General features: G+C 41.1%; 22 protein-coding genes and 1 non-coding gene across 42 annotated transcripts; 14 read left to right on the top strand and 9 right to left on the bottom strand.

Moving 5' to 3' along the window:
• Window positions 1–6,363: 6,363 nt before the first annotated feature.
• Window positions 6,364–18,448, bottom strand: LOC102225439 (forkhead box protein O3-like). Its single transcript, XM_005799228.2, has 2 exons — window positions 17,765–18,448; window positions 6,364–8,046 (listed from the first exon to the last, which is right to left on the bottom strand). Exons 1-2 carry the CDS (start codon window positions 18,302–18,304, stop codon window positions 6,778–6,780), a joined length of 1,809 nt encoding a protein of 602 aa, XP_005799285.1. The 5' UTR covers window positions 18,305–18,448; the 3' UTR covers window positions 6,364–6,777.
• A 24,772-nt stretch (window positions 18,449–43,220) lies between these two features.
• Window positions 43,221–49,494, bottom strand: LOC102216571 (AFG1-like ATPase). Its single transcript, XM_005799278.3, has 13 exons — window positions 49,335–49,494; window positions 48,851–49,074; window positions 47,292–47,343; window positions 47,102–47,203; window positions 46,765–46,895; window positions 46,576–46,675; window positions 46,014–46,072; window positions 45,855–45,937; window positions 45,705–45,775; window positions 45,526–45,626; window positions 44,761–44,901; window positions 44,576–44,686; window positions 43,221–43,730 (listed from the first exon to the last, which is right to left on the bottom strand). The coding sequence occupies exons 1-13, from the start codon at window positions 49,477–49,479 to the stop codon at window positions 43,590–43,592; spliced, it is 1,461 nt and encodes a 486-aa protein (XP_005799335.3). The 5' UTR covers window positions 49,480–49,494; the 3' UTR covers window positions 43,221–43,589.
• On the top strand, window positions 49,039–59,303 carry LOC102238381 (sex comb on midleg-like protein 4). 4 transcript variants are annotated; one of them, XM_023353282.1, is made up of 9 exons: window positions 49,039–49,107; window positions 50,577–50,676; window positions 51,590–51,832; window positions 54,035–54,164; window positions 54,912–55,136; window positions 55,297–55,458; window positions 55,538–55,762; window positions 55,850–55,998; window positions 57,526–59,303. In XM_023353282.1, the coding sequence occupies exons 2-9, from the start codon at window positions 50,674–50,676 to the stop codon at window positions 57,649–57,651; spliced, it is 1,263 nt and encodes a 420-aa protein (XP_023209050.1). In that variant the 5' UTR covers window positions 49,039–49,107; window positions 50,577–50,673; the 3' UTR covers window positions 57,652–59,303. The 4 variants fall into 4 exon arrangements, with proteins under 4 accessions (XP_023209050.1, XP_014324326.2, XP_023209049.1 ...); XM_014468840.2 differs by lacking the exon at window positions 49,039–49,107 and having other exon boundaries at window positions 50,478–50,676; XM_023353281.1 differs by lacking the exon at window positions 49,039–49,107 and having other exon boundaries at window positions 50,480–50,676; window positions 54,912–55,112.
• A 4,140-nt stretch (window positions 59,304–63,443) lies between these two features.
• LOC102225002 (visinin-like protein 1) lies at window positions 63,444–74,111 on the top strand. 3 transcript variants are annotated; one of them, XM_023353240.1, is made up of 5 exons: window positions 63,444–63,696; window positions 63,826–63,930; window positions 69,282–69,448; window positions 69,542–69,757; window positions 71,528–74,111. In XM_023353240.1, the coding sequence occupies exons 3-5, from the start codon at window positions 69,287–69,289 to the stop codon at window positions 71,723–71,725; spliced, it is 576 nt and encodes a 191-aa protein (XP_023209008.1). In that variant the 5' UTR covers window positions 63,444–63,696; window positions 63,826–63,930; window positions 69,282–69,286; the 3' UTR covers window positions 71,726–74,111. The 3 variants fall into 3 exon arrangements, with proteins under 3 accessions (XP_023209008.1, XP_023209007.1, XP_023209005.1); XM_023353239.1 differs by having other exon boundaries at window positions 63,794–63,930; XM_023353237.1 differs by having other exon boundaries at window positions 63,444–63,930.
• Window positions 74,112–75,481: 1,370 nt separating this feature from the next.
• On the bottom strand, window positions 75,482–94,751 carry LOC102238117 (structural maintenance of chromosomes protein 6-like). Its single transcript, XM_014468841.2, has 27 exons — window positions 94,657–94,751; window positions 93,794–93,944; window positions 93,586–93,697; window positions 92,613–92,718; window positions 92,398–92,534; window positions 91,156–91,217; window positions 90,961–91,041; window positions 90,776–90,877; window positions 89,917–90,036; window positions 88,543–88,638; window positions 88,287–88,433; window positions 88,112–88,200; window positions 87,434–87,604; window positions 87,128–87,306; window positions 85,712–85,913; window positions 85,508–85,622; window positions 85,258–85,418; window positions 82,060–82,195; window positions 81,869–81,949; window positions 81,604–81,774; window positions 81,317–81,454; window positions 80,581–80,726; window positions 79,615–79,740; window positions 77,961–78,066; window positions 77,261–77,413; window positions 77,054–77,151; window positions 75,482–75,936 (listed from the first exon to the last, which is right to left on the bottom strand). The coding sequence occupies exons 2-27, from the start codon at window positions 93,929–93,931 to the stop codon at window positions 75,849–75,851; spliced, it is 3,261 nt and encodes a 1,086-aa protein (XP_014324327.1). The 5' UTR covers window positions 93,932–93,944; window positions 94,657–94,751; the 3' UTR covers window positions 75,482–75,848.
• Window positions 94,752–95,020: 269 nt separating this feature from the next.
• On the top strand, window positions 95,021–98,978 carry LOC111612189 (tudor domain-containing protein 6-like). The gene is made up of 2 exons (XM_023352483.1): window positions 95,021–95,071; window positions 96,197–98,978. The coding sequence occupies exons 1-2, from the start codon at window positions 95,044–95,046 to the stop codon at window positions 98,680–98,682; spliced, it is 2,514 nt and encodes an 837-aa protein (XP_023208251.1). The 5' UTR covers window positions 95,021–95,043; the 3' UTR covers window positions 98,683–98,978.
• A 1,234-nt stretch (window positions 98,979–100,212) lies between these two features.
• LOC102237858 (ankyrin repeat domain-containing protein 66) lies at window positions 100,213–102,966 on the top strand. Its single transcript, XM_014468848.2, has 3 exons — window positions 100,213–100,360; window positions 102,398–102,626; window positions 102,728–102,966. Exons 1-3 carry the CDS (start codon window positions 100,222–100,224, stop codon window positions 102,903–102,905), a joined length of 546 nt encoding a protein of 181 aa, XP_014324334.1. The 5' UTR covers window positions 100,213–100,221; the 3' UTR covers window positions 102,906–102,966.
• A 641-nt stretch (window positions 102,967–103,607) lies between these two features.
• On the bottom strand, window positions 103,608–116,942 carry LOC111612290 (adhesion G protein-coupled receptor F5-like). 2 transcript variants are annotated; one of them, XM_023353256.1, is made up of 18 exons: window positions 116,844–116,942; window positions 114,198–114,249; window positions 114,099–114,111; window positions 113,438–113,566; window positions 113,147–113,293; window positions 112,936–113,042; window positions 112,786–112,844; window positions 112,560–112,684; window positions 111,728–111,943; window positions 109,424–109,666; window positions 109,180–109,323; window positions 107,520–107,634; window positions 107,288–107,372; window positions 106,837–107,019; window positions 105,099–106,418; window positions 104,976–105,017; window positions 103,785–103,820; window positions 103,608–103,696 (listed from the first exon to the last, which is right to left on the bottom strand). In XM_023353256.1, exons 2-18 carry the CDS (start codon window positions 114,240–114,242, stop codon window positions 103,637–103,639), a joined length of 3,069 nt encoding a protein of 1,022 aa, XP_023209024.1. In that variant the 5' UTR covers window positions 114,243–114,249; window positions 116,844–116,942; the 3' UTR covers window positions 103,608–103,636. The 2 variants fall into 2 exon arrangements, with proteins under 2 accessions (XP_023209024.1, XP_023209023.1); XM_023353255.1 differs by having other exon boundaries at window positions 103,691–103,820.
• Window positions 116,943–121,012: 4,070 nt separating this feature from the next.
• LOC102237347 (sodium-dependent multivitamin transporter-like) lies at window positions 121,013–134,726 on the bottom strand. 3 transcript variants are annotated; one of them, XM_023353044.1, is made up of 16 exons: window positions 134,651–134,726; window positions 131,930–132,387; window positions 131,769–131,834; window positions 131,113–131,164; window positions 130,960–131,027; window positions 129,641–129,795; window positions 128,904–129,044; window positions 127,782–127,911; window positions 127,346–127,434; window positions 125,271–125,383; window positions 125,114–125,184; window positions 124,955–125,041; window positions 123,744–123,898; window positions 123,560–123,666; window positions 123,345–123,466; window positions 121,013–122,026 (listed from the first exon to the last, which is right to left on the bottom strand). In XM_023353044.1, the coding sequence occupies exons 2-16, from the start codon at window positions 132,275–132,277 to the stop codon at window positions 121,892–121,894; spliced, it is 1,839 nt and encodes a 612-aa protein (XP_023208812.1). In that variant the 5' UTR covers window positions 132,278–132,387; window positions 134,651–134,726; the 3' UTR covers window positions 121,013–121,891. The 3 variants fall into 3 exon arrangements, with proteins under 3 accessions (XP_023208812.1, XP_005799330.1, XP_023208813.1); XM_005799273.2 differs by lacking the exon at window positions 134,651–134,726 and adding an exon at window positions 134,130–134,358; XM_023353045.1 differs by lacking the exon at window positions 134,651–134,726 and adding an exon at window positions 133,375–133,394.
• LOC102237092 (centromere protein O-like) lies at window positions 134,449–138,479 on the top strand. Its single transcript, XM_014468849.2, has 6 exons — window positions 134,449–134,535; window positions 134,657–134,811; window positions 135,208–135,343; window positions 135,435–135,706; window positions 136,703–136,862; window positions 137,441–138,479. Exons 1-6 carry the CDS (start codon window positions 134,514–134,516, stop codon window positions 137,548–137,550), a joined length of 855 nt encoding a protein of 284 aa, XP_014324335.1. The 5' UTR covers window positions 134,449–134,513; the 3' UTR covers window positions 137,551–138,479.
• Window positions 138,480–142,315: 3,836 nt separating this feature from the next.
• Window positions 142,316–146,350, top strand: tp53i3 (tumor protein p53 inducible protein 3). Of its 2 annotated transcripts, none has more exons than XM_014468845.2 (6): window positions 142,316–142,424; window positions 143,234–143,407; window positions 143,499–143,766; window positions 144,556–144,768; window positions 145,710–145,906; window positions 146,100–146,350. In XM_014468845.2, the coding sequence occupies exons 2-6, from the start codon at window positions 143,267–143,269 to the stop codon at window positions 146,292–146,294; spliced, it is 1,014 nt and encodes a 337-aa protein (XP_014324331.1). In that variant the 5' UTR covers window positions 142,316–142,424; window positions 143,234–143,266; the 3' UTR covers window positions 146,295–146,350. The 2 variants fall into 2 exon arrangements, with proteins under 2 accessions (XP_014324331.1, XP_023208833.1); XM_023353065.1 differs by lacking the exon at window positions 142,316–142,424 and adding an exon at window positions 142,820–143,110.
• Window positions 146,351–147,427: 1,077 nt separating this feature from the next.
• On the top strand, window positions 147,428–154,061 carry LOC102236829 (dnaJ homolog subfamily C member 5-like). Of its 2 annotated transcripts, XM_014468823.2 has the most exons (6): window positions 147,429–147,584; window positions 147,870–147,999; window positions 149,385–149,598; window positions 149,691–149,841; window positions 150,168–150,215; window positions 151,807–154,060. In XM_014468823.2, exons 2-6 carry the CDS (start codon window positions 147,887–147,889, stop codon window positions 151,917–151,919), a joined length of 639 nt encoding a protein of 212 aa, XP_014324309.1. In that variant the 5' UTR covers window positions 147,429–147,584; window positions 147,870–147,886; the 3' UTR covers window positions 151,920–154,060. The 2 variants fall into 2 exon arrangements, with proteins under 2 accessions (XP_023208835.1, XP_014324309.1); XM_023353067.1 differs by lacking the exon at window positions 150,168–150,215 and having other exon boundaries at window positions 147,428–147,584; window positions 151,807–154,061.
• Window positions 154,062–154,118: 57 nt separating this feature from the next.
• On the top strand, window positions 154,119–161,314 carry LOC102236570 (zinc transporter 2-like). Of its 2 annotated transcripts, XM_005799270.3 has the most exons (8): window positions 154,119–154,320; window positions 154,410–154,585; window positions 154,754–154,900; window positions 155,570–155,723; window positions 156,453–156,645; window positions 157,683–157,788; window positions 157,883–158,011; window positions 158,090–161,314. In XM_005799270.3, the coding sequence occupies exons 1-8, from the start codon at window positions 154,256–154,258 to the stop codon at window positions 158,206–158,208; spliced, it is 1,089 nt and encodes a 362-aa protein (XP_005799327.2). In that variant the 5' UTR covers window positions 154,119–154,255; the 3' UTR covers window positions 158,209–161,314. The 2 variants fall into 2 exon arrangements, with proteins under 2 accessions (XP_005799327.2, XP_023208834.1); XM_023353066.1 differs by lacking the exon at window positions 155,570–155,723 and having other exon boundaries at window positions 154,410–154,592.
• LOC102236319 (atypical kinase COQ8A, mitochondrial-like) lies at window positions 159,163–178,596 on the bottom strand. 4 transcript variants are annotated; one of them, XM_023353063.1, is made up of 15 exons: window positions 178,453–178,594; window positions 177,842–177,944; window positions 174,832–175,140; window positions 174,647–174,713; window positions 172,478–172,549; window positions 171,070–171,195; window positions 169,256–169,341; window positions 169,019–169,159; window positions 168,852–168,933; window positions 168,597–168,690; window positions 167,203–167,344; window positions 166,048–166,155; window positions 164,328–164,393; window positions 162,394–162,480; window positions 159,163–161,946 (listed from the first exon to the last, which is right to left on the bottom strand). In XM_023353063.1, the coding sequence occupies exons 1-15, from the start codon at window positions 178,485–178,487 to the stop codon at window positions 161,653–161,655; spliced, it is 1,812 nt and encodes a 603-aa protein (XP_023208831.1). In that variant the 5' UTR covers window positions 178,488–178,594; the 3' UTR covers window positions 159,163–161,652. The 4 variants fall into 4 exon arrangements, with proteins under 4 accessions (XP_023208831.1, XP_023208830.1, XP_005799326.2 ...); XM_023353062.1 differs by having other exon boundaries at window positions 178,222–178,593; XM_005799269.3 differs by having other exon boundaries at window positions 178,321–178,593.
• Window positions 178,597–182,741: 4,145 nt separating this feature from the next.
• tatdn3 (TatD DNase domain containing 3) lies at window positions 182,742–186,011 on the bottom strand. Of its 3 annotated transcripts, none has more exons than XM_023352495.1 (10): window positions 185,818–185,995; window positions 185,707–185,739; window positions 184,612–184,685; window positions 184,422–184,506; window positions 184,276–184,338; window positions 183,912–184,021; window positions 183,476–183,531; window positions 183,273–183,385; window positions 183,109–183,189; window positions 182,742–182,976 (listed from the first exon to the last, which is right to left on the bottom strand). In XM_023352495.1, exons 1-10 carry the CDS (start codon window positions 185,869–185,871, stop codon window positions 182,833–182,835), a joined length of 813 nt encoding a protein of 270 aa, XP_023208263.1. In that variant the 5' UTR covers window positions 185,872–185,995; the 3' UTR covers window positions 182,742–182,832. The 3 variants fall into 3 exon arrangements, with proteins under 3 accessions (XP_023208263.1, XP_023208264.1, XP_023208265.1); XM_023352496.1 differs by having other exon boundaries at window positions 183,109–183,186; window positions 185,818–185,988; XM_023352497.1 differs by having other exon boundaries at window positions 182,819–182,976; window positions 183,050–183,189; window positions 185,818–186,011.
• A 109-nt stretch (window positions 186,012–186,120) lies between these two features.
• Window positions 186,121–190,750, top strand: fuca2 (alpha-L-fucosidase 2). Its single transcript, XM_005799223.3, has 7 exons — window positions 186,121–186,414; window positions 187,163–187,347; window positions 187,513–187,852; window positions 187,924–188,134; window positions 188,952–189,142; window positions 189,920–190,028; window positions 190,216–190,750. The coding sequence occupies exons 1-7, from the start codon at window positions 186,224–186,226 to the stop codon at window positions 190,351–190,353; spliced, it is 1,365 nt and encodes a 454-aa protein (XP_005799280.1). The 5' UTR covers window positions 186,121–186,223; the 3' UTR covers window positions 190,354–190,750.
• Window positions 190,751–191,355: 605 nt separating this feature from the next.
• LOC102223971 (transcription factor HIVEP2-like) lies at window positions 191,356–215,689 on the top strand. 3 transcript variants are annotated; one of them, XM_023352493.1, is made up of 7 exons: window positions 191,356–191,883; window positions 202,543–206,414; window positions 208,853–209,010; window positions 209,169–209,344; window positions 210,708–210,806; window positions 210,929–211,692; window positions 213,197–215,689. In XM_023352493.1, the coding sequence occupies exons 2-7, from the start codon at window positions 202,641–202,643 to the stop codon at window positions 213,566–213,568; spliced, it is 5,343 nt and encodes a 1,780-aa protein (XP_023208261.1). In that variant the 5' UTR covers window positions 191,356–191,883; window positions 202,543–202,640; the 3' UTR covers window positions 213,569–215,689. The 3 variants fall into 3 exon arrangements, with proteins under 3 accessions (XP_023208261.1, XP_023208262.1, XP_014324342.1); XM_023352494.1 differs by lacking the exon at window positions 191,356–191,883 and adding an exon at window positions 196,146–196,200; XM_014468856.2 differs by lacking the exon at window positions 191,356–191,883 and adding an exon at window positions 197,936–198,701.
• Window positions 215,690–217,130: 1,441 nt separating this feature from the next.
• LOC102236061 (beta-taxilin-like) lies at window positions 217,131–226,263 on the top strand. The gene is made up of 10 exons (XM_005799268.2): window positions 217,131–217,238; window positions 221,522–221,793; window positions 222,057–222,148; window positions 222,236–222,406; window positions 223,405–223,599; window positions 223,902–224,021; window positions 224,104–224,178; window positions 224,274–224,366; window positions 224,505–224,600; window positions 225,705–226,263. Exons 2-10 carry the CDS (start codon window positions 221,559–221,561, stop codon window positions 226,194–226,196), a joined length of 1,569 nt encoding a protein of 522 aa, XP_005799325.1. The 5' UTR covers window positions 217,131–217,238; window positions 221,522–221,558; the 3' UTR covers window positions 226,197–226,263.
• Window positions 226,264–230,144: 3,881 nt separating this feature from the next.
• On the top strand, window positions 230,145–230,696 carry LOC102235806 (solute carrier family 22 member 2-like). The gene has a single exon (XM_014468822.2). It carries the CDS (start codon window positions 230,363–230,365, stop codon window positions 230,666–230,668), a length of 306 nt encoding a protein of 101 aa, XP_014324308.2. The 5' UTR covers window positions 230,145–230,362; the 3' UTR covers window positions 230,669–230,696.
• A 2,200-nt stretch (window positions 230,697–232,896) lies between these two features.
• On the top strand, window positions 232,897–246,838 carry LOC102235553 (afadin-like). The gene is made up of 24 exons (XM_014468821.2): window positions 232,897–233,288; window positions 234,040–234,235; window positions 235,008–235,114; window positions 235,770–235,897; window positions 235,966–236,060; window positions 236,139–236,189; window positions 236,283–236,488; window positions 237,313–237,458; window positions 237,913–238,007; window positions 238,096–238,367; window positions 238,482–238,625; window positions 240,293–240,491; window positions 240,577–240,668; window positions 241,462–241,548; window positions 241,628–241,693; window positions 241,806–241,879; window positions 242,649–242,788; window positions 242,886–243,017; window positions 243,135–243,229; window positions 243,315–243,455; window positions 244,226–245,035; window positions 246,118–246,214; window positions 246,305–246,341; window positions 246,524–246,838. Exons 1-24 carry the CDS (start codon window positions 233,193–233,195, stop codon window positions 246,615–246,617), a joined length of 3,600 nt encoding a protein of 1,199 aa, XP_014324307.2. The 5' UTR covers window positions 232,897–233,192; the 3' UTR covers window positions 246,618–246,838.
• A 102-nt stretch (window positions 246,839–246,940) lies between these two features.
• On the bottom strand, window positions 246,941–249,903 carry dusp23 (dual specificity phosphatase 23). Its single transcript, XM_005799221.2, has 3 exons — window positions 249,705–249,903; window positions 248,613–248,938; window positions 246,941–247,213 (listed from the first exon to the last, which is right to left on the bottom strand). The coding sequence occupies exons 2-3, from the start codon at window positions 248,880–248,882 to the stop codon at window positions 247,028–247,030; spliced, it is 456 nt and encodes a 151-aa protein (XP_005799278.1). The 5' UTR covers window positions 248,883–248,938; window positions 249,705–249,903; the 3' UTR covers window positions 246,941–247,027.
• A 214-nt stretch (window positions 249,904–250,117) lies between these two features.
• On the top strand, window positions 250,118–250,200 carry trnal-cag. Its single transcript has one exon. It is a non-coding gene; the product is annotated as a tRNA-Leu (tRNA).
• Window positions 250,201–251,110: 910 nt separating this feature from the next.
• gng2 (G protein subunit gamma 2) lies at window positions 251,111–271,704 on the bottom strand. 2 transcript variants are annotated; one of them, XM_005799219.3, is made up of 4 exons: window positions 271,477–271,704; window positions 259,692–259,776; window positions 254,810–254,928; window positions 251,111–252,987 (listed from the first exon to the last, which is right to left on the bottom strand). In XM_005799219.3, the coding sequence occupies exons 3-4, from the start codon at window positions 254,894–254,896 to the stop codon at window positions 252,859–252,861; spliced, it is 216 nt and encodes a 71-aa protein (XP_005799276.1). In that variant the 5' UTR covers window positions 254,897–254,928; window positions 259,692–259,776; window positions 271,477–271,704; the 3' UTR covers window positions 251,111–252,858. The 2 variants fall into 2 exon arrangements, with proteins under 2 accessions (XP_005799276.1, XP_005799277.1); XM_005799220.3 differs by lacking the exon at window positions 271,477–271,704 and adding an exon at window positions 270,953–271,184.
• Between the last annotated feature and the right edge of the window lie 210 nt (window positions 271,705–271,914).

Here is a 271,914-nt window from a genome sequence, read left to right as displayed (position 1 = left end):
GAATGTTAGGTTGAAATTTTGAGGTTTTGAAGTATGCTCAATTCTGTAGCTAAAGCCTAAAAACTCCCACTCATAGTTGGTTAAATATATCTTAACAATTTTCTCCATAAGTTGAATAATTTTTGAGCAGTCCCTAGTACGTATTCCTAACAAATTATGCAAATTAAGTATAACACTGATGCAAATCAGTCCCACAGCATGACACCACCAATGTTCCTCAACCTAAGTTATACTTATTTTATTTCATTTACAGCTTAAAATGGACATATCACATGCTAATTTAAATAGCAGTTTTAAATATAATTGAGTAGTTGAAAGAAAAAAATCTGATCTAGTCAATTCAAAGGTACATTTGCAAAACCATAAGCAACTAAGTATTAAACATCCATGTAAATCTTTAAACATAAAACAGGCAATGTATATAAAAAAAAATAACACTGAAAAATTATATATTTTTGCAATGACCACTCTACTGGGTCAATATACTTTATTTTACCTTGATAGAATTAGAATTATTCAGACAGAAGTAACACAACTTTCCCCCAGGAGGGTTTCTGTCCTGTCCTGTTGCTTTAAATTTCAGTCGACCTTGAAGATGTCGGTCTCGGAGCAGAGGCTTCTTTCTTGGTCTAAACCTTCTCAGTCCATGTCTGTAAAAAAAAAACTAGTGATCCTGTAGTTTCCAGTTCAAGGCAGAGTTGGGCCTGAACATCCTAACCAGTTCACTTCCATCTAAGGGTGTCAAACTGATTCTGCTTCCACACAGAACCCAGCTGGTGTTGAACCAATCACTTTGGAGTCTGCAATGGTTCAAAAATGATTGCATAAGACTTCCTGTCTTCTATAAATCCACAGTTCTGCCCAGATCTTAACAGAATCCCTTGGACTACTGTTTTGGATTGCCCATTAAGTTTTTTTCAGACAAATCTCCTCTATGATGACCAAACAAAAACTTCAAACCTGTAGTTACCAAAGATATTCATTGGGGGTTTCCTTGCATTCAAAGATTGATTTGGATCTACACCTACTACCTACCGCATTAGATGGTGGGTTAGTCCCCCTTGCGTTGCCCTCAGAACTACGTTAATGGTTGAGGTAATGCTGCTGCAGATTTGTTGGCTGCGCATCCATGACGCATCTCTTCTGTTCCACAACGTCCCAAAGTTGCTTTGTGACATGATGGATTATGCTGTTGGGCGTAGACATTGGAAGATGGGAACACTGTGGTCATAAAGGGATGGACATGGTTGGTAATGTTGGACATGGTTGGTAATGTTGCTCAGCTTGTGGTGTTTAAGTGATACGTGACTGGTCGGTCTAAAGTGTATCATAAGTATATCTCTCACAAATTACACCAGAACACCAGTCTGAACGGTCAAAACAAGGCTCTCATGTTGTTTACAACCAAATTATCACCTTCTCATTTGAAAGTCTCAGAAAAAGTCAAGACTTTTCAGACCAGGCAACAGTTTTCCTGTCTAATATTGTCTAATTTTGGTGAGCCTGCGTGAATTGGAGGATCGGTTTTCTGCTGTTAGCTGTCAGCAGCAGCACTCCTGTGGTTTTCTGCTGCTGTAGTCAATCTTCTTCGAAGTTTGACACGTTGTGGTTTCGCAGATAATATTCCGTATACCTTGGTTATAACGAGGAGCTATTGAAGCTACCATTGCCTTTCCATCCTGTTGAACCAATCTATCCATTTTGCTCCATACAACTCCCACTCCGTGGATAAATAGATATGAATCCAGTTGAGAATCTGTGGCAACAAGACTTTTAGTGTTCACAGACACTCTGCATCTAACCTGACTGAGTCTGAGCTAATTCCACAGAGAAAACTGACAAACATATCTGTGTCTAGATGTGCAAAGCTGGTAGAGAATAACAACAAAAGGCCTGCAGTTGTAATCACAGCAAAACATGGTTTTTCAGGTGTTTGTTTGGTCCTAATGAGAAAGACTCACCACTTCAGCCTCTAGTGGCTGAAAAGAGAAGTGCAGCTTTTTCTTTTACCCACGCTATGATCACACTAACAATAAATTGAGACCTTTTTTTCTGTTAAGCACTTAGAAGTTTAAGGGAAAAAAATCCTCCTTTTCAGTCTTTGTAATTACTACAGTATTTGTCTTTATTTTGATAATCAAATGTCTCACATATTAATGAATACTATAAAGAAAAGGACTTAATTTCAAAGAAAAATCGGGATCTGAATCAACTTAATTCATCTAGGTTTTACACACAAACTAGAAGTTTGTTCTGTTCATACCCTTTCAATGAATGATTTGTGAAACTTTTGTTTGTTTTAGCATTCAGCTTTCCTCAGTTTTTAGCATCTTGACTTAGAAATACTAACCCATTCCAAAAGTTCTCCAGATTGACAAGATCATGAGCACATTTCTAGTCTAAATCTTCTTGTCCAAAATATTAATTTTCTCATGTGGATTTTGATATAAATATAGAATCCATCCTCTGTATTTTTAGCAGACACTCAAAGATTTTGAGTCAAAAACTGATGGGGATTTGAAATAGTTTATGTTTTAAACCATTTTTAATCAAAGCCATGCTTACATCTGAAGCAAAGTAACCCCAGAGCATTCTGAAGCCACCACCATGCTTCAGTATCAGCATATTGCTTTTTGTGTAGCATTTTTCGTACTATTTTAATTTAATTTCTTTATATTTATTCCACTGTCTTTGTCCCTTACAGTGCATCACGTTTGGACTCCCCTACCCCAACATTGTATTCTTGAATTTTATTATAGCTTTTGCTTTTTAGTGTGCCCACCCCCTGATTAATGGCGGCTTAAATCTGTAGCCACACCAATAAAAACCTTTTTGTAGCACCAAGGCTGACGGTGATGCTGATGGTCCACTGGGAGCAGTAAACTGAGCATAATGAGCTCTTTTTTACACACATCATGCTGATTCATTGGCTTCACCTCAAACTGAATCCTGATTGTGTCTTGATAAAAAGCATTACCTCTCTTTTTTTTTTTCTTCTTAGCTCAATATTACAGCAGCTATGATCACATGTAAAACATGCACAACGCTCACAAAGCTCAGTGTGTATCGTGCATTTACATAAAAACATGCATGTCCTTTTCGCCTGAGCAGCCATTAAATTTCAGTTGCCATAATTGAGTTCATTAGCTTTAACATCCTGGTCAAGGTCATCTCTGTTGCCATGGAGACGGTCAGGCTCCGCCCCTGTCCCAACGTTCAGGTCATCTTCCAGGAGCAGCGGATAAGCAGAAACATGCACTGAAGGCTGTGAAGGGTTCAGGTAACTCCCGTATTTAATTAGAAGTTAATAAAGGTATTTTAAGAAGTAAAAGATGCCGAAAAGACATAATTGAACGTCTTCAAAATGTCATCATTAAGCGATAAAGTCAGCAAGTACCTGGGACATCCCCAACATGTACAATTTACTCTAAAATGAATTCTAGAGGATTTAAATTTTTAGCCATTAAAATTTGGTAAAATTTTAATTATGTACATTAGTTTGCAGTGTTTAGTAATAATTCAATGTTATTTTTTTTTTACCTTGGTAGCTAATTCAACACGTTGGTTCAATCAGGAGTTTGTTATGTGTTTCTGTCCATCTGAGAACTGCCGGCCTCATGTGTTTAGCTGGGTTGTATTGTGAATTAATATTATCACCGTAGTAAATTTACGGCTAAAACAAAGTTTCTGCGTGGAAACTAGAATGAAAGTTTGAATTTAGCTTTAGCTAATTTAGCCACAGTGCTACTAAGGCTGCTAGCTAGCAGAGCTTCATAACCCTGAAGCAGTCGATGCTAATTAACAATAAACAGTGTTATAATAGATAAAAACTTTACCATTTCTTCATTATTTTTGTCTTAATGACGAACCGTTTTTTGCTTATATATTTAGCCTCATTTGTTCTTTCATACGGTTTGTTTGTGGCGACCTGTAAACTGAAATTCATAAGGCAATTTTTTTATATATAGCATATTTTCAGCAAAGTGCTATCTTCCAACAATGGCTCTGTTCTTAAAGAACCAATTTAATATCATTTGTGATTTAAAAACAATATACTTCATTTGTTTCCCTCTGCGTCACTGCTGACTTGTAAATATCCATTAAGTCCTCGTCCTTTTCTGTTCTCTCTGCCCTTCACACATACCCAGTACCAGTATGTGACCAGTAGGGGGCTCTGTTTTTTCACTAGTCATCTTTGGAGCATTTTACTGAGGCTTTTTAGTCACCAACCAGAGAACACAATGATTTGCCATATGTAGTGTAAAAACGTGACATCAGCTGCTGAGGCGCACCTTCCTCAGCAACACCTCATCTTGATCTGAGCATCTCCCTTCCTCCTGGAGACAGCGTGTGGTTGGTTCTTGGCTCATGCAGGTCCTACCCAATAGCAATTCACCTTCACTGAGCCCTGCAGAGTGAAATCAGCAGCGGTGCAATACCTTTACAGGAAACAGAAGGAAAAGAACAGTACAAACATCCTGAGTTTCAGTTGTCCTTGACCTTTATTTACACATACTTTCTTTAAAAAACTGGAAACAAGAATTACATCTGCCTTCTTTTTTTCCTTCTCCCCTTTCCTTTTTGTTTTTTTTTGTAGGAGCAAGAGAAACAAATCATGTAGGCAGTGAAATCACTTAGAATCGCCACTACATCTGCAGTGGATGCAGATACACCCAGAAGAAAACATGTTGAGAATAGTTTCAGATTAGTTTTTTCTAATTCTTTGTTTGGATTTTAATGTTCAGCTAATGAACAGATTCAGCCGAACCTTTTACTTCTCAACTACAACAAAATGAAGGCTGGTTTGGAAAGTTGTGTTTTGATACACACATAACTCACTATGTTTGCAGAAGGAAATAAAACAATACTTGACCTGAATAAGGTATTCACATCTCTTGAACCTGTTCATATTTTGTCATGTCACCACAAATTTCTGTGTATTTTTTTTACATGATAGACCACCACAATGTAGGACATTATTGTGAGTTGGAAAGTAAGTGCGTTCAGGATTACGGTACTAGTATTTAGACCAAAAAGTTCAACTTTTTGGTTCTTAATCAGACCAAACCACCTTCTTTAACATTGTATGTAATGCTTAGATTGTGGTTACAACAGGACAAACTATGAAAAATACATCCAAGACATATCAATGCTTTTGGAAAACACCATAAATATTTTTCTTTCAAATAATTTAGCTCAAAAAAACAAAAAGACACATTTAAGAAGTTTTATCCTCTGGTTCCTACAAAAATTAAGCTGAAAATTATTTAAGAACACCGACTTTTACTTTTTATTCACTGTAGTTCCTCATATATCCACTTATTTATATGCAGAAAGAATTTTGGCAATATCATAAATACTGTGGTTCCCTCTCTTATTGGCAAAGAAGATGGCTCTAGAACTATACACACCCTTGTCTTGCTGGGTAGAACCCATTTTCCAGAGCACCTGCTGAAGTGCTGATAACAAAACGAGCGGCTGCTCCATCTGCAGCCACTCCCTGCTATCTTCATTAAAATAGCACCAAGAACTCCTTCCAACATTAACACTGGCATGTTGCAACCAAGGGCTGATTCTAATGGTTGGGTTTGCTACCGCAGATGGCGGGAAAATCCCCTTCCTCAGTTTCTGTCCTAAACGCAGGAGGATCACTTCCAAGGATGGAAAACGTTGAACAGGGATCTGCTGCAGTGATAAACCTCTTCCGAAGGAAAATAATTCACAGTACTGTCACTAAAATCACAGGGGAAAATTTGGTTTAAGAAAAAAGAGGTACAAAAACCACACAACGCAGACTTGTTCACATCTTGATAAGACCTTATCCCTTCACAGACTGATATTTAGTGCGCGACTCGGTGCATCATTGGGGAAATGTGTCAGAAACGAAGCTCATTGAGTATCTTCCACTTGAACGGAATAATGGGACGTTCTCTGCAGCTTTGTTTTTTTTCCTGTAAACAGGCCGTCGGCAAGAGGCAGACGGCTGGTTTGGCAAAAAATGTTGGTCTAGGTATGAAAGGTGGTGAAAGAGCAGAGAAAGCAGGTGGAAAACACAATTCATCTTCGGTTACACCTATCATATGGTGATACGAGCGATTCCCTGAGACTAACATGAGTTGATGCTTTCCGGAAAGATTTACATCAACGCCGTTCCTCCTGGCATCCTGGTATTAATCTTTTTTTTTTTTTTTTTGCCGTAAAGACGTTGCTGTGCGATGGCGTATAAAGGCCATTTTACAGATGGAATAAAGGAGTAAATTTCTGCCAACCCCCCCCCCCCCCCCCCCAAAAAAAAAAAAACTTTTTTGGAAAAAAAAAATTCATGAGTTCCAAAAGTTAAAGATTTCCAAGAAAAAATACTCAGAAATTTTAGATAAATCTCAGACATTTTTTAGGAAAAAACTTGGAAATTTGACTTTTGAAACTCAATTTCAAATATTTTTCTAGAAGATATCAGATATTAACGTCCAAATTTGAGATTTGTTTTAGCAAATTCTTGACTTTTCAAACTCAGAAGTTCCCAAGTTTTTTTTCCCTAAAATTTGGAAATTAATCTCAGTTTGGCAGAAATGTACTTCTCCTTTTTTACCCCTATCCACAATGGACGTAGTATGCCGTCATACCGCTGTGTGTGTCTCAGACACTTGAAATACAGTACCGCACTAAATGCCTCACATTAAAAACATTGGAAGAAAATACTACATAAATACACTTTTTCCCCTCTAGGTGCTCAACGCAGGTCAATGAACCCAAATTTACACGTTCAGGTGCTGCTCCTCAGCTTGGCACCCAGCTCTGAGGGGAGGTCTGTTTTGCGCCGGAGAAGCTTCCCGAGTTTCTGTTGCCGTTCTGGGTGGAGGTGTAGTCGAGGCGGGCGTCGAAGCTCAGATCCAGGCAGTCCGCTTCCATCAGTTCGTTGCGGATGATTGAGTCCATGTTGTACTCCAGACTGTCGAACACGTCCAGGTCCAGATCACTGGGGAAGCGGTCCTGCATCGTGGCGTTCTTGCTGGGAGACTTTATGTGCGACGGCTTGGCATTGGCGTGGCCACCTCCATCGATGTCGGGGGTCGACAAGCCAGCTTGCCAACCAGGCACTGAAGCGCTTTGACCCACTCCGCCGAGATTAGAAATCATGGGGTCCTTGCGGAGCAACAGAGCGTTTCGGCGAGAGTTCTGGAGGGCGATGGCGGTGCTGGCCTGCGACATCAGGGGGTCAGACTGGGTGAGCAGGACGTTGTTGTGGCTGGGGGAGTCCAGGCTCAGCAGGTCCTGGTGATCACTAAAGTGCGAGATGGAAGTGAAGGTGGTCTGCTTGTTCTCCTGGATGGTCTGCATAGGTGACTGCCGCAAGCTTGTGATGGATGTGGGGCTGAAGAGAGGGTTCGGCCCGTATCCTCCGGAGGGGCTGCTGGCGCAGCTGAAGGTAAACACGGAGCCTCCCTGGCTGACGGCTCCGGGATCTTCCTCTCCAGGAGGAGGTTGCTGGGTTGCAGTGAGGCTGATGTTGTCTAAAAGGTTGTCCATCAAGTCGTCTGACAGCCCATCGTTCAGGTTCATCGTACCAGCCAGGTCAAGGAGTCCCGTGGGTCCAGTGGACGGGGACATGCTGCTGGGGCTGGAGTACAGCATGGGGGATAGAGGGGAGTCATCGTCGGGGACCTCATCCAGCTCCAGGTTGGCCAGGATCGGGGACAAGCGGCCGCTGAGTGTGCTGGCATTGGAGTTGGTCCGGGAGCGGAAGTCTGTCCAGGCGTCCAGCTCGTCGCTGCTGCGGGATGTTGGACTCCCCGTCCATTTGGAGAGGCTGGAGGAGCTCTCAGAGCTGCCGTCCTGCGCAGCTTGCAGAGAGGCTTTCTTCTTGGTGGCCCGTCCTCGGGCTCCCTTGATGTACTTGCTGTTATCCATCGACACGGCCCGGCGACGGGGAGCTTTGCCTCCTTTACCGCCTTCCGGGTTGACTATCCACCAAGAGCTTTTGCCTGTCCCTTCATTCTGGACTTTCACAAACCGGCTATGGAGGGACAGATTGTGTCGAATGGAATTCTGAAAAGAAAAAAAAACAGAACAGAAAACATGGTGTAAGGTAGGAGTAGACAATACGAACTTAAAGTTGTATCACAATATTTTGTGGTACTATTGTGATAAACGTGTGGATTCTTTTTTAGGTAAGTATGGCTGTGCTCTTGTCATTTATTTACCAATCATCTCTAACAAACCTCTAAAACAGCTAAGATTTGTCTCCCCACAAATAACTGCATTTAGGCGACTCCTCATCGGAATTGGTAACACTTTTATTTAGGGGTAGCAGAGTATAAGGGGCTGAGTATAACTCCATGTCAGAGTTTTAGGTGTAGAAAATGTTGAAAGCATAATTTTGCTTCCACTTAACTGCTTTGTGCAATACCGTTGTGAGAATTACAGCATCCAGCATTTCTGGAACTTACAGCAAACTATTTTGACAATCTTTTTCCCCTAGTTTGTCTCACAAAACCTTCCAGCTTGATCCAACCAATTAACCCAGGAATAACGGAGAGAAATGCAAATGAAAGGAAGTTGGTACAGGATAAGGAGTAGACATATGAACATCCACCACATTGTTCCATATTTCCCTTTTATGCATTATTAGAGAAAGATCAAAACAAGATTATCACAATAAATTCCACGTCCAGATATTAGTCAACCTTCTGCAGAGCTGTTAAAATGATCAGAAACGCGTCAACCCTAACGTGAACACATCTGGTCGTAGATCAGACGGCATGAAATGAGAATAAACAAGCGATGCAAACCCTTCAAAGATGGATGTGTGGGTTTCATCTGTGTGCATGCAAGCTGCGTGAACACTGCAGTCCAACAGACTGCTTTGCACCTCTCACTCTGTCCTATTTCTGGCTGCTCGGAAAGGTCTGCAGGATTTCTCTGGAGATCTTCCCAAGCATGTACAAAATTAAACAGTTGGAGCCTGCACACCCAGCCCAGTCACACCTCACAGAAACCAGAGATCTCTGTAGCCCACAGTCCAGTCTGAAACAATCCCATTATGATTCGATTACAACATTAGATCAGGAGTTTTATTTCTTGCTGTAGAGTGAAGGCCTGAGAACAGGGACGACAGAACAGGCTCGGCTCATCTTTATTAGGGTTGTACAAAGCTGCACATGTGTAACATGGAACAGAGGTGCAGCACAAGGTTAGATCTTTTCAAGATGTTGCAGGATGAAAACAACTGGAAATGTGATGAGGAAATTGTATTCGCACTTCATTGATATTAGCGTGACACAGTACCTCCCATTAACCACAGTGTAATCTTGCACAAAAGTAATAGGGAATTTGCTTGGAGGGCAAACTTTAGCGGCCATGCTGCCCAATAGACGGTGCCACCCTGAGGGGTGAGCCATTTTCCCCATATCCAACTTGGTAACAGATCAGTTACAGGGAACCTGTAAAAAATTTTAATAAGTCAGCTGGGACTAATCTGGCCAAAACAGATGCTCGATTTCAAGTTTGCAAGCATCTAATCCTACACAAAGAACACAGTTTTTTTCTTTTGCTTTGTTTCTTCAAACCAAACAATTTAACCGTTTCACAATCGTCAAAAAGAAGCCTCAGAAGAAACATCCCGACATGTTGCTCATTTTGTAAGTTGCAAGTTGACAACAGAATAAAACCACGTCCTATGATCAGTTTACTGTAATCCAGTGCAGCAAAATGGCAGTAAATAAATGAACTTTTACGACCAGTTTTGACAGAGGTGGTAGTGATTCAGCTCTGCGGTCTTTTACTAGGCTGCAATTTGTGGCGGTGCCGAATTGGACTGCTTTGTGTTACAACAGGCAGATGTACAACCACAAACAAAGGCTAAAGCACTGAATCTAAATAATTTTGGCACAAAGAAAATGGAACATAGCATTTGGTTATTTACCAAAGAAGGGTTGGGGTTTTTTGGATCATGTAGAGTTCATTTAGGAGTCCTTTAGTCAATACTGTTAGAGTTACTAAAAGAAATCATATCAACTTATTGCAAGAATTGCATCTGTTAAAAGGGATAGTTGAGAACTTAACACAGATTCCTGGTATCAATGTATAAACAAATATTTCAAAATAAAATTTATGACTGCTTTCATTCTAAAACAGAAGAATTATTCCAGTAGCTTAAATTATTACATTATATATTAATAACTATTACAGTTATTATAATGTTAGAACATTTATTCATTATTTTGATTTTGATGCACAGGCTTCAACAAAAATAAGTGCTACTAAAATTTGACATTTTTTAGGCATGCTGCTTATTGTGGAAAATATCACTTTTACCTGCCGATAATTAATCAGGCTGTGGTACAAAGTTTTAACAGTTTTGAAACCTTTATGTTTTTAAACATTGATATACTTTGATATACGGTGAACTCCTGCCCATTTGCGGTTCAATAGTCATCTATTCCCGCATTTTTCTATAAAAAGGCAGTCAGTTATTTGTGGAAAATATAACAATTTGCAAATTTTTTTTGTAGATTACATATAGTTGAATTAAAAATGCAGCTTGAAAGCTGAAATACCTTGTTGCTATGTGGCTAGCATTGTTTAGCCTTGGAAAGGCAAACAACTAGCATGTGTAGGCTGGTCACCCGTGACTCGTGTTTTTCTTTAAAGAAACCTTTATATAGAAAAATGCTTGGCATACAATATGTGCAAGCACCATACATTTGTTTTGACAAATGCTTTTCATGTCCATGTTTCACACAGGAAGATCACTGGTGTTTCACTGCTTCCTGCTTCCCTTACATGTGTAAATAATCATGGACTTTTTAGTAAATAAAAGCCCAATCCAAATATGACAACTGTTAAAAGGTTCAAAACTCGCATGATGTTTTGAGACGGCAGAAGTCCACTTTGGTTTTGACCCCTTTTGTACTAACCGTTATACTGTTTCTAGAACCAAACAGTCAGGAGTGCCTCTACAAACTATCCAAAGTGATATTCTGGTGTTGGCACAACAAAACTGAAAAGCCATTACAGAATTTCAGGATTTTTCTTTTTGGATTCTAGCTGTTCTTCTATAGCCTTTTAACAGAACCTCACTTAAAAAATCCAGGACTGTCCCTTCGGGCAGGCAACTCGGGTGCATGCAGCATGTGCCAAATGGTATTTAAAAAAATAAATCACAAAAAAGAGCAAGCGTCTGCACTATGGCACAGTCACAGCAGGACGGTTTGAGAGACTGGACTGGAGCCATGCCAGTTCAGCCGAAGAGAAACACTCAGCTGCTCTCTCACACCGCTTCACATTGACCTACATAATTTATAGCCAGTCAATTGATTTCCCTTGCCTGGGCCACATAAAGACAGAGGCTGGCACACAGTTGGGCGAAGCTGCTTGTGTACGAGTAGAGAGAGAGAGAGAAGGTATATTTAGACTGGATGCAAACAATGACGAGATGTTACCACGATGTGTGTCAGGTCTGACTTTACACACCGACGATAACGCATGAAGATGAGCAACCTCGTACAGATTGCCGCCGAATGCGCAGAGACAAAGCATCTCCTAAGAAATGCTGATGTCAGCACAACTCAAACTCCCCTCAGCATTAACCCTTTCCTCGCCCCGCCGGACTCTTGTGTGGAGTCACAGAACGCACCAAGTGGAAGATGAATAAAAACTGACCGCCTCTAATCTGGATCATTATTAAACCAGAAGAGACTAATTAGTGATGACCACCCATTTGTGTGGCGCTTGTGTTTTACAGCCTGATTTTTTCCGTCAACGTTTCACACACACAATATTCAGAAGGCAGCTCCATGGAAGCGGCCCGCCTTGCCTCAGCTGTGCGGGATTACAAACCTATTTCCCTCCCCTCCGTCTAAATCCGGCAGAAAGCTCAAAGCTTTCATCTGACTTGATTTCATGTCAGATGAATTGGTTCGGTCCGGCACAAACTAATCCTGACAAATCAAACCGATGCAGAGGGCCCCCCCTGTGAGGCAGTCTCACTGCAGCGTGAGCAGTTTCTCTGAAAGTGAAATTAACTTTGCATCGCCTGTTTTTCACCCACCACTTTCGTACCCGTTTATTCTTCACTGGATCCCTGTGCACCCTTTTTTTTTTTCTTTAAGATTTAGTGGTGTGCTACTTGAGTCACACCGACAAATCGACTGCTTTATTCTCACACCACTGAGATAAAACTATACATATATATATATATACACACACACCTGTTATGTAGTCACAATATATGACAGTAGATCTAGATGTTACGCTATGTTGTGCTTAGACCCAACCATTATTTTAGATTTTGTTCATTGACAAATTTACACTCATAATAAAAACACATCTGAATAATGAAGTATGGATTTCCATGACAGGATTTCACAAAATGCTGCCAGTTTTTAAAGGAAAAAAGCTGCTGATTATACTTTGTATGTTTTTTTTAAAGACAATGACATCACAAAAGGCACAAGAACAGAGCATCTCCATCTTGATTAGCCTCTGCCAATTCATACTGGTAAAAAATTAATTTTGTAGGATTGTGCTTCAAATATCACAGCATACTCTTTATTTTTGGTTGCAGCTTAGTATTTTCACAAATTATCCTACACAAATGAGAAAAAAAAAAGTTAAAATTTAACACGATTTAACCAAACCCTATAGTATATGAAAACTGTATTACACGTTTTATTTACTTGAGCCAGTTGATTAATAAATTACCACAAATTATGACCCCTGGTCCATTCAACTTTTCTGTAACCAAATCCCAGCTGGTGGATAACATTAATTTGAATCATGTGACCAAATTTCCTCACAGTAGAATTAAAACTAGATTAGAGAAAATTAACTCAGTTGCCATTGCAGGTATGACGCGTTAATATCACGAAAACGTTTACACCATTTCGTGATAGAAAACCACCAAAAGCACAAAGCTTCGCAATACAGACAGATTTCAAAGTAGAGCATATAACATTCAGGTTGCAGTGGAGTTTGGCTTTAAACGCCCCAATCAGTGTTTGACTCTGTGACCTCCAAGCAATCTGACACAAACTGTGATAATGGCCAGGGCCGGTCCAAGCCTCCATGGGGCCCTAAGCAAAATTTGGTTTTGGCGCCCTCTAGTTCTGCTAACAATGTGGACTGGCTGTAATCAGCAGTCCGATCATTAGATCATTCACACACCTGCTATTAACTTATTGCATCTCTGGCAGTGCTGTTTACATTATCCATCCATCCATCCATCTTCCGCTTATCCGAGGTCGGGTCGCGGGGGTAGCAGCTTCAGAAGGGAGGCCCAGACTTCCCTCTCCCCGGCCACTTCTTCCAGCTCTTCCGGGGGAATCCCGAGGCGTTCCCAGGCCAGCCGAGAGACATAGTCCCTCCAGCGTGTCCTGGGTCTTCACCGGGGCCTTGTCCCGGTGGGATGTGCCCGGAACACCTCACCAGGGAGGCGTCCAGGAGGCATCCTGACCAGATGCCCGAGCCACCTCAACTGGCTCCTCTGGATGTGAAGGAGCAGTGGCTCTACTTGGAGTCCCTCCCGGATGACTGAGTTTCTCACCCTGTCTCTACGGAGACACCCTACGGAGAAAACCCATTTCGGCCGCTTGTATCCGCGATCTCGTTCCTTCGGTCATGACCCAAAGCTCACGACCATAGATGAGGGTGGGAACGTAGATCGACCCGTAAATCGAGAGTGTAATGTCTTAATGAACAGAGGAGCCTCGGACTATATTTCGTATCTCTTTATTGTTGTGCTATCCTTCTGGTAACTACACAGAGAGAGCTTGCAAGTCACAGAATACAAGGACTGTACCAACTCAGGAAATCACAGGGGTAAATACACCACAGAGAGCTTCGCTTTTTGGCTCAGCTCTCTACCAATGGGTTCGAGGGTTGCTGCCACAACAGGCACCGACAACCTTGCGGCCACAGCTCAGATGAGCCCTCCCAAGGGAGTCACCTGGAGGGGCACTCTCCAGTACCCCCTCTAGGGACTCCAAGAAGGGTGGGTAATCTGAACTGCCGTTCGGACCATAAGCACAAACGACAGTCAGGACCCGTCCCCCCACCCGTAGGTGGAGGGAGGCTACCCTCTCAATCACCGGGGTAAACCCCAACGTACAGGCGCCGAGATGGGGAGCAACAAGTATGTCCACTCCTGCCCGACGCCTCTCACCGTGGGCAACTCCAGAGTGGATGTATGTCCAGCCCCTCTCAAGGAGACTGGTTCCAGAACCAGAGCCATGTGTCAAGGTGAGACCGACCATTTCTAGCCGGAACCTCTCAACCTCACACACTAGCTCCAGCTCCTTCCCCACCAGAGAGGTGACATTCCACGTCCCAAGAGCCAGCTTCTGCAGCCGAGGATCGGACCGCCAGGGTCTCCTCCCTCGACAGCCACCCATCTCACAATGCTCCCGACCCCTTTGGCCCCTCTCACAGGTGGTGGGCCCATGGGAGGGGGGACCCATGTTTCCTCTTCAGGCTAAGCCCAGCTGGGCTCCATGGGTAAAAGCCCGGCCACCAGACGCTCGCCGTTGTGCACCCCCTCCAGGCCTCGCTCCAGAGTGGGGCCCCGGTGACCCGAGTCCGGGCGAGGGAACGCCAAGTCCAATGTTTTTACTCATCATTGGGGTCTTCGGGCTGCGCTTTGTCTGGTCCCTCACCTAGGACCTGTCTGCCTTGGGTGACCCTACCAGGGGCATGAAGCCCCAGACAGCATAGCTCCTAGGATCATTGGGGCACTCAAACCCCTCCACCACAATAAGGTGGCAGCCCAAGGAGAGGTGTTTACATTATATACATGTATAATATAAATTACATTTATTGGCCAACTGATTTATCGACCAGTTGATTTCTGGGCGCCGATTTCCTTAATTTTGGGAGATCGTGATCAGCTGATACTTATGTGAAGCTGATCTTATCCCCTAATCTTATCTTCGTCAGCAAAGGTTTAAAAATCAGCCTCTGTCCTCTTCTGCTCTGCAGTGAGAGGTTTGACTGACCTTTGTAAAGCTGCTAATAGAAAATTAGCTTTATAGCGACCTGGTGGTTTGACCCACCAGGTCAGGCCTGCATGTTTGCAGTTAACAATAGTCACCCCACTATTGCCAACTCACCGACTTTCTTGCTATATTTAGCGACATTTCAGACAAAAAAAAATTCATATTAGCCAAAATCGGCAGGTCAGGTTGTTTTTTTTTTACCCCTCCAGGGGGTCTTTTGTGGGCTCTAGTGTCCCTTAAATGAAAGTAGGCTGACAGGAAAGGGGGAAGGACAGGGGGAAGACATGCGGCAAATATCGTCGGGTCCAGGAGTCAAACCCTTGACGGCCGCATCGAGGACTCAAGGCCTCCAAACATGGGTCGCGCTAACCACTACACCATCACGGCACGCCCAGGTCAGGCTTTTTAAAAGATCCGTAACCAGGGATCAGCCAGAAAACTGCAATCGGTGCAGCCATACACGTCCCCGTCCCCATTCTTTGAATTAAATTTCTCTTAAGCGTTACTCCAATAGCTAAAACTGTAATTTATACCAGGTGAGTCTTTCTCCCCTGAGAATGTGGATTGGTACTGGACTGATTCTGAGCCTTCACATAATTTTAAGAGATGTTTTAAATTAGTTTGAAATTTTTACATTAACTTAGAAGTTGGTGTAAAAATAATGTTTGTTTTAGCCACAAAATGATTCAGCAGCAAACATATCCCCAACTACAGCATAGAGCAGCTCATCGATGTAGCAGCTATGTAGCCTGACGTAAAAACATTTTACTAGACAATGTCAAACATTGAGAAGTTTTAATTATGAAACGTTATCAAACACGGCGTTTTGAAGCCAAAGAAACCTCAGAAATATAATATGAGAATCAACTCATTTAAAATTTAAACTCCAGTTTCACATAAATACAAATGGTGTAGCATAAATGTTTGGCTGTTGAACTGGACCGCTCCAGGTCGCTATGAAGCTAATTTTCTACTAGCAGCTTTACCAATCTTTTACATTACCAAGGCACATTAAAACAAACCTTTATCTTGGCTTTTATCTATTCTTAATCTTTCTTTTCTCTCTCCCTGAAGGATAAGTCCTTTTCTGAGACATTGTTTTGCTTACTTAACTTTTGACCGGCCACCAGGGGCCCCCAAGAGCAATTTATTTTTCTTTTTATCAATAAAATAATGATTTCTACATACATTATCAAATGTATATTATTGTAAAAACAAATCACTTCATAGTGAAATTGTGTGTTTTTGATATTATAATGACAGAAATTATTACTAAAAAAAAAAAAAAAAATCTCCACTGAAGGGGCCCCTTAGTGGCCCTGGGGCTTATGCCTTGGGCCGTCCTGACAATGATGGTGATCGTCTAGGCCCTAGACAGGGTAGACCCTAGACTCTAGGGTCTACCCTGTCTTTACAAGCATGTATGGCTGAATATGGAGAAAGTTATTTTAAAATGCTACATAAATTACATAAACACCTAAAGGTGACCAGGTCAAACTGTGTTGCTAGAGCTGTGCTTGAGAAACGAACTTGCTCTAGATTCTTCTTCTGCTACCACTTGTTGGACATCTTCAGGTCACAATGAGAACTGTAGTTAACGCCTGAAAGAACATTCATGAAGAAGAAACCTGTATTTATGATGCAGCAATAGAGCTAAAATTAACACCATCAGGCTTTGTCTTTGTTGTAGGAAGCTATATACTTTCCGATTATTACAGTAACAACAGAGAGGCAGACAAATAAGTGTATTAGTATTGGAGAGGCTAATGACTTGCATGCCTACATTGATCACCACAGGATTAGACGCACATTTTTTAAAGAAAACCATTAAGAAACATGGTATCTGAAAGCGACATGCAATACTGTTTATCTTTGACGTCATCAGCTGAGGAAAAATACTTATGTCCATTCAGTAAAAGGCAACAGTACATTTAAGAGGTCATGTCGAATTTAACTGAAAATACTTCATTGATTTGCAAAAGAAAATGATAAAACAAATGAGGAAAAAAATATTTTGGAATGGATATAGCCTCCTGCGACAAATATCTTCTTGACGCAACGCCTTAAAATTGACCCCCTGTCTCTTTAAGAACTCCTGCTCTTTCTGAAACTCCACCTCCCTTCAGGAAGTCATCACAACATGGCTCCTCTATTAGCCCTTTAACATTATGCATGGAGAAGTAGCTCGTACAATGAGTTCAGCAAATGCACAGTTCCACCAGATGTTTGCCAATTGCTGCTGGCTAGTCTGAAGGAGCTGAGGGGGGGAGGCTCGGGGAAGGAGGGGCTGCGAGGTTCACCCCAGTGTTTTGCACAGCTGAATGGTTGCCAGGGAGATCAAATGAGTCCTCAAACATGCATAAAAAGCAACACTCCAGGTATGTTTTTGCTGAGGAAACAACATTTTAACATGATGTAAAGCTCAACAAATATGTCCAGCATCCAGGCTATTTGTTGCAGCCGTATTGAGTGAAATTAAAAAATTGTTGCTTCAAATCCTGTCTATGAAGAGGACAAACCAGAGACACATTAAGGAATGTAGTCAAATGAAGTGCCTCATGTGATGTCACTGTAGGTATGCAGGCGTGGGAGGTTGGAATAAGGAGGGTAGATTTTATGACTTAAAACACAAGAGCAAATCAAATAGAAAAACTGTTCATGGCATACAAATCGACATCATAAGTGCTTTGATTAAATGTCACACAAATGAATGGCTAGCTGCTTTAACAATAGCTGTGGTCTTTGTTGTGATGACAGCACCATCATGTGCTCACCTTCCAGCCAGCAGAGCTGTTGCTGTCGCCTTTGTCCTTGAAATATGGCACAGACCTCACCATCCAGTCGTAGATCTGGGACAAGGTCAGCCTCTTCTCCGGCGAGCTCTCGATGGCCTGGGTAATGAGGTCTGCATAGGAGTAGTTGCCCCAGGCGTTCCTGCGGGCGGAGGACTTCCTCAGCTGCTGGGAGGCAGAGCCGCAGAGAGCCGCACCGGGGATCTGTGCGGAGGAAGGGGATCCGTTCTCTTTGCGGGGGCCGCCCTGGATCTCCACGGGCTGGGAGATGGAGCCGCCGCCGCCGCTCGGCTCGTTCACAGAGTCGCCGTGTTTCTGCGCGGAGCCGCTCTCTGCGCTCCCACCCTCATCATCCTCCTCTTCGGGGATTACGTCAGCGTCATTCGCCCCGGGCTTGCCCGCGCTGGACTCCGGCCGGGGCAGCGGCCAAGTGCAGGACCGCGGCCGCTTCTGGGGCTCGAAGTCCGGGTCGATCTCAACGTTCGGGGGAGGCTCGTCGCAGCTGAGCGGCGCCTCGGCCATGTTAATAGCAATTTCTCGGTCGATGCACAGGAGACGGCAAAATCACTCGGCTCGCATTCCATCAATGTTGAGTGCAGGCTTCTTTGGGGAGTTTATTTACTATGCAACGCGGTATGCAAATCTGCCCCCCCTCCCCCTCTCCCTCCCCTCTCCAACCCCCGCAGCTCAGTCCCAACACGTGTCCCGCTTGTCTACCAGCGTCGATCCGCAGCTCACAGCGCCAACTGCGCTGACCAGCGTTAACAGAACATCGCCTTTTCTGCTCGTGGCGCACAGCCAACACGCGTGCGCTGAAATCGGGAGAGAAAGAAGCGACAGGGACAGCGGAGTCTCACGGCAATCCGAACGGCGTTCTCTTACGCGCGTCCCGCTCTCCAGTCCCGAGTGGCAAAAGCAAACGAGCCTCCCACATCACAGCTCCATCACCCCGTGCACAGCTGCCATCTTGACCGCCTCCCTCCTTCCCCGCCTTTACTCCACCTCAAGGTCCTAATCAGAAAGCCGCAGAGCTGCGCTGCCAGTCGCCGGAGCGCTGCGCCGCTCTCCAGATACCATCAAGGCGGAGACGGGGTGTTCCTCAAGGCCCCGGGAGCTGCCGCGAAGGGAGACGGCGAGGCTCAAGTAATCCGCCTTACGAGGAGCTGAGAAATACTGATGCATCCTGGCTGGGCATCCTGGGCTAAAGCAGAGCAGCGAGGCCAGCAGCCCGCCGACGCTCCTCATTCAATCTGCTGCAGCCGCGGTGGGCGCAAACACTGTACAGGAGAAGGGGCGGAAAGACGCGATCCTGCCCCCTGGACTGCGCTGAAATTAAAGAGACAGTGTGTGGAGAGAGATGTCCGCTGGCCGGTGACATCACCCTTTAGAAACCTCACGTCGCTAACAAAGGAAGGCTGGAAATCATGTTACATTAAATACATTTTAGTTGTCTCTATAGGAATGACCGAATTCCACAAACTCTGACAGATTGAATGGGTTGTTTCATACAGCTATATAAATAATATATGTATAAATAATGATACTTGTACATAAATAAAAAAATGTTGAATAATATGGGATTTCGTTTGTAAAGTTACACAGTAAGAAATTAACAGCAACAATTTGGTTTATTTAGTCTGTCATAGAGAAATAAAATGTGGGTGATCATGTTTCAAAATCACATTTTCACCACAATATTCCTACGTTTGTAATTGTCCGAGTTTCAAACTAAATATTTGATTTACAAGCTTCAAATGTTTAAGTCTTAGCTAAATATGACATAATCAGGTGGACCAAAATACAAAGTTATGTGGAAACTTTCATATTTTAAAGACCTAATTGAAATTAGGCAATATATATATATATATATATATATATATATATATATATATATATATACAGTATATTTTTCCCAATCAGTTTCTTTCAATATAACATTTTAACAAAAACTACAGGTGTGTGTCTGTAGTGAATGTTTGGTTAAAACAAGTTGGTTCTCCATTGAGTGAAGTGTCTCAGTTTATAGCACAGGTGTCAAACTCCAGTCCTCGAGGGCCGCAGTCCTGCAGTTTTTAGATGTGCCACAGCTACAAAACACTGAAATGAAATGGCTTAGTTACCTCCTCCTTGTGTAGATCAGTTCTCCCAGCCTTGCTAATGACCTAATTATTCTATTCAGGTGTGGTGCAGCAGAGGCACATCTAAAAGTTGCAGGACAGTGGCCCTCGAGGACTGGAGTTTGACACCCCTGGTTTATAGAGTATCCAGACATTTTACTCAAGTAAGAGTAGCAATAATTCAAAATAAATTACTCAAAAGTATAAAAAAAAACAAAATACCCCTAAAAGTACATATTTTCCAAAGAGTTACTCAAGGAATTAGTTACCACACAACAGGAAGTCACGACTCTCTCCAATAGGAGGCTAAGGCCCCGAGAGCCCGGCAGCTTTCAGAGCGCTGTGTCCAAGCATTTCAATGGAAAGTGGAGGGAAAAGGTGTGATGACAAAATGTGCACAGGCAACAGGCGATTGTTAAGGACGGCCAAATTTAAGAGTTTGTAAGAGATTCACAAGGAGGTAAACTCACACTGACATGTCCAAGATATGGGCTACACCTGTCTCATTCCTGGTCAAACCAGTTCTGAACCAGAAACCTGAGCTAGAGAGAAAACTGACTGGGCTGCTGCTGAGTAGCTTAAATCCTCTTTTCAGATGAATGTACATTTTGCATGATATTTCGAAAACCCAGGTCAGAGCAGCAGAGAGGCTCAGAATCTAGATTACTTGAGGTCCATCTTGACGTTTCCACAGTTTGTGACGATTTAAGGAACAAACCTCCACTGGACAATAGTATCAGTGTAGAAGAATTACTTCTGAACATATTAAACTTCCCATTTTCTCTTTTGGACCTCCAGAACTACTCCAAAAAAGTCAAATGATCACAGATGTCTTGAGAGCCATTGGAGATTGGATGGAGTGCTTTTTAGCAAGGTGCGGGTACAATCACATCGTCTTAATGGTGAATTAGTCCAGAGTTGATCGTCAGCTTCAGAAGACCATGGTCTATAAACGTCAGAGTGCCTCCATGAACAACAGATCTGATGAACACAATGCTGAAGCTGTTTACAACAGGAGGACAGAGCAGATTGTACTTGTAGAGGAAGGGTAGCTCCTTCAGTGCTTGTGGCAAGACATTGCATAATCCTCTGTGGCGGAGAGTGTGTGTGTGTTTCTTCTTCAAAGCCGTCTGTTGAGGCAGCAGATTGGAGCAAAGTGAACAAAATGATAAAGAGAGCTGCCTCTTTTGTCAGGACTGCTGCAGGCCGGCAGAGGGGTTGGATGGGAAAAGACGATTGTTGCACAACATCCACCACACCTCACACTCCTTAAATAGTGTGATCAGAGATGGTCGTTTCTGTCCAATACAGCGGCCTTAAAATGAGCAAGAGGGGCTTTTCTGAGTGACCGTGATGAACATCTTTGAGTTTTAGTTATTTTACCCATTTTTAAAAATCTAAAGCAAAATGTTTTTTTTTTATTTCTCACACTTAAAAGGACTCTCAGCGGTTTTTATGTATATTCTGAATAAACTGTAATTTCTAAACGTCAAAAGCTACGTCCCTTTATGCCAGATGTGTCAAACTCGAGGCCCGTGGGCCAAATCCGGCCCGCCGTAGCTTTTTATTAGGCCCTCTAGATTCTAAACGTTATGTTTTCAATCAAATTAATGCAATTTTTATCTGTTTACTGCCAAATTATATCAATCAGTCCCTCCCGTTTCTTGAGAATTATTTTAATTAATTAATTATAAATCAACAAATCTCCGGACTTTTTTTGCGCAAATATTTGGGAGTTTATTGCAGATTTTTCTCAAAAATGGTCAAAACCTTCTTACTTGTCATAAGCAGCTGCTTCAGCCTTAATTAATATCAGATTATAGTCCATGATCTACACCACGAGTAACAAAAAGTCACATTTACTGTCATAAATAGCACAAATATCACAAATATTTCCAAATTAGTTCCACAAACACTTTGATTTTTATTGCAAAAAATCACAAAAAGAATCACAAAATCCTGGAAGGACTGAAAAGATGTTCAACAATATTTAACAATTTATTGATACTTCAACAGTTTGTGAAGAAGTTTTATCAATACATCCTGGCACAACCGGCCCTTTAAGAGGATTTATGAGTTTGATTTGGCCCAAAACAAAAATGAGTTTGACGCCTCTGCTTTATGCAATCTGAACAGAACTCTTAAAAATTCATATTTCTCCATACCTTGGTCTCACCAGTACAGAATCCTTCACCAGCTGCTCTTTGTCACCATGCAAGGTTCCTGAAATACCTCTGCCTCAGTTAACCACGGTGTGCCTCAAGGTCTGTTTCTTGGACCCCTTTTGTTTGCTACTACCTACATGCTTCCCCTCGTTCAGACCATCTGCATCAACGGTCTTGGGTTTTATTTCTGTGCTGACGATAGACATCTGTATCTCAATCACTTAACAAACCGTAACATAGATAAAATCTAACATGTAATTAATGTTTATGGTTGCCCCATCTCGCCAACCCAACATGTTTGCAACATGGCTGCTACACGCATTACAATCTGACTTTATTCTCCACAAAAAAGAAAAACATTGCGGACTTTGAAAATCTCTGCAGAAGGGACGTCGGTCCAAGCCTTTTGTTCCAAACCATCCGGATTACGTCAAAGTTATACAACAATAGCATGGCTTCAGTCAGAGGCTTCTTCAAAGTCACTGTAAGACATGCAGCTACAGGAAATCCTTCGTGTTCACATCCATCAGCATTTACGACAACTATTTAAAGAAAATTGTCTAACATGAGCTACACGTTTAATTTCTTTCTGGGATTAATTATATTTTTGATTAATTGAATCTAGAACTCTGAGTTGTTCACACCGTCAGTGAAAAACAGTGATACTGCACTCCCACAGCATGATACTACCTCCACCATGCTTCAGTGAGGAGCCCATCCTCCCACACACCACCCTCTTCTCTTGCCGGAGCTCCAGAACAAGTTACTGTTGGCTTCTTTCACACAAAAGAAGCCAATTCAGTTTGCAGAAGTTTTAAATTCTAGTGAAGTGCGGTCATGCCTCTCAGTTTCACTAAAGAATTTGATATTAAAACATGTTTCATCTTTCATGGTTTTCAGTTTTGCATCTTTAGAGATGACAACACAACACTTCACTTTAAGGAATCAACCCATGTGTTTGCACCAAACAAATGCAGCGCAGGAACTTAAATTATGTAGCGTTTTCTCACTTTCACATCCCACACGCTGCAGCCTTTGTTTTCAGAAGCGCATATGCATCACTGCTAATGTTAACATGTCAAATGTCAATCAGTCGACATGTTGCCTTTGAGAAGAGGAACCATTTCCAGTAAAGCAGTTGTTTGTCTCAGTGCAGAGGATGAAACTCGTGGAGGGATCTGAATGGTCAGGATATTATTTAAATAGAGATACATTTATGAGATAAATTTATAAATGGTATTAAATGGGATGGATGATGCAGATCAGGTTGCATTTGTCATAAAACGAGATAAAAGTGATTCGTCGTGGTGTCTAGCTCTGTATTGGTAGTGAGCAGCTGCCTTGGAAAACGACTCACTGCCTCCTTCAAAGTGCAGAATAATCGTAAAGCAGAAAGGAAACGATACATGGTTTACAACTTTTAACGCATTTTGCATCCATTTTATTAATTTGAAAGCAAACTTAAAGACGAATCTATTCAGCCGCCGGCTTTTAGTTGAAGGTTAAATCCATTTATAATCTCATAGTTTATTTTAATTCTCTTTTATTTTCTAACCTTAGCGTTTTTATAAACTACCGTATTTTCCACACTATAAGGCGCACCTAAAAACCTTCAATTTTCTCAAAAGCCGACAGTGTGCCTTATAATCCGGTGCGCCTTATACACTGCCTGGCCAAAAAAAAAGTCGCCACCAAAAAATGGTCACACTCTCTAATATTTTGTTGGACCGCCTTTAGCTTTGATTACAGCCCGCATTCGCTGTGGCATTGTTTCAATAAGCTTCTGCAATGTCACAAGATTTATTTTCATCCAGTGTTGCATTAATCTTTCACCAAGATCTTGTATTGATGATGGGAGAGTCTGACCACTGCGCAAAGCCTTCTCCAGCACATCCCAAAGATTCTCAATGGGGCTAAGGTCTGGACTCTGTGGTGGCCAATCCATGTGTGAAAAAGATGTCTCATGCTCCCTGAACCACTCTTTCACAATGTGAGCCCCATGAATCCTGGCATTGTCATCTTGGAATATGCCCGTTCCATTTGGGAAGACAAAATCCATTGATGGAATAACCTGGTCATTCAGTATATTCAGGTAGTCAGCTGACCTCATTCTTTGGCCACACAATGTTGCTGAACCTAGACCTGACCAACTGCAGCAACCCCAGATCATAGCACTGCCCCCACAGGCTTGTACAGTAGGCACTAGGCATGATGGGTGCATCACTCTGGAACAGGGTAAATCTGGACTCATCAGACCACATGACCCTCTTCCATTCCTCCAGAGTCCAATCTTTATGCTCCCTAGCAAACTGAAGCCTTTTTTTCTGGTTAGCCTTACTGATTAAAGGTTTTCTTACGGCTACACAGCTGTTCAATCCCAACCCCTTGAGTTCCCTTCGCATTGTGCGTGTGGAAATGCTTTTGCGTTCACAATTAAACATACTCCTGAGTTCTGCTGTTGTTTCTCTTCGATTTGATTTGACCAAACGTTTAAGTAATCGCCGATCACGATCATTCAGGATTTTTTTCCGACCACATTTCTTCCTGGAAGACGATGGTTCCCCACCATCCTTCCAGTTTTTAATGATGCGTTGGACAGTTCTTAACCCAATTCTAGTAGTTGCTGCAATCTCCTTAGATGTTTTCTCTGCTTGATGCATGCCAATGATTGGACCCTTCTTAAACAGACTAACGTCTTTTCCACGACCACAGGATGTGTCTTTTGCCATGGTTGTTTAAGAAATGAGGAGTTACTCATTGCATCAGCTGGGGTTAAATAACTTGTTACCAGCTGAAAGATAATCGCATATGCAGTACTTATCCAATAGGAGGCTTGTACCTATTTGCTTAGTTAAATCCAGGTGGCGACTTTTTTTTTTGGCCAGGCAGTGTATATGGACCAATATTGAGCCACAACAGGTCTCGCAACTACGGTAAGCAGCCGCCAACTTCATTTTCCCCGTAGAAGAAGAAGCGCGCGGTGCACGCTGGGTTTTGTGTAAAGACCCCAAAATGGCTCCTATTAAGAGACACTCTTACGACGCAGAGTTTAAGCTCAAGGCGATCAGTCACGCAGTAGAACACGGGAATAGAGCAGCAGCGAGAGAATTTAACATGAACCAATCAATGGTGCGGAAGTGGATATATATTGTGATTGCACTAACGTTTGATTTACTGTAACAGTATCAGACTGTTTTTTACGTGTTTATTGAATCGAGGAAAAGTTCCCCTCCACTATATGTTATAACTTGCTGCTGTTAAAAGATAAACTGTGTCACGAAAATACCACGTCACTTACTTTACCTCGGGGAAAATAATAAAACAGCTGTTCATTCATTTTGGGAATGAACAGAGTTTTCAGAACACTGGTTTGTAATCTATTAATAAAGTCTGACTGACCTATCTGACTGTTTTGTTGACATTCCCTTTAGCGCAGCTCCATCTAATGGATGCATAACGTAACCCCAGCCTCTACTGTAGAGTCTATTCTAGGCGCCTTATATATGAAAAAAGTTTTAAAATAGGCCATTCATTGAAGGTGCGCCTTATAATGTGGAAAATATGGTACTGTTAATATAAATAAAAGCTAACAATCGGATTGAGTTTCTGATTTAGTGCTATAAATCAGAAGACAAAACTAAAACTTTTTATAAATTAAATGCTAACAATAAACAGTCGCAAATATTAGGAGCTGAAATACTTAATGGTTTTAATTGTGATTAATTAATTATTGAAGTGATTGTCAACTAATTTAGTAACTGATTAATCATTAACTGGAGTATACAGACTCAGAAAAGTTATTTGATAAAAGAACAACATCCTCAGAACAGTACTCAAGGCAAAATGTAAAAAATATATACATTTTGCATTTGAGGTAAGAAAAACTGTCTGTAAATACGTTCTGCCCAAAACTCATCAAGTGGCAGTTTTAGCTTCACTTGGTTCAAATTCAATCCAAAAAATAATCTCACACTAAAACACATTTTCAACTCTACAGCGCATTAACGTTAAGTGAAGCACAAAGGACACAACTTTTCAAATGTTGATGTTAGAGATCATTTTCAGCTGCAGATGCATCCTTTGCTACCGCTGATCAAGCATGCTATTTAGGAAATAAAATTTCAGCCTCTGTGACGTCAGGAGCCACAGAAGTTTTCAGCCTCTGTGACTCCTGACAGCAGACGTTTTCAGCCCCTGTGACTCCTGACGTCAGAAGTCTTCAGCCTCTGTGACATCAGCAATCACAAAAGTTTTCAGCCTGTGTGACTCCTGACGTCAGAAGTTTTCAGCCTCTGTGACGTCAGGAGTCACAGACGTTTTCAGCCTCTGTGACTCCTGACGTCAGAAGTTTTCAGCCTCTGTGACGTCAGGAGCCACAGAAGTTTTCAGCCTCTGTGACTCGTGAAGTCAGAAGTCTTCAGCCTCTGTGACATCAGCAGTCACAGACGTTTTCAGCCTCTGTGACTCCTGACGTCAGACGTTTTCAGCCTCTGTGACTCCTGACGTCAGAAGTTTTCAGCATGTGTGACGTCCGGAGTCACAGAAGTTTTCAGCCCCTGTGACTCCTGACATCGGAAGTTTTCAGCCTCTGTGACATCAGGAGTCACAGAAGTTTTCAGCCTCTGTGACGTCAGGAGTCACGGAAGTTTTCAGCCTCTGTGACTCCTGACGTCGGAAGGTTTCAGCCTCTGTGACATCAGAAGTCTTAAGCCTCTGTGACGTCAGGAGTCACAGAAGTTTTCAGCCTCTGTGACTCCTGATGTCGGAAGTTTTCAGCCTCTGTGACGTCAGGAGTTACAGACGTTTTCAGCCTCTGTGACTCATGACCTCAGAGGTTTTCAGCCTCTGTGACTCCTGACGTCGGAAGTTTTCAGCATGTGTGACGTCCGGAGTCACAGAAGTTTTCAGCCCCTGTGACTCCTGACATCGGAAGTTTTCAACCTCTGTGACTCCTGACGTCGGAAGTTTTCAACCTCTGTGACGTCAGGAGTCACAGAAGTTTTCAGCCTCTGTGACTCCTGACGTCAGAAGTTTTCAGCCTCTGTGACTCCTGACGTCAGAAGTCTTCAGCCTCTGTGACATCAGCAGTCACAGACGTTTTCAGCCTCTGTGACTCCTGACGTCAGAAGTTTTCAGCATGTGTGACGTCCGGAGTCACAGAAGTTTTCAGCCCCTGTGACTCCTGACATCGGAAGTTTTCAGCCTCTGTGACATCAGGAGTCACAGAAGTTTTCAGCCTCTGTGACGTCAGGAGTCACAGAAGTTTTCAGCCTCTGTGACTCCTGACGTCAGAAGTTTTCAGCCTTTGTGACGTCAGGAGTCACAGAAGTTTTCAGCCTCTGTGACGTCAGGAGCCACAGAAGTTTTCAGCCTCTCTGACTCGTGACGTCAGAAGTCTTCAGCCTCTGTGACATCAGCAGTCACAGACGTTTTCAGCCTCTGTGACTCCTGACGTCAGACGTTTTCAGCCTCTGTGACTCCTGACGTCAGACGTTTTCAGCATGTGTGACGTCCGGAGTCACAGAAGTTTTCAGCCCCTGTGACTCCTGACATCGGAAGTTTTCAGCCTCTGTGACATCAGGAGTCACAGAAGTTTTCAGCCTCTGTGACGTCAGGAGTCACAGAAGTTTTCAGCCTCTGTGACTCCTGACGTCGGAAGGTTTCAGCCTCTGTGACATCAGAAGTCTTAAGCCTCTGTGACGTCAGGAGTCACAGAAGTTTTCAGCCTCTGTGACTCCTGATGTCGGAAGTTTTCAGCCTCTGTGACGTCAGGAGTTACAGACGTTTTCAGCCTCTGTGACTCCTGACGTCAGAAGTTTTCAGCCTCGGTGATTCCTGACGTCAGAAGTTTTCAGCCTCTGTGACTCCTGACGTCAGAAGTTTTCAGCCTCTGTGACATCAGGAGTCACAGAAGTTTCCAGCCTCTGTGACTCCTGACGTCAGAATTGTTCAGCCTCTGTGACATCAGGAGTCACAGAAGTTTCCAGCCTCTGTGACTCCTGACGTCAGAAGTTTTCAGCCTCTGTGACTTCTGACGGTGGAAGTTTTCAGCCTCTGTGACGTCAGAAGTCATCAGCCTCTGTGACTCCTGACGTCACAGAAGTTTTCAGGCTCTGTGACTCCTGACGTCAGAAATTTTCAGCCTCTGTGACGTCAGGAGTCACAGACGTTTTCAGCCTCTGTGACTCCTGACGTCAGAAGTTTTCAGCCTCGGTGACGTCAGGAGTCACAGAAGTTTTCAGCCTCTGTGACTCCTGACGTCGGAAGTTTTCAACCTCTGTGACGTCAGGAGTCACAGAAGTTTTCAGCCTCTGTGACTCCTGACGTCAGAAGTTTTCAGCCTCTGTGACTCCTGACGTCAGAAGTTTTCAGCCTCTGTGACATCAGGAGTCACAGAAGTTTCCAGCCTCTGTGACTCCTGACGTCAGAATTGTTCAGCCTCTGTGACATCAGGAGTCACAGAAGTTTCCAGCCTCTGTGACTCCTGACGTCAGAAGTTTTCAGCCTCTGTGACTTCTGACGGTGGAAGTTTTCAGCCTCTGTGACGTCAGAAGTCATCAGCCTCTGTGACTCCTGACGTCACAGAAGTTTTCAGCCTCTGTGACTCCTGACGTCAGAAATTTTCAGCCTCTGTGACGTCAGGAGTCACAGACGTTTTCAGCCTCTGTGACTCCTGACGTCAGAAGTTTTCAGCCTCGGTGACGTCAGGAGTCACAGAAGTTTTCAGCCTCTGTGACTCCTGACGTCGGAAGTTTTCAACCTCTGTGACGTCAGGAGTCACAGAAGTTTTCAGCCTCTGTGACTCCTGACGTCAGAAGTTTTCAGCCTTTGTGATGTCAGGAGTCACAGAAGTTTTCAGCCTCTGTGACTCCTGACGTCAGAAGTTTTCAGCCTTTGTGACGTCAGGAGTCACAGAAGTTTTCAGCCTCTGTGACGTCAGGAGCCACAGAAGTTTTCAGCCTCTGTGACTCGTGACGTCAGAAGTCTTCAGCCTCTGTGACATCAGCAGTCACAGACGTTTTCAGCCTCTGTGACTCCTGACGTCAGACGTTTTCAGCCTCTGTGACTCCTGACGTCAGACGTTTTCAGCATGTGTGACGTCCGGAGTCACAGAAGTTTTCAGCCCCTGTGACTCCTGACATCGGAAGTTTTCAGCCTCTGTGACATCAGGAGTCACAGAAGTTTTCAGTCTCTGTGACGTCAGGAGTCACAGAAGTTTTCAGCCTCTGTGACTCCTGATGTCGGAAGTTTTCAGCCTCTGTGACGTCAGGAGTTACAGAAGTTTCCAGCCTCTGTGACTCCTGACGTCAGAATTGTTCAGCCTCTGTGACATCAGGAGTCACAGAAGTTTCCAGCCTCTGTGACTCCTGACGTCAGAAGTTTTCAGCCTCTGTGACTTCTGACGGTGGAAGTTTTCAGCCTCTGTGACGTCAGAAGTCATCAGCCTCTGTGACTCCTGACGTCAGAAGTTTTCAGCCTCGGTGATTCCTGACGTCAGAAGTTTTCAGCCTCTGTGACTCCTGACGTCAGAAGTTTTCAGCCTCTGTGACATCAGGAGTCACAGAAGTTTCCAGCCTCTGTGACTCCTGACGTCAGAATTGTTCAGCCTCTGTGACATCAGGAGTCACAGAAGTTTCCAGCCTCTGTGACTCCTGACGTCAGAAGTTTTCAGCCTCTGTGACTTCTGACGGTGGAAGTTTTCAGCCTCTGTGACGTCAGAAGTCATCAGCCTCTGTGACTCCTGACGTCACAGAAGTTTTCAGCCTCTGTGACTCCTGACGTCAGAAATTTTCAGCCTCTGTGACATCAGGAGTCACAGACGTTTTCAGCCTCTGTGACTCCTGACGTCAGAAGTTTTCAGCCTCGGTGACGTCAGGAGTCACAGAAGTTTTCAGCCTCTGTGACTCCTGACGTCGGAAGTTTTCAACCTCTGTGACGTCAGGAGTCACAGAAGTTTTCAGCCTCTGTGACTCCTGACGTCAGAAGTTTTCAGCCTTTGTGACGTCAGGAGTCACAGAAGTTTTCAGCCTCTGTGACGTCAGGAGCCACAGAAGTTTTCAGCCTCTGTGACTCGTGACGTCAGAAGTCTTCAGCCTCTGTGACATCAGCAGTCACAGACGTTTTCAGCCTCTGTGACTCCTGACGTCAGACGTTTTCAGCCTCTGTGACTCCTGACGTCAGAAGTTTTCAGCATGTGTGACGTCCGGAGTCACAGAAGTTTTCAGCCCCTGTGACTCCTGACATCGGAAGTTTTCAGCCTCTGTGACATCAGGAGTCACAGAAGTTTTCAGCCTCTGTGACGTCAGGAGTCACAGAAGTTTTCAGCCTCTGTGACTCCTGACGTCGGAAGGTTTCAGCCTCTGTGACATCAGAAGTCTTAAGCCTCTGTGACGTCAGGAGTCACAGAAGTTTTCAGCCTCTGTGACTCCTGATGTCGGAAGTTTTCAGCCTCTGTGACGTCAGGAGTTACAGACGTTTTCAGCCTCTGTGACTCATGACCTCAGAGGTTTTCAGCCTCTGTGACTCCTGACGTCTGAAGTTTTCAGCATGTGTGACGTCCGGAGTCACAGAAGTTTTCAGCCCCTGTGACTCCTGACATCGGAAGTTTTCAACCTCTGTGACTCCTGACGTCACAGAAGTTTTCAGCCTGTGTGACTCCTGACGTCAGAAGTTTTCAGCCTCGGTGACGTCAGGAGTCACAGAAGTTTTCAGCCTCTGTGACTCCTGACGTCTGAAGTTTTCAGCATGTGTGACGTCCGGAGTCACAGAAGTTTTCAGCCCCTGTGACTCCTGACATCGGAAGTTTTCAGCCTCTGTGACATCAGGAGTCACAGAAGTTTTCAGCCTCTGTGACTCCTGACGTCGGAAGGTTTCAGCCTCTGTGACATCAGAAGTCTTAAGCCTCTGTGACGTCAGGAGTCACAGAAGTTTTCAGCCTCTGTGACTCCTGATGTCGGAAGTTTTCAGCCTCTGTGACGTCAGGAGTTACAGACGTTTTCAGCCTCTGTGACTCATGACCTCAGAGGTTTTCAGCCTCTGTGACTCCTGACGTCGGAAGTTTTCAGCATGTGTGACGTCCGGAGTCACAGAAGTTTTCAGCCCCTGTGACTCCTGACATCGGAAGTTTTCAACCTCTGTGACTCCTGACGTCACAGAAGTTTTCAGCCTGTGTGACTCCTGACGTCAGAAGTTTTCAGCCTCGGTGACTCCTGACGTCAGAAGTTTTCAGCCTCTGTGACGTCAGGAGCCACAGAAGTTTTCAGCCTCTGTGACTCCTGACGTCAGAAGTCTTCAGCCTCTGTGACATCAGCAGTCACAGACGTTTTCAGCCTCTGTGACTCCTGACGTCAGACGTTTTCAGCCTCTGTGACTCCTGATGTCAGAAGTTTTCAGCATGTGTGACGTCCGGAGTCACAGAAGTTTTCAGCCCCTGTGACTCCTGACATCGGAAGTTTTCAGCCTCTGTGACATCAGGAGTCACAGAAGTTTTCAGCCTCTGTGATGTCAGGAGTCACAGAAGTTTTCAGCCTCTGTGACTCCTGACGTCAGAAGTTTTCAGCCTTTGTGACGTCAGGAGTCACAGAAGTTTTCAGCCTCTGTGACTCCTGACGTCGGAAGTTTTCAACCTCTGTGACGTCAGGAGTCACAGAAGTTTTCAGCCTCTGTGACTCCTGACGTCAGAAGTTTTCAGCCTTTGTGACGTCAGGAGTCACAGAAGTTTTCAGCCTCTGTGACGTCAGGAGCCACAGAAGTTTTCAGCCTCTGTGACTCGTGACGTCAGAAGTCTTCAGCCTCTGTGACATCAGCAGTCACAGACGTTTTCAGCCTCTGTGACTCCTGACGTCAGAAGTTTTCAGCATGTGTGACGTCCGGAGTCACAGAAGTTTTCAGCCCCTGTGACTCCTGACATCGGAAGTTTTCAGCCTCTGTGACATCAGGAGTCACAGAAGTTTTCAGCCTCTGTGACGTCAGGAGTCACAGAAGTTTTCAGCCTCTGTGACTCCTGACGTCGGAAGGTTTCAGCCTCTGTGACATCAGAAGTCTTAAGCCTCTGTGACGTCAGGAGTCACAGAAGTTTTCAGCCTCTGTGACTCCTGATGTCGGAAGTTTTCAGCCTCTGTGACGTCAGGAGTTACAGACGTTTTCAGCCTCTGTGACTCATGACCTCAGAGGTTTTCAGCCTCTGTGACTCCTGACGTCTGAAGTTTTCAGCATGTGTGACGTCCGGAGTCACAGAAGTTTTCAGCCCCTGTGACTCCTGACATCGGAAGTTTTCAACCTCTGTGACTCCTGACGTCACAGAAGTTTTCAGCCTGTGTGACTCCTGACGTCAGAAGTTTTCAGCCTCGGTGACGTCAGGAGTCACAGAAGTTTTCAGCCTCTGTGACTCCTGACGTCTGAAGTTTTCAGCATGTGTGACGTCCGGAGTCACAGAAGTTTTCAGCCCCTGTGACTCCTGACATCGGAAGTTTTCAGCCTCTGTGACATCAGGAGTCACAGAAGTTTTCAGCCTCTGTGACTCCTGACGTCGGAAGGTTTCAGCCTCTGTGACATCAGAAGTCTTAAGCCTCTGTGACGTCAGGAGTCACAGAAGTTTTCAGCCTCTGTGACTCCTGATGTCGGAAGTTTTCAGCCTCTGTGACGTCAGGAGTTACAGACGTTTTCAGCCTCTGTGACTCATGACCTCAGAGGTTTTCAGCCTCTGTGACTCCTGACGTCGGAAGTTTTCAGCATGTGTGACGTCCGGAGTCACAGAAGTTTTCAGCCCCTGTGACTCCTGACATCGGAAGTTTTCAACCTCTGTGACTCCTGACGTCACAGAAGTTTTCAGCCTGTGTGACTCCTGACGTCAGAAGTTTTCAGCCTCGGTGACTCCTGACGTCAGAAGTTTTCAGCCTCTGTGACGTCAGGAGCCACAGAAGTTTTCAGCCTCTGTGACTCCTGACGTCAGAAGTCTTCAGCCTCTGTGACATCAGCAGTCACAGACGTTTTCAGCCTCTGTGACTCCTGACGTCAGACGTTTTCAGCCTCTGTGACTCCTGATGTCAGAAGTTTTCAGCATGTGTGACGTCCGGAGTCACAGAAGTTTTCAGCCCCTGTGACTCCTGACATCGGAAGTTTTCAGCTTCTGTGACATCAGGAGTCACAGAAGTTTTCAGCCTCTGTGATGTCAGGAGTCACAGAAGTTTTCAGCCTCTGTGACTCCTGACGTCAGAAGTTTTCAGCCTTTGTGACATCAGGAGTCACAGAAGTTTTCAGCCTCTGTGACGTCAGGAGCCACAGAAGTTTTCAGCCTCTGTGACTCGTGACGTCAGAAGTCTTCAGCCTCTGTGACATCAGCAGTCACAGACGTTTTCAGCCTCTGTGACTCCTGACGTCAGACGTTTTCAGCCTCTGTGACTCCTGACATCAGACGTTTTCAGCATGTGTGACGTCCGGAGTCACAGAAGTTTTCAGCCCCTGTGACTCCTGACATCGGAAGTTTTCAGCCTCTGTGACATCAGGAGTCACAGAAGTTTTCAGCCTCTGTGACGTCAGGAGTCACAGAAGTTTTCAGCCTCTGTGACTCCTGACGTCAGAAGGTTTCAGCCTCTGTGACATCAGAAGTCTTAAGCCTCTGTGACGTCAGGAGTCACAGAAGTTTTCAGCCTCTGTGACTCCTGATGTCGGAAGTTTTCAGCCTCTGTGACGTCAGGAGTTACAGACGTTTTCAGCCTCCGTGACTCATGACCTCAGAGGTTTTCAGCCTCTGTGACTCCTGACGTCGGAAGTTTTCAGCATGTGTGACGTCCGGAGTCACAGAAGTTTTCAGCCCCTGTGACTCCTGACATCGGAAGTTTTCAACCTCTGTGACTCCTGACGTCACAGAAGTTTTCAGCCTCGGTGACGTCAGGAGTCACAGAAGTTTTCAGCCTCTGTGACTCCTGACGTCGGAAGTTTTCAACCTCTGTGACGTCAGGAGTCACAGAAGTTTTCAGCCTCTGTGACATCAGCAGTCACAGACGTTTTCAGCCTCTGTGACTCCTGACGTCAGACGTTTTCAGCCTCTGTGACTCCTGATGTCAGAAGTTTTCAGCATGTGTGACGTCCGGAGTCACAGAAGTTTTCAGCCCCTGTGACTCCTGACATCGGAAGTTTTCAGCCTCTGTGACATCAGGAGTCACAGAAGTTTTCAGCCTCTGTGATGTCAGGAGTCACAGAAGTTTTCAGCCTCTGTGACTCCTGACGTCAGAAGTTTTCAGCCTTTGTGACGTCAGGAGTCACAGAAGTTTTCAGCCTCTGTGACGTCAGGAGCCACAGAAGTTTTCAGCCTCTGTGACTCGTGACGTCAGAAGTCTTCAGCCTCTGTGACATCAGCAGTCACAGACGTTTTCAGCCTCTGTGACTCCTGACGTCAGACGTTTTCAGCCTCTGTGACTCCTGACGTCAGACGTTTTCAGCATGTGTGACGTCCGGAGTCACAGAAGTTTTCAGCCCCTGTGACTCCTGACATCGGAAGTTTTCAGCCTCTGTGACATCAGGAGTCACAGAAGTTTTCAGCCTCTGTGACGTCAGGAGTCACAGAAGTTTTCAGCCTCTGTGACTCCTGACGTCGGAAGGTTTCAGCCTCTGTGACATCAGAAGTCTTAAGCCTCTGTGACGTCAGGAGTCACAGAAGTTTTCAGCCTCTGTGACTCCTGATGTCGGAAGTTTTCAGCCTCTGTGACGTCAGGAGTTACAGACGTTTTCAGCCTCTGTGACTCATGACCTCAGAGGTTTTCAGCCTCTGTGACTCCTGACGTCGGAAGTTTTCAGCATGTGTGACGTCCGGAGTCACAGATGTTTTCAGCCCCTTTGACTCCTGACATCGGAAGTTTTCAACCTCTGTGACTCCTGACGTCGGAAGTTTTCAGCATGTGTGACGTCCGGAGTCACAGAAGTTTTCAGCCCCTGTGACTCCTGACATCGGAAGTTTTCAACCTCTGTGACTCCTGACGTCACAGAAGTTTTCAGCCTGTGTGACTCCTGACATCGGAAGTTTTCAACCTCTGTGACTCCTGACGTCACAGAAGTTTTCAGCCTGTGTGACTCCTGACGTCAGAAGTTTTCAGCCTCTGTGACTCCTGATGTCAGAAGTTTTCAGCCTCTGTGACATCAGGAGTCACAGAAGTTTCCAGCCTCTGTGACTCCTGACGTCAGAATTGTTCAGCCTCTGTGACATCAGGAGTCACAGAAGTTTTCAGCCTCTGTGACTCCTGACGTCAGAAGTTTTCAGCCTCTGTGACTTCTGACGGTGGAAGTTTTCAGCCTCTGTGACGTCAGAAGTCATCAGCCTCTGTGACTCCTGACGTCACAGACGTTTTCAGCCTCTGTGACTCCTGACGTCACAGAAATTTTCAGCCTCTGTGACTCCTGACGTTACAGAAGTTTTCAGCCTCTGTGACTCCTGACGTCACAGATGTTTTCAGCCTCTGTGACTCCTGACGTCAGAAGTCATCAGCCTCTTTGACGTCAGGAGTCACAGAAGTTTTCAGCCTCTGTGACTCCTGACGTCAGAAGTCATCAGCCTTTGTGACGTCAGGAGTCACAGAAGTTTTCAGCCTCTGTGACTCCTGACGTCACAGAAGTTTTCAGCCTCTGTGACTCCTGATGTCACAGAAATTTTCAGCCTCTGTGACTCCTGACATCGGAAGTTTTCAACCTCTGTGACTCCTGACAGCAGACGTTTTCAGCCCCTGTGACTCCTGACGTCAGAAGTCTATAGCCTCTGTGACATCAGCAATCACAGAAGTTTTCAGCCTGTGTGACTCCTGACGTCAGAAGTTTTCAGCTTCTGTGACTCCTGACGTCGGAAGTTTTCAACCTCTGTGACGTCAGGAGTCACAGAAGTTTTCAGCCTCTGTGACTCCTGACGTTGGAAGTTTTCAGCCTCTGTGACTCCTGACGTCAGAAGTTTTCAGCCTCTGTGACTCCTGACGTCAGACGTTTTCAGCTTCTGTGACTCCTGACGTCGGAAGTTTTCAACCTCTGTGACGTCAGGAGTCACAGAAGTTTTCAGCCTCTGTGACTCCTGACGTTGGAAGTTTTCAGCCTCTGTGACTCCTGACGTCAGAAGTTTTCAGCCTCTGTGACTCCTGACGTCAGACGTTTTCAGCCTCTGTGACTCCTGACGTCAGAAGTTTTCAGCCTTTGTGACGTCAGGAGTCACAGAAGTTTTCAGCCTCTTTGACGTCAGGAGCCACAGAAGTTTTCAGCCTCTGTGACTCGTGACGTCAGAAGTCTTCAGCCTCTGTGACATCAGCAGTCACAGACGTTTTCAGCCTCTGTTACTCCTGATGTCTGAAGGTTTCAGCCTCTGTGACGTCAGAAGTCTTAAGCCTCTGTGAGGAGTCACAGAAGTTTTCAGCCTCTGTGACTCATGACGTCAGAAGTTTTCAGCCTCTGTGACGTCAGAAGTCTTAAGCCTCTGTGAGGAGTCACAGAAGTTTTCAGCCTCTGTGACTCCTGACGTCGGAAGTTTTCAGCATGTGTGACGTCCGGAGTCACAGAAGTTTTCAGCCCCTGTGACTCCTGACATCGGAAGTTTTCAACCTCTGTGACTCCTGACGTCACAGAAGTTTTCAGCCTCGGTGACGTCAGGAGTCACAGAAGTTTTCAGCCTCTGTGACTCCTGACGTCGGAAGTTTTCAACCTCTGTGACGTCAGGAGTCACAGAAGTTTTCAGCCTCTGTGACTCCTGACGTCAGAAGTTTTCAGCCTCTGTGACGTCAGGAGCCACAGAAGTTTTCAGCCTCTGTGACTCGTGACGTCAGAAGTCTTCAGCCTCTGTGACATCAGCAGTCACAGACGTTTTCAGCCTCTGTGACTCCTGACGTCAGACGTTTTCAGCCTCTGTGACTCCTGACGTCAGAAGTTTTCAGCATGTGTGACGTCCGGAGTCACAGAAGTTTTCAGCCCCTGTGACTCCTGACATCGGAAGTTTTCAGCCTCTGTGACATCAGGAGTCACAGAAGTTTTCAGCCTCTGTGACGTCAGGAGTCACAGAAGTTTTCAGCCTCTGTGACTCCTGACGTCAGAAGTTTTCAGCCTTTGTGACGTCAGGAGTCACAGAAGTTTTCAGCCTCTGTGACGTCAGGAGCCACAGAAGTTTTCAGCCTCTGTGACTCGTGACGTCAGAAGTCTTCAGCCTCTGTGACATCAGCAGTCACAGACGTTTTCAGCCTCTGTGACTCCTGACGTCAGACGTTTTCAGCCTCTGTGACTCCTGACGTCAGACGTTTTCAGCATGTGTGACGTCCGGAGTCACAGAAGTTTTCAGCCCCTGTGACTCCTGACATCGGAAGTTTTCAGCCTCTGTGACATCAGGAGTCACAGAAGTTTTCAGCCTCTGTGACGTCAGGAGTCACAGAAGTTTTCAGCCTCTGTGACTCCTGACGTCGGAAGGTTTCAGCCTCTGTGACATCAGAAGTCTTAAGCCTCTGTGACGTCAGGAGTCACAGAAGTTTTCAGCCTCTGTGACTCCTGATGTCGGAAGTTTTCAGCCTCTGTGACGTCAGGAGTTACAGACGTTTTAGCCTCTGTGACTCATGACCTCAGAGGTTTTCAGCCTCTGTGACTCCTGACGTCGGAAGTTTTCAGCATGTGTGACGTCCGGAGTCACAGAAGTTTTCAGCCCCTGTGACTCCTGACATCGGAAGTTTTCAACCTCTGTGACTCCTGACGTCACAGAAGTTTTCAGCCTGTGTGACTCCTGACGTCAGAAGTTTTCAGCCTCTGTGACTCCTGATGTCAGAAGTTTTCAGCCTCTGTGACATCAGGAGTCACAGAAGTTTCCAGCCTCTGTGACTCCTGACGTCAGAATTGTTCAGCCTCTGTGAGGAGTCACAGAAGTTTTCAGCCTCTGTGACGTCAGAAGTCATCAGCTTCTGTGACTCCTGACGTCACAGAAGTTTTCAGCCTCTGTGACTCCTGACGTCACAGAAATTTTCAGCCTCTGTGACTCCTGACGTTACAGAAGTTTTCAGCCTCTGTGACTCCTGACGTCACAGATGTTTTCAGCCTCTGTGACTCCTGACGTCAGAAGTCATCAGCCTCTTTGACGTCAGGAGTCACAGAAGTTTTCAGCCTCTGTGACTCCTGACGTCAGAAGTCATCAGCCTCTGTGACGTCAGGAGTCACAGAAGTTTTCAGCCTCTGTGACTCCTGACGCCAGAAGTCATCAGCCTCTTTGACGTCAGGAGTCACAGAAGTTTTCAGCCTCTGTGACTCCTGACGTCAGAAGTCATCAGCCTCTGTGACGTCAGGAGTCACAGAAGTTTTCAGCCTCTGTGACTCCTGACGTCACAGAAGTTTTCAGCCTCTGTGACTCCTGATGTCACAGATGTTTTCAGCCTCTGTGACTCCTGACGTCAGAAGTCATCAGCCTCTTTGACGTCAGGAGTCACAGAAGTTTTCAGCCTCTGTGACTCCTGACGTCAGAAGTCATCAGCCTCTGTGACGTCAGGAGTCACAGAAGTTTTCAGCCTCTGTGACTCCTGACGCCAGAAGTCATCAGCCTCTTTGACGTCAGGAGTCACAGAAGTTTTCAGCCTCTGTGACTCCTGACGTCAGAAGTCATCAGCCTCTGTGACGTCAGGAGTCACAGAAGTTTTCAGCCTCTGTGACTCCTGACGTCACAGAAGTTTTCAGCCTCTGTGACTCCTGACATCGGAAGTTTTCAACCTCTGTGACTCCTGACAGCAGACGTTTTCAGCCCCTGTGACTCCTGACGTCAGAAGTCTATAGCCTCTGTGACATCAGCAATCACAGAAGTTTTCAGCCTGTGTGACTCCTGACGTCAGAAGTTTTCAGCCTCTGTGACTCATGACATCAGACGTTTTCAGCCTCTGTGACTCCTGACGTCAGAAGTTTTCAGCCTCTTTGACGTCAGGAGCCACAGAAGTTTTCAGCCTCTGTGACTCGTGACGTCAGAAGTCTTCAGCCTCTGTGACATCAGCAGTCACAGATGTTTTCAGCCTCTGTGACTCCTGACGTCAGAAGTCATCAGCCTCTGTGACGTCAGGAGTCACAGAAGTTTTCAGCCTCTGTGACTCCTGACGTCAGAAGTCATCAGCCTCTTTGACGTCAGGAGTCACAGAAATTTTCAGCCTCTGTGACTCCTGACGTCAGAAGTCATCAGCCTCTGTGACGTCAGGAGTCACAGAAGTTTTCAGCCTCTGTGACTCCTGACGTCACAGAAGTTTTCAGCCTCTGTGACTCCTGATGTCACAGAAATTTTCAGCCTCTGTGACTCCTGACATCGGAAGTTTTCAACCTCTGTGACTCCTGACAGCAGACGTTTTCAGCCCCTGTGACTCCTGACGTCAGAAGTCTATAGCCTCTGTGACATCAGCAATCACAGAAGTTTTCAGCCTGTGTGACTCCTGACGTCAGAAGTTTTCAGCTTCTGTGACTCCTGACGTCGGAAGTTTTCAACCTCTGTGACGTCAGGAGTCACAGAAGTTTTCAGCCTCTGTGACTCCTGACGTTGGAAGTTTTCAGCCTCTGTGACTCCTGACGTCAGAGGTTTTCAGCCTCTGTGACTCCTGACGTCAGACGTTTTCAGCCTCTGTGACTCCTGACGTCAGAAGTTTTCAGCCTCTTTGACGTCAGGAGCCACAGAAGTTTTCAGCCTCTGTGACTCGTGACGTCAGAAGTCTTCAGCCTCTGTGACATCAGCAGTCACAGACGTTTTCAGCCTCTGTTACTCCTGACGTCTGAAGGTTTCAGCCTCTGTGAGGAGTCACAGAAGTTTTCAGCCTCTGTGACTCATGACGTCAGAAGTTTTCAGCTTCTGTGACGTCAGAAGTCTTAAGCCTCTGTGAGCGGTCACAGACGTTTTCAGCCTCTGTGACTTCTGACGTTGGAAGTTTTCAGCCTCTGTGACTCCTGACGTCAGAAGTCTTAAGCCTCTGTGACGTCAGGAGTCACAGAAGTTTTCAGCCTCTGTGACTCCTGATGTTGGAAGTTTTCAGCCTCTGTGACTCCTGATGTCAGAAGTTTTCAGCCTCTGTGACATCAGCAGTCACAGAAGTTTTCAGCCTCTGTGACTCCTGACGTCAGAAGTTTTCAGCCTCTGTGACTTCTGACGGTGGAAGTTTTCAACCTCTGTGACGTCAGAAGTCTTAAGCCTCTGTGACGTCAGGAGTCACAGAAGTTTTCAGCCTCTGTGACTCCTGACGTCGGAAGTCTTCAGCCTCTGTGACTCCTGACGTCAGAAGTTTTCAGCCTCTGTGACGTCAGGAGTCACAGAAGTTTTCAGCCTCTATGATTCATGACGTCAGAAGTCTTCAGCCTCTGTGACATCAGCAGTCACAGAAGTTTTCAGCCTCTGTGACTCCTGACGTCAGAAGTTTTCAGCCTCTGTGACTCATGACATCAGACGTTTTCAGCCTCTGTGACTCCTGACGTCGGAATTGTTTAGCCTCTGCGACATCAGGAGTCACAGAAGTTTTCAGCCTCTGTGACTCCTGACGTCAGAAGTCTTCAGCCTCTGTGACATCAGGAGTCACAGAAGTTTTCAGCCCCTGTGACTCCTGACGTCAGAAGTCATCAGCCTCTGTGACGTCAGGAGTCACAGAAGTTTTCAGCCTCTGTGACTCCTGACGTCACAGAAATTTTCAGCCTTTTTGACTCCTGACGTCGGAAGTTTTCAGCCTGTCTGACTCCGGAGGTCACAGAAGTGTTCAGCCTCTGTGACTCCTGACGTCACAGAAGTTTTCAGCCTCTGTGACTCCTGACGTCACAGAAGTTTTCAGCCTCTGTGACTCCTGACGTCACAGAAGTTTTCAGCCTCTGTGACTCCTGACGTCAGAAGTCATCAGCCTCTGTGACGTCAGGAGTCACAGAAGTTTTCAGCCTCTGTGACTCCTGACGTCACAGAAGTTTTCAGCCTCTGTGACTCCTGACGTCACAGAAATTTTCAGCCTCTGTGACTCCTGACGTCGGACGTTTTCAGCCTGTCTGACTCCGGAGGTCACAGAAGTGTTCAGCCTCTGTGACTCCTGACGTCACAGAAGTTTTCAGCCTCTGTGACTCCTGACGTCACAGAAGTTTTCAGCCTCTGTGACTCCTGACGTCACAGAAGTTTTCAGCCTCTGTGACTCCTGACGTCAGAAGTCATCAGCCTCTGTGACGTCAGGAGTCACAGAAGTTTTCAGCCTCTGTGACTCGTGACGTCAGACGTTTTCAGCCTCTGTGACTCCTGAAATCGTGTTCTGAGGTCTGAACAGGCAAACGACCTAAAAGTGTCCTACATGCGCAGTAGAGGGCGCAGTAGCGTCAGTGGTCTCAGTTTTCTCCCAACCGCCATAAAAAGAAGAAGTGCTCAGTGTTCAGACCGTCATGAAAAGATCAGATACAGGTCGAATTACGTAAAAAAAAAAAAAATCAGAATTGGGTCACTTCAGGCTGCAGTGTGAACGCAGCTTGATATGTATTCATTAACATCAGAGTGATATCAGTCTGTTCCTATCATTAGTTCATGTTTTACATGGGAGAAATGATGAGATGTGGTTAGCCGCCAAGACTACGTCTATTCGTGTTTGGCACCACAAACAACGTGTGACTCAATTTCAGCTGACAGATTGAGATTGAAAATAATGAAAAATTTACACAAAAATCAAAAATGGGTTTCTGTCAAAAAAAAGGGCTATTACCGTATTTTCCTCACAATAAGGCGCACCTAAAAACCTTCAAAATTCTCAAAAGCCAACATTGCGCCTTATAATCCGGTGCGCCTTATATATGGACCAATATTGAGCCACAGCAGGTCTCTCAACTACAGTAAGCAGCTGCCGACTTCATTTTCCCCCGTAGAAGAAGAAGTGTGCGGTGCACGCTGGGTTTTGTGTAAAGACCCCAAAATGGCTCCTATTAAGAGACAAGCTTACGACGCAGAGTTTAAGCTCAAGGCGATCAGTCACGCAGTAGAACACGGGAATAGAGCAGCAGCGAGAGAATTTAACATGAACCAATCAATGGTGCGGCAGTGGATATATATTGTGATCGCACTAACGTTTGATTTACTGTAACAGTATCAGACTGTTTTTTACGTGTTTATTGAATCGAGGAAAAGTTCCCCTCCACTATATGTTACACCTTGCTGCTGTTAAAAGATAAACTGTGTCACGAAAATACCACGTCACTTACTTTACCTCGGGGAAAATAATAAAACAGCTGTTCATTCATTTTGGGAATGAACAGAGTTTTCAGAACGCTGGTTTGCAATCTATTAATAAAGTTTGACTGACCTATCTGACTATTTTGTTGACATTCCCTTTAGCGCAGTTCCATCTAATGGATGCATAACATAACCCCAGCCTCTACTGTAGCGTCTATTCTAGGCGCCTTATAATGTAGTGCGCCTTATAGTGCGGAACATACGGTATATCTTATCTAGTTTACATATCAAGTGTTTTCTGAATAATCTAAGTGCTTTTCCACAGTTCCTCTGATTGAGCTCTCACACTTTTAATTCCTCATTGTTTTATCACCAATAATTATTACTGTTTCATATAGTTTCCTTTGATTTGATCATTTCATTGTGTTTGTCTGCTCCTAACCTTTGTAATGCACTTTGAGTTGGATTTGAGTATATGAATCGTGTTCAACAGACGAAACTCGATTGGTTGGTTTAATAACAAAGAAAAGAAAAGCAGACTGGAGGCTCACTGTGTCTCTGGAGGAGCTGCAGAGATCCACAGTATCTGTGGTAAGACTTGAAAATGTTCTGGTGGCCCGTGTAGCGATTTCCTTCCATTTATTTAAAACGAGTTTTTAGATTGGTTTTTGCTTTTATTGTCATTTTGTAGCACTTTGAGATTTACAGTACATGTAAAGTGCACTATAAATAAAATATTATTATTCCATTCTATACATACGTGGTACTTATTGTTGGTCTAATCACAAAATCCCCTTTAAATATATGGGAGTCTGGTTGACTAAATGCCAGAAAGGGGGATAAATAATCCATGTTAGTCCACTGAAATTTTGGAAATAAATAAAAATAAAAGTATCTCTTTGCAGATAAGAAACCAAGATTTAAAGTGGTCATATTTATATTATCTTTTCTTCAGAAGCAGCTAACCATTGCTTTCAGACTGGACTGATCCATCAATTTAGACTCATTGATTAAGATAAAACATAAAATCATTTTATTGAAATACTTAAAACAAAACAGACTCATAAACTTCCATATCTCTATCAACTGTCCATGTTGTGTTTTTATATCTTTTCCCCAAACAACAGAGAAGTTAAAAAACTTGAGTTATTATATGACACTGGATCAAAAGCGACATGCCTTCCCAAAAATCCACCTTAAAATGACGCTTAAAGTGCAAATTTGCATTTAAATGACAAAATTATTTTAGATACTAATAAATATTGTATGTACATTTGCACAGATACTGTTAAGCAGTCCCCTGGTGCTCTGTGCAAAGGGGAGATAGAGTAGTGTAGTATTTTTTTTGGCATATATGAGAGTAGTTCATAAAGTATCCTGCATTCTTATTTTCCGGAAGCTTTTAAGCTTCTGTCCCCGTCCAGCCAGTAATCTTCAGTCTGCATCTCTGTGAGTCGAGAAACGGTTCTCTGGAAGGCAAACTTCTCCTCCTCCCCGCTGAAGATGGACAGACTGCTGGCTTCGTCCTGTTACGGAGAGAAAAGTTTACTGAGTGGAAACAGGCGACGCTTTAGAGAAATATAAGAATATTAGTGGAGAAATGTGAGTTTTCAGTGAAGTTTGGGGCACTCAATGTTGATTTTGGCCACATAATAAAAAAAAAAGTAAGTAGAGGAGTAGATTTAATGCTGGTCCAATCAGAAATGCAAAATGTTATTTTCAACTTTCAGAACATTGTAGACAGACGGAGAATGACAGAGTTACTCAATTTTTACAGAATCACCAGTAAAATCTATAATTTGATTCAGATATAAAACTACAATTTAAAAAATGCTAAAAATGTGACAAATAGAACGTCTTACAAAAATATATTTTTAAAAACTTTTCAAGAAATGTTCAGATCTGAATGCCTAATTAGTTTGGAAAAGGAAGAGATTTGGTTGCACTTAAACCATGAAAACTAACTTTTACTCATCACACAGAAGTAAGAAACAAAACAGAATGTTCAAGCTGAAAAAGGTTAGGACACTGGGTCTGGATCGCTTTAAAAAAATCCTGCTCTTTTTGAAACTGCCTTCAGGAAGTCATCACAAGCTCATAAGAGTTGATTTTACATACTACTTTAAGAAATTATTTACTTAAAACAAACCCCTATTTCCTGCTGAAACACTATTAGTGAGTTAGTTTGGTTTTATTTCAAGTTCATTAATATATTTCCACTAGAAACTCGACTCTTTGGATCTGCACTTCTGTCTCCTGACGTTTTTCTAAGCCCCTCTGAGTGACAGGATCTTTAATTGCTGATGTTTTTCTGTCCCGACAGCACAGACTGTTCATGGAAAACAGGCTCAACGGTAAAACAGATTCTCACCCTTTTCAGCCCCAGGTCATCCATCAGAATGTGGCTCTCGTCGTGACTGTGATCCCCGTCTTGAACAAAAATGTCCTCCAGCGGGCGTTCGGCGAGTATCACCACCCGCACCTGAGCCGAGAGAAGACTCCACGTTTGCGTCTCGCTCCACGGGCCGGGAGGGCGAACGAGCGACGGCGGCGTACCTTGTGGTCGTAGAGCGCGTCCACGAGCGTTATGAGCCGCCTGGCCTGAGTTTTCTTGTTGAGCGTCAGCAGAGGAATGTGTCGGATGAAGACTGTGTCAAACAGTCTGGATATTTCCAGGTAGTCGCTGGCCCCTAAAGGCTGAAAGAGAGATTTCTGGGTTTCAACATAAGGCAGCAAAAAAAACAACCTTGTTTCATGTTAGATTCAATGAAACAAATGTTTAATGTTTAATTTTCATAAGATAGTCACTTAAAACTGTGTTTTTCAAAGTCCACTGCAAAAACACAACATCTTAACAAGCAGTTTTTGTCTAGTTTCTAGTGCAAATATCTTGAAATCAGACAAAACTAACTTAAAAACAACTTTTCAGCAATAAATAGAAGCTTGTTTTAAGTCAATAACTCCTTAATATTGATGAAAAAGTTCTTGTTCCATTGGCAGATTATTTCACTTATAACAAGATTTTTTCCCCAGGTTTTTAATGAAATAATCTGAAAAATGTAACCACTACTTTTTCATCAATATTAAGAAAGTATTGATTTAAAACAAGCTCTTCTATGTTGCTGAGAAATGACTTGTTAATTAGTTTTCTCTTACTTCAACTGTATCAAGATATTTGCACTTCAAACTCGACCAAATACTTGGTAATATATAGTATTTTTGCAGTGTGGGGCTCTCTGTGTTTATGGACACATGCTGAATGCATCACCCCTGTCAGGTCAAACAATATCAACCCTAAAAATGCGAAACAAACAGACTCACTCTGTCGCACAGCTCCTCAAACGTACAGTCTGCGATCGTCCCGCAGGCTTTGTTCAGACGGACCTTCCGGTTGTGAACGTTTAAAACTCGCGGCCGGGTAACTAAACATTTAAGAAAAGACGAATGTTAGCCATGTGCCACAGTAGCAGACGTTGGCAGGTGTGGAGTTGGGCACTCACTGTCGTTCTGTTTAAAAGCCAACTCGTCGAACATTTTGTCCAGCGTTGCCTCGGCGTCAGGTTCACCGGAGCTACAGAGAATGAAAGAATTGCTAAAAGAAAGAAAAGCAGCATTCCTGCTATGTTTTCGTCAAGCCGAGCATGACTTACAGGAAGTAAAGTTTCCCCGCAGAAGGTCTGTTCCGTTTGCGGTAGTCGATGCCTGAATCGAGGCGAAGAGTTTGGCAATATTTCTGCAGGTGGCCAAAGAGACGTTTCACCTTTAAAGGGCCGTCTGCTGGAAGGCGGGTTCAGTATGTTTTAACTTACCTGCAACACCGCGATGAAAGGCACAAAGTTGACTCTCTGCAGGCCGTTTTTATACAAATCTGATGGAACATAACGGGTTTTGAAATGTTAGCTGCGGCTTTTGTGAAATATTAACTAAATGAATCCGTTTTAAACAGAAACAGACCCAAATCCTGTTCTTATCACCAAGAACAGCCTGAATATTTTCCTTCATTTTTTCCCATCCGAGTCCAAAAGTGTTTGCAAACTTGGTGTGTTTCTTTTAATAATGTCAAAAACTCTTATAGTTTTGGGTCTACAATGATTTGAACTTCCCTTTCTTACGAATTATAATAATAAACAAAAAAATCCCTCCTTTACTGGTTTCAATTATTGGCTGGGTAAACGTGCCAAGCTACAATTTTACCTGTAGAATAATATTAGAGTGACACAAAACCTACGATCTTTAATTTCGGTTGTTTTGGGGAGGAAAAACTTCCAATAACTTTTTTATTTATTTAATTGATTAGTTTCTTCCTATCCAGACAAAAACTACAAAAAATATGCAGTTTTGAGCAAATGTGCTAAAAACCTCACTAATGACCTTCAGGTGGACGGTTGGACGTCGCCACGACAACAACGCCGTTCAGAAACAGATTTTCAAAGAGCTGCTTTAGGATCATGGCATCGGCGATATCTGTGACCTGAAATGGAAGTTAGCAAGAAGAGTCATTTTAACAGCGTGAATAAACACGTGGGGGTTCTGTTTCTTTAAGAAGGTCATTTAAAGCACCTGGAACTCATCGAAGCAAAGCAGACGGGCCTCCTCGCTGATCTCCTCGGCGACCGGAGCGATGGGGTCGTAAGATTTGGCCATTTTCCCTGCTTTCCTTTTGGGCATGCTCTGCTTCAACCGATGGATTCCTGAAACCAAGCAACGAAAATTAGGTGAAAAAAAAAATGTTGGAGAAGTATTAACAACCCTGTGTGACTTTTCCCAAAATGAACGTCTGTCTCTCGATGGAGGAGGAGCATGTCGTTTTTGTCGATGCCTTCGGAGCTAATTTCTTCATCCATTATTCTGCGCCGAACCAAAGCGCTGTTACCTCAGAACCAGACAAACCACTCACTTTTATGCACGTCCAACATAAAACCGTGGAAGTGGACCCTCTTCTTCCTCTCCGTTTCCACATGTGAATAAAACATGTCCATCACCATCGTCTTCCCTGTGCCTGAAACAAAAACAACATAACAGGATCGTATGAATAAATAAAACGCATTAAAGCCAGATGATCAGGCTTCATGCTTCAGTTCTCTTACCGACGTCGCCGTAGATGTAGCAGCCTTGAGGGGGCTTTGGTTTGGAGAAAAACTGGAGAACACACACACACACACACACACACACGTAAATCAGTAACAAGATTCTGACCAGTTTGAGTTAGGAAGATTTTTCATCATGTCAAAAAGTAATTGAAAGCAGTTTCATGAACAAGCAGAGGCTGCTTTCTTCTCTTTTTACCATTAGTGAAGCATCTGAAATATTTTTGTTCAATTCAAATTCAAAAATATTTTATTGATTCCAATAGGAAATTTAAGAAGTTCAATAAATTCCAAAGTTAAAAGCAAAGTTTAAATAAACTCAATAATGACAGAGGAGAAAAACAAAAAAATCCTTAAACAGATCAGACGTAAAAAAATAAAAATACTGAAGCACGGTATTTTTCAAGACCTTGAATGGGAGGAAGAAAAAAGGCAATAAATTTGAGAAAATTTTGCATATATATTCAGTGGGAGGAAAAAATTCCAACATTAACTTTTTTTTTTTTCCCAACAAAATCTTTGGCGGCACAATTGTTGGCAAAGTTGGTCAAACTTTGCCCAGTCTGTTTGCGGTAGCCGATCCCTGAGTTCTGTCCTTTGTCCAGTAGGACAGAACTCAGTTTTCTCCTGTGACGTTTCACAAGGTTGCATCTTACAGAGAGACAGATCTTTGACTGAATCTGTCCACAGTCCTCAGTCTTCTCTTCTGCTGTTTTCTCTTCAGGTCGTCTTATATGTTTTCTGTAGGATTTAAGGCCTGATAGCCATGGAAAAAAAGAATCATAAATTTTGTTTCTGGTTAAAGATTTCTGTGTTTATATGGTCATATTTTTAGGATAACTATTCTGCTCAAACACACAATTATGGCCTATATTTAAGGGCAGAATTTGATCAATTTTTACATAAAATCTAATATATCAGACTTTAAGATGACATTTGATTAACTATTAGTTTATGATGATGCGTACTTAAATATTTTAAAAAATTTAAAACATTTTTTTGTTCTTTTACCAGTTTCCAAATTACGTAAAAATAAATAAATAAATAATAATAACAATAATAATAATTCAGATTCTAATCTCTGAATTTTGAGGGGAAAATAAAGTCAGATTTCTTTTTTTCCCCAGTGGCTCTAATCCTATTTTGTATGATAGACAATATGACAACAAACAGCAAGAGGGTGAAATCACACAATGATAGGTAAAAACCGTGAACCAGAACAACACTTCAACAAATGACACAAAACAAACACATTGCATGAACTCAAAAAGTGAACAATATAATCAAATAGCAGCACATCTGTACGGACACCAATACAACCAATAATATTAAATGTTTTATCTAATTATGTCTTTCCAAAGACAATGCAGCAATCACCTGCTGCTCTGTGTACAGTGACACAGATAAGTATGTACACGCACAAACATTTTTGGCACATTTGGCAACCCATACTTTTAACCGGTACACTTACGTACAATGTTTTTTCTGGTTTAAGTCATAAGAATACGCGGCTCTTTAGTGGTCACATAAAAAATGAGGACATGTATGTTAATGTTTACCCTCGACATGATGGATGTGGGTCTATTGGTGTATCCTCTCAGCGTTTTGTGCAGCTCGTCCAGCTTCTGCAGTACCGCTCTCTGGTGCTCGTCCTCCCGCAGGCTCCCGGCTCGGATCAGCCCGCTGTAGTGATCCAAAGGACCGCTGAACCCGGCGGCGGTCACACCGCTCTCCACCTCCTCCACCGCCGTCGCCGCCGCCTGGCCAGCCGTCACCGAGTAACCTGACAGACGTCACACCGAAAACAAAAAAAAAGGTACGTCACTTCATTGTTTCCCGCTTCAAAAGTCCGAGCTGTGATTATAAAGGCGAGCAAATTTTAGAAGGTAACTCATTTGAAAGCTGAGAAGGTGTAAAAATTCACTATTTCTTTGTACAAAACAACAATAACCGTACAATTAACAAGACAAATGACACATTTATAGATATTTTTAAATAAAAGAAACACTAATTAATATAAAACACGCAACTAATTCGTCTCACCTCGCCTGTAGAGCTCTGTTAAGCATTTTAAAATCTTTCTAGAACAAAGCTGCTCTTTAAAAACGCACTTTATTCCCACCAAGGCTGACGGTGACATCTTCACAGGGAGCGGCATGTAGGCTGACATCTTGGTGTCAAAGGTCATCTGCGAAACTTTATTAGCACAGCAACACCGAACAGAAGAACAGTGAGGACGTTTCTGCTGGATCCTGCAGGGGGCGACAGATCTCTAACTTTGAGTTTTCACATTTTGTCACTTTACGACGAGAAACGTTCGACGTTTTCTGTTGCTGTTTTTATGCGACAAAATATTTGAATGTATTTATTTTTATTTAGCGGTATCAGACGTTAAAAAAAGAAAAAGACAGGATATTATTTGTGAAAAAAGTTTTGAAAATAAAATGGGTTAATAAAATGGATAAAACTTTGCTTTGAAGGTGACAAACTTTGAAACATTTTTCACTCTTGTACAATGTGACAATTTTTAAACAATTTGTCACATTGTATGGGCTTTACAATCGTATAAATACATTTGTAAGGCCCTGTACATAAAAGTTATGCTAGGAAAAACATGGATAACAGTTATTTTTGGAATGTATATTGATACAACAAATAATCTTTCAGAAGTTTTTTATAGTTGTTATTTTACTGGTCTTTTAAATATATATTTTAGTTAAATTGAAATAATCACTGAAAGGCTTTCCAATTGTTTTTCTTCTTTCTCAAACTGCAGTTAATCAGATGGTTTTGATAGATGTTTTTGGAGGTTTCCCCACAACTTCCATCGTTGCACATTCATTGTTTTATAATGCAGTGAAGAAAAACACTAACTGATACCATTTAGATAACTAAAACCACTATGTATTTCAAGCATTTTCATCTTTTGTTCCTCATAAAACATCTATAAAATGATAATAATAACATAAACATGCTAGTGATTACCCTGTAAACCTCTGCAGCCTTAAATCCAAAACAACATTTTAACTAAAAGGAACAAAAAGGAGAAACTATCATCTCTGCACTGAGCCAGAGTCGCTGATAAAACATGGCAGACAACCGGCAGGGCTTACAGGCTTGTTGTCATGACAACAGAGGTCCCCCTCCTCCTGTCCCTCCATGTCTCTTTAATGCACACACACACACACACACACACATATTGTCACTCGCTCACTGTCTGTCAGTGTCTGCTGTACACACACACACGTACAGTATTACAGTGGAATCCGCCTTGCTTTCATATAGGCGCTCTGCTATTGGAGGCAGGGAGGAGAGCCAGCAGCAGCAGCAGCAGCAGCAGCCCGGAGCGCGGGGATACTCCACATCTCCACATCTGCTTCGGATGGTGAGTGCAGCCGACGGATCGATTCCTCGTTTGTTTACATGCCTCGTCTTTCACGCCGATCTCCTCACTTTAAGATGTTTTGAGCATGAGAGCAGCCGGCTTATTGTTTCTTTTTGTATGCGCTGCTGCAGGGGGGAGAAGATGAACCACAGTCCTTATCTGTTTATTTTGTTGTTTGTTTTTTGTTGGAGTTTTTTTTGTTTCCTTCCCTCTGTTTCGTCTTCTTTTAACAACAGGGTAGACGCTGTCATCTTAATGGTAATTCATAGCTGGGTAGCCATGGTGAAGTCAATTTCACCCCCCCCCCCCTTCCTCTTCCTCTTGCTCTCTCCCTCCCTCCCTCCCTCTCTCTCTCTGGCAGTGCTGAATGCATTAGTCTAATGAGATGTCTGCAGCCTGTGTGCCGAGCAGCAGCAGCAGCAGCAGCAGCAGTGTGTTCACCAAAGAGGAGAAAGCCGCATGCAGAAAAACCCCCAAAAACAACCTAGATGGCTTTTCCTGCATTGTGAGGGATTTAGCTGTTTGTCACCTTTAGGCCTGCTGGATATAAAACAAACGCTCTCTGCTGCTGGGCTTTCACAATAGAGGACAGCAGGTAATAGTGACTCCCCGTCTTCGCCTCCCCTTCCCCTATCAGGTTTATTTATGTGTTATCAGTGCAGGACGGAGGTGGTGTTCCCTTACAGGTCGTCCATGGCTTCTCTTTGTGTTGTTTAATTACGGCAGAGCTAAGTGCTTCTCCTGAGAGTGTTTTTACTGGTCAGATGTTGCTGCAATCCACGCTTCCTTTAGCAACCCAGCCTGCTTCTAATGGATGCTAATGCTGCGACTTATAGTATCCAGGATCAATGTGCAAGCAAAGTGCAGGTCTGAAAGGTTCCCCCCCCCCTTCTTCTTCTTTTTTTGTCTGCAGCTCCAGATGAGTGTACTTGCTGCAGCGGCACAGAAGTCAGACAGCAGCAGCAGCAACGGTGACATGCAGTCGGCCGCAGTGGCTCCCTCCTTCATCCCCAGCCAGCCGGGGAAGATACCGGGCAGGAAGAGGGGCAGGCCCCCTCTCCGCAGCGTGGCCAAGATGGATTTCCCCAACCGGTACCCCGAGTCGCTGCCGCCGCTCAAAGTGCCGAAGAAGAGGGGGAGAAAGCCGGGCTTCAAGGTCAGCCAGATGGGGATGGATGGGACTGTGCTGGGCGGGCGATTAAAAATGGATGTGAGCACAAAGAGCTGAAAACACAGACTGAAGCGCATTTCTGATTTGGCTGATAGGTTTCTTTTTTCTTGTTGGTTTTTGTTTATTTTTAACTATGAATTAAAAGGGGGGGGGGGGGGGGGGGGAACGCAGATATCAACATTGGCAAAATGTTGTTTTGATGAGTTCTGATTGGGCTATCAGCCGGTCAAATGCTGAAAAATCTGAACTGTTCTTCCCGTTAATTGAGTCAGGATATTTTATTGTAATTTTTTAAACATATGACAAATAAACAAAACACTCCAGTCACATGATACTTCCTATATCCAGAAACCCACAGTCCTTACACCAGCCTGAAGGATCTTATTACAAAAACAACACATTTACCAGCAGAAACAGTTTTTTTTTTTGGCATTTATTTTGAATATGTAAATGATAGATAGCTTCCAACTTGTTACAAAATAACATAAATGTCATAATATCAAGTAGAACTTAAGGAAATACAATAACTATAGAACAACTTGAGAAAATATTCAGAAGGAGGGAGAAGAAGCATAGCTTACTGTTGGATTAATTACTTAAATACAAGATTTACTTTAAAAAAATTTCAACATAGGATTTTAAAGGTTAGTGTTTTTTTGTTTTTGTTTTAAGAAAAGTGAATCAATAAATCACTCCTGAAAATAAATAAAAAATTATACACATTTTATTAACATTTTATTTCCCAACTCTGCGTTAAAGTCGAAGTAAATCTCTGATTTATAAAAATGCGTCTCTGTTGAGTTGGACAGAAATTCGACAAAACTGCGTAAAACTATAAAGTGGGAAACAAAAAGCATCTAACAAAAACGAGTTGTAAAATTTCTTAATATTTTGTTTTATTTATTCCACTTATTTATGAGTAGCCTTGTTGAGATCCACAATTTCATCTTCAACAGTGGCCTGGTCGTACAAAACGGTATGACGCAATATAATAATAGTAGCAGATTTAAAAATGGACAAAAAACAGATTTAGAAATACAAACACAGCATAATGTCCAGTGGTTGCTGTGTTGAAAACCACAGAGTTCAAGTGAGTCCGTCACCTGAACTTTGAACGTTTTAAAGCTCAGTTCATGTTGACTGCAGGAAGTTGTTTCACAGAACTGGAGAAGGATATTCAGCCACTTTTTAAACTTATTTTACCGTATTTCCCGGACTGTAGAGCGCACCATACTATAAGCTGCACCTACATTTTTATTTTTATTTTTTTTAACTAGAAATGTACATCTATAAGCCCCTGGTATCTCCACCGTTCTCGGTTTTCTGCAGCAAAGGGCTGCTGGATTTATTAAGGCGTCTCCAACGCTGAACCTTGGTTTCGTTCACGCCAAGTTTACGTGCAGTGGCTGTATTTCCCTCCTGTACTACCAGATCAACAGCCCTCAACTTAAAAGCTGCATCATATTAACTTCTTCGTGTTGTTTCCATGATGAAGGGCTTTGAGTTTGAAAACATTTCTCCAACGTGCCTGCTGCTAGCATGTGCTTGTTCTAAATGAAAATGATCACTTTCTTCCTTGATTTCCAATTTTGACTTCCAATGATTCACTTCCTGCTAAAGAGCCCCCTGGTGGTTGAAGAAAAATCCACAGAAAAGCCGCATGGTTCAAGGCGTGGGAAAAAGGTAGCGGCTTATAGTCCAAAAAATACGGTAATTCTTGGAACGTTTGAAAATATTTGACCTTTTGACCTCTTTGTTCGGTAAGGAACCTGTTTTTGCCAGACCAAACGAGCCCAAAAAACCAACAATAAAATCTGATGACGAATGTTTAGCTGACGGGAAGTCAGCGGCGTTTTGCTCATAGCCAGCTGCTGATCTTTGCCGAGACGGACACTGAGGCATTACTCCACGCTGTGGAGTGTGTCTTCCTCTTGCTACTCAAATTTAAATGACTTGAAAGCACAGAAATTATCTGAAAAGAAATTTTAGTTAAACTGGTGAAACCCCAGCATACCTTGTTAGTGTTACCACTGCGTAAAACGTAGCATCTGGGAGATTTTATTTTTATTTTTTTGCTGCAGACACGTTATTGTTCCAACTTTAGAGGAACAACTCTTTAAAAAGTACTCTGATAATTAACCTCCTGCTGCGTGATTAAAATGCATTCTGAAACTTTTTCTTCTACAGCTCAAACCGCGGATGGTGATGACCCCTCTGGCTATTTCTCCACCCAGCAGCACGCCCGAGCCTGATATGAGCTCCATCCCTCAGGACGCCGCCACCATCCCCCATTCTGCCACAGCCCAGGTGCTAACAGGTAAAAAAAAAAAAAAGATAGCGCCTCATAGAAGTTTACATATAATTTGAAGTTTTTCCTGTTTTAAAACCTTATAACCACAAACCTTAACGTTTTAAGTTGGATTTTATCTGGCCGACCAGATAAAATCTGGAAATATCTAAAATGAAATAAGTAAAAAGGGTCTTTTAAGGATGCAAACAAGTGAATGACTTACGATTAATTGTCGATTAATGGTTTATTGGATCAAAATTAGTTCCAATCGATTATCTAATAAAGTCCACTTATGCCTTCTTTTAGACTTATAATTTGGTTATAATCCAGAAGAGGGTGCTGCTGGTCATCCTTAACCAGAGCCAGTTGATACAGAAACAAAGATGGCGGGGCCATACCAGAAATGGCAAAGAGAAAACAGAGTCCAGTGTGGGATGCAAAATGAACTTTATGTGGTTCTGTTCTGAAATATAAACACTCAACAAGTTCTTTAAGTTTCATAATATACATATTTTTTAAATCTACCTTTATGATATGTAAAGACAGTTAGCTGTCTTTACATAAGAGAAATCTTTGGTTTTGAAGAAATAGCCGCTTCTCAGTCATTCGTTAGTCAAATTTAGATCAACTCATGAATTGATAACTTGCGTCCCTAATGCCTTTTCCAGGGTTCCCTTCATACCCGACCTCAAGAGATTAAACAAAAAAAACCAAACAAACAGCCAAACTTGACAGAAAAACCCAATCCAAGGTGCCATCTCTCCTTTGCTTCAGTTTGCATCTACATCAACAAGCAGGCCAACACGGGCCCCAACCTGGATAGGAAGAAGATCCAGCAGCTTCCCGATCACTTCGGACCCGACCGGCCGTCCGTAGTGCTGCAGCAGGCCGTCCAGGGCTGCATCGACAGCGCCTTCCAGCAAAAAACCGTGTTCACTCTCCTCACGCAAGGCTACGGAGGAGAAAAAATATCAGGTGCTGTACCAAGACCTCGACCAGGTGTTGTTCTCTGCTTGTTTACTTAACTTTTTTTTAATCTTTTTGCACTTAAATTGAGATTGGGTTGAGAGGAGAGAAACCCCCCCGGCCCCTCGGTAGAGGTTTAATAATCCGATTTGTGAGAAATAAAGTGTAAACTGGTGTCGTTTTGCGCTTCCAGCCACATTTGATGGGAAGCAGCATCTTTTGAGCCTCCCTGTGGTGAACAGCATCGACTATGTGCTTCGTTTCCTCAAGAAGCTCTGTCGCAGCCTGCACTGTGAAAACCTCTTCAGCGATCAGCCCATTAGCCAGCGCAGCGGTGGATCCTATCACTCAGACGGTATCGCTTTAGCATCCAAGAGTCACATACACCAAACTTGCTCTGATTCTGTCTTGACGTGGCTCTATCTTGGCACTAGCTGAGACGTCTGTGGCCGACGACTATCATGGAGACCAGTCAGAAGGCAAGCGCTACTCCATCGACCACGGCGATTCCGCCTTCGGCTCCATCAGCTCGTCCTACTCCTCCAAGTCCTCCTACGGGTTTCGCTCTTCGCAGCAGTTCTCCGGCAGCTTGGGCTCCGTGAGCATGTGCAGGCAGCCGGCCTCCAGCCCCAACATGTTCCCGGACGGCAACAGGACGGGTGAGAGACCGCCCCAACACAAACCTGTCCTGGTGTTGACCTTTGTTCCGCTGAGAGGAGTAAAAACTCCTCACTCTGTTCTCTCAGGAGGATATAATGTGTCTCCAGAATCCCAGGAATCCAAAGCTCCGGCCAATAAGGACCCGACCACGTGGTCTGTGGAGGACGTGGTTTGGTTCATCAGAGATGCAGATCCCCAGGCTCTGGGCCCACATGCAGACATCTTCAGGAAGCACGTGAGTCGGATGTGTGTGCAGCGATATGAACTCTTAGGTGTGTGACTCTCACAGCTCTGACAAGAACTTTGAAGAAGACCTTTAGATTGAGCTGAAATGATGGTTTCATCCCACAGATGAGGTTTCTGAGACTGTCAAATAATCCCATGTTTAAAACCCATAAGTCATAATGTTAAAATAATATATTTATGTATTTTCCTGGCCAGAGTACCATTTTATAGCACAAATAACAAGAAGCTGTCACCTTCAGGTGATTTAAAAATTTTCTGTACTTAAAATATAACCTTAAAGAGATTTGACTTCTAAATTTGATGCCTTGAAATTGGGCCTCTGTCCCTTTAAGAAGCTGCTGCTCTCTCCAACACCCCGCCTTCAGGAAGTCATCAAAACACTGCATTATGCCGTTTACAACCGCTCTCCTGAAAAGTACAAACTTAAACGTCTCAAAATGGTTGCCATGGGAGATTCAAGGATTTCTCAAAAATGCATAAAAGAATCAAGGCAAAACTCCAGGTATGTTTTCAATGAGGGAAAAGATCCAAGCCTGATCGCCGTAATTAATTGTTTGGTTCACCATTTAGTTTTTAAAGATCCAACACACTCTGTTATGATTTGCCTTCAAGCACCTGCAGTAGAGATGAAACCCAACTTTTATAGCAAGATTACTGTTTTCACGGTCAGCAGTTCGAAATGCTAATGGAAGAATCCATTTACAGGAGAGTGATTTACAACCAATCAGATGCTGACCTTCCCAAGAGTACCACTGGTTCGCTGCTTCAGTTAAACTCCCCACAATCCTTTGCTGCATCACTGTCATTGTCACATGATAAAACAAAAACCACATGACCACCCTTCTCTCCTGCACCTCCCGAAACAAACGGCAAGAACACGGAACTCAATATTGGTTGTTAAAATAGGTCCACTTTTATTTATCGGACCGATAAATAAAACTTTTTCTTTTACCAAAATGTAAAAGGAAAAGACGAATATTGGCCGGTACCGATGTCAGTGCCGATGTTTCATGCATCCGATTGTGATATATTTTGTTTTTCCAAATTTGTTTTTTGTAAAGTTGCAAAAATAGCTCCCCGATGAAGGAAATCCGTTTACTCAGTTAATTTTGATACATTCATGCCTGATTGGACGTTTGATTCATAACTATTAAGTATCCATCATTAATTCCTTACAGTTGTTTTTGTGAGTCCAGAAGGAAAACCTCACTGATTTCCACATATGCATCAACTCGATGCTGAGGCTCTGTGGAAGTGCAACGTCAAGGCCAGGCTGAGGCCGGAGTTTTGCTCCCACAGAGCCACTGGAAATATAAAAAAATTCCCTGCCGCTATGGGGTTTCAATGGGATTTTGTGAAATCTCATCAGGGAAAACTGATATTTAACAAGCACCTTATTTAATTATTTTTAAGCTTGTCCTGATGTGATATCTTGTGTTTTTAATTGTATTTTGTGCACTTCATTATTGTAAATAAATGTTTTGTTATAAATAAAAAATAAATCTTCTTCTTCCAGGAGATTGACGGAAACGCCTTGCTGCTCCTAAAGAGCGACATGATCATGAAGTACCTCGGACTGAAGCTCGGGCCGGCCTTGAAGCTGTGCTACCACATCGACAAACTAAAGCAGACCAAGTTCTGAAAACTGTGCCAAACCCGGTGTCCGGTAGAACATTCTAGAGGGGTTCGGTTCTCTGGGCAGCCGGTCTGTGATCCGATGGGAGAGGAAAAAGTCTCCGTTTGAATTAGGATCCTTCTTATGCTTTACATTTTCAGCCTTTTAGAAACATTTTTAGCATAAGTTTTACCTCCGTTTTAGCATTAAATGGTCCTAATGGGATCGTAAAAGGGCATTTCAGCGGATGAAAACCTACAGAAAGTAATTCATTTATGTTCCGAGAGGCTAAAAATTAAAAACGTCTGCTGTTAGGGGGGAAAATTTGAGTTTTATTTAACCAACAGAGCAAATCGAAGCAGACGGACAGCCAAAGAATCTGATCTGACACTTGTAGACTGAGATTCCCAGAGGCTCACAGACCAGAAGACTCTTTCTGAACCAGTTTGCCAACAATTTCATGATGTCACACGCAATTACCACAAATTCGCCTATTGTTCTCTCTCTACCTGATCTACGTTCGCAGATCTCGACGTACAGTTCCAGTCAGAAGTCACTTATCCTTATCATGGATGCCTGATAAAATATCTCTGTTATGATATATTTAACTAGAGACTAGTGAGGGTGTGTGTATGTAAATATTTGAGTCTTATTAGAGAAAATCCACAACAAATCCAAAGTTGTGGACCTAATTTCTGTTTTATGTTGTTCCATTTTTTTCTATTATGGAAACAAATTGGAAAAAAAAGAAAAGAAATTAAATGATAATAAAATCATTAAATGCTCAAAATTATGCTAATATCATTCTAATGTCATGTTCATGGGTGGAGGTAAATTTCTGACCAGAACTGTACAATCTTGACTCTGAAAAACATCTTTCACACATGTAGCCCAATAAGTAAAAAGAAGATGTTTTTTTTCCACAACAATCATAAATCACCAACCAAACATGTTGTCATCTTGTCTACTTAGCAGGCTCCATACATAACTGTACCAGTACTGAACAACGGCGCATTTAAAGCAGCGTCGCATTCGATTCACAGGTTTAGAAAATCCCTTTGATACTATTTTTTCACATTACCGTATTAGTAATGGATTTGTCATTCTTTGTTTTTGTATAACTCGAATATTTAAACAGTATAGCAAAGCAAAATAACGCAGAATATAAAGAAAAGAAAATGACGGCACAGTCGGTGTGATATATTTATGTCTTAGAATGCAAGATTGTTACGTGCCGGTTATCTCCGCTTCATATACTCTCAGATGAAGTTTCTTGTTTTTCTATTTTTTTATTATTTAAACATTAGTGTCGATACAGAAAGTTGCCAAAACACCTGAAACCCCTGACGCTTATGTAAATGCATTTATTATTTAATATTGCTTTTGTATGCCACTTTTGGTGGTACGGTATGCGTCCTTTTCTAAATGATTAACCTTTGTAGGTGAACGCTGCTGTGAGATGCTGCAGGTGAACCGTGTCCAGTGACATTCAGACGGAGGCGTTTTGCTTTGAAAATCACAGCGAGTAAGAGTTTTTAGGAGAGTCCGCTGAGGCTCTGCTGGTGCTACACTTTATCTACGTATTTAACTGTTTGCTTTTGTGTTTGTGAGATCTCCAGAGGATCTTCTGACTGTGCTGTACTGTATGTGAGCATTAAAACTCAACCAAGAGTCCCAAAGCTCTTGTGTGAAGTCACTTCTTCTCGTCGTTTTGAAGGGAGAACTTCATTTTTTTTAATGCTGCAACTAACAATTATTTAGTTTTTTTTTGTTTGTTTGACGATTAATCTTTTTTTTTTTTTTTAAATTTACACATTCTGTAAATGTTTTTTTTAGTTAACCACTTAAGCTTGTTTTATACAACAGTAGAAATAGATGAAATATACAAATAGTTCAATTTCTTTTTTAAATGAGAGAATAAACATTTTATTGCCTGCAATGCAGCAGCAGAGCAGCCCTTCAGTGAAGGCTCGATCATTAATCGATCAATTGCATTAATAATAATCGGATAGCAAAAAAGGTTTTTACAGAATTTGCACCAGGTGAAGCTAAAACTATGTAACTTTAGGAGTTCTGCGTAGAACAAAGATTTTTTTATTTTGATCTTAAATACAAAATGTACATATTCTATGTACAGCTTTGGCTTACTTACTGCTCTGAATGTGACGTTCTTTCAGCAAATGAATTTTTTGCGTCTGCATTCTCCAGCTAACCATTAATCGATTACTAAACTAATTGACAATTATTTCAATAAACGATTAATCACAATTAATCGTTCCAGTCCCACTGCATGGAGTCAGGTTTGTGTTTGGGTCTGAGAGCAGTTTTAGCCTCATCTGTTCTTCAGACACACTCAGGGATTGACGAAGGTGACCTATTTTTCTGGCGCTCTGAAGGTCGTCCAGGGACCGTCTGCGGTTCCTCGTGGGGTTTCAAGGGTCCCGATTAATCAGGAACAGGTTCACCTGTCAGCTACACCTACAGCACAGTAACATATTTAAAAAAGACCGCAGCAAAGCTGCACCACTCTGCCCAATCATGTAGGAACATCACAGGCAGACGGTTTACTAAGGAGCTAATTTCGAAAAGCGGTTGTTTGCACTGTTTTCTTTAGGGGTAACATAGTAAAAGGGGAGGTGAAGACACAAAATTCAGATTTATATCTCTAAAAAGAGCTTTGAAAACTAAAACCACATTGGTGTAGGTCTCTCCAACCTCAACAGAACACACAAACGAATAAAATAAAACATTACTTTTGACCTGCAACTGCCAGAGTTGTGAATGTTTATTATTATTATTATTATTATTATTATTATTATTATTATTATTATTATTATTATTATTATTATTATCCTAGTTTAGTTGCATAAGAAATGTTCCACCAAAACAGGACAATGTCATGCTGTTTTTGCCATACAACTAAAGAGGAGATGCACAAATAATCTTAATAATCTAATCATGTTTATAGAAACAAACACACTGGCTCACAAACCAGCACCAAGAAAAGAGTCAAACCGAAAATAAAAAAAACGTTAATGTTCACATCACGGCCAGGATCAGGAGAGTAAAATCTAATATTAAGGCGTTTTCCTGACTCCACTTTTATACATTGGCAAATTAAGTGAGCAGAATTCAGTTTTGGAAACTGCAGCATCAATTTTGTCGAAGTGAGACCTTTCGGACACACGGTCAACTCTTCTTCGTGACACAAACTGCACATATGTTCACCGACAACATGGACATCCGACCTGCGCGAAAGTCTGGATTTCCATTTACACTCGCCTCTCTGAGTATGGATGGAAAAGTGAGCAGCCAAGTCTGCAGAAAGCCAGAACTAGTGAACAGAACACCGCTGACACCGTTTCCACATGTGGAAATGAGATCTGTGAACTTTGACATCTTGGAGAGATTTTATTTTCACCATTTCTGAGAGAAAAAAACAAAAACAAAAGACCTTCTAAGGTAGAAGATGAACAAAGAGATGGATTTTCGAGGCATGTAGGGTTAAAATGTCTGACAGTGAATCTAATTTTGCATGTGAAAACTCAAACCTTATTAATACTTTAGATTTTTTTGGGATTTAATATGATAGTTCCGGGAAGCTAGAATTTCCATTATCATGAGCAAACATATTTAAAAGAGCTTCAGGTTTCTTTCATTATACCTCACATCATGGGGAAGCTGTAGAGATGCAGAAGAGGATAACAGAAAAACCATCGGCTGTGCTCTCCACAAACCTGACCTATGTGGAAAAATGGCAAGAAGAAAGTCATTGTTGAAAGAAATACAAAAGAAGTTCAGTTTGCAGATTTTCATGAGCCACGTAGGAGAGACAGCAGACATGTTGAAGAAGTTACCAGGGTGTCAAACTCATTTTTGTTGTGGTCCAAGTAAAGATCCTGAATGCTCTTAAAGGGCCGGTTGTGCCAGAGTTTGTTTTTGAAAGCTGTTCACAAACTGTTAAATATCAATTTATTCTTAAAATTAATATTATTGAACAACTTTCCAGTCCCTCCAGGATTACGTGATACTTTTTGTGATTTTTTTGTACTAAAAATCAAAGTGTTTGTGGTTCTTATTTGGAAATATTTCCGCTCATTTATGACGATAAATGCAACATTTTATTATTTATGGACTATAATCTGACATCAATTAAGGCTGAGGCAGCTGTCTAGTACAAGTATGAAAGTTTTTGACAATTTTTGAGAAAAACCTGCAATAAACTCCCAATTTTGTTTTAGCACAAAAATGTTGTTGATTTTGCGTGAATTTCCACAATAATTCTCAAGAAACTGGAGGAACTGACTGACATAATTTGTCAGGAAACAGATAAAAACTGCATTAATTTGACTGATAACATAATATTTAAGGACACTTAGTGTTTAGTCTAGAATTTAGAGGGCCACATGAAAAGCTACGGCGAGTCAGATTTGGCCCACGGGCCTCGAGTTTGACACATGTGCCCTAAACACACCATTCTCATGGTCATAAAAGGTGGTGGAACAGGGAAGCTGGTCAGAACTGATGGAAAGACGGATGGAACTAAATAAAGCGTAATAAAAAACTATTAGAGGCTGATGGTTGAAAACTGGGGTCGAAGTTCACCTGCGTGTGGGACAATGACGCTAAACATGCAGTCAGAGCTGGAATGGGATGATTAGCATTATGCTATATGACCTAGTCAAAGTCCTACATCCAGTCGACAGTTTTTAAAAAGACTTGCCCATTGTTCAGATTTGAGACTCTAGAAGAGAAACGAATCATAAGAAGTGAAGCCCGACATGTTGCAGCTGAGTGTCTCTGTGTTGGCCGATTACATAAAATCCCACCGAAATACACAGAAGTTTTTCTACTATAAATGCAAAAAACCCAAAAAACATAAAGAACGTAAAAGCAATTATTTTTGCCATTTTTATTGAAAAAATAAGAATATATAAATTTAGACAGAATTTTTTTTTTTGCAACATAAGAATTGATCATTTTAGCTGTTCTACAAGAAGTTTTCACTTTAAAAAAAATAAAATCCCAACCCTTTATGTCTCTCTTCAATATATCCTGATGTACATACATACAATACATAGTATGTTAAATCAATGTTACATAGAAAACAATTGAGATATTTTTAAGGTATGAATTAGGGGTGGGAATGTATCGCGTCAGTCATTTATCATGATAAATTTCTTAAAATAATAAAAAAATGTGATTTATTACAGTCGTAATAAATTCCAGTTAATGTTTTAAAACCGTCCATATTGTGGAGGTTGAGTATTTTCTTCACTGTTTGTTCAATAAGAGTGCCATAACATATTCATTCATTAAGAAAATATGATTAAATGCAGTTACTGTGAGCCATTTAGTGACACTAATCATTCTTTATGTGAAAAGTATAAACGGTTCTTATCGTCATTTTTATCGTAGTCACAAAATATCGTGATAAAACGATATCACCTCTGTTCATATCGCCAAACCCTCTGAATACTCAACGAGTATGCAGTATTGTTTTGTTTCTGAATATCCTTCATCTTCCACCAAGAAATATTTTTGTACCTTTTATGAAATAAATGTATACTTACGCTTTTCAATGTTCCTATTTTTTAAATTTTCTTTTTTCTCCCCCTGTATCCCTTTCTCTATAACATTTCTTCTCTGCTCCAAACTCCCCGTTGAGTCGCAACCAAAATAAAACATCAACTTCACGGACAGATGAACCGAATGAAGTCTAAATTGATTCGGTAGATGCTTTATTAATGAGCGGTCTTTGCAGCAGCGGCGCTCACCTGGCCCTCTCTCTACCACAACCTGCTTAATGATTCCCCCTCCATCCACAGCGGGGCAAAGGCTGCGGCTGTAACGCGACAGCAGCCAGCTGGAGCCACACGGAGCGGCAGCGCACAGGCGAACTCCTCATCCCACCAGGCTGTGATGCGCACGGGTGACGCCGCGCTCCTCTAGTCCGCACACAGACAGGCGAAGAGCTCGGCGCGGGATCGGACCCTGCTGCGCCTCATCTGGACGAACTGCGTCGGGGAAAATCCCGCAAAAACCGCGACTCTCTCTTGTGCGAGTGAGGGGGTGCGTGCGCGCGGGTGTGTGTGTGTGCGTGTGCGCGCGCGCGCTCGGGATTTTTTTTCTTTTTCTTTTTTTTAAATTTTTTTTTTTTTTTTAATAGGCGATCGTTGTTGAGAATAATCCGTTTTTTAGGTGAACGTTTCCATCGGACGAAGAGCGAGGGGAGTTTCTGGACTTTGCAGAGGAGACGAGCTGCTCAATTCCGACAGATAACCAGCAGATACAGGCGTTAATCAGGTAAGAGCGCGGATGTCTGCATGCGTGCATGTCGTGTTGGGGTTTTTAATTCTTCTTACATACAGCCGTCAGGGTGTGTGTGTGTGTGTGTGTGTGTGTGTGTGTGCGTGTGTGTGTGTGTGTGTGTGTGTGTGTGTGTGTGTGTGTGTCGTTTCTGTGTGAGCGCATGATGTTACATGGGGATGAATGGGGATGGAGGAGAAGGCTGGCTCTGAGGCACCTGCGCATCCATGAAAAATAAAGCCTCTGCGCTCCGCCTGCGGTCAGCGATTCGACCGAAAACGAGACGGAGGCGATTTACTGCGCGAAACAATGAAATGTCGGGCGGCTGAAGATACGCTAATTGGCCTTTAAACGCCTCCGGAGGCTGCGAGGGAGTTGTGTTCGCATACGTCAAATATTTATTAGATTGTTACAAAAAAAATAGAAAAAAAAAAAAGGTGTGTCAGATTGTGGCATTTTTCATGTCTGTCGCTTGGATGAGCTGAAAACATGTGATGGAGGGGATCTGGTGGGGAGAACGCTCTCACTGCGTCGTTTCCATCGGAATGCAGCAGCGTCTCCCCTCCTCCACCTCCCTCCTCTCCGCTCACACAGGAGCTCTAATACCATTAACTCATTTGTTATGGCCCAAAGCGCCATAGGGGGAATACGGCATCTCCTGGCACCCAGTCTGGCAGAAAACACGCCGTTCCCAGCTGAGGCGTGATCAGTCATGATTTGATTTTTTTTTTTTTTCTTTTTGCTTTGTTTTTATATTCTGATGATGTAAAGAGGGAACCAAAACGCCGCAGTATGCAGACCTCCTTTGTCCAAAATGTTCCTGTCCTCCCGATGCAAACTGTTTGTCCTCAAGGTCATTCACAGCAGCCCGTCATGCGGTTCAAACAGAACATCCGCGGAGCTGCAAGTGGCCAATAATGCGCGTTGGGACTGCGAGGCGCAGCGGAGGCTGAGCGTCAAAGCGCGGGGCTTTGCTCTGATTTTTTTTTTTTTTTTGGGCTGCGGCGCACATTAGTGCTGCTGCTGCTGCTGCTGCTGCTTGTTGTGGAAGGCCCGAGTCAACGCAGTGCAGAGTGTGGTGGAGCTGTCCGGAATGCTGCTGCTGCTGCTGCTGCTGCTGCTGCTGCTGCTGCTGCTGCTGCTGCTGCTGCTGCAGAGATGTGGACCAACACATCGGCTTGCAACATTAATCCATACTCCTCCAACTTTTGTGTCTTAGTTTAATGTCTACATCAAACACAAAGTGAGGGAAGAAAACAGCAGACAAAGTGGCAGGAGATGGAAGTATGGTTCCAAGATATTTACAAGCAAAAATCTGAGAAGTGTGGCATGCATTTGAAGTTTTTTTGTTTTTTTTTTAGAACATAATAGACATATAGTAATATCATAGTTCAGTATGAATGTGCAGACCTTTAAAGACCAAGGGCTGTACTGAAGACTTTGGGAAGAAGCAGAATTAGCTTTAAACCAATGATAATTTTTAAAATCTTTATTCAATTAATAAAGATTAGCTTGATTAAGAGCAATTGGGCTGTGCTCAAGGAAAGGTTTGAACAGTATCTTGACAGCAGAAGTTAAGATGAAAAATTGTATTTTGAGAAAGCAAAGTTTTGTTAAATAACTGGCTGAATTAGACATTAATAACCTTTTGGAAAATTGATTCTTAAATGACCAGTCGCAGCCATGACAGCTTTGACTTAGACTTCCATCTCACACAAGATGGCACCTTAAAACTGAAGAAACCACCATTCTGGCGCCATTTTGGAAATCTCTTTAAGTCCTACAAAATGTATAAGCACCAGTAATAGTAGTAGCGCTCTGCCACGACGGATTACAAAACAGCTTTCTATGTTTGTGTTGCAAAGTGCAGAATCGATATCAGCAGAGCGTTTAGTGCATGTTTGTTCTGGACAATTTTATAAGTTAGTGTGAAGAAATGAAAGGAAAACTTTAATATGACAGAGTAAGCTAACGCAGGCTAACATGGCATGAATAAAATGACTATCACTGCGTTCTGGGATGAATAGTTTTTATTCCAGTCTCTTTGTTCCCTGTATGTCTGTTCAGTCCTTCTTGTCTGGGTCCCAACACTTTTATGTCTTAAACCTAATGGCTTTCTTTCAGCAAACACTTTTTCTTGCCACTCTATCACAACGGCTAGATTTGTGGGAGTGGTCAACAAACAGAAATACTGCCAAAACGTTTTCCTACCTGAATCGCAAACCTCTGCAGCTCCTCCACAGTAACCGGGCCGCTTGGCTGCTTCACTGGTTAATGTTCTGCTTGTTTGCGTTGTGAGTTTAGATCAGTCCTTGACGACCCGTGTCCCTGTCCCAACGATCAGAACAAAATGGCTGAATTACAACCAAAAGATGCTGCCATGTTATAATAAGTTCTGCTTATGACTTCATGGCTTGATTTGGATGTTTTGACGCAGAGATGCATCTAAAAGCTCGCATCATTAAAAAGAGTGTGCCTTTATCGGATCGTTTATCACTTGTCGTGATAAATTTCTTCTAACGATAAGAAATTTGGTTTATAGTAAATAAAAAATACATTCCAATTAATGATGTTCAAAGCCCCCCCAAAACTGTCTTTATTGTCAGGATTGATAGTTTTATTATTTTCTCCAGCATCAATAAACACCAATACATTTGAAAATACAGTGACTGTGTGCAGGTTAGTGACACAAATCACACTCCTTTATGTGACCGGTGTCTTAAAAAAAAAAACGCATTACAATTAAATCTTTTTTAATTGTGTTTGTGGGACTATACATGCTGTGACATATGGTTACAGTCAAACACTTACCTAAAAAAGATGTAATAAATAGTTCTTATTGTTACTTTTATTGTAAACACTATGGTTGCGGAAAATATTGTGATAAAACCTTAAGTCCATATTGCCCTGCCATACCTTTAAACAATATTTTAAGTTGGTTTAATATATATAAAAATCCCAGTGAAAGACATTGGGATTTGAAATTGTGTCACGACACAAAGCAAATGCATACATTTGCTGGACGTTCCCCCCTCTGACCCCTGCATCCCCACATCTAAATAATATCCGGCTGTCTCATTAGTTTAATTATGCATCTGCCTATTCTTGGCCGTCTTATGTCATTTGCCACATCATGAGTCAATAATTCATGAATTCGGGGCTTCAGAGAGGCAGCTGGAGTTGTCGTAGCTGCTGCTGAGTGCCTTCATCATGTGGTTAACAAACTAATCCGAAGCGGATGGCACGCCGGACTGTCCGCAGCTGGTTTTAAGCACAGCGGTACTCACAGACCACTCAGTTATAAGCCATATTCCCCGCTGATCCAGATTAGAGCTGGCCCTGCTGCGCGCTCCTGCGTGCCCCCACCGCCGTCCCCGCGCTGCGTGGACTCACTGCAGCTGTGTCTCTCTTACATGCAACGCGGAGGCTTTGTTGTGATTGTCATTGGCGTGGGGACGGTGTTTGCAGTGGAAACTTGATAGCGGCGATCGAACGTTTTGGTGAACTGGATCTGCTTTGACAGTGATGATCCAGGTCACAGCTTACTGGGGGCCCGAAGCCTGGCACCGGCAGGGGCCACGGAAATAGAGCACGAGCATCATGGAACTATCCGTGCTTCCGTCCAAGAAGAGGATCAAATCAATGTATAGTTTGTATGACCAAAAGCTAAACAAGAGCTTTTCTTTTAGAGCTCACTGAAATATTAGACATAGATACGTAAACGAGTACCACCGCTTTCACCTTGTGCCACATTACTCACAAACTGCAATGGATTTTGTTTTATTTTATTGGTCTAGACCAAAAAGATGTAATATTTTAAGCTTTCCACAAGCCATGTAGGGAACACAGCAAACATATGGAAGAAGGCGCTCTGAAATGCCTTGCCCAAGAGCACTGGGTCAAGGCAATGAAGTTTATTTGTGCGGCATGTCTCAGCAACGGGACAGTTCAAAGGGCTTTAAACCATAAAAACGTAACAGAGAAACTAAGAAACAAGCAATAAACATTGCATTCTGTCAAAAGAAATAATCAAAATCATCAAGCGAATGCACATCAAATATGTCGATCACTGTTCCAGTGACTAGGAATCAAAGGCAACTCTAAACAGGTGGGGTTTTAGCCTTGATTTAACAGAACTCCGTGTTTCAGCTGTTTCGAAGTTTCCTGGAAGTTTGTTCCACGTTAGTGGAACACAAAAAACTGAATTCTGCTTCTCCATGTTTGGTTCTGGAGATGCGGAGCAGACTAGAACCAGAAGACCTGAGTGGTCTGGAAGGTTGATAGAATGAAAAAAACAATCTTGCTGGGGGAGGAAGTCAACATTTTCTAAATGCAAGACAACCAAACCCCAGCTGTCCGATGAACCGGATGAGACCAGGACTTAACATCGCCCTCAGGACACCGTCTCAGGCAGTGCTAGCATGGGAAGATGCATGTGGCTAGATACAAGGCAGTCCTGTTAGAGCAGGTATCTTAAACTCCAGTCAATGACGGCCCTGCAACCTTTACATACCAATATTCTTCAACACATGTTACTCAAATATACAAGCCACTAACAGAAATCAGCACTTTGGACCAGAGATGGATCTGAAAGTTGTAGGATTGTTACGTCCAACAAGGGCACAACATATTTGAGGACAGGTAGGCAAAACTGAGGGTTCAAAAAATTATTTTATTTCAAAACTCTCTCGAACTTTTCTTTTGGTTCAACTACTGTAATTTTCTGTGGAGAAAAAAAGAGAGTTAAATATCCTCAGTTTCCCGTGTCCCAAAAAAAAGGAAAACAAAAATCCCAAAAGTATCAACAGAAAGGTGGACCTGGTGAGCCGATCAAAAAGAACAAAACGGTACAGCAGGGGGCCAACCCGATACAGGGCCGTCGAAGCCCCTTATGTTTGCAGATGCTCTGAGTTTGAGGTGTTTTCCTTTGAATAATGTGCAAGATTTTCAGTCTCTAGATGTGTAAATCTGGTAGAGACACACCCCAAGAAACAGGTAATGAGTCCATCTGCATAAGATTCACTACTTTGTGTTAGTCCATAAAAATGTCGATATAACACATTGAAGTTTATGATTCAAGTTCAAGCGGTGTGGCCACTTTTGCAAAGCGCCATAGTGCATGACTTTAACTGCAGTTCAGTATTTTAACAGCAGGTTTTTTTGTGTGTTTGATGTTCTGTTGCTGTTTGTCTGACGGAGTATCTGTCAAGGTTCAGAGTTCTGTTCCCCTCACTGTCCTCTGCAGGGCATTCCTGTCTGCCTTGTTGCAGCAGGAGTACCACTCCAAAAACAACAGAAATGCAAAAACAACACTCAACTCGCATTAACAGCAAGTTCTTTTACCACAGGAATCATGGGAAAGCAAAACAGCAAGCTGACTCCTGAGGTGATGGAGGATCTGGTGAAGAACACAGAGTTTAATGAACACGAGCTGAAACAGTGGTACAAAGGCTTCCTGAAAGACTGCCCCACCGGTCGGCTGAATCTGGAGGAGTTCCAGCAGCTCTACGTCAAGGTTTGTGTGACCCGCATCGCTCTCTCACTTTCTCTCACCAAAATCCGCGCTGGTCAACTCATGACACACCTCTTGTTTTCAAACGTGCGCAAGTTCTTCCCATACGGCGACGCGTCAAAATTTGCACAACACGCCTTCAGGACCTTCGACAAAAACGGAGACGGCACCATCGATTTCCGAGAGTTCATCTGCGCCCTGTCCATCACCTCCCGCGGCAGCTTCGAGCAGAAACTCAACTGGGCCTTCAACATGTACGACCTGGACGGCGACGGCAAAATCACCAGAGTGGAGATGCTGGAGATAATCGAGGTGAGGGATTATCGAGTCATTAAGCCTTTACCCATCAGGAGGCTGGGTGCGTTTTGTCCATCCGTCAGCTGCACACCTGCAGAGCAGCAACATCACACACACTCACTCGTACACACAGAGTCAAATTGTGGCAAAGCTTCAGCTGTATTGGATATCTTGATGCTATTTCAGGGAAAACAATCTATAAGATGAATCTGATCTGTGTTGGTGATATTGGAGAGTATTGACAAATCCAGCTGGGATAAATATAGTGTTTTATTCCAGTCATATCAGATGCACCGTGTGTTTTCGCAAACTAAACTTAGCATTTAGCCTGCTGTTTTTATCCAGGTGTTCATATTTCTGCAAGTCTGTTTTGTCATCAGCTTGGCACTTATATTTTTTTATGTTAGGCAGAACGTCACAAATTATTTGCGGACGCAAACATGTGAACCAGTATTTAGCGGTTTGAAGAAAGCCGGGCAGCAGAACCAGAACGGCACCAGAACGCAGTGATTTAGAAAACACATTTTGATTGAAGTGTAAATACAAAGATAGTATCGGAAAGAGGAAAAGGAAAGAACAAATAAGGACAAAAGCTTTGATTTTATAGAAATGATAACAAAATTTGGAAGTTAGATTTACCAGGTAATTATGAAAAAAACAGCAAAGTGGAGTCTCTTCTGACCAAACTCTACATATTTGTGTTTGTGATGGTAGGACAGAAAACGATTTAGTCAAGGCTTCACTCCTAAGACAGTTGAAAACACCAAGTCAAATCCCCGTGTTGGGAAAATAACACTCATAAAATCATAAGTGTTCGGTGTAGCTCTCTGGCAGAAATGTCAAGTTAATTTCAAACTATGCAACTTGAGCAAAAAGTCATCCTGCTCTTCCTTCCTTTTCATCTCTTCCCGTCGTTGTGAAGCGTGTTCAAGACGTACCGTCGTCAAATTGAGACGTGACGTCATTGTTGCTTTGAAAGTTGCTGCGCCGGATTTTCATGTCAAACCATTTTTGCTCCCAAACTACTGAAGACATAAACTCCTGCCGCGGCGTGTCGCGGCTGGACAGACTCTTCATGCTACAGCCCGTGGAGGAACTGTATGGTTCACTCCCGTCACCATGGGAACACAGATTTGATGAGTGTGCAACTACGAAACAAGTCCGGGTTGTTGTAAGAGTCAAAGACATTACTCTAGTTCCACTTGCAATAAAAAGACAGGACGGTTTTTGCGCTTGCCTGTTTTGACAGAGTTAGCACATGGTTAGCATCCAATGCTAACCATCAAGTCTTTTGTCCAGCGGGTAAACTTTATAAGTATCTGTGTCGCATACTTTTTATTCCCCAGGGAAGCAGGAAGTTATGTGTAACAATTTAGAAGGTCCTAGAAATTCTGATTAACTTTTAAAAGCCAAGCATGAATTTCAAAAAGCTTATGTTACATTTAAATTGCAAGGGTTGTGCTAACAATGAGTGCTAACTAATATTTGATACTGCTATGATAAAAGCTTGTTTTATTTCAAGGCTTTTCATCCATCGTTCACAGAAGAGACGACAGCGATGAGCGAATGACGCGTGAAATTCAAGTCGAGTGACATCTTCATCAACAGACTGAGCTGTTTAAGGATTTAAGGAACAAGTTAAAAAAAAAAATCTTTTCTCTGGTCCCACAGTTACATCGCTTGACAAACTCTGCACACGTTTTATTTAAGCACGTAGGCCTCCGCCGCGTTAGATAACAAAAGCACACTCCTCGGCTAATTTCTCGCACTCCCTCTCGCCCGCAGGCGATCTACAAAATGGTGGGCACCGTGATCATGATGAAGATGAACGAGGACGGCCTGACACCGGAGCAGAGGGTAGACAAGATCTTCAGCAAAATGGATAAGAACAACGACGACCAGATCTCGCTGGAGGAGTTCAAGGAGGCGGCGAAGAGCGACCCGTCCATCGTTCTCCTGCTGCAGTGTGACATGCAGAAGTGAAGCCGCATCCCTCACCCCCACCTGACCCTCCACCCCCACATCCCACTCCCACTCCCACTTCCTGCTTGCGCCTCTTTCTCTCTAACCCCGCCGGCCTCCCCACACCCAGTCTGTATCCACACACTCTGGACAGCCGCACACGTTTTAATGTCTCATTAGGTTCTCTGCCATTTCCACACGGGGGAGAAAAAAGAAGAAGAGATAAAAGAAAAACCACCCATAATAACATAAGAGAAAACAAACAAAATGCTTGAACTATTTTTCAATGGACTCGCTTCTTGTGGTCGTATGCATGAGAATGTCAAAATGCAGAATAATTTTGAGAAATAGCTATAAGATATCACAGATTTCTATTTCTAAACATGCCAACGTGATTCGTGCACAGTAGCCCTGTACATTCTCACCTCTAGCTTGTATATCAGTGGAGCACTGCATTCAGTTTTGTTTCTGAAGTATTTAGGAACCCCCCCTTTCCCTCCCCCGTCCCCCAGTGTTCACTGCTGCGACTGCTGTATGCTCTACATGATAGTAACAAAAACAATAATTCCTATGATAATTGTAACTGTCTCTACTATCCAGACTTGTTGAGCTCTCGGAGAACAGAAAACGGCTCCTGCCTGCTCCAGATGTTCTCACTCAGTGGAACCGAGAAGAGCAGGTTCTTTGCATGCATATATTACGTGTCGAGAAAAAGAAAAAAGAAAAAAAAAACAACAACTATATAATCTCTTACCTTTTTTGCATCTTTAGGTGGCTATAAAAAGACATAAAATCAGAACTTCATTTAGTATTGTTGCATGGGCTGTACAGTATGTGACGCATTCTGTCATTAGTTCACCCACTGCCCTCCTCCCAGTAATGTGGGAGCATCCCCACTCCTCCTCCCCCCCCCACTCGATTAAGCATTAGTATGTGATACTTGAGTTGTTGGAAAGGTGTTCAGGCCAGTGGCGCCCCAAAGAGGGGGGACAGGGGAGCCGTGGCCCCCTCTTAAAAAATCCTGGCCTCCCCAGAGAATTATATTCATGTTATAAAAAGGTGTAAAGTATCATCTTTTTTAATGAAAACATAAATGTAAAACCCAATAAATGAACAAATATAAAATATATACGTAGCTATATAATATATAGCAAATATTATATATAGTTGGATTTTCTTTTCTTTTTTTAGCTGTACTCCCTCCTAAAATATTTTATTGGCCTGGTCTGGCCACCCCTATAAAAATAATCTGGGGGGGCGCCACTGGTTCAGGCTGCAGCTGTGGATTGAAGAGCTTTAACGTCGACACGCTGCACCGTGTTTTGGCTTCGGTGGCTTGTATGATGAGCAGAAATCTACTCGTGTGTGTGGACACAATTTTTTTTGTTGCTCCTTTTCTTTTGATCACGTCGCACGGCTGCCCTTTTAGAGGAAAGGTCAGAATCCCCGCCATCATCAGGTGCAGTACTCCAATAATTGGCTTCTTTTTTTTTTTTTCAGGCCGCTTGTTTTGATTTAAACTTGAAGAAATAATAATAATAATAATACTAATAATAGTGATGAAAAAAGGGTAACTTTAACTTACATATCAACATGTTTACAGAAACAAAGAGCACTGCGAAACGAGTACGTTCTTGGCTTTTGGATCCGCTGCTTGGGGCTCGCTCTCAAGGCTTAGGGAGCCTGTGAGGGCGACTCCACTTCCAATGCAGCTAAAACAACAACAATAATAATAATAAAGAAAAGCCTCACCTATGTTTACTGGACACACTGCATTCCTTTGTGTAAAACTTTTTTGTAAGGAGAAACTTTTACTGAAAGGTGTCATCTTCTTATTTACCTGTTTGCAGCGATCATTAAAGATGCGGGAACCTCAAAGAGGCGTTTGATGGAGTTTCTTACACTGTGAGACGGTCGCGTTTGGTTACTGCCGAAATGTTTCTCTTTCCGATAGTTTGCACCTTCTCCCCTCCTCCGTCCACCCCTCCACCCCTCTCCTCTCCTCTCATGTTAGGCTATGCAAGCATGGACTGGGAGTCTGCTTGTTGTCCACTTGCACAAGTGGAAGTTGCAGAAGAAGCTGTTCATTGTTTTTTTTAATTTTGTCTGGAACATAAATGAAGCCAACCCCCACATCTTCAGTGACTGAATTATTTCTACATTTTAGTCCAGATTTATCCCCCCGCCCCCCTCCTTATTTTTGTCGAGTAAATGTTTCTATCAAATATGAAAACTCATTATAACAACTGACTGTATTCTTTTATACATGTGGCATGTGTTGCACCCAAACTCAGTTCTGTAGTGTTTGAAATGAATAAACCATCGACAGGCTTTTTGGAAAGACACAGGCTGGTAGGTGGAGTTACTGGTTCTGCACTGAAAATCCAAAATAAAGAAAAAAACAACACCAAGGCTGTGGATTGTTTTAGCCCACCAACTGCAAGGAGAACCTCTTTTACCTTCCTTAAGTTACCTTCAGAGCACAGCAGTCTGAAAATACTACGTTGAGATAGGCTAGTTGTGAAGGTAATATCTATGAATTTATAGTGACTTGCAGAAATATTCCTAACCCCTGAATCTATGGCAAGCCGTTTTAACATAAATTCGGTTTCGTCTGACCATCTGTAATTACATTCTAGTTATCTGAAAATGCATTTTGACTGGACAAAACAAAATTTGTACTATCCCGAATGGTAATTTAAGATATCTGCATTTACATTCTGACTAGTAAGAATAATAATTCAAGATATACATCTCACAATTGTTCCCAATTTGTAACAAGTAATCATCTTTGCTCTTTGTGTTTAATCCAGAATGGTCTGAGAGGTTTAGCTAGTGGGGAAGAAAATCTGAATGGTATACATCTTGGTGTTTTATTAATAAAATGATGAGGCTTTTAGATTTTACGTGAACGTAGTAAAGAAAATATATAATTTCGCCGTACAATTTGTTATAGACTTTGGTCATTAGGTTTAAACTGGACAATTAAGCAATTTAAGGATAGATGCTAAAATTTAGAATTTAAAAACTTTTATATGAGAAGCAAGAAAAGGGACTACAGTGACCAGTTCTAGCTAAAATAAGCATGTTATACCTGATTTTAGGTAATTAATTAGCTAAAATCAATGTACTGTTGAACCACAAAAAACCCAACAACAAAAAATACTATTTTCTACAACAGTCACTTGAAAACTATATAATTTAATGGGTGTTTAAGTCAGCAGCAGTAGGAACAATTGTTGCTCTTCTATATGCAGTTAAACCAATTAGTTCATGTTAAACATTCATTATTGTGTAAAAAAGACAACAACGTGGGAATGCAGTATTTATGCTAGGTTATGGTATCGTGAGAGTCTCATGCCGGCCCATCCTGAATCAAGACCACCTGCTTTTCCTCACACAGCACCAGCACAAGCGAGAAATCCAACATGTGGAAAGAGAAAAGAAAAACACAAGTGAATAGCAAATGCAGAAGGTAAGTAAAATCCATCAATTTTAGTCAACAGTGAGTAGACTCAGCTAGAACACAGCGGAGGAGTATGAGGCGCATCTATAGAAAATGAGGTGGGACATAATACATAAAGACAGACTTTAAAATATACAGAAGAAAAGACAACAAACCAAACACAATAATGTCTTCCAAGTACATTATCCCCATATGATTGTTCATAAAGCTTTCACAATGCAAAATTCTGCAAAACTTGTACACAAACTGCAACACTGAGGTCACTTAAGTTCTTTGCTTTTCTTAGAAATAAAACATAATTCACAGCAAAATAAGGTTTCATAAATAAACATTTAAACACACAGGCTGAAACCGTACTCCTTAGGTAAACAACTCCTTAAAAACACTTTTCTCAAACACATACGGGTAAACATCATCAAGTAAAACAATAGAAATACAGTACTGCCAGTGAGAGTTATGAGTCTACAGTAGGTTTCCATCTAAATCTTCATCTATATACAAAGAATAGAAAAATAAATCACACACAGATATTTATATTTAAGTTTCACAAAAAGTTTCATAAAAACGATACTTTTCAGCAAACACCAGAAGATGTAAGGACAAGGTTTAAAAGTTTTAGCACCTCCCCGGTACACAAACCGGCAGTGCTTTACGTATGAAAAGCACGGCTGGTGTAAGTTACAGATCTTTGTCTCTTGATTGGCCGTCTTCTCGCTCAGGATCCCGCAGATGATGGATTTTGATGAGAGCCGTTTTGGGGAGGTTGCTGAAAGAGAATCAACAGTTTTAACTGGTTGCCTAATATTACTGTGACAGCATTGATGTCACACCAGTAAAGCTTGATGGTGTAAACAAGGGAAAGTTTGCAGGGAAAAAACTGTTTAAACTACGTTGCTGCTGGAAACAAATCATTATTTCCTCTCCGGATATGTAAATGGCGTAGTTCAAGTAGCCAATCTTTATTTTTTAACTTTTACATCTGATTTACAATGACAGAAACAAAGAAGCTCTCAACATAAAAATCCACCGCCTGGGTATGACTTTTCAAATTTTTAACATCTGTGCTTTTTAAAATATCTCACTCGTTAAAATACCATTTAAATGAATGGTGGACGGCTTCAAATGCTTCTGCAACTTAGTGATGGTTGAAACCTTAATACTTCCGGATAGAAACACCATATAAAGTTCAGAGGGTTGACGAGGCTTAAGGCTATTATGCAGGTTTGCAATGTCTTCTGCTGTTTTCATTCAATGACTGTTGCAAAAGTTGGGATTTTTGGGTTCAGACACAAACCTAAACTGGTCACACACCCCCATTCTCATTGAGCCACTCTAAATGGAGATAAAATACATTTAACAGGATTTACAGTAAGTTTTTTTTTCACTAGCTCTCAGGGCTTTTTGGAGCAATTGAAAGGGAATTTCTATAAATCTCAAAACCAAATTATTCAGCAACTGGTTCTGCGGGTTTCACCAACTCACATTTAAGACTTTTTAAGACCACGATGAGTGGAATTTAAGATCTATATCTCAAAAGAAATGTATAAACTCCACACAGCCAATTTGCAATAAATTTGCTCTTACCCATAATAGACGCAAACCAGCTGGCTAGCTACCAAGGGTATGTTAGCAGTGAGTCACAGGATGCAATGAACATGTCTGGGTGTGACTAAAAAATCCCGCAAGAAAAAAAAATGCATAGGAGACACGCAATTAAACAGTCCTGCCAAGACGAAATTTAAGACTTGTGATTAATGTATTTAAGGCCAACTTACTTTTTAAAAGCTATTTTAAGATATTCTAAGGCCTTAATTTTAGATACATGAATTTAGGACTTTTTAAGAACGCATGGACACCCTGGTATATATGAAATAAGACGTCACCTGGTATTCAAGGGAGTAATGAAGATGAACTGCCGAAGGTGCTGCCGCTCTGAAAGCTCCAGGAGGAGGTCCAGACAAATCCTCCTGTTGTGCATGTCCTGCAGAAAATAGTTTTCAATTCAGCCGAGTGTTCATGCCTTTTTTCCCCTTCCTTTCCAAAGACATACACACGAGTCAGTGTTGTTTAAATGCTTTTTATGCGCTCACCATGTAGACGTCGAACTCGTCGAGACATCTGAACGGTGATTCTGTGATCTCCCAAAGGGAGAGCATGAAGCAAACGGTGGAGAAGGAGCGCTCCCCACCAGACAGAGACCTCATGTCGCTCGCACCGTCTTTGTCCCTGCCTGGAGGCTTTACCTTTGGAGCAAAACAGAATTAGCCATTACTCAGATTGTACTTACTCTTTATCTATATATATACTGTAAGTATACAGTATATATATTTCAGAGACCTAAAGGTAACAGACTCCTTGTTTTGGAAGTGTGAATTACCCTTGAACATAAGTTTGTTACTTTAATACAATAATGAAAGCAGGCGTCTTTATTTTGTATAACTTGGTTTTTTGTGTAACTGCGCATTTCAATTTAAATACGGAAAATCAAAATCACAAAGTCTCACAAAGCTTCTACTGCAAATGTCTTTGTACACTTGAAGTAAGACAAAACTAACATACAAGCAACTTTTCAGCAAGAAACAGGAATTTGTTTTAGGTCAACAATTCCTTAATATTGATGAAGAAGAACCACCTCCACTGGCAGATTATTTCACTTATGATATGGGGGAAAATGTCTTGTTATAAGTGAAATAATCTGGATGTGGAACAAGTACTATGTTGGATCACTGCATGTGCAAAACCGAGCCATAGCAGCACTATATACGATGAGTAGCACAGATAAAGACATACCGAAATTGAAAGCGTCTCGTTGTTGTGATCAAAGATCATGGCGCCGCAACAGTTCATCTTGATTAAGAAGTTATTGAAGTACAGCTTACACCTCACTGAGAGGGATCTTAGGGAGGAGAGGAAAGGAGGAAATTGTTGTTCTGTCATATAAAACCCCAACAGAATACAGTAGTGTCGTACGATGTTAGCCCCGTTCCTGATTTCCTGTGGTTTTGCATGTTTGTCATACAGAACATTAAACCAATTTAAATATTAGTCAAAGCCAACACAAGTAAACACAAGATGCAGTTTTCAAATTTGGGGAGGAAAAAATAAAGATTGGCCCCTCAGTTAAAACATAACTGTGGTTTATTACACCTCAGGTCACTGTTTATAGCCACACCCAGTCCAGATTACTGCCATACCTGTTCTCAATCAAGACATCACTTCAACTGAATCTGCCTGACAAGGTGAAGTACGCCAAAAGATCCTCGAAAGCTAAACGCCATTCTGAGAGCCAAAGAAATGTAGCAACAAAAGTCATTGAGATATATCAGTATCTAAAGTGTTACGAAGCTATTTCTTTTTTTTTTCTCCGAAGAGTTTTTGCGGGGCTAGTGGCTCGTATTTTTTTGTACAGTAGGCAGACAGGAAGGAGGAAGACATGCAGCAAAGGTCGTCGGGACCGGGAGTCGAACCCGCGACGTCCGCGTCGAGGGCTAAGGCCTCCAAACGTGGGGCTTGCTAACCCCCTGCGCCACCACAGCACGCCCTGCGAAGCTATTTCTAAAGCATCGGGACTCCAGCCAACCACAGAGAGTCGGTATCCACACATGGTGAAAACATGGAGCAATGATAAAGCTTCGTATGAGAGGCCCGACGACCAAAATTACCTCCACAGTGGAGTGACGACTCATCCAGCTCACAAAAGACCCCACAACATCTGAAGAACTTCAGGCCTCATTGGCCAAGACTAAATCACTGCTGAACACAAATAAAACTCATCTCAGTTTTCCCTTTTAGACTTTTAGGAAAACATTCTGCGGATTGACGAGACCAAAAGTTGAACTCTTGAGAGGGTGTTTGCTCCGTTGCATCTGGTGTGAAAGCATCACAGCGTCTCCGAAAAAGAACATCACACCATCAGTGAAACATGGTGGTGGTGATGTGATGGGTCTGTTTTGGTGCTTCAGGACCCAGAGGACTTGCTGAGATAAACGGAGCGGTGAATTCTGCATCCTGAAGAAGAACGTCCAGCCGTCTGTCTGTGACCGCAAGCTGAAACAAACTTGGGTTCTGCAGCAGGACCATGATCCAAAACACTCCAGCAAGTCCACCTCTGAATGACTGAAGAATGAAGTCAAAGTGCTGACTTCTTTCTTCACTTGATTCCAGTTGTTGCTTCTAAGGGTGACCCAAGCAGTTATTGGATTTAGGGGCGATCACTTTTTCACACAAGGCCATGTATGTTTAGACACCTTTACATAAAAAGTGTTTTCTGTGTTTACTTGTGTTGGCTTTGACTCCTGTGTAAATTGGTTTGATGTTCTGAAACACTTTAAAACAGGAAATCGTGAAGGGGGCAAACACTTTTTCACACCACAGTAAAATGGCAGTTGTAAGTGTAAGATAAACAGTGAAAACACATCTGAAATGGTGATGGCTGCTTCTCTACCTGCGCATTATTTTGTATCTGTTCTGCCTGTCTGACATGATGTTGTTGAGCCGGTCGATGAACTTGCGCAGATCCCTCACTTGGTTGGTTTTCTCTTTGTAGAGCGAGAGGGCCTCGGCGTACTCCCTAATGAGGTCAGAGGGAAGAAGTTGGCATGGCGTAAATATTTCTGACTTAAACTGCATGAAACCAGGGCACAAGATGAGTTAGGAATAGCCAAGAGGCAGATCTGATTGAGGTACAAAGGAGGCTCAGCAGAGGTTCGGCCGATCCAATGAGACTGCTGCTTCTATTAATTCTCCCTCTTAGTTTGGCTTTTTTTTTTTTCCTCCCGCGCATCCCAGTTTCACTGTCTTTGTTTTTTGTCAATGTGTGCATTACAGCTGCTTCCTTTTCCTCTTTTTTTCCTCTTTACGCTGGTGATCTCTTTCTGGGGCTTCTCTCGTTTCTCTCTTTCCTTACTGCATGTGACCCAGAAATGGGTCAGAGCCCAAAATCCTGAAGCAAGGCCTATTTCCTAAAATGTAACTGGAGGCGAGAGGAAGGAGGCAAATAAAGACCTGGTGGGGAAGCTATGAGTTGGTATCGCTACCATTATGAACACAAATGTTCTGCCACTGAAATAAAAGAGGGTGTGTTAATTGTTCTGAACATAGCTGTCAATCACTAAAAGAAACCTGTTGCTCCCTGTCTTCCTTTATGACGTCTTCTGATTTCCTGTCTTGGTCTGACCTATTTCGAATAACCCAGCTGTGCATACATTTGTTTTCGTTCACCTTGGACCTTATGCAATAACACTTCTGTGGATTCTCCACAGAAACATGGCAAATCTGTAATCGAGAAAGCTGAAGACACAAACATCCAAACGTATGAAAGCATCTGTACTCAGCACATCTTCGTATGCGTAGTTTGCCATCGATGTGGGAGCAGAGAGATGTTTTCTGATTGATCCGCGCTGTCTCTCACCTGATCACCAGCTCCTGCTCGCCGTGGTTTCCCTCATAGACCTTGAGCTTCTTCTTGAGCCGTGTGATTTCTGTGTCGATGCTCTTGGTGGGGGAAGTGACGTGCTGCCGCTCGGGGCTAATCTGCGTGGCTTTCTTCACGTTTTCCTGTCAATACGTCAATCGTGTCTGGTCAGAGTCTGGTCTTTATAGGCGAATACGCTATCGATTAGGGCTGGAACGATTAATCGGGCATTGAAATAATCTTCAATAAACGATTTAGTAATCGATTAATCGTTAACTGGAGTATACAGACTCGAAAAAAAGCACAACATATTCCGAGCAGTAATCAAGCCAAAACTGCACAAAATACATTTTGAATTTAAGATCAGAACATCTTCTGTCTGTAAATACGTTTTAGCCAAAACTCCTCAAGCTGTAGCTTCACCCGATTCAAATTCACGTTATAAGGAACGTTATGTTATCGGCAACAAAATGTTCATTTTCTTATGTAACAAAGGACTTTAATTATTTGCACATTTTAGGATATGTCAAATTTTTCATTCAGCAGGATTTTTGATTGGAAAATCTGTAGAATGTGTAAAAAAATTTTTATCAGATTAATCGTCAAAATAATCGATTACTAAAATAATCCTTAGTTGCAGCTCTACCATCTGTCCCTAATTGCTGAAGTGCAGAAACTAGGTTTACTTGAAACAGATTGGAAAAGTAAAAAAAACAAGCAGAGTTCTCTTTACCTGCAAGTCTTGCTCTTTGCCTGAAAGTACGCTTCTCATTGCTTGGATGTTGCCCTCGTACCCTTTCAGTTTCTTCTCTAGTAGTTTAAGGTTACGTTCATGTTTTAAACACTCAGTCTCCAGTTTCAGCTGCTCGTCCTGGATGGCAAGAACAAAAAAAATTATCTTTTTCACCATCAGGAGATCCTTGTGTTTAAATACTAGATGATAAAAGCAGAGAACAAACTCTTGCATTACTACCACTGAGGGGGTCAAAATGTCAAAAAATGTCAGCAATTCCTTTTCACCTTCAGTGGCTCGATTTCCTCTAGCAGCTGATCGATTTTCTCTCTGACGGAGGAGTACTTGGAGTCTGCCTCTTCTGATGTTTTCCGCTGCTTGTCAAGTTCTGCCTTCGCCCCCTGAACGGCTCGTTTTTCCGCCTCAATTTTCTGTTGGTTCTCCTGGGCAACTTCCTCCTGTGCATTGAGATTTCAGGCGTTAATCTGGCACAGCTCATGAACGTTGTGTCTGATTCTGACAGTGATAAAACTGAGAAAAGCTGAGGGTCACCAAGGAGGAGATGTCATCACTTTGCTCCTCATTAGCGGTCTCCAGCTCACTTATTGCTGCCTTGACTTGGTTCTCAGAGGCCTGCGATGCAGCCAAAACAGAAAAATGATAAGAAAACAAAGGATTTAAAGAGCGGGTAGGTAATGACACGGCAAAATTAGATTTAAGAGGTGATGTTGCCTCACGCTGACCTGAGTCTTCTTCAGGGTCTTGATGGTGTTGTTCAGGCTGCTCTCCATGTTAACTATGTCTTCGCTGACGGAGTTCACCTGAAGCTGAAACCTGGACAGCTGAGCTTCGAGATTCTCCAGTTCCGACTCCAGCACACTGCGACACACATCAGAGATTTTCTCTCAGTCAGCGACTCCCAACAGTTCAGACTGGACTCAAAACGAGTTCATGTCAACATCTCTGAAGCCAGACTTAATGTGAATTTGGGATCAGTGTCCGGCCAGAGGCGATGTTGAAGAACCGGGAGTTTGTCCTTTTCCTTCATGCCACCGTCCAGCCATCCATCGAAATGCACCAGTACAACTGGCAGGTTAGGGTTTTTCCACCAGTGCGGTTCAGTGTGTGTTCCTGTTCTGAATGCGTCTATGAACTGATGTTGCGTGTTTCCACAGAAAACAAAAACATTCCACAGCATAAACTGTGATTTTTCTGCGCAAACCCCAACGTCACCTATAGACCAAAGGCAATAATGATGAAGCATGGCACCAAAGATTGCGCAGCGGTCTGTTAACCTGTCATAATGAGCAATACATCAATTAATTGCACAACAAATATAATTTCCATTTGGAGAACAATCGTTAAAGAGACGCTCCTCTTTAAAGTCGTAAAGAAAAGCTGGCATCTTGAGAAATGCCGCAAACATTTGACAACAAGTACGATGTTTGCACTACCTGCCACTTCTGCCTGTTTTTTCCTGCTTGAGCTTAATGATTACTGTTTTTTTGAAATGCAATTTTGGTTACTGAGACTTCATAATATATAATTTTAGTTTTCATAATTTTAACTATTGTTGTTTCTGTTGTTTCATTTGTTTATTTGGGACATTTAAAATGTTTTCCAGTTCCAGTGTTGAATATTCTTCCGTTGTTTTGATACTTGCTTAGCTAGAATTTGTGGCGATGGAACGGCGTCAGTTCTGATGATCTTTGCGTGAAGCTGCACAGCAGAAAGAAGCTCCAGAGTTTTTGTGATGTTCTGCAGTCAAACTGGAGCTTATTTAACTTTCTCAGCAATCCCAGGTAATTTCGGATCAGTTTACAGTTCCTTCAGCTGATGATTTAAACTAGGATTATGGCAACACGATAGCTGTAAAAGCTACTTAAGGGTTCGTGCTTTCAAAAAGGTCAGCTGAGATATCCAATTGTGTAAAAACCTTTTACAGCAGTTTGTTTAATTATTTTACTTCCTTTTTTTTAACGCTGCTGGAACCATTTCAGGAAAACCATTTGCACTAAGGGAAGCCAGAGACAGGTCAGAAAAATAAAGTGTGTAGAAATCTACCCTGGTGCTGAGCTGACAGACATTTAAATCCATTTTTAATATTTATTGAAAGGAAGGAAAGACTTTCATGGACTCATAGATAGCATAACACTCTCATCACAGCCTATATTAGGAGATTTTAACAAGTAAATTTATTGTTTTTTCACAGTTTAAGTTATAAAACACAGATTAAAGCGATCACCACCGCTTAGGATTGCTGATTTTAGGTTTGAATGGAGCAGACACACTGCTGCTGCAAACTATTGCAAACTACCACTGTGTGAATAGCAGTTTTAATTAACTTCTTGAGGTTAACCGCTATGACACGTCATAAATTATGTCTTTCGGCAGCAGAGTGTAACTCAGATTAAAAAATCCATTCTGCAAACATATTTCCATACAGTTTATAAGTGGAAGCAGGCGGCTTTTAAACTACAGCTGCTACGAAGCAACCTCAGGTTAATCGTATGTTAGTCTGATTTAATCATGCTGAATCTCACTGCTGTGTTGGGTGGGGATCTGTGTCCCGAGATTGCAGCAGCATTCCAGCAGCAGAAGGAGGAGGAGTCGCTCTGACCCAGGGAACGTAATCTACATAAACGACCCACTTCTCTGACCACAATGGCACAAAAGCAGCCCAGGTGAAGAAACAATTCCAGGATATTGAGCTCCAGACAAAAAAAATAAAAAATGCTTTGTCACGTTTAAGGCCTGTGAAACAACTGTGTACGACTGGCATTTCAAATATCTACAGTATGTGTAGATATACTGTAGATATGTAATGTAACCAACCTGACTGTTGGTTACATTCTGCTCATGTTAATTACACTACAAACCCCATCATACACCACATCAGAGTGAATCAGTTCCAAACTTCCTGCACTTTCTGTGTTAAGGATCGACAAACCGAACCAGTCCTGCTGTCTTCCCAACTGTATTTTTATCTGCTAACCAGTGAGGCAGCCGCTACTGAAGCAGAAAAAAACAAACCACTGCTCTGTAATCGACTGATGTAAAAAACGGAGAAAATAAAATATCTACTTGCTTAAATGGGAACTACTATGCAAAATTCACTTTTTACACGTTTGTGTGCTTCCATTTGGGTTTCTACTGCTTCTAAAAACAGCCCAAGCTGATTTTTGGCAATAAGATAAAAAACTTTTGGTGTCTGAGAAAATGAGCTGTTTCAAAAACCTCCCGATTGTTAAGTTACATCTGACGGGCACTGCGGCGTTACCTAGCAACGAAAGCAAAACCCAGCCACCCAAGTAGTAACCCAAGTGGAGCTCCAGCCCACTTAGTCAGCAGGTTTTACCGCTGTATGCACTGTACAACTTCAACTGGAAAAGACAAGTTTTGTTGTTGACTTACCATCCAGAAACCCTTTGCTGCATTCTTGTTGGTTGTGCAGGAGGCTCCACTTCTGCTTTTCAAAGATGTATGGTTGTATAATTTCATATCTGTTTGAAGCCATTTTCATGTGCGAGTGTAAACCTTGAGTTTGAGGGCGTGGCCAGCAGCAACTTATTTAAATTTAAAGTGAAAACAGCTCATTCTGAAATTATGTCAAAATAAGCTGAACTGAGCAGACTAAAATCTCATTATCTAAGAATGATTTTGTGGAAAAATATAATGTTTTGTATAGCCTATATACCTGTCCTAAAACGTTCCAGGAAGAATAGGAGGTCACCTTTAAATTTTATTATTGGTGTCTTTTTCCATTTCCTCTGGAGTAACAATACAAAGTTGTAGTTTTGTAGTTTTATTCATTAACATTTATCCTCTTCAGCCCATAAAACATAGCCGGTTTCAGGTCACAGCCCTTTCTATGACAGATTTTCAGGGCCAACTGTACATCTTATGCGTATTCTATCATGAATAAACCCCAAAGTACTCACTGTATTTCCGTCTCAATATCTCCACTGAGGTACTTGGCCATGCTGAACTCAGAGGTGTAGTAGCGGTTCGGGAACACCTGATCTCCCTCAGCCGTGAAGGCTTCACGGCAGTTCCTTGGAGGCCGGCCTTTCTGCATCATCCTCCTCGCCTTGTCTTTTTCCTGAAACCACACATTGATGCACATAGTGAGCAAGAAGGTGCAAAAAACCCCAGAAACTAACATCTACATCAGTCCAGGCAGACACTAACTTTGATTATGAGAATGGTTTCTATCCCCCTCATATCAATCAGACAATTGACGATGACAGGAGTCGCCGATGTGATCGTGTCCAGCACGGATGGGTAATCTGGATGACATGCTTTTCTGGTCAACAAAAAAAAACGAGAAGAAAAAATTTAATTCAATAGTTCTCATGAAATGCAAGTGGAGTAGAAACAGCAGCAGGTTCTTACCGCGCATGAACGTTGTAGAGTTTATCGGTGAAGGGGCTAACGATGATCTGCGGTCTGTTGCCTTTCGGATAGAAGCGAGACATGAGCCGCTGAAGGACCAACTCATCTTTGTAGTTGTCGCAGCAGAACGCCTTCATGAAGCTCCGCAAACAGCACTCCACCGCCACGGCCAGGGTGGGATCCTTCAAACTGATGCAAGCCCCTGAGATCAAACAAGAAATGTTATGCAACACATCAACAGAGTAGTCGATAGCTGTGGAGTGGACGGGAAAAAATAAGTGCTTTTCAATATTTACTATAAATAAAAATACTGGGGTTTTCATTTGCAAGCAGACCCTTTAACTGAATGGCCCAGTCAAAGTCCAGACCTAGATAGAGTTAAGAATCTGTAGCAAGACTTGAACATTTCTGCTCGCAGTCTCCCTCCATCCAGTCGTACTGAGCGTGGGCTATTTAGCAAATAAGAAGGCTCAAAATTAGCTATAGTTGCAAGGAGAAGTGATTCTACAAGATCTGACTCAAAGCTGCCAAGTATAAATGCACTCCACACTTTTCAGATTTTTCTGCATACACATTTAAAACATGAATCACTTTCTTCTGCATCACAATTATGCACTACTTTGTGCTAGTCTTTCACGTCAAATCCTAATTTAAAACCACTCCAGTTTGTGTTTGAAAACATTTCAGGGCTACGACAACTTTTGCAAACTAATCTGAGTGGCAACTAAGGTGCTTTCTGACGGCTTTGGGTCTATATCACACGTTCACAATCAGCACGAAAGCACTGATAGTCACCAGGTATCTAAACACGGCATCAGAACAGGAAATGGCGTCAAAACAAACTCGTACTAGTTGATTAGTTGCCTGCTAACTGATTATGTCGCCATGTTTACTTTACAGGCATGAACATTACTTCATCAAAATACAACATAAGCTGAAATATTATATTAAGATTTAACTTCTATTTTTTTTATCGCCGTGTAGTAAAACACTTTGAAGAGCAAACTGATTTATTAAGATTTAAAGTGTCAGACCAACACAAAATAGCACATTTTGTGAAGTGGGAGGAAAATGCTAGATAACTTTCAATATATTTTAAAATAACAAATGTATTAAACCTTTCTAATAAATCAACAGCGTCCAAGAATATACATTGTCATAGCAATTCTAATCAGTGATTTGGTTGTTGACTACAACAGAAATATTAATATATTAATATTGATACTGGCCCAAAATGTTCATATTGTTGTGTCTCTAATGATAATTTATTAAGATGCTTTGATCTGCGACAGCGAGCCTCCATCTTTCTTCCTTCCTTTTTTTCACAATTCTTTCTTTCAGTTTTTTGGGGGTTTTTTTTATATTAATCCCGGACGACAAATATAAAACCAGAACAACGTGAAAACGGTTAGTTACCTATTGGCCCGACGGGTTTCTTGATGAAGCTTCCTGCAGCGAACGCATCATTAATGGCAGCAATCAGGTCAGGAACATCGTCTCCAAACCGCTTGAGCTTGTTGGATCGACTGGCCAGCAGCTGGTTTTTTCTCTTCTGCTTGGACTCGTAAGCAAACCGCACACTCTTTGCTTCGACTCTAGTATAAAAGAAGGGTTTTTATTTATTATTTTTAAAGGGATGAATCCTCACTAGCCACAAATAAAAAATAAAAAAACCTACCCAGGGAGTTAGCTTGTATGAGAAGCAGGAAGTATTTCTCGTACCTTAGCTTGTCCCGTTCTTCTTTTCCCTTCAGGAGTGCCTGATGTTTCTTCTTGATGTCTTCATTCAGCTGCGAACACGTCCTCTCCAGCTCCGCCAGCTGCTCCTTCAGCTCGCCCAACGTCGCCTGTTGTCTTGAGCGTCTGGTTTCTCCGCTGTTGTTCAGCCTCTCGCTGATGGCAGAGGAAACATTTCAAGTTGTTGTGTGGTTTCCTAGAAAACTAAGCCAATAAATGCACTGCAAAAACACATCGTCTCACAAAGAGACTTTTTGGTCTGGTTTCCAATGCAAATATTAGTGCATTTGAAATGCGGCAAAACTGATTTGCAAGCAACTTTTCAGCAAGAAATAGGAGATTTTTTAAATTCAATAATTCCTTAATATTGATGAAAAAGTGCTAGCTGTAAGTGAAATAATCTGTCTGTGGAAAAATAAATTTTTCCCATTTTATAAGCTAAAACGTCTTGTTCTAGATTATTTCACTTATAACAAGCACTTCTTAATCAATATTAAGGAATTATTGGCTTAAAACAACCTCCAACATCTTGCAGAAAAGTTACATATAATTTAACTGTATCTTGCTCCAAGTGTGCTAAGATATTTGCACTAGAAACTGAACCAAAAATACTTGGTAAGATTGAGTGTTTTTGCAGTGTAAGATGTCTGAACACCTCCACACCTCGCTTTAGCCTTGTTAATTTTCTCCTGGAGAAGGTTCTGCTCGCGTTCTGTTTGCTTGAGTTTGTTCAAAGCCCGGAAATAAACAAGCTGTAAAAGAAAAAAATGAAATAAAATAAAAAAACACACATATCCCATCTATTTAAGAAAATCATTTAGAAAGTTGTAAAGAATACCTCCTGCTCCTTGTGAGCTTTGTTAACGATCTTTGCTTGCTGTTTAAAGTTGAGATTATCCTCTCTGAGGGACTTGTGCTCCTCTCTCAGACTGTCAGCTCTCTTTTTTATCACCTGCAGCCTTTTCTCCGTTTGTGCGAGCTTTGACTGCAAGAAAGAAAAATAAATAAATAAGCAAAAGCTGCCCGGTAAAGACAAGGTACATATATAAAAAGACTTGGACATTCCAAATGAAGGGGAATAACTTGTTTCACACCTGACAGAGCTGCAGGTTATCTTCATGTTTCTTATCTTTCTCTTCTTTCTGAATTTCCTCCTTCAGCTGCTGTATGGACTGCTCCTTGTCCCTGACCTAAGGGTGATAAAACATACATGTTTATCATGTTTAGGCGCAACAGCTTGTTAAACACTAGATACCCCAGTAAGAACGACAGGCGATGACATCCTGTTTTATCTAGTTCTTGTTTTCTTTCAACAGAGTTATAGTCAGAAAAATAAACATAAATTAGTTCCAGTCAAGAATTTTATTTGTTTATTTACAGGATAGAAAGGTTTGCCAGGTAATTTACTTTTTAGACATAAAAAAAAAGTCTTTGGAGTCACAAAGTTTTAAAGCAGAAGTGGAATGCCATAACTAGATTTGATATGGCATCTGGAAACACAAAGTATGGCTATTTGTTGTTTTTTCTTTAAGGAAAGAAAAATAAATCTCAAGTGGATGTTTGGCCAATTAACAGAACACAGAAAGTGGGTGGCGTGAGTTCTACAATTATTTCCAAACATCTTTACGCAGGAAAAGAGGCAGACCTTTCTTCTTTAAAAAGGTGGAAATGATGTATTGTTTTTTCTTTTAGAAAAAGTCCAACGGTCTCTCTGTTCAAAATACACCAAGACACATCAAAATGTATCAAGGTTATAAACCGCTAATCTCTTATCTTCAAGGTGAGGAAAAACCTAGGACTGAGGAACCAGGACGAAGCAGGCTAGGTGGCTACGACGGATAGCTGTAGCACTGAATCAGCAGGTACATTATTGAGGCCATTACAGGTGTTGTTTGTGAGCATAAAGTTTGTCAACTAAGAAAATGTGCTGGAGAGCGGGGCTTTCTTTAAGTACAGCCACTGCAACCTTCATGGAGAAAGTTATGAAATTAAATCAACAACCGCTCGCTCCAATTGTTCCTCCTGCATATTTACCTATGATCAAGACCTACAGAAGCAAGCCCTTGTTTTCTTAATCTCCGAGCCAAACCAGCGTTTGACTGCAGCTGCCATGCGTGTGTTTGTATAACAGTATTTATTTTAACTTCCCTTGTTTTTACCACAAATAAAGAACTGGATTGAAGAGACTTTTCTGACTGAAGGTGGGTTTTAAGAGTTTAGGTGATCGGATGGTGTCCATGAGAGAAACACAGCCTGATATTGTGTAGCAAACAGAGACTTTCAGCTGCTTCCATTCACTGCTGCTGTTTCATGCAAGATGCTTTGCTCGTGCTTTCTTTTAAACCGTTTTAACACACTCTTGACTTCGGATGAATATAAGTGATTATAACTAATCCCGGTAAGAGTCCCAAAAACAACCAAAAGGAGACATTGTCTGCTGAACACATCGACGTCAGACAGCATCTTACCAAACACCACGCCATTTGTTTCTTCAGGCTCTCCAAGTTCTCCTTCAAATCACTGAAAGACGACAAGCTTTCATATCGCTCTTTCTTCTGCAGGAACTCCTGCTTCAAGTCCTTGAGACACTGAACACAAAACAAAGATGAACACATTTTCCCTTTTTTTAAAGAAATATGTCACAGACATGCTAAAGTATCAGCAGCAATTTTGTCTCTTAGTTGCCTCTTAAAACAGAGCTTAGAAAGTGTATATAAATTAAGCCTCAAAAATAAGAGACTGGAGAAGAAAGGAAAAAAATAAACAAATGAAGAGATATTTTTATTGTACTCATAATATATAGAAATCTAAGACATTACTAAGCAGTGCTTCTTTTAACAAGTGTGAATTTTGCAGATAGAAGCTGATAAACAAAAGGTGAACAGAGAAAGAGGATACCACGTATATAAAAGATTACGGTACGCTATAATCTATCAAGCGTCTTGAATTTATATCTTTTTAAAACAGATATAAAAACGATATAATGGAAATAGACTGGAATTAACTGGATTGAAATGAAATTGATTTGAACGAAACAGGATTCCATGGATAATTGGATATAAGCTGAACTTGTCTATTCTGTAGATTGTACCGTCACACCATGCATTTTACTGAATTAAGTTAAATGTATGGCAGTGTATTAAACCACCCTAAACTACAAGATTTAAATGTTTTACCATAATTTTGAACTACAGAATAACTTCATAATTCAGGGACATGAAGTCATTGATAAATATGTGGATTGGAAATCAGAACATCCATCAAACATCTGGCAGATTTATCAACTCCAGAGTAAAAGAGCTTGAGGCGATAAACACGGGTCTGTACCTCCTCTTGCCTCTCAACCTGTTGCCGTGTGATTGTTTCCGTGTGCTTGATGTGGATGTAGTCTCTCTTCATCTGCTCGAGTAAAGTTGCTTTCATGAAGAACTAGGGATGGTAAAACACCACAACTTCAGCTTGAAAGACAAAGCAATGGAAACTGGAATGAGTGATCTCATAGCGAATGGGACCTTGTATTTGTCCGACTCGTTTTTCGAATGCAGGAACTGTTTGCTCATTTCTTGGCTGAGAATGGATACTGGATTATCCAGCTGAAACACACACACACACACACACACACAAAATAACACACACTCCCTTTCAGAACCAGAACCACTGATTTTCCTTAAAATCCCTTCAAATTTAAGGAAACATATAATTGTTACCTGGATGTTAAAGTGGTCCAGAATTGCTACCAATTCTTCTTTCTTGTTTGAGACAAGTTGACCTAAATATGAAAGAACAAATAATAACCCCTTTAACATAAGTCAAATCAATTAGAAATAGTTTATATTAGATACAGTAATCCACTGAAGGAAATTGTTACAAAGATATTCAGAACAGACCAGAATCATGCTTCACCTACACACAGTACAGTGTATATAATGACATCTAGAGCTGAAGGAATGAGTGAATGGAATATCCAGTCCAGTTTATTTATATATACACCAACTCAACAGTAATATTCAAATTAAATTCTGTCTAAATTCAGATGCCGTCATATTAAATTGGTTATATGACCAAAGTAATTTCTGTTGATTGTTTCAAATCGTTGACTTTACAGGAGGCATCATAACATTAGAATATTAGGCAGGTCTGGATGTGACTGTGGAGCAAAAGAATTACCGTACTTTCCGGACTATAGAGTGCACCTGGATATAAGCCGCACCAATAATTAAAAAAATGTGCAAATATATGGGCCGCAGTTGTCTCTAAGCCGTATCCATGTTTATCAAAAGCCATCCAGTGTATATGTGACCTCTAACACATAGACAAGACTTTTGATAACGAAAGACAGACGGAGGAAGTGTGTGACGAAGTGATTCTGGGGCTGAGTGCTTATAATCCACAAGAGAAACGTGAAGATCGCCATCAATGACGTTTCCTGGTAGGCTACTGTATTTTTTTTAAAGCAACCGTGTTCAGAAAAAAAAATGTTCTGAACAAAGCACAAATAATATACACATTTGTGTATATTATTTGTCCATATTTAATTAAAAGCTTAAAATAAAAAATCTGTATAGCACCATTATGTGTAAATATCTCCTGTCACAACACAATATCAATGTCAATTTCGTCTCGAGGATAAATTCACCCTTGAGCTTGTGCTGGCTTCTTCATCACACTGCAGTCCAGCATTTCAAAATCCATTGGTAAAAATCCATATATTAGCTGCATCATTGCTTTAGATGCAGCGATCACAGCGCGTAAAAAAAAAAAAGTAAGTAGTGGCTTTCGTCAGGAAATTACAGTATGTCTCACACACCCTTAATCCAGGGATGTTATTCTAACATGAAGAACACAACTAGTGCTTGTTGGAAGCTCTTTGTGTTGATAAAACCAAAACTCAGAGGATAAAAGAAATTTAACTACAATGTAAAAACTGTCTATGTATGTGGAAAAATCACCTGATTTGCTTTTGAGTTTGTATCCCCGAGATCCATCGCTGGAGATGCGTTGTTCAACGGTGATGTAGTCACCATACAGATCCTTTTTGTAGGCATCTGCTCCTCTGTTTCTCAGCTTTACAATAACATCTGCAGTGCTAAGCAGACAAAGAGACCCATGACCTTCTGGATGTAAAGAAAACTACAGCAGCCAATCAGAACCATCATCAATTTACCTTTCTCCTGTTTTCACGAAATCCTTCAGCGACACTCCCCTGTTTGTCATGGTGGCCTTCCCACCGAGGCCAACAATCAAGCCGGTCAGAATGGCACTTTTTCCACCTGGGAATGAAAACACCACCAACAGAGAAAGGGCTAATAAATCAGTGTAGGGCTGAAACAATTCCTCGAATGACTCGAGTACGTCGATTATTAAAATTCCTCAAGAAAAATGTATCTGCCTCGAAGCTTCGTTAACTTGTTTTATTAGGTAGTGCACCGAGTTCTGCCTGGATCATTATTTGTGGAGGGCAGCGCTCTCACTTCTGCCTATGAGTTGTTGTGAAGTGCTAGCAGCATGGTGTTGAATTGTGCGGCGTTTTGCCAGGGTTTGGGGGACAAATACGGATTGTTGAACTTTGCAGAGTGATGGTTGCTTTTGTGGCGTCGTCACGGTTTTGGAGCGAATGGTGGGAGGAGGGGGGGGACAAGAGAGAGAGAGCGCGAGAAAGAGATCCGATTCCTCTGATAATCCTAAAAATATTCTATAGAGTACTCGATTACTAAAATATTCTTTTACCACAGCCCTGAGTCAGTGCATGTAAAGCATGTCAAACATACGCACAGAACTGCAAGTTGAACTAGAACGCAGTATGCAAAGTGCACCCAGCACTGTGTGAACATTGTTTACAGTAAACTAAAGCTTTCACCTCTTAGAAACAGTTTTTTTTAATGGATATAATTTATAACCAACAGCAGTGCAACTAATATGAGTTTCTGTACAAAGAAATGCTATTACTGTATATTGTAATTCAATTATGCAGTAAAGAAAGAGCCTTTGTTGTACCATTTAGTTGTGTTACTTTTATTGCTAAATTAAGCATGTTGTTCTTCAAACATAGACCTTCCTGATACTAAAATACGCCTACACGTGTAAAACACACCAGTTATAATTAGCAACATATTAAAGGGCACTAAGCATGAACTTACTCCCATTGTTGCCCACAATAAAATTGACATGGGGCCCAAACTGGACTGGTCCAAAGGAGTGGTGGCACATGAAATTTTTTAAAGTGATGCTTTCAATGAGTCCAATGTCCCCCTACAGCAAGAAAAGACAAAATAGTCAACAGATAATGATAGTGTAAAGGTACAAAACATGACTTATATATATTTAAAAAATATATACATATCCTACCGAAGGGGAAGTAGTGAAGATGTGTGAAGATAATCCCTGGTGATTTGTGTCCGTTGCATTTTCAGCACCAGCAGCTGTCACTCGCCTGTTCTTCACAGTCGATGCATCAATAATCAGACTGGCTTTTCGCTTACTCATTTTGAAAGAGTCACTGAAAATACAACCAACCACATCAGGTTCAGTTTAAGAGCATGCACAGTTTATACCGATTTATACATGTCTCAGTTTATAAACACAGTTTATACCGATTTATACATGGTATGTCTCACACACCCTGGATTAATGTAAAGCTGTGAACGTTAAAAAATAATGCCCAGTTTTGAATGTGAATATATAGTGTGCTTACATTATGCTCAGGAGTGAATATGTGTAACTGGAACTAACTCTGAGGAAATGTGAAGAAGCTTATTGCAGCAGGAAAACAAAGAAAAATGTGACTAAGAAAGGAAAGAGGTGACAGCAAAGTTTAAACACGTACATCAGCTTTGCTGCATGTGAATGTGCAAGAATACGAAGCTACTACAAACTTTCGGCTATAATTAGTAACACAAGCCAGGCTACCAAACAGTGAATCTGTGAGAAAAGCTAAAACAAGCGATGTGTTATGAAGCAGGAAGCCACGGCTTCGTAAAGATTCACGCAAATGATGAATACAGCACATGTGCCTTGAAAACAGTGACCAACTAAGGCAGTTACATGTTATTCAGAGCAGATGAAGCTGTTTTTCCACCACACACGAAATCTGTCCAAGCACAAAAACAGTCAGCATAGCAGCCGTAAACCGAAACAAAACATAATCACAGGACTATTACCGTGTTTCAGCCTGTCTTCGATTCCTAAACAAACAGCAGAAACACACCTACCATCATTCAGTAGCCTGCAGCCGTCCACAATAACACGGGGCCATGGGGGGCTGTTTCGCACTTCCTGCTCGGACTGTGCGAAGGAAACCACAGCAACACGGAACTCAGAGCGCGTCCTCTGATTGGCTGGCGGTACACCTGCGCGAGCGCGCGCGCGTCTGAAAACAAGTAGTTTCTTTCTTTGTTTATTTGTTTGTTTGTTTTTAACTTGTAAACCATACGCATTTTTAGAAACTCAGGATGCATTCAGTGTATGTAAAAAGTGACTTCTAAAGCAGCCTGATGATGACGTACTATCCAGCTGTCAACCGAAGCCTTTAAAAAGCCACGTGAGCACAACGCACGTCCTTCCGACGAACTCCAGCCCAGTCCAACCAGAGGAGCGGGATGAAACGAACAGTCAACAATGGGCATGGTAAGGCAAAGATGGCCAAACATTTCGCTACGTGGGCTGAAATTGTCAAGTTGAAAAGTAGTACTTGAAGCCCCCAAGTACCAGTTTTTCTGTTCATTAAAAATGTAAAAGTAAAATTAGTTTACATTTTAATAAGCTACGAATGCAATATATGAATGAAATTGGCAAAGTAGTCCTATTCCTGAAAAACTGGTTTCTCTAAATCATATCAAATCAATCCAAAAAATGACTTGAAAGAAAGTTTGTCTCATTTTTGTCCAGAAAGACAATCTTGTAATGCTAGAACTGGACATGGATCATTTCGTCTTTAGAAAAGCTTGATGGATGGGTGTGTCCAAGTTTGCGCTTGACTAAAAGTTGATCAGTGTTTGTGGTCCTACTTACATTTATTTAAGTGGAAGCAAAAATATGATTAAATAAATGAAAATTGCTTTTTTGAAGAAGATTTTAATATGTCCTATTAAAAATATTAGCTACTCTACAATTGAAATTAAAATGTTTCCAAACATGTTACTCTTTCTAAACTACCTCATCCCAAAGAAATATTTAACTTTTTACTATTTAAAAGCCTGTGTGCTTGCATAGCTCCCATCTATAAGGAGACAAAATACAGACAATTTGGGTTGATAAGCAATGGCTCAACAACTGAATTTTCAATGGGACATATTTCTGTAAAATGTTTGCATAGCTTGGTTATTTTAAGCTAATTTAAGGAACTAAAATGAAAATATGAAATTTCAGAAAATGTCACAGGAATTTGTTAAATAAATTAGAAAATTCAAAATTTGAGCCGATCTAGATTTTAAAAAATACAAAACAAATGACAAATATCAGTGCAGGTGTTGTTTTTGGTATCTGGCAGTTTTAATCAGAAATCAGTTGTGGGAAAAACTAAACTTTTGTTTCCCAAATTTAGTTTGTTTTAAAATGAAACATTTATATCTGAGCAGTGTTTTTTGAGTTTACAAGTGCAGTCTTTTTAAAATTATACCTAAAGACAGGGAAATGTCTTTCTCACACCGAGACAGTCTCTTTTGTGCACTGTTAAATTAAATCAAATTTGACTGATATTACTATATGCTGGTAGTGCTACATGCTCTAATGTATATTTTTTTGTATCAACAGGATTCAGTCCATCGTCAAAGCCTGAAGATCCAGCGTTCTTGCAACTGAATGCACAAGCTTTTCAGTATTGCCTATTTAACGTGCAAAAACCCACCAGTCCCAAATGGACCATTGCTGCAAAAAGAGACTTGCAGAACTTTATGAACTTGGACTCTGTGTCTGCCATTGAATTAAAACATGTTAGGAAGGCTCTAACATCTGAAGATGATCTGGAACTGAATGTGGTAGATATTGAATCCAGATCCGAGAGTCTGCCTAAGCACCTGGCTCAGTCTTGTGATCTTTCTCATACTGGGAGTCAAAGTCCCCCAGAAGTCCCAGTGGATGAATATCACTACTTCACACACAATATTAAAGTGGGTGGAGAAGAGAAGATTCTGGTGACATTTTCTGAATCGGTCCATCACTTCTACTGCCAATTGGACAGAAATTTGACCATGTTGGAAAAACTCCGGAAAATTGTTGCACTACTACCTGCCAATCATCAGAGCTCAGATTGTCCACTTGGACTTAATAGCATTTGCTTAGCCAAGTATACTGATGATCAGTGGTACAGAGGTCTAATAGTAGAAAGATCCCCAAATCTCAAGGTGCACTTTGTTGACTATGGGGACACCCTTGCTGTTCTTGACACTGATATTTGCCCCTTGCCTCCTGAAGCAAGTATCGCCAGGTCTGTTCCTGTTCAAGCTGTTCCACTCGGGCTGTTCAATGTTCCTGCAGATGTATCACTGGAAATCAACGAGTGGTTTGCCAACCATGCTGTGGGGAACAATTTCACCATTTCAGTAGCAGCAAAAGGGAAGAAGGGGAAGCTGTTGGTTGAACTGTTTGATGGATCACTAAATGTAAATGCCTTGGTCAAGGAGAAGGTGACAAAAATGAGACGACCAATGATGACTGTTGTGTTTCCTGACGATGAAGTCTCTGTCTCAAAAAAGACTACTTTGCCAAATGAGGATCATTCCCTACCTGAACTCACCAGATCATCAATATTAAAGAACAACACTGGCCCAGAAATGCAGGAAAACAAGGAAATGTGTCCCACATATGCCTCATCACCAAAGGCGGAGCAAGTGAAGGATTTGGACATCATTCTTAAGAACAATAAAAGCAGGACGGAGACTTTAAATCATAGCTTCTACAGCAACTTAGAAATGACTCAGTTTTCATCCCACAATCACCCAAAGCAAAATGCAGAGGGTTACATGTACAACTGGTCAAATATTTCCCAAAACATGGCTGTGGATGCATATGCTTCTTGTATTTCAGGCCCACATTACTTCTGGTGTCAGCATGCCAACACAGAAGACCTTGACAAACTGTCATGTCTTGCTAATGAGGTTGCAAAGGCACAAGACGTAATTTCGCCTGAGCATCTTAAACCTGGTGTTCCCTGCCTTGCTCTGTTTTCAGAAGACAACAAATGGCACAGAGCTCAAGTAACTGAGAACTCAGACGAAACAGTCCATGTCTTGTTTGTTGATTATGGCAATGAATGTGATGTTGAGAAAAAAGATGTAAGATTGCTGTCTCAAAACCTGCTAGAGATGGCTCCTCAGGCTTTTCTGTGTCGTTTGGATGGCTTTATGGAGTCCAGTGGCTTTTGGGATAATGAGGTCTACGATGACTTCTACAATCTCATAGTTGACAAACCACTTAAAGTGACAGTTGTGGCCGGAGGAGATTATTCAGAGAATGGTGTTCCCCAACACACAGTAACCATAGAATGTGACAAGATTGTAGTTAACAAGGTCATTCAGAAATACTGGAGGTCATTTTCTGGAGAACATTCTGGAAATATTGTGGCAAAAGATTTTCAAGCCAGCAACAGCAGGGATCATCTTGGGCCCTCCAAAGAAAAAACAAGTACTTTCACGTACAAGCAGCCAGAAGTGTTCAAAACTAAAACCGAAATGGTGTACGCGTCCTGCATTGCAGAGCCAAAATTCTTCTGGTGTCAGTTTGCCAACACAGAGGATTTATGTGAAGTGTCCCAGCTAGCCCAGGAAGCTGGTAAGGCACAGCAGGATGTGACATTCCTTCAAAGTCTTGGACCAGGGAGCCATTGTCTTGCTTTGTTTCCTGATGACAAGCTGTGGTACAGAGCGATGGTAGTCCAGAAAGACAACAGAACGGTACATGTCCTGTTTGTGGACTATGGAAACGAGTCAGACGTCGACATCCAAGACACAAGACCTTTGCCTCAGAATCTTCTGGAGAAGGTACCCCAGGCCTTTCTTTGTCGTTTGATTGGATTTGATGAGTCTAAAGGCTCCTGGGATGACCAAGCTTATGACTTCTTCTACAAGCTTTTGGTTGATAAACCCCTTAAACTGACTGTGTTCAGTGCAGAGAGCCATTCAGAGATGCCAGTTCCTCAGTATGCAGTGGAAGTTGAATGTGAGTTGGTATCCATAAATGCATCACTGCAACATTACTGGAAACCATTTACAGAAGAATGTGCTGTGACAGAGTACCTTTAGACAATCAGCTGCTCACAAGGCAGTCCAACTCAAACATTCCTCCAGTTTGTGTCTTACCAGTCTTAGCGGAATGAAGCATATCCAGAAGTATGATGGTTTTGTATTAATCTTTTGATGACCCTAGTTTCCTTAGGTGTCAGTGTGTCTGCCCAGAAGATCTGAAAGAGTTGTGACTTGCAGTCACATCGTCGTCCAATAAGAGACTTGTATATGCCTCTGAGGATTCGTCATTCCTATTTCTTCTTGTCTGTTAAAATTTGTACAAAACCAAATAAAGATGTTCATGAGCAAATTAATTGAAAAGCCTATGATTGCAATTTTTTTTTCTGTTGACAGACCTCGGATTTCATTCTGTAATTGGTCTCAATAGATTTATTTGCTTTCTGTAGAAAATTGAAAGCTAAAAGATATAGTTCTGACAATTTGAAAGGTAAAAAAAAGTTTCTTTAGTTATTTAATTAAGCAAAGTGGTCTACGGATTGAAAATGTTGCTATATATAGTACAGACCAAAAGTTTGGACACACCTTTCTAATTCAATGGGTTTTCTTTATTTTCATGACTATTTATAAGGCAAGAAATCCCACTTATTAACCTGACAGGACACACCTATGAAGTGAAAACCATTTCAGGTGACGACCTCTTGAAGGTCATCAAGAAAATGCAGAGTGTGTGCAAAGCAGTAATCACAGCAAAAGGTTGCTACTTTGAAGAAACTAGAATATAAGGGGTATTTTCAGTTGTTTTACACTTTTTTGTTTAGTGCATATTTCCACGTGTGTTATTCATAGTTTTGATGCCTTCAGTATGAATCTACAATGTCAATAGTCATGAAAATAAAGGAAACTCGTTGAATTAAAAGGTGTGTCCAAACCTTTGGTCTGTATTGTATATACTGTACATATATACATACAGAGAGAGAGAATTAATGTAGAAGAAGGTGCTTTGATCATTTGAAATTTCTGACCTGCAATTTCTGACTAATGTTCTCTAACTTCCCAAACCTTCACTGGATGATTATATTTGCATAGACATTGAAGTACCCACAAGTGGGCTTCATTTATGTGGCTTCTAGAGTAAATTTTTTTGCATTATAGTGGGTGTCAGAGTAAAGGAAGCTAAATACTTTTTTCTTTTTGCAAGGTTATCATTTTTTCTATCCCTTTGTCTCACTTTTATTGGTCCGTCATAAAACCAAATGTATAAAAACTAAGAAACGAACTTATTTTTGCTACTTTCTCACAGCAATATGTGACAAAAATATTAGCACACTGATAAGCAGCACAAAGGTTGAACCTTTCTCCACAAGTAAAAATGTCTAAACCTATACATTTTCTCCCAATTTCACATGTTTTAATGTAGGCAGTCCTATACTGTAAATCACTTAAAAGCGTCTGTCTTCATTTCAGGCGCTTGACGCGTTTCAAATGCGCCGTGTTTCCTCTGGTCTGTCCAGCAGGTGGCACTATCCCCTTTCTCGTGCTCAGGTGAAGACTCCGCCATTTTGAATTCAGAATCCGTTGCTGGGCAACTCCAGAAAAATGACAGAGCTGCACCAAATCGTAGCAGCGGGAGATTATGAGAAGGTGAAGGAGATGCTGAAGAATCCGAAATGTAATCCCAATAACAAGGACGTCGACTGGAGCTACAAAACCCCTCTGCACTGGGCAGCAGCTAATGGTGGGCGCTTTAGAAGGAACTTCACCTTCTACCTCCATGTCTTTTCTTCCTGCTGTCTCAAGTTACATTTGTCCTTGTTCTCTCTACGTACAACGGAATAATTGACTCTTCTAGTTCTTTTCTCTTTTTCATGAAATGTATATAAAGATATCTTTTGTAGTCTAAAGCTTGTCTTTTGTCTTGTCAACTTTAGTTGCATGGTAAACCCCTATTGTTTTGCTTTAAGATCTCAACCTATTAAAAGAGAAACTATGCCTAGCACCTCAAGATGAAGACTGCCCAGGCATAACAATATGACCACTAACAGGTGAAGTGAAATGTTAGAGATGCAGTATACATTAGATTTTTGTTAGTATGTTAGCAGTACACTATTGAACATTTTATAGATATATAAGTATATTTAACTGGGGAACGTTTTTGTTTGTCCTTCACAAGCATTAAATATCACAGTGCATCCCAAAAGTATTCAGACACATCCTGATGTTGTTTTAAGAGTAAAAGAAAATATGAGTTGCTGTGAATACTCTGAATCCACTGTAGGACGGACCATCAAGCGGGTAAATTATGTATTTGATTGCAGATAAATCAATATTTGAGATGCAGGAATGTTAAAGACTCTTATTTTACTGACTGGCAGCAAGACAACCCAACGTTTTCCTTTGTTTCCCTTGGATATTAGAGTTTAAACATAATTTATTATGTTGCATAATAATAGTTTCACCTAACATGTCAGACGTTGAGTTTAACTTTGCCACAGTAAATGTGCATCTTGGAGTAGTCTTTCATGCAATCGCTGTTAATGCTTTTTGCTACTTGGTGGTTCTGCTTGAAAACAAGTTCAAATATATTTGAAGCTCTCAAGATAGTTTTAATTCCAACTACAACCTTCAAACTGGCTTGCCTACAACTAAGCAACTGTTTACAACTGTAGTACAGTACCTTTTTCTCTGTTTTTTATTCACATATTAGAAAAAAAGTGCAGCAGGAATGACTAAATGAAAAACAAAACTACAGTATTAGATTAATCACTGCACTCAAACTAACACCCAAAATAGTCTAACACTCAAAATAGTTAATGAAAAGGGTTTCATATTTTGTGCTACTGCTTGTTATATAGGAACTGAATTTGGTTATTAATGTGGACAATAGTATCCGTCACTTTCGTGTTGCATTTACGTCCTTCACAGACAGGTCATCATTTTATGCTACAATGGTTTTGATTTCAAGGGTAATTTTAATGCTAAGATAACTTTATTCTTTATTTACACTGACAAAAAATGGTTCTTAGTGGAGAATTTTGCCCTTTATTTAAATTAAAAATGATATGGAATTACTTTAATCTATTTAAATTGTACTCTAAAACCTGTCCAAATGAGGCAGTCCAGTGTATTAAATACAGAAAGGTTTAAGAAAAGGATAACAATATCAGCCTGTAAGGTTATCCTGCGTTCTAGCTTTGTCCACATAAAGCAGGAGTGTCAAACTCCAGTCCTCGAGGGCCGCTGTCCTGCAACCTTTAGATGTGCCTCTGCTGCACCACACCTGAATGGAATAATTAGGTCATTAGCAAGGCTCTGGAGAACTGATCTACACAAGGAGGAGGCAATTAAGTCATTTCATTCCAGTGTTTTGTACCTGTGGCACATCTAAAAACTGCAGGACACCGGCCCTTGAGGACTGGAGTTTGACACCCCTGACATAAAGGATAAAGTGTGGTTTAATGTTTTCTAATTCCTACAAATGTCTTGCTTCCATTTTATTTAACCAATATCGCTTCTCCAGCGGCTTGTGGAGTCATGAGATTCACCATAAAAATGTATCAGTTTGTGTTTACTAGACCAGATTTAAACCTGTGCGACAGACTGGCGACCTGTCCAGGTGTACCTCGCCTCTCGCCTGGAACGTTAGAGATAGACACCAGCACCCTTCCTGACCCCACTAGGAACAAGGGTGTTAGAAAATGGATGGATGGATTTAAACCTGTTTTTTTTTTTATTCTATGTTTTAGAAAACTCTGTATTGCATTTTTTTTCTCAGGAGATACAGACATTGTCAAGATGCTGTTAGAGAACGGAGCCAATCCTTGTTTGAAGACAGCGCACGGATGGACCCCTGCCCACTATGCTGCAGAGTCCGGTCATCTGTCCACGCTGCGGATCCTGCACACCTTCCATGCACCAATGGACAAAGAGGACTGCTGTGGAGACAAACCAATAAGATTAGCCGAAATATACGGAAAAGAAGACTGTGTTCGATTCCTTCAAAAGTACGAAACAAAGCCCAATTTTCACCTATTTTTCCTTTATTACGAACAACCTTTACAAAAGTTTCTGATTTAATGTTACAAATCTTTTTAATATGTTGCAGAGCAGAGCTTGAGTGCCGAGACTTCCGTGAGAAAATAGCTCAAGAAGATATTGCAAACGACTCAGATGAGGAGTGGTTACAGCAAAGCAAAGATTACGAAGAAGACATTGCTTTTAGAACCAGGAGGAAAACTAAGACTAGACTCAAGTCTAAAACATCATTTTGGCATACAGGTTGAGTCTTTTGCTCCATTTCTCTTCAAATATACCAACTAAAACTTGAATAATTCAATGTGACTCTGATCACAGCTGGTATTTGTGTAAGCTGAGTTAACTCATTAAAACCTAAAGGTGCATACAGAACAAGTTCATGCAAAAGGTAACACAAAGAGGCTAAAAATAATTAACTATACACTTATAATTTTACTAATAATATTAATAAACAATCACATTAAAAAGATATGGAAGTCGAGAGTGAACGTTTTCAGCATGTGCTTTCTCCCAGTGGTTTTCTCAAGAAAACCATTTCTGATCCAATCATCTCGTGATCTCGAGATGATCACGAGACGACTGGTGTGTGTTAAACCTGATTCCATCCTTCAAATACATGCCACATGTATTTACACAACGGCACAAGCAAAGTTTGTTTTATTGAGATTAACTTGTTATCCCATGAAAACCATCAGGAAATGAATTCGTCTTGAGAGAACCATTGATGAAATGAACTGGTTTCAAGAAAATCATCAGGAAATTAACTGTATCTCCAGAAAACCAATGGGAAATTATATTGTTATTTCCAGAAAATGGAACATTAACTGGTTATCTCGAGAAAACATTTGGGAAAAAAGTACACGCAGAAAACATCCACTCTTGGCTTCAGTAAAAAGTGAATGCACACTGTACATTTATTTTCAATGGCACATAAATGTGATAGTAGTGATACTAGTTTTACATGTTGATGAAAATAGTTTCATTTCTTCCATGTTGACTCTGACTTTGAGGTGCTTTCACTGACACTAGATGCTGGAGCCTGGAGATCAGAGGGAAGAAGAAATGGCAATAAGACATACAAGAGAAATAGCCATGGTATCATGTAATTGTAGTTGCGGTGCACCTACTTTCTTCTTAATGTGTTTCAGTAGAGCCTCACGAGTCTGTAGAAATTATGGTGAGAAAATCATTAAATCGGTTATCTGGCAGAAATGATTAATTATGATAAAAGATGGCAGCTATCAGTACTGGCTTTTAACCATGTACACACCCCTGTAAGAATTTCCTGTTTTTGAGCAGCAACCTTAGTGGGCACACCACTGGAAAATACAGAATTAATTTAAGCAGTTAATTTAAGCAGGTCAGCATCCCACCGCTTGATTGGCAAGGTCCACCCACTTTACCTTGGTAACGTTAGATTTCCCTCTTGAGGTGACCTCAAAGATTTAAAGTCGAATTTATTAGCTCTCAAATGTGGCTAGGGACATTCAAACACTTAAGATTTTCTTCTTCTGTTTATTTTGAGACATCCTCTGACTCACATAAAATCCCCTATCTTTTGCTTTGAAGCAGACTTGGGGGTTTGGGTCTAAGATATCAGTTTGAGGTCAAAACTGAACTATTGCTAAATAATATTCCTTATCAAAACTACCAGTACAGCGAATTAACCCATATCTAGCATGATATACAATACCATCATGTTTTACCATGGGTACAGTTCTTGTTTTGCTGTGTTTGTGTGTTAAACTTACTTTTTAGACTTGTGGTCAAAAGCTCCACATGTTGTGGATATTTTAATCTGGTTAGGAGGGGATTTACATTGACTTTCTGTCTTGCATCCAGCATAGAGGACATTGTAGTCAAATGTAGAACTCAACCAGGGCACACCTGAAATGTTTGCAGCTTCTTCAGTGTTACTGTTAAGGTTTACATATAATACTCTGGGTCTATTGCACTCTCCTCCAACTGATCGTTTTGTGAGATCACCGTTTTTTTGTTTACTAAAGGACGCATTACGCAAAAGAGTAAATGCCTTCCGATGATACCTAGACATTATGTAGATTAATTAATTTCAGGGTGTGTCCACCAAGGCAATCAAAGAGTCATTTTTTCAGTTGAATAAACCACAATATGTGTCGCATTAAAGGTGGAAAATTTTGTTTTTTCCTCTAACATCTGGGATTTTAACAGGGGTGTGTACACTGTAGTCATATTAGGTCTTAACATTGCCGTAAACAACAACTTAGAAATATCTGTAGATCACACTGTGTAGCATCATTGAGCTGTATCATTATCTGGTTAGTTTCTCATTGCCTTACCATTCTGTCTAAGAAGCATGTGGTCAACAAAATGAAGAAGCCCTGGAATTGAAAGAGAGTACTTGTATGGGAAATACTTCAGTTTGTTTATGTGTTACATTGAATAAAATATTTTGACTGTACCTGGAATCCATTGAGTACGGTGAAGATGTATTCGAATGCATATGCTGCGGGTCCGCTTGTGAGATCAAAAATCAAAATGGCAAATCCAAAGATCCACGTCACACCAAAAATCGGGGTCAGTAGGATAATGGATCTCACAACAGTTTTGGCTGCTGCTTTCTCCTTTTCTGGTGAAATGTCAGTTTTTTGGTGTATTTCTGAGTGGTGGCTTATGAGCTTCATGATGACCACAAGCATTGAGAACACATTAATGAAAACAATTGCTCCAACTGGAATGATAAACGTATAAAAAGTGCCTTTAAACAGTCCGCCATAAACCAGCCAGCAGGTCTTCTCCAAGTAATATACCCCCTCAGCTCCACCGTTGCAGGTAAGAAATGTGACAAAGACTATGATCAAGGGGATGGCGTAGCCTACAACCAACGAGAACCTCAGATAGTTTGCCTTGCTCACCTTGTGGAACAAAAACACTGCCTGATGAAGAAGTGTGGCGCTCAAACAAAACGTCCAAAAGAACATAGCCAGATAGCAGAAATGCTTCAGCACCGCAGAGGTTCGACACCAGAGGTCTGAAATATTCTCTGGGTTGGAAGAAGATGCCAAAAAGCAGAGGTTACCGATCAGCAAGCACAGACAAATGTTCACATGGGCAGTGTGGCGTAAATATAGTGTACTCGTCTTGACTACATCGCTCCAGACTATCAGTTCTATTACAAGAGTGACAATGAGTGACAACACTGATACTGACAGAGCTGCATAAGTTAGATAAGTCAAACCAGGGACGTCCAGGGGCTCCTTGGACAGTAGCAATGCAAACGAGGAAAGATGATCACATGTGCAGTGGCCCTCCTTAGAGGGACCCTCCCACCTACATCCGTCTGATGAAAACGCATGTTTTTCATTGTCCCAAAACACACATTTTAGCTCAACATTACGAGGTCTTGGCTTGATCATTTCAAACTTTAGGGTAATGTCACTATAGCTATCTGCAGTTGTGGATACAATGATACTGTTGACCTCTGTTTTATTGTCAAGATTGGGCAAATATTTATCCAGTTGTTTGAATGCAGCTGTTTTCACATTCACTCCACCTGAAAGAACAACTGAAACATTGAAAACGGTGATGTTGCAGTTGGAGCTATTGCACACATCCACGTGCAGATTTTCTTTCTTAGTCCCCCCTGTCATATTTGATATTTTAATTAAATTCTCAACAGAAAGCATGAATTTCTCAGCCATTGAAGTGTTGTCAGTGGTATCTTTATTCCACGAGTCTTCAAGACTTTTATTCAGCAAATGACTGGATGAGAATAGAAAATTCTGAAAAATAAAAGCAGAATCACAGGTCATTTTCTGGAAGATGGTTGTGACGTGTAAAAAGTATTACATACCAACCTACAGTATATTGATGTCATTTTTTGGCAGTAGGAATTTGAAGTTTAGTGAAAAAATCTTTAATTTAATAAAGATGCATAAATTATCTGCATTACTACCTTGAAAAAGGCTATTTTTTTTAGAACAAACAATTATTTTGTGACATTTAACTTTTTTGCAAAAAGCTTTGAGTTGGCTGAAAGCTCTTAGTTGGAAACTGCTTTGTTAGACATCATGGTTTCGTTTAACCTTAACACTGTTTAGTATATCAGTGAAGTTGTAATGAAATAAACCTTTTAATGAAGTCATGAAAGCATACTGATTATGTCTTAATTCATAAAGATCAAAATGCTTTGATACTCACTTCTATTGCTGTCTCATTTGTAATAACACTGTTATTTAACTTTTTATCCATGGTGCTAAGTACTGCGACCGATGTATTTATGTTAGCATAACCAGGTAATTTTGATGTCTTTGTGACCTTCACAAAGCGTTCAAATACTATTGCAGCATTTGTAGCCAGTATACCAAGTCCAATGTCACTAATCTGAAAGAACAATAAATATGAAGGTTATTATTGTGTATTCTACAGCAACTTCTTAAATCAGCAAGCTGAAGTATATTATTATACCTCAAGTGGAATACTTCTTATAGTAATAATTCCTATTTACTGTAATTCCATAAAAATAAAAAAGTTGAAAGCATATTTAAGTACAACTGTACAACAAAAAGCAGTTTAGTTACTGTACATTACATACATACTGTACATTTACGTGCAATGATAGAAAGTTAAGATGATAGTAAAATTCACATACTGTAGCACTTTCCAGCACATTAGCGAGGTCCTGTTCAACACACTGTGAAACCTCGTCACCCCATATCCCTTCCCGGCCTTTTCCCCTGAAAGTATTAAATGAACATTAATGAAACTATTCAGGACAAAAATTAAATGTTATTGAAATGTTTCATTAGTTAAATAAACCATTTTGTGTTTTTCAAAGTTAGAGAAAACAAATGTTATCTGATAGTGAAGAGTTCAAATCTCACCCAAGTGAACACTTTCGTTCTCTTGTTCCAGCTTTATCCTGGCATTTTATTTCTGCAGTAAAGCCGGCCTTGGTGTTTCCCCATTCACCTTCTGCTGAACAATATGGATCCTGAGCTGTTTAGTACAAATAAAAAAAATCATTTAGTACAAAAACTATGCAGAGCAAAACTCCAAATTTAAAAATGTTATTGTGAGGAATGCAAAAAGTATCGCATTAACTTTTAAACAGTTGTCTCTTTTGAATTATAAGATTGAGGGTGATTTTGTATAAATTCTCTAAGCTGTATTAAGGTTGATTTAATGTGGGACTGCAGCTCATTTACAATGCTGCTTCTTGTTGCTGAAGTAGATTTTGGTACTCTTATGGGTGAGTCCCAAGTTGCTAATGGAAACATTGACATCTACATATTCATAAAGCTTGTGAGCCCTTTAAAAGTTCCAGACAGACAGCAGCACAAGCTGTGGAGTTGATAAACCACATAGGACCAACACCAGCAGATGACATGACACCTCAAATCATCACATAATGTTGAATCTTCACTCTGGACCTCCAGCAACTTGGATTGTATATCACTTCACTCTTCCTCCAAATTCCAAAATTTTGTATTTCAAATTAAATGTAAAATTTACTTCGATTTGAAAGGAGGACTTTGGACCACTGAAAAACAGTCCAGTTTATTTCCTGCTTCGTCTCAGGTTCAGCATTTGCTGAAATCCTGACATGCGACAGCTATAGCATTGGGTGTGTGCTGTGGCTCTTAAAGCTTCGACTTCAGCTGCCGTGCATGCCTTAGCTCTTTACCAGAATCTCTTGAATGGGCTAACAACATATAGATATTAATGTGGTCTTTTTCCCTCTGCTGAACTTTAACATAGTACGTGTGGAGACAACACGCTATGGACAGCTAGCTTCTTTAGCAATGATCTTTTTCAGCTTAATCTCCTTGTGTATGGTGTCGCTGACTGCTGGACATCTGCCACCCAGCAGTCTTCTTGAATGTCCAGACTGTGATGCGTTTCAAACATTTTTTTGATTAAACTTGTATAATATTGTTATTTCCAGAAGACCAGATATCTTGAGCTTCATTCTCTGAGACATAATCATCAAAATTAAGGATGATAAACACCTGAAATATATCAAGCTAATGTTCACATTTTTTAGATTAAAGTACAGAAATAAACTACATTTTTTGTGACATTTTGATTTTACTCTCAAAGTACTTCTCTATCAGATACATGACTGGTCAGAATTGATTATATTGAATTGAATGTGCCCAAACGTTTGAGTCCACTTGCATTTCCACTTGCATTTCAGAAGTTAAATGGTCTGTACTTGTGTAGCACTTTATCAAGTCTAAAGAACCTCAAGGTGCTTCACACTACATTCAGTCATTCACCCATTGACATGCTGATGGTGGCAAGTTACTGGATGGAAGCATCACCGGCCTGCTAGTGGCCACCACTAGCAGGCAAGGAGGGTAAAGTGTCCTGGCCAAGGACACAACGACAGAAGCAGAACTGAACCGGCAAACCACCGATTGAGAGATGAACTTCTACCTCTGTCTCCACCAAATTCAAACGCTTTTTCAGTGCAGTAAAAAAACACACAATTCATTGTGTCAAAGAAAAAAAGCATCATTATCTTAAACTGATACGTACGATAAATGACTTCGACCGTCATAGATGCCTTTTGGACTTGGTTGCACTCATTAGTAAAGTCGCAATATGAATCTGGAGAAGAATTCCCCTTGTCTTTCTTACAGTCAACTATTATTTTAGCTGAATAAATCAGTTTGTCTTTGTCTGTGAAAGTGACATAAACAGGACAAGTATTACAAGAACAAAGGCATTCAGAAGATGGTACAAAGAGCGAACATGAGTAACACTAGAGAAATTTTCCTACCTGTAGTCATGGGTAATACAATGGCACCTTCTTGCCAGCTCACATTGTATTTTTCGGTGGTATTCTTTATCTCACATTTCACGATCACATAAAGAACACTATCTTCTTCTGTCTTACACAAGGGAAATGCCGGATCTGCGGAAATGTCGATCTTTGGTTTGAGGCATACATCCATTGTATCATTGGCTTTATGGTTTATGGTTATTTGACCTTCTTTTTCAACAAAAAGACATACGTACTCTCCTGAGGAAGGAACAACATGGAGGGTTCAAACAGAGACAAAAGGGGTAAAATATATTTCAAGGGATTAGACAACCATTATGTGATAAATGCTCAGTCAACAGATTAATTTTCTTTTCCTGTAGTTTTACAAGTACAATTCTAAAAACTAACACTGTGGTGGTTCCCGGGGAAGTAGTTGTGCTACATACTGCTGCTCTAAAAATGGTGAACACACCCCATTTTTCCTAACACTGAGGAGTTGGATCTTTGCCCCACCACACACAAGCAAAAATGATGAGGATTATGACATAAACTGATAGAATTGTGAACATTCTCATTTAAGAAGTATATTATTGAAATGTACACATGTATTTTTTATGTATTATTACTTTAGATAATCTTGCTTATGGCAATAACAACATATATTGTGTTGGACTTAGTCCAGTACTTCCCAAAGCTGGGGTCTGAGTTGTGATCCAACAAGTATTGGCTCTGGAGATCCTCTACAAAAATGTTACTAAATTGAAAAAATAATAATTGATTAAACTAATTTGTGTTGTCACTGAAGTACTATTTGCACACTCATAAAATATCCTGACTCAGAAGTTAAAATAGTTCAAAACCACTGTATTAGTCTATAAAACTGCACGATGTTTTTTACATGTTGCTTCTGTTCTCTGAGGACAAAATACAGTGGCTTGCAAAAGAGGGCTGAATACTTTTGCACACTGCAATCAAATATATTTATGTTTGTGGTTGTAATGTGAAAAATATGGAAAACTTTAAGGGGTTTGAATACTTTTGCAAGCCACTGTAGAAGTGCGCTTTGGGGGTTTGTACTTCAGACAGGGGAGAGGCTGGTCCTAATTCTCATTTAATTCTGGAGGAGCTGCAGAAATCCACTGCTCAGATTAGATTTCTGACAGTACACTCCTCAAATCTGGAGTGTATGAAGGAAAAATAGAATACATTTATTGTCCTTTTGGCAGTTTGCCACAATCAGGCAAGAGGACCAAACAAGCTTGAAGAAGCATTGTCAGGCGTTTATGCTAAAAAGGACAGATGGACAGACTTAATTATACAGCAATAATGGGAGGAACTAGAATGGAACTGAAATGTTTTACATCAAAGCATATTCATCTGTTAGAGTTAGGGATGCACGATAGTTATCAGACCGATAACAAGAAATTTAATTCTTATTTGTCCAATATAACAAATGATAACATGTTTTGTTGCGTAGATGGGGTTTTTCTTGTTGTTTGTGTTGTTTTTTGAGCACTTATGCTCCTGCATGGGACCTGCACGGAGTTCAAGAGGCGTCAGTATAATTGGAGAAAACATTTTTCTGACTGCAAATAAATAATTTTAAAATTCCCTCTTGTCAGAAAACAATAGTTAAAAAAAAAAAAAAATCTATCATCCCAGAGTGTTACACGCAAACAACAGAAATATAAACATAAAAGGTTCAAATGACTCCCAAGTTGGAACTTCCAACACCATGTGAATGCAGCCCAGGGTAAACAGAGAACATAACAGCCGTTAGTTTGGAGGCTCTTTTAAGGTTTTGGAAGAAATAAATACGCTGATTCTGTTTAACAAATGTTAAGAGACGGTTCGGTGAGGACAAAAACAACACGACCTTTATCACGTCAAATTTGATCAGTCACCTTAAACACAAACCATTGCTTTGGTGGAGAATTCAAAGTATTCGCGAAGCCCAGGATGCTAAAGACTTTAACAATAAGTTCAGTAAGCCACCAAGACTCAAATCCATTGGTGAAGCTTTTGACAAAACAAGTCATTTGGAATGAGAAAACTATTGGTAATTTGTATTGTGTTTTTTTTTTCAAAAAGTTATTACATCTGTTTCTGTATTTAGAATAGTGTAGTCAAAGTCCAAAGCTAAACACAATTAAAAGACTTAAAGAATTATGTTTACAGATGCTACCAATCCAGTCTGACTAAGCTTGAATTGTTTTGAAAGGATGACTGAGCAAAATGACATGACAAAATGGGTTGTGAACATTTTACAAGGTATTGAGGGCCAAACGATCTACAATGTTGTGGTTGTAACAAACTTACCTTGCCAGAGTTCGCTAACATTTTTAATCGTGACTGAACTTTCTTTTTCTTTAATTTCTACTTTTGAGATGCTGCCATTAGTTATGAGAAACGATCCATCTTCTCTATTCAGGTTCCACTGTGGTTTGGCTTTAAGCTCTCTCTCAGTTTTACAAATAACAACAGTTTTGCTGTCATACGGCACTGATGCCTTTGATACTTCCAAATTGACAATGCCTGTGAATTGAAAAAGTTTACAACTTTAGAAAGTTTACACAGGAGTTTATGATCTTAAAAAATGAGGTTGCACTATAAATGAAAAACTTTTTTTTACTCTAAAACGCAACTGAAAAAAACCCCCAAACTAATCTGTTAAATTAAATTCTTAAAATTTTCTTTTAAAGCTGTAATAAGGAGGTAGCATTAGGATCATCCTGTAAAGTGATAGCTTATTAGATCACCTTTGCATTTATTTCAGAATTACTGTCAATTTTAGAGAACCTTATTAGCCTGATATAAAGTTCAGGAGGCTTAGCAGGAAGGAAACTGGTCAAGGTGTCAAAAAAATAGATGCAATAAAGTAATAATAATAATACTTATGCTAGCTTTATTTTGTGGAATCTACTTTTAAAATGTATTTAGCACAATTAATATTGTATGAAAAGTTGAAGAGGTTTCTTAAATAACTGCTACCTTATTTTTCCACCATAGTAAAATTACATTTTAACTTTGGTGTGAAAATCTTTAAAAAAAAAAAAAACAAGCAAGTCATTGAAGAAACAAAACAAGATGTAAAGTTATTGTGAAATGTAACTCTAGTATGAATCCAACTGGTGAAAAATATAGTAGTTACCTTTTGTCTCCAAAGTCATACTGCCTGTTAGAGTTTCTGTCAGGTCTGTAGATTTATTAAACAGTTCTCCCGAACTAACGTCAGAGACGATCTTCATTGTAAAATCAACAATAATGCTCCCGAGACTTTAGTGAAAAACGAAATCAAATAATTATTTTAAACATTTTAAAAAATGGATGTGTGCATATTTTTTAAAATTATTTTTAAAATTTAGAAAAGAAAGTACCTGAATTGTATTATTGCCAGACTGTCAAATCCTCTTATTTTACTGTATAGGGTTTTCATCTAAAAAGACATTACCTGCATTATTCATCTATTTCCAAATGGATCAAATAACTATATTTGATAATTATTTTCATTACGGAAATGATTTTACCTGATTTAACAGACGTGCATGACAGCTAATATATTTGGATGAGGCCTTATCTGTCAGACAATCAGTATAGTTATCTCCGCCCAGTTTGAATCTCCCCGTGATATCAACTGTTAAGAACAAAATGTAGAAGGTTAATGAGCATCAACCCTTTCTCCAAAGAGCACACATAGTTTAAAATGTTTGGTTAAACAAACAGTAAACGTCCACATGCCTGTAGTGTTTAAAGTGCACATTGAATTAGAGTCAGCCTTGAGGGTACAGTTATTCCCATCACAACCCTCTTTGAGAAGAACTTCATCACTCCATTTGTGGCCATGTTCGCATCTACATGTTTTACTACCGTTGTTTTTGTCACATTCTTATTGGGGGTGAAAGAAGCACACAATCAGAAAACAAACAAACAAAAAAAACCCAGAAGAACCAAAGTTTTATTGATTTGGTTTTCTGGAACTGACAAATCTAAAAGTGCAGTACTTGGAATCTTCCTTTGTTTCTTTCTTACTTGTTGTCATTCTAACGTTGTCGATGTTCACGTTGTTGTCTTTCACATAAAAGCTCAGGTTCGAACTGATTATTTCAATTGCACTTCTGTCTATTATCAGTTTAGCGTAATACATCTGCGTTGAGTTCTCTGAAACGTTCAAAGAGAAACTGACACATTAATTGATGCTTAAAGGTGCAGTATGTAACTTTTATGAAGAATATGTTTTTTTACATATTTGTTAAAACAGTCACTATATCCTGATAGTATAATATGAGACAGATAATCTGTGAAAAGATCAATCTCCTCCACCTCCTTCATGAGCTACGATTGACCTCTAAAGAAATGCAACACTCTTGACCAAAAAAATCAACCAATCAGAACCAGGAGGAGGGTCTTAGTGCTGTCACTCAACTTCATGTACACACGACGTGATTGACAGCGCTCCTGGCTCTGGTTATTTCTAGTTAGCACTGGGAGAAGTCAGAGGAGCTTTATTTTGTCACAGATTATCTGCATCATACAACATGGTGATACTTTCAGCAAATATGTACAAAATATTTTTTACACAAGTTTCATACTGCAGCCTTAAAGCAAAGAGCACCAGCAGATGGTAACCTGTGAAGCCTTTACCAACATCATCAATAACCAGTGAGAGGAGTTTTAAAGAAATGCTCTTTACCTGTTGCAGAGGCCTGCAAAGGAAAAAAAAAACATGCAATTTTAATAATCTGGTGTTTTCATTGTAAGTTTTAGTATCTTTTTGTGGAATATGACAAACCTGACTGTTTAGACTCAGTATGTAGAGAAATATGAAGACCCACATCTTGACCCTGCAAAAAAAATGATATATTACCAAAGTCCATCCATCCATTTTCTAACACCCTTGTCCCTAGTGGGGTCGGGAGGTGCTGGTGCCTACCTCCAGCTAACGTTCTGGACGAGAGGCGGGGTCACCCTGGACAGGTCGCCAGTCTGTCGCAGGGCAAACAGAACTTACTGGAGGGACTTATGTGAAAGTTCTGACTTGGAAACAACTCAGGTTTTCCCAGGATGGGCTGGGACAGGGATGTCTGCCTAACACTTGTGGATCTGTAATCTTGTGTCCCAATTTTATTTGTAATCCTTCCTACTTACACGGATAAATGCCTCATTCAAAAAAACACAAAAAAACCAACTAATTAAATATTGCAGAAAGTTGCATAGATATGGCTGAACTGATCTAGATTTAAAATAATTGACCACAGTTTTATCTTAATAGGACGACTGGGTGTGAAGCACAGGAACACTGCGGGGAATGAATAATGACGTATAAAACTAAAACCCACTTTTTATATTGTTAAGGAATCATGGCTATTTTTGATGGTTTAATATAGTTAAGCTAATGCCATGTGCGTTTAAGTAGACCAACATTCCATTTGGACAAAAGCAGATGCAAGGCAGGAGTTCACAGATAAACATTCTTTTGGCAAGGCTGTAATTTAGACCAGCCATAAAACACAAAGCTCTTGAAAGGTTTTAAATTAGGAGGCCATAAAGAATATCTTCCCCGGCTCGCAGGTTAGAGGTCGGGGGTTTCTCAGGAGCTCAGAGTTGCATCTGGAGTTGACCACAACTTAGGAATCTTGGAAAACACTTAGTTTAATTTCTGATATACCTCTTAATATTAATAGCAATAGTGTGTTAGATTAAAGTATATTACCTAAGCTACAAATACCAATTTAATAAAGGGAAATGTATTTGAAAATGTACTAACTATGACAATATCGGAAACCAAAAGGGAATGGTTTGAATGTTATGTTTTACAGGATGAAAAAGACTTCTATCTCATTATTGTTTGTGATAAGGTAAAGATTCAAATCTTTGGAGAAGCTGACTGCAGAGGAGCAAGATAGGTTTTGTGAAAATAACTTATAATTTTAATAACTAGAATGACTCTTGATATTTGTCATTAAAACTCAGGGGAAGGTCTAAGTATTTTCCAAGGTAGTTTTTGGTTGGTCAAAACAGAGGTACGCCCTATTTGCATATATTAACAAAGAGAAACGCCTTCACTAGAAAAGGGAATGCTCAGTAATAGGAATTCAGACAACTGCCCTGTTTTGCTTTTAAGCATCAGCTGTCTCCAAAGGCGCCTTTGTTCTTATTCTTTTAATTCTTTTGTCTCAGGTAAAGAATGTACTTCTGTGTACTCTGAAGTTTCTTGTTAAATTCATACGGTGTTTTATATTGAATTAAACTCTGTATTTTTGTGACGTCATCGTGCCTTGCCGTTTCCTTGCCGGCTGTGACGAGATCCGCTTGCGACCCGGATAACAGTAGGAAGGAGAGCCATGCTTTTTCCAAAAATTTAAGCTAACCTAATAACTTTCCTTCTTAACAATATCTAATTTCAAATAAGTTTCACAGTATTTTCTGTATTTAAAGAGTTCAACCGATAAAGTTAAAAAAATTGTAGATGTTATATTATTTTTCTCATTTTTATAAAAATTTTAAAACCACAACGCTATTACAAAAATTTTGTACAAAGGATTGTGGTCCTTAAATGTCCCTATTTAGCAAAAACACACAAACCTACACTATTTAACAACTATAATTATTTATTTTTACAAGTCACAGGCTTCTTATAGACATCCATCCATTTTCTTACTCCCTTGTGGGGTCAGGAGGAGTGCTGGTGCCTATCTCCAGCCAGACATTTCAGGCAAAATCAAACCCAGGACCTTCTTGCTGCAAGGCAGCAATGCTACCAACTGTGCAGCCCTTCTTATAGACATGTTTTATAGATTTGAATCAGTTTTTTATGGCTCATAAGGCGCTTTGCTTATTTACATATAAATACATGAAACAGGTCATATCGACGTCGTCAGGACAAAAAACTGTGATAAAAATCTATGACACGGGCGTGCCGTGGTGGCGTAGTGGTTAGTGTGACCCGTATTTGGAGGCCTTGAGTCCTCGACGAGGCCGTCGCGGGTTCGACTCCCGGACCCGACGATATTTGCCGCATGTCTTCCCCCCTCTCCTTCCCTGTTTCCTGTCAGCCCACTGTCATATAAGGGACTAGAGCCCACAAAAACCCCCTGGAGGGGTAAAAAAAAAAATCTATGACACTCGTCAGACACATACTGTACTTGAATCACTGTGTCCGCGTTGCGCAAATTGTGTACTTTTTAAAGTGCACAAATGAAAAGGCATTTTTTTTATTGCTGAAATTATATTTAAAAAAAAGATTCCAACAATAAAGACATACTGACGTTTATGGCGTTAGGCAAGAGGCTTTGTGTTATGTTTAAAAAATCAAAACTACATTAACTTATGTGTTAATTGCTTTCATCATTAAAAACATAAAAACCTGTGACAGTCAATGGCAAAATAATTGCATTAATAGTTACTATGAGAAAAGAAAATACAAAGACGAGCTCACCTGTGTTTTCTTCATGCACATCAGTGAACCTTCACAGCAGCAAAATGGCCAAAAACAACAGCCGTCCAGTGAGAAAGCCAGTTTCACACCAGGGTTTATAGCGGACATGCAAACAAAAATGGTTCCAGCGACACTTTAATTTGACTGTCAAATCAGATTACAGTCCGTTCTTTGTTTTATCATGCCATCTCGACGGATCTCTAGCTGTTATGAAATAAAGTATTATATCTCACGTATTTTCCCCTCGTTTGAAAAAAATAAAAGACAGCACAAAGTTATTTTATTAGTTTAAAGAGTAAGCTATAGCAGATATGTAGTTGGTATTAAATACTCTAAAATGTAAGCAGCTTTGTTTGTACCATAACACATGTAAATTTTGCAATTAAGACTCTTTTGTGTTTCCTACAGTCCTCTCTATGTCAAATCTAGACTTTAATACAGGTATTTAAATTGTGCAGAGGAAGGGTTGAAAAACCAGTAGTAATTTTAAATACACTTATCAAAATGCATTAAAACCGAATAAAACATGAGAATGATTATATAGGCAGAGCAATTAAATAGCACATTTTATAAACAATGAACATTTCAAACGCCTTACATACGCCCTTAAAAGTATTTACATCCAATTATCTCCATTTGCAACACAACATTAAGACTATTTTAATTTATTTTTCACAGAACTATGAATCTGGGTTTAGGTTGAATGAATCCCAAGCATAGAAAATTTTATTTCTTAACATTAAATTCTCTACATCCTAATATTTTACAGCAGACAAACAAATGGAGTTAATATTCCTTGAAAACAATGGGAAAGCCATTTAATTTACCTCTAAATAAGAATTTGAAAATCAGCTTCAGCCTTTGCGTGGCCATACTTTCTCGCACTGCAGTTAGCCTGACATAAGACGAAGAAATGGAAGTTCATTTTTAGTCACATTTTCCACTTTGTTACTCATTTAAAATGTCAGAGTGTCAAACTATATATTTAGTTAGCAAGTATTTATATATAAATAAGTATTTAGTATAAATATTTAGGTTACAAACTATCTAGCTCCAAACTAAATAGTTAGCTAGCTAGCTATATATTTAGCCTCAAACCAAATATTTAGTTAGCTTATTAACTAGCTAAGTAATAGTTTAGTTAACTAGCTTGTTAATAAAACTATTAATTTAATTTAATTAACAGTTTCAAAATAAATATTTACTTAGTATGCTAAATATTTAGTTTGAAGCTAAATATTTAGCTTACAAAGTGAACATTTAGTTTCGGTATGCAAATTCACTTACCCATAACCTTGCGAAGTCTTGTGAACCTTTAAATAAATTCCTACCGGCGTGACTGACTAACAATAAACTCCTCTATTGTTTTTCATGTCATCTCCTCATCGTCGTTTCTTTCCCTAGCGGCATGTACAACATTTCAGCTTAAAACATCGCATGAGCCGTTTTACTGGCTACAAACGTTTACGCAGGTTTTATTTTGATAGTCCACTTCCGGGCTTCGCCGCGTGAATTTTCACATTAGCTAACTATTTAGCTTTGAGCTAAATATTTAGCTTCCTTGTGAAATGTTTAGTTTGAAATTGTGACATTTATAAATGAGCTAATATGGAGTGAAAATACTTTGGAAAAATTAACCCAATTTTTCCATTAAAATGGGGTTCGTTTTAATGGAAAAAAAGTAAATAAATTACTTTAGGTTTGTTTAGATTGTCAATGCTAATAGCACACAGAAAACGGAAACACCTTATTTTGGTCCAGCTTGCTAAGGGGTTCACGTTGACCTCACAAGCAATATCAGAAAAAAATGTACAACTATTAATTCTGAATTAATTAGTCGCCTTTAAAAATTCTCATATGAGAATGTTCCAGCAAAAACTTTGACTACACAGGCTAATTTGAGTAAAAGGATTTATTTCAACCACACCCATGATATGGATCAGTGTGCCAATTTGGAGAGAATCTGAAAGTTGAATTGTAAAAAGAATCTCCAAAGAAATCCAAAAACAGCGCCTCTGTGAAGGTGCACAAACAGCAAACACCCAGTTTCCTGTTTATTGCAACTATACCTCATATACCAGGTATGGATTACACAGTCTTCTCTTAAACATTTCACAATGTTTAAGTCCCTGTTCTAAACTGAACTCTGCTGTTCTTCTGTAGTTTGTTTCCATAAGACCTGGTCCACATCTAAAGAACTGTAGTCAGGTATCTCTCTATGCTAAAGTTCAAAACATTTAGTTATAAGGACACTTTTTCCAATGACATCATCAGATATCAGTTGCCAGACTCAGAAAGGTGGTAAAGGGTTATTCAAGTAGCACTTACTTTATTAAAATATTTAAATTCTAACATTTTAGTGTCACACGTTAACCTGGAAGGTGAAACAGATTACTCAGAAATTTGCACCATCAGTGATCTTATCAAGTTTAACCAAATGTCTGAGGGGATCTTTATATTGAATCCTGTCAGTGGATCGTTTCCAGTTTGTACAACATCCAACAATGTTTTCATTTGGCATTGATCAAAGTTAGTCAGTTTATCTATCTCACTTTAAACTGAAAAGAGCAAAAAATATATTTTTTATTCATCAATTTTATCATGCCTTCTATTTTAATGGAGTTTATTTTGGTTTTAAATAATGATGGCAATGCAGCTTTGTACAATTTTGCAGTAGTACAAAGTTTATGGTTTCTTGTCATCTTTTACTGTCTGAACGCATCAACCTCTCACAGGCTTGGTGTTTATTTGCATTTCTAGATAGTCTTTACAGTGCCTTGTGCAAACTGTTGCAGAACAGCAAATATAGTGGTTTTGTATATTAGTCCTGTTCTTTGTACCATCAACACACAGCAAACATGTTTGACAAAAACACAGTTCATTTTACACAAAGCAACATTTAAGCTAAATTAATATAAGGGACATTTGTCAGTTAAGTGATGCAAAAAACCTGACCACACACATCAGTAATTACATGTACACTGAAACATTTCTGGTTCATGACATGTGTGAAAAAGTGTTCATAAGATTTTAGATTTATGATAAATTCCTATGAATGACGTTTGAAAACCCTAAAAAACTGTCTCTATAGTCGGAATGATTATTTGAACTATTTCTTCCACTGCCGGTATCTGCAGTTCTGCAGATTTTAGCAAGTCATACAAAATTTTTAATGTCAGCTTGAGTTAAATTCAAGACTTAAAAAAATATAAATATAGGGGATCCTGCTGGTTCCTATAAGTTGACAACAGAAGTGAGCTGATGGAAACTGGTGACGCATTTGCACTTTAATGACAGACTCAAAAAAGCTAGCAAGCAAAAACAGCTACAGCTACCAACCGCCTCGAGTCACAGAATGAGCGCGACTCAAAAATGCGAAGAGAAACCCTGAGCTCTGATAAACAGCCACAGAGATGCCTAAAAAAAAGAATTAAAATAAGTTGTAAATTATTTTTTTCGTATTCACAACAAAAACGACAACTTCTTGTTCTAAAATCTTAAGGTTACATTGCCCACCTTTGCTCCCCAGTGTGGGTGAAGAGCCACAGATTGCACACCCACGTTGTATGCAAACTAAAATTTGAACACGTTTTGACAAAAATGTCAGTCATTCTGCTTGTGGGTTATTGGGACTGTTCCCTGAACATAAAGAAACCTTTTACTGATTTATCTGACTGCAGCGGGATACATTTGACTATTCTTTATGCTTTGAAACATTACTTCAAAGAATTTCATTGTGCATATTTGCATTACCGATGTGAGGAAACATAAGTCCCTTTTGTGGAGTTGCAGTGCAGTTGTATAAAAAAGTTCAAGCAGCGTAAATCAAAATGCTGAAGTCCCTCGTACTGAATGGACGCCCATCCATCCATTTTCTGTACACCCTTGTCCCTCAGAGGGGTCAGGAGGTGCTGGTGCCTATGTCCAGCTAACGTTCCAGACGAGAGGCAGGGTTCACCCTGGACAGGTCGCCAGTCTGCCTGGCAACACAGAGACAGACAGGACAAACAACCATGCAAAATTTTTTTTGCAAACTCCATGCAGAAAGACCCCGGGCCGGGAATCAAACCCAGGACCTTCTTCCTGCAAGGCAACAGTGCTACCAACTGCGCCACTGCGCAGCCCCTCTGAATGGACGTAAAAACTCTTAAGTCTTGTTGTCGGTGCTCCACAGAATGTAGATTACAAAGAGTATTTTATAAGTAATAAAATATATAATTAAAAAACGAGACTTTTTATTACAAATCTTTAATCGTATGTAGAAAAGAGGTTTTACAGTCTTAATTCCAGGACACAGTCTTAGGAGTAATTGGGGTGGCAAGTCTCACAGCTTTTGTAGTAGAGATGCAACAAATAATCGGCAAAAGACTTGAATCAGCGAGTTTGTCGTGGATCGTCTCTGATCAATCACATATCCGAAATTAGTTGAACATTTTTGGTCTATAAACACATCAACTTATTTTGAATTAATAGAAAAATCTGCCGAAGATTAGGCATATATGCAACAATGCATAAATGGAGTCAACCTTGTACCGTAATTCATTTTCTGTTGCATTGAAAACTAGCACCTTGATAAAAAGAGACTCCAGCACAGTTTTTTGGCTCTTGTGTTACAGTCAATTGTAAAGAGAATAAAAATTGTGATCAGCAGGTCAGCTTTCAAATAAAACCTGAAATCCGATCTATGGTGTAGTAGCGTTTCTCAAATATTCAGTTTTTTTTTTTAATGGTTAAAAAGGATCAACTTGTTCATTCGCTCATTAATCTTTAATTTTTAGATAACATCACAGTGCACTTTCACAAGTATAAAGACAATCTATTGAAACATTCAAGCAGCTGACTGGAACGGAAACATACTGTAGCGTTCTACAAAACCGTCTCCACTGCGAATCACTCAGACACACAAAAAGATAAAAAAGCAGTCTGGAGCTGCTGCTGAGGCTCATAGTGCAAACCTGACAAAAATCCCTCACCCCAAAGGAAAGGCATCAGCTCCGCTCCAAGTGCTTTACGTTCCCAGAGATTTCCGTCCTCGTGCGTGGACGACGTCACACCGCTGTTTCGTGCTCGATAACACGAGAGTCGGCGTCAGGCAGCAAAATCTGCTGCTGCGATGGCGTGTGTTGCCCACGGGCGGCTCCGTTGCTTTCTTTGTCTGAACCTGGCCCTTGTGGGGATGGGATCTTAGGACAACAAGGAAAAAAATGATATTAAGGCAGAGACACAGATGGAATTGATTTGGACGGGTTAAGTTTCAGAACCATGTGAGTGACTTCATTCAGTCAACACTGAACCTGTGAAATGACCTCACATTTGACTACAAAAGAACGTGGTGCACAGAAGAGTTGACGGTTGAAAAGGTCTTGTTGGTATGAGGAGTCTCTGCTGAAACGATGCGTTTGCTTTTTGTCTGCCGTTGTGGAGCCCAATATGGTAAACATCTAAACTTACCTGAGGAGTTTCAGCTGCAGCTCTACTGCTCTTTTGTAAGTTCTCTGACGAGTGTCATCATGCAGCAAATTCATTTCTACATCTGAGCTTGGAGAAAACTTGCGTGGATTTCAATCCCTGGAAGGACAGGAACCCGTTCTACATGCAGGGCTGGAACTAACGATAATTTTAGAAATGATCTGTTCCATCGATTATTCTGACAATTAATCGATTAATTGGATAAATAAAATTTGCCACATTCATACAATATTTGAAATACATTAAAGAATGCAAATAAACAGCGAGTTCAATTCATTTTTTAAATATATATATATACACATATATTTTCCCCAAGATGAAATAAGATAGTATTCCTTTATGATTAATCATTTATAGCCCTTTCTGCTTGACTTAATATCAGTGTAGTGTAGATGATCTGATTAATTTATTGATAAATCGATTAATAAATGGATAACCAAAGGTGACAATAGGACATATTTTTAACAGAATTTGAACAGTATGAAGCTAAAACTATGCTACTTGAGTTCCGGCTACTTGAGCATATTTATAGACAAAGAACATTTTTACATCTCAAATGCAAAATGTATACATTTTTCTGTACAGTTTTAGCTTATTTAAAATCTGAGGGTGTTGTTCTTTAAGCAAATTAAAGTAACGATTAATGGATTATTAAATTAGCTGAGGATTATTTCAATAATCGATTAATCACGATTAATAGTTTCAGCTCTATTTACATATTTTCCCTCTCTGAAATGACAGACTTGTAATTGTTTTTTTAATTTTCCTACAATCTTTATCCAGGTTGATGGAAGGCATCAGTTGCTCTAGTCATTGCTGATCTCTTTCCATCTTGATGTTGTTTTAACACAAAAGGTCACACTGATTGACAAAGGTCAAATAATCAATTGTATTTAGCAACTGCTTGCTATCTGACTTCTTAAATCCAAGAGAAGCGCCAAGGGTGTACTTACTTTCCATCATTAATAGTCGTTGAAAAGTTTATGCCTGACTTGGTGTTTGTTTTTGTGGGAAACTTTAAACTATACTTACAGCCGGTCTCAGAGGAGTCACGCAGCAGACCTTCTTCTTCATGTGTTCGGGCAGAAAAAAAAGCAGTTTTCCTAATAACGGGTAGACTGTTCCAGGCGTTGCCTCCCCTTCTTTCATTGGGCCTTGGCAAAAACACAAACGTTTCAAAGTTTAACGTGAAGAAACGTTTCACATTGAAGTGAGGCGGCACGAGTAAATGTCACAGTTCTGCATACCTGTGAGAAAGCTGACGGTCAGCCCGACGAGGATGACTATGAGGCAGCTGAAGCCGGCGTACCACATGTAGGACAGAGAATAAAACCTGTGCAGCCCCGTGGGCCGGCTGAAGAGCAAAGAGTTGATTTAGTCGCGAGATAAAAAGTCACCGGTAACATTCGGCGTTAACGGCGGAAGTCCGACCTCGTTGCGTTGCCGATCGCCGTCTGGAAGACGGCGGTTGTGTTGACGTGGCAGCGGGGCGGCAGCCGCTTAGCGCCAGAGCTGCGGGTGACAATGCTGCCGATGCCGACCCAGAAAGCCCCGACCAGACCTGCGCCCAGACCGGCCACCGCACCCTGGAAACAAAGGACAGAAACTGTATGTGAACGACTGAATGAAGTTCTTCTATTTGTGTTTGCCTGGAATAATTACTGACGGGAGTAAAGTCATTTAATAAATTAAATATAATTTTACATGGATGTGCCACTATTCAAATAAAAACTGATTTGTTTTGACTTTCAGAATAAGATTTAAGCAAACAACTGTGATGCTAAAGTTGTGCTCATGTGGCCACATGAAGAGAAACGCTAGGCCGAATTTGGCCCGCGGGCCTTGGGTTTGACACATGTAGTACAGGGGGACATGGGAAACGTGTAGAAGACGGAACACATCATCCACAGTAAACAGATGTGGTGCTGCTAAATGATTGAATAAATACACATAAAAGCTCAAAAACAAAGATATTTATTGTTTTTAAACTTGTTATTCAGGTTATTCAACCATCAGGCAGGCAAAGAGCTATTATTATGAAATATTGTTTTGCTTCTGCACGACAACAATAAAGGTATTCTGATTCTGATATCCATTCAGCCTCCAAGTGTTTCCTCTAAACGGAGTGCCGGCGATCCAGACAAATTTGTGGTACCGTAATCCCGCCACACTTTGCACTATATGTACAGTATATGTATACATATAAAAATTCCAACGGTTTCTGAAAGGAGAGACGTTGCGCTTTCTAGACAATATCAGGTTGTTACGGTAATTTCACCCCCGCTGTAGCAAGGAGTGAAATTAATCTGAGGGGCGCTCTTTTAATAGACGGTAAATTGTGAAAATAACTTGCTAGATTTTGAAAGTTCCAGTTGTTATGGATAAATGTGGAGATATATATTTACTCACAGAACATTTAAAGAGCAGTGTACAATTAAAACAAGCAAAAAATATCCAGGCAGAGATTTTAAATTTAGGAAATAAAGGGTTAAAGCATAATCAAGTGTTAGAATGGCCCAGTCAAAGTCCAGACTGAGATTAATGTGAGAAAATGTGGGAAAGTTTAAGGTGTTCTCATATTCATATTGTTTATAAGCTCACGACTAAACATGCAAAACCAGGTCAAATGAATGTCGGCTTACGATGGAGTTGGCCCATGGGAAGAACATCCCGAGGCAAAACAGGCCGAGAATGGGTCCGCCAACCACCCCGAAGATTTTTAAAGCTACCTGCAACACAAAACATGAGCGCTAATCCACACAAAGTTACTAAGAAATAATCAGATCAAACGCTGAGCTCACCAGTAGGACTGAGTCGCCCAGGAGATGAGTCAGGTAGGCCATGGCCAAGCAGAGCAGCCCGTAGGACGCCGCTTAAGGTAGAGCCACATCATGAACCGTGAATGAAAGTAAAGCTAAAACTTCACCTTGGCGAGGTTTACAGCCGAAAGGGGCTCACCTAAAGCTTTGGACAGGAGCGTCGCTCTCTCCTCCGACATGGAAGGGAAATGCGGCTTGATGAGATCTTCCATCGTCACGGTGGCCAGAGAGTTGAAGGCGGACGAGATGGTGCTGAATGGTGGAAGCAAAACATAAACCCATGAACGTCTTTTCTGATTTTTGCGATGTTAAAAGTTGTGCAAATCCACAACAGCTGAACAGGTTTTCAGGTTTAATTTTTGTGTGTGTGTGAAGCAACGTGATCACCTGATATGGTTTTCATTGTGAAGACCCTACCGGGTTATCGCTAAACGGTTTCCACTGGCACTACACGCACTTCTGTTGTTAACATGATGAATACAGGAAAAACTTGGCGTCTGTGTTGTCTCGTATTACAAAAGCGACAATGTTTCGGTTTCCAATGGAAAACTTTGTAATAAAAGAGGGTTGCTAACAAACCCATTCATGTAAATTTCTTGTAAATCAACGGGAAATCAAACTTTTACTTCAGCCTGTGAATGCCACGCAATTCTGCCTTCACACAAAAGATCTCTTTTAGCTTCATGTTCCTCATTTTCTTTCATCATCCTTGATGATGATCCCCCAGGTTGTTCAGTTTTAGTTGTAGGACTTTATGACTATTAAATAATTTTTTTCTTATATAAATCCACATTTCAGATTGAAGCAAAACTCTTTTTGAACTTCTTTGTTAAAAGTGAAGGATCTGGTCCCTTACATGATGAAAATAATTTTAAAACTTGACATGCAGCAACGTGGTGGCTGTCAGTCCACTTGTATAAAAAAGTCAGATGTATGTCTTCTTAAAGGTGCAGTACGTAACTTTTATTTAAACTTTTTTTTTTTTTACATATTTGTTGAAAATGTCACTATCTCGTGACAGGATGTTATGAGACAGATAATATGCAGGGAAAAAAAATCAAGCTCCTCTGCCTTCTCCCAGTGCAAACTGGAAACAACCAATCAGAGCCAAGAGGAGGGTTTTAGCGCTGTCAATCACCCTCCATGTGGTGCTACTCATCCTCCCCTCGAATCTTGATTAAAGTCATAATTATTTTTTTTCAGTCACCCTAATCCTCTTCCCTACTTCTCTTAATATATATTTTTTTATTTATTTTTGCACCTCCACCCGTACAAATTGCTATAGGTCTAAATGCTTTCTATTAATTTGAACAATAAAATCTTATTTTTTGGCTTTGTCCAGAATAACTGATCCAATTACCAGTGACAAACATAAAAGAAAGCCTAACAGCATGCTAACTTTCTGTTCCAGAAAACGCCTCCTCCTTAACTGGATAACTGAAAACATTTCCTCTGAGAATTCTTGTACTATAGTACTTTATATATTGGCGTATATTACTTTGCATTGTACAGATAATCCACAATCTAAGTGCTATCTCCTTTTGGTGTAGTTCTTTTTACATGCAACTAACTGTGACTGTAACTAGCTAAATTAAATCACAGTTCCTTTGTTTTACAATGAAACAATTTCTATGTTTTATATATTTGTGTCTTGGTTTGATTTGTTTTAGTACTGTGCAGCACTTTGGTGAAACACATTACTTTCTTATGTGCTTTAGAAATAAAATAGGATTGGTAGAAATTTTAGGGTTTATTTTTCTCCAAAGGGTAAAAGTAAAGTAGGTTTTGCAGCTCTTAATAAATTTGACTTAATTGTGGGCTGTGTTAGTTTTTTTTTTTTTACCACACATAGTTTATTGCATTTTGGTTTCACCAAAGTTACCATGAGCCTCCAGGCTGCTTCTCTGATTAACACTCTCAGTCAAATTATGTTGGTTGCAAATTTTTTACCACATTCACCTCTGCAATGGCTAAAACGTTCAACTCTATGCTGACGATAATGTGAAAATACAGATATTTTCTAAATGTATTCTTTGTGTGGGTGTGTGTGTTTTCAAAACTCATCCAGACCTGGAAAAACAAATGCAAAAAAAAAAGAAGTAAACTTTTCAAAAGCATGCAAAGAAAAACAACTCGACATTTGCAAAAGTAAACACACGGCTGCCGATAAGGAGGCCTGATTAGAAAAATCTGATACGGCGGAAAGTCCCGTACCTGAGCGCCGCGCTAAAAAGACAAGCGACAAACAGTCCGGGCAGTCCGGGCAGGCCTTGCAGCATGTCCATCACGAAGTATATCACCATCTGTTTGAGGCAAAGCTGACGTCAATGCTTCCTGGAAGCTTTGGGATTTTGCATATGATGTATTTAGTCAATAGAAACCACAAAACAAATGTGACATGACCCCTGTCAGCAAACAGACTCCATATTTAAGTCACATGAAAAATGCGATGTGACCGTTACTGTTGCACATGCAAATACCCAGGCTGTAGTATTTGCATTTTTTTGAAGTTTAAGAGCTGTCAGGTCACATTTTTTTACAATTTTAGCTGAAAGTCGAGTTCTTTCTATACTACATTCGTGTATTCTAAAGAAAAAATTAATTTAAAAAAATGTCTGGAGGACATATGACGGAAAGAGGGGGGACTCACCGCGTCTCTGGAAGAGCTGCCCAGCTTCTCAGAAAAGTCCTCTCCACAGTAACGTGCAAACATGACAAGGCCCATGATGCAGCTCAGACCCAGAGCCAGCTGAAGGGAAGGAAACACCATGTAGCACGACCTGCTCACACACACACACACACACACACACACACACACACACACACACACACACACATACAGCAAAGATGGAAAATGGGAAACATTTTCACTAAAAGATCCCCCATTAAAGTTGTCTAGAATCCTTCTTTGACACAAAAACACTTTGATTCCATCTAGGATTATTGTAAAATGCTTCCATTTCAAAGTTTTGCTGCAACTGATGGCAGTGAAAGAGGAAGAGTGGAAATTTTGTTCTTATTTTTTTAAAGGACAAAAAGAAAAGGAAATTAAAGGAGAGAAGAAAAAAAAAGAAAGGAGCTGTTTTTTATTTGCAATCTGATGAGAGCTCATGGATGAAAACTTAAGTGATCATCAGTTTTACTGGAAATAAATCTGCTAAAAGCAAACCAGTGTTTGGTCCTGACCTGTAAACAAATACTGCAAACCCACGTGTTGGGAAATCGGGAACCGTAAAATTCATTCAGATAAACCCTGATTACAGCCTAATCTGCCCATCTACTCAAGACGTTATCTGTGTGGTAAGTCCATCAGCGCCCCCTGGTGTACAAACTATTAAACCCTTAATGCTTCTTGCCTCACACACTTTCTGGGAAAATCTACAGTGCAAAATGTTCTAGAGCAAAAAAAATTCTGGATTTTTTTCTAGAAACTTTTTGACCTTGCAAACTCAATTTTTTTTTTCTAAAACATTACGGAGATTGATTTGAAAATTTCTGAGTTCACAATCATGCACTACTTTGTATTTCATTAAAGAACATTCTGATAAAATACTTTCAGGTTTGTGGTTGTAATGTGCCAACATGTGAAAAACCTCCACGGGAAGCTGGAAATTGATGTAAAGCTCTTTAGTCTGAGACCATGGAAAACTCTTCAGATTAATTTGTACACAAATAACTGATAATAATAATAATAATAATAATAATAATAATAATAATAATAATAATAATAATAATAATAATAATAATAATAATAATAATAAAAACAAAATACCTCACAGCTTCTTTTTCTGTCCGCGCGCTGAGATATCTTTGGACCTGAGCCTGGTTGACTCCGTACAGGGACAGCATGAGGAAAACCCCGCCGACCCCCAGAGTCCAGAAGGTGTGTCTTTCTGTGGGATCCGGGTTCAAGCTCAAACAGAGAAAAACGTTTTTAAATTAGGGTTTCGTTTAGGCCTGCAACTAACAACTATTTTAGTTCATCTGACAATTAATCCGATTTTAGAGGGGGTTTTATTTGGCACATTCTGTAGATTTTTCATTTAACCACTTAACCTTATTTTATACAGTATTAGAAATACATTTTTAAAATATACACAAACAATTCACTTTGCTCAATAATACTTCTAGCATCAACACGTGAAAAGCTCGGCCCTTTCTGATCTGTTGATTAATTTGGATAACCAATTATTGACTGCAAAAAAAAAAAAGATGCTTATTAGGTGAATTTTTTTTTTTTTTTTGAACCAGGTGAAGTTAAAACTATGCCACATGAGGAGTCTGGGTAGAAATAATTTACAGACAAAAGTTGGGGTTTTTTTGTCTTAAATGCAAAATGTGTATATTTCTTGTATGGTTTCGTCTTAATTACCGCCATGTGTTGTGTTGTTTGTTCAGCAAACGGCCTCTTTTTTGAGTCTGCATGCGCCAGTTAACAATAAATCAATTACTAAATTTGTTGACGTTTATTTTAACAATGCTCAAGGCCTTAGCATTCACTGAACTCACTCCAGTCCAGAGAGGCGGTTTCCCTCCTTCACTTTCCTCCAGACCTCCGACATTCCTCCGGTCCGCTCCACTCCCACGATGATGACGGCGATCTGGCCCGCGAACATCACGAGGGTCTGAAAGACGTCCGTCCAGATCACCGCCTTCAAGCCGCCCTGCGAGGAGCCGAGCGGAAACATCCGGTCAAACCTAACGGCCAGATCTACACGGCAACGCAACAGTCTCAGGAAATGAGAACGGAAGACTTGGAAAAGTATTCAAACTGTTTCCAGGACTTTTCTGCAAAAGCCTGGCGCAGTAAGCAATTAATCGCATGATAGATTAAAATTTCCATTCTCAAGATTAACATTTTTAGAAGGGCAATTTTGTTTACAGAGACTTCATTGTCCATTTTATTTACATCTATGTTGCGTGTGTGTGTGTGTGTGTGTATTTTCCCATTTTATTTATTGTTTTTGGTTGTTGTGTTTTATTTTGAATGTTTAAAATATCTTCCAGGTCCAGTGTGGACTGTTGTGTACAAAATTAAAGGCTATCAGTCTGTGGGAGGACGAACATGCATTATTATGCCATTGTCAATATATTACCTGACAATTGTATCAAAACGACAATATTGTCATTTATCGCAATAAGTGCTGGGACAATTTATCATCTAGCAGCATTTATCGTGACAGGGCTAGTCATGCATTTATAAATTTAAGACTCGTGATTAATATATTTCAGGACAATTTAATTATTTTGGGTTTTTTTTTAATGGATGCAAACACCCTGCTGGTTATTCTGCTTATGAGTGGAAATCATTTAAATCACTGTTCCCTGAGGTACATCTCTTCTGGAATTGGTGGCATATTGAATTCATGTTGTTATAAAATGAGAAGCGATATTACACTAGTGCCTTAGGAGCACGTTATTATCCAATGAGAGAGACTTTCGCACCGAGCCTGAGAGATCAGACTAGACTGAGTAGAAGTTACGCTTTCCCTCCTTCGCTGCCCCAGAAGAGGCATTTAGCTGTCAATCTGAAATGTTTACTGAAATAGATGTTTTCAGATCTTTGAAACCTTAAACAAGAGTAATTTGTTAGTATTCTGCAATCATTTCCACATAAAGTCTTCCAACTATGAAGGGTGTTATTTTACGGACGTGGTCACAGCATAAAATCTCAAAAACAGACACATTTCTGCTGTTTTACAAACACGGGAAATGTTTGTTGCATAATTTGGTTTATTAACTGAAAGGAACGACTATTCCACATGCTAACATCATTGCTCCGGACAGAGAGTTCTCAGTCAGTTCTCTCAACATTCAAGTCAACTCACCAGTGTCGTGTATAAAGTGCACACTAGTCCGGTTACCAGCACTGTTCCCCAAAGCTGAAATCCGGTAGCTGAAATTAAAACACAGCAACATCCTGAAATTCGTTTCGAACTCCGATTTAATGAATCAAATTAAAAACATAAAACTTTTCATACCTGCGTTTAGTGCGAAAGCAGGCGTGTACACACAAACACCCATATAGATAACCTTAAATCAAGTTAAGAGACAAATCAGAAACTGGAATGTTTTAAAGAAGAAAAAAAAACAACAAAATACACAATACACCCTACATGCTTTTTACCCTGCACTGATTGGTCAGATTTTACTGGATCTTGCCTAGAGATCCAGTAAAAACTGCTTCGGCTTCTTTGCAAATAAAAATGGACTAAAAAACAGAAAATTTTGACTGAAATGCCTGTAAAGACAGTTTATTGACTCAGTGGGAGCGAATAAAAATGCATGCCACATTTTTCTGATTTTTTGGGGGGTTGCGGGTGTGTTGGGGAGGATGGTTGCAGGTCTATCAGAGGGCAACACATGACAGGAAATCCTGAACTAAATACCTACACCTCAGAGCAACCTAGAGTGGCTGTATCGGCTCTAAGAAGAGTTAAAAACTTGACCCTTAACGTTCTTAAAGTTCAAAGGATGATTCCTGCATTTTGCATAATCACAAAAGAATTTCCATAAAACTTCACTATGTCACAGCTGGATTTCCATTTTGGCCCATACAAGTCTCAGGTGATGTTATACAGGTTATTTTACCAAGAAAACTTTACAGGACGGCTGACTGGTATCAGAATGCACCCACCATTTGAAAGATAAATGTCAACGTTCCACATATCCGCACTACTTTGCTGAACCGTAGCTCTAGATACTGCAAAACAAGAACAACAACGCCGACTTATTGCGCACGTACGGCTGACGTAAACGGACGTGTTTTTTTTTGGAGGGGGAGGGGGGTTAACACACCTGGTAAGCGCTGGAGAGCTTCAGCCTGTATAACAATGGAATGAAAACATGAGCAGGAATCAAAAGCCCCAGAATGTAAGCGCAGCCGATGAACCAGTACTGGGTGCCGTGAGTGTAGATCTCGGCCGGGACGCCGATGATGGCCACGGCTGATTGGAAGGAGGCGATGAGCGACAGTGAAACGGGGAGACACCGCATGCTCCTGTCTGCCATCAAGAACTCCTGCGTGGTGCGCTGGCGGCCCCCGGACAGGGCGTAGTACAGCCCGATGCCCACAGAGGCGGCCAGTAGAAGGGCAAACACGACGTAGTCCACGGCTAAAAAGTGCTTTTGATCGGACGGGTCCATCTTGGTTTGCTTCCTGGGCCGGAGAGTTCAAGTGGCTCTTTGTGTTGCTCCTTCATGCGAATCAGAAACGCTTTTCTTCACACCCAGTCAGTCACAAGAATCCAGAAAGCCTAGAAAAAAAAAACATGAAATATGAGAATTAAAAATGTAATGATGCCAAACAAAAAGCAAGAAAATGGTAAAGGGAGGAACCACCAACTCTTTTGGAACGAATGGATATAATATATGAAGTCTATGCAATGGATCTACTGATTTTATACCTCAGATATTCCTCAGAAAAATGCAAACAATATCTGAATAATAGAAACATTTCATTTGTAATACATCAGTGTTGAACTCTACACACAATATTCATATTCTTGAACTAAACCCCTTACAAAGTGTTGTTTTTTTTATTATTTTTCCTCCTCTTTTCTGATGTTTTTTACAATTAGTTTGTTTGTGTCCATCCAAAAATCTCCAGAAAAAAATAAGAAAACTACATAACTGCAGTTTTAAAAGGTTTCTTTAAATGTAGTACAAAAATGGGTTTTGTTGTGATTTAGTTAGCTTATCAACAATATATGAACATTACAATCTGTCACAGACAAGGTCATGTCACTTCCTTGAAACTGTTATCTCACCAGCTTGGAAGCAGAGAAAGCTGGAAACTTTAATTTTGTTTAACTCTAAATTAACTAGGAAGGTCAAAGGCAACTTTATGTTTTTTTAACTATCTAGTATAAATATAATATTGACAGTCAGAATGGCTCCTGATGCCCTACAAGAGAGCCAAATGACAGCTTTAAGTAAAAGAAAAAACGTACATAAAATTTCTCATTTTTAAGAGACTTTGTGCGGCCCTCAAAATACAACACGTGACTAAGTGTAGCTAGTACACTGATCTTACCGCTACGCTAAAAAAAAGAAAAATACACTGTTATACAATTTATCAACAAAAGAAAAAAAAAAACACCCACCAATGCTTAACTGTCTTCCAACCACAAAAATACGTACAAAGACGACATTTTTCCAAGGTACAAATCGTAAAAAGTACAGTCGTTTACTTTCACCTAAGTGCCTAAATTCTTGTTGGCAAGGTTACCGGAGAAAAATACCTCAAAGATAGTTTGCTTCCAAGAGCGCTCACTCGGTCATGTTTCTGAAAATGCAATATGACAAAAAAAATCCTTGTAACACTCTGATCAAATTTAAAACCTGTAAAATTTTAACCACTTTTAGCATTAATTTAGTCATGCCATTAGCTGACTCAGAACCTATTTGGCAACTTATTAGTTTAACTTACTTTCACTATGAACTAATAGAGTATTTGATTGAATGGCATCACTGACTTTGTTGTCTAGTATGATGCAGATTTTGTTACATTGTCACAAAGTCTAACTTTCAGTAGAGAAAAAAACAACAACCAGGCTATGCTCTTCAAAAATACCTCAAAGCTTCCTAACGGAGACATTATTATTCTTTGCAGGGTATAATAAAAATATAATGGAAAACTGAGCCTTGTCAAATTTACTTTAATTAATTTAAGATGATTTAATAAAAAGAAAATAAAAGTTTTACTATTTTTATCACCCCACTGACTTACTATTTTTTGATTGCCAAGTAAACTGACCTGTGCACAATAAGGTTGTCTGGGTGTTAAAGTATTAAAAAGTGCAAAACGTGTTTCAACTTTTATGCTTATTAATATCTATGATAGCTTAATAAATCTAATCTAAAAAGCTCACCAACCAGCTGCAATAAGCTAATTAAAACATTCACTTAAAACAAATACATTTGAACAGCATAAGTAAATCAGCAAAGTGTTTTTAAAAAAACGTCCAGGAGGTAAATATAATGCAGTTGGACTCACCTTTAGTTGAAGGAAGCACTGGGTCACATTCAGTAAACACATGTTTGTGGGACATTCAGGAGCTCTAAACGTGTCAAATGCAACTTGTTTGCGCATGAGCATCAGTGCAGTGGCCACATATTGCAGAAAGTTGATCTCCCTGTTTTAATTTCCTCTAGTGAAAACGTTTAACGCCGAGTTCACCTTTTACCTACACAGCCAGTCTAAGCTTCTGCCCCATGTGATGAAAACTGTTGTCGTTTCTCTTCCGGCAGTTTCTGACGTCAGGGCGGGGCAGCGTGCGCACGCAACAACCGCGAAAATTAAAAATAACAACAATAAGTACTGGATATTTTTTTGCTAATTTAGACGCAGCCGAATTAACAAGGAAAAAGGTGGAGAAACATGGAGGGAGCGTCGACGAGAGGTAGGCCAGAACCTGAAAGCTAACTTATTGTTAGCTTGAAATAACTTTGCTTCTACGATGCTAACATATTAGCGGTCGCTGAATTCATTTCAGGGTTTATGAAAGCGTTTCTTACCTCCAGGTGTTTTGAGCCACCTGAGTCTGCTGGAAGTTCAGGCCCGGAGCCGGGGGAGTCAGGTCCCACAGCAGCCGAGTCGAGTGAAGGAGCTAAAGGCTAAAGTTGAAGCGTTGACCTCGCAGAGAGATCAGCTGAAGGCAGAGCTGCAGATACACAAGGTTCTTCTTCTTCTCTTCTTCTGAGGCTCTGAGACAATGTTGTACTCTTCAAAAACGTGTTTAGACATTGCACACAATTATGCTGTAATGTTTTCTTGTTGCCTCTTTGATTCTGGTTTGTAGCTGTAGAATTTTGAATATACAGAATTTTCTTTGGCCAGCAGGATAAAAGATATTGGGCCTGAAACAAAAGCGTGGTATTTTGTTTTTTTTGTCTCCTTCATCCATTAATAATCTTATTTCTTTAATTTAGAGATGGAAAATTATAAGGCTTTTTCAGTGAGACTCAAAGCAAAAATCACAAGTCTCAACTCCCTCAAATCCTGACCTCAGAGTTAAGCCACAGCATCCTTGAGTAAATAATATTTTGTCTATGTTTGCCTCCCCCTCTTACAGAAGCTCCAGAAACTGAGAGCACCGGTAGATGGAGAAGACGAGGAAATGGACGTAGACTCGGAGAGCTCAGAGTTGTTCCACCTGATGGCCAGACACTCTGAGCTGACGGATCTTCTTCATGCTCACAACCTCATTGGTAACGACAACATATGAATTAAATTTTTTCATTTTTTTCGCTACCTAATTGCTGTTATTTATTCGCCGACTTTATTTGCTGATGTCGCCAGGTGGGTATGACGCCATCACAACAAACAGAGGGAAAAGCATGTGCTTCTCTCTGGCGACCCAGTACGAGGGTGTATATTTGGACACCTACAACCTGGAGCTCAACCTGAAGCCAAACGTTAGGATCAGCCGCCACAACATCCCGCCTTTCATTCCTCTGAACAGCCTGGCTGAGCAGAGCGACTTGCAAACCGACGTCAGGGCTTTTCTGGCCACAGTCAGCCAGCATCTTAATGCGTTTGCAGGCCGCAGGCAGCAGCTGAAGCTTGTGAAGGTGCCAGATTTATTTAAAATAATAGTGTACTGAATACTTTGGCTGCATGCACACCTTTTAAGCTGTGGCATAAAGTTTTCATAACTATGTCCTCTTCAAGAAAATAGTCAGTTCATTCCATCACTATGTTTCACATTGAAACATTATGTTTCACATTTGTGTTTAGCTTTGACTATGAATATTTGAATGTTCCTCCAAAACACAAACCTTGCTCTAGTCTGAGCCAAGGGTATTCAAAGTGAGGAGCGGCAGCCATTAGAGCAAAACTACAACTTTCAATTCTAAGTCTTAGTTTTTTAAAAATTAGATATTGTTGATGATTTTGGCCCATATGAGAAAAGGTCTCACAGTCTGCCCTAATCAGACTGTAAGAATAGAATAGAAGTCTACTCACTAAGCCGATGGTCACCTTAAGGAATAAAAGTAAAGCTACAAAATTACATGAACAGAATAATAGCAGCAGTACACTTAATTAAAAAGACACTAGAATCAACAGCAGCAAGCCAAATGGTAAGTGGTAAGATGAAGGTTAAGAAAAATATAAAAAATAAGACATTGTAGAGTAAGGGTACATTTATTTCATTCCAGAATAAGAGAAACATTGGAATGAATTGGATGATTTCTATTTCAGAAAAGGCCTCTTTCCTGCTTCCTCACCCAGATGTGAAGAATACAGAGAATAGCTTAATGTTGAACACAACTAGCATTTGTTAGAAATTGTTCACACTCTCTTAGTGTTGTGGTTAGCAACACTAAGTTGACCAAATGTTGGTCAAATAGACTATTTATTTATCAGTGTGCACACATAGGTATTTTGATCTTAACCACTAACAGATTTGTCATGGTTTTCTAACATACAAAAACCTGTTTGTTTTTTGAATAGTGGTGCGTACACCTTTAAGAGCCCATTGAAGAGTCTTAGTTACAGTAATAGAAGAGCTGAAACTTCTGGTTCTGAATGAGTATGCTGATATTTGCCTCTTGCTTATGCTACAGGAGCAACACAAGTCCGTTGAAGTGATGGAAAGCAATCTGTTGTGTTCGATACTGGTGCTGATGTTCACTGTGCCCAAGAAGAAGACACCCTTGCTCTGCATGTTGGAGTACACTGACCACACCAGGTGTCTTCCTACTCAAGTCCACCTGAACTGCGAAGGTAAGGTTATTGTACACTCTGATGAACATCCGATTGTGTTATATATTTTTTCTTTAGTTGTGATGTAGTTATTGAACCTCTGATTCTGGGGGTAGACTTGAACCAGAAGACCTGAGTGGGCTGGCTGGATGGATGATATGACAACATATCTTTGATGTATTTTGGTGCTGAGCCATACAGTGATTTTTATAAGCTAACAGAAATATTTTCAAGCCTATTCTCTGCGCTTACAGGAAGCCAGTGGGAGGACTTTAGAACTATTTTCGTAGTTTTAGAGAGAACGTGAGATCTCTTGTTGGAATGTTAGTCCTTTAATCCTAGAACTGTTCTTCAGGTGATAGAAGACTGACTTTGTAATTGTCTTTATGTGTCCATGAATGTTCAGGTCTGGATTCATGGCAACATCCAGAGTTCAGGCCTGATGAGTAGTTTGTTATATGTTTTTAAATCTAAAATATCCTGGTATTTTACATTTATTACTATTGCACGTGTAACTTTTTATATTCTCTCACTTAGACTAAAGTAAATTATTTTTGTAAGTTTACAGTAAAGTCTTTTACACATGTGCGCTTTTGCAGACGAACTGCTTCCCGACTCTCCAAAGTGGAAGAAAAACTGCAGCCTACTGATGGAGGTTCCTGTGCACAGAGCTTTAACGGCCATAAAGAAAGCTAGCGATATTGTTTAATTTATTCTCCAGTATGTAAATGATTACTGTTTGATGTACATAATACAGGAGTTCGCTCAAAAGGTCGGTTTTGTGTAAAATTGACTTTTTTGAACCTTACAGCATGTCACAATGTTTTTCCCTCATCATAAACTCGGTCGCGCTGACCTCCGTGATCTGAATTTCACCGTTAACAATCGGTAAAATTAGATTCTGGCTTGGAAGCGTTCTGCAGGTGCAGCTGTGCTGTTTGTGCAACGTTTATAGTTTATTCTGGAGCTGCAGCGCCCCCTTCTGGTTCTGGACTCTTATCTCAATTCTCCCTTCAGCACATGTCAACTATATAATTGTTCCATCATCTCCAAGAACTGAAAGAGGAAAACTGTTTCCAAATTTTCCTAGTTTTACTTTACTTAAATGTTTTCTTTCTTGATTGTGTGTAGTTTTCATGACGCAGTTTAACAAGCAAATCAGCTGCCAGATTTACAAGCACTTTGGCGGTTCAATAGCCCATTGATAGTGGGCATGTGCTGTCCACCTCTTATAGTGGTGACATTATACTGTATGTTTGGGAAGAAATTAACACATCCAGTAACTAAATACACAGAATTTTTTTTTCCAGATTAACACATGGATTGAGCATAAATACATGAATCGCATTAATCCATGATTATGGATTAATCATGGATTATGATTATATGTATGATTATATCTAGAACAAACAAAGCTGGGGAGCCATCCATTTATTGTTTATGCCAACTTAATCCTTGTCCCTAAAGATTGTCTAAAAGGTTTATTTGATTTCAGGTTGAAAAAATTAGCACAAGGAAATGTTTTGATTTATTGATATTGGCGTGCTCTGAAAGTGAAAATAATAAATGGTACATAATATATTTTATTTGTGTATGTGGTGCCTACTATTATTGATGAAATGAAGACAAAGTTGATGAAGCCTGAACACAAAGATAAACATTTGAAATGCTAATTTTGTACTCACAGTAGATGTGACGTAAACACCCTGCATCTTATGTCAGCAAATATCAACGAAAATCACATTACATGACTGAAGTGAGAGTCGGTGAAAAATATCAAGTCGTCTTGTAGTTTTTTGATTATGGTTTATAGATAGAGAACACCCAAGTTCTCCGAAAATTAGAATATTATAAAAAAAAAAATAATAATAATAAAAACATATTCATAGAAAGTTAAGAAACAGGGATAAGTGATGAAATAGGTTACAGATAATCTTGACCAGACTTCGAAGCAAAATCCATTAAAGCACAGGTGTCAAACTCCAGTCCTCAAGGGCCGCTGTCCTGCAGTTTTTAGATGTGCCACAGGTACAAACACTGGAATGAAATTACTTAATGACCTCCTCCTTGTGTAGATCAGTTCTCCAGAGTCTTGCTAATGACCTAATTATTCAGCTGTGGTGCAGCGGAGGCACATCTAAAAGTTGCAGGACAGCGGCTCTTGAGGATTAGAGTTTGACATCCCTGCTTTAAAGGATTTGGGTAAGCTTCACAAGGGGTGGACTGAGAACCACTATACAAAAGGTACTCCAACATATGGGCTACAAATGTCCCAACACTTCATAGACACAAGATACAAAGGTTATAAGCCTCTGTGAAGTCACGGACCTCTGTGACCTTATAGGCCTCTGTGACGTCATAGGCCTCTGACCTCATAGATCTCTGTGACGTCATAGGCCTCTGTGACCTCATAGGCCTCTGTGACCTCATAGATCTCTGTGACCTCATAGATCTCTGTGACCTCATAGGCCTCTGTGACCTCATAGATCTCTGTGACGTCATAGGCCTCTGTGACCTCATAGATCTCTGTGACCTCATAGATCTCTGTGACCTCATAGGCCTCTGTGACCTCATAGATCTCTATGATGTCATAGGCCTCTGTGACCTCATAGATCTCTATGACGTCATAGGCCTCTGTGACCTCATAGATCTCTATGACGTCATAGGCCTCTGTGACCTCATAGATCTCTATGACGTCATAGGCCTCTGTGACCTCATAGATCCCTGTGACTTCATAGGCCCAAATGCCTTTGTGAGATGTTGCTGAAAAACAACAATAGTTGTTTGATGTTTTTCAGCAACAGAGGTAAATCCAATTATTTTGTCATTTATTGAAACTAAATAGTGGTTTCAAAGGTAAAGTAAGAAAAATAAAAATTTTAGAAGATAAAAACATAAACTGCAAATTTTTTAGATAAAGGAGAGGATATTTTTAAGAGAAAGCGACAATAAAAATTTTAAACTTAGCCTTTTTTTCTTGTTGTTTTTATATATTTTGTGTTTGGTTTTTCAAGTAAAACATAAAATGGCGAGGAAAAAAAACGGTTTTCAAAAAGATCTGAACATCTGTGCTTTTTTTTGTTAATGCAGTTTTTTTTATATATTTTTTGTACCCCGCCAGGAGGCCTTTTTGTGGGCTCTAGTGTCCCTTATTTTTTGAAAGTAGGCTGACAGGAAAGGTGGAAGGAGAGGGAGAAGACATGCGGCAAATGTCGCCGGGTCCGGGAGTCAAACCCGCGACGGCCGCGTCGAGGACTCAAGGCCTCCAAACATGGGTCGCGCTATAACGGCACGCCCTTAATTCAGTTTTTTATCTTGTTTATATTTTCAACAGAGCTCAATAATACCTTCCACAGTTTTGATTTTTCCACTTTTCATGTTGTGCACTGAAACTTTGGAACTCAAAGAACCTGTCTGTGCCATTTATGTTGTTAGACTGAGCTGAAAGATTTCTTCTTTCGACTTCTAATGTCCTAAAATTTTGGACAATCCTGTTTACACTTTGTCCTCCAAACCTTTGTGGACCATGAACGCTGTTGGACCCCTGGTCTCTTGACTGCAACATATTCCCTCTGGACCTTGTCTGGTTCCATGAGTGATAATGTCCTTTCTGTTCCTGCTGTGGAAATTGTCTTTGGTTCAACGGCGGCCTTTTGTAGTGGTTACTGTGGCCATTTGCAAAGTCGTTGCCAGGATTGCGTTGATAAAAGTTTGTAATTTGTAGTTGTCTGAAGTTGGGTCTACTATCCTCTGCATGGAGCGGAGCAGCGACCCTAATCTTCTCAGGATACTTTCTCTGAGTTTGTACCTGGGGGAAACTCTTTTCGCTGTTGAATCCTTCATTTCTTTGATGCCCACCACTGAATCTGGTGTTGGACCTTTTCATAGAGTTGCTTCCATAATTCTGTTGCTTTGAAGCAGCCATTCTGGACCAGTGTGGTTCCTGTCTTTTCGACAAGTCAGAAGAATCCCTGCAGGGGGTCCCAGCTTGACTTTTCTGAGACTGCAAACTTACCAGTTTTCTGTCCACTAGTGTCTCCTCAGTGCAGTCCATGGATTCGTCTTCCATCACTAACTTGGGAACCTTCCTAAAACGTGCAAGTAGTTCATCCCTGAATTTTTTACGCAAAGCCCACAAACCAGACGAATCCTTGCTGGGAATGGCAGCCGGGTCTCTGTGCCGGATTCTGACGCTTGCAATCTTATTGAACTGCTTTAATATCGCAGCCATATTTAGCTGACTTGAGACAATGTCAGCCATTTCAAACAGCTGACCTTCCTCCTCGGTAATCAACTTTGTGATTCCTCTGTATCGAGCGAGGATGTCATACCTGAGGTTTTTACGCCGTGCCCACAAATCATTGGGGTTGCTTCCTCTCATTTTCCAGTCTTTGCTCAGACTGTAGCTACGTTGCTTTACCATGTTTCCAGCGTTTATATTCTGATAATTCAAACGGTCGTCTCAGCTCCTTCCAAATACTTAGACGTATTTCGGGATCACAGAAGTGAAACTTGCTCCTTGCGTAACTGAATCAGACAGAATGACATAATTCTGGGAGATACATCCAATAGCTGTGATGTCATAAACAGATGCTCCACGCATTTATGACGTCATAAGGAGGGTGTGATAGCTTCCTTTTAGGTGTTTCTCGGCAACAGAGGGGATTTCAGCTGCCAGAAAAACCAATGAAGCTAGTTTTTACCTCAACCTCTCAGCCATTAATATTCAGCTAAATGAAGTTAACAGTGCAATTCACCTAATAAACAGTGAAGTGCAAAAATATTCACAGCTCTGGAAGACTTAGAAAAAGCATAACTTTGTTCAACAACAAAAGTTTGTTTCTGATCTAAAAAAAAAAACAGGTTGGAAGTTCTCAAATGAAGATCAATCAATGTGAAAGTATCACTTAAAAAAATGCTTTTAGTTACATTTTATTGAACATGGGATTAAGATGTTTCTTTATACTCTTGTCAATAATCAATATAACAATCATTATCAACCCTATTTATTATCACTGACAAGCGTTTTGCATTTTAACACTGCTATTTTGATCATTTATCTTTAGAGATGAGCTCCAAGTCTGGGAGGTTGGAAAGGTCCTTACTTCACAATAATATCTAACATGATAATTCACTGTATAGAATCAAAATAAAACACAGAGAAGTTTGTTGTTGCTATGGGACAAAATGTGAAAAAGTTTGAGGGTTATAAATAACTAAGAAATATTGGAAATATGGGTAAGTTTGTGTTTTGCTATTTAAAATTAACATATTTATATAACTCTTCAAGTTTTTTTCATCTTTACCTTTAGAAACCATACAGTAGGATTATCTATTATTAGATTAGATTTTTCACCCCCCAATATCCTTCCTAAAATATGTACGAACCACCTATTCAAGGTAGAAAGCTACATTTTGTTGAAATGTTCCTTTAACGCCTCTGAGGGTAGGTTAGTTACCCTGCCGCCCTCTGGTGGAGGGTGGTCCTTCCTGCGCCGAACTGGACTCCAGCTCAAACATGGCGCTGCAAAACTTCCCGAAAGAGCCTCTTCAGGGCGAATTAACTTTTTCCATCGCTGCTTGGTGAGTTCATTATTTAGTTGTTCGTTGCCTCAACGCAGAAATAATCAGCTTCTGGTTGATTTGCATGGATTATGCCGGAATTATCTGTACGTTTCGCCGCTCACATCGCGTCGGTAACACAAGTTACTAAGCCAGAGTTGTCAGCTACATTGCTTCAATCAAAACCACTTGAAAGAAAGTGTTGATATTTCAGCGCATGCGCAATGCCTATTAACCTGTGGTAACCGTGTCATTTCAAAACTAAATTACTACAGTTTTTTTTGTTGTTGTTTCTCTTCTGCGTTTCTACCTTTTGTTCATTCCGTTCTTGCTTCTTTCTTCTGCTTTATAGTTTCGTTATTCGCTGTCTTTGCCATCCGCACTGCTTGCTTTACGCTACGGGAAGCAGAAGCGTCCGAAAAATACTCACGCATCTCCCCTTTTATTCATCAGGCTGCTAAAAGCGGCTGCCATTTCAATTCTCACTTTTAGTTGATCACTTTTCTCTTCTAAATCAAGCGTCTGTTAACGTTTTTATATCATTTGACTGCATGTCATTTTTAATGTTTATTTTATCTCTTAATTTATTTTTTTTTTCCCAACATTTTGTTATTACTTTGATCAAATTACGTTAGCCATCCCGAGATTATAAAATGCCTCACATTCTTCAAACTGGGATTTTTATGCTAAGAAAAACCTGCAACACAGTAAGTGGATGAAAATCTGTAACAATTATTATGCAAATATATACATAGATGAAGGATCTGTGTAAAAAAATTAAAACCTAACTATCACGTCTAATTGAATTGCTTGTTTGCTGTATTTTGTAGAGCTGGAGTAAGAGTTGCTCGAGCTTCGCGAAGATGATGCGGGCAGTTTGTGTTGATGTCCCTGGAGGACCAGAGAGTCTGGTGCTGCGCTCCATCCCCAGACCTACACCTAAAGACGGAGAGGTCCTAATTAAAGTCCACGCAGCTGCCCTCAACAGGGCCGACTTGTTACAGGTTTAGCCAAATTAGATGCACGTTCAAGAGCAGGAATCTGTGGTTTGGATCGAAGGGGATTTTAGAAACGTATCGTGTTTTTCTTTTGCAGAGAAGAGGTTTGTATCCTCCTCCTGCGGGTGAGAGCGACATAATCGGTCTGGAGGTCGCTGGAACGGTGGACGGTCTGGGTCAAGGCCTGAAGGGGAACTGGAAACCAGACGACAGGGTGATGGCTCTGCTGGCTGGAGGAGGATATGCTGAATATGTTTCTGTTCCCGAGGAACTTTTAATGCCGGCGCCCGACAACCTCACGTTCTGCCAGGCCGCTGCCATCCCGGAGGCTTGGCTCACCGCTTTTCAGCTGCTGGTTTTCATAGGTACACTGATGATGACAGTAGAATGCTGAGGTGATATGATTGGATAACGCGGGCCGACACACGGACTGCACAGTACCTTACAAAAAATATTCATACTTCAGTTGTTGAACTTTTCCACCACTTCAGTGTAAAAAACCAACACAAAGTAAGTGGCCAGGACTTTAACTAGACTATTCTAACTCATACTTTTGGATCAAAACCAATAAACAGCTCTGGGTCTACGGTTGTTCTGCTGGAAGTACATAACTTTGAATCGTGCACTCTGTTGAGTTGGTCTCACACATAAAATCAGGAGAAAATATAGTTAAGTTTGAGGATTTAACAACACAAAATGAGAAAAGCTTCTAATCAGAGCTTGGGTGCCTTTACAAAATACTGTAAATACTCTGCAAAAACACAAAATCTTACCAAGCTGGTCTAGTTTCTAGTGCAAATATCATACAACTAACTTTTTTTGCGAGATTTAGGAGCTTTTTTTAGTCAATAAATCCTTAATATTGGTACTTTTTGCTGAAAAAAGTGCTAGTTTTTTTTTTAACAAAAGAAACTAGATTGTTTCACTTATAACAAGACATTTTTTCCTTTGTTATAAGTGAAATAGTGTTGAGTACTAAAACACTTGCACTTGAAAGTAGACCAAAAATACTCTGTAAGATTTTGTGTTCTTGGAGTTGATATACCCAGCTTGTAATTTCATGCCTTTTGAATGAGTTATTGGACTAAAAAAAACTTTAAAAAACCCCAGAATTTTTCATTTCCGCTCATCCCATCTTTTGGTTTCCACCGCAGCGCAGGTGAAGCAGGGTGAAGTGGTGCTAGTTCACGCCGGAGCCAGCGGTGTGGGAACGGCTGCCGTCCAGCTGGCCCGTCTGTTCGGTGCGGTTCCCGTGGTGACAGCGGGGAGCCGAGAGAAGCTGCGGCTGGCGGAGAAGCTGGGCGCAGCGGCTGGATACAACTACAAGGAGGAGAGCTTTGTTCAGGGAGTCCATGACTTCACAGGAGGTAAATGTGACGCTCTGCAAACGGCTCTTAAAGTCTGGCAGAGTTGTTTTCCAGTATAATGTACATTTCCTCATGTTTTAATTTGTCATCAATTTGATGCAAATAAATGAATCAACCTTTGATTAATTGTAAATTTAATTGTTTATTTGATTAAAATGAGTTCCAACCGATTAGCTAATAAGATCCGCTTCGACTGTCTTTTAGTGTTGTAGTTTGGCCGTTATTTAGTAGAGGGCGCTGCTGGTCGTCCTTAAGCGGAGCCAGTTGATATAGAAACAAAGATGGCGGGGCCATACCAGAAAGGGGAAAGAGAAATGGTCCAGAGTCTGGAGTGGGATGTAAAATGCACTTTGTGCGGTTCTGTTTTGAAATATAAACTCTCAATAAGCTCCTTGAGTTATCAGCTTAACGCTCATTCAGACGAGCTGTGTGACGGAGCAGCACCAACTTCTTATTCAAAAATGTTTGATTTGTTAGAAGCTACGAAAGGAAAGATGTACAAAGTATTAGGACCATTGTAGGTAGAATGAAAAGGAGGAGTAAATTTCCACCAAAAAAGTAGAAGATATTCAACATTTTAAACTCAAACATTTCTAGAAAATTTCTGAGATTCATCTCAAAGTTTCAGAGATTTTTTTTTTTAGCAGAAATTTGCTCCTCTTTTTTTTCTGTCTACAATGGCCGCCCTAATACGCCGTGGCAAAGATGTGATGGAAAAAGTCACGATGCCAGTTTTGAGGGCTGTCGTGGGTTAACGCACTTCACCTCCTCAAAGACAACATATGAGCACATCTCCGGATGATGAAGTGTTGCACATATTTCTTAATGGCCGCTCCTCGATTAATCGTCAGTCGATGGATAAGATCAACCAGCATTAGATTAACTCATTAATCGGTAACTTCCATCCCTAGTAGTGTCGTATCTTGTGGTAATTTTGGCAGGAAAAGGGGCGGATGTGATCCTCGACTGCATCGGTGGGAGTAACTGGGAGAAGAACGTGAGCTCCCTGGCAGTGGACGGCAGGTGGGTGCTGTACGGCACCATGGGAGGCAGGGCAGTGGAGGGAGACCTGCTGGGCAGGATGCTGTCCAAGCGAGGCCGCTTACTCTGCAGCCTCCTCCGCTCTCGCAGCCTTCAGGTGAGAAACGTCTCAGCTGCTCTTTTCATTCCTTGCACTGCAACCACATCTGTTGCGCAAGGGTGAAAGTTTCGTTCTTCCTCTCTCCTCCTGGTGTCCGATGTTCCGAAATGTGCAAACTTTGGGTGTTGCACTTGAAGCACTTCCTGTGCAAGTCACGATAATATAATTTATGCGTATGCTTCCTCCACAGTACAAGGCCGACCTGGTCAGAGCCTTTGGGGACAGGGCGTTGCCATGTTTCTCAGAGCAGCCTGCCACCTTGAGGCCAGTGATCGACAGCACATATAAGCTGGAGGACATCGCGGAGGCTCACAGACACATGGAAGCAAACAGAAACATGGGAAAAATTGTTGTTACTGTGACTCCACAAAGTGAGGAGAGCTAATTAATTATACAGTGCTGAGATATGGTTCAATCAATAATAAAATGGTCTAAATGTGGTTTTCTGCTGTGTCATTTACTCTGCAAAGGAGGATTACCTGACACTTACTGCTTAATATTGGTTTGCTGAAATCTGCACGTAGAATATAAAGTCTATAAAAAGGTATGCAATCTAAAAACTAAAAAAAAAAAAAAAAAAAAGCAAAGAACAAAAACAGACTAAATATATCTGTGCCTTTGCACACCCAGTTTTAAAAACATCTTTATGTTTTACAAAATGTAAAAAATGAATAAAACAAGGGCCACTGTCCTGCAGTTTTTAGATGTGCCACAGGTACAAAACACTGGAATGAAATGACTTAATGACCTCCTCCTTGTGTAGATCAGTTCTCCAGAGCCTTAATGACCTAATTATTCTGTTCAGGTGGTGCAGCAGAGGCACATCTAAAAGTTGCAGGACTGCGGCCCTCGAGGACTGGAGTTTGACGCTTGTGGTTTAGAGCAATCCCTAGTTAACAAGCACAGGAAACACGTTGGAAGAGAACCATTTTACTTTCAATCCAATTTGACTTTAAAAACAGCAAGCTTTGTCTCTGGTAATAACCTTAACAAAAGGTAAATGCCATATAAAATCAGGTGGATAATGTGACAAATGCGTTGGCAACAGCTCAATTACATGATTCACCATAATGAACACAAAAATAACCTATAAATAGCAGAAGCAGTTTTCCGATTGTAAATGTATTAGTTTAGATAAGCAACACTGTATTTACAACGTGGCTCAACTTGAATATATTATTGTCCTTTTATTTAAATTACAAACTAAGTGTCACTAATCTTCATTATAAGGTTCCAACTAAAGAATAAAACATGCCATGTGTGCTTGGCATGTTGTCGTGGCTCAGTAGGGAATAAAATGTTGCTTTATGAGTTTTGCTATCATTGTATTTCACATACCAAATATATTCACCTCCTGATGAAGTCAGGTACGATCTAGATTACAGCTTTACAGCTGTTTTGAGACCACGCCGGCACGTGACGGCGTATTTCGCACTGGGCGTTTCGTGCAGGAACCTCCCTCTCTCTTTTTATGACTCTGTTTTTTGTTCCCCCCCACCCCCCACTTTTTTTTCTCCTTTTTACCCAGAGTTCATTTCTGCCTCAAATCTTCCGGGCCCTCTTCGGAGCTTCAGTCAGAAAGTTGCTCACTAGTTGCTGAAGTTTTCGGACGCAGTTTTTGTCGGACTCTATGTTTCGACGGACGTCTGGGACATTAATCACTCCAATCACGTCGGTAGGTTTCACTTTGTTCGTCCTGTGACATTTACCGGTAATGTTGTGGGGCTGAGTTGACGCTCACATGGTTTACCAAGAAGTGACATAAGCCTTTACAACACTCGAGTCAGAATAATGTTCTCCGAACTTGTTCAGCCGCGGTCGGCGTGTGCAAAGGTGCCGTCAGGACTCTCGCCGTTCGTCGCGACGCAGTTTCCGCTTGCTGACTTTCCTCACCTGTGGTTTGAAATTACAGCCCGTGTTTTGTTGGTAAATGTCGCATTTGTTGGCGTTTCTGTCACAGCCAGCGTTTATTAAACCATGGAGGACCCGAACGTGCCTCAGAGAAAAATGTCCAGGGCCGGAGAAAGCTTGTACGGGGCCCTGGGTTTGGAGAAAGGCGCGACCCCCGACGAGATCAAAAGGGCTTATAGGTAAGTTTGTTATTCGCTAGTTATTAATATTCGCAGATTGCCCGTAATTGACGTGGCTAATAGGGTGCTTAATAATTTGCAATTTGTTACAACTAACTTACAAGTTTCATAATTGCTGCCATTGTCAGGTTGCCATGATTCATTGGTGTGAGAATAACTAAAGATGTTAAAATGTGTCATATTGTAATTAATAATATTTTTGGCTCTTAAGAAAGCACACTGTGCCTTCAAAAAATGTTGCAACGCGTTATTAATAATGGTTTTGAGTGTCAAGTTTTGTTCGTATTGTGATAATCCTAGTAAGATCATTTAGATAACATTTTAAGCTGAAATTTCAGGCTTTTTAGAAGTATATTCAAAGTTGCACTTTCTGAAAATATTTGTTAAACATTTCTGCAATATTACAGTTTTGTTTTGGGTTTTTTTTTTAGAATAATGTGGCTTAGTAAATAACATCTACCTGCAGGATATTACTCAGTCATTTTGGTTTGATCTGTGATCATAGTTACTCATATTTCATTGGAGTCATGTGGTCCAATGGCCTGTAAAAAGAAATATTTCTCATAAAATGAGATTAGAAGTGAGATTTGAGCTATGTCATTTTAATCTTCAATGCAAGTCGTCTTGAATACGAAGCCTGTGTGTCATTAAAAGATAAAAAAGTGGCATTCATCTTTTAGATTTAAGGAAAATATTTGACTGGAAAAAGACAAAGAAAGTGATGCACAGTGGATGGAGAACAAAATTATTTATTCACGTGTGTAAAAGGGAAGTAGGAAGCAAAGAATGGACCACAAATGGATATGAAAGGGACTAAATTGATTCACAGATGTAATTTCAGTAGAACAGTGGTGACATCTTACCCACAAATCTGAAAAAAAAAGACTATAACGTATGTATCTTAACACTAAGTTTAACAATGCACACTTTCTTTCTATTTTTTTTTAGATCATTCTGCTAAAGCTGGCAAGACTTGCTGCAGAAATAACCAATTAAAAAAAAATAATTAATCTATTCTTGGCAGCCGTTTGGTGAATGATTGGCAGCTGGTTAATTCACAACCTGGATTCTTTTTTTTTTCTTTGTGTTTTGCAGCTCCACCAGCCATCCTTCATTAATTTCAGCTATTTAACTCTTTCACAGATAAATAGTGTGCTGAGTTTGTCTTTACATGATCAGAAAGAAAGCATAGCTTCAGATGTCATGAGAGACGGACTGAACTGGTTAAAGTCCCAGTCGTCCTAATCCTTCTTGTTGGAACCGTTTGATAAGTTACCTGCTGCTTGTGCTGCCGGTGGAAACTTTTATGGCTGCAATTCAGTTATGCTGATCCAAGGCCATTTGTGTTTCACGCCACCTAAATCATAATTCTAACGTTCCTTCAGGAAATTGGCATTGAAGTACCACCCTGACAAGAACCCGGACAACCCAGCCGCCGCGGAGAAGTTCAAGGAGATCAACAACGCCAACGCCATCCTCAACGACGAGAACAAGCGTAAAATCTACGACGAGTATGGCTCCATGGGCCTCTCCGTGGCCGAGCAGTTTGGTGAAGACGGCGTCCAATATTATTTCCTCATGTCAAAGTGCTGGTTCAAGGTGAGGCTTGGCCGCGAAGGAACAAACCAGATGATTTTACGGAGCGGGGACGTTTCGCTGTTTTGAGTGCGTCTAACGTTCGTGTCTTTCAGACCCTGTTTTGCTGCTGCTCCATCTTGACCTGCTGCTGCTGCTTCTGCTGCTGCTGCTTCTGCTGCGGGAAGTGCAAAGCCGGAGAGGAGGAAGAGCATCCCATTATCGACCCGGAAGACCTGGAGGCGGAGCTTAGAGAGCAGGAAGAAGGTGAGGGACTGCCGGTTTTCGTTTCTGGGGATTTGATTGACGTTGTGCTGTGAAGGATGGAAACACGCCACTTCTCACTTTGGGCGTTTTAAATTAATGGAGTTTTATGGTTTGATTGTAATGCTACTTTACAATATTAAATCATGAAATAGAATTTTTAACAGTGAGCATGTGTTTGGGTTTGCGTTGTTAAATCGTCAAACATTAGCAAGAAAAAAAAAGAAATTTTCCTATTCAATGAAGGATTTTTTTTTTTGTCTTTTTAAAAATTTGGACACTTTGTGTGTTTTTAAAATGTTTTTATAATACTAAATTGTGTTTTCCAGCACCAGGCCATGTAATAGTTATTCAGCCCAGCTCCTCTCAGACCTCAGGTAACTGTCGTTCCTCCTCAGGTAACCTTGATCTCCCGTCGGCTCCCTGCTGCTTGATTCAACCGGCTGAGCTGTTTTCCGCCTGTTTTCGTGTTGATTTTATGCCTTATGGGTCACAATGCTTTTATAAAAAGAAAACGGTGGAAGAAGAGCACAAATTACATTCCCTGCAATAGTATTTTGACCCCGCATTGTCACGTAAATGTTATTGCCGACCAGCAGACGTGTTGTGACGTTCAGAGTAAAAGGGTCTGGACTGCTTTGTGTTGGTCAGTTGTATGAAAACCTTCCGAGACGTTTCAATACTTTGTCAAAGCTTTGTGAATGTCGCTAGTCAAAGCCAAATAAGGATTCCTGTTTTGTTTATGTTTATGGTCCACCATAAAGCAAAGGGCACCGCAGCGCCACACATGACGCTGCAGATCCGGTTTGTGCTGCTTCCATGTCAGATAACGAGCGACTGGTCGAGGCGCTTCAGAAATCGTCTTGATGAGCTGCCAGAGGTTTTGGTTTGGTTTTTGTTTTTCGCTGATCAAGATAAAATGTAGAATCGGCCGATGTTTAATCTGCAAATGAAAAGAACCAGAAAGATGAACTGATTCATATCTGATTTATGCGGAAACGGATGATGAGGGGTAAACTTGGGACGTTTTTATCAAGGTCAAGCGCAGTGGGGAGTGTGTTCCCAAAAAGGTGACTAAGGCTTTTCACATTATTATTGTTTTTTTGTCATTATGGCAATAAACGCCGCAGATCGTCTTCCTCCTGTTTTTAAAGTTCGACAGTTTAGACGCTTCTGCTGCTTACGCTCCGTCCTCAGCTGTATTGCGTTATGCTTTGGAATCTTGGTGTTATTTTCTTTATGTTTCATTTCCATTGTATTATATATGGAAACTGAAAGGTAACTTGCGGTGAAGTGACTTGCTTAGGGGCGCATCAACATGTGGCAGCAAGAAACTGGAATTACACCCATCCAGCTTCATCCTGTATTTGCATTTTTTCCACACAAACATTTATTAGAAGTGTTCATTTTTGCTCATTTTAATTTTATTTTACAGCTAATGAAAACCCAAAATCCAGCTTCTCTCAAAATTACATGCAATTAAAAAAAGAAGAAATTTATTTTTTCTTTAACTGTCAGAAAATGTGCGTGTGCTGCATAGTTCCCTCACAATGACTGGTAATCAGAAAACCGAGCTTTTATTCTGATTGTGGGAACGGAGAGCATAGATCTGACTTTCGGACGAGTTTGGGAGGCTTCAGGTAAAGCCCTCATAGTTTCAATATGACAATTTGTTTTTATTTAATACGCCCAGTTATTAAAAAAAAAGGAACATTCCTTCCTCATCAGATGAGTGCGGCATGGCTGGCTTTATAGGGTCATCCATCAAAGATGTTTTTTAATTAAGGAAATCTCGCCTTTATCGTAATCAGTCTGTGCGTATATGCATGCAACTTTCAAGCATCTAATCACAAATCTTCAAGCTTTACTTCCTCTGGCATAAAATCACGTCTGTGGCATTCAGCGCTGCGATCTGCAGATACCTTGACTGTTGGAAACAGTTTGTTTCTTTGTGTCTTTTTTTTGCAGGTGAGAACGCACCAATTGTGATTCAGCCTCAGGCGTCCAACGGCACCTCGAACCCCACAGAGGCCCAACATGGACCTGTCGAGGATGGAATGAGTGACTATATCCACGGATGAGTGAGTCTTTAAGAAGACGAGCTTCGCCTTATTGTTATTATTATTTTTCATTTTTTGGGGACTTTGTGTGAACTTGAGGTCTCACCAGCTGCTGGTGTTCAAACCGACGCACAGGAAACGTATCGGGCCTTTTTGTTTACATGAATCATGCTTCATAATGGTATTGCCATGTTTTTTGTTTTTTTTTCTTTTTTAATGACAAAGCCTTGCAGATCAAAACCACTGATCTCTCAAAAAACAGTTGTTGTTTTTTTTTTGTTTGTTTTTTGTGCACTTTAAACTCACAGGTTGGTGTAAAAGTTGCCATATTGGTCTGAAAACGTCTCCGCTCAGGATTCCTACATGTGGACTGTTTTATTTTTATATATATATATATATACATATATTTAATAGGCTAATTCAGATTATTCATACTCTTTGAGGCCAACCACTTGTCTTCCTGTAAATATTAACATAGGAATAAATGACCTGATGACTTTTGGGCTGACACATCCGGTGTTTCTCTGTTCATGTTGGGTTATCTGTACTTCAAACGTCTTTTCTAATCAACTTCATGTGAGAGTTGGATGGTTTTTAAGCTTTTTTTTTTTTCTTTCTTCACTCAATCTGGTGATTTATATAACTTACACAAGAAAGCCACAATGCCTGCAGCTAGCTACTTCCACCTAGGTAAACTTTAATTAGCCGGCTTAAAAGGGCGTTTACACTATTTATTCTGCCCAGCTGTGGCTCGGCGAGGTCATCAGTGTTACTCATGGGCCCGTATGAGATTATCACGATATGATGACCTTGAGTGGAAATACTACAGTTTCACAGAAATAAAGCGGTATCGATAACATGTATTTATTTTCATTTTGATGTGTAGTCTTAAGTAAAAATGGACAATAAAGGCATAAAATTTAGGGGCTGGTTACAAGGAAACATCCATTTTTGCCAGCTAGCCACGCTGCCAGCTCGTCCTGCCAATGAGCAATCATGCATGCTACTCATAGCTGGCTTTTGTGACCAGAAATGTTCCCAAACATCCAAATTCTTCTTCTGTTTTTTTCCTTCTTTTTTTTTTTGAAGATGAAAGATAAAATTGCTGGAGTTGTCCTTTAGCCTCCTGACCACCAGGGTGCAGCACCAGCTGGGTTGAGAGGTTGGGCTGCTCTACAAATTAAAACTCTGCGCTCACCCGGCTAGAAAGACGTGATGGAAAATGTTCGTGGTTCTGAAATTGTAACTCGTTTAAAAACGTTTATCCGTCACCGTTCTGTGTCTCTTCATTATTTAGCAGCGACACCGTAGTTTGCGCTGAAAGGCCGTAGTTTGGAGAGAAGCAGTTGGGAAGTTTTTATCTGGTCTCAGGGAGACACATAGAAAACTGGCCTGCAGGGGGAGCCAGAGGCACACTTTCCCTTTAGTATTTTTAATTAAGTAAAGGAAACGGCCTCATGGCTCCTTCTGATTCTCTAAACTAGTAATCTGCAAAGTTCATTATCGGGCACTTGTAGTTAATCATGTAACCAAAAGGTAACTGCGTTATTGGAAATGTGACTTTATTATACAAACTCAAATAAGAAGCTCCTGGAGGTGTTGAAGCAGCGCCATTTTGAAGTGAGCCATCACCACAACAGGAATGTTATGTGTCCAAATGCAGTCAGGTGAATACGTTACCATTTTCACAAAATATCTGCACTTTGAACCTTACACACGGTTTTGTTTTTGGTTTGTTTAAACCATAAATCTTCTCTGTCTTGAATCTGGTGATGGGATCAAAACGTTTAGTTTTTTTTTTCTTTTGAGGTGTATATGGTAAATTATTCTGTGAATTGAAAACTGCATTTTTGATTCTAGGTATTTTTTTTTTTTTTGGCTGTGCGCTGATGTTAAATTATATTTCTGACAAGGTTCATATTGTATTTTTATATTTATGATTATTTTTTGCCTCATGTCTGGATTTGCCAGTGGTCTGTACTCTCTTTCTTCTACTACATGCATGAAATTATAAAAAAAAAAAAGTTGGTATAATCCTGGGAACGACTCTGAAGTGCCTGAATATATTCTTATCCTGTTGTCTCTTTCATTTTTATTAGAATATTAAATGTTGTTTGTTTTTTTTTTGCCTCAATATTCCAACTATTTTTCTACTTTTTAGCCTTTTTGTAAAATGAAAGCAACATAAATGTATGATGAAATAAATTTTTGGGCCAACATAAAAATATTTGAGTGTTTTTTCTTTTTTATTTGCATCACTCCCATCATTGGCTCCCGTAGCGCTCCACCCTTGCCAGATAACGTGTGTTAGAACAGGTGGCAGGTTTCCAAGCTCTAAGGCAAAAACACCTGAAAGTATGGACTTGCCGTCTGACTCGGAAACACAGCTCCTCGTTGAGACTTACCTGGAGCCTCTCACAAGGTGCCTGCAACCGTCTCGTCTCGACATTTCCGAACGGTTCGCTTCTCTAGTGTCGACTGAAATATCTGAAATGTTGTGTTACCTGGCAGGTCGAGTCCTATGGGGATTAGGAATCCGGATTCGGAGCTCAGTGAAGACGACTGCAGCGCGGGGCAGGAGTCGAGCGACGTGTCAAAGTCTGAGAACAAGACGAGACGTGTGGCCAGAAGGAAGCTCCTTGTCGCGTGCGCCGTCAGCCTCGTCTTTATGGCCGGAGAGGTGATCGGTGAGATGCAAGTAATTTCCTGTGCCTCTTTATTTTTGCTTTTTCTGAATTTTGTTGAAAGAACATGCCGGATTTATCTTTAGGATTTTCTCGTGTTTAAAGAAAAAGGTGTGAGCTGAAATAAAAACGATAAGATGCTTTCATTTATTTTCTTCTTTTGTCCTCCAGGCGGATACGCGGCTCACAGTTTGGCCATCATGACGGACGCGGCTCACCTTCTGACGGACTTCGGCAGCATCGTGATCAGCATCTTCTCCCTGGAGGTTTCGTCCAGGCCTCAAACTCAAACCATGACTTTCGGCTGGCACCGAGCAGGTGGGACTGAGCGAGAGCTGCCAGCTTTCTGTGGCAGAACGACACGTTTTCCATCAAGCCGTGTGAAAACGTACACAATTTGTGTTTTTTTTTCCAACTGTAATTTGAAGACTGAAAATGTAGATATTGTCAATACGCCGATATAAAAGTTAATGCTTTGTGCCTGCCTGATGAGGATGTGCTTTTGAACGTATCCATTTAATGGCGGTAACAAAAGTCAACCAAAAAAAAAAATTCACTTGTGCTCCCCGTTTCTGTCAGTGCCCTGCTGCGTTACTCGCTGATTGCCCATTCACAGTTTACTCATGACTCCTTACAATTTACTTCAAATCTGCTGATTCTTGTTGGATGCGACACAAACTCCCAGCATCACAAATCCTCCACCATGCGCTCCCTCTTATTCAAGCAGTCTCATCTGACCTAGTTAAGTCTGGTTTACTAGTGGCTAACAGAACGAGGCAAATCTCCGTCAGGTCAAATTTATACACCGAGAGAACAGGAAGTGACGGGTTACTATTCTCACCAAAGGAACTATTGATAAATTTTAAATGACAATAAAGCAAAAATAAAAAGTAGAAAATAACTCGCTCGAATAGGATTTTCTATGAACGTTTCAGATGTTCAGTAACATCGGAGCTTTCACACATTTAAAGCTGTTTGGCTGTGCAGAGATTCTGGGGATGTTCCTCTCCATCGTGTCGGTCTGGGCCGTGACGGCGGTTCTGGTCTTCTCAGCCGTGCAGAGGATCGCTGAGGGCGAGTACGACATCGACGGCCAGATCATGCTCGTGACCTCGGCCTGCGCCGTGGTTGTCAACGTCCTGTGAGTGAGCCGCGATTATTTCAGCCAAACGAACCCTGTTCTTAAACTCAGGGTTCCCGCAGGTGCTTGAAAATCCTTGAAGGTGCTGGATATTCATTCTGCACAGTTTTGTAATGAAGTGCAATCTACCGTTTGACTAAAAAGCCTAGATTTGTAAAACGTTACCTACGGTTGGAAACCAGATATTTTCATGCGCCTAATAAAAAGTCTGACGTTAAATCAGACTAAACTTTCAGTCAGTTTGAATTACCAAGATAATTCCTGTTTGCTGACTGAAAGAAAAAAATTAGTGACATTTTTTTAGTTTTTTTTTCTTTCTTTTAACTATCTTTGCATCTTGTGCTTTAGCATTTTATTTGAGCAGGAACATCATTTCTTTTAACCTGATTTGTTAGGATTGTTTCCTTGTAATATTTATTTTCCTAACAGCTTAATAACTTATTGATCTGTGTACGTCAGGTGTGTAGGATGTGAGAGACATTTCCAAACATAAATGTTATATTTTAGTTTTCTTGGTGGCTCCTGTAGACATTATTAATAACAATAATAGATTGTCATATAATAATGAATTGAAACAGTCTTTTTATTTATTTTTTTTAGTTCATTTGGATTGTTTTTATCTCCTAAGTGTGGTGCTGGAAAAGTTTGATAACTTACCTTGAAAATGCTTGAATCAACAGGGAAAACAGTGCGAACCCTGTAACTAACGTGGACCTTTAACTCATGCAGGATGGTTCTGATTCTTCATCAGTCCGGTGCCTCACACGGCCACAACCACGAGGTCCCCATAGCGCAGAGGGACAAACGGACTCGGGGTCGTCACCACGGCAACGCGAGTGTGAAGGCGGCCTTCGTCCACGTGTTGGGCGACCTGCTGCAGAGTGTCGGCGTCCTCCTGGCTGCTAGCATCATTCACTTCTGGGCGAGTTTCAGTAAAATCCCAGAGCAGAGTAACATGTCCAGACGTATCCTCTCAGCTCCCAGCTTCTGATTCATAACTTCACTTTGACTGAAGATCTGCTGTGTCTTTCACACTGGTTTGGAAATAGTATTTCTACCCCTTGAAGTTTTCTACATTTTGCCACCATAAACGGCAACGTATTTCATTGAGTTTGAAAACCAGACGCTTAACTTTTATACATTATTTTTGCCATAGATTGTTAAATAGAAGTGGGCGGACCTATATAAAATATCGATAAAGTCAATATCAAGTCCGTATCGGATATATACTTAAGTTTTAGATTCCCTCTTGAAATTTTAGTTCATTTTTGTATTGTAATATCTCTGATCTACCTCAAAACAGTTTTGATTTTCCATCAAAGGACAATTTTTTGCACTTTATTTAGGAAAGAAATTTGCACACAAGTTATGGTTACAAGGTGTTAACGTATTCTGTAGAAATTTGTAAAACCAGCCCAAATTCTGTCCTTGGATAGAATAAAATAAATCGAACGAAATACTACAAAGACGCCTAAATGTCAGAAGTTTGCCAATACAGTATCAATATCGGTAAAACTGGCACTGTATCGACTTTGTATTGGCTCAAACCCAAAAAAACCCAATATCAAATACCTGTGTTGTCCAAAGTCTACCGGACTTCTATATAGTAAATATTATTATTTTGTATTCTTTAAGATTTAAGCTTTTAAGATGCTAATCAGCTGCTCCTGGTTGTAAAAACAATTCCTTGTTGCCAGGGTTACAGAAAGGGGAGGGGGGGATCTTTGCAGGTGCACACCATCCAAAACTGAAGGGAATAATTATCTAAACATGCAAGCAAAAAACATTACCATAAAGAACAAATCAGAATTAACGTAGCTAACATGCTACCACAGCGAATTGCATAACTCAAGTTTGTGGTTATGTGAATAAAAAATGTTACACAGTACTTCATACATACGTTAACAGCCTTTTAGTGCTTTATTGTTGACCTCAGCTAATATACTTTCTCGCCAACAGCCTGAGTATAAAGTGGCAGATCCCCTTTGCACCTTCCTGTTCTCAGTCGTCGTCGTCGGAACGACACTTCCCGTCTCGAAGGCCGTGTTCAGGATACTGATGGAAGGTAAACGCTTTGCTCCGCATGTGTTGCTGCTGGCTGGAGCTTATTGACAGCAGGCGCCGCGCCGTCTTTCTGCCCGTGTGTTGATCTCGTTTAGGCGCTCCTCAGGGCGTCGGCTCCGTTAGAGAGCAGCTACTGTCCGTGGGAGAAGTCAAAGCCGTTAACGGTTTGCACACATGGAGCCTCAACATGGACCACTCTCTGCTTTCCGCACACATCGCTATAGGTGGATAGACATAAAACACGCCACACAGGTGTTCAAGGACCCGCTTCATCATAGCCAACAAAATGTCTGTCTTCACAGATGAAGGTGCGGATTCACAGATCGTCCTCAGGAAGGCAACAAAGCTCCTTCGTTCCAAGTTTGGTTTCTCCAGCATCACAATCCAAGTGGAGCGATGCAAGGCTTCATCCAAAAGATGATTCTGATTGGCTGCTCCCTCTGTGGCAACCAGCTGCAGCTGGTTTTTAAAAGCTGTGTCCATTATTTGGAGTATGCATAAAGTTTTCACCCAAACACCATGGAAATGAATGTCAATCTTATTATTCCAGGATGAAATTAAAAATTTTTTTTTTTGAGTTTATTGTTTGCTCAAATGACAAGTGAATAAATAAATATGCCCCCTGCTAAGATTTGGTTAATTTGTTTTAAATCAATCTTATTTGTAGAGTAAGTAAAGCTTACTTAAATTGGTTGGTTACCTGGACAACACTTTTGTAAGCATTGGGTATAAGCTTTCACTTGGTTTTGCCTTTTATTTATTTGTAGAGACAATGAATTTTAATAAACGCAGCGTAAATATGAGATTGTAGCCAACGTTAACTAAATTTGTACAATAACCAGATGGGTTTTCTCAAAGGAGAGGCTATAACTCTAAAATATACATATTAATATATCAAACCAATGTATTTACATGAATGTAAAGAACCTAAGCAAGATTATATTGTACTGTATTCCACTTTTTATACATACAATTTCCCTTCTGAAGCAAATTTCTGAATGACTGGTTGAAGTCAGGGTTGGTTTTGGCAACATTCTTCTCCATAAATAACACAGCCAACGCATCGAGACGATCCAGTTCATGATGCCAATTCACATTGGAGCTATAGAAAAGTAGACAATTATAATATGTAGGGCCTGTTTTAAGGTGTGCTCCCCACTTTTTAATTATCCGTGCCTGGTCAGATCCTGCTGTTTGGATAAAGGAGGCAGGGAAAGCAGAGTGAAGCATTAGCTAGCAAAACTTAATGTAGCGAAGCTTTGCTAGCTTTGGCTTAGCTTCCACCTCCAATGTTCTCTTTAAATTCATACGCAGTTTTTCTTTCTTCCCCTCTCTGCAATAGATTTAAATAATTCAATACTCGAAAACAAATGGAAACATTTCGCGTATTTATTGAAAATGAAAAAATTTACAAAAGTATTCACGCTTTTCACTGAGATCTTGTGGGAGGTAACGGCTGTATTTGTGGCAAAACTTGTGTCAGGAAAAAAAGCAGGAATGTGACAAAGAGCTGAACATGTCTGCTGGACTCAGAAGGGTTAATGAAACATCTGTGATGTTAAAACCACATTCAGACAGAAGTAGCACTTCCTTTTTTTTTGTTCTGCAAGTGAGTCAGAGGCAGGGCTCAGAAAGAGGAAGGCAGAGGGGAAACAAAGCGTTATTCACCAACTGTTCAGGAGCGTTTATGTTAAAGAACGAGATTATTTCCACCATCATGGCGGCCGTAAACAAACCCACTTTGAGGAGGGAGCAGCTGAGAAAACCCTCAGGATTAAAAAAAACAAAAACATAGCAGTGAGTTCCACTCACTCAACCATAAGGCACCGCAGAAATCAACTTTTTATTCTTACTTTGGGGCTAAGAAGAGTTTTTTGTTTGTTTGTTTGTTTAATTTCCATAAAGATTTGTTTGAGATTTACACATCTCTGCTGCTTTTCTTCAGTTAAAGCAGAAAAATTCAAACGCTGGGTTTGCCACAATAAATGGCTAAAGATTTTAACCGATCAGGTGTCGCCGTGCATATTTTTTTGGGATACTTGGGGGGTTTTGTGTCTTGCTTTAGCATCATCATGATTAGTTTATTTTCTAACGGTTCAGATCAGGTGGAGTGTAGTCCCTCACCACACACGATAGGGAGGTTATACAGTACAAACAACAGATTGGCTTAAAGGATATGTACAAACTATTCGACCCTTATGGAGATTAAAGATGGTGTTATCAAAACAAACACTCGATTAAGACAACGATAGCTGCTATTGGAATACATTTTGTTCCGTCTTTTCCCCCACCATGTAACAGTTGTAAAAGAATAAAAAGGAACCACATGACGCCGGCTCCGCCCCCATGCGGAAGTAGAGCAGTCCTCCGACAACCACACAATTATTAAGGCAGACTAACGGACCTCAATGTGTTGCCCTGGACATTTTTTGAATCATTTTTGCCTTATAAACCGGTTACGTCATAGCGTGGCGACAAGGCCTGTCCGAATTCCAAGACTACTTCAAATGAGTCCTCCTTTCCCCCATATTTGGAGTTTGGGTCCGGTGTAACCTTCACGGCCCACCATATCCCATAATTCACTGCGGGTCCCAACAGGGCGTTCAGGCAGAGCGTCAATGGCGGTGAAGAGCGACCAATTATTTTTGCTATATTACACTTTAAATGACAACGTGATTTGGTACAACGTTTTTAGGCGAGAATGTAAGCATGTAAGTCTCAAGTATCTGCTCGGTTCATCAATACGTCACCTAATTGCAATATTGCTCGGACATTTTCGGACATGTCTGCTCCCGCTGCGTTAGCAGCTAGCTCCCCTCGCCAGCTGTTAGCTGGCCGGGCGCTCCAGGTTCGGTATACCGGGGGAGAACGCCCGACTCCCGGCACATTGTTATAAAAACTCCCGCTAGCTTTCCCCAGTGAGTGGAAGTTAAACACCGATATTATTCAGACGGGCAATATCTGGTAGAAAAATGTTTAGTTTACTAACGTATTTCAAAGCAGAGCAAATCGGTTTGATTGATTAAAAGTTAAGCCTTCAAACATAATAGGTTTATTTAACCGTAATGTCTTATCTGAGATCTGGAGAGTATTATATTTGTAAATGAATAATTTGCTTATATGTATTCCTTGTAGAAAAGTGCAATACACGTTTGAACATTTTAGAATCACACTAACAGATTTCCTTTTTTACTATGCAACACCCTTTACTATATGTTATATATATAAACACATAGGATATACTGTATGTTCTACATACAGCCTATGTAGGACCCATCCTACATAGGCTGTAGACCCTGAATTCGGACACAGCTGGTAAGTCTTAGCACGGAGCCTGAGACGTTAGGAGCCCTGAATCGATAGCACGGAGCTATCAGTAAGTATCGTTATGACAAAAACTGGGATGTTTACTACCAGTTACCTTCGTGGTGCTGACTAACGTGGTAGTTCCCGTTCATCAGTTTCATTCAGCTGGACGTGAGGTGGTTCTGCAGTTCATGATCCATTTCTTGTGTTATTCCAGACTCCTTTTTGATTTTGGAAATGTAATAAATTGTATTCCGCCCTCTGTATGTTCTGGGTGACGGCCGTCGGGATTGCATATTACCCACTGACAACTTGGACAGTGATTATTATTTTCCTCAAAATCTCTCTGACTGCAGCGTATTTTCTATGATAGATACTGTCAATATTGTCGGAGTACTGTACCTGGAACGCTGATTGGTCAGTTGCTGACAAGTGCCCTGGAATGATTGGGGGAGGATTGCTCTACGTCAGCATGGGGGCAGAGCCGACGCCATGTCAATTGTTCCAACATGATACAAAAAAATAATAATTCAAGATAATCCCGACGTAACACAAGTCTTCACTGTTCGGAATCGGGGCGTCGGTCCTTCCAGTAGTTTCTGTACGCCTCCTGGAACATGTTCTTGCAGGAGATTCTGGCTTTCAGCTTGGAGCAGATGAGGAAGGAGCCGCCCATCTTCCTGTGGAGGGAGTAGGTCTCCTCCGGCGGCGGCGTCAGACGCTCCCGCAGCATCACGGGGATGAGCCTGTGGATGCGCTCCGTGGTGCTCTGCTCACCGAAGTCGAACGGCTCCTGGGAGTTGAAGGCCTCGCCAAGGATCATCACGGCGTCCACGTGGGCGTTCTCCATCGACTGCGAGAGAGGAAGAGCAGAGGCCGAGTTAATGTTCGGGAGGGAACAACGTGGGGGGGGGGCAGCAGCTACAAAGCAACACGTTAAGGAGATGTGTAAAGCAGGGAAGCCTATGATTGGTCGCTCTCTTTGAGCTGAGGCTTAAGCGTACACAGGGGGGGATATTGGGCCACTGATTACTATTACAATGAAACAATTGTACTAACTAAAATAAATCTCAAAATTATTTAAAATCCAAATTCTAAATGCTTAAAAAAATAAACCCAAAATCCAGACAGCAGGAATTTCAGCTGGTTGTTGGTGAAAAACAACCAGAGCTTCTTAAAGCAGCTTCCTGCTTCTGATTGGACGTTCGATACGCCGACGCTTTTCCTGTCTTTGCGACAAAGAGACGCGGTCCAAAACAACTTAATCACAGCCTCTTGTAGTTAAATAAGAGTTTCTCACCTTTGTCTCGTATCCTGTGAGGAACTTCATGTCTCTGGATTGGAGCAGGACGCCTTCTCGGTTCTGATCCGCCGCTGCCTTAATGATCTGAAGGCACAAAATGATCCAAACATAAAGGTTGGGTTAATGGAAATTAAAATAAATAAATAAAGATTCTAACTGCACAACTTTCAACAAACTGGAACTTTATTATCAACCGACTCTGGAACTGCATCTAATGTGACTCTTGTGGTGTGACTGAACTGTATCAGGATGAATTGGGTAAACTATAAGTCCAGCACATGAGTTTGAAGCTGAATATTTATGTGAGTTTAAGTAAAACCTTTTACCTAAGTTGTTCCATTGATAACATTCCTTAAAACGTCAAGTTACAAACTGATAGAAATATATGTATATATATATATATATATATATATATAATTGCTTAAGTTATTATTTCATTCTTCCTGTGGTAAAGTCATGAAACTCTACGGCTCCTTAAACAGACCCTGACTTCTGATTGGCTAACCTGAACAGCAGTAGAGCTGCGGACCAATCTCCTCGTCCGTAGACTTGTTAGTCCCACCCACTGCAGAGCAATTCATTGGACTATGAAATAATCAACAAATAATTACATTTAATTCTAGTGAACAATTTACACATTTAATCATTCAACTACCGTATATTCCAGACTACAAGTTGCATTAACGATCAACCAATCAAATTTATAAATTTGATTGGTTCATACTAAAAGCAGCTTAAAGTGCTGCACAGATCAATAAAAACAATTACCCACCTCACATGGAAAAACACACAACTGTATGGAAAATGCACAAGCTACATGAAAATAATCCAATTCAGAAAACGCAGTAAAGAGAGTCTTGAACCTCTTAAAGACATTTTCTTTTTTAGTCAAAAATGTGTCATCGTGATAATGGGGAACAAAAACCATACGAGTCGCTCCTGACTCGCCAAACCATGTAAAAAAATACAGCAAGTACTTTGAAATAACCGATTTATTTAAGGTAATCATAGATGACATTTATTGAAGGTTTTCTTTTTCGTTATTTTTAAAATCTATCTCTTATTGTGCAACTTTTGGCCGTCTATGATACACTGAACCTACTTCCTCGCTGTAAATTTTTTGCCATATAAACTGAACTGAATAAGTTTCAACTTCCTTGTTACAATGCAACTGCTGTGTGACTTTTTTTAAACATTATTCCAAGAAAACAGCATCCCCTGCATTCTGTTTTTATTATGAGTTTCTGACTGAGCTGAATAAATAATAAAGGGTTTGTTTTTGTTTTGGGTCTTGAGCTGTGTGCTCCTTTAAGACTAAGATGAGACCATCCTCCTCCCACAGAAGGATCGCTGCTCTTATTCCAGTGGATTCACATCCACACAAAGGGATGTGCTGTCCTCCTGATCAACAAATAAAGCCAAAAGGAAAGTTTAAACGCTCAAGGCTTTCCCAACTGCATGCCTGTATGAAGAGAATCTGTCTCACCATAACCATAAATATTGTATTTACTAGCAAAGTATAGCGCTTTTTTCTTTTTCTGACAAAGAAAAAGGGCCTAAGAATGAACCTGGAGCCACAAACATGGAGGAGTCTTTATAATTTAATTTTTGTCAGGCAGTCCACGGACTACTAAAACACTCTCCTGCTAGTAATCAGTAAGTTTTAAAACCAAATATTGTCAAATTTTACAAATTCAGGTTTTCAGCACAACATTTTATAACACCCAGTCCATTTTTGAACATGTTATTTTACTGCAGGATAACAAACGCCTCTGGAACTAAACGTGGTTTTATTTTGTGAAAAAAGAAAAAGATCTTTTTTTTTTTTATTATTAATAAAAAAGTGCACAGAGGCCAGATTTCTTTTTTTTTTTACTTGACCACTGTACAGCAGCAGTGAAAACTAAAAGTTTGATTCCCACACTAGTTACCTCGATGTAGCTGTCTGTGAATTTCTTGTCAAATCCTCTTGTAGCTCCAAAGTCCAACAGCGCGACCTGAAAACAGGGAAACGAGACGACCCGTCACTACCTGAGTGAAGTTGGCCCCCCCACCTTCTTCAAATTAGACAAAATTGGTGTCAATCAACTCGGCTACGTTTGTGCTGGTTTGTGCAGCAAAAATTTTCGTTTGTGCCGTTATCATTTTAAAGATATAAAGAAATGTTTTTAGAGGTCATCAAAGGTCAATCAGCCCCCCACCTTCTTCAAATCAGACGAAATGGGTGTCAATCAACTCGGCTACGTTTGTGCAGCAAAGATTTTTGTTTGTGCTGCTTCGGTTTTGAAGATATTAAGTGTAACCCACATGTATATGTGTGGTACTGTTAGTGGTATTTTATTTCTGTAGGATTTTGTTTTGTTATTTAATGTTCCCAGCAATTTAGTTATATTTTCATTTTGAGTTTTCTTGTCATACCAGAAACCGCCAGCAGGTGGCTTGTGAGTTACACTCTGGTTTAGACAGCAGGAAACTATTAGAAGAAGAAGAAGAAAACCGTAGCTGGCAGTAGCACGTTGTGCGAATTACTGCATGCTATAAGATAAATTCTTGATTAATTCCGGTAACGGTTAAGAGAAAAGAAGATCCGTGACCTGATCCCTGGCAGTAAAACGCATTTTTACTGTGATTTTCTCTGGTGGGTTTTTTCAGAACCCCATGCAACTTTGAAGACTGTGCAGCTGCATAGCATCGCAGGCCTGGATTGGATTGCTGAGCTCCAGGGTTCAACCCAAGACCTGGGACTGCTGGATCCGCTGCCTACTTTGCACTGGATAAGATAAGATTTTGGATCCAAAGAAACACATGGCCATTTAACAAAGACTTGACTGACTGACTTAAATTACTGAACTAAGAAAACAAAACTTCCAAAGGACGAACTGAACTATAAGGAATCTGAACCAAAAGAAAATACACTGCCTGATAAAAAAGGTGGACACTTTATGTTGGAACAAAAAAAAACTGTACCGTAATATTCTGTTTCAAGTTGTATTAAATAATCTGTTCATTCTTGATAATATGGTTGTTTGTACTTATTATCCTCCTTTTTGAACTTAGAAAGATAGACTAACCGTAACTTCAACATTGAAATCTAAGTTTCTCAACTTATCTATTCGTAAGTTACACTAGTTGGTTACATAAGGAAAGGGTAAAGGTCAAAAGGTCAACCAGCCCCCCCACCTTCTTCAAATCAGACGAAATGGGTGTCAATCAACTCGGCTACATTTGTGCTGGTTTGTGCAGCAAAGATTTTCATTTGTGCAGCTATCATTTTAAAGATATTAAGAGGGCTGGTTGACCTTTGATGACCTCTAAAACATTTCTTAATATCTTCAAAACCGAAGCAGCACAAACAAAAATCTTTGCTGCACAAACCAGCACAAACGTAGCCGAGTTGATTGACACCCATTTCGTCTGATTTGAAGAAGGTGGGGGGCTGGTTGACCTTTGATGACCTCTAAAAACATTTCTTTATATCTTTAAAATGATAGCGGCACAAACGAAAATTTTTGCTGCACAAACGTAGCCGAGATGATTGACACCAATTTTGTCTAATTTGAAGAAGGTGGGGGGGCCAACTTCACTCAGGTCCCGTCACTCACCGCCGAGACGGGAAGACATCTTACACCAGCGACACTCGGGTTAACAAACCTTATGGATCTGTGGGCTGTAGAAGAAGTTGGACCAGTTTGGATCGGTCTGCATGAATCTAAATTCAAACAGCTCCCTGAGGCATAAAATCAGGATCTGCTCACAGATCTGGGGAGTGGAAACCAGCAGCTATTAGGAGTTATATTAATACTAATGCTACACATTATATAATATCACCTGCTACTCATAAGGACAACATCAACCAGATTGGGGATTTTCCACGTAAAAGGTTCCACGATTAATCGGATTATTGTGATGGATCATAATGGATCAATTACGAAATAATCATCAACTAATTTAGTAATTGATTAATCGTTAACTGGAGTATAAAGACAAATATCAGTAATTAAGACAAAACTTTACAAAAAAAACACATACATTTTGGATTTAAGATAAAAAAAAAAATCTTTGTGAATATGTTCTACGCAAAACTCTTAAAGCGGCATAGTTTTAGCTTCACCTGGTTCAAATTCTGTGAAAAACAAATAAATAAAAATAAATCTCATATTAAGCACGTTTTTCTATTCAGTTATTAATTGATTAATCCAAAAAATAATCATCAGATCAGCAATACACTGCGTTGATGTTAAGTGAAGCACAAACGGCAGAGCTTTTCACATGTTGATGTTAGAAATATTTCTTTTATCTGCAGATGCATCCTTTGCTACAAATAATGAAGCTTTTTTTAAATAAGAAAATGAAAATTTTATTGCCTAAAATGTTCATTTTCTTATTTAAAAAAGTAATTGAATTATTTGTTGACTTGTATTTCAACATATTTTGAATACTGTACAAAATAAGCTTACATGGTTAAATTAAAAATCTGCAGAAAGTGATTTTTTTTTTAATGATAAATCGATTAATCGTCAGAATATTTGATTACTAAATTAATCGTTGGTTGCAGCCATGTTTTTCCACAGGTCTGGTGCTACAAGAAGTCCTTGTAGGATTCTATGGAAGAACTTATGTGTCGCCACCTTTATTCTAAAATCCAGGTGTCATTTTGCTTTTACTGAGCATTTATGAAAGTATTTTGTTTTTATGTGAAAACCTAAAAACCTTTGCGGATCAAACCCGGTCATCTTTCACACTTCAACAAGGACCCATGCGTCGGTGTTGACTCGGCCCGGCGTGCCCCGAATCTCCGAGGCGTACCTCATTCCTGAGCTCCTGAGGAAGGTCCGTGGCCTTGTCCAGGGGGAAACCGGACACCAGCGTTGTGGTGAGGACCCGCTCCCTGCTGAGCTCGTCAATCACATCGGGCACGTAGAAAAACGGGTGATCCTTCAGCAGCTGCCTGTCGCGCAGAGAGAGGCGCACAAGGTCAGATATAACTTATAAAGACTGGGCCGATTTCAACGAGCTGTAAGTCTGCACCAAACTCCCCAGGGAGGTTTCTCTCTCTCTGTCCGCAGAGAAATACCTCAGTTTTGACTCTCGTCCACTGAGCAGCCGTCCTAATGTGAGACTGGAGTGCAGTCTGCTTTTGTCCAATAAAGAAACCCTGGCATGTCAGGCTCAAAGCTATCAGTGGCACTTTTTAAATTCTAGTTTGTATTTATTTTTTTTGTTTATTTTACTTTGATAAAATTATCAGCCTTTTCCTCTGCTTAACCCCCAGCATAAATCAACTCAAGCTCTTGGGAAATTAAGCATTTGTCACTGAACGCGGCGCAGCTCTGCAGGCTGCAGCTAGGGAACCTGGAAAACACGGAGGGTAGAGAGAGAAGTGGAGGCCAGTTTCTGCAGCGCAAGGCTTCAGGAGTTTCACTTTTCAAACCTTCAGGTTCAGTTTAATGGAAGGGAAATAACAGAAACTACTGTGGCAGACAATTTCCGTTTCAAAACTACAAACTGTTTCAGATTTCAAAGACGGACTGAAAGTCAGCGGCGACGTTTGAACTTTGACTTACTGTATCTGGAGGGATGTTAAGGCTTTACTATCAGAGCATCTGAAGCTTTAAAAGAGCCAAAACTTTGCACAAACTCAACATGACATGAAAAAATAAATGCATCCTTGTATATAAGAAAAGACAGCCACCCAGATGCTTATATGGGCTGTAAGACTTGCTTTTGAGTTTCTAGTTACTACAAAATTTAAATGAATGCAAAACATTGCTAATAAATGGGAATCTATTTCTTTAGATCTAATTTTTTGTTCCTTTTACAAAATGTTATCTCTAAAATCCTTCAGGGAACCACAAATGGCCCTCGAGCCACACTTTGGATACCCCTGCTTTAACTCATTTTCAGTTTTACTACCTCAAGTTTTTTTTGTTGTTTTAATTTAAGATAATTACAAATCATGATTATCTGAAATCATGATTTAAATCTGAGTTAAACAGATTTAACTCAGGATTTGCTCTTTTCTGCACAACAGACAAGAAATATCTCCCAGTTATCACAATGCAAGCAAATATAAAACACAAAATGTAATACGAGAAGCTGAATCAGAAATGCTTTGACTGTCATTTAATTAACTTCTAAAATATTGACACAAACATATTATAATATCTGCCATAAAAAAAAAAAAATAGTGAAGGACTTACTGAAACTTTCTGGCACAGTTTGCCTCCCTTATGTAATCACACTCCCAAGCTAGCTCACGACTCATGACCTCAATAAGATGTTCTGGAAACAAACCTGTGAAATTGAGGTGAAAAACAGGGGATGGGGAGTGTTGTACATGACAAGGTGTTCTTGGTTGGCACACAGGTATTATCAGGCTTGACCGCCTGCACACAATAGCAGCTGTTATCTTACAGGCGATAAAATAATTTTAAAAAAACCTCCAACAATGTTACCTTCAGGCAGAGCGTTGCTTAAACTCAGTGCAGTCATGATGTTATTCACGTCGCTCTTTATGCTCTTGGCGATTCCCGGGTACTGGCGGAACATTTGGGGCATCAGTTTGCAGAACGCGGGCACGATGTGCTCGGATAAACCACTGCTGCGTAAACACCGCACCCACCTGAATCTTCATGGCCACCTCTCTGCCGTCCTTCAGCCTCCCGAAGTGAACCTGACCGATGGAGGCGGCCGCAAACGGCTTCTCTTCGAAGTACTCCAGGCTGTCCCTCCAGTTCGGGCCCAGATCGCTAGTGATGATTTTCTGGAGGTAGATGACGAAAAAAAAAACCCCAAAGCTCTAGTGAAGAGACTGGAAGCTAAATCATTTTTTCTGTACTGCTAATTGAGATAATTGTACCATCATCTGTTTAGTGGGCATGAAGTCTGCGCTCTGCCGGACCCGCTCAAAGATCTTAGCCAGCTGAGGGTTGATAAAGGCGTCGTCTGATGGAGGAAAAGGAGAAAACAAATGTAAGCTTAATATTCAGCAAGCTACTGGGGTTAAATAAACTTTAATCACAGGGCATGTGCAAGTTCGTTTGCTGCCTGATGCAATAAAAGCTTTAACTAAGAGGCTAACAGCTAAATCTTTATACCTTAAAAGATGTAACCCAGTGTTACAAACAACTTTTATTTGTCTATTTGTTAGAAAAAAAGCTACATTTAGGCAAAGCTAACTGAAACCTCACACAGCTACTAGCTAGATTTTTTAGCTTCCTTTACTTAACAGCTAAAGCTAAAAATTAAAAAATAGTTTTTTCTATATTTAACAAATACTTACATTTGTGTCACTGCTCTATGAACTCAAAAATGTATTTTCACATTAAGTGAGAATTTACTGCACACGGTGGAAAAGACTCACCTCAAGCTAACAGAAACAGCTGTTAGCTTTTTTTTTTTTTAGCTAAATGCTTAAGCTAACTGTAGCTTCTATATGAACTCTAAACGTTTTTGAGTGCTGATCAGCTGGACGAAAGAAGAATATTTCACTCTTTCTTTGCTTATCAGAGAAAAATTGTTTTCTTTTCTAGTGACTGTAAAAAGCACCAACGGTCACTTTGTTTTGACAGCACAGGAGAAAGAGTGTACTGTACTTATGTGTCCTAATGGACCACAAAAAAGAACATTCTAGAGCCATTTAGGGCTATTACAGGAGCCCTATGGTATTTTGACCAAACCCAGACACACACGTCTCATTAAGTTGTCAAGAAGAACATGTCTTCTATGTAGATTATATAATGACTTGTATTAAATACCTGACGGGTCATCAATCAGCATTTTTATTTTTTTTTATAACATAGAAGTCTACAGAATCCTAAGAGTAAGTCTGATCCGTTGCAAGTCTTTGAGCTGGAAACAGAACAATCAGCATGCTACGGTCAGGTTAACAGACACGGCCCGCAGCCTCAGCAGTTCAAAGGTCGCATGACAGCATACTTTAAAATCCATAAAACAAGTCAAGACAGTCTCCCGAAAAACAAAACGCGAGTTGACCAAAATGTACATTCGCAATTAAAAACAGGAAAGAAGCTTCAGAAGTAGAAATATAATAAAAACACATGCTTAACATGATTTTATTTTCTCCCTAAATCTTTCTTACTTAAATGGCTGTTTCCCAACCACAGCAAAGGGAACAAGTTGAAACCTGACAGCGAGAAAATGGCCGTTTCAGGAGTCGCCGTCAAAACAAACGCCGGCGACTGTCCATGCGGGATTTCGAACGGCTGCAGGAGGAGTTTATCTTTCAGAAAACAGGGGATTTATGTTACAGACTACAAACGCTTCAGTCATTGAGCTCACATGACAAACAATTGACAGCGGCACGGGCGACGCATGGGAGCTAAAACAGCAGCCTAATGTAATGCATGCGGTGTGAACACAGCCGACCTCGGAGTCGGCTTAAGCCGCTGCCTACAGCAGCTAACAGCTCAGCTGGAATGGCGCTCTGTGCGTTCAGCCGGCCTGCGCTTTTTTCAGCGCTGATGAGGGAATCCAGCTTGTCGGTTAAAGAAACTGAAACCCCGACAGACGTTAACAGAGGCTTCATTTACACACATATGGATTCATATTGTGCAGCAGCCTGACTCGACCAACAGCTCAAGGAGCATCGATAAAACAATCGTTTTGAGAGTTTACAGGAAATTTAGCGTAGGGGAAACTATTCAGCCTCACCTTGAATGCTGAGCATTTGGCCCATTTTCAAAGCCGCTCCTCGAACTTTGCAAAGTGTCCGAACGATTCTTTCAGCGTTCGCCTCAGAGAGGAAGGGATTCGAGTCCAGGACGGCCTTTTTGTTCCCTTTGAAAAAACATTAAAAATATATATATAAAAATACAAAAATGAGCACGTTTCAGAACACATCCCCTGTCTGATTATCTCTGCCTGGTGCTTCAAAGAACATCCTGTTGTCGGGTTTTGTCGAGTGGCTCATTGACCCTCAGTAAAGAAGAGGTCAAGTGCCAGACTCTGGTCTCCGTAGCAACCTCTGTGTGGTAATCTGACAGACTGTAAGCTTCGGTAGCAGAGGTTCCCCATTTCCACGATGCTTTTTTCCAGAGGTTTCACATTAAAAATATGACAGACGTTCAAATAAGATGAAACAGAAACATCTCTGATACTTTTAGAAGATTTCTGACTTTTACACACCATTACTTCTCACGGTTATTTTCCCGGCCTTAGAAATCTTAATCGCAGTTAGCGTTATAAAGTCTGACGATAAATACTGACACCTGTTGAACTTTTCCACATTTTGGCACAAATTTTAGAGTATTTTATTTATATGGTGTGTGTTATAACTTCACGTTTAGCTGGCCCCATCTTGATGGAGTCAAATAAAATCAAGTGCAGCCAACATGTAAACAGAGTCCACCTGTATATCACAGCTGTTCTGAAACGATTCATTTAAGAACTGAAGTGAAAAAAACATGCACAAAGTGGTGGCAGCAGTATGCTGTGGGGATGCTTTGCTCCAGGTTGAAGGCTGGAGCCTAAATACACGGCAATTCTGGAAGAAAATCTGTTAAATGGGGGCAAAAAAAAGTTCAGAGTTCAGGGTGGAGGTTCAACTTTTACAACTTTCAGCAGGGAGACGACCTTAAAGGTGCACTCAGGAGTACGATGCGATACTTCTTGAGGTAAAATGCCCCTGTTAGACGGAAATCTGAAGAGAATCTGTGGCAAAACGTGTTAGCGGATGTTCTACATCCAATCTGACTGAGCTTGAGCTCAAAGAGGAATGGGCAAAAATAGTTGTCTGTAGCTGTGCTATATCAACAGTGATATACGATCGAAAACAGAAGCTTACACACAAATAAAGACACTGTTTATCGTCTGTTTAGCTCATTTAGATTTAAGATTTTAAGCAGAACAACAAGAAATCCAGGAGCAGGACTTCCCAACACGTCTATCGTCGACACAAACCAAAGTCCAATTGTCAACCCAGAGCTCATCTTAGTGCTTATCTAGCCTGGTGCTGCTCACTGATAAGTTGACTCAAACTAAACTCCTGCTGTGTCAGATCAGCAGCAGATCCGCCCTGCCGACTGACCGACAAACTAAACATCACTTCACTTCCTGTTACCTGGTTGTTTCAGCTTCAAACTCTTCTTAGCCATGTCCGCGATCGCTCCGATGCCGAGTCCGACCGCCAGACCTGCGGAGACAAACCACGAGGATAAAACGGAGGCGACGCTCGCCGAGAACGGAGGTCGAGATCGGCAGCCTGGAAGCCCCACAGGAGCGAGTTGGACTTTGACGACGGAGGCGATAACGGGGTTTCTTAAACCGGGGAGGTGACACTGAGGCCAAGAGAAAGGTTTTTAAACTAGCCAGATTGTCGGCACGTCCCGGAAACTTTTCCCTCAGCTGCTGGTAGCCTGAACTTCCATTCTTGTGAGGGAGCGAGTCAGCAAAAAGAAAAATCTGCTGAGTAAGACAACAAGTTCACCCTCTCCGTACTAAATCTATAATAAAACTTTGTTCTGTTCACACTTCACTGAAACAAAACTAAAACACTCTGGCTTTCTGGTAGCTGAGGTTTGTACTTTCATAACACATTTACTCTTGGTGATCTCCTGCAAACCAACTTGTTATTCTCCCATGAGCCTTTGCAGCTACGGAGGAAGATTGCACAATCTGCTTGCTCAATTTTTTTTTTGTCTCCCCAGAAATGATTGCGTTACCTAATAAAATGTGAGAGTCGCTAAGGATTATTACAGCACTTTTAAGAACATTTCTGAGTCACTGAACTTGTTTGGGAAATGCAAACGTAAATAAATAAAAGCACAAAAGGAGAGAGAATAATTTGCAGGGTCAAAGAAGAAAACGTGAGAACAGGGATTAACCGTCCTGCGCCGTGAAACCCAGTCAGAGAGCCGAGCTCTGGTCTCTGCACCTGCCTGGTGATCTTACACCGGCTCCACAGCACATTCTCGGGGACAAATGTGGCTCAAGGATACGGATGGACGGCCAAGCCGGCGGTACGGTTTTACGCCCTGCCAGTCACTTTCTGTACCAACGTGTCGGTGCAGGAGGAAGAAAAGTGAGGATGCACCGAGACGTAAAGCGGGGAGCTGAATTGGAAGATTTTCAGCTGGACCGGCGGCTCTGAAATCCTGTTTCCCCCCCACCCCCACATACAGGCGTTCCCGACATTTACAGTAACTTAATGTCATCATTTGACAGCCACAGAATTTCCTAATTTAAACTACAGTGAGTTAACTTTTAAAATAAGCTTGTTACATATAACTTTACCAACTTAAAGTGGCTTTCTTTTCTTTTTTCCAGCTCTGGAAAGCGAGTTAATTACTTTGCAAAGTATGTCACCTCCCTTCAAAGTTTACACTTCCGCTACACATGGAAATATTAATTAAAGCTCCTGTTTTCAAACTTAACCTGGTTAAACATGATTTATACGTTTTTTTATATAATAAACAAGATGGTAGGTAATGAGAGCATTTTCATTTAATTTCCCAGCACAAACGGCAACAAGGTTCAGGGTCCGGCAGTAAATTGGTTCCCACCAGAACGTTTGCTCTTCTGGGGGTTTCATCGCCCAGGTTTCTAACCCAAAATACATGGGACAAAACAAATAAAGGTTAAGATTCATTAAAAAAAAACTTACAAGATTAAAGCAATTTTTGATGGAAGAAGCAACAAATTTAAAAAATTTATACATGTTATTTTGGGGGATCTTATATTAAAAAATCTGGATGTACAAGTCTTTTTAAGACCTAAATTTGAGGATTTGAAGGATGTTGGTGATCTTGTTGGTCAAGTAATGCGACTTCAGTTTGGTCCGTCTTGGTCAAATTTTCAAAATAATCCAGAGACAATCACAGTAGATAGCAGGAAGGCTGAGTGAAGTACTGCAAAGTTGCTCAGTTTGTCTTTTCTCAGGTTTTTTTTAGTTTATGTCTCTAATGGAACATTCTGGATATGGAAGCATTTCTGGAAATGTGATTAAGGTAAATATCTATCATTTTCTAGGAAACACCCACTGTTCACAGTGAGTGGAGCTAGGTGCACTAACTTTTTTTTAAAATTGCAGACATAAGATGCTAAAAAGTCAAATCCGATTATTTTATGTCTATTTTTGACTCATATAAACCCTGTCGTATGGTCAGTGTGTGACGTCGTCTCTACCCCCTACATAAAAAAAACCTAAAGGCAGATCAAAGATTTTAAAAACAAAAATATTGGAAATCAGCCACAAATTTCTTACATAAAAAGAAAACTTAAAAACACTTACTTCCAAAATTGACCAGCCTTCCTATCCGTGTGACCGGCACTTTCCTCTCCCGAGCATTTTCACTCAGCTAAACAAAAGGAGGACAAAACTTCAACAACAAAATAACTTTTTTTTACTTCTTGTATTCATGAGCCCTTCCATTCTAAAAACCCGACATTATTTACTGTCTTTTAAAGGCACAGTACCGCTTGTTGATACTGCTTTGCTTCGGTTTTCTTGGCGCTTCTTGCTTTTTCGATGTCCTCCGCCGTCAGCCGCCCCACTGTGGAGTTGTCCTGGTTAAAGAGCCGCGTGTGTCCAGAGTACAGCTGACCCGACCAGTTCCTGCGGTACCTCGTGTGTCCAGCACCGGGTCTTTGTCCGCCGCACGCCCCGTGAGCGTTGCTCACCCCTCCGGTGAAGCAGGAGCCGAGGTACGACCCCACGGTGGAGTATCTGAGGAACTGAGCTGGCGAGGCTCTGAGGACGCCGCAGTCCATCTGCGTGTTGAAAGTCTGTCCAATAAAAACAGGAGAGAGGAAGCTGTTTCATAAATTTTAATGACATTTTTCGTGAAAAACACTGGCGCTCATGCCAGGGTTGGACAACAGGGTTTAGAAATAAAATTTCTTTTTTAAAAAAAAATTCCAGATCCGATTTTGATGTTTTTTCCCCCACTTGCTTTCTTCTATTTTCTAGACTATAAATGGTTTTTATTTCAATCATCCCTTCTGTGAGCTGTACGACGGAGCACTGGGGTTGAGATTTTTTGTTTAATTACGAGAATACGGTCAGAATATTCGCAAAATAAACACACATTTTTACCAGAAGAACGTCCTAGAGAAATGTATTTTAATGAGGAAAAAAAGCTTCTGGACCTCGGTGTGTGTGGTGTTCTTTGAAATACACTCAATCGTTGCTCAATCATCTCAAAGTCCTGCTGGTGATAATAATTTGATACTTTTGTGTTAAAAAAAATTAACTACCATGTGTAAAACTGAAACCAAAGCATAACTTCACAGGATGCTCAACAATCTTCATTTTATTTTCTTGTTGGATTTCTCATGAAATTACTACTTCGTTCTTTTGATATTACAACTTTATTCTTGTTATGAAAAAAAAAAAAAAAGCCTGACGCCAATTTTCCACCGTACAGTTGACCTGAATTGAAAACCTAAACAAATAGAAGCCGTTAAACACGCTAGTCAGGCAAGATGAGGACAGCGGGCGTGCCGAAATCAATCATAACTGCAGAGACATTGGTGGGAAAAAAATATATCCAGATTTTTCAAAAATGTAATCTTCAAAAAAAAGAAAAAAAGATTTTTGTTTCATTTAAAGTCTAGGTATCAAAATGAAAACAGCAACTAAAAAAAAACTCAGCTATCTATGGCACAGCCAGCTAACGTTAATACTCAATATGTTATTTCAGCATTAGTAGGAATTGCTGTTGCTTTTCTAGTTCGAAATAAAAACAATTAGATCATCTTCTGCATTTTTTTTAGTTACAAGTGTCAGAAACTGTGATATTTTTACTCAAGGTCATCGAAACATAAACATCTCATAGCAACCGAAACAAAACTGAAGTGTTTGTTTCGCCGCACACCACCCACTGCAGCGCGAAGCACGTGAAGCTATTCTGGCCAAACCTGAGGTGGACATGAAGACTGAAGAATGGAAACAAAACAGGATACAAAATGTCTGTAACAAAGGCTTCTTACAAGAGACGTTTACAAAAAAAAAAAAGAAAAAAAAAGTTCACTGCAGACCAGTGGTTAGTGCTGCTGGGTTCAAATCTCATCTCGTTGTGCATGTCTGGGTTTTCTCCAGGTACGTGTTGAGTCAGGTTAACTGGAAATTCTTAATTATGTGTGTGTGTGTGTGTGTGTGTGTGTGTGAATGGTTGGATGTTGGTCTTGTGACGAACCAGTGACCTGTCCAGTGTCCAGTGAGGGGAGTTAAAATTTAACACTTTAGGAATCCAGGGTTCATATGTGTCAAAATTAAACGACCAAACAAACAAAAAGCGCGTTGGTTTTACAGTAAAACACGGTGGAGGTGTTATCATACTGTGGGGTTGCTTTGCTCTCTCTGGTACTAAAATGAAGTACTTATGACGTGTCACAGCAAAAACTCGCCTTTTAGCCTTTTATTTTGTTTTGGTTAGATAATAACTTCATCCATACAATCCAAATTGTTTTTATTTATGGCCAAATAAAAAATAGGATCTTTTGAGTCATCAAAACTACACTTCATTGAATGCTTTGCAGATAAAACAAACAAACAAAAAGAAAACCTGGTCATTTTAGGCACAAAAACACAACTCCGGCAAAAACTGAAATCAAAATCAGTTTTTGAAGGCCTGGGGGAAACGCAGTGGGGTCAATGCAATGAATTTCCAACCTGAGCCCCCGATCAGGTTTGCAAAGTAGAGCAACTACAAAAGCTGCTGCACAGAATAACAGACAATTGTAGCTGTTCAACGTCAGCTAAGGCAAAGCACCGTCTCTGCAGGCTTACATGCAGCTGCATGTGAAACATAAACACGAAACGCGCTTGAAGAAAATCTGTAACAGTTATTTAACTTTACGACGCGAGACGCACCAATCAGGTTTCTCCCAGCGAGTTTCTGTTATCATCAAGGTCAGACTCCGACACACAGAAGGAGGAAATCCGGGCTGCAGGTTCTTGGATGGAGTAGTTTTAGAGCAAACAGAAAATGAACAGGTAGGAATGCACGATCCACTTTTTTCACTTCCGATATCTCAGATCTAGTATCGACTGATATCGGTCCGATACAGAAAAACGGAGCAAAATCGACTTACTCACCTACTTTTTTTTTAAACACAAATTTATCTGATAACTTTGCAGTGTGTGACACCAAAAACTACACAAGCTTGGTCAAACATGTTAAAACAACACAACTTTAACTTGTTCAGTCAGTGTAAAATAAGTACTAAAGAAACTGACAAGAACAAAAGGTTGTTTTGCCAAAAATGTAAAAACATAAACTGCGAATTCTTTCAAATCGTTCAGAAACTCCATTCAACGTAATGCAAAAATAAATAATGAAACACTCAGAAAACAACGCATAGAATTAAACCGAATGGATCAGGCACAACCACCGATTTTTTTTTTTTTTTCAAATATCAAAACCGATACAGATATTAATATCGGACGCACCCTTGGCGATCCGATGGTGGAGTGGATGCTTACCAGCCTGTGGTTGCTGGGGCTGCCTCTGCTAGCTGCCTGTTTTATCCAGCTCAGGCCCCTCAAAACCACTGCGTCCCCTGTCATGATGTTACCCTGCAGTGACCTGCACAGAAGGAAAAAAAAAACTATCTAAAGAGAAGGTTTGGTGAGCAAACCATCAATGGTTTTAAGCAGCCATCCTGTAAATACACCACAACCACCAACACCACGCTTTAGCTAAACAATGTAAACACAAACAGGAAGAAGGGAAGAAGGTTTAAAAATAAATTAAATTTAAAAATTCTGTGTAAGCTCAAAAAAGAAAACCAGAGACGATGGAGACGGAGAATATGGATTTCAGAGCCGATTGGACAAACAAAAGAGCCACAACTTCCACTCACCACCAGCAGCTTTTCTTAACACGTCGCCTCAGCTCAGAGCGCATGCAGAGCAGCGAGCATTGCGCAACTGCAGTGGCACAACACAAGTCCCCCTCTCACCTTGGTCTGACTTGACAATTCCTTACAGGAAAAGAAAAAGGAAAGAAAAGAAAAGCTCCTGCGGGACAATGCGGCGGGGCGACACGCCGCGGGGCATGCAAATGGCTTTCCAGAGGGAGATTCAGCACACACCGTCCAGCGAGGCAAAGTTCAGCGACCTCGACCATCAACAAACCGCTACCCTGGTCGCGCAATCTGTCAGCCGCTGCCGCTGCTGCTCGCTGCCTGCGTGGGCCCGCTGACGTGTCGGCTCAGGGCGGGTCGCGAGCCGCTGCACGCACCAGGCGCCCACGAGCTTCCCGCCCATTTCTTTTCTTTTCTTTTCTTTCTTTTTTTTTTTTTTTTAGTATCACGTGATTACTGGAGTCGGACGTTTCTTTACGTGAACAAAAAGCAGAATATAGCAAAGCACAGTCCAGCGAGACAAATAAATGGCTAACATAAAACAATAAAAACACAACTGAGTAAAGATGAATGTATTTATGTCACCAAATGTATAGGTTTCACGTCAGAGCTGAAGAAAGCAAAGCTACTTCCAAAATTATTATTTTTTCACAATTTGGCCAGTGACATCACAAGAGGTACTCCTAAGCACTGCAGACCAGCATTTTTTTTATGGCGTTCCTTTACTGCCAAAAATGTGTGTTTGTCTAATATGGGTATGTAATTGTGATAGTAGTTTTGTTTACTGTAGTTTAGTTCGTGACATATTTTAATTTAAAAAAACGTTTATACTTCGTTTTTCTTTAATCAGAGTGATAAATGTTTGGTAGGTACTGCTTTGACTATTTCATTAGGATATAGGGTTTCAGTTTGAGTTGAACCGAGCTGTGTTGCACCGCACAAAGACTCAAACAAAAATGTTTCCAGCGGCATAAACATGAATAGATTCCTTTGAACTAAAAATAAAAAAGTTTAAAGCATGAGTTTTCATCTAGAATTGCTGTAGGTCAGCATACCGCATTAGGTGCGGCATATCGACACAACACATTACAACAGCGGTTTGATTTAATACTCCATGCCACTAAAGGGTTAGGGGTTAAGTTTGCACATTACTTCACATAAGCACACTACATACTTTATGTCTGAGTTGCATTAAAATTTCAAGACTTCACATATTTGAGTGAGAGTTTGATTCAGATTACTCCCAAGCCATAATGGATATATTGTGGAAGCAAATATTAACAATAAAACTGATCAAAATCTGTTTGTGAGGCTCACATTTTTCCATCTAATTGGTTTACATGCTTATTTCCCACTTGTAAAATGTCTAAAATGTTCTGCTTGCACCACCTTAAAGAGTTACTCGATGATCCAGTTCAGTGGTATGGATTATGAAATCAAAGTTCTTTAGCTGACCTGAGTAACTCCTCTCATTCTGACTACTTACCTCTTGTGTTGACTGGAATGATGTCAATGTATAGACTGTATGTAATAAATATGTATTAATGGTGGGGCTAAGTGGTAAGTTTGGGCTTGTGGTTGGTGATGCATCAGTTCTGCCAGAAATATTACTGAAACTTTAAAATCATCTTAATGCAACATATACACCAGAAATGACTTATTTTTGTTGTTGTTGATAAAAATCTGTTCGTTCCTGGTTCTTTTTCAAAAATCGCTTTCATGTGTTTGTCATTGTTGACAAAATTGGCTGAAATCCATGCAGTGTTCTCATTTAAACAAGTAAATAAAATTCCACAAATGGCTGATCAGATCCTGATCAGACGCCTTGTAGGAGCAAAGCTGTGTCTAAAACGAATTTTCTTAAAAGTTAACTAGTTTGTGCACGTCAGCTTAGGAGATTATTTCTTGGTCCGCACCGTCTGTCGAGAATATGTGCTAGCAAGTTGTACTTTAACATTTTTTCTAGCTATCAGCAAGCTTTTGGACTATTTCTGTTTGTAGATTTGAATTTTTGGAGTGTATTCAAACTGATTGGTTTGCCAGACTCCTGAACATAGTCCACAACACTTTAGCAGGGTTGATGTCGAAGTCTTGGTAAAGAAATCCCAGAAGAATGCTTTATCTACTCTATCTTGACCAAGAGTCTGAACGTCAATAGTGACTTCCTGATTAAATAACGGTTTAGTAAATAAATGAGTTAAAAGTAGAAAACCACTCTTTTGTTCCAACAGGCTGTTGTCTTGCTGGAACATAGAACAAATCAAGCTTCTCACTGGAACAGGACATCAAACATCAAGTGGACATCAGTTGTTTATCAGAATTAAATTCGTTCGATCGCTAGCTGTCCTGTTTACAGCCTGTTTCAATTAGTTAAGGTCTTCAGGTTTACAGAATGACACGTTGTTTGCTCAGCACCTTTGAGACAACAGGAAATTCAAAGTGAGTCGGTTGTTTGACCTTTACAGATCAGCAGCCCGCCAATCAAAGTCAATTGTCTGGGTGGTTTATATGAAGACCAGCATTATGGACCAGGTACAACTTTTTAACATGTCCTGCCTAACTGACTTTTGAGTTAATTATATACCCCAGATTTCTGGTCAGTTCGACACATTTCTGGATCAGCTGGATAAAGTGGGCTTGAATAAAGTCCATTGCGGTGGGCCAATCTACAACAGATAGGCTCAAGAAGTTGCCTCGTCGGATTGCACGTCAGCATCGACTTAATCCCATCAGGAGCCCCAAACGTAAACACAAACGCAGCAGCAATTACTGGGATTGTCAGCAGATCAATACACTGATTTCATATGTCTTCAAAACAGTTCCCCCAAAAGATTGTAGCTTAGAAGTGACATTTAGGAACAATAGCAGAATGTTCAATTTTTAATCACTTTGAGCTTGATGGTAGGACATTAATTCATCCATCGTCAATTCCTGAATATTTTTACTCCTTTCACAACGGCTGACTGATTGATCTTCAATCCTTAGGTTGTGATAGTTTATTAGAGATCTGTTACACATGGCATGTAACATCTTCAGGTCAAGTCTGCCATAAGAGATTCATACATAATTACTATTGAATGTTCCAGTCGGCGACCTGGTTTGTTCAGAGGTGATCCTCCCTATTCCAGCTGCGCCTCGCCAAACCACATTCTGGTTGAGTTTTAGCAGCGTGCCTTAGAGGTACTTATCTGTGTTGGGTTAAACCTGTCCACCTGCAGATTTGCTTTTAAGCAAAATACACAAAGGAGGCCCGAAAAGTGCTGCGCAAGTGAAATCCCACACCAAGCAAGAAAAGGAAAACGTTTTATTTCAAAACTCGACCGACTCTTTCTCTCCAATCACAGCAAATTTTTTATTTTTTAATTTCCTTTATTTAACCAGGTAAACCCCGTTGAGATCTAGGTCTCGTTTTCAAGAGGGACCTGGGCAGAAGTCTGAAATACGCAGCAACCTGGCTGCAAAATAAAACTAATTAATACATATGCACGAGTGTAAAACAATAGGAAACAATTTAAAAGCAGTGACACCGTTTAATAGAATCTCGTTGCCTGGTTTTAAGAACCGCTCGAAATAAAACCAATGAAATCAATTCTGACACCTTGAGTTCAGACTGGAGCTGATTCCAGGCAGGTAGGAGCCATAACACTGAATGCTTGCTTCCCCTTTTCTATTAAAGACGTTTAAATTCTAACAATAACTAATGACATTGGAACCAATCTTAAATGTTGCATAACTTTGATGTAATGTCCATAAATGTTCCCAACAATGAGCTCTGTTTATTTTACCTTAGCATCTTTGCCCAGTTTGTCAGTTTCAGTTGTTTTAAAGCCCAGCTGTAGCTCTAAAGGTAGAAACTGGTGAAGCTTTTTTTGTTGTAGCCATTTTTACACTCATGAAAATCCTTAAACATTTGACTCACTTGAGTGTTAGCTTTTCTTGTCTTTCCCATTATGAAGAGTGCTCAAAGGAAATAAGACTCTTTGTCAGGTCATAGTTATATCACCAGGAAAGCGAAGAAGTCATGGATTGGAAACACAAAATTCCTCGACAATCTGGTGAAATAGAGACAGTTTGGGTCCGCTAGCGACACAGAGATTACGTCAACTTCAACGTTTTTTAGGGGTGCGTTCACATAAAGCAGGAAATTCTGAGATGATTTGTTCTTTATAAAAAGCTACGCCGCCATCAGAAAACACCAAAAACAAATAAGGTGTGAAGCAAACGCCTAAATCTGGCTGTCATCGTCTTCAAATTGTTGACGATTGGTCAACGACATAAAAAGAAAAAAAACCAGTTAAAACAAATGACATTAATATGGGCCATAAAATACAGGATACTTTGGAAGTATCCCCACCAGTTCTGTAAATAAAATGTCACTCCATCGCTGCAATAAATTTGCGAGATAAACAAGTCTGAAGAACTATTAACAGAAAATTCGAATATTTAAATTGGTAAGGAGATTGTTCAGTAGATTGTTTTTCTTACAAAGTACGAAAAAAAAAATCCCTCAATAGCCGTGATTTTAAAAGCTTTTAATCACATAGTGATGTACACATTCTTACGAGAAGTTATCTTACGAGAAAATATTCTGGATCGCTGACGTGACCGTCAGGGTCGGATGGCAGACTTGAGCTTGGGGAAGAGCCGCAGGGCATTCTGGGTCGTCACCTCCATCACTGTCTCCAGCGACACGCCTTTGACCTTACTGATGTACTCGGCAGAGACGCAGATGTTTCGGGGCTCGTTTCTGACCTGTTAACGCGGAGAGTTATAAACACACATTATGCTAAGCTAAGCAACAGCTTTAAGGGAAAAAAAAAAAAACCTTGAGGATTTAGAGTTGACTGTAGCACAGAGGCGTGTGGGTCAGTTCCTGTCCTTTACCTGCTTCTCTGGGCCGAGAGCAGGCGAATCGGTTTCCAAACAGATGTTCTCCAGAGGCAGCTGTTTTACGAGTTTCTGCTTCTTGGTGGGAAATGCAGCAAACATTCCAGTGTAAACATAATTTCTGTTAAAGACCGTGTCAAATATGAGCTCATCCTCTGTACCTGCTCGCTCCGTATTATGGATGGGGGGATAGAGAAGAAATATCCAGCCTTCACTCCCTCCATTGCAACAGAAGGCTTCCCATCAAACGCGTGAAGAAGGGCTTTATCGACACCTAGTGGCAAAGTAGAGGAACTGCAGCTGCCTCGTCAAACCAGTAAATGCCTCTTCCACACTAACACACACGCCAGGGTTATCTGCTCACCTTGCTCCTTCAGGAGGTGGATGGTGGGTCGTCCTGCAGACCTTGAATGAACATTTCTAAAAAAAAAAAAAATCCTTTATTAGCACTGAAATAATTGATCGCGATGAATCAGTTATTGAAATAATTCTCAACTAATTTAGTAATTGACTAATATTGATGTTAGAAGTCATTTTTTATATACTAAAGAAATCATGTTATTGCTTTTATTTGCAATACAAAATGTTATTTTCTTATTTTTTTAAAAAAAGAATTTGATCATTTGTTTATTTTCATATTAGAAGTATTGTATTTATACAATACTTCTAATATTGTATAAAAAACGCCTTAAGTGAAATTTCTGCAGAATTTGCCAATTTTATTTAATTTTAAAAAATCCGACTTTATATATGAAGAACAATATTATAACGCAAACCATCTCCACATGGGGAAAACTCACAGAGGGAGATCCAGCTCCTTGGCAACCTGTGCTTGATGTATGAGAACCAGCTTTTGACTCTCCTTATCAGACTCGCCGCTGACGAACCTGGGAGTAAAATCCAAGCCAACCTACGAAGAAACAAATAATGGAAAATCCAGTTTGCATCGCATCAGAGACGCCTCACCAACACAGCACAGTGATATTTGAGAGCTTTGCTATTTGAAATGTCTGTGAATGATCTGGAGATGCTCTTGTCTGTTAGGTCTAATCCATGGATTTGCAACCTTTACAATCCAAACAGACATTTTTGTCCGTCTAACAACTTTAACTGACTTCAGGTCTCCAAACACAACAACGACTGAATACTCATGCGAATCTTTACCTCTCCAACTCCGACAAGCCGATCTTTGTATTTCTCTATGACGGGTAGAGCTGCATCAAGGTCCTGTAATGAAAACGCTCTTTAATAGAAACAGCAGAGCTACTAATGCGTATTTAAATTCAGATGTTGACATGTTGCTTTGTAACCTGAAGAGAAGCACTCCTCTGTTGCTCTGGGGAAACGTCCTGAACAGGATGGACTCCCAAACAGGGGAAAATAAAACCTGGAAATCTGAGAAGAAGAAAAAAAAATACAATTAGCAACATAGTAAACATAAAAAAAAAGGTTTTCACTGTATTAGATTATTTTTATTTTTTTTATTTATTTTGTTTTTACCTCTGAGACAGCTCAATGATTTTGGTAAATTCCCCAGCATGCTCAGCCACAGCCAAAAGTGCCAGCAAGCCAGCCTGGGTAATAAAACTACATTAATTCACAGTAGTTTGCTTTTCATACCCCTTTTCCTTCCTTTCATATTTTGTCACAATACAACTCAGCCTATCACAATAAGCAACCAATAAGCAATAATCGGACAATGAATTAAAATGAATTCACTAATTTCCATTTACCTGATTTATTGTTTTCTCTTTTCTCTCTTTCTGAATGACCAAACGTTTCCAGTTTTCATTGGTCTCAACTGGCCCCTTTTTTGAAGGACAATTTTGTGTAGTTCGTTTTATTTGTTGTTTTATTTATTTTGTATATTTAAAATATCTTCCAGTTCCAGTGTTAAATGTTCATTAGACCTTTGAGAATGTGTTCTTGCATTATTTATATTGCCGTTGAAAATGGTCTCTAAACAATATTATCGTTTATCGTAATACCTTGTAGGACAATTTATCGTCCAGTAAGAATCTGTTGATTTTGTGACAGGCACAAATACAACCACACTATTGATATAGATTTTATGTAATAGACCGACACAAAGTTTTGAAGTAAAAGAAAAAGAATACATTCCTCTCAACCATTTCTGCATCTAACAATCTATTGGGGTGTTTATATGTTAGTTCCCTCTACCATGGTAAAATAAAATCTAGTCACATACTGGGCAAAAAGAGTCTGACTGTGTAAAATGCAGGTATCTGCAACAATGTTGCCTCGGCAATTAGCTTTAGCTAAAATAACGCAGAGCCTTCCTCCCAGGAGCTGCTAGACTTTATGATCCTAATAAACTCAAGCGTTTGTTGTAATTTGAACAGTTTTTCTCATTTCAGCTATAAGAATCCAGCTGATGTTTGCAGCCTTTTGTTAAAAAAATGTTCTGTACATAGCCTGTTGCTGCTTTACATGCACAAATAGACGCATACTGCACATTTAAAGAAACACTTTGACTTTGTTCATCATATAAAAATCCTCTTTAAAATGCTCGTTTTTATTTGTCGCATGAGAAAACGTGGATAAGGTTTAAGCATTTTCGCTGTGAAAACTCACCTCCTTTGAATTCTCGATCACCTCTTCCACGTCCTGTCGAGAAGAAAACGGTTAAAACTTCATTAATTGTTTCAAAGGGTTAAAAACCAATAATTTATTTTTGGTTCGCACCTTGTCAAAATCCCCAGCAGAGATATGACAGTGGCAGTCAATGAAGCCACGCATGTGGGATGGTTGTTTTTTGTTTTCTTTTTGTCTGTTCAGCTCTCAAAACCCAAACATTCCCTACTTCCTGCATGAAATGCAGCTTTGCGCATGCGTGCAACCCGGACCGCTCAAAATCTAATCCCGCCCATCCCGGGAGGGCGGTGTTCTCTCGTGCTCGTTCGTTGCGTCGTAGCGGCAAGTTCCTTTTTTAAAATCAAACGCATCCCAGTAGTTTAAGGAAGAAGTGGTTTTATTTTGACCGTAGTTTCTAAGTACTTAGAGCATCATGTGATAGTTCCCGTGGTTTCCCAGCTTCATATTACCACCCAACCTGCTCGACCGGATCATTTTTGCCAGACCTCTCTCAAAAATGGGAGCTTTAACAGTGGCTTGCCTCCTGGTTTGGACCATGACGATTGACTTCACCACGGCCAAATACGAACCGACCTGGGAGTCCATCGACTCCAGACCGCTGCCAGAGTGGTTCGACCAGGCCAAGTTCGGCATCTTCATACACTGGGGGGTGTTTTCTGTGCCCAGCTTCGGCAGCGAGTGGTTCTGGTGAGCTCTTCCTCTTGTTCAAGCACAGTTTTGACCTTACAGAGAGCCAGGATGTCCTGTTGATGTTGGTACTCAGGCTGAGCATGAGTAGGTGTGTCTGCATGGGCGTAGAGGAGACCCTCAGGGTGTGGTGCCCTGGCCCATAGGAGATAAAGCCTGAAATGATAAATGAAAGTGAAAATGGCTATCTTCTAGAGTACTTTAATTGTCTAAAACGTCATCACAGCAAAGCAGGAAAAATGTCTTTACTTGACCGTTCTTTGTCGCTTTATTTGTGATTGCAATACTTTAATTTATAATAATCTCTACATCGATAGAAATTATTTTCAGCAGCTTTCTGTGTTTGCAGAAATAAACTGTTGTTTGTAAAAGTGTTGAAAATGGCCTCAAACCCCAAAGCGACCCTCTTCTAGTGTCGAACCAAGACAAACGTCCAACTTGTAACTCTACATTCTCGTCATTGATCAGGGCTAAGCTGACTTGATTTCTACACGCATCTCCAGAGAAGAACTATAAAGTCAGAAAACCTGGTTTGAGATGACAGAAAACATCACAAGACGTTGTGTTGGAGGGTCTAAAACCTTCTTTAGTGCATTATACTAACCCATGATCTCAACCTTTTTCAGTGCCTCTTGCTCATTAATGCTCCATAGCTGTTTCTTTTGTGTAATTCTTTAATTCGTAAGGCTATCAGGACTTTCTTGTTTCTGACCTCCTCTGATTTGTCAGATGTGTGTTTGTTTTCCAGGTATTACTGGCAGAAAAAAATCCCGGAGTATGTCGATTTCATGAAGAAAAACTATCCTCCGGACTTCAAGTACCAAGACTTTGCACCACAGTTTACAGCTGAGTTCTTCAATGCCAAAGAGTGGACGGACATCTTTGTTGCATCGGGGGCAAAGTACATTGTGTTGACCACGAAACACCATGAAGGTAAACAAGCGAAAACTACCACTAGGATGTGAAAGTTGCTTTTCTGTTCAAGGGATTTCAAACTTGCATGTTGTAGAGTTTGAGAAAATTAACTTCCTGACCTTTGCCGATTGTGTTGATGTCACGAGCTGTGCTGTTTTTTGCTGGTGAATTTTTTTCTCTCAGGATTTACGCTTTGGGGCTCCAAAAACTCCTGGAACTGGAACGCCGTGGACGTGGGACCAAAGCGAGACCTGGTGGATGAAGTGGCGAGTGCCGTGCGCGCCCAGGGTGGCCTTCGTTTGGGGCTGTACCATTCTCTGTTCGAGTGGTTCAACCCGCTCTTTGACCAAGATGCCGCCAACGTCTTCACTACAAACTACTTCCCTACCACTAAAACTCTCCCCGAGCTTTACGACCTTGTTTTGAAGTACAAACCAGAGGTCCTGTGGTCCGACGGCGATGGAAATGCTCCCGACAAGTACTGGAACAGCACGGGCTTCCTGGCCTGGCTCTACAATGACAGGTAGGCTTGCGAACGAGGAAACTTTCAGCTGTTTTCATCGATGGACGTAATGTGATGTGTTTGTTTGACAGTCCGGTAAAAGACACCATTGTGACGAACGATCGCTGGGGCTCCGGTTGCATCTGCAAACACGGTGGGTATTACACCTGTAATGACCGCTACCAGCCAGGACATCTGCTCAAGCACAAATGGGAAAACTGCATGACCATCGACTCCAAGTCCTGGGGCTACAGACGCAACGCTCCGCTCAGCGACTACATCGCCATCGAGGAGCTCGTGGCGGTGAGAAACCCAAAACTTTCTTGACCTGGGGCGAGCAGACCCGAGTTCCTTCACTAAACAATGAACTTCTGTTGCTGCAATCTTTCACTTATACATCCTAAATCAAGTGTTTATGTTTCAGTGAGCTGGTAGCACTGTCTAGCGATGTTGGGCTATATTGAAGTTATAAAACAACAAGTATCACAACATAAAGGAGGAACCTGATCAGGTCATTTAGTAGAAACCTGGATTAATGTTTATTTAGGATCAGCACTCATAATACCTGTACATACAGCTGGGATATGTTTTAATCTTAGAGAGAAGCAGAAAACAGCAGAAGAGAATTGGAAGGTTTTCGTCTCGGTTTTCTTTGCGGTCACTTATAAAACTGGAACCAGCGTCTTACTTTGGGTCGGACAGCTTTTTATTGCAGTACAGAACAGACACCTTTTTCTCTCTGTTGGCTGGGTGGGTAGTTGGCGTTTTTTGTCTGCACCTTGGAAACTCGCCCAGGTTGCTGGATGTGTTGGTGGCTTAGAAGGACATTCAGCGCAGCACAGGAGTGGAGGAAAAAAACCCTAAACAAACGTTTTCTGGAACTTCTTCTGGAAAAGTTTGAAAAACCCACCTTGAAAACGCTTAAAAAGTGTTTTAAATTTTACTGCGTGAAAAGTGTGGGAACCCCGAGCCTCTTCATCGTACAATAATTAGAATAAATGATTCCCTCCAACTGTTTTAAAGTTGTGATATTTCTTCACTCTTGCCTTTTTTTTTTTTTCCATTTCCCATCCCTGGTCACATTTCTTACTCCCACTGCTTCCTGTGCGTGTGCCGTCAGACCCTGGCGGAGACCGTGTCCTGTGGAGGGAACCTGCTGATGAACGTGGGCCCGACGCACGACGGCAGAATCGCCCCGATCTTCGAGGAGCGCCTCAGGCAGATGGGCCAGTGGCTGAAGGTGAACGGCGAGGCCATCTACAACACGACGGCGTGGCGGGCTCAGAAGGAGAACGTCACCAAAAACGTCTGGTGGGCATCTGAACCTCGTGAACTAAAGCCGCCACTAACATTTACTATAGTCGTCGAGTATTCTGTTGATCGCTCTGACGATGAATCAAGTATTCGGATAAAAGAAAATCGACACCACCGACAGATTTTTTTTGTTTATGCGGTGTTAGACGTACATAAGAAAATTCAAATAAGCAAATAATTAAGTTCCTTTTCAAATAAGAAAAGAAACATTTATTGCCTGGAATGCAATAACAGTGCATTCCTTTGGCATGCCATTTGTAGCAAGAGAGCTGGAAAAAATACTAACATTTCTGCTGTTGTGTTTTTTGAGTAATGATATGATAGCAAAGACGGATTGAAGGGAGGTTTTTTTTGTAGTTTTTTCCCCACAGAATTGTAATTGGGTGAAGCTAAAACTAATCCACTTGAGGAGTTTTGGGTAGTTGAGCAAATATCTTAAAAGCAAAATGAATAAATATTCAGCTTTGACCTAATTACTGCTCTGAGGTTGTTGTTTTTTCAGCAAATGCCATGTTTTAGAGCGTGTTGCGGTTAATCAATCACTAAATGATCATGCCAGTAATCCATTAATCACAATTAATCTGATGAATTGTTTCAGCCCTAATGTGAACAGAGCGCCTCCTCTGCCCCGGAAGCCTCTCAGACAGAGACAAAAGCTTCATAGTGATTGGATCGTGGCTCATTTCGGACTTTAATTGATTGAATTCAAAGAAAAAATTGATTTGAGAAAACTTGAATACATGTGTTTTAAAAGCAGAACTCCCTCTTCCGCAGGTACACGTCCAAACCTCAGGAAAAGGCGATCTTCGCCATTTTACTGGACTGGCCGGATGATGGATCGGTGATCCTGAATGAACCCGTGGTTACCCAGAAACAGACGCAGGTAAAAAAAAAAAAATCTGTTGCCGGGTAGAACTACGACTGCGTTGAAATATTAAAAAAAACAAAAAAAAAACGTAGTTACTGAAAAATTTGAGGTTACTTGTAAATGATTTAGAACCTGCACAGAACCATTAACGCTCCTTGTTAATGTGCACGGTGGTTTATCAATTTTCTCTGGCCTTAAAAAGGTGGAGCTGGTGGGTCACGGCCCTCTGCAGTGGACGCCTGTGCAGCCCAGCGGACTGCAGGTGCTTCTGCCTCAGCTGTCCTTCAGGAAGATGCCGTGCCAGTGGGCCTGGACTCTGAAGCTGACAGGAGCCTCATGAAGGAAAAGCACTTCACTCCAACAGGAAGTGGCAACGCTGCTGGCTAGAAGAGACTCTCTGCTCTCCTGCTTCAATGACTTACCTTTAATCTGTTTTTCTTGTTTTATACGTACTGTATATTTAAAAAAAAAAAATCAGCTCTGAAGATCAGCCATGCTGAATTATTTTGTGATTTGCACTATTAAATTTGGATATATATACAGTATATATATATATGTATATTTTTTTTATCTCATGCAGAAAGTCGAGTTTTATCAGCACTGATTGCTACAGATTTTTGCACTTAAGAAATTTCTGAACTATTTCATAAAATCTTCTATTATATCTTTTACTGGGTGATGTTCTGGTCGTTCCCTCTTTTTCTATGTGAGTCAATAAATACATTAATTGAATCTGATAGAAAAAGGTCTCTGCAGTTTTTTGTTTATTGTGTCAAGTTAGTCAACAGCTTCTTTGCTGTAATTATGGGATACACATATATGCCTTGGTCAAAGTTTAGGTTTAGAATCTGATCATTTAAGTTTAAAAGTCAAAATTATGACTTTGCATCATTTAATAGCTTTAAATATGACTGAAAGTTAACGTTATGAATTTTTAACAGAATTGTGATTTTATATTTTATTATTGGCTTTAAAAGGTTCAGCCTTAGGACTTCAGTCCTATAATAAATGTGATTTTATTTTGTAATTGGCTTTAAAATTTAACTGCATTTTAAAAGTAACTCATCTGTAAAGTAACAATTATAATTTTGAGTGTCATTGTTATGACATATGTATAATTAAATAACATTATCTCATAACTTTTGACTGTTAAAGTCAATGTGATTTTAGATCTCAAAATTAAGATTCAGTCGTACTTATTATTTCGCTTGTATTATGAGTCTGTTATTTTGACTTTAAAATTACAAAATATTACTCTGTCTTTGTAACTAGAACTTTAAAGTCAAACATGATTTGAAAAATATTTTATTGTTACCAATAATATTTTTCTCTCTCTTCTTTCCTTTTTTTTCTATTTTTTTAATCTCTACTATGGACCAGGAATCCAGGACACTGTCTTTAATAATGTTTGAATTGAATTGAAATCGTGAGTCTAAAAGTCAAAGGAAAAAATAGTCAAAAAAGTCACAATTATTATTTTGAATGCCACAATTAGATCAGTACATCTCAATATTTAATTTAAAATCTTGTAAAAGTTACTTTATAATTCATTATTTTGACTTCGAATGTCATAATTATGACTGCATGTAATAATTACGACCATGTGTCCCAGTTTTGTTTTGTTTTTCGTCGTCGTGGCAGTAATGGCCCTCCGTATTCCTCCAAGTGCCCGCGATGCTATGAATGTTATCGCCTCCTTTGTCGCCCCCTACTGGCCACTCGTTCAACAGCAGCAGGACGTTTTGACAGCAGCCAGCTCCGATGGCTCCAAACGGAGCTCTGCGCCTTCGGCTGCCCGCAGATGACCCAGCCGAAGCACCAGTCGCCCCGTCGCCCCTGTGAACGGCCCCTGTATCCATGTCTCCGTGCGGTAAGTCTGCTCGGCCCGGCAGCTTCCTCTCTCTCAGCGGGGCCGCATTTCGCGGAAAGCCGTCCGCTGCTTTCTTGTTGCTCCGCTAAGGCCACGGCGGCTCCGGGCTCGTCACCCGAGATGCCAGCGCCCGGCGGAGGGCAGATCCGACGTACTGTTGTGTCTGCTCTCTGTTGCACGCCTTTAAGGTGGGAGGTCCCTGTTCTGCAAATGTTCCATGACGCGCAGATGGGGGGTTTGCAAGGGGTTCTCACGTCCATGCAGAGACCCCCTCCTCCTCCCCAGGCTTTCCCCCAGCACATGACTGCTGCTGATCCCCAAAACAAACAAGCGAGCTGTCAGGATGCTGTGCCGAGAGAGCTGCTGCAGGATGTCAGAGCTGGTCTGCATGCAGGGAGGGTAAAAAAAAAAAAAAAAAAAAAAAAGGCATGTGAGCTCAGGATGTTTGATTCTAGGATGTTTTATATAAAAACTCTGACATTAAATTGTTGGAGGATTAAATGCGATGTTATATCATTGAGCAACTCAGGGTTGGTTAGCTTAATAAAGTCACATTAAGCCTTAGTTGAAGTAATCACTGAAAGAGCCCTATGCGCAGGGAATAATAAAAACTGATTCCAAAAGACTGATGTCAAATTAACATCTGTGTTTTACTTTTAGAAACTCGGTTACGTTCATTTTAGCGCAACAAAAAGCAAACAAGTAGGAAAGAACTCCTGTTGTGTTTCTTACTTGTTTTATTGGGATTTTATCCGATGGACCAACACAACAAAGTAGCACATAAGCGTGAAGTGGCCGGCTATTTTCAGCATTTTGGCCAGATAATAATCTGAAAAGTGTGGTGTGCTTTTATTTTGAGATTCTTACTTTGTAGGACTGCCATTTGTTGCAGTTAGAGCTGAAAAGCTATTTGCTGTATGTCCCTACCAGTGTTGTATATTTCTAGCTTACAGGTTTTGACTATTATCTTCAGCCAAATAAGTATGGATATTAATGTCACAGTCAGATTTAGTTCTGGGCTTTTAATTAGCCATTCCAGGACATGGACAAGCTTTGATCCCTCCCCCCCAATGCTTTTCCCCACCTTTCTATTCTTTCTGACCAGCATGACACTGCCACCACTAAGTTTTTGTTTTTTGGGGATATGAGCCAAAAAGTGTAATTTTCTGGTCTCATCTGACCAAACTAGCTTTTTTCCATAAAGGTGCACAATTAGTTTGTATCCTGTTTACAGATTCTTCCATCTGAGCTGTGTATCTCAGCAGCTCCCCCAGAGTAACTGAATAACGTACAAAAAAAAATGTGTGAAAGAGCTTCAGGAGTAAGACATTTGAAATATATATTTAAATAAAACGCTTTTTTTGTTGTTGTTGTTGAAAAGGCTGGTTTTTTTCTGCTTGAAGGGATTGGCATGTTTCTTTTTCCAGACTCGTCACAAACTGATGAACGTTTTTCCTTGAAGCCAGACTGAAATGAAATCAGATCAATAATATTCAAATGAGTTTATTAAGCATCGATTCCTCCATATATCTCAATATGATTAACACTCAGTAGAACAGGCGAGCAAATTTCCAGCATCTCAGTCACGACAGCGTTTAAAGCCCTGCTTAATTTTGTCCCTTTTTTATTCTTATTATTTTTTTACCCTCCTTTGATTTTATGCCAGAGGTGACTCTCTGAGTGGCACAAATGGGACGTCTATCAGAGCTGTAATTACGCGTTATTACACAGCCAAAGTCCTTTTTCTTTTTGTGGCCGCTCGTCTCTCCTGTCTTTGTGCTGCAGTCTGTGGCAGTAATTATACATGTAGACAGGAACGAGGGGAAACTGTTTCAGATGTTGGCGCGGTTGTCATGGAAACACACAATCGTGCGAGATTATTTTCAGGTACAGCTGTTAACGACTGCGTGCACGGAGAGCGTACGCGCTCCTTCGAGGACAGCGGGTGGGGGGAGGAGGGGGTAACAAGGCGGCCGATAACGATGATGATGATGATGATGATGATGATGATGATGATGATGATGATGATGATGATGATGATGATGATGATTTCTGAATTAACAGGGACAAAAAAAACAACAACAAAAAAATAAACAAGAGCTGGTTTTTAGGTGTCATGGTTCTCCTTGTTATCTCTCTCCGGCGGCATATGTCCACCTACTACCAGCGAGCCGGGGAGGAAAACCTCATTCCTTCCATTCATAAAGATTCCCTCCATCTATTCCTCCTCCTCCTCCTCCTCCTCCTCCTCCTCCTCCTCCTCCTCCTCCTCCTCCTCCTCCTCCTCCTCCTCCTCCTCCTCCTCCTCCTCCTCCTCCTCCCATCCATTTTAGCACTATGATCATGTCAGGCCCGCTCGTAGTCAGGTGGCATTCGATCACATGCAGATCTCTGGCAGATCTGAGCCAGTCGGCGCTGAGCAGAGCAGCAGATAGTGGAAAAACGGCAAGCGGTGTGTGCGTGTGGGTGTGTGTGTGGAACATCCTGGGGGACAGACCATTATATTTATAGAGACGAGCGACTTGACCTTCACTGCACGTTTGAGTATCAGCCATTTTAGTGCCGCTCCTGTAGACACTGAATACGGCATAATGGATCTGAGCTGCAGTGCAGTTCATCAGCTTCCGTCTCATCGTTTGGCTTGTTTTAGCTAATAATAGCTCACCGCAACTCCACACTGTGCGGTGTGACTGTCGATACCCAAGTTTACGGATTCGCTTTTCTCTTTTGTACTGCTGTGTGCAGCAATGCTGTATGGTGGAGGAAACGGCAGATAAAAGCTTGCAGTCTGAGTGGAACCTGTGAGATTATGTTCAGCTAAGTCATTACACACATATGGAAACCTGGGGCTGTTGTTCTGTTGTGTTAAAAAAAAAGGGGGGGGGGGGGGTCTGAGATAGTGATCCACAGAGGTGGCCAGTTGTTCTCACCTACTAATAGATGAGCGAGAAACTAAGGAGGGTCCTCTAAGCAGCTGAATATAATTTGTCGTTGAATGCCAAACCTTGATTTAGCCCCAAATGGAAACATGTGGCGCTTTCTAACAAGCTAAAGAGAGCAGGGGAAGTCTTATTCCCATTATGCAAATTAGACTTTTTTAAAGTTTATGTTGTGCTATGATGTTATTCCTCTCATCGAAAACATACCTGGAGTTTTGCTTTAATTCTTCTACGCGTAGTTTGAGAAATGTGTTCATTCGGCGGTGCCTAAACTCTTGCTCATACAAAGCTCCGCCCATTTGCTCAAAGCTCCGCCTTGGAGTTTCAGTCTCCAGCTGAGCTCAGCTCCTCCAGACTAGCGGCCGCAAACACCTAGTGAAACCGCGCGTCCGCTGAGCCGGTCGTATGAACTCCCTTTCAGTCCGATGCTCCGTGATGCTGATGGTAAACGGCATCATGGAGCAGCACTGTCGTGAACAGGTGAGGTTAACAAACAGTCACTGTCCGACACTCAGTTGGACATTACTCTCCAATTAAGTGAATGATTTCAGTAATGGGCTGAATACAACAAATCCATGCTGGATTTATTTATTTTTTTTATCTGCAATGAGTTTTGAAAACAATTTTTTCCCCAGTTCACATTGATGCACCAGCTTCTATTGGTAAATCGCTTCAACAAAGTAGGTTGTAATTTTGTGTTTATGACGTGAAAAAAATGGAAAGTTAAGAGATCAAACAGCGTTTTAAGGACTTATATTCCTTTATGTGAACAGCATTTTAAAGTAAAAGCCGGTCAGGTAGTTTTAATGATGATCTGTTTTGCAAACTGAAGAGGAAATACTTCAATCATGTGAAAAATATTGAATTTATATTTATTTATATATTTCAGATGTGGTTTGTACTTCTTTGTCTTATTTGTGGATCACCAAATTACCTAATCAGGAAGCAGCACAATCTTTTCAGTGACTAAACTAACTAACTAACTAACTAACTAACTAACTAACTAACTAACTAACTAACTAACTAACTAACTAACTAACTAACTAACTAACTAACTAGTTTAGATAGTTATTTAGTCACTAACTAATAGTAACTATTAGTAATAGGGGTTTAACTATTACTAACAGTTAGCTAGCTAATAGGGGTTTAACTGGACTTTTTCTTTTATTTCAATTTTGACAAAACCAGAATTAATCAGTATCATTTGTACATTGGGAACATGTGGCAACCCACTCCTAACTCAGGCTTATATAATGTAATGTGCAGGTCGCGCCTGGAGGAAGTCTTCATTAATGCATAGCCTGTGTCACATTGAACCCACAGATCATATTCATCGGATCGGGCTTCGCAGCTGCACATAATCGACAGCATTGTCCCGGTGAGTTAATGACGCCCTCATCACGACTCTCTCCATTCACAAAGCGAATCCTGTCGTGACGGGAGGAACTGGCTCTGAGCAGGCCGTGGGTGTCGGAGCGCGCCGAGCGAGCCTCGGTTCCTGCGGCAGCCTGACATCCAGCCGCGCGCTGCCTTTTCATTCAGCGCCTGAATAGACTCACGGTGTAGGAAGTGTACATTCAGAGGCATGTGATTAGAGCTTTTCAGAGGCACTTCTGCCTTTCTCCCGTCTCCCCGGCGTGAGCTGATGTGTCCCAGGGGGAGACGGGATGACAGGAGTGTGTGAATGCGTGTGTACCTGAACGACCAGAATGCAAGAAACTTCAGGATAAGACAATAATCTGAAGGAGTAGAAGAGATCGACCAGGCTTTTCTTTACCAATGTAATTTTTTAAAAATGAAATCTGATCTGCCGACCATCATTTCTTTCCCCCCGATTTTGCTTAGTATATGCTTATTTAAAGAAATTACAAGCCTACCCTGATTCATGCATCACAACACAGAGCTGTAGTCAGATATTTACACATATACTGAGAAACAAAAGACATGCTCCTATTTTCTTTCTTCCCATCAGACATTAGGTGAGTCTTAATCTATTCAATTTTAGGTCAAAATAATTTCTGTCTGCTAATTTCCAGAATAATGAGAGATATTCTTTTAGCACGTTATTCACATTCAGAATTTTTCATGTATAAAGATTACCATGCCTACTATTCATTTTGAGAAAGCCCAGATGACGATGTCATGGCACCGTAAGCTTCTGACGATCTAGTCTGAGTTAAAAGAAGACACACCTGAGGATGTATTTCAAGGCAACGCCTCAAACGTGCTGCTTCCTTCAGTGACATCAGGGAAAAATGACAAATAAATCAACCCCAGAAAAAAAAGCGTCTTGTAAACTGGCAGGGGAGTGCCACTGTGTATACACAGTGAAAATACGTCCTGAGCTGAAATACCGCTCAGCAAGGAAGAACCCATATCTCCGAAAGTAAAATGAACACAATCACCTCGCAAGTTTGAACAGTGGGGTGTCAGCTCCATGGCAAGTGTTTTGCTGCAGGAGGCGACTGGTGCACTTCCCGAAACAGGAGGCGTCTCGAAGAAAGAACCTGATGAACAAAATGCTTGAGTCAAATCAAACAGTTTTAAGTCGGGTTTATTTGTATATGCAGCTCAAAGTGCTTTAGAGGATAAAAACATAATACAGTAACTAATTATGAATGAACATTACAGTTTGCCAACATCGAAGTCATCAAGCAAATAGGCATCAAACATACATATCAAATAATGTTCCAGTTATTCTGAATCATAAGCAACTCTAAAGACAGGTGGATTTTTAGCCTCGATTTAAATCAACTCACTGCTATTCGGCTGGTTTGCAGTTTCCTAGAAGTTTCAGGTTTTCCCCCAGTGTATTATAAGCCTGGCGGGCCACCAGACCTTACTTGTGCCCCCACCAGGCTTAGCATTGCTTATGTAAATATTTGTTTTTTAAATGTTTGCATTTTTTGAAAAGACTTTATAGTTGGTGTTCAGATATTAATCTTCCAATCTTCCAAGAGAACATGATTATCAAGTGATATTTTCAGATTTCCTCTCAGCTTTAAGCATTTAACTCAAAAACACGACGGGCCGCTGGATGAATGACTCGCACCCAACCACCGGACTTAGCAAGTTTTTTGGGGGAAACCTTGAGTTTGTTCCAAATAGTTTGAAACGCAATTGTACCAAAAAACTACTGAAATGTACGTGAGCTTATGAATTGGAACAATGTTGATAAAAACGTTTCCCTCTTGCCTAAAACTGGAACGGTTTAGTCTGATGTCTTGATGTGAGAGTGGGTTATCCAGTGTATGCGAACATTAAGTTTCAAGTGTAGATTTCGAATTGAACCATAACTCTCTTTTGGTTTAAATGCATTAAAAGGATGGAAAAAGCCGGGTGGGTTTTCAGTTTTGATGCAATTGACAAACTGCCGTTTCAGCCGCCAATAATCGATCAGAGCTTATCGGAGGGAAATCGGTGCATCTCTGTTGAGTAGAGGAAGTTGATGTTTGGCTCTTCGGATCATGACAGCCAGCTCCTCGCTTTGTGTGTGGAATGAGGCAGCTGCAGCTCTGCTTTTCTAATGCACAGAGAAAGAGAGATGGAGAGACAGAGGAGAGGGGAGGGCAGCGGAGGGAGGAAAACGTCCTTAAACGTGGGCTGTTGTGCAATCCCTCCCAGGGCCCCTTTGCTATTTTTGTGCCTAGGTCCGCACGTCACGGTTGGGTATTTTCTCTGGTGACTTGCTCGCATCAATAGATCTTCTAATGTACACCCAGTCGGCCAGCGGCTTCCCAGCTGATGGGACTATTCCTCGCTAATTTCTTTTGTTGTTATTCCCACCCGGACATGAGCAGGACAGGGGGACGGACCGGGCAGCATGAGGAATGTCACATATGACTGTCGACATGGGACGGGGGACTGTTCAAATGTCAGGTTTGTATAAGGATTATATTTGATCTGTGAATGTCAGCTGCTGTAGGAGCCAAGTCTTTCCCCCCCGGCCCCTTACCAACCACCACCACCACAACACTGTGTGCTTTATGTCATTGTCATTGTAAAGGGGAAGAGAGAGAGAGCTGTTGATTCATTCTTCATGCTTTGCTGCCGCGGGTTACACCGCAGAGGTCTTTTTTTTTTATTACCGTCCAGCTTGTTTTCATCTCCTTATGATATTTATGGATTGGTTGTCAGCGTGGGTCCTCACGCCCGTTCCCTTTAATGGGCAACTTAGCCTCTAATGATGTAATGCGGCGGCATAACGATGCTCTCCGCGAGCCAGCGTTTGGTCGCTCGTTGTTCTGTCTCCCTTGCGTGGAAGGAAGTCGGGAGATGTGCCCCCACCTTCTTAAACCCCCCCCAAAGGATCCGTAGAGATCACATCTCCATCCATGTGAACATACTGTACCGCCATCGGCCCACGTTCATCCTGAAACACACCTACGGCCACCCACCTGCCTCCTGTCGTTCCACGTCATTGCTGCTGTGTCACATATTTCAGGATAGGTGCGCGCTCGTTGTCCGGACTGTGAGGAATTTTGAAAGAGGGGGGGGGACAAAAAAAGTCAGACTTTCTCAGTGAGAGTTTGGATGTGTCGGCCCCCCTCATCCTTGCTTTCAAAGGTATGCATTGTTTGTGAGGGTCTTATCTTGTTGTCACTCTGCACCCATATTTCCCTTCCCTCATCTCCTGGCTCACAGAGGATGGAAACAAACCAATGAGGTCACCTTGAAAGGGAGCTCCCTACCAGGCCTCTGAGTGTTGTCCCCCCCCCACCCTCCACTACACCCTTTAGTTTACCTTATCTGTAAACCTCCCTACTGAATCACAGACCATTCTGTTAAGCCTCCGGCTCCATCTTTTCCTGCTCTTCACTGTAGTCTGCAGAAGCCGGCAGTTTATTTGAAAGCAGGAGCTACCGAACCACAAAGTAGATGCTTTTTAAAACAAACAAAAAAAAAATCTTTGTCAGGTAGCAAGGTCCTCCTCACGACCACTTTCAAGCGTCTCGGGGCATCTCGAGAGTCACCTTGGATTCCCATCCTCTGGCTCGTGCTTGAGCAGTGCGCGTTGAGCTAACAAAGAGAAAGAGGAGAGCCAGAGCAAGAGAGCGAGAGAGTCGGAGGATGTCCTAATTAAGGGGAACTCAGAGGGTTTGAACCAGATAATCTTACATAACCTCATTAGGGAGGACACTGCGTTTGATACCGAGAAGATGGAAATGACGCGTCCTCAGATACCCGTCCTCTCGGCGTGAGGCGAAGACGTGGCGGAGGAGGCGGCTCGGTTAAACCACGGAGTCGGGAGTCAGGCGTGTTTGCATGCAGTTCAGCATGTGGTCCTGTGCACCCCGGCGTGTAGGTGATGACTCTGTCGGCTCAGACAGGTGCATGGATTTCAGTCCAGTGATAGGAAACAGAAATACCTTTGCACGTGTATCTCAATTTAGAGCATCAAAAAGATATTATAGTACAGGCATTTAAATTAAAAACTGAAACATATATTTATACACAGGTTTTTTTGTGATGATGATGATGGCTTGCAAATTCAATTAAGTTCCTTGGAAAATTTTTATTTTACTCAAGATCTTTTGAAATGCATAATTGTTGGCCTATTGAAAAGTATGTCCATGTACCCAATACTTGGCTGGGGCTCATCTTGCATAAATTCCTGCATCAATGTGGAGTGGGATAAAAAGCCTGGGTTGGTTTATGAGAGGTCTTCAACTCACGTTGACGTTTCTCTTGCTCTTGACAATAATCTATGGATTCTCTCAGTGTTTAGGTCAAGCTACTGTCCTAGCTAATCCAGCGCAATGATAGCATCATTAAAGTAGGTACTTGGGGAAGTGTGGGCAGTTACCAAGTCCTTATGGACAATGAAATCAGCATCTTCGGATTCCGAGCTTCATAAAGTTTTTCAGCGGATGAAAACACAAAGTGTACTCCAAACTTTCCAGATAGATGACTGCACTGACTCTAGACTTGAAAAAACACAGTGGGACAATAGCAGCAAATTGTGTGGCTCCCCAAATCGTCACTTGACTGTGGAAACTTCTCTCTGGACTTCAGGCAAAGTGGATTATGTGCCTCTCCACTCTTCCTGCAGACTGTGGGACCTTGATTTCCAAATAAAATGCAAACTTCATTTCCATTTAAAGAGAGGACTTTGGAGACTAACCAGTTCTTTTTTCTCACTAGACCATGTAAGATATTTCTGATGTTGTCTCTGGTTCAGAAATATCTTAGTACCAGGAAAGCTACTGTTGTAGTGCGCGGTGTCTCTTGAAGCACCGATTTAAAGCTACTGTTCACACTTTGTGAATGGGATTTACTTCATTGTCCTCTCCAGGCTTTTTTAAAAAAATTTCCTGTATCACCTTGACCTTTTTTTAACCAAACTCTTTTTTTTCTCACTTAACTTTCCATTAAAATGCTTGAATCAGCACTTTGTGAGGAGCCAGCCTTTTCGGCTACCTTTTGTGGCTTAAACTTTTAGTAGACTGGCAGCAGACTTAAATGACTAAACTAAATCCTTCATTGATATCGTCTTTGCTGGAATGTATTGGCAAACGTTTCTCATTCATCACATCACATGGACATTTTTCCCACTGCTAAGCCTTGTGCTTTTGGCCTTGCCGAACAATTAGACATAAGATTTACAGAAATTTTCTTCTATCAAAATTGTGTTTCGCTAAAGTAGAACTGCCATGCTAAATGTATCTAGGCCCACTAGTACAGGAGGCACTGTGCATTGTTTCTTGAGATCTTCAACATATTAGTGCAAAAAGTCAACAAGCTAAATAAAATACAAAACACAAATTATATATAGGATAAGTGCTATGATGAAAGTGTAACTTCAGCTCCTCACCTCATTGGCTGGAGAACGAGTCCCGTTAGAAAAATCCTATGCAAGTAAAGTAACTTACAACAAAGCCTCTCAATGAGATTAATGAAAAATATTAGATAATCAGCACTAAACCCTCAAAAAAGACCAGCTGCTTCCAACTATATTCCAACTATATTCCAGCTATATTCCAACTATATTCCAGCTATATTCCAGCTATATTCCAACTATATTCCAGCTATATTCCAACTATATTCCAGCTATATTCCAGCTATATTCCAGCTATATTCCAGCTATATTCCAGCTTTATTTTAAGATGTCAAATCATTTTCTTATTCACTTCAGTGAATAAGAAAATGATTTTGGAAACAAGTCAGTGAAAAGCTTTGCAGCCTGTTGTGAATATTGTCTATCCTAAAATAAATGTGACAATTGAAAGAATGTATCTCAGTATAAAATAAATTCATATATTGTACTTTTTATCCAGCACTCATGTATTGCATGATGTTTTCATGCTTTGAGATAAAGACGTTAATTTTTAAATGGGCTCACTCAGAAACACACACACACACATTCTCCGAACATAAATGTTAATTTAGTTATGCTTCTACGTTTATGGTTCTTAACACATAGCTGATATCCATTATTTATGGTTTTAGGACATTTGGGCTGTCTTCCAGGACTTACACAAGGAGCTTTTGGAAAGAAAGAAATTTTTTCCATTCCTCCACACTCTGAGGTTGCTTTACACTTAACACTCCAGTTTTATGTAGGAAACTTTTGACATCCTTAAATAACTCTCTGTTTATTGAAAAGACTTGATCTCTTTTTCTATTTCCAACATTTTATCAGCTTTATTTGCTACATGCTTGAATTGTGATTTGTTGTGGTTTGGGTTTTTAATCCTGTTTGCTTTCTTTGTTCTTTCAGGTGACTCCTCCCTGCCTCTCACATATAAGTTAATATCACTAAGGTCACACAACACACACCGTCCTTGAAAATTGATCACAAGTGAACTCATTGGATTCATGGAGTCACTCGACGCAACTGCAGGGGTGAAGGGCGCCGCCGAGGGTCAGGAAAAAAAGATTGGACGGAAAAAAGGCACATCAGAAGCTGTCCTGAGACCTTCTGTCAAATCGGAAAGCAAAGGGTGGCATCAAGACTTCGAAGAAGTTCAGAGCAGAGGCACGTGTGGTTTTAGTGAAATGTCTGACTCAGGGAAATCTCCGAAATTTGAAGATCAGTTCTCACAAGCTCAGTCCACAAGCCATCCAGACTATGATGTGTCTTCATATCCGCTACAGTCCACAAAGCCCTTCTCTGTTGGGAGACAAAAAGCTTCAGCACAGTCGCCAGGACCTGGGAGTCAAAGGAAGTCGCCCGCTTCAGCCGAAGTTCAGCAACAGTGTTCCCATTCAGGGATGGACCAGCTGTCAGAAGTGACGGCTAAGGTGGAGCAGAAACCACAAAAACCAGGAAAGTATGTCTGCGACTACTGTGGCAGGGCATGTGCCAAACCCAGCGTTCTTAAGAAACATATTCGCTCACACACCGGCGAACGGCCCTACCCATGTATTCCCTGCGGGTTCTCCTTCAAAACCAAGAGTAACCTGTACAAACACAGAAAGTCCCATGCTCACTCAGTCAAAGCTGGAACGGTGCCATTATCAGAGCTTGGGCCTTACAATGCCAATATGGAGCAGGGGTCTGTTGAAGGGGAAGGAGAGTTATTCTCTGATGCTGAGCAAAGCACGGACACGGACGAGGACACTCTTAATGACCCACTGCTGCTGCTGGACTCTCCAATGGAGGGATCAGATAACACTGCTGTAAAAGTGCTAAATCTCATTGCTCAGAAAAAGGGAGCCACGTCAATGTCAGGTCAGGATGGTTCCTCCCAATCCCAAGAAATCAATGCCTCTCCTGTCACAGCCGAGGCCAGCCGTGCAATCCAATCTTCCACTATCAAGCAGAGGCTCGCGCTTCGGCTGTCAGAAAAGAGAAGTGGCGACTCGGAGCAAAATCTGTCCCTTCCAAGTCAATCCAGCAAGGGCAGCACGGACTCAGGCTACTTCTCACGCTCTGAGAGTTCGGAGCACCAGACTGGTCCTCCGAACACTAACGCAAAGTCCTACCAAGAAATCATGTTTGGGAAGTGTTATCGGCCAAGCCCTAAGCAGACATCGTCTTATGAGTCTGGGGAACTTTCTGAGAAAGGCTCTGAGAAAGGTGTGTCCCGTGTTTTCACTCAAGAAAAAGATGCAGTTGAGTCAATCAAAATAAACACCAAACTGTTTCTAAAGGAGGAGCTAAAAGAGTCGCAGTTAGACGCCAGCTGTGACATGGGGCCTCTGATCCGAAGCAACTCAATGCCAACATCCTCAGCCGTGAGTCTGACTATGCCACAAGCCCTTCGAGGCAGCCACTCGTTTGATGAAAGGGCAAGCACAGGGGGCATGAGGAGACTAAAACGTCAAGGTGCCATTGAGCTACCTGGGCACGATGGTCACACCGAAGCTGACAGTCATGGAAAAATTTGTGAGGCTTCTCCGTCTGTGTTGGACATGGAAAGCTACACCACTTTGGGACTTGGTACAACTCAGCAGAAGCATGCAATGGAACTGGCGACTCGAAAGCGCCGCAAAGAGAAGAGGGAGGAAGAGGACTTGCTAGGGCAATATGAGAGCCATCATAAGCAGTGTGAGGAAATGTTTGATTCAAGCAAAGACTACGATATAAAACAAGCTGCAATGGGAATAATGGCTTTAGGTAGGGGACATTTGGACAGGTGTGACATGGACATATTAATGAACCCTGACATATCAGGCCGAAAAAACCTGGGGAATGTAATTTCAGTTATCCAACACACAAACTCAATAAACAGGCCTCAAACTGACCTGTCAGAGCCATTCAAATATTACAGTCAACGACTGGAAACTATGTCATCATTACAAACAGTGGAGGCCATTGAATCGTTTGAAATGGAGCATGACAACAGATTAAGCCAATCAGTTCAGCTGGGGCCCAAACTCGTGCGACAGACAAATATACAAGTCCCAGAAATCAGGGTCACAGTGGAGCCTGACAGTCCAGAAAAAGCTTCGGAAGTGCCAGTGAAGGAGCCAGAGAAGCACGTGGAGGAGTTTCAGTGGCCTCAAAGAAGTGAAACTTTAGCACAATTCCCTCCAGAAAAGCTCCCTCCAAAGAAGAAACGGCTTCGCCTGGCTGAAATTGAGCACTCCTCTGGTGAATCAAGCTTTGAGTCCGCTTGCACTAGTCTGTCGCGCAGCCCGAGCCAGGACAGCAACTTATCCTATAGCTCCACATTTTCCTTTGACAGAGAGGAGAGCTTAAAATCAGCCTCTCCAGCCAGGCAAGATGAATTTGGCAAATCTCTGGAGCTTTTATCTGTGCCAGGGTGTGGGCACTCCCTCTCTGTGCTCAGCCAGCGTCAGCAGCATGAAATGAGACGCTCCTCCTCAGAGCAGGCGCCATGCAACTTGCACAAGGAGTTCCCAGAGGTTCGCAGCATATCATTTGACTATGGCAGCCTCTCTCCAACCTCCAAAGTTAGACACGTGGACATCAGCGTTGTAAAGGAGAGAAGGAGGGGAAACTTGGTGCGACAGGAGTCGCTGAATATGGATACTGAAGTTACACAAGTCCCTTCACAGGTGTTTCCAAAGTACCTCGGCAGCACCTCCCCTCCATTTGTGGCAGGCACTGTCCTGCCACAGACTTTGCCAATATTTTCTGTTGGGAACACATTTCCCCAGCTGCCCAATCCCAGCCTAGTTGTTCCTGTTAGAATTCAGACACATGTGCCGTCCTTCGGCAGTATCACATACACGTCTTTATCACAGATCTTTGACAATCAGTATGACAGTATTAGCTCCACAACGTCCACCCGCCAACTGCAGAGTCAAACTGCACGCTTACATGGACATCTTGATTCTCACAATGTCTACTCAAAGCAGCCCACAGCCGACACCCTCAGTGTTGAGGCCCTGGATTTGTCATCGGCTAAGCTAAAGACAGGCATCCCTCTGTCTCTGACCTCCAGAACTATATCAACTACTAATGCCTCGAGTGGGGGAGCAAACAAGCGGATGCTTTCCCCTGCCAGCAGCTTGGACCTATTCATGGAGGTGAAGCAGCAAAAAAGAGTCAAGGAGGAGAGGATGTTTGGGCAAATCGTCGAGGAGCTGAGTGCTGTGGAGTTGGGGAAATGCCATATGAGTGAAGAGACAGGGCGCAGGTCAGAGATGCAGGTCGCATCGACACATGTTACGGGTGATGCAAGCAGGACTTCATTTATTGCACATCAAACAGTGACTGAGCCCACTGAGTCTGAGAGCGCTATGGAGAGTAGCTCCCTGGAAACAAGCTCGCCCCCTTACGCTGTCGTATCAGGCAGCAAAGCAAAGGAACGCATGCAGATGGATGTTGTGGCACATCTGGGTGCCAGTCAAGACACCCTGATCTCGGGCGCAGAGCATTCAAGACTCTTATCTCAATTTCCGAGCCTTCGCACGACAACAGGCGTGAGCTGGTGTTACCTCAACTACACAAAGCCGAGTCTCTCGCAGGGCGATGCCCCCCTCACCTCCGTGTACGCCACATGGTGTGTGAGCTCCCACAATCCAAACCCCCTGGAAGTGAGCACCAGCATTGCTCTGGCTCTGCTACGGTCCAGACAGAGAGGAGACAAGGTTATATACTCCGTAGCTGCAATGTGCCAGCCTGGCACGGGGAAACTAGTTTCATCCCTCATCCTCTGGAGACAGACCTTGGAACAGGTGAGTAAATGATCCCATCTGTTTGAAGACTGAAAGAGAGAGAGAGAAAAAAAACTAAATTATGGGTTACCTGGGGGAAAATGTGCTTTTTATAGAGTATGTAATTGGTTTTGCTGATTTCTTCTGTTTGTATAATGATTAGATAAATTAGCACCTCAGACTGTGCTGATAGCTTTTCATCTCTGCAAGAGATAACAGTTTGAAATGCATGAGGTTTGAAGGACAATTTTATCTAGAAACTCATGATGTACGCTTGCATCATTTGGCATAATGATGCCAAACAAATCTCTCTCATAACTGGAGAGATTTGTTCAGATGAATCTCTTGCTCTTCATTAATATTTGGAAGACGTACATTTATATTTAGTAAAATGATGAGATATTAACTCCTAGGCTGTAAAACAAGGTGCTCATCTATCTTCTCTGTAGTTGAGTTTATTTTCATTGAAAATGTTTAAAACAGTTAATATCTGACCTGCGGTAGATATCTCTTATAGGGACTTCACTCTGGATATGTCCAGATCCTTTTACACCTGGAGGCTGAAGCTAAGAAGTCAAATCATAATCATAGCGGTTTATACAACTTGTATTTTCTGTCTGACATATAATAGTGGTTTAACTGAAAGCTGTCTTATTGATTTTTACACTCTATTGCTTATATTTGGTAGTTACTGCAACTGAAAATACCGGAAGATGATTGCTGGTACAATGCTCCTCCTCGCTCTCTTTCCCGTGCAATTAGCCCTAGATGTCGAATACAAACATAATTGTTTCAAGCATCATAAAATAGTATTTGCATAGACTACTCTGATGTTTTTGAGATAGAAGTTTGCATTAGTCGGTTATTTTCCCTCGTGAGGTGATGAGGGTAATTATCCTCATACCTAATATTAAGAATAGATTTTTTCAATTGATTAACTTCGGGTGCATTCACACCAGCCCTGTTTATTCCACGTTAGTCAAACTCTGCCTCATTTGTGTAGGAAGTTTGGTTTATTTGGGGAGGTGTGAATGCACATTCCAACTCTGATGCAGACCATAAAAGCGACCTCTGGTCCGCCCACGAACCAAAGTCTTGGTTCGGTTGACGTGAACTTTGGTACAATTCAAATGAACGTGTGAAGGCCAAGCAGACCAGAGACTGCTCCAAAAGCAAAAGACTGTAGCACACGGCATTCTGGGTAAATACAACCAAAACAAAAATTCAAGTCAAGCACTAGTGGGAGAAATTTTACAATGGCAAAAATCTGACGCCGCTCCATTTCTGTCTACATTTTGTGAAGAAGGAAGCTGCGCTCAGTGTCTTCTTCAGAGATTTTTGTGTCGCTTCTTACATTAGTTCTTGGTGCAGTGCCACCAAGAGTGACAGGGGGTGGCAAGTTTTTCAAAGAGCTTGTATTACTTGACACAGTGCATTTCAAAAGCACACCAATTGAAAATGTAAAAAATGTTTACAATTTGAAAACACACGTAAACTAGTGACTTAGCTTTTTCAAACTGTAAAACGCAACATGTTTCATTCTGTGTTGAACACAGAAGAATAATTGCTGTTGCTCTGCCTGCAGCCTGCATTAGATAACATCTGTTTCAGTGTAAATTGTCCAACGTAAGCATCACCGTTCGTAAAATATATATATTTTTTGGAAAAACGAATATGATGTGGTAGAGATAGGAGTACCTGAAAGATGATATAAGTCGGCTTTGGTTTGAACTTTGAACTTGAACTGCCGCTTAGTTCACCCAACACAGGAACAAACAATTTCAGCTTACCTGTTTATGCTAACTGAATCCATTCATGGAGTCTTGCTTCTGCCTGCATACCAAAATGGTAGGAAAAGTCACATAATTTAAAGACGTGTTGCCCTTCTTAATATTGTACACACCTCTTTGATGGCGTCTCGAGGCGTGCACCGCTATCACCGGCTGCTTTGTGAGCAAGGCACAGGAGGGGAGCATACAGTATACTTGTACAACAAAACCAGGGTTGAGAGAGGTGGGAAGTAATCTTTGCACTCTAGTTTGAATGCTCGCTAACAACATTCATATTTGGGAAACAATTCAGAATTGGAGAACTCATTCTCTGTTTGTATTCGGAGAAATTGTGCCAGACGCAAACTTTTGCCATAACAGCTTTTTTCTTTATTTGCTAAACGAAGACCTCAAGCGAGCGGTCTAATGCATATAAGATATTGACTGCTTACTCATTTTACCAGAACCTCACTTTAAAAATCCTTGACAATCCCTTCAAAGAACTTTGATGGCAGAAAGCCATAGGTTGCCTGCAGTGGGTTTTTTTCCCCAAGCTACAGCATAATACATGTTTGCAAAACATGCCGTGTAACACTATGTGTGACACTTAATATCGGCCGCGTCAGATTACAGTCGATTCTTTGGCCTCATTCAATGGGTGTTAACGCGATGTGTGTTCATCTGATTCAGCTGCAGAGGAAACCGGAGTCCAAAGAGGTGGACATCACCTACGGGAAGAAGGCGAAAGACATCAGCTGCAGAGCCAAAACAGCCAAGGAGGAGTGGAAAGAGAGGGAGGCCTCCGCAAACCAGGCAGTGCCAACACGAATTAAGATCTTCGAAGGAGGGTCAGTCAGCACACAAGTCAAGTTCTTGTAACACTTGTCAATGTCATTTGTGCTACAGTTATTTTTAGGTATACGAACTTCATGCACCGGCAACCTATACTGTCTTTCCCCTTCAAAACTAAAAAAAAAACAATGCTACGTTTCATGTCCGTTTTAAGGTACAAGTCCAATGAAGACTACGTGTACGTCAGAGGTCGAGGTCGGGGGAAATACATTTGTGAGGAGTGTGGCATTCGCTGTAAGAAGCCAAGCATGCTTAAGAAGCACATCCGGACCCATACGGATGTGCGACCCTACATCTGCAGGGTTTGCAACTTTGCCTTCAAAACCAAAGGTGGGTTCTTCTAATTATGGAGGAGGGAATTGTAAGACCTACAGCGGCAGTCGGAGAAGAATCCTCTATATTTGAAATGAAAGAAACTTGCTAAATATAACTACACAAGATGAAACAGTTTGCAACACTGGCAAGCATTCTGTAGTTTGTGTTGTTGCTAGAGATATGACTGCATTGTTGAAAATCAACAGGTGAATACATTTAGTTATGTGACAAACCAACATGATTTTAAAACAATGTGGATAAAAATCTGAAAAGTGTGACTAGGACTTGCAATCAGTCCCCTAAATAATATCCAGTCCAACAAAATGGCTTTAGAAGTAATCTAATTGGTAACTAAACTGGATTATGAGGACCGAGGATCCTATCAGACAGCGCAGGCATAAACCTGGAGAGAAATTTAAAGCAAAGTGAGGCCATAGAATGATCTCACAGAGCTTGGTTCAATCCACAACTGCAAACCTGCCAAGACAGCTTGTCCACCTAAATGGACAGGCCGGTCCAGGAGAGCATTAATAGAAAAGGAACAAGCTGCCACATTGTATCTCTGGACTAACTGTGGAGATTATATCTCAGGTGGGAGAATAGTTTCCATCAACCACTCCACATATCTGGCTTTTGTGAAGTGGCAACATGAAAGCAATTATTGAAATAAAACCATAGGAAAGTCCTGCTCACAGTTCACCAGAAAACACGTCGAGGATATAGTAAAAATGTGGAAGAAGGTGCTCAGGACAGATGATATCAAATCTGAATTTTTTGCCGTTATGGATAAGCAACATGTGGCAGAAAAAATATATCTGTGGATATGCATATCTTCTTGAAAGCATCAGGTGTGGAACATGCTAGTGTCTGCAGAATACAGTGGAGAAGCTTTACCTCAGACAGAACAGGGAAGCTGGTTAGAGACTCACTTTGTCCATCAGGACAATTGTTTATATCAATTCATGTTGGAATGACTCAAAGTTCAGACCTACATCCAATATAAAACTTGAATGTTTCCACTCAGAGATGCCGTCTATTCAGTCTGACTGAGCTTGAGATATTTTACAAATGTTGGCGTTGATGTGCAACGTTAGTAGACTGAGGATTTGTAGCTGTAACTGCAGCAGCAGGTGGCTCTACAAAGTAACGGAGGGCTGAATACAAATGAACGTCACACAATAAGACTCTTGAAAGCTCTGTCCTACTGTGCTACTATAAGATCTCAGGAAAAATGTTGAAGTTTGTCATTGTAACACAACTAAATATTAGAAAAGGTTCTCTTAGTTTGAATTAGACATTTTAATCGTTTCATCACTCTGTATTGCAGTTAGCATTTTCTCTCAGAAAGCATAACTCAAATGTTTGCCTTGTATAACAGGAAACCTGACTAAACATATGAAGTCAAAGGCGCACATGAAGAAATGTCTTGAACTGGGAGTTTCAGTGACAATGGATGACACAGACATACAAGAACATGGTAAGATCCTAAGTTGTAACACTGCTGGATTTGTTTTGCTTTTTTTTTCGTGGTGAGATGCAATAAATGCTGCTAAACTAATAAATGCATCTTTTAACAATATTTTGACAATATCCAACTAGAATCCAAAACAGATGTGGCAGCAACCACCAAGCATCAGTTCTCAGATGCTGAGGACTCCGAAGGAATGGACGAGGAGGCCGATGAAATAGATGAAGATGATGAAGAGGACGATGAGTATGAGGGGGACTCCACCCCAAAGCTGCTTTCAAGAAGTACGAGTCCTCAGTCATGCGGAGTGACCTCGGTGTCCGTTACCGTCAGCTCTGCCATCCACGGTTGCTCGCTAGCTGCTCTGCCCGGCGCGGACGTTCATCAGCAATCCTCTGGGAAACGCTCGAGCACGGAAAACCGTTTCACCCTGCCAACAGAACCGAGGGAGAAGTCTGTGGATGAAGACTCTCTGAGCATGCTGCCACTGGACCAGACCAGTCTCCTTTTCGACCCGTACTCTTCTTATCTGCTGTCTCCTGGCTGGGAATCGCCCATCAGGGAACCTTCTCCCTCACGGCTGCGGTATCCGTCCCCAAGGCGGGAGCTGTCCCCACGAGGGCGGTCTTCACCGAGGTGGGACTCCTCTCCACTCAGGCCTGGGTCACCCATCTTCAAATCCATCCAACACCCCTGCCCAGTCTCGTTGGAGAGACCAATGTCTCCTGGGACAGACATACCTGGGAAGCGAGAATCATCCGTGAGGGGCAGGCAGAGGGTTGTGCTGAGGGCGGTGTCACCACGCAGAGGTTCGCACCAACATAAAGGCGGCTGTGATAAAACCAGACACCAGGCAAAGATGGAGATGGCTCAGCAACAACAGGCTGTTGAAATGGTAATACTTTGTTTATCTGTTACCGTCCCCTACATTCACATTTTATTACAACCACAAACTTTCATGCATCTTTTCTGGGGGGATTATACTGTAGACCAAGGTAGTTAGATTTATGGTGGAAGGGAAATGACACCTGGGATGAGATGCTAGTGCAACAGCACTTCTGCCTTGCCACAAGAGGGTCCTGAGTTTCTCATGTATGGGTTCTCTGGATTACTCCATAAAAACATGATTCCTAGGTTGTAGCAACGGTGGCAGGAGTTTATCCCGTAATTGGTGGGCTGCCAGTTTGATCCCTGTACCATCTGCCTCTGCTGTTGTGTCCTTCGACAAGATACTTCACCCGCTTTGCCTGCTGGTGGTAGGCAGAGGGCCACCAGGCAATATGACAGCCTTGCTTCTGTGAAACTGCCCCAGGGCAACTGTGGCTACTGTAACTTCCACAACTATGTGAAAGCTACATCCAGCTCTATCTGCAGATGAGCTAGGTCTATCTCTATCTGCAAAACTGGTAGAGTCAGACCCTGAACGACTACCCCTCTGATTGCTGGAGACACTCGCCAGCAGATGGGCAACTCGCCACCATCAGCGTGTGAATGTGTACTTGAATGGTGTGTGAAGTGCTTTGGGATCCTCTGAACATGATAAAGTGCTACACAAGTACAGGCCATTTACCGTTTTACCGTCTGTGTGTTGGTTCGTGGTTGTTGCTCTGTGATGGACTGGTGACCTTTCCATGGTGTTCCCCATCTGCCGTATAATGCCTGCTGGTGAGTGTCTCCAGCGGTGACTGGGAGAGAGTCTTTCAGGGTCTGACTACCAGTTTTGTAGATAGATATATACATTTCTTCCTATTCTTTGCAAATAGCTAAAGATCAGACATATTGCATGTTGAATGAAGTGTGTCTATGAATGTCAATTTTCGCATCGTGGTGAGGATTCTCAGTTGAGTTTATGTCGAGACAGTCTAACATTTGAACATGGTTTAATCTAAACCCTGGTTTAAGCTTCTCCACAAATTTCCCCTCAACCTGTCTGCTGTGTTATTTGGTCTTTATGATGCTGTTTGTTCACTAATGTTGTCTAACCTCTGAGGCCTTCACAGCACAGCTGGATTTATTTGTCTACTTTGTGTTGGTCTATTCCGCAAAAATATCAACAAGAAACGTTGATGTTTTCTAGTGTGATAAAATGTGAAAACCTTGGATTGTGAATGCCTTGTAAGCTACGATATAATTCATTTTGAATTGATCCTGAAGTATTTGCATAAAAAAAAACCCATGAATGTTCTCTAAATACTTTGTTACGATGGCCCTTCATGATGTTGTGGCAACATTTCAGTCCTGATCCAAACGATGCCCTGACAATCCATCATGAGAGCTTCATTTGAAACAGTTTTCTTCCTCAGCGAAATAACTCACATTCCTTCATGTTTCCTAACTAATATATGTTCGCATGGTTGCGATGGAACTGCCGCTGACTCTTGCCAATAATATCGTTCCAGGATCAAAGGAGCTTGGCTCCCGCTCAGCCGCCCGGCGCTGCCAGTTCTCCTCACCAGAACGTCCTCAGCCACCTCCCTCTTCACTCCCAGCAGCAGGCACGCTCTCTGCTCCCCGTCGTTCCTGTCGGAGGGCTCCAGATGTTGCACTCCCAGGGTTCGCCCAGCGCCGACGCCGTCGGCCCCTCCTCCCCGGCGTCCAGCCCTCGGAGCTGCGGCGGCAGCGGGGAGGGATCCGTGCATGGGCCCGAGACGGGAGGAGACGACGTCGACGGCCGCCAGGAGAAACGTCCCGAGAGCAGACAGGAAGAGAGCGTCCAGACCTGCTTGAAAGCCATTGCCTCGCTGAAGATTACTATAGAAGACCCTCATTAAAACCTTCGACTTATTCCCACCCCTGTTACACCTGCAACCATCCTCATCCCTTTAACCACCTTGTCTTTATCCTGTTAGAGGCAATTTAATGACATTTCCCCTGGTCTCACATGATCAAACTCCACAGAGATTCTCTGCGGGATGTTTTGCAAAAAGGGGGGAAGAATCATTACTGGGTGCAGTTGCAATATGGAAAGATATTATGCTAATATGCCTTTTTTTGTCCGAGATCGTAGTTTGCGCACAATTGCACAACAATTACATTTATGGGTCCTTTACAAATGTCCTTAACATATACTATTACTTAGATGCATATAAGCAGTGTATCTTGCAGTGTGTACTTTGAACATAGACTGTCGTTTCTGTTAATCATATCAAGGTGTGATGCAGTAGTGCTGTAACTAAAGACTATTTAAAAGGGGAAACGTATGTGTACTATGAAACAGTCTGACCAAATTTTAAATAGACGCTTCTCGTGCAGTTGGGTGCTTCTGGGCAAGCAGCAAGGAGGTATGTGCCTTTTCTTTCTTTTCCCGCTTTTCTTTCTTTTTCCCGCTTTTCTTCGTTTCCGGAACTGAGAAAAGACGACGTCTACGGACTCTCTCCGAGAAGAAGCTGCACTTTCTGGCAAAGGCTTTGTGGGTGTGTGTGTCTTTTTTCGACAGATGGATTTATGTGACACAATCTTAAACAAATGTTACTTATGTTGCATTTTTCTTAATGTCGTGGTTTTTATCTTGGTACAAAAAAAAAAATGCATGGGATTTGCTATTGCACAACCATAGAGGAATTAATTATGTAATTATCAATACTGTAAGATGTATTTATATATTAGAACGTAAGCACTTATTGATACTGGTAAACATTTGACTACTATTTATATGGTATATCTGTATTTATGCAGCAGTTATGCAGTGAGCCACTCCGACGTTGCTTTTGATCTCATGACGTTGCTTTGACTGACCTTGTTTTCTTCGCTTATGCAGATGATCATGAGGGTTTAATGGGTTTTAAAGATGCACTTTCATCCTTTTTTTGTTTGTTTGTTTGTTTGTTTGTTTTTGGTTCGATGATGAAGCTGCTGTTGAGTCAGGCGGAGGGAAGAAGAGAGTAAAAATGTCCCGTTTCCTGGTGGTTGTTGAAACATTCCTCGTTTTTTCCCCCCTCGTCTCTCATCGTGCGAAGCGTTTTGCACACAAATCCAAGGGGCTGCGGTGGTCAGTCGACGCTTTCACGTTTTCATGTCACACCCGGATAAGTCCGCGCCATTTGCTGCAGGTTAATACTAAAGTAACAATACCGACGCCCTGACTATTAGCGCTTCAACTGAAGTCCGCAAGTAGCCACTCATTCTAAAGCATTACTACTTCTTTGTATATGTACATATGTGTATTTTTATGATTTAAACTATTTTTGCAGTGTTGTATTCCGAGAACTTTTTATGTGGATCTCTATCTCTTTCAGAGGTAAAACATCTGCAGAGGTTTCATGAGGGAGATTAAAAAAAAAAAAAGAAATAGCACAGTGTTTCATCTTTTTAAAGAAATGCATTTAGCGTTTCTTGAAGCGCGGCCATCGGGTTTGAGACTGGATTCAAACATTTTGAAGCTGAAAAGCAACCTTCGTTCACTCATGTTTACATAGAAAATTTAAAAGGTGCACTGCTTTAAATGTGTGTTCTCCTCCGTGGAGACGGATGGCGCTTTCCTTTTTTTGTGTGTGTGTCCTTTTATTTGTGGTGGTGGAGCCTGGAAATGCTTTAATACGTGAAGGGAAAGTGAGGTCTGCTTTGGCATACCGTATATGTATTCAGATTCTGTTGCTTTCTCGATGTGCATTCATATTCACCGACCTGCATTGTGCCTCTCATGTCAATGGCAATTCCCTGTAAAACATATAGAGGATGAATCATTTGTACCTCTAACCTGAGATGGTTTTTTATTTTCTTTCTTTCTTTGAGGGGAGAGCCTCAGTAGCCAATCTGTTGTTTAGCTATTCGCGTCGAAAATCTGGTTAGTCTTGGACGGAGTGCCTCTTTTGTGCTATGAGGAATTTATTGTTTGGTGCTCTACTTTTTCAGATTAAATTCAAAACTGTTTTAAAAGGACAACCTTTCAATCACGGCTCTGTGTTGTGGCTCATTTCTTTCTGATTATTCTCAACGGCCTCCATCCCTCTGCTCTCGTATAGCTTCGACGTGGATTAAGCGAGACTCCACTGGAGGAAGGCTTTCACGAGCAATCGCTCAGATTTTACCTTCAGGGTGGGGAAAGACTGAGAGCATCAGGCCGAACCCTTTGTGCTGACATCTTCTGGCGAAAATGCGCTACTGCAGTCAGAGAGTGCGGCAGGACCGAGAAATGAGCGCGTCCAAAAATAGTTGTCACCTTGTCGACTGAGATTCAACCACATTCAAGGTTTATATCAGTCGGCATGGAGTCGATTGGACCGGCATTGTCGTCCCTGCTGCTCTACTGAAGCATTTCGGAGAAAATATGGCGCATGGTTTGTCTGTGAGAAGAGGTTTAAAATGATCAGACACCAAGTTATGATTAGAAAATGGAGAGTCCTTTCAGGAAAGTTGTTTAAATTGCAAAATCAAATTTCTTTTATGTCATGTTTGATACATACAGCATTTTTGTAACAGCTGAAGTGAACATATATACTTAATTATGTTATAAGATGACACAATGCTTAATACCGCCACTTATGATTATAAAACAGGCACGAGTTTCAAAGTCAGAAGTATGAGCTTTAAAGTGAAAATATAAGATTTAGAATTTGAAGTAAAATGTCAAATTGTAAAATATAAAGTCAAACTTGAGAAAATTACAATACTGATAAGAATAATTTTGAATTTTAAAGAAAATCTGTTAGGAATTTCAGAGGTGGAATGCAAAACATTCAAAAATATGATTTCATTCAAAGTCAAAATCAGAGTTTAAAGAAAAGAAATCTGATAATCATGACACAAAGTGCCTGTGTGTGTTCTGTCACGTCTTCTCTTATCTAACACAACAGGCAACAAGTTTAAGGAAGGATAAAAGCTGATTTGGGTTCAGCAAAGTTGGCTTCTCTCTGGATAAATTTGGTTTTACCTTTTGCTAAAACTTGTTTAAAAAAAACATACACTTTCCTTTGTAAGAAAATTATATTCGTAACAATTTTTACCCTGATTACAAATTCTTCATCTGCATGAACGGGCCAAATTTGCACCATTTCTGAATTGCCGTTGGGGGCCACAAAAAAATCAGTCCAAGGGCCACAATTGGCCACCGGGCCGCACTTTGGACATCCCTGGCCTACATGACGTCAGGAGACCTATATACATTTTTAACATTCACACTGTGGAGGACTTTTTCCTCTAAAACCAGCCAATCAGAGATGGATGGTCTTTTATTCCACCTCTCTGCTGCTCTGTCACTCCTCTCTTAAGGCCCATTTGTCAAAATGAGTATATTAAATGCGGAACTAAAAACAGCAAAAATAGCAGAACATGCAGATTGCAGACATGCTGCAGAGCCTCCATCCTCCCTCTCCCTGCTCAGAGTGAGCCGCTCTCTCCTGGTTTATTTTGAGGCGGTCTTATCACAGCTGTCGTATCGCTGGTGGCCGCCTGTCCGAAACCCCTCGCCACTCTTTTCCTTTTCCCTTCTGGACCTTTGTCCCGGTAAGACCCCATTTGCTTGCGACCCTTCCTCTTAGTGGATTGCCTAACACGAAGATATGAGCCAAAGCCATTTTGCTGGAGCCGCTTTCCGACTCTCCCGTCGTTCTCTTAACTTACTAATGTGTGTTTCGCTGCATGTGGTGACAAGCTGACCGAGTTTGTTGGGGGACGAGGAGCCGGTCGGCGCAGTGAGACCTGCCTGCGTCATTTGTTTACAACAAATTCCCTTGTCGGAGGAAACATTTAAATATCTCACTGAGAATTTGTTCTACAAAAACTCAGCTACAAGATTCTGCAATACTTTCTCTTGTAATATTTGTTGTCTTTTTTACCTCCTTTTAAAATATCGAAGCGAGTCTCTCACATAACCCTTTCATGTGAATATAAATAGCCGAAGAACTCTTTGTTTTCACTGACCCCCGACATCAGCAAGAGTGGATTAGAAACGACAACAAAAAAATAAAAAAATAAATAACGTGCCCATATTAAGAAGTTCCAAAAATAGCTTGTGGGTCTGGAACAGGTGCCATGTGCTCTGCTTGTGAAAGCGCAGGCTGCGTGAAGGCAGGACTAATTTTATGCGCCTCAGACAGGCTCTGACTGTGAGTGCGCACAACACAGGCAGGCAGTGTCACTTCTCATCACGCCATTTGCTCTCTCCTGATTGGTTGGACAAAAGAGCTGTTGCCAGAAAAGGACGACGTTTCTCATAATCTGTGTTTAAGCAATCCAACACCCTGACCAGCATCTGGTGTTTTGTGCAAAATCTCGTTTTGTCGTACATTTACGTACATTCTTGTATCCTGCGAAAAGTTAGGATGCTGTGTAAAAATAAAAACGGACTGTTAGAATTTTTTTGCCCCCAATATAATTAAGTGAAACCAGGCAATATATCAAAAGTTGGCGGATTTGTTTTCAACTTTTGCAGTATAAAATTAAATTTGCATTAATTTAAAATTGCATTTTTCTATTTTTTAATGTTTAGCCGTTTTTTTCCTGGTAGTTATGGTTTAAGACGGAGGTGTGACTGGAGAAAATAGTCCAATCCTTACTGTGGTTGGCTAGCATGACATTGTAAATGCTACACTGCTTGTTCTTTCATTCACAATTTTACCTATTCAATATTTTAAAGCCCTAGTATTATCTTGTGACACTATTTAAAAAAAAACACACACACTAGCCCTGTTTATTTAACACAAGCAGGGTTAGGTTATTGATTCATGTGGTAGATCTCAGCCGGCTGGTGAGAGAAAAAGTACATATTGGTCTCAAAAAGTTTGGGCACCCCTGGGCTAAAGTGATTAATGTGATTTTAAGGCTACTAAAGCAGGGATTGACAACAATAAACAACATTACACAACACTGAACATTTGGTTAAAATGGATGACTTGTCCATTCTATGTGCCTGCATGGCCACAAAGCTAACATACTAACATGGATGTTTTAAATGGAAAGCCTTGAATTAGTTTATTTTTTAGTGTAATAAGGTAAAAATTCATCCACTGGATTTTTTATTTTTTACATGAACTAAGGCGGTGAATTGATGACTTTAAGTAAGTGGGCTCAAACTCCTCTCCTCAAGGACCACAGTCCAGCAACTTTTAGATATCTCTCGGCTTCAGCCTGCATGGCTTCAATATTTGCTCATTAGCAGAGCTAAACATTGACTGGATGCTAGAGATGCAGTTTTACCATTCAATTCAACTGCGTAGGACAAGGGACACATCTAAAAGTTGTAGTCCTCTGGTCCTCAAGGACTGCAGTTTGAGACTACAGCCTAAAGGCGTAGTACAAGTAGTTCTGTTAGTACTTGGCACTGTGTTTAGTGGCAACTAAATTATATTTTTGTATCAACTACTTACAAGGTAAATTAAGCAAATGAATGATTAGCAAAGTTGAGCCAGAAAGGTAGAAAATTTAGTTCATGATGTTCTTTTCTCTGCTTCAATCTACATTGTAGAATATTTGAAGAATCAGAAATCTAAAAGTTTTTACTTCATCTTTATTTTCCCAAATGTTGAATCAGGAAATTGCAGAGCAAGTGAATAACAACATTCCTTCAAATTCTTAGAAGTCTTAACTGCCTGGACAGCAAGGTGGTATTTTTTGAGGTGGTATTCGCTATAAAAGTTCCGAACTACGGAGTTATAGTGCAATTCTTTCATGCAACATAGCTAGCATTAGCTAACTACTGTTGAGAAAGCGAAATATATTTGCTACCTGTTGCTCGTTGTTCTCTCGTCTCTGCAGGTCCGTTAATGTCGTGTGTAAAAGTGAAACCACAAAGACAACAGCCACTGTTCAACTTCATCCAGAATTTTATTCAAACAATCAAGTGCATAAAAATCACATCACCAGCTCAACATAATCATCAGAAACCAAAGCCACAAAGACGAAATTAATTACCTTACAAAAATACGAAGCCGCGCCTTCGGAGACCACTGTGTGGCAGTTAAGACAGTTCCACCCCAGTGATCTGACCAGCTGTTTTAGCTCAATTAATTTTAGATCAAGGCGTGTTTCTATTGTCTGATGCGTTCTAACGTACCGTTTAGAGGTGGACTCAAACAGCCCGTAATGACATGTTGCTGTTTGCACGCCAGAGACCATGCAGGTGTTACGAAGGCCAAGGGATGAATTCATCGCTGTCTAAGCTGTCCTCCCTGCACACTTTCCCAGCATACGAACAATAGATGTGCTCATTTCATATGGAAACATTTTACTCAAGAAAGCGGGACCAGAGTTGATCAGCTATCCGTGTTTTTCATCCCTTCAAACTGGTTCCTGAACCGCTCCGAGCTCTCCTGACCTCTGACCCAGTGCATCAAACAGTAGATTTTGACTATAAAAATTAGCACACGTTTCATATAATACCTTCAAGGTCTTATAAAACAGACATGAACAGTTTCAATACCAAAACATCTGTTAGACTCAATATTTTCTGATTAGTTGTCAACTTCCTTAGTTATAATGAACTAAAACAATTTCCAAATGAATATATGACTTATACACTCTTAAGAATGTGATCTAATATCAAAAACTACTGATTAGATTCATTTTAATCAAATCGTGATCATTATATCTAAGAAAAATGTTCTACTGATTAAGTTATGTATCGATTAAACCATGAGTCTAAATCTAACCTAAACTGAGGCCTACTCAAAACACTCAGGATCAGTCCAATAGTTCAACATGCACTAAAGTTAAACATCATTAAAACTAGCATAATTAAACTTTCCAACACTACCTGGTTAATAACCTGCCCTCTAACAATATTTTATATTTGAAGAGCAAAGTTCATCTTAAACCACAATGCTATAAATAGCTTGTCCATATGTAATTTATGACTAGTTCTTTGTGAAAATGCAGCCAGCTAGCTCTAGCTTGTGCTAACAGCTTAGCAGCTAAAAGTCTGATTTTGGCTTAACGTGAACTAACTAGTTCTTACTAAAGAACTAAAGTCATGAACTCAACTTACTGACACTAGCAGTATTACACAACATAATATCACATTTTCTTATTTCTTCCTGTGGAACAGCTTCAGCTAACTCTGAGGTGGTTGTTCAGTACAAAATGGCAGCTCGTGAAGAACAATGAGGCTTCTTCTAGTTTTTTCTTGACGTCAACAAACCGCATCTGGGTTAAATAAGCAATTCAGCGTTTTATTTATTTAATGCTTCTGAATCAAAAAGCAGCAAACATATAAATAATAAAATTAATAATAAAACTGAATGTCTCAGATCTCAGCAACAAAATAGCTTAATTTCCAGCAGCTGTTGAGACATATTTATCATAATCACATTTCTTATGAGCCATTTCTGTTGGGTCTATTTTGGTTCCCAACCTGCAAGGAATCGACCAAAAACACAAGTTACTCTTCTGCAGAAGAGGGAAGAGAAGCCAGACGCGGAGAACCGTAGTCAAACACTGTCTGGGATCAACTTCGCCGGCTCTCAGTCCTCAACTGCCTTTTATTGAAACACAGTATGACCTAACCACATGAACATTGTAGCTCCTTTTCTTTAAGTCTGCGTGTGACTATTGACATGGCATTGTTTCCTATATGTCTGATAAAACAAGAAGAGTGTGTAAACGTTTCTTACCTCCAAACAAACATCCAAAGAACAGTTAATAATGTACCACAGAAAGAAAAGGAGCCTAGTAAAAAACACGAAAGAATAATAATATGAAAACATAACCTTTCAGATAAACTCAATAATAATTTTCCCAACAATTTCTCTCGCCGTTTCCAAGTTGAAATGTTGTCATGGTCTCCATTACAGAGCCGGGTCGCTCCCTTGTTTGTACTCGCAGAGGATTATGGAGGCTTGTCAGGAGAGCGGCCCTGCCCCCACCGGTCCCGGAGCGTCTCCGGCCGAGGATCGCCACATTGACCTGACAGAGGACCTGGGCCAACAGCTGGAGGACATCATTAGCACCTACCAGGCAGCCCAGATTCCAGCTGAGCCAGAGGACATAGAGGAGGTCACAGCTGCCAAAGAGCCAGATGCCCGCAAGGACCAGAAACTAGAGAAGAAAATGCTCAAAAATCTAGGTCTCTTTATTTCTTCTTTCCTGAATATTTCATCGATTTTAAGTTGCATGGGTTCGGATTCAGCTCAGTCAGCAAAAGTCCTATAGTTTTACTGAAATCGATAGCTGTGTAAGCTCATCTGTCAGGTATAATACTACACTGAACCTTTTGTACACTGTTTTAGTCACTGAGAGATTTTTTTTTCCCAGTGTGGGTTACACAGCTTGTGTAATTTTACATCTTTACACATTGTTGACAATGATGGATGATGTCTAACTGCTCAGGTAAGGAGGCCATGCAGCTCATGCAAAGTTTGAACAAACTCGACACTCCAGAGCAGAAACTGGAAACCATCATAAAGAAGCACGCTGAGCTGGTGAGTAACGGGAAAATCCAGGCACTCCGGCCCAGATTAATCTGATGAACATCTGATGAACTTGTGTGTGTGTGTGTGTTTCTCCAGCTGGAGGAGCATCGCAGTGACCAGAAGCAGATGAAGACTCTGCAAAAGAAGCTGCTCCAAGTGATGAAGGAGAAGGACCAGCTGCAGAGCGAGCACAGCCGGGCGGTGCTGGCTCGCAGCAAACTGGAGGGGCTCTGCAGGGAGCTGCAAAGGCACAACAAGACCTTAAAGGTCCGTCACTAATGACGTCATCCAGAAACATTCAAGCGTAAACGATCCAAGAGTCAAACCTGAGCTTCCTGCCGGTGTTTAGGTTAAAATAACAGGTGGCGTCAACATAAACCCGGTTCCGCATTAGAAAACTCAAGATCCACACAGTGGTTTGCAAAAGTATTCACACCACTTGAACTCTGACTTTCACACTTTACATGTTCATACTTTCACATATTTTGTAGGGATTGTGTGTGAAAGACCAACACGAAGGAGTGCAATATTGCAAAGTGGTAGGAAAATGGACATAGTTTTTCAGAGAACCTTAAGTATTCACTCTTTAATACTTTGCAGATCGAGCCGCAAGCATAACTCTCTTGACGTTTTACCCGAGTGAAGTTGGCCACTCCATCTTCTTCAAACTAAACGAAATTGGGGTCAAATGTTTGCGCCAGATTGTGTAGCCAAACTTTTCGTTTGCGCCCCTGTTATTTTGAAGATATTTAAAATAATACGTTTCTAGAGGTCATCAAAGGTCAACCAGCCCCCACGACATTTACAAATTCACACAAAATATTGTGTCAATCAACTGTGCTAAGGTTGTGCTGGTCTCCGCTGCAAAATATGTTTTTGTTTGAGCCGTTATAAATTTTAAAAGATCAACCTACCTTCTCCACTACTGCTTTTGGAGACACCAAGTAGCTGTTTTATGGTGAGATAATTATTAGAAATCCTTCTCTATCCAATATAAATCTCAAAATAGTGTGAATTTTAAAATTTAGTTTTGGTTTTCAGAAAAAAATCTGGCAAAATGGGAAGTAGAATGAATCTGATTACTTATAGAGCTTTCACAAGTTGTCACCAACAAAAAGTGATACACTTTAATTCAGTTTCCTCTATCAGGTGGTCAATTTTCTCAGAAAGTGTTAAGACGTTGGTGAAAAACCCTTCCTCTTCTCAGAAACCACGGGTACTGGGAAATGCTGTGCTAAGTGCTAACACTCCTCCCTGACTCGCAGGAGGAGACGCTGCAGCGGTGCAGAGAAGACGACTTAAAGAGGAAAGAGATCACCACCCACTTCCAGGGGACCCTGAGCGACATCCAAGCCCAGATAGAGGAGCACAGCAGCCGCAACACCACGCTGTGTCAGGAGAACGGCGCCCTGGCAGAAAAACTCAAGGCCCTCATTGCACAATACGACCAGCGAGAGGCGGTATGGAGCTTACCACACACACAGCCGTCACCTCTGTGCCAGACTCAAAGAGCAGATACAGTACATCACAGAAAGGTCAAACCGTACTCTCACTCTGCACCAGAGGGGGGGGGTGTACGTTAATTTGACGCAATGTGCTCATGCAATCCCTGACGCATCTGCATCCATGCATTCATTACCTGCAGCTTTCACCCTGGTCTTACTTCTATTAGACACAGTAGTCCAGCCAAAGCTTTCCGAGCGAGAAGTGAAATATCTCTCTGCGTGAAAGCGACTCATAAATCCCCTTGATTGTCTACCAGAACTTGGAAAAAGTTTTCAAGCACAGAGATCTGAAGGAGAAACTTCTGGAAACCAAGCTAGAGCAGGCCAATCTGATCCTGAAGGAGGCCGAGGGGAAGCACAGGCTGGAGAAAGAGCTTGTACGTCCAGTGAATCACGTTTGGGTTATGAGTAAATATGAGTCTGCATGTATTAACGTGGGATGTGTCGATACCACAACAGCTTCTTAAACAAGTGGCGGAGTACAAGCTGCAGCTGAGAGGCCTGAAGGAGCAAGAAACAGACATGAGGAGTCAGGTAGGGTAACCTACCTGACTCCTCAGGTAACATTTGCTTGTTTTATTTCAGTTTTAGATTGTTTTCTTTCTAATGTTTTCATAAACTCTTCCCAGCTTGACATGTACTCCAAAAAGTTTGACGAGTTCCAAGGTACGGTGTCGAAGAGCAACAGCGTCTACAGCGGCTTCAAACAGGACATGGACAAAGTAAGAATGGCTTTTTGTAATGCTTCCTTCTAGTTTCCTGTCACTTGCAAAATTGAAGGAAGCAAAAATAGAACGATCCGCCCAGATTTTTAGGAACAAAAAACGTGTTTTGCAGAGTGCTGTATTTGTATTGTTTAGATGGCCAAGAAAATGAAGAAGCTGGAGAAAGAGTGCCATTCATGGAAGACGCGCTTTGACAGCTGCAACAAGAATCTCATTGACATGGTGGCTGATGTAAGCAACAATTTTCAACAAACTTGAGTGTTTTATAAGGATTTTATGTGATAGACCAACACTGCCTCCCCTAACACACCAGACAGGTTAAGTGATAGACCAAACGGAAAACCCCTGCTACCACCATCCCCACTGTTGACGAGGCAGCCTGCGGTAGAATCGAGCTCTGAGAACGTTTAGCACCTCCTGCTGACACAAGAGCACTTTCAGGTGTCAACAAATGCGCCAGTTTTATACTAACAAAGCAAAGCCTTCATAATTTAGAAGTATGTTATCAATCAGTGTTTGAAATATTTACTTAATAATCTACCTCAGCTGGTTGTTTACAGCGTAAGCAATTTCCAGTAAGCTTCTTACATGCATCACGGACAAATGTTGGCGATTGTATAAAGTCTATTGGGAACACCAAATGCATCTGACGCTTTGAGTTTGAGGCATTTACACTTTGAATGCAGACCCTTGACATTTTGCTCTACAACTAGTGTTTCACATGTTTGGTTTACATTCAAAGTCTAAGCGGAGGCGCGTCAGACGTGTCAGCTCTAGCCGTTGTTTTCCGTTGGACGCTCCAAATGGTTCAAATCACAGCGCCGCGATGATCTTGACGCACCTCCACATAGACTTTGAATGTAAACCAGACCCGTTTGAACGGATTTGGTGTGAACGCACCATAAAATTTTAAAAGAGTCCACTGGGCAACTCCAGTGTCTCAGTAGCTGAGGGTCCAGATCCTCCGTATGAAGTAAAGCATAGAACACGGGGCGGCTATTTACCAGGCTAAGTTAGCAACACAAAAATCAGAAAATCCCACCAATTTCCAACTTGCAAAAGGAAATTATTAAACTCTGATGTGATGTCATTCCCTGATCTGACGTACGACTTCCCAGACAAATCTAACGTAGCATAATTTAGATAAACTTTGCCTTTGCATTTTATTTCAGCTGCCCTGAAATAAAATGCTCCTCAGGGTCTCATGCGCCTTTGGGACGGTCTTTGGTCTAGCACATACATTTTCAATTAAAACATTGATGTTTGTTGTTGTAATGTAAGAAAATACCTCAATTAGAGAGAACTACAAGTGTTTTGTCTGTGTCATCTCAACAGAGAACCATCAAGGAAAAGGAGTTTGAGCTTCTCACCATCAAGAACCAGAAGCTCGAGAGTCTTTGCAGGGCTTTACAGGAGCAAAGGAAGAACCTATGTGAGCAGGTACAGGGAGCTCAACCAGACAAACACCCTTATGAGGAAGCGCAGAAGGAAGGCGGTGAGGTGCCGGAGATTCCTACAGGTCAAAAAGAGGATCATCCAGCTCAGGACACAGGAAACCCCGCCTCCGCTGAATCACTAGCGCAAACAACTCCGCTAACCCAGGCACTGGCTAAACTGAAGGCTGAGCAGGCTCTACTGAAAGAGATCGCTGGTTCTTTCACAATATCTCACACGGCACCCACAGAATCAGCAGATAGTCAGCCACATGGACTCTCCGAGGGCATCGAAGGGCCAAAGGAGATGCAAGCAGAGGAGAGCAAACACCAGGACGTCCACGAGGATCAAAGTCAAGAACAGCGAGATCGGGAGATGGAGTCAGTTGATTAATGCAGAAACCGCTGTGACAGAAAACCGGCTGCATGTGAGAATACAAAAAATATTTAAAAAACCCCAACATGAACTTTTGTCTTTATTGTCCGTTCATAATGCCACGGGTAAAGGTTGAGGTTGCTTTTAGATCTTACCACAAGAAAATTACACATGTGGAGTTTTAAGCATAGTTGAGAATAAAATTGTAGCCTTTGTTTTTGGCTAACATTTAGAAATTTACATGAAGAAAAGTGAGATTAAAACTCCTAGAACTCCAAAAGAGAGAGATGCCCAAAACACACCTAGAAACCAAAAATTGGGCATCTCTCGTTCTGTGGCCTAATGAGAGATGCCCAACTTTCTGGTCTCTACATGTCTCTCATGTTTGGAACAGAAACAGCCGTCTACATCTGGCTAAAAAGGGCAAAAGAGACTGTACCTCTGCACAACTAAAGAAAACCACCACAGCGTGAACTCTCATTGGGTATTAAGTAGACAGTACAGCAGGGGCAGGGGAGACCCTTATGGTGCGTTCACATCAAAAGCGTTTTGAGCGTCAGGCGCGTCTGGTTTACTTTCTAAGTCTATGTGGAGGTGCATCGAGGGCCGTTGGGGCGCGTTTTGAGCGTCTAAAGCGTCCAATGAAAAACATCGACTAGAGCTGACGCGTCTAACGTGCCCTCGACGCACCTCGACATAGACTTTGAACGTAAACCAGACAGGTGAAACACTAGGTGTAGAGCAAAATGTGAAGCGTCTGCACTTTGAATGCAGACGCATCGAATTTGAAGTGTCGGACGCATTTTTGATGCGCGTAACGCTTTTGGTGTGAACGCACCACTAGACCTTCAGAACTGCCTCGAGTCTTTGTGGCATAGAGTCAACAAAGTGTCAGAGACATTCCTCAGAGATTGTTGGTCCATACTGACGTGATTTGTTGGCTGCACATCAAATTTCATCCTACCTCACCCCAAAGACGCTCTGTTGGATTGAGAACTGGTGAGGTCATGGTAGCACAGTGACCTTGATTTAAGCATGCATTTTCCAATTTAGCAAAAAAATAATTCAAAGTAGACAAATAATTATTAAAAACATGTTATGTAGTTTTTCAGACTGGCCTCCTGAGGACGTTTGAGGTGTAAAAAGTTGCGTATCTCCTTGAAGAGCCACATTTAAAAAAGCACACGACTAGTTTCTTGTGCCAAGACGCTCGCATGTTTTGTTGAAAGCAGCAGAGCTCTGCTGGACCTCGCTGAGAAAGAGAGCAAGGGAGGTAGGCGGGCAGCGTTTTGTGAGGCCAGACAAGCGCACATAAAAATAGACGGCGGACACCGTGCTCTGCAGTTGGCTGCCGATTTATGGGGGCAGTTTGATTGGTGGACGCAGGAGGCCTGTCAGTCGGTACACATCAGAGTCTAAATGCATGTATTTTGTGTCAAACTGGTTTTTGAAAGGAGTTCATCAGTCAAAAAATACAGACAGACCTAAACCAGTCATTTCTGCTCCAAATTTGTAACAGTGTGTTTTTTTTAAATATATATATATATCTGTAAAGCTCTTTATGTCTTTATTTTTCTTTACTGCAAATGATCCTGTAGACAAAAATGCAGATTCATTAGTACAATTTTGTATTTTCATGTGAAACAATGTGAAACGTTGAAATGTTTTCTTAATTTCTGATTTCCGTAACATATTTCAAAACATTAACAGAAAATATTACACCTCCTGAATTCTTTGTACACCAGTTTTTCTGACTTACGGAACAATTAACAACCATTTCTAATAGTCACAAGCAAACATTACCACCAAGTGTTTTATTATCACATCTAAATTGAAGATAAAGACACATTTGAGATATGAAGTGTGGATTTTTACAGCTGGATTAAAAAATATACAACGTAGTTTACAATTGTGTCAAAAGAGACTGCTAATTGCGTTTTGTGTGTGTTTTTGGTAAATTACATCACAAGAGGCATTAGAAAGAAAACATGTTTAAAAGAAGAAATGTTCTTTTTTTAAAAATCCCATGAAAGTAAAGAGGGAAAACTGAGGGAAACGCAGAGACTAGCTCAAAGCCACTTGAATCAATCACTTAATGCCTTATGGTGACTAAGGCCGCTGACTTAATTTTGATTAAACAGAAGTGCAAATAATTGCTATTAATTTGAATTGTATTATTTGATTAGTTGTTTTTAACACTAGTTGTGGGGTTAAATAGCGTTTTACTGGCTTTGTTTTCCCGTAACATATAATTACCCAGTAATATTTTTACCTCTCCTGTCTACTCAACATCTTTTAAAACAAAAACACGGTGGGCCACCGCCGGTGGGCTTAGCAAGTTTTCTGGGGGAAACCCTAAAACAAAACAAAGTAACTTTTTTAAAGATATTTAAAATGTTTTAGGTAAATAATTTCTTAATATTGCTGAAAAAAATACAAGTTCCACTGATTACTTCACTTACAACTAGTTTTTTCATCGGTTTTAAGGATTTATTGACATAACACAAGCTCATATATCTTGCTGGAAAGTTACTTGTAAGTTGAATTTTATTTCAAGTGTTCTGATATATTTGCATTGGTAACTAGACCAAAAATACTTAGGATTTTGTGTTTTTGCAGTGCAAGTAGAAAAAAAACCTGAAACATTTCTAGGGGTGTGAATATATTTTCCAAGGTACAGTAGTTGGTAAGAGGAAGCAACAATTTATTTATAAAGTGACCATCAGATGCTTTATCAGGTCAGATCTTTAACTGTAAACCGGAGGACTGACAGAGTAGATGTCTTTCTACCTCTGCCAAAAATATTTCTGCAGTGTCACTTTCTGCAAAGAACAAAGCGGACGTGATATACTGCCGTTCAAACATGGACAGCACACCTATCCGTACCAAGGCGCATTTAATCAGACTCACGCTCCTGTCTGGGCGCTGATAAGCGGCAATTCCGCTAAAAAATGACCGTTTTCGCTGAAGGCTTCCGTCCAGCGTTTTCACACTTCGCGGTAAGGAGTCATAATTCATTGCCTCTCTGCACCTGGGCCACGTTGGCTGCACTCAATAAAAGCTAATAAAGCTTCATCTTCCTGACAGCAGCCTTGATGTTGCGGGGCTCTTCCCTCCTTCAAAACATATTTTAATAACTCGCCCTTAGCTGTCGAAACTCCCCCACTGCTTCCCGCAAAGCAGCGCAGCTGGCAGCGATTTTTATTAGCATCAAAATGAAAGAGTAAAGGTTTCAACTTGCTTGAGCTAAATGAGCTAAAGCTAAATTAGCTATGTCTAATATGACTAGAGAGGAAAGCGTGTAGCACGTATTTGATTTCACACCCAAGAAAACCGATTATGATGCTATTATGACCAGGGTTTTGCTATTATGACCAGGTTTTTGCTATTATGACCAGGGTTTTGCTATTATGACCAGGTTTTTGCTATTATGACCAGGTTTTTGCTATTATGACCAGGTTTTTGCTATTATGACCAGGGTTTTTGCTATTATGACCAGGTTTTTGCTATTATGACCAGGTTTTTGCTATTATGACCAGGGTTTTTGCAGTGTGGAGCCATGAATGTCACCATCTCCGCTGACTTAATTTAATTTAATTTTTTAACTCTAATTCTTCTAGGTAAAACAGCTCAAGTTCAGCCAGGCTTGATCAAGAGTCATTGGACTTTGACTAGGCCATTCTAACAATGCTTTGATCTGTACCAATACATCGTAGCTCGTGCTGGAAGGAGAACTGGAAGGTCAATGCCCTCCCCAGTATGAAGTCTTCTGTATTTTCTGACAAATGTTCTCCGTTATTAACTCCATCCATCTCTTCATCAACTCTGACCAGCAGATTTCATATTTTTAATGTGCATTGCAATGGTTTCCCCCTGATGGTCAACTCTTTTGGAAACCAGTGAATTACTGTGCAGAACAAGCAAACTGCTCTGCCACAGTCCTGTCCACAGGCCCAGAGGCTTGGATTCTTTGATAAAGCTGCTTTTTATGAAATTCAAAGCTTTCTCACGTAGTTTCTAGAAAAAACGACCTGCAGCCCAGGAGAAACTGAGAAAGATTAAGAGATTTTGATCAACCATCGGTTGTTCTCTCGTCTATTTAAAAACGTGACTCTTGGTTGGCCTTGTCAGAGTGCAGCAGCTCTAGCAGACCCTGTTGGTGCCACGCAGGGAAACCGGCACGCATGGCGAATGTGGACAAACTCACGGAGCACATAGGAGACTTTGGACCCTTCCAGAAGAAGATGGTCGTACTTGGGTCTCTGCCATTGGTCCTCATTGCGTTCGAGTTTGTTGGAGTCGTCTTCCTGGGCCACACTCCGGACCACTGGTGTTGGAGCCCTGGGTCCAAGCAACTCCTGCAGGAGTGCAGCTGGACAGAGGTCAAGGTGCGAGAAGTTACCGTTCCCCACGGCGAAGAGGCCGGGTCTTTCAGCCGCTGCCAAGCGTTTGAACTTGAGCCAAAGCCGGAACAAATGCGAGGAGTTTGAGCAGGCGCTGACTTTAAACGCAGTGCCATGTGATGGCAGATGGATGTTTGATAAGAGTCACAAAACTACAATTTCTGAGCTTGGTACATTTTAACTCTGATAAGGAAAAGATTTAGAAATATAAACTATGAGACAGAAATCAGCAGGAAAGATTAAGCTTGGTTTCTCTAGATGGGAGCCGCTTTAGCTCTACTGAGAAGTCTGCCTGCAACGCCACATAATATCCATGTGACCATGCAACAAGAACCAAGCTGTCACTCGGCTAAAAATAAAACAAACAGTGTACGAACTTTCTGAGAAAGCCTCAGACTCTTTTAGGCATTTATCTTAAGTGTCTGGAGATGTTTCCTTGAGAGAATATTTTCATTTTTGGCATCAAACCGTCCATCTGTTTTCCATACCTGCCTGTCCTTTGTAGGGACCTGGGTGTCTGTCTCCGGCGGTCACCGGTCAATTACTGGGCAACACACAGCTACGCACTGAGACACTCACACCAAGGAGTGATTTGGAGTTACAAAATTAATGTAACGGTCATGTTTTATGACTGTGGGAAGAAGCCGGAGTACCCAGAGAGAACCCCATGTTCACTGGGACATTATAAGGTTTAAGGTGAATGCACCTGTTGGTATCATGAAGCTGTTGCTTTACTTATTCTGCTGTGACAGACTCCAATTGATGTTACTGTTTTACTTTAACTAGACACGAGCAGCAGCATTCTGGATCACCTGATTGATTTGATTTTTTTAGGCAGACATTGTTGCAGTAATCAAGGTAAACGCGTGGAGGAGTTTCTATAGGTCTTACTGCAACATTAGAACATTTTATCCTGGAAATGTTCTTCAGGTGATAGAAGGCCGACTTTGTAACCGTATTTATGTAGCTCTGAAGGTTCAGATCAGAGTCCGTCACTACTCCCAGGTTTCGGGCCTGATCTCTGGTTTCCAGCTGTAGTAGCAGAAGCTGTGAGTTGACACTAGATTGTTCCTCTTTAGGTCCAAAGATAATAACTTCAGTTTTGTTTTGGTTTCAGCTGGTTAAAGTTGTGAAACATCCACTGATTTGTTCTAATGATCTACTCCACATGTGTCAAACTCAAGCCCCGAGGGCCAAATCTGGCCCGCCATAGCTTTTTATGTGGCCCTTTAGACTCCAAATTACAAGTCTGCAAAACTCACTCAAAGTTCACACAAAATCTACAGATTTCCACGTTTTCTTTCTGATTTTTACTGCAAATCTTTCTCAAAACTGGCCTAAAACATCTGGTTTGAGTGACTGCTGCCTCAGCCTTACTTGATGTGAAGTTATAGTCCGTGATTGATACGCCGATCAATAAAAAGTCACGTTTAACGTCACAAATTAGTACAAATATCCTAAAAATTCCATACAAATATTTCAAAATTCGCGCCACAAAATCTGTGATTTTGATCACAAAAAAAACAAACAAAAAAAACATTCAAAAATCCTGGCTGGACTGATCAGTGTGAAAAGATTATTTAATTTTAAGAAATCCTTACTGAATGCTGAAACAAACAGGTATTTGTTGATACTTTAACAGTTGAATTGGTTTTATCAATACATTCTGGCACAACCGGCCCATTTAAGAACATTCAGATTTTTGATATGGAACAAAATGAAAATGAGTTCGACACTCTTGATCTATTCGGACTGGTTCGGAGTTACTGCTAGCACTATCTGTGTATCATCTGTGTAGTTTTGGTAGCTCATCTTATTTCCTGTGTACAGCCTGAGCCAGCAGGAGCACATAGACGTTAAATGACACTCTGTGCCACTTTGCGTCGGTGGATATAAAGACTTTCTCTAGGTCCATAACTTTCTGTCTGGGTCGCCATCCAGACAACAATACCTGTGATTGTTCAGTGTTGCTGAACTTAACGGAGGGCTGCCATTGTCGTGGCTTTTGTTCTGTTGAACGTTTACCCAGAGGACTTTGAAGCAGCCAACAAAAGATGGCCCATATTACACGGTGGCGGATGAATGGGAAGGCATCATGTAAGCCGCGAAGAAATCTACTGGCGTGCATGAGAAGCGGGATTCGCTTGAGCCTCAGCGTTCACCGCTGAGACAAGAGGAATGAAAGTGACGGCCGTGGAGATGCCTGCATCCTGTTGTTATCAAAACCGACGCGCTGGATTTACTGCAAAGTTGGGTTTCGTTGGGAAAACGAAGTAAAAAAAAAAAAAAAAAAGGTCGCATTTGGTGCCAGCAATTAAGGTCCTTTTGTCTTTGTCACGTTTATAATTAGTTTTCCTTTTCTTTTTTTTTTCCCCCATTCAGTGTAGCTTCACTGACCTGTTAAATGAGGGCAGAGCGTTGCGGTGGGCTCGCAGACGGGGGGCAAAATTAGACGATTATTTTTAACAGCTTCCCACAGAGGACGGCCCATAACGACGTGGGAGCACGCCGAGGCAGCGCTGCTCCTGGCACAACGTTTTGGTTTGTTTATCCTCCATCTCGCTTTCTTTCTTTCTTTGCCGGTTTGGAAAAGCGGTTTTTAGGCGGGAAGATGCCGGAGGCGAAGGAACGGGAGAAACTGGCCGAGGCCATCAGTCAGTGGAACAGCGACAGACTGGACTTGTTTGAGATCAGCCAACCTGACGAGGTGAGATCAGTCAGGATGTCAAGCAAAACTTATAATTAAACTCCTGCCACACTCAGTCAGTTACATAGATAGTTATAGACAGGATTATTCAAATAATTATATTATTGTTATCTGAAAAAACTTTAAATAGAACATCTTGATCCAAGTTTTCATTCAATTGAAAGGAGGTGAATCAGTGCATAAGGTGTATTGAAATGTGTTAAGAACTTCTCAGATATGTAATCATTAACTGTATGAGTGTATCAGTGATGTATGATTGTATTATATCCGTTTTTCTAACCTGTTAAAGTAACTTTTGCTGTAATCTGGCGCAGCGCCTCAAAAAGTGGCGTTTATGTTTGAGCTGTACATCGTCCATTTCTCAATAAAGCTTAATGCTGCTGCAACATGCCACATGTAAGCAGTGCCTTTCAAAACTACTCCAACGGTATTTAGCTTTGGACTTTGACTAGGACATTCTAGCACATGACTGGAGATGTTCAGGGCTGGCGTCAGTCTGAAGCAAGCTGTCCCCCTAGCATGATGCTACCACCACCGTGTTACACATGGTGATGTCCTTGGTCTTCATGCTAGTGTTTGTTTAGTGCTTTTCTCCAGAAAAAAATTTAAAAAAGAAACTTAGAGGCCTTCAAGTAAAAGCTGAATCAGATACTGAGATGAAATGAAACGGATTCGGCCTTGATCGCTTACATGAGTATTTTAAAAGCGACCCTTTTTGGGGGCTTTTCAGTGACCCTCTGTGTTCTAACAGGACCTGGTGTTTCATGGCGTGATCCGCTTCTCCTTCGAGGATCACAAAGAAGAAGGCAGCGTGGCCACAAAGTGCCTGCGGGTTTGCAGCAGCCTGACGACTCGCGAGGTCATTGAGACGCTTTCAGAGAAGTTCAGGCCGGATATGAAAATGCTGTCGACAAAATATTCTCTCTATGAGATCCACGCAGATCAAGGTAAGAAGGCCATTCTGGTGGTAACCTGCCCCTGGATAACTGAAGCTGCTGTTTCCACCCCTGACTGCTGTTCATCCGTTTCCTACATGGACAAGCATGTTTTAAGTCCCTACAGCAGCAACCAATAACCTTCTGAATTGAGCCGATTGCATTGCTAATGGATTAATAATTAATTTATTCATGAATCATCTTCCAGCCTTTAAAATAGCTTCCACACTGCTTGTGATTAAGTTATGACAGATTTGTACCACACCTGCAATACCTTTATTCATCTGCTTTGAGATTATTCCTCATCTCATGCAACACGAATAGATTCAACAAAACTGTTTAATGTTAAATTACTGAGATCACTTAAAGATGCTTCAACATGCTGCTTCAAAAGTATTTCTGAGTGCTACGCACAACGTACTGGTGATCTTATTATTCATCGCCTCTTTAATATATATGACGAGTTTGGTGATGTCGCCATGTAATAACTTTTTTTTTGTTGTTCATTTGTGTCATGAGGCATCATGAGTTGCTAATGCCGAGATGTTCTACTTTCGTTCTTTACTTGGTTTCTCATCTTTTGTTCTGCATTGTCCTCTGGTGTTTCGGAGTGAGTGAATGAACAACCAGGCTGTGTTGTAAAAACCAGACTCCTTTCATGAACGCCATTTTATTATAATTAGTATTCATGTACCAAAGGCGAGAATCAAGAGAAGTGTCATCTGATTTTCTTTCAAAGCTGCCCTTTCCCTATTTTTATTTATTTTTTCTTCTCATATACAAGAACGTAGGTTGGACCTGGATGAGAGACCTCTGGTCGTACAGTTGAGCTGGACCTCGGACAACCGAGAAGGGCAGTTTGTGCTCAAAAAAGACCAGGAGAGATTGGAGGTAACCCTGCCCTCCAATACGCTTCAAAAACAATGAAAGCTTCAATTAAATATATAAAAAAAAACATTCACCGATAAAAGATTCATTGCTAAACCTTTGACCTGCTTACTCAGATTTGATACAATTTTAATTTCTGCTTTTATTAAAATTAGCTTTGAAAATATTTTTTTCCCAGCCTTCCTCTAGTTTGGGAGGCCAGTCGTTGTAAGACGGAGGCTAACGATTTAAAAATAAAGACAAAATAAACTGAAGCTGCCATTTCAACCTTTCTTTATGTTATATTAGAAATATTAGCATTGGATTTCCAGGCTCAGCTTCTTCCTCAACCAACTGATGTTAAACAGCAACTGTAGGCTGATTGGCCTGTTTACCAAACTTTCCGAAACATTCCCAAAGCATTCATAAATGGACAAAAAAAAAGACACAATGAGCAATGAAGTCAGTTTTCTATTAAATTACTGTTTACGCTCTTTTACACCCACACTTTGAGTCTTCTTCCCTCAGTAACAGAATCCACTCTGAAGAGTGTTGCAGTTGGTATGACATAGTAACACTTAAGCACGCTTAGGATCCGATTTCCAGGGACAAAGCTGGAAATCATCTGTCTGGTCTCTTGTTCAAATCATCCTCTCCGTTCATATGTTTATTCATAAAGGAAAGTTATTATGAGAAAGAAAAAGAAGGCCTTCTTCAAACCATCAAGAGGACACTGTCAAGAAAAGGGAAAAAGAAAGAGGAAAGCCGAGCCAGCGGAGCAGAGAGGGCGTCAGAGGGCGAGGACGGGTAAGTACTCACTTTTTGTTTGTTCAAACTATCAGAATAACATCTTCTGTTTTTAAATCAACGCCCAGACCAGCTGAAGATCTGCTGAACAACAGTGACCGCTCGTCCAGCCTTGAGCCTCTGAGACGTTGTGAAAAACACAAAAGAAATCAGATTCCTGAAGGTAATATAAACAGCAGATACTGTACGTCCCCATTTGTTTCACAAGTTTCACAACTCATTCCATCTTTAATTCACTCAGACTCTTCAGATCAACCTGGATTACCGGTTAGAGTAAAGATCTGCGACGATGGTGAGTCTGAATCACAACCTCTGAAAGCGTTGCTGCTGCTGTGTGTTTGTGATGTTGTCCTCATGCCCCCTGCTGGCGCCTCGTACATTTCAGCCGAGGAGCCCTTCCTGTCCGCAGTCATAAATTACACCAACAGCTCCACGGTTCACTTCAAGCTGTCCCCCGCTTACACCCTCTACGCTGCGAGTCGCTTCGCCCTGCGGCGCCGGCGCAGCGGAGGCTCTCCGTCGTCTGCAAGCACGCACCCCGTAACGTCAATCACAAACAAAATGGCCACCATGATGGGAAAGGTCATCCAGGCGAGTTCATAAAAAAACTTTGTTTACAGCGCACCTAAATTTGTAGTTTGTCAGCCTCTCCCTGTTTGGTTAGTTTGATCTGTTTCCAATCTAAAACGGTGGAGAAACACAAAACATTTTACCCAGAATTCACTTGTAGAATTTAAACTCATTGGCTTGTTGCTACATCACCAACTCAAATTTCACCAAGTTCCTACAAACAAAAATGGCCTAAGCTTTTTTTGTTGTTGTTGTTGTTGTTGTTGCCAAAAGTAAATTGGGAAAATAAATAAATAAAACAAAATAAAAATAAATAAATAATAATAATCACTATCCATGACGATTTGATAAACATACAGACAATTTCAAAAACAATACAGTGTAATATTAATTGTTTCAAACTAATTAAAAACTGTTTCATATATGCATTACATACAATTATACATTTGTATAGAAATTGAATGCAAGATGCAGCATTAATCATGACTGTATAATACGATTTTGTTTGTTTACAATCTTTGGACAGAAAGCCTTCTCTGTTAAGAGTTCTAACCTCTAGTATTCATCCTTACCATCTGATTTTAAGACATTTTAAAATGTTTACTTCATGGCTTAAGAACGATTAAATTAAATAACGTTTGAAGGGCTTTGTCTTTGCAGAGTAGCTATGGTAATAAACACTTCGATGCTGACATTAGATTGACTTGATCTAAGTTTCTCGCATCTGTCCCTGTCAAGTAAACAATCAAAATAAAAAATAAAAACATTTTGAAAATAGCAAAATCTCACAGTTGAACATTTGCAAGTTTGCTGAAACCAATCTGTTGCTGTGACTGGCTCCGCAGAGGCACCGGGCCGTCGCCGGGGTTCTCGCCTTCTGGTTGGCCAATTCCTCGGAGCTGCTGAACTTTCTGAAGAACGACAAAGACCTCGGCCCGTTCACGAAGCAAAGTCAGCTGGATCTGTCCCACCAGGTGCACAACGCCTACAGGTACGGAGGGATGAACACAGACCTCTGACGCCACAGGCTTGTCGTTTTGCAAACAATGTATACCAACAGGAAGCATTTATTGCTGCAGAAGGAAATTTTTTTGAAGCGATTTTGCACTTTAAGCAGCTGAATAGTAATGTGTGTATTTACTGATGATTACAACGCGGCTTCGTCAACGTAACAACAGAAGCCGGTGTTGTGTTTCCTGAAAGAATCGCCACAGACTGAGCATCTGTGGGGGAAAAGGAAAGGGGCCTAAAACGAGACCATGAGGAACGCCATAATGAAGCTGCATGCTGACTTATAAGAAGCCATTTTAAGATTCTTTTTTACTTCACCAGAGTGTAACTCCTTAAACAGATTATGTTTTAACAACAATCAGATTAACAGAACCGTGCATCTTTGCCCAGATGGATTAAATACCAACATGTATCTTCTGCTTGTTTGTTTGTAGCTTCCTGCTCCGTTGCCTACAGGGTGAGTTGAGGAAACACCTACCAACTTTCCTCACTGATCCTGAGCGACACGGCGCTCTCCCAGCCGGCATAGGCATGTTTTTAAACAGAAATTGATCAACCTAGATAATTCAACGGATTAAGACCTTACGATGTCGTGACGTATCTCGGTCTGACCGCAGAGATGGTGTTGGACACCTTGATGAACGCCATGTCTCTTCTGCGCCGGTGCCGCGTCAGCCCGGCCCTCACCATCCAGCTCTTCTCTCAGCTCTTCCACTTCATCAGCGCCTGGCTGTTTAATCAGCTCATGGCGCCAGAGCCCGGCACGCCGGGCCTGCGCTCTCACTACTGGGGGGCCGCACTGCGTCAGAGGCTGACCCCCATCGAGGCCTGGGCGGAGAGGCAGGGCCTGGAGCTGGCTGCCGACTGCCATCTGGGACACATAACGCAGGTCTGACACCCCGCTTTGCTAATCAATATGTCAATTTATTTATTTATTTATTTTTTACCAAGGTTGATTCTGTCTCCTTGGATGCTAAAATAGTATTGCCTGACTTGTTGCTAGGCGACCACGCTCCTGACAATGAATAAGTACTCGGCTTCGGACGCTAAGGACATCCAGACTTCCTGTTTCAAGCTGAACTCGCTGCAGCTGCGCATGCTGATGGACGGGTACATGTACGGACCTAGCGAGCCTCAGATCCCCCCTGTGAGTAGTCCTCCACTTCGCTGACCCACACCACCCACAGATGTCACCGTCAAAAAGGACAGGGTTTGTATTTTTTTCAGACCGAAAACAAAAACGTAAAAGATTTCCAGCGAGGGTTTTTTGGAACTGGCCAAAGCTTCTGGCTGTGCTCATTGATTTAAAAGCATGAATAATTAATAGTTACAGTGACCGATGTAATGATGCATAATACATGAAGGACATCAGTGCTTTGGCTTCGAGCGGACAGCTTATACAGTTTCCTGCTTAAAGTATTCACTCCCCTTGAACTTTTCCCACATTGTGTAAAATTACAGCCACACACTTCTGGTTATTTTCTTTTTTTTAGGATTTAAAGTGTCAGACTAACACAAGCATGTGCATAATTGCAAAGCGGATGAAAAAATATGACTTTAAGTGCTTTTTTCCCCCTTTTTGCAAATAAAAATCTGAAAAGTGTGGGGTGCATTTACTGAAGCCAGTGAAACCAGATGTCTTCAGAAGGACAATAGACACACTTCTGTGTAATTTTATCCCAAAATAAATGTTTAGCGAAAGCCACAGAAAATGAACGCTGCACACCTTCCTCATTGAGAAGCACAGTGGTGGCAGCATCATGCTGTGGGAGCGTGTTTCATCACCAGGGGCAGGGAGGCTGGGCAAAGCTGACGGAAAGATAGATGAAACTGAAACATATCCATATGTACGTATATTGGCCTAGTCAAAGTCCAGACCTAAACTCATTTGAGAATGCTTCTCTTCATCCAGTTCGACTGAGCCTGAGCTGTTTTGCAAAGAGGAATGGGCAAGAAATTCATGATCCAGACGTGCAAAATGATAAAGAAACATTCTTGGAAAAAATTTCTAAAGGCTGGTTTAAATACACATGTACACCACACTTTCCAGATTTTATTTGCATAATGCTTTGATTTTGATTTCCCTTCTGTTTCATGATAATGCATCCGACTGGTGTGGATTGTTGCATAAACTCACAGCAGAATACTCTGAGGATTGTTGATGTTTCTGCAAAACATGAAGAAGTGTGAGGGGTGTGAAAACGTTTGAGACGCTGCAGGTTTAGATTATTAGTGGGGAAAGAAAACAAAGCAACACGTCACATTCATGACCTGAGTTAAATTTGACTCAACCATATTTTTTCATAAAATACAAATAAGTAAAATTACATAAACCAGATGTTTAACAGGCTTATAAAGAGGGCTGGTTCTGTTCTGAGGATCCTCTTCATGACGCTGTCACACAACAGCAGAGTGTTGTCAGTCAGAGGCTTCCTAAAACCCCTGCGATACTGACCTCTACAGGAAAACCTTCCTGTAGAGGTCTCTTTGAAACATTAAGTTTGTTTTTCCTTTGTGATTCAAATTGAATCTAAGCCTGAAGAGAAATGATCCTAAATCAGGCAACAACAACAAGCGCCTGAAACCCAGTGCTGCCCAGAGCGCTGGCGTTGACATCCTAAAGGAAACAACTGCATGGCAGAGCCGTTACTCACATCTGTTCTGACGTTACATCTCCATCTACGGATGTCAAAGATCACGGTCATCTTGCTCAGAATCATCGCAGGCGGATTGGGCGTCCCCTCTCTTGAGGGAAACATGACATTCGCATCAACTCTTTCCTGACGTATCTCTCCCTCGTCGCTCCCGACGCAGGACTTGACGGATGCCGTGGCGAAGGCTGCCAAGGCCTCGGCCGATAGCCTGATTCACAGCGACGGTGGCGCGCTCCGGGCGACGGAGAGCCTCGACCTGCTGCTGCCTTTCCTGCTGCCGCAGGGAGGATACTCCTGTGAGACGCTGAGAGGAGTCCCTCAGGGGTTCAGAGAGTTTCTGGAGCCAATCTGTCAGAAAGGTGGGAGAGACCTTGGATTCAGACAGAGTTGGATTGTATTTTATTCTGAACATATCAGTTAGTTGCGTCATTCTCCGTCTCGCAGGTCTCTGCTGTTTGACATCTGTGGCTGATTCCCAAGGAGACTGGACGCTGCATTTTACTGAAAACACACACACCGATGGGGATTTCTACTTGGTAAAGAGAAAAGAGACGCCAGATATTTTATGTTTTAATAGGGCTGCAACTAATGATTATTTTAGTAATCGATTAGTCTTATCTTTAAACTCACGATTAGTTGATTGGTTGTGTTTTATCTGTGTTTTATGGATACCGTACAGCAGTTTGGTGCAGCTAATATCTATTTTTAAAGTGCTTCATAAGTAAAATTAACATGGACACAATTGGATTTTAAAAAATTGGCACATTCTGTAGATTTTTTATTTAGGTGCTAAAGCATTGCCTGTACAATATTAGACACAAACAAATAATTCAAGTTCTTTTTTGAATAAGAAAGTGAAGATTTTATAGCCTAAACTGCAATAACATAGCAGTCCTTTCCTATACGCTCGATCATTCGCAGCAAAGGATTTACAAATGTAGAGTAGTAATAATCTGTCGATGTTTTTTTTTTTTTTTGGTTTAAACGATTATCAGCTAGCAAAAGTACTTAAAAGGAATATTTTTACAGAATTTTAACCTGGTGAATCTAAAACTAAGCCACTTGAGGAGTACAAAGGTTGTTTTTATTTCTATCTTAAATCTGTATTTTTTTGTACAGATTTAACTTAATTACTGCGTTGACTGTGCTGTTCTCTCAGCAAATCTTTTTTTTTTTGTCTCTATACTCCAGTTAAAGATTAATCGATTACTAAATTAGTTGACAATTATTTCAACAATCGATTAATCGCGATTAATCCAACTAATCGCTCCAGCCCCAATTTTTAAACACTAACTTATGTTTCTTTTTGTACATCTTTTTTTTCGTCAGGCAGCGCACAGGCAGCCCGAGGTTGAGAAGGTCACTTTGCACAAGCCTCTGAACAGTGGGATGGGAGTCAGTATTGTGGCAGCCAAGGTGAAAACAGTTTAAACGTGAAAACTGTCTACGATGGAGCGACTCAGTGAGTGAACATGGCTGTAATGTTGTGCCGCAGGGAGCAGGCCAGAGTGACCTCGGCATCTACGTCAAATCTGTGGTCCGGGGAGGACCCGCCGAAATGGTGAGACTGTGACACTTTTCTCATTCGGCTTTCACTCCAAGGAATATTTTGTTTTGTGTGTGTGTGTTTTTTTTTAAAACAAGAAATGAAGACGTGTCTTTACTGCGTTTAGAGCGGTAAGCTGGCAGCTGGAGATCAGCTGCTCAGTGTGGACGGTCACAGCCTGGTCGGACTCAGCCAAGACAGGTAGCTGGATCTGATAGCAAGTACGACACAACGGTTGATTCATGATGTACACACAGGAGATTTTTTTTTTTGGAACCCCGAAATTAATTGTTTAATTTGCGTCATTATTACTTAAAAATCTGTTTTTATGGTTCTAGTACTTAGTTTGTCTGGTTAAAGTCATGAAGAGCTAATGTCCGGCAACGTTTCTCTAACACGTAGTGAAAGTTTTTGCTTCTGGCCAGGGCTGGATGTAGACTGATAAAAGGCCCTGGGCTAGAGCCAGTTTTGGTACCCTATTCCAAAAGAAAAAACAAACAAACATCTTATTCATGCAAAGTACAGTACTTGAACAGGTAGCGCTAAACATTAGCTGGCTCCATGTTGGCCCTACCAGATGTACTATAACTTCAGAATTTTCAAATAGTTCAGTATTGTATACATTAAAAAAAATTACACTCTTGAAATGACTTTTATATAAGGCACAATGCCCCTGTGAGCCTTTTCTAAAGGCCCAGCTTCTAACTGTTTGCTTCTAGGTTACCCAGAGGCACTCATAGTGTGAAATAACAATGTGTCCCTTTAGCATTTAAATGTCTAAAATAGAGAGAAATGCATGATTATCATCTTGTGTTGCTAACAATAGTTGGAACAAAAACAGTGAACATATCAGACCGGATTTCAACACCATGAACCAAATACGATAATAACACATGATAATATTTCACCTTCTGTGTACAGTTAGCGGTAGCGCCACATTAGCTTTCATAAACCTCTTTGACTCATTTAGCGCAGCAGCCATCATGATGCGCACCGGCCCCGTCGTCAGCTTACAGGTGGAGAAGTTTGCAGCGATTTACCGAGGTCTCGGGAACCTACTGAACGAATCGTCCCCGGAAAACGAAACAAGCAGCAGCCATTTAAGACTGGGTAAGGATACCTCACCTACACAGTTTCTTTCCTTAATTTTTATTTTTTTTTTTTTTACATTTTAGGACCTGATTTGAACCTTTTATTGTCTCACAAGACGGCGTTTCCACACTATACTGCGTTGTGGATCTCAGCCCCTCGGAGAGAAACCACGGAGGCCGCAAGAGAAACAAAGACCAGAGGACGCAGAAATACCGACAGCTTTATCGCTCCGACCCCAACGTGACCGGTGGGTGACCTTTTTGTTCGTGACTTTTTAGCTGCTGGGCACATTCCTGTTTGTGAAGTCCATTTAATGCGTGAAAAAAGGGCAACTCCGCATCCGTTTGCTTTCCCTTTACTCCAGCTGGCTTTTGCCCGGAGGACCAAGGTGAACTCTTTGACCCCGGCGTGAGAGGAAATGGCTTTTCATCCGTTTCCAGCGACAACCTTTGCGCCGATGTGAGAGTTTTAGACGTTGAATAGATTTTTTTTTTTTCTGTGTTCTCCCCTTACAGACTCACATTTGTTTGCTACCTTCTTGCAGACGCATCCCAGAGAATACCTGACGCTGCCGAACTCTAAGTCCCAGGACAAGTCTGATTTTGAGCCGAAGCGGCCGACTCAACCGTTTACGATGGCTGTGAATCCTTCAAGTGAGCAGAGCGACGGCAGGAGAGGCTTCATGGTATGTTGACGCAACTGTTTGACAAAAACACTTACGCAGCATTCCTAGCTCTTGTTTTCCACATTTTGAAAGACATTACAAACCTGAATGTGTCTTATTGGGATTTTATGCCAAGAAAAGTCCAGAAAACTGCAAAACAACCAAATCAAGGCTAAACGCCAGAGGAGAGGAAAAATATTTGCGAGTACACTGCATATCGCTTTATGAGCCCACTCAGCCACCGTAGAAGGCCGTCTTACTCACTGTATGTACTGAGAAGAAGCCAGGCAGCTAAGCTCCATGCTAATACATGCTAATTTGAGCTACTATACAAACCTGTGTAGTAACACAAACCGATGTAATTCGATACAGTAGGAAACCTTATGGTGTTATTTGAAATAAATGTTCTACTTGTTTACTCAGTTTTTTTCTCTTATCAGTCACACAATTTGAACAGAAACTGTAAACCGTTTGAATAGAAAAACTGGATTCTGAATTAAAAAATAGTTTCTGAATCGAACCCAAAAAATCGGAATCAAATCTTCACTACAAACCCATGCTTTTAGAGTTGCCTTTGATTCATAATAACTGGGACATTGGTCAACATGTTTCATATGTACTTGCTTGACGATTTTGATGATGGCTTTTGACAAAATGTAACGTCTGTCGCAGTTTAAAGTGCTATTATGATGTAAGTCACTTCAAACTGCCCTGTTGCTGAATTGTACAATAGGAATAAATCTACGTTCAGGTGTGAATCTCTGTTAAAGTCTCTTTGTCCTCCCATGTAGCGTCACGCTGTGTCTCAGGAGAGCTTGTGCGCAGACGCTGGAGGCCCCCTGCTGGGCCAAAAGCAGAATGCGCTCACACAGAGGAACCAGAGTTCCAGTCAGTCGACAAATTTCTGCCGATCCGTTGCTCTCCGCTCAAGCGTTTCTACACACTACGTCCCGTCCGACCGCAAACAGCCGCCCCGGAGTCCGGCCGGCGTCTGGAGGAACCCGTTTTCGCAGCAGGCCACGCCTACGCCGTCGGTCCGGCCGATACGCATCGACATCCCCGTCGCCGTCTCCAGAGCAGGCGGCGCGCAGTCAAATCCTCCTCTCACCACCTTCCAGCCGAGCCCCTCTGTGCTGAACCGGCTCCGTAAAGCCAGTGAGCAGACAAAGAGCTCCCCAAGCCGAGCGTGTCCATCATCAGCGGCCAAGGCGCTGCTCCAGCCCTTGGTTCTCTGGCAGCAGCAGAGGTCAGAAAAACCCCGATTGTGCATCACTCCAACGAAGCCCGTTTCCTTCCAGGAGCCTCCGTCCGAGCGGAAGGGCTCGGGGCCGGGCGGCCAGAGCGACCCCCAGGTCCTGCTGCGTGGCCCCTGGAGGAGGGAGGTCCAGGAGGTGGTGGAGCGGCTGGAGAGGGAGGCACGGCAGCTCCGAGCCAAGGAGCAACAGAGCGACGAGGAGGACAGGCTGCGGAGGCTGGACCTGGAGTGGAGGTTTCAGAAGAGGGTGCAGGAGATTCAGCAGAGAGGAGAGGGAGAAGAAGAGGAGGAGGAGGAAGATCTGGACGTCATGATGATCCTGCAGCAGCTGGACAGAACATCAGAGGTTAAGTGGATTATGTAAAATCTACTTTTTCATCCTGTTATAACGTTATCCTGGAGTGTCGCCTTGATTCTTTCATGTTTGAGAAATGCTTTAATCTCCATATCGACCATTCAGCCATGCAAAACATCTGGGTGGATCTAGCTCCACCTTCGAGACGCGGCTCCTCCCCAGAGCTGCAGTTTCCGAGCTTCCGCATTTCAGAGCAGCCCTCCCCCACTCAGCTCCTCAGACTAGCCAGCAGCAATTAGCAAACACCTGGTGGGACTGTTGAGCTCATCATACGAGCTACTTCTCAGTGAAATTCTGGTAAAAATGTTGTGAAAGGGTTTATAGAGGAGCCATGTTGTGATGACTTCCTAAAAGAGGGGTTTCAGAAAGAGCAGGAGTTTCTTAAAGAGACAGAGGCCCAATTTCAAAGACGTTAAATTCCAAATTGAATTTCTATTAAGTCATGTTTAATGCATGGAGCATTTTTATAACTGAAGGCAAGATAGGTACTTGATTGTTCTACAAAATGGCATTATGACCTGGAAAATATATAATATTGCCTCTTTTGAAGAACAAATGTCACATGGAAAACTTTTAAAGTTTACAAAATAGTGAATTAGGAGCATATTCTAGTGCATAGAATAGAAAAAGTGACTTTTTACTCAAAAGCTAATTTTGCCTCACTCACATCTGATTTTATTTATTACACTTGGCTAAATACAGCAAGAATTTTAAAAGAAACAACGACCTATATCTTGATTTTATTGATCAAAATTCACAAAATCTTTTTTTTTTTAAACCAATTGACACCTAGAATTTAAAAAAAAAAATTCTTTTAATAAGAAATGTATTAAACTCCTAAAGTTTTGGATCTAGAATAACTTACACATCCCTTCCCATCAACAAATCTGACTATTTGGTTGTTCTATTACAGAATGAAACTATTAGTTTATTGTTAAGTTGGTAAAATATATATATATTTTTCAGCCCTCAAGTTAATTTCACTGTATAATTTTGGACCATGCAACGAAATGTTTGGACTCCCCTGTTCTACTGGCTGAACATCGTGTCATTTTTCATGTTTCCACGTCTAGAACAAGATCGGATCCGTTGGAAACATCAACAGGAAACAAAACGAGGAGGAAAAGCACGGAGGGAATCAGCATTCCTACAAGCAAGAAGGGAAACCAGGTGAAGAGAACCATCAAAATATTAAAGGATCATTCAAAAGTGAATTTTATTTTACATGACAAAAATAGCATTCTTTCATGTTTTTGGCAGATCACAGAGAAAATGGACTGAAAGCAGCGTCAGATGAGTGAGTTTACACTTTGAAGCACGTTTCGGGTCCAGAACATGTTCAGCATTCACAAATGCTAAGAAATAAAAACGTATCCCTGAGTAATACAAATTCTCAGACCCTATACATGAAACACAGCAACTTGCTTGTGTCCGTGGAAACCACTAATTTCAAGTATCTGCGTGGTTTTGTGTTAGCAGGAAGCCGGCGGAGAAAATCAAGATGGCATCGGCTCCTGAGAAGCTCACATTAAGGGAGCGTCGGCGTCTTTTCTCCCTGGCAACAAGCGCTTAAGTGAAGGTTCCTAGTTTTCTCAAAGAAAACCTCTGAACAGAATAAAAAATAAAAATAACATTTTCTTGTTGCATTACATGCACAGATTTCTGTGAATTTTAATAGAATTTTACATGACAAAAAGTGTAATTCGATAAAATCAGACTAAAACACGTTCAAAGTTGTTGGTTGAAAGGTGACAAAATGTGAAACAGCTTTTCTAAGGTGCAGCACAACAAACAAGACAGGGTGTGCGTCTTTAAACCCAGAAACCTTTGTCCCAGTAACGCCAACATCAGAATTAGTGATCAATTTAAATTGAATGTACTTTTAACACACACACACTCCCTAATTCCACATCTCATTTCCACATCGCTGAGTGCATCCAGTTCCAGTGCAGACATAATTTCATGTTCGCCGTCATAGGAAAGCTACTTTGTGCGCTGGGAGAACTGCACCACGGCCTTCTCCTGTTCGTGGGTTTCGATGGAGCCGGGCCGCATCCTGCGGATCTCTGCGATGGCGTCGGCCCCGGACATCTTCCTGTTCTTGACCAGGTAGCAGGCCAGCATGGTGCCCGTCCTGCCGTGGCCGTGCATGCAGTGGACGGCCACGCCCTGGAGACAAACGTCACGACGTCGTCAAACCACCGGCAGTGTTCACGCCCTGCTTTGGTTCCTGGGATTAGGCAGGTATTTGCTGTTGTTTTCACACAGCTGCTGAAGCTGTGTCTGGTTTCTACCTGCACATTATATATATACATGTTGCATCGTGTGTTGCTTCCCCCCCTCTTTCTTTTATGTTACAACCGTAAGTTTTGATGTTTTTACTGCTTGAGGCACTTCTAAATTGGCTATATGGTTTTTATCTTTTAAGTCTCAAAATGCTACATCCTAAAGGACTACAATAAAAAATTACTTTCACTGCATTCAGACCTATCCAGAGTTTTCATATTTGTAAAATCTTTCCCCTTTTTTTTTTTTATTATGCCCGCTTTGTTAAAAATCCTAACTTTTTTTTTTGAAGGGGAATAACTCAAAAATAATTTCAATAATTATTTTCCAAGAATAAACTGCAAAGTGGAATATTTTTTAATGCAAATGCTCCGGAATAGAATAATTATGTAGATTTCTATGCATCACTATTTTTTTGGAGCAATTAAAGTTAAAAGCACAAACTGACACTCTTCATCCTAGGGAACCAAAACGGTGCATAACGTATTAAAGTGTAATAAAGTAAATTTTTAGGGTTTTTTGGTCATTTTCACTTCATTAAATATTTTCAAAAGGACAAAGAAAATTTTATAATAAAAATAATTTCAAAAAAATCCTTGAAATGTTTAATAAAATGATCATTTAATGTGAAGATATTGAGACCCAGTTATGTTCCACTTTGGCCCCCAACGTGCTTTGAGTGTTAAATGAAATTTTAGCTAATTGGCCAGAGCTAAGTAGTTTATTTTTGAATCTCTTTTACCTTCAAACTCCATATTTATCTGTTCTACATTGTTTGCTATCCATTTGTAATATGTTTGTTGATAAAAGTTTCTTCTTTTTTTTTTAAATTGAGACTTGAGTAACATTTGCCATTGTGTCATTTTTAGCATTTAAATTGAGGAAGAAAAAGCAATATTGGCAACTGTACACCACACATTTAAGATTTTCTATTAGTAAAGAAATGTGAATTTCTTAAAATGATGCAGTACTTTGTGTCGGTCCATCACAATCCCACTAAATGACATTGAGATTTGAGGTTGCAGCACAAAATAAACTTCAAAAAGCACAAATACTGATTGGTTGGCTTTTAGACTGTTGATTGCAGGAAATACTGGATTTCAATAGCAACTTTGCTTGAGTCCTTATTTTTACCACATGTTCAGCAAGAATGCGCTGCTGTTGAGGCGAGACTGGAGAAATTGTTTCTCAAGTCAAAAGTCAAACTAAACCCCAAATACTGGATATCCTGACAAAGTCTCAATTAGCTCCACTCTTCCAGAGTCGTGATATGAGCGCCTACCTCTCCTTTGGAGTTGGCTCCTTCCACGATGGAGAGAAATTGATCAATCTGACCGGGAGAAGGAGGAGTGAAGTCCGCTATCTTGATGTGGTGAAGCTGCAGCTCTGGGCAGGTGTCGTGGTTCGGTGGTTTCCTCTCGCACAGACAAACGAGGTGTCTGACTCCGTTGTCCAGCAGGTAGCGGTATTCACTCGGCATCCTGGGCATGGCCAACCCGGCCAGCTTCTTGGGTTCAACCCAGGAGAAGTTGTGTGGAGGGGAAGACGCCATGACTGTCTGGGGAGAGAAAAATGTGCTTTTCTGTCCCTCTGGTGAAACTCGGTGATCTATTATGAAAGAAAACACAAGAGAGGAACTGATATATACTCAAGTAGCATTACTTCATACATTTACTGCAGAAAATGTTAATCCAGCAAATGGGCATGTCCTACTCATTTACTATGACAAGTGTATGTCAGTGTGTTTTATTGGGAAAGCAATAAAACACTGCAATATCCTAGTCCTTTCATTTCTTACATGACAAAATGTGATACAAACTTTTTTTTAAGACACCAAATATAGTTTTTATAAACTGTATTTAAAATATAAATAAAGGTGTCGGTTGAAACACCTTTCACATGTTTGGAACAGGTGAGGTCCAAACATTCCTATAATTTGCAGAAGCGGTGCAGTTTGTAGAAAGAAAACCACAGACAGGTTCAGACATTTCGGCCTTCCCCTATGTTGTCCGTTTTTAATGTTTTTTTTCTGAAAATATATCATTTTTCATACAACAAATTGAATGTAAAAAAGCTGTTAATATACGTGAGAGAAGCTCATAGCTTCTACTATTACCTCGGCTTTCTAGGAACAAGATTAATTTGACCGTAAAACACACAGAACATGAAATGAGACATACTCGCCTAGCTCCACCAAAACATTGGAAAACTAAATAGTAGCATGTAGCTTAGCATTAGCAACAGTGCTAAGTGCACAACTTAGCTTTAATGGCGTAAGCGGACTGCTGTTCTTATCAATGTAAAAAGTACATCCAGGTCTCGTTCGCACTGGGCGAATACAGCACGTCACATAAAACACAACACAATTACTTACAGGTTATGTGAGAACAAAGCGGCTTGCTATGCGCCGAGCTCCTGCTAGCTGAGCTAACTGCTGGTACGCTGAGCGACACGGTCCTAAATAATAAAGTTTAACAGCGTAAAGGCGTTTTCTAACGCAGCCTCTTTACGTTGTCTGTTGCAGTTATAGGTGGGGCAGCAGCAACGCTCCTTTCATCATTGTGACAAACACTTAGCATTATAAAGTAGGGACAGAAGTGACCATACGGGTTTTTTTTGGAAATTTGCCGCACTGTCAGCCATAAAGCGATTCTTTTATTTAAAATCACTGTTGTGTATTTTTATGTCAATGCGCGTATCTATACATAAATGTACTATATAGCAACAGCAAAGTGATACATGTGTTTGTGCTGTTCATAAATCTCTACAGCTGAATAATATGCAGAAGTCAGGATGGCCGAGCGGTCTAAGGCGCTGCGTTCAGGTCGCAGTCTCCCCTGGAGGCGTGGGTTCGAATCCCACTTCTGACAGTAACTTTTGATTCAGTTGTGTTATTAAAATAGTTCCTCAATGCACACTGACCTGACTGTTTCAATGGTCTTCTTGCTTTTTGCAATTCAGCAAAAGCCTGTTGAGCACCCGTCAAGTGAAATTAATTCTGGTGAAGCAGGACAATATCTGAAACGTGCAGGACAGTGTGAAACATTTGTATAAAGTAATTCTGTATAGCAAAGAAAGTGAACAAGACTTTAGTCTTTCACATGTAATGTTTGTTCCTGCCACGCTTTTACCAACTTCAGCCAAAGGTACCTTACATGTCACTTAAAAGAAGATCACGGACAGTTTTATTTTGCTCTGAAAAATTATTTTATAGCAAGAAACCCTTCTTTTCTAAAAATAACTTGGATAATAAACCTCTTGTGGGATCACATATGGCATGAGAAAATTAATCTTTTAGATACTTATTTTTTCCTCCCTCTTTTTCCTATGCTCTAATCAAATCTTGTTGATGCATGCATCTGCACTGCAGTTTGTCTTTGCCATCACTCCAGTCAACACGAGGGGAGAAGAGAAGGAGAAAAATCCAGTCACTTGGTAATTAGAAAGGCAGATGCTCTAGCAAGTAATATAACTATATGTAATACAGTTGGAGTGATGCATATTTTATAGTATACATTATAAAATATTCTGGAATGGACACCAGATTTATGAGAAGGAAGCGTTTTTATCTACTTGCATGTGGCCAGACCTATAGGAGTCTGCTAATCAAGTTGCATAACACGATTTACTGTAACTCAATTACAGACTATTGTCCATAAGAGTGCAAGTTTTGTGACTGGTAGATAAGAAGTGCTCAAAACACAAGGAATCGCTGAAAAAAAAAAAGAAGCTAAACATGTTGGGTAAATCAATGCAGCGTATCTCATTGCACTAGCATAATCTCACACCTCCAACCTTTAATTTACAAAAGTACAATTTATATTTGATGTTTAATAAACAAAACAAAACAACAACAAAAAAAACTCATCCACATGCCAACCAATTTGGGAGGGATGCTAGAAAAAAATGTAGCATGTGCTGCCCTACCATCACAAACATAAGGATTTGCTGAGTACTACTGGGACTTGAACTGGAAATGTGTGCATCCATCAGGTGAGACTAATAGCTCACTCTGAAATCTGATGGCAGCGGCATTAAAATTATAATATGAATAATGAGGGGGGCCAGGGGAGGAAAAAGGTCAACAACAAAAAATGTACGTAGAGCATCAGAATCTTGGGAAAGAAACGTTCTTCAAACACAAAATGGATATCCACAAATATGGTGGAGGACCTGTGTTGCTGTGGGCCTGTTTCTCTTCCAAATACCTCATCAATCTGATATCATGTGAAATGAAAATAAATGTATTTATATCTATTCCACCAATACAATGTTACTTGTTTATTATCAGCTAATAGTACCTCTTTAAATTCATCTCAGTAATTGCTCTATATCAAATTAACTAGTTTGTTTTTTGAATAGCTAAGTAATCCCCAAACTAAATAGTAATCAACAAGTTAGCAACAACAACAAAAAAGGTTCATTCTGAAATAATGTTAATAAAGCTTTTATCAATACTGGTGAATAAATCTATACTAATAGATGTTTTCAGTTAATATTTTCTAAAGAAAAAAAACAACTACTGATACAAAAAAATTTTAAAGAGACATTTGTATGACTATTTTATACACATAGTGAGAATATTTATTAGATTTCTACATTCAAAATATGTATTTAGTTGGTCACATTATGAATATTATTTGGTCATTTTGGTTGGTCAGCAGTTCTCTTATGTTTTCACTCGTAGATTGAAGCTGACCTGTGCAATTACAAGGAAAGGAAGAAGAGTTTGACCTTTTCGTGTTATAATTAATGATACAAACACAAACATGTCGAGCTCACACCACAGCACAGTTTATCTGCTAGTCACTTTGTACAAACAGTAGAAAGAGGGATTGAGTCCGAAGGAGACAAACTGCATCGTATTTGTACGAGTCACAGAAGACTGAAGACTTTCAGACAGGTGTACAGAGAGAAACGTCCCGCCATTTAAAAAAAAGAAGCTTTCACTAACCCGTTGGTTTATAAAACAAAAAGAAAGAGCAAAAGATGAAGGCTTCATCAGTCACCTACGTACAGTTATAGAAAGATTATCTCGGTGAAATTGGTAAAAACGCAAACAACTTCAAAAAGAAAAAAAAATAACACATTCCAATAATAATCGGGCGGCGTCAAGAGTTTTGGCTGCTTGTCCCTGTGGTGCTTCACCTGATGGTCCCCAAACAGCAACAAAACAATATCCATGACTTCATCTGTTTTTGAAATTTATACACAATAGAGCCTGAAAACCCGGTCGGTCGATTGGTTTTCCGTCGCGTCCCTGGGTGTTTATCGCTCCCATCATCTTCCCTTTTCAGTCACCTAAAAGTACAAATCCCTCCTACGTGCCGCATATCCTCCAAAAAAACAACAACAACAAAAAAAAACATAACACCCCCTTCATTGGTTACATGTTTACTCTGTTGATTGGATCTCTTTAAATGCCAAGCGTTTGAGAGGACAATGCGATGCCCTCCTATTAGACGATTTCTGCGGGTTCTGAACGTCTGCGTTCAAAGTCCCTCCGGCAGCAGGCGGCCATGCTGGGTTTACAGGATGGCGCAGAAGAACTTCTTCTCCCTGAACGGGTTTTCTGACGCTGGCACCGGGGACAACAGGGGGTCCTCTTTGGCATGAGCTTCGCAGTAAGACATTAAGTCTGCTGCTGCTTTGGACACCTGGAATTAGACACACACACACACACACACACACACACACACACACCAAACTAAGTTTAACCAGTGAGCTTTACGCTAGAGTTCAGAGTTAAAGCTGTGGAACCTGTTTAGTCTTGGTTCAGAACAAGATTGGTACAAAAGCTTGGGTTTTAAAATGTATCGTTTATGAGATCCACAAAAAGTTCTCTAGTATTGCTAACATGCTAGGCTACATGAGCTGAAGCTCAACAGCAACTTCATTTGATTGAGTTTTTTTTTTCCCCAACATTGTCTTTATTGGTTTTTCAACAATGTTTCCAATAATATACAGGACATACGTGTGCTCTCACATCAAAGGAAAAGTCCAGGGTAGTTAAATTATTGTCCAACATTCAACTTGTCTTTCCTTGCATGCCAGGTCGTTATGGGATCTTTTAGAGCAGCACAAATTACATACAGAGTATATGAGAAAAGAAAAGCAATACCCCAAACCCAACTGAGAAGAAACAACAATTACAACAATAACGGTTTCTCTATTTTCCAGGAATTAGCCCAAATTATTTTAGTATTGTACATGGTTCGGAAAATACAAACTGGAATGTTTAATTAAAAGTAAAGTAGTCAAGTATACAAATGAAGAAGATAATTTTAGGACACTGCAGGGAACCAACCGCAACTATAACTCATCCATTGACGCCCCTCATATCCATGTTTTCTATATATTCCATAAAAGGACCCCAAATATTTTGAAATAGCAATAGTTTCCCTTTTATAACGAAAGTAATCTTTTCCATTGGTAAGGTTGTGGATATTTCATTAATCCAGTTAATGAATTTTGGCTTACTGGTACTCTTCCATGAGAGTGTTATGGCTCTTTTTGCAAGCAGTAAACATAAATCCATGGCAGTAATAATTTTTCTGGACATATGATGTCTGTCAGGGTATAAGCCTAGAATGAACAATTTGGGGTCAAGAACTAGTTCTATACCTAGTATAGTCTCTAGAGCTTGCTTAATCTCCCTCCAGAATTGTGTAACTTTCTTGCATTTCCAGATGCAATGGAAGAAATTGAGTTGGTTTTTTTTAAACTAATTTTATATTGCCGTAATGTCATTACGTTAATGGAAAGTACCCTGTGTTTTTTTTATGTGTGGACAAAAAATCTGACATATGTCCATACAGTCATATCCAATAAATTACAATGTGTGTTCTGATAAGGATCATTTACCAGATTCAAAGTACCTTTTGAAAATGTATAACATTCAAGCAGGTATTAAACCCACTTTTCAACAAGGCTATATCTCTGAGACAAAAATATATTTTTATTGATGACGAAAATTTGATATTTTCATTATCTGTAAGCAGAAAATTATAATTAAAAGAATAAAGGCTTTCAATCATCTGTCTGTGTATACATATTGTGTTACACTTAGTGATAAGATTGCTGAAATAAATGGACTTTACAAAAACATTCTAATTTATTGAATATTTATTGATTTGAGGTTAGGAAGTGTTACATTAACTCCCACTCACAATAAATAACATCTGTCAGCAAAAAATTGCTTATGTTGATCATAACCTTTGAAATGCCATAACAATAAATTGGCCCAACAGGTTTCAGAACCTACGAAAATAATAATAATCAAACATTATTTGTGAGACTTGATAACTTTGATAACTGAGCCGGTCCATCATTTCTGAAAGCACATACTACACAGCAGAACAAGTAGTTCATATCGAGCATATCTGTTGCCATGTCACAGGGCCCACGTTTCGTGTTTTGTACCCTGATATCGAGTACAAAAAGAACGCATGCACCCATTCACACATGCAAATAGTTCACCTTTATCCTGTCAATGTTGGCCTCCATCTTCAGCTGCTCCACCAGCTTCCTGGCCTGTGCGATGCTGGCCGTGTTGTTACTCGCCATGGGCGCTCCCGCTCAGTTCCTGTCTGCTCAGCCTGCGTGGAGGAAACAGCGGCTGAAACATCCCAGACATTTTACTGCACCGGGGGGGGGGGGGGGGGGGGGGGGGAGCAGCGTTACACCGGCACGCAAAGACGCAGCGCTAGGAGCAGATAGCCTGTTTCTTATCACATGCCAGTAGAGACACACTTGCACATGCAGATGCAGGCGTGTATTATTTATGGTGCCTGTTGCTAGGCAGCCCCTGACAGTGAGGAGGACGTGGGAGGAAGAAAAAAAAAAAAAAAGAAGGACGGTGACATTTTGTCCAGCATTGTGTTCAAAGTAGTTAAGATAGATGAGAAGTACAAGTGGTTTCATGAAAAACTGCCATGATGATAAACAATGGCACAAAGAATACTGAGTGATCTGATGGATGTTTGTGTAAAAAAATTTATTTCTTGACTCATATTTTATTTTACTTTTTCAGAATTATTCAAATAGTGACTCGTCTGTGTTTCTGTAAATTATCATGTATTTTTGATTTTGGTTCGACAACATGGACTTCAGTCGCAACTACACCATTTGCTGTTTGTTGCCCTCCGTTTAGAAAAAAAAAAGAGAGAAAAATCAGTGTCTGCAGTTGATGCCTATCAATATGCTGTAATACACATTCTCCTCTAGTAGGTGGCAATAATGTCAACATTACCGGCATCAAAGTTTAACAGAAGAAGATTCCCAGAGCGGTTAAAGCAGTGTAAGAGCAGCTGAAACACGAACCTCATTCTCTCAACTAAAACGTTCTTCCGCTTACATTTAAGGTTTATTGGAAACAGACCCACTCTGAAAAGTGTTTGTCACAAAAAAATTTATATTTGCTTGGAGGTGTTAAACACAGCTGGAAGTCTCAGTGCTTCCAAAATACCTGGGTAAATGTAATAATGCACATATAGAGTAGTTTTTTATAGGTGATAATAGATGTGTAATTGAAATCTCATGACATAAGATCTCCTAGTTTTAAACAACCACAATTCTCACATAGTTAGCATCTGACTTTGTTTGGTGGCTATTGGCTTATTGTCCAAGATACAAAAGTGTGTATCTTTCGTATCTACATAGATACATCATCGTATTTATATTTTAGACTCATATTTTGAAGTAAGAGAGGAAGTTGTTCTTGAATGATGGACAAGACATTACAACGCGTTAGCCCTGGCAACGTGAATGCTGCTAACACTTTGCCAATGTTTGCCAACTGGCAAACTGTTAGCTGCTGGTGACACTGAAGTTAGCATCTGCTTCTTTTTGTATAATCACCCTGTTTTTTTGTGCTATACCCCAACAATCTGCTAGAAAATGTTCCATAAGGTGGAACATATTATATTTAAAACTATGCCTTTTATCACTGTCAGTGATCACATACATTACTGTTACCTTATGTAGTTTAGTTTGTTCAGAACTGCTTTCCATAAAGTGTTGTCTACAAAGTGTACGGTGCTAATTTACACCCCCATGTTCGATTTTACAGATCAGGGTCTCAAAAACAGCATCCTCCTCCTTCGTGGTGTTGGATCAATTATCCCTGCGTCGCTCTCCGTCATCAGTGTGTGTGTGCACTGTGGTGTGACTCAGTGTGAGGTCAGTGCTGACCTCAGCAATCTATGAATATTAATGTCCCATGGTAGCAAATCTGCTCATCTGGCTGAGGGAGCTACTGTATTAATTAAAAACCTAGCGTCGGGTCACCAGTTACCAACGACAAGGCAATAAAAAGTTATCTTTTTAAAAAACACACATTTTTCCCGTCAATTCAGTTTCACTAATCACATGTCAGAATGATAATTTGGACGTTCTGGACTTTTCTGGTATAGCATAGAATTACACAGTGCTTCCCCTCCTCCACCTGTTGCTGGATACCTGATTGAAAGAAGGCTTTCGCCCAACAAATATTATGACTGGAAGGAAAATGTACTTGGAAATAACATGAAGTTGGACATGGTGTTGCAATTACAAGAGTGACAGCCGTTACTCTTAACTCTGTTATAGACTCTTATGGCACTGTTTTAAAAGCTGACTACCAGAGCAATAGTCCATCTAATAATTAAAGAGTAGGCTTGTGTAATTCAATAACGTGTGGAATTACAAAAATGCTTCCTCCCCACGCCTATTAGCACACACTGATGTAAAGTTAATGATCAAATTGACCACAGTGTGGTCTAACACATCTATTATTCGCTTTTCAATAGCTAAATATTGGCATCATTTAGCTTTTCTCTTTTTTTTTTAGAAGACTTTACTGAATACACCACAATTATTAAAGTTTTTCAAAGTATTTTTCTGTGCAGAGAGCTCGGACTTAATCCCACAGTCGAAGCCTTGGCCATATTTTGTTTAATTCTGGTCTGTTCGAAGCATTTCCAGCTGGAACATCTCTGAAAGTCGTCAGTGCAAACCCAGCGGCAGCTTGAGGAGGATTCCTACAAAGGACCCGCGGTAGACCGAACATCGTGTAACCTAAACAGCCGCTGCAGCCGAACCATCCTGGTTGTCGTTAGTCTGACGAGTTCAGCTCCTTGTACGGGCATATGCTGTCAAACAGGAAATGGAAAGATTTATTGGAGTTGTTTAAAATGGGGTGCAAACTTACTGCAAGAGCCCAAAGATCAGAAATCAGACCTCGAGTTTCACACAGCAAGGTCGTGATATTGTTTTATCACTCGGGGGACGTCGAAACGGGACACTGCATCTTCAGACTATTGATAGTAATTCATGTCACACTTTTAAGGTTTCTGGGATGCCTGCCGAGAAGTAGGTCTTCCATTTTTACGCAAAACACTGTCACAATAGCCCATTTTATGAAGATTTGTTCACTCTTTCTTCTTTTTTTTTTAGCTGAAGTAGACGGTCATAAACTAATAAACTAACAGCCAGGTACTCTGGGTAAAAAAAAAACCCAGTTGTTTTCTCACACATTTTAGGACACCACAAGTAGCACGCAACCACATCAGTCAAAATAAATGATAATGGGCTGACGGCTAAGTTACCTTAGCATGCTAACATCAACTTTTAACATTCCCATACGTACGGTAATTTCCTTAACCTCTACACCATGAAACAACCTTTCTACAGCTAGACCTGCAAACTTTGAGAGATTATGAGGAAATTGTAAACTAAAACTAAATTTTAGATTTGTGTTGTTAAATCTAATCACTAAACATTTCTAAGATACTCACTAAACTACAACGTAAATAGCAAGTCGCGTTTCACCTGCTTCTGTTTCCTAACAAGCAGCAGTAGGTAAGAGATAATGAATACATAACCCAAACTTATGAGCCGCACCTGTCACTGAAGATCAGAATTGATCGGATCTGATTGGTGGTCAAATATTGAAAAACCTGATTTTATATGCAGTAAAACTAAAAACTCCCACCATTTTCAGTCTATAAATGCATTGGTTAAAACACCTGTTCTTTGATTAACTATTCTGAGTTTGGTAAAAACCAGATGGAGTTTAGGGACAAGAGTTTGATCTTCTGCCTTTGTCCTAGAGCAAATATGACTTGATGAATAAAGGCAATTGTCTTTATTTTGTAGAGGACTCTAAACTATTTCCTTTGCCAAAGAACCTGCAGCACATCTTTTAATCTTCGACGAGTTATTTCGAAATCAGTTGAGATCAGCTGTTGCTAAGACGTGGCTGTAAGAAGCAGTTTGTGAGGTTTGCAGGGGGTTTGAACAGTTTACTGGCGCTACATGTTGCTTCACCTGCATCTTTTTACCATGCTCCTTCAGTTCATGTCACGAGGTGCCTTTCTATTACAAATGTTCAAAGTCAATATTCTGCTAAAGTTGAAAAAAAAAAAACAACAACACAATTTTGTAATTGTGGTGTTTCCATTAAATAAGAAACACGATTAAAATCCCACGTGAATAAGTTTGTTTATGCCAAAAGTTGTTCAAAATCATGCCTGGCCATTGCCCTGCTACCACTTCCTGTCGTCTTCTTCGTCTTTTCCATCAGTAGTAACATCTAGCTGCTGATCACGTGACTCGCGTGATGTGAAAAAAAGTGTTTCCATCGCAGTTTTGCCAAAAATACTAATTTTGATGCAGCCGAAAAACCAACTTATTTTAGCACAAAAGGTTTTTAAAATTTATATATTAGTTTTTTTCGAGTTTTTTCCGAAATTGTCTTGTTTCTATTGAGCAAATTTATTGTTTAATTCCAATTTGCACAACCATAAGGTCAATGGAAACCAAGCTACAGTCTCTACTTCATGCTGTTCCTCCAAAAAACAGGCTGGAATATTAAATTGTGTGAGACACGGTCTGGCGGCCAAGTGTTAGGTATTTGTCTTGACATTGACACTCACAGATCACAGAAATTGTTTTTTTGTTGTTATTGTACAAACTCGCTCACTACAATACCTACCTCGACAATTTGAGAACAAAAGATAGCGGTACTAAACTGAGAGTCACCCTGCTGCTTAAGTTCCTCCCTGACATTTCATATCTGCAGAGAGGCGGCCGAAGAAATGGTGACGTTAAGCAGATCCTCCGTCTGGAATGGCCGACGTCCTAAAGGCAACAAGAAGGGGCTAAACTACATGAAGTATGACTTGTAGTTTGGAGAGTTTCAGCTTTAATGTGGAAAGTGATTCTCCCCTCTCCTTCTGCTGCAGTGAAATGTTTCATGTTTTCTCACCAAACTGATTTCTGCAGGAATTTGGTTGGGCTGCAGCCTGACCTCCTTGCAGATCATTCATGCTTTAAGACAAAAACAATCAGCTTTATGCCGTGTTTTATTGCTTTGTCTTACCTTGTCTGCTTGCTCCTCCTTGCGCCTTCTGCCCTGGTGTCTGCCACCCGCTCGGTCAGAGGCTTGTGTCTGCCACGCTCTCCGTCTGCAGGGAGGAAAATGGAAACAGAGGAAAAGAGAGGCTGAATCAGAGCGCTGCACAAATTCGTTTCTGCATTCCAGATGCATTCCTCTAAACCTTTGATTACGTCAACCAATGAGAGATATTCATAACAAAACAAAATTTGATTCTCTCTTTTAGAGAGAATAAAGAACCATTTTTTCCCCCACATGTAACAGAGAAATTTAGCTTTTAGTAACAATAAAATGTAGGTTTCGGAGCTGTGTTTTAAAGAATCAGTGTAGAATAATCCAGCTGAAATCTTAAAATATTTAAGACTCTATTCAGAAACACACATTTAATTTAACTCTGACTCACCATGATCAACTTCAAGAATATTTCATGGCGTTCACAAAGTGTGAAATCCATAATGATTCTCTAAATATGCAAAAAAGCAACAGAAGGCTTGTTCTTGGCCCAAGTGACAGACTTATTTTCGCCCTATGGCGCCCCCTAGGTCATGTCACCCACAGTAGAAAGCCACAAGAGAGAGAGAAGTAAAGCACACGGCCAACTTTATTTTTAAAATATATTGTCCAGGGACATGATGCCATTTTATAGTGCAATCACATAACTAAATACCTTCAGTTGTATTTCAAAAACTGACTTTGAATCATAGCCATATCTGACGCCTTGAAATTGGCCACTGTCTCTTTAAGAAGCTCCAACGCTCTCCGACACTTCCCCCTTCTGCATGTCATGACAATACTCCTCCATGATGCTGTTTGTAACCGTTCTTAGGAGCGTCGGGCTGAGAAGTGGTTCGTATGACGAACTCGGCAGACGTGCAGTTCCGTTTGCTCATCGCTGCTGCCGCTAGTCTGTAGGACTTGGCAGCAGGAAGCAAAGCTTTCGGTAAAGAGGAGGCGCTTTGTGAGAGCCAGTTTTCAGCCCCCTCTGAGTGGCTGCCACAGGAGATTCAAGGATTTCTCACACAAACATGAATGAATCAAGGCAACACCGCGGGTAACTTGTAATGTAGTTTAAATGTTACCACATTACAACATGATGTAGAGCTCAAAAAAGTTGATATTACCCACCATTTAAAATGGAAGTATTTGAAATCTGAAGATGATGATAGGAATAAATACAAAGCAAGTGCATATTTAGACTAAGCTTTTGTAAGGCTATACGGATTTCTTTTTGCTTCCTGTTCACACGAAATAAGTGCAAAGCAAAGTGGAGAACAAGAAAAGAAGCTGATGCCTGTTTTGGCAACTTAAGCCTAATGAGAGTCAACTTTCAGTAAGAGCACAAAAGCATTTCCCAAAATGTCAAACTGTCCCTTTAGGTTTCTCTTCTCTCCGCGCTGACACACACGTTCAGCTTCTCTCCTCTAACTTCTCTGCTTTCAGATTCATTCGTAAAGCACGTGCGACTCTGCGTCTCCGTCCTCGGCCGCCTCTGATAAATGGACCAATTACCGCGCATCAGTAGCTCCACCAAGGGAGGGAATCCCACCCGTTATAAATCAGGGCAGGATGCAACATTAAAGCGTCATTACAGAGAGAGATCCATTAACAAAACCTCAGCAGCAACACCGGACCAGCCCTCCGAGCCAAAAATATTCACGCAATGTTAGAGCTGCTGAGGGAATAACAAAGGCATAAAAAAATTAGAGATGTTAGAGGAGCAATTTTGATTGAGACAATATTCTGAATGGCTACTTTGTGGTATAAATATGATTTCATTGTTCACAGACGGAGAATGGGAATATATAACCCACTGGTTGCTTTGGGTCTTTATCAATTTAAGTTGATATATGGCCAATTTGAAAGCTTTCCTAAGAAAATGTGCAAATCATGTCATCTAGAAGAGAGTGAAGGGAGCACCTTTCCCTTTGACCTCTGAACCTTAAGGATACATGGAAACGGTTGAACTGGTTTCTACTGGTCCAGTACAGGGTAATACATTGAAAAGAGAATGTGTGTCAGACTTCAGACTGGGCTTACAGTGGCAATAACCAAGGGTGGCAATTTTTCGGGGGTACAAAAGATTGGTCTTTTTTTAAAAAGAATGCGTATTTTGCAATATTGTATCTTATATAAACTCTCAAGTCGATATCAGGTGAGTTCTATTAATATTTTAGTGATTCTATAAATTCAAACAATATTCAATGATTTGAAAATAATGAAGATATTTTTTAGTGAATTGGGCACCAAAACTGGCTCCAGTCCAGAGGCCTAAATCCTTGTGAATCCGTGAATCCCTGCTTAGCACACGAAGAAAACATTCTTAGATGCACAAGCACACGAGTCAAGACAAGAAACAAGCAGCGTTGCTCAAAAAATAACGCAAACCTTTAAGTAGCTCAAGGTGGGAACCTGCTCGTCATTGCCCAATATGTTTTTTCCCTTCTAAACACATTTGTTCAATTACTTATTGCAGCATAAAGTGCTTTTATTGTTCCTAAAAACTCTACAAGTCATTCTGAGGTCTGTGCAAACGCACTTATCCCTATTATTATTGACTTTGACCTTTTCTCCTTGGAGATGAATTCACGTGACAGTCACATGATCATAACTGGTTCAAGTTGTATTTGTTCAGGTCTTGTGCAAACAAACAAACACAGAGAGCATGGCACGCATCAGACCATAATGACGTTTGCTCTCTCGTGTCTGTACTTTGGCTGGTAACCAGGTGAAAACGTTGGAGTAGTCGAGCAGAAGTGCGTCGATGTTTCTTGGCGCACAGAACCGCAACGCTCCAATCGCGTATTCTTTTGTTTTGCATTACAAAACTGCTAAAAATACATATATATATATTCATAGGCACAAAAACAAGCAAGCTAAAATGTGGTTAATCTTTTAAGCTTCTGTGTGTTTAAAAAGGAAGGCTATGTTGTAAGCTGAGTGGGTTGGGTGCTCAACCAAAGACTCTTCAAACAGACTGGGAGTACTGGGAGCAGTCGTCTTCCTTGGACATAAAGGCAATAAGTTGATCTACTGACACGTAAGTTAATATACTTTTATTTTTAAATTTAAAAAAACATCATAGTCTTCACATTGTACAAAAGAAAACGAAATAAAGAGGTGTTGCAGACTGATGATGCTCTCATATTCTTTTTAGATCAGTTCACTGCTGCAAAGGCAAAAAAAACGAGAACATAAAAAAAACGGAGGAGATGGCAAATTATTCCTCGAAGAAAAGAAGAAGCTGTTGAACTTAGTTTCTGAATGAAAAGTTTCGCGTCATCGCAATTATCAAGATCACGGGATGAGAAGCGAAGACAACAGGGACGTGTAAGCGCATTTCTTGAATTGATTTTCTTCAACTTGGCGGTTTTCGTTCCCTCCTTTGATGCCGGCGAAGCGCCTCGAGCCGAGCTGCGCGGAGAGGAAAATCCATTTCCCTCCCATGTTCCAGCCTTCTGCTTCCCATCCCTCCCTCTGGGGCTGACAGGTGTTCATTGAAGGAGCAGAACCCGTCCACACCTCCCACCCTCGCCCCAGTATTCTCTGCCCTGCTGCTAAGACCACTGAATCAATGTGACCCCCTCCGTCATCCTTCCCTTGCCATTTGGAGAGCTTTTTTTGAACCTCCTCCCCTGGGACCTCAGGGGGTCTGTGTTCATCTCGAGGCCCTCTGCTGATGTGATTATAGCTCAGGGTGTTGCTGACTTAAAGAGTGATTAAGCACGGCTGGAAATATCCTGGCGGAGATATAATTCCTAACCTGTGGAGAGAGTGACGATCTTTCGCGTTCTGCTACGCATGCCACCTCCCTCTCTTTATTTATACCTCCCTCTTCTCTGTCTTTACGCTGTGCGAAAGGTACGGCAGCCAGGCAGGGGGTGTTCTGCCCTCCGCCGTGCCCAGGGTGTGAAATCGGAGCGTGATAATTAAAAATGTGTCTCTCGCTAAGCCATCTGGACCCTGGAGAACAAGTGATTAACCTGCAAAAGGTCTGCAGGGATGGCAAAGAGGAAGGAAGCAACTGCTCCGCAGAGTTATCTTAAGGCTCCTTTAAAGTCTTGTGAATACTAAATTTGCTGTACTTGGAAATCTTTCACGCTTTTTTCATTTGTCTATGGCTACAACGATGGCAGATTTTATTCAGAAACAATCACTTCCTGCTTTCAGACCAGCAACCAGCAGAAAAGTGGTTCTACTTTGCTTCCTACTGAAATACAGTATTTGTCTCTAAGCTGCGATGCAGGGGCTGGTTTTAACACAACTGTACCAGTCCAAATGAGGATCACTAATTTGTTATATTTGGATATGTAAACATGAATTCACCTGAAACCAAAATCCAGACATCCACATCAAACACATCCCTTAGTTTTGTGCCTCTTAAACTTTTTCCACATTTTGTCGCCTATCGACCGCAAACTTCATAGTGTTTTACTAGGACTTTATGTCAAAAACCAACACAAAGTAGAGCAGAACTGTAAACTAGAAAAGCTTCCAAAACATTTGAAAATACAGACTAGATGTATCTACCAACTTTGTACATCTAGAAACTTATTTGCGGAACTTAATTTCAATCAGACTGGATTATGAGTCGAGTCTTATTGACTCGTAGTCCACAAATCTTTGGACCTTGACTGGACCTTTATAACTCCGGGTTTAGACGACAGCACATACAAAGGTGTGCAAATTGCAGCAGCTTGCGTCCCATAGACTGATTTTTTGTGTAGTTGACCAACTGCAGTTTCATTTTTAGAGGGCACAGCTATTACTGGGAAATTAAGATCGTCTTGCAATTGAAAATGTTAGGTACAACACAATGTATTCGCCTTTTGGTTACCAGGTTTTGGTAACAGATGCAACAGGTGCAAACGGGCAGCAAACATCGAAACCCAACTTAAAAGTTAACGACATGCCCTTTGGCGAGAGAGTGGTATGTCTGACGCTGGTCGCTGCAGATAGATGCTAGCCTCCCCAACATCTCCACTGTGAAAAATGAATCAGTCAATGAATTCACGCACTGCTGACTGAGTTCCTTCTGCTTACATGTTGCTGCGGTGAACAATAATAAGGCATGATTATCTTATAAAAGTATCACAGCTTCCAACTTCTGGTTTAGCTGAAGAATGCTGGGTTAGGGAGTGTAGCAGACATAATTTGCTCTCTGGGTGAACCAGGCTGCTGTAGATTTTTTTATTTTTTTGGTCATTTGGAAGAAATTTCCATTTCATGAGCATCGCAACTAAAGAGTTCTTCTAACCTGAAAACAGGCGTGACTGCTGCAAAATTTCTAGAAGTGCTACGTAGCTGACGCAGAAATTACTCAGTAATAAAATTACTAAAACTCATGCTACAGTTTGCAGACACTGTCTGTGCTGATGAATCACAAGTCAGATATTTGCAATGTTTGGTTCCAGCGGCACAGCAGTTCAACCTATTTTCTATTAATTTAGACAATGTAGGTCTAAATTTGTGGTGAGACATGATAATATTATCTAATTAATTTAATTTTGATCAAGTACATTTCTATCAAATGGTTGTACTTCCTGGTTTTCCAAATAAACCTTGAGAAACCTTCTAAGGTTTCCCAGCTAGCGTTAGCTACAAGATTGTTGTAGCTAACGCTAGCTGTGGTTTCTGAAAACTGTACACTTGTGCATTACCGCCATCTAGTGGTCTGGAGTTTGTACAATGTGTCCTTTTGTGTTAAAGTATTTGAATATATTTTGTTGGTTTTTTTTTTATCCCTGTATTTATTACTGTTTTCATGTATTTTGCATGAAAATGTTGATTACATGCATTTTCCCAATATTGTCCCAATTTTAAAAATAAACAAACTTGATGCTTGAGAAAGAAATGCTACAGATGGTTTTACAAGTTAAATTAAACGCACCACTATTTTAAAATGTTATTTATTCTGTAATTTAAGTAATGAAATTGTACATGTTGAAATGACAAGTCAAATATATGAAAAATATATACCAACATATATGGAAAGGCATGAAAAAAAAAAACGGGAAAGAAATGGGAGTTACTTTGTATATCCCTGACAAAGACGAACTAAAACTTCAGATTTTTTTATGAATGGAAGTTACTATGTAAAAAAAATACCAGCAACAATGCCTGAACATGTGGTAGCACTCACAGGCAGCGTCGTCACAGTGACCGTACCGTCCTCCGTCATGAACCAGCAATAACCACACCATGACGCCCTGCAAGGTCACTCTGAAACCAGAGGCAGCAAGTTGCTCACTGACTCATCTAAAGTCAGATTTACTGAGCTGAGTGAGGATATAACCAACGAGATGCTCCAAAGTGGCTTCACCACCGACTGCAGTCAGAAGAAGTGACTTCAACCTGACCTCCAGAGTTGTCAGGAAAATCAAGACAATATTGACTACTGGATGTAATACAGCACGGCCACCTGCCCTTGAATATGAGAAAGGGACACCTGTCCCTCGTGTGCACAGAGCGGTGGGACAGCGAGAGCCAAGCTGTTAGGTTGTTATACGCTGCAGAGGTCATGCTGGGAGTGACACTGAGCCTCCTTCACTTTCAGAGCTTTGGCACTTGAGCAGCAGGCAACGGCTTCACGTTTTAAAAAGTTAGACCTGCTGTAATCTTCAAAACGGCTTTAAAAACTCTTGAAGGTGAAATCCTTCAGAGGATGTTTTCACACCTGGTAGTTCGGTAGACTCGGTTCGATTAGGGACCAAAATTGCAGCACCTGTTGCATTTTCGGATGGCGTGTCTTGCTTGTGAAGCGAACCACACCCTTTGAAAAACCTGTTCCCAAGAACCACAGAAATAAATTACACAACAACTTCTGAAGAAGACATGAGCGCCACTTCCTCCTTCACAAAATGTAAACAAACACAGAGAGGCATCAAATTCTACCAGCTGTAGAATTTCTCTTTTGTCTTAAGTAAAAGATTACAAGCCATTTCTAGACTCTCGCGTTTGTTTTGGTTGTATTTACCCAGAATGCCTTGCTCTGTAGTCCACTTTCTGTTTTTGGAGCATTCTCCAATCCTCTTGGCATCCTCATGTTCACTAGGAACTGAAACCTAGGTTGGTAGGCGGACCAGAGTTAGCTTTTTTTTTTTGGTCCCCAAACGAACCGGACTTTCTAGGGAAACAAACTAGAGTTCGATTAAAGCGGACTAAACAGATGTGAACGCACCCTAAAAGGAAGGAGTGCTTTTACGATAGTTGATGTCCACACAACTTCCCTGTTAGCTAGCAGCATGAAACTGATGGTACTATCGCATCGACTCTAGGCAATGACATATATTAATTAGACTGGAAAATTGTTGTCATCAATCAATCAAATTTTATTTGTATAGTTTCAGTAACAAGGCATTTCAAAGTGCTTTACGTCATAAAAACACAAAGTCAACAAAATCACATTTTGCCGTGATTACACATCAGATTATTGATTTGTGTTTTATGATTTTAGTTCAAGAGCAACTCTAAACAGCTGGGTTTTTAGTCTAGATTTAAAGGAACTCAGTGTTTCGAGTTCGAGTCTAATTTTAGGGTCACAATTAGTGTAAAAAACATGAAAACCATGGATCCTGCTGCCCTATTCCACCGGTTAAGGCTAATACTGATGACGTAATGGTATAGGGGACATGTTAAGAGACATATTTAGTCTCTTAACATGTCTTAAGATTCATTTAAACATCACTGCTTATCTGAGTATTCTTGCTGACCATGTCCATCTTTCATGGCCACATTGTGCCCGACTTCTCAAACCTGAAATCCTCTCAACCAAGTTTCTTGAAGATGACGATGAGCCCACTTGTACGCCGACGGCTTCCAAAGTGATCAGACCTCATCCAATCCAGGAGAACATCTTTGAGAACCCACCGCCATGCATGTCAGTCTTTTCTAAGAGTACCTCCTCACTTCCTTCTCTTGTTTTCTCTGCCTCTCGGTCACACCAGCTCTCCCTCGCTCCTTCGATTCGCCTGGACACCTGTGCCACCCTCAGCGTGCCACGCCTATCCTGCCGGCTGCATGAACGTGCATGTGAATAACACACGCGTTTGTGTGCCTGTGAGTGTTTTAGGTTAATCTAGGTCCCGCAGGCAGGTGGGTGGGGAGGGGGCCCAGGAAACGGTGCCTCCGCTGGGAGTCAGGCAGGCAGCGGGGTGGAAAGTCATTGCTCCAGGGAGCGCAAATGTGTTCTGTTATGTTTATTAAATCAAACATGTGCAGCCTGGTGTGGGGTTTCTTTGTTGCATCCAATCAAGTGACAAAGGAATGTTTTTTTTCTTTCTCTGAAATATTGACTGCAGATGATGCAGAAAAACACAGAAACAAAGGTGGAGCCAGATATCGCTGCTCTTTGTTTTCCTCCTCCTCTTCAAACGCTACCCAGCAGTTTGTTGCGCTCACTGAAACGACGTTTAGCTTTGACTTCCTTCTGTGTGACACAGATTAGGTTTCAATCAGCCTTGTTTTTGGTTCGCTGCGCTCCCTCTGCTTCAGTTGTCACGAAGAGAGCAAACAGGATGTCTCTGCATTTGGTTTGAGACGTTAGAGTCATTACAAACATGAGGGATGGCTCGGTACTGCAGGGAGAGGCGATCGGACCGTTTCAGGCTCCGACTTGCAGACTAACCGGTGTGGATACGTTTCAGAACTTTTTCAGTCCACGGTGACGGGGAATCGCTTTGACTTTTTCATTTGTTATAAGTCCAAAGCTTTGGGTTGACGTGTGGTCTGAGTGTTAACCGACTTTGGACTAATTTTTAGATTGTCATCAAACTTTTATTTAAGAATTAGATTAGATCGATCTTAGATCAGAAACCGGGCAACAGAAGACTTACAGGACGTTGCAAAAGCCCACATGTGAGGTTTTCTGCACTTTGCCACATCACAACCACAAGCCTTAAGGCAAACTGTTTTGAATTTCATGTTTCCATCAACACACGAGGCGTTGAATGATTGCTGCGTGGGAAGAAAAGGATTGCTTTCAAACATTTCTACAAATTCAAATCTAAGAAAGTGTGTCGTTTTGTTTTGTCTTTGCAGCAAAGTGAAAGGCCTGACGCGACTGGCTGTCCGCGGTTCAGGGGGAGAGGTTGCTGCGAAGTCAGCGACTTAATGCGATCGGACAGCTTTCTACTAAATGGAAGCTGATTGCATCTGAATTTGAATGAATGCAAAATGACTGTGGTTCTGTCAATGCAACTGGAATGATTTAATATATAATGTATAATTTTATTTTTGGGAGAAAACCCCCCAAAACACAGCATTTTGAGACATTCGTTGTGAATCAGAACTGTATAAATAAACCAAAGGAATTGAGTTGAAATTTTTGCCCCCCTTTTTTCCTGTTTTGGAAAATAGCTCAGACATCTTTAGAGTGAACTGCCATTTTCAAGGCTTGCAACTGAATCTCACCTGGATTTAGGTCAGGACTTTGTTTAGGCCCTTTCAAATGCGTGACTATGCTTTGATCTAAATTATTGCATTGTATCTTTTCAGGTTGTCCTCCAGGATCAACCCATGTTCAGCTCCATCCAGCTTCCAACTTCAAGCTTTAACCAGCCTCTGTGCCGCCGCCTGCAGAAACTCCTTTCCCACAAAATAATGCCGCCACTGTCAAGTTTTGCTACGTGTTTGGATCAAATGTAAAAACCGGAATCTCGCGCTGAAGATGAAGGCGACACACAAAAACAAGAAGCGGAGGCAAAAGAGACGAGACAGGACCTGAGGAGAGCAGCTGGAAGGGAGTCATGAACAGCAAGAACTGACAAGGAGTGAAGAACACAGGCTGACGTAACGGCTAGGGAGGAGATTAGTGACATGAAGCAGGTGAGAACAAATCAACAGAGTGCTGTGTAGCAAGACGAGGACCTAAATGAATGAAGGAACTTATTTCCTGGAGATTTAATGCATTTAAAATGACGCCGGGACTCGAGACGTGACCCGAAGAACTTGAGGCCTGGAAACCGTAACCCTAAAACTACAGATATAGATCAGACAGTCTGAGTAGAAAGTTGGTGAGACAAGTCTTTCTCTCTCAGTTTAGACTCAAAAGAAAATTGTTGTCTCATAGAGGCCATAACCAATTAATCACATGACCAATTAAAACGAGCTTTTCCTCTTTTCCTCTTTCTACCAAAAACTGGATGACGAAAGTCTTGAGTCAACATCAACTTCGTTCACAGAGACTTCATAATTCATTTTATTTATCATTTCTGTTGTCTTGTTAATCTATGTTGGATATTTGAAATGTCTTCCAGGTCCAGAGTTTAATCTTCACTCTAATTTAAAGCTTACTGCAGAATGTGTTCTTGCGTTATTTTGCCGTTATTATATCACTTGAACACGTCAGAGACAACAATGTTCCCGTTTAAGGCAATAACTTCTGGGACAATTTATCGTCCAGCAAACTTTGGTGCTATGCCAGGTCTGGTCTCATATCATAGCTTTAGGATGCTTCAGTGGAGAATGAGTGGACGTGTAAAAATCCACGTTAACTGGGTCTTCACTCGGATTCAGCTACTAGTTTTTAAACCTTTATGTTTCTTTCTGAACCCTTTCATGGTCACAGGGTAAAGTCGACTACTCTTCAGAAAACCTCCACTGTGAGTATGTACAAAGAGCACTGAGCACAAATGCTGAAGTGGCCCGAGCCGCAGCATCCTGTTCATCACCCCCCACGCCGTCCCTTCGAGGACCAAGACTTCTCCTGTGGTTTCCACAGCAACATTCGCACACACAGTCTTCAGGACTTCTGTTTCCTCAAACTGGTGGCTTTTTGCCTCTCTGTTGTTCTTTTATTTTAAAGTGGACATCTATTCAGACAGTCAAGAGGTCAATCGTTTTCTTCATCCCTTACTGCGTTCCGTCTGTGACATTTGACCCCTCTCACGGTGCCGATCGCTTCCTGGGCTTGTTTACCGCGGGTCGCTCGGCCAGACGCCTCCTCCGGTCTGAACCCCCGGTGAGTCCGAGGCCGCCGTTTGTATTCTAGATGCGCTCCGGCCCGCCTGGACGTGAGCGCTTGCGTAATTTATGACTCACGGCTTGCGCTCGGCGTGGGCCCCGTGGAAAGCAACACCACTGGGCCGACTTAACGCGAGCAGAGCTCGACGAAGCCTTCGTGACGAAACAGAACGGAGGCAGGGGTTTGGGTGGTGGAGGGGCTGAAGAGGCACGTCTGCGTTTTGTTGTCTTGGATTTCTGACAGTCGTGCGGTGTCTGCTGAGCGACGTAGGAAAACACCAACCAACCTCATTCTCCTCCTTGTCTGGACATCCGCCTGGAGCTGGTGTGTGGTCAACCAGCGCCGGTTCTTCTCGCCAGAAAAACCTCTCACTATGCCTGAACCCAACACGCTGCCGTTTCTACCTCCATCCCCAGAAGCAGATGTTCCTCTGGCTTCACTTTCTAAGGGCTACCCAATGGTGAGGGGAGAGAAAGAACGACTGAAAGAAAAGGGGAGTCCATTCTTTCTTTCTTTCTTTCTCTCCTCCCACCTCCCCGTCGCCGATGCATGGAGAGAGGAGAGACGTCGCCAGGGCTCAAAGCGGGGAGAATCTGACTGATTTCATTGGGACTCCATGATGCCGACCAGCCAGTGGCATCAATCTCAAAACGACAGCACGGACACGAGGAAGCCCTGCTCCTCCTCCTCCTCCTCCTCCCCCTCCTCCTCCTCCTCCTCCTGAACACAACCTGTTTTGGTTCAAATTTACCCACATACCACTTTTAAAAAAAGAGAGAGAAAGAAGAAAAAATATTTTTAAATTCCTACCTTTCTTTAGGTTTTTTTCCCCCCTCTCTTCTTCTTAGCGAAGCCCCCACGCATCCAGCGCTGTGGAGTAGTATCCACACACTCAGTTGGCGAGCGAGGCGAGGCGAGCAAAGTACATCCACACACACACACACACTTCTCCCTCCGTATCTCTCTCTCTCTCTCTCTGTTTCTGCTCCAGCTGAGATCCCCGCTGCCTCCCTCCTCTCCGCTTGCTGAGTCTCCACCCTCCGGCTGCAAGACGCTGTACGCCGCCGCTCTTCCTCCTTTCTCTCTCTCTCTCTCTCTCTCTCTCTCTCTCTCTCTCTCTCTCTCTCTCTCTCTCTCTCTCTCTCTCTCTCTCTCTCTCTCTCTCTCTCTCTCTCTTCTTTTCTTTTCTGCCTAATCGGAAACGCTCGCGCTGTCTCTCAGAGGTCCACCGGAAGAGCTCGCGCGGCC

Source organism: Xiphophorus maculatus, chromosome 19, assembly GCF_002775205.1.
Source record: "Xiphophorus maculatus strain JP 163 A chromosome 19, X_maculatus-5.0-male, whole genome shotgun sequence".
Classification (NCBI taxonomy): Eukaryota; Metazoa; Chordata; class Actinopteri; order Cyprinodontiformes; family Poeciliidae; genus Xiphophorus; species Xiphophorus maculatus.
Note: the sequence above shows the minus strand (reverse complement) of the source record. Positions and strands in the feature narration are given on the sequence as shown.

Coding starts and splice junctions, on each gene's coding strand:
- LOC102225439 (XM_005799228.2), bottom strand. CDS start 18,304: ATGGCCGAGGCGCCGCTCAGCTGCGACGAGCCTCCCCCGAACGTTGAG. Junction 8,047..17,764: donor ACAGCTCTGCTGGCTGGAAG/GTGAGCACATGA, acceptor TTTTCTTTTCAG/AATTCCATTCGACACAATCT.
- LOC102216571 (XM_005799278.3), bottom strand. CDS start 49,479: ATGACCTTTGACACCAAGATGTCAGCCTACATGCCGCTCCCTGTGAAG. Junction 46,676..46,764: donor TTTGCTTCGATGAGTTCCAG/GTGCTTTAAATG, acceptor CTTCCATTTCAG/GTCACAGATATCGCCGATGC. Junction 44,687..44,760: donor ACGCGCTCTACGACCACAAG/GTACGCCGCCGT, acceptor CTCTCGGCTCAG/GTGCGGGTGGTGATACTCGC.
- LOC102238381 (XM_023353282.1), top strand. Junction 54,165..54,911: donor CACAGCCCAGGTGCTAACAG/GTAAAAAAAAAA, acceptor CCTTTGCTTCAG/TTTGCATCTACATCAACAAG. Junction 55,763..55,849: donor CCCGGACGGCAACAGGACGG/GTGAGAGACCGC, acceptor CTGTTCTCTCAG/GAGGATATAATGTGTCTCCA.
- LOC102225002 (XM_023353240.1), top strand. CDS start 69,287: ATGGGAAAGCAAAACAGCAAGCTGACTCCTGAGGTGATGGAGGATCTG. Junction 69,449..69,541: donor TCCAGCAGCTCTACGTCAAG/GTTTGTGTGACC, acceptor AACGTGCGCAAG/TTCTTCCCATACGGCGACGC. Junction 69,758..71,527: donor AGATGCTGGAGATAATCGAG/GTGAGGGATTAT, acceptor TCTCGCCCGCAG/GCGATCTACAAAATGGTGGG.
- LOC102238117 (XM_014468841.2), bottom strand. CDS start 93,931: ATGAGTAAGCGAAAAGCCAGTCTGATTATTGATGCATCGACTGTGAAG. Junction 93,698..93,793: donor TCTTCACTACTTCCCCTTCG/GTAGGATATGTA, acceptor TTCTTGCTGTAG/GGGGACATTGGACTCATTGA. Junction 88,639..89,916: donor AACAAATGGCGTGGTGTTTG/GTAAGATGCTGT, acceptor TATCACCCTTAG/GTCAGGGACAAGGAGCAGTC.
- LOC111612189 (XM_023352483.1), top strand. CDS start 95,044: ATGAAACGAACAGTCAACAATGGGCATG. Junction 95,072..96,196: donor AACAGTCAACAATGGGCATG/GTAAGGCAAAGA, acceptor TTGTATCAACAG/GATTCAGTCCATCGTCAAAG.
- LOC102237858 (XM_014468848.2), top strand. CDS start 100,222: ATGACAGAGCTGCACCAAATCGTAGCAGCGGGAGATTATGAGAAGGTG. Junction 100,361..102,397: donor GCACTGGGCAGCAGCTAATG/GTGGGCGCTTTA, acceptor TTTTTTTCTCAG/GAGATACAGACATTGTCAAG. Junction 102,627..102,727: donor TGTGTTCGATTCCTTCAAAA/GTACGAAACAAA, acceptor AATATGTTGCAG/AGCAGAGCTTGAGTGCCGAG.
- LOC111612290 (XM_023353255.1), bottom strand. CDS start 114,242: ATGTGGGTCTTCATATTTCTCTACATACTGAGTCTAAACAGTCAG. Junction 112,845..112,935: donor ATGCACGTCTGTTAAATCAG/GTAAAATCATTT, acceptor ATGTCTTTTTAG/ATGAAAACCCTATACAGTAA. Junction 107,373..107,519: donor GAACGAAAGTGTTCACTTGG/GTGAGATTTGAA, acceptor TAATACTTTCAG/GGGAAAAGGCCGGGAAGGGA.
- LOC102237347 (XM_023353044.1), bottom strand. CDS start 132,277: ATGGACCCGTCCGATCAAAAGCACTTTTTAGCCGTGGACTACGTCGTG. Junction 129,045..129,640: donor AACCGCCTCTCTGGACTGGA/GTGAGTTCAGTG, acceptor TCTCTGTTTGAG/CTTGAACCCGGATCCCACAG. Junction 123,899..124,954: donor TCCCATGGGCCAACTCCATC/GTAAGCCGACAT, acceptor CTTTGTTTCCAG/GGTGCGGTGGCCGGTCTGGG.
- LOC102237092 (XM_014468849.2), top strand. CDS start 134,514: ATGGAGGGAGCGTCGACGAGAG. Junction 134,812..135,207: donor CAGAGCTGCAGATACACAAG/GTTCTTCTTCTT, acceptor CCCCTCTTACAG/AAGCTCCAGAAACTGAGAGC. Junction 135,707..136,702: donor AGCAGCTGAAGCTTGTGAAG/GTGCCAGATTTA, acceptor CTTATGCTACAG/GAGCAACACAAGTCCGTTGA.
- tp53i3 (XM_023353065.1), top strand. CDS start 143,057: ATGCCTCACATTCTTCAAACTGGGATTTTTATGCTAAGAAAAACCTGC. Junction 144,769..145,709: donor AGTCCATGACTTCACAGGAG/GTAAATGTGACG, acceptor TAATTTTGGCAG/GAAAAGGGGCGGATGTGATC. Junction 145,907..146,099: donor TCCGCTCTCGCAGCCTTCAG/GTGAGAAACGTC, acceptor CTTCCTCCACAG/TACAAGGCCGACCTGGTCAG.
- LOC102236829 (XM_014468823.2), top strand. CDS start 147,887: ATGGAGGACCCGAACGTGCCTCAGAGAAAAATGTCCAGGGCCGGAGAA. Junction 149,599..149,690: donor TGTCAAAGTGCTGGTTCAAG/GTGAGGCTTGGC, acceptor CGTGTCTTTCAG/ACCCTGTTTTGCTGCTGCTC. Junction 150,216..151,806: donor CAGCTCCTCTCAGACCTCAG/GTAACTGTCGTT, acceptor TTTTTTTTGCAG/GTGAGAACGCACCAATTGTG.
- LOC102236570 (XM_005799270.3), top strand. CDS start 154,256: ATGGACTTGCCGTCTGACTCGGAAACACAGCTCCTCGTTGAGACTTAC. Junction 154,901..155,569: donor TTTCGGCTGGCACCGAGCAG/GTGGGACTGAGC, acceptor TTGGCTGTGCAG/AGATTCTGGGGATGTTCCTC. Junction 156,646..157,682: donor CTAGCATCATTCACTTCTGG/GCGAGTTTCAGT, acceptor TCTCGCCAACAG/CCTGAGTATAAAGTGGCAGA.
- LOC102236319 (XM_005799269.3), bottom strand. CDS start 178,487: ATGGTCGAGGTCGCTGAACTTTGCCTCGCTGGACGGTGTGTGCTGAAT. Junction 168,934..169,018: donor AGGTGGCCATGAAGATTCAG/GTGGGTGCGGTG, acceptor ATGTTCCGCCAG/TACCCGGGAATCGCCAAGAG. Junction 164,394..166,047: donor ACAGCCCACAGATCCATAAG/GTTTGTTAACCC, acceptor CCCTGTTTTCAG/GTCGCGCTGTTGGACTTTGG.
- tatdn3 (XM_023352495.1), bottom strand. CDS start 185,871: ATGCGTGGCTTCATTGACTGCCACTGTCATATCTCTGCTGGGGATTTT. Junction 184,686..185,706: donor TGATCGAGAATTCAAAGGAG/GTGAGTTTTCAC, acceptor TTTATTACCCAG/GCTGGCTTGCTGGCACTTTT. Junction 184,339..184,421: donor AGAGGAGTGCTTCTCTTCAG/GTTACAAAGCAA, acceptor TTTTCATTACAG/GACCTTGATGCAGCTCTACC.
- fuca2 (XM_005799223.3), top strand. CDS start 186,224: ATGGGAGCTTTAACAGTGGCTTGCCTCCTGGTTTGGACCATGACGATT. Junction 187,853..187,923: donor GCCTGGCTCTACAATGACAG/GTAGGCTTGCGA, acceptor TTTGTTTGACAG/TCCGGTAAAAGACACCATTG. Junction 189,143..189,919: donor AACGTCACCAAAAACGTCTG/GTGGGCATCTGA, acceptor CCTCTTCCGCAG/GTACACGTCCAAACCTCAGG.
- LOC102223971 (XM_023352493.1), top strand. CDS start 202,641: ATGGAGTCACTCGACGCAACTGCAGGGGTGAAGGGCGCCGCCGAGGGT. Junction 206,415..208,852: donor GGAGACAGACCTTGGAACAG/GTGAGTAAATGA, acceptor CATCTGATTCAG/CTGCAGAGGAAACCGGAGTC. Junction 209,011..209,168: donor ATTAAGATCTTCGAAGGAGG/GTCAGTCAGCAC, acceptor GTCCGTTTTAAG/GTACAAGTCCAATGAAGACT.
- LOC102236061 (XM_005799268.2), top strand. CDS start 221,559: ATGGAGGCTTGTCAGGAGAGCGGCCCTGCCCCCACCGGTCCCGGAGCG. Junction 221,794..222,056: donor GAAAATGCTCAAAAATCTAG/GTCTCTTTATTT, acceptor CTAACTGCTCAG/GTAAGGAGGCCATGCAGCTC. Junction 224,022..224,103: donor ACAGGCTGGAGAAAGAGCTT/GTACGTCCAGTG, acceptor ATACCACAACAG/CTTCTTAAACAAGTGGCGGA.
- LOC102235806 (XM_014468822.2), top strand. CDS start 230,363: ATGGCGAATGTGGACAAACTCACGGAGCACATAGGAGACTTTGGACCC.
- LOC102235553 (XM_014468821.2), top strand. CDS start 233,193: ATGCCGGAGGCGAAGGAACGGGAGAAACTGGCCGAGGCCATCAGTCAG. Junction 241,549..241,627: donor TCAGTATTGTGGCAGCCAAG/GTGAAAACAGTT, acceptor GTTGTGCCGCAG/GGAGCAGGCCAGAGTGACCT. Junction 241,880..242,648: donor GTCGGACTCAGCCAAGACAG/GTAGCTGGATCT, acceptor TGACTCATTTAG/CGCAGCAGCCATCATGATGC.
- dusp23 (XM_005799221.2), bottom strand. CDS start 248,882: ATGGCGTCTTCCCCTCCACACAACTTCTCCTGGGTTGAACCCAAGAAG. Junction 247,214..248,612: donor GAGCCAACTCCAAAGGAGAG/GTAGGCGCTCAT, acceptor GTTTGTCTCCAG/GGCGTGGCCGTCCACTGCAT.
- gng2 (XM_005799219.3), bottom strand. CDS start 254,896: ATGGCGAGTAACAACACGGCCAGCATCGCACAGGCCAGGAAGCTGGTG. Junction 252,988..254,809: donor CCAACATTGACAGGATAAAG/GTGAACTATTTG, acceptor GTCTAATTCCAG/GTGTCCAAAGCAGCAGCAGA.